At 41.7% G+C, this 288358-nt stretch overlaps 3 protein-coding genes and 1 long non-coding RNA gene across 9 annotated transcripts in view; 3 read left to right on the forward strand and 1 right to left on the reverse strand.

Moving 5' to 3' along the window:
* The first annotated feature begins 32129 nt into the window (after window positions 1–32129).
* hrh1 (histamine receptor H1) lies at window positions 32130–33880 on the forward strand. The gene has a single exon (XM_067999110.1). The coding sequence runs from the start codon at window positions 32165–32167 to the stop codon at window positions 33833–33835; it is 1671 nt and encodes a 556-aa protein (XP_067855211.1). The 5' UTR covers window positions 32130–32164; the 3' UTR covers window positions 33836–33880.
* A 9662-nt stretch (window positions 33881–43542) lies between these two features.
* atg7 (ATG7 autophagy related 7 homolog (S. cerevisiae)) lies at window positions 43543–181096 on the forward strand. 2 transcript variants are annotated; one of them, XM_067998650.1, is made up of 19 exons: window positions 43543–43729; window positions 43878–43932; window positions 49112–49229; window positions 50470–50547; window positions 62325–62441; window positions 65269–65415; window positions 66320–66408; window positions 67436–67557; window positions 68645–68735; window positions 69231–69375; window positions 71314–71472; window positions 103409–103603; window positions 105316–105516; window positions 107202–107317; window positions 112146–112221; window positions 120527–120607; window positions 126349–126471; window positions 158191–158251; window positions 180289–181096. In XM_067998650.1, exons 1-18 carry the CDS (start codon window positions 43576–43578, stop codon window positions 158224–158226), a joined length of 2103 nt encoding a protein of 700 aa, XP_067854751.1. In that variant the 5' UTR covers window positions 43543–43575; the 3' UTR covers window positions 158227–158251; window positions 180289–181096. The 2 variants fall into 2 exon arrangements, with proteins under 2 accessions (XP_067854751.1, XP_067854752.1); XM_067998651.1 differs by lacking the exon at window positions 158191–158251.
* A 22892-nt stretch (window positions 181097–203988) lies between these two features.
* Window positions 203989–288358, reverse strand: part of vgll4b (vestigial-like family member 4b) — a 106900-nt gene continuing 22530 nt past the window's right edge. For 3 of the 5 annotated variants that reach the window (XM_067998654.1, XM_067998653.1, XM_067998655.1), the window contains 4 exons: window positions 246231–246417; window positions 227163–227379; window positions 222621–222744; window positions 203989–206415 (listed from right to left, as the gene is read on the reverse strand). In XM_067998654.1, the coding sequence (XP_067854755.1) occupies window positions 206135–206415; window positions 222621–222744; window positions 227163–227379; window positions 246231–246388 (780 nt within the window). In that variant the 5' untranslated portion in view covers window positions 246389–246417 and the 3' untranslated portion in view covers window positions 203989–206134. Of the gene's footprint in view, window positions 206416–222620; window positions 222745–227162; window positions 227380–231966; window positions 231996–246230; window positions 246418–254659; window positions 255189–288358 lie in introns of those variants that run through there. The other 2 variants (XM_067998652.1, XM_067998657.1) reach the window with 2 other exon arrangements.
* On the forward strand, window positions 259939–281947 carry LOC137334398 (uncharacterized). The gene is made up of 3 exons (XR_010966136.1): window positions 259939–260253; window positions 268126–268256; window positions 281781–281947. It is a non-coding gene; the product is annotated as an uncharacterized lncRNA (long non-coding RNA).

Below are 288358 nucleotides of genomic sequence, written 5' to 3' on the forward strand. Positions count from 1 at the left end.
TTCAAAAGGTACGTCGATAACCATTTTCCTTCACTTCACAGTAGGCACTAAATGTAAAACAAGTGGACTGCAAAAAAACCGGTGCACACAATAGACAGGACCACTAATAATACAACAACCAACAATGCATTTACTAATAGCACAACGATAATTTAGGAATCTGGTCTGCGGTTTTAAAGCGGAACCACATTTATTGTGTAAAGTACTGAACAACAATAACAATAATACAAGTTTGGCTGAAATTCGGCCAAAACAATTTTCACAGGCTGAGAAAACGAACTGGAAATTATGTTCGTGTATTGGTTTTATTGGACAATACACTTAGTTTACATCTTATGAAAAAAGTGTTCAACATACAGAAAGTAAGATTTAAACGTGATAAACTGAAACAGTGTCCCTGTCTAATAAAACCGTTCGTACTTTGGGAAACAAACAACTTAGCTGAACAAGCTGAAAATAGAAGTCATTGTTTTTTTTAAATGTCAAAATGAGATAAATACAATTAATGGGAAACTTGAAGAAGAAATACTACAGCCAGCCAAAAAAAGCAGTAGTGCTGCTGGCTGAGGCACTAGAATCTGAAGCGTGCCCTTTCCGTTTCTGGAAAAAAAAATCAGTAGACTACGTGATTATTTGACATGTATTGGAGTCTTAATCCTTGAACATTCCATTCTCGCATACCTCCCTGAAACACGTTGAATGTCAACTCCTTGGTCGTCAAGAATAATGGATCTCGTTTTGTAATCATTCATAATGTCGCAGCTTGTTTATTGTAGAATCGTATAAAGTTACGGCACAGAAGGCGGCCATTCGGCCCATCATGTGCGTGCCAGCTGATAAAGAGCTATCCAGTTTAATCCCACTTTCCAGCATTTGGTGCATAGCCCTGTAGGTTCTGGCATTTCAAATGTACAGCCAATACTTTATAAATGAGTTGAGGGTTTCTGCCTTTACCCCATTCAGGCAGTGAGTTCCAGACCCCCACCACCCAATGGGTGAAAAGAATTCTCCTCAGCTCCCATCTAATCCCTCTACCAATGACTAAATCCATGCCCCCTGGTCACTGATCCCTCCGCTAAGGGAAATAGGTCCTCCCTATCCACTCTATCTAGTCCCATCATAATTTTATATTCCTCAGTTAAATCTCCCCTCAGCCTCCTTTGTTCCAAAGAAAACAACCCCAGCCTATCCAATCTTTTCTCATAGTTAAAATGCTCCAGCCCTGGCAACATCCTTGTAAATTTCCTCTGTACCCTCTCTAGTGCAATGACATCTTTCCTGTAATGTGGTGACCAGAACTGTATGCAGTACTCAAACTGTGGCCTAACCAATGTTTTATACAGTTATAGCATAACCTTCCTGCTCTTATATTCTATGCCTTGGCTAATAAAGGAAAGTATCCCATATGCCTTTTTAACAACCTTATCGACCTCTCCTTCTACCTTCAGGGATCTGTGGACGTGCACTTCAAGGTCCCTCACTTCCTCTACAATTCTTAGTATCCTCCCATTTATTGGGCCCGATGTTACCAGGGCTGCGGGTTCTCGAAGGGGGGGCTATCGGGCGCGTTACCCACGCGCCCGGCGAAATCAGTCAGCTCCCTGCGTGATCGTAGCATAATTAGATCCACTTACCTTCTCCTCCGGATTCCCCACTGCTGATCTGCGCATCGGGCGGGCGGGCTGCGCATGCGCAGTAAGATCTGTCAGCTGCAACAAACAGAAAAAATCACAGCCCAGGGGGAAGGCTGCTCCCAGTTTAATGATGCCTCACTCCAGGTATCAATACATGGGGTGAGGAGGAGGGGGAGGAGGACAGAGATCTTCCCCCCCCCCCGGCGGGGGGGAGGAAGCGGCCTGCCTCTGCCACCAGGAAGGCCTGGTTCGAGGTGGCAGAGGAGGTCACCAGCACCACCAACATATCGCCCACCTGCATACAGTGCAGGAGGCGCTCCAATGACCTCAGTAGGTCAGCCAAAGTGAGTACACTTACTCTTTCCCCTACACTCCGTCTGCCACATCACCGCCCCCACCCCACATCTCCTTCTGCACTGCCAACACTACTCTGTCACATCACCCCTCGCACCCACTCAAACCTCATCCTCATCGTACCTGCACCTACTCACCTCGCCAGTACTCATCCCGCCACTACCACTCAACCCAATCCTCATACAATCTCATGGCTCTATCTCGTACTCACCCTCTCGTGCATCTCTTTCACGGCCAGCCTCACTCAACCTGCCACTACCTGTGCTGCAGCCACAGGGCATGCATCACATATGTGCAGTAGGCAGCGTAAGGCAAACGTGTCGTGAGCATGAAGGGGATGCACAAGGGTGTTTGAGGGTTTGTCATGGTTGTTACTTATATTGAATTTCTGACCAACTCACATTACATATTATATTGGCACCACTACTGCCATGTCTTCGCGAATCTTGTCTGGTCTGTGCAATAATGCCCTTTCCTGAGGATCACTATGAACACCCACTACTGATGCCACCCATTGTGTCACTGCAGAGTGGGTGTAGGTGTATTTGCAGGGCTCTTTTGTGCAGACGGCTGAGAGACGTCGGTGATGTCCCCGGTTGCTCCCTGGAAGGATGCAGAGGAGAGGTTGTTGAGGGCAGTGGTGACTTTGACAGTGACAGGTAAGACGATGGTGCTCGGGTCAGCCAGGAGTAGCTTGGCATGAAGGAGGCTGCAGATGTCCACGACCACATGTCGAGTGACTCTGAGCCTCCGTGTGCACTGCTGCTCAGAGAGGTCCAGGAAGCTGAGCCTCGGTCTGTGGACCCTGTGGCGAGGGTAGTGCCCTCTGCGATGCATCTCTCTCTGCGGTAGCCCTCCCTCCTGCTGTGCAGGTGGATGTGTCACAGCACTCTGTTGTGGAGCTCCACGTGTCAGAGGTGGATGGCGAGGCTGGTGATGCTGTTCGCCCTCCGAGGAGGTCATGGCTGCAGCTACGGCGGCCCCCATCCGGAAGATGTACATCTGAGGGGGTCCGCAAGGTAGGTACATGTCTTTGGACCCCGGGGTAAGTGTGCAAGTTGGTGACTTTGATTGTCAGGAGGAGGGTGGTGGAGGCCAAACTTTGTCCCAAGTGACAGAGTGGCATCCTGCAATGAGTGAGTGTCTCCCCCCCGCCCCCCCGCCCCCCCGTCAAATGGACCTTTGCAGCTGCCACAGGCCGATGGCTGCAACAGGTCCATTTGAACTGTGAGTGTCTCCCCCAGTGTGGGAAACAGTCCCAGTTTGCTCTAAAATCCCACCCCTCCTCACATAATCCCTTAATCAGGTCAGTTAATGACCTGAACAAGCCAAATAAATAGCTTCAAGTGGCATTCCGCTGGCTTTAATTGCCTGCGGGATTCCCACCAGCGGGGGCTGCGCGCGCACGCCGGCGCATCAGCGGGGAACCCGGAAGTGCGCGGGTTCGAGGCAGGCTCCGGTCCCGCTCCGGGATTTCCCGATTTTCGGGGCCCCCCCACCAGGAACGCACCCGATAGCGGGTGCTAAAATGCTGCCCATTGTGTATTCCCTTGCCTTGTTTGCCATCCCCAGATGCATTACCTCACACTTCTCTGGATTGAATTCCATCTGCCTTTTTTCTGCTTACCTGATCAGTCCATTGATATCTTCCTACAGTCTACAGCTTTCCTCCTCACTATCAACCACACGGCCAATTTTTGTATTGTATTTTAGCAAACATCTTGATCAAGCCCTCCCACATTCAAATGCAAATCATTAATATATACCACAAAAAGCAAGGGACCTAGTACTGAGCCTTGCGGGACCCCACTGGAAACAGCCTTCCAGTTGCAGAAACACCCATCAACCATAACCTTTGCTTCCTGCCACTGAGCCAATTTTGGATCCATTTAGGCACTCTCCCTTGAATTCCATGGGCTTTTACTTTTTGGACCAGTCTGCCATGTGGGACCTTGTCAAAAGCCTTCCTAAAATCCATGTGCACTACATCAAACATATTACCCTCATCGACCCTCCTTGTTATCTGCTCAAAAAATTCAATCAAGTTAGTCAGACACGACCTTCCCTTAACAAATCCATGCTGACCGTCCTTGATTAACCCATGCCTTTCTAAATGACGATTTATGCTGTCCCTCAGAATTGATTCCAATAATTTGCCCACCACCGAGGTTAGACTGACTGGCCTATAATTACTCAGTCGATCTCTTTCTCCCTTTTTAAACAACGGTACAATGTTAGCAGTTGACTAATCCTCCAGCACCACACCTGTAGCCAGGAAGGATTGGAAAATGATGGTCAGAGCCTCCGCTATTTCCTGCCTTACTTCTCTTAACAGCCAGGGATACATTTCATCCAGGCCTGGTGATTTATCTACTTTCAAAAATGCTAAACCTCTTAATACTTCCTCTCTCACTATGTTTATCCCAACCAATAGTTCACACTCCTCCTCCTTAACTACAATCTCCACATCATCCCCCTCTTTTGTGAAGACAGACACAAAGGGCTCCATTTTAGCACCCGCTATTGGGTGCGTTCCTGGCGGGAGGGCTCTGAAAATCAGGGAATCCTGGAGCGGGTCGGGAGCCCGGCTCCAACCCGCCCACTTCCGGGTTCCCCACAGACGCGCCGACGAGCCCCCGCATGTGGGACTCCCGCAGGCAATTAAAGCCGGCGGGGTGCCACTTAACATTATTTATCTTGTTGTTTCAGGTCATTAACAGACCTGATTAAGGGAATATGTGAGGAGGGGTGGGATTTTAGAAACAACTGGGACTGTTTCCCATACTGGGGGAAACACTCCCAGTTCAAATGGACGTGTTGCAGCTATCAGCCTGTGGCAGCTGCAAAGGTCCATTTGACAGGTGGGAGGGTGGGGGGGAGACCCTCACTCATTGCAGGAGGCCACTCTGTCACTTGGGACAAAGTTTGGCCGCCACCACCCTCCTCCTGACAATCAAATTCACCAACTTGCACACTTACCCCGGGGTCCAGAGACATGTACCTACCTTGCGGACCCCCTCAGATGTACATCTTCCGGATGGGGGCCGCCATAGCTGCAGTCATGACCTCCTCGGAGGGCGAACAGCCTCGCCGGCCAAGCCGTCCACTTCTGACACGTGGAGCTCCACAACACAGCGCTGTGACACATCCACCTGCACAGCAGGAGGGAGCGCAACCGCAGGGAGAGATGCATTGCAGGGGAAACTACCCTCGCCACAGGATCCACAGACCGAGGCTCAGTTTCCTGGACCTTTCTGAGCAGCAGTGCACACGGAGGCTCAGAGTTACTCGACATGTAGTTGTGGACATCTGCAGCCTCCGTCATGCCGAGCTGCTCCCGGTTGGCCCGAGCACCATCTTCTTACCTGTCACTCTCAAAGTCATCACTGCCCTCAACAAATTCTCCTCCGCACCCTTCCAGGGTGCCACTGGGGACATCACCGACGTCTCTCAGTCGTCTGCACAAAAGAGCCCTGCAAATACACCTACACCCACTTTGCAGTGACACAATGGGTGGCATCAGGTGTGGGTTTTCATTGTGATCCTCAGGAAAGGGCATTATTGCACAAACCAGACAAGATTCTCAAAGACGTGGCAGTAGTGGTGCCAATATAATAGGTGATGTGAGTTGGTCAGAAATTAAATATAAGTAAAAACCATGACAAACCCTCAAACACCCTTGTGCATCTCCTTCATGCTCACAACACGTTTGCCTTACGCTTCCTACTGCACATATGTGATGCATGCCCTGTGGCTGCAGCACAGATAGTGGCAGGTTGAGTGAGGCTGACCATGAAAGAGATGCATGAGAGGATGAGTATGAGATAGAGCCATGAGATTGTATGAGGATTGGGTTGAGTGGTAGTGGCTGGATGAGTACTAGTGAGGAGAGTAAGTGCAGGTAAGATGAGGATGAGGTTTGAGTGGGTGTGAGGGGTGATGTGACAGAGTAGTGTTGGCAGTGCAGAAGGAGATGTGGAGTGGGGGCGGTGGTGTGGCAGACGGAGTGTAGGGGAATGAGTAAGTGTACTCACTTTGGCTGACCTACTTAGGTCATTGCAGCGCCTCCTGCACTGTATGCAGGTGGGCGATATGTTAGTGGTGCAGGTAACCTCCTCTGCCACCTCGAGCCAGGCCTTCCTGGTGACAGAGGCAGGCCGCTTCCTCCCGCCTGCCGGGGGGAAGATCTTTGTCCTCCCCCTCCTCCTCCTCACCCCATCTAATGATACCTGGAGTGAGGCATCATTAAACTGGCAGCAGCCTTTCCCCTGGGCTGCTCCATGCTGTAATTTTTCCTATTTGTTGCAGCATCTGTCAGTGGAGGACTGCCCCTTTAAATAGAGCTCCTCCAGCTGACAGACCTTACTGCGCATGCGCAGTCCGCCCGCCGCGCAGCTCAGCAGCGGGGAACGCGGAAGACCAGGTAAGTGGATCCAATTAGACTGCGATCGCGCGCGGGGCCACGTGCCCAATAGCCCCCCCGCCGTGAACCCGCAGCCCTGGTAATATCGGGCCCAAAGTATTGATTAAGAACCATAACCACATCTTCCACCTCCACACATAGGTTACCTTTTTGGTCTCTAATAGGCCCTGCTCTTTCCTTAGTTATCCTCTTGCTCTTTATGTATTTATAAAACATTTTTGGGTTTTCCTTAATTTTACTTGTCAGTATTTTTTCATGCCTTCTCTTTGCTTTCCTAATTTCCTTTTTAATTTCATCCCTGCACTTTCTATACTTCGCTAGGCTTTCTGCAGTATTGAGCTCTTGGTGTCTGACATAAGCTTTCTTTTTTGTCATATCTTACCCTGTATGCTCTTTATCATCCGGGGGCTCTAGATTTGGCAGTCCCACCCTTTTTTGTTGCAACATGCTTACTCTGAACCCCTTGAATCTCCCCCTTGAATGCCTCCCACTGCTCTGACACTGATTTAACTTCAAGTAGCTATTTCCAGTCCACATTTGCTAAATCACTTCTCAGCTTAGTAAAATTGGTCTTTCCCCAATTTAGAATTTTAGTCCTGTTCTATCGCTGTCCTTTTCCATAACTATGCTAAATCTAACTGAATTATGATCACTACCACCAAAATGCTCCCCCACTGATACTCCTACCTGCCCAGCTTCATTCCTCCCCCCCCACCCTTGTTGGGCTTGCTACGTACTGGCTAAAAAAGTTCTCCTGAATGCAATTTAAGAATATTGCACCCTTTATACCTTTTGCACTGATTGTATCCCAGTTAATATTAGGGTAGTTGAAATTCCCTACTATTACTGACCTATTGTTTTTGCACTTCTCAGAAATTTGCCTACATATTTGCTCTTCTATCTCCCTCTGAATGTTTGGGGGGTCTACAGTACACTCCCGAAGTATGACTGCCCTTTTTTTGTTCTTTAGCTCAACCCATGTGGCCTCATTTGATGATCCTTCTAACATATCATCCCTCCTCACAGTCGTAATTGTTTCTTTAACCAATATTGCCATCCCCCCTCCTTTTTTATCCCCTCCCAATCTCGTCTGAAAACCCTGTAACCAGGAACATTGAGCTGCCATTCCTGCCCCTGTTTAAGCCATGTTTCTGTAATAACTAAGATATCGTACTTCCATGTGTCTATCTGTGCCCTTAGCTCATCTTCCTTATTCACTATACTCCTTGCATTGAGGTATATACTATTAAACTCCTTTGTTTCCTCTGCCTTCCAAACTCACTTACTAATTTTCTACCTTCCATTTCCAGTTCTGATTCTGTCCCATCTGGATCTACACTCCAGGTTCCCATCCCCCTGCCTCCCCAACAGCACTAGCAAACCTCCCCGCGAGGATATTGATCCCGGCCCTGTTGAGGTGCAACCCGTCCAGCTTGTACAGGTCCCACCTCCCCCAGCGGTCCCAATGCCCCAGGAATCTAAAGCCATCCCTCCTGCACCATTTCTCCAGCCACACATTCATCTTCTCTATCCTCCTATTTCTATACTCACTAGCATGTGACACCAGGAGTAATCCGGAGATTACTACCTTTTGAGGTCCTGCTTATTAACCTCTTTTTCCTAACTTCTTAATATCTGCCTGCAGGACCTCATCCCTCTTTCTACCTAGTCGTTGGTACCAATATGGACCACGACCTCTGGCTGTTCGCCCTCCCCCTCCAGAATGTTCTGCAGCCGCTTGGTAACAACTTTCACTCTGGCACCAAGGAGACAACAGATGATCCTGGAATCTCGTCTGGGGCTGTAGAAACGCCTATCTGTTCCCCTAACTATAGAATCCCCTTTGAATTATTACTTAAAGTCCATTTTTTAATGAGCCTTTCTTCTGTTTTGATCACTTTTTAATTGGGAGCCTCATGTCAATTACGTTTGTTTTTCACGCAAAGGTACCTACACTGGCCTGGAATTTCCTCTGTGGGTGCAACCCGGACGTTAGACCCGAAAATGCACCCATTCCCGCACCCATTGTGGCGATTTCAAGTTAGGCTCAAATTTCCTGTGAACCTCATTAGAATATCCCCAAATGTAAAATGGGCATAAATTAACGTAAAGAATCCAAGGAAAACGCTGAACTCACACCATATATTTCTTCTTTAAATATGAAAATTAAAGTTTCAACTCATTTAACCATACTTCATGCAAATTAGGCACAGCATGTTTATGAAGCTATATTCAGGGAAGCTTTTCAATTTTTAATGTGACTTATAGTTATGCCATAAAAATGCATTCAAAGATATAGAAAATACAATGCAGGTCTCAGTGACAATGGATTTTTTTAAAACGCTCAAAAAATTGCAAGAAAACACCAGAAAAATGATTTTGTTTTCTGCTGCAGCTGAAAATCTGGTTGTAATTTGAAGAGAGCCTTTGTGCAAGCAACATTGCAGGAAACCCACACGTATGGCTCTGTAATTTGGGGACATGTCCATTATTATGAGTGGAGATGTGTCTGGGTGGAGGGATCGATAAACAATTGTAAAAGATCAAGAAGATTTGGGCATATTGTACCTATGCGTGTAACTCACTTATGCCCAAAATTCCACAATTTTTAGACCGCGTATTTGATTGCATGTGTCTCTGGGAACAAATATGCAGGAAATTCCAGGCCACTATTTTTTATCATATAGGGAGATGCAGGTGCTCTCAATTTTCAATGAAGGAGCAGAGTACCTACAAATCTTCAGTGACTGGTTTACTTTATGCTTATTTTCTTTGCTAAATGACCCATCCTGAATATTTATCTAGGGGGAACTACAATACATTATAGGGGAGAATTTCTCTGTTTACTATGTCACTGCACAGTGACTGAAGCAATTTTTCCTCCCGACTGCTTTTTTTAATGGGTAAACTGGAATGGAGACAAAAATCTAGTATCCACTCAACTCACTAACATGCAATCTGTCATCTGCTATGTAAGATGAAAGTTTCTGAAAATCACCTGTGGCAAACAAGTTAAAGGGTTCAATTTAAGAGCATCCAAGCATTACAAATGACCTCAATGAAGTGAAAAAAAACAAGAGAAGGATGGCCAACATACATGTTCTTTTTTTCTCTGTTTTGACTGACCAATTGTGGAATTAATTTTCTTTCTGAGTCATATGAAAATGGAGGCAGTTCTGTATTTGCATTTCATCAGACCAAATGACCTACTGAACCAAATAGCACTACTAAAAACAGGAGGGGCAATTTTCAGCAAGAATTTTTGCTTTTAATATTGTTCACTCGTATATTTGTATTTGCTTATTTTATCTGCAGGAGTATAAACTTGAAATAATCCAAGCTAGTTATATTGTGTTTTTCTATTAGTCTGTATTTATTGAGTTCACAAAAAATGAAACCTTTGTTGGTAGGGGTTTTCCAGTAGCAGAGTAAAATCCTCAATGCCCCAATGATGTTTAATAGTTGCTTAAATACTTTAGCCCTGATTATGCAATATCCACAAAATTGTAACTGAACATGCACTGGATTTGGGCTGTGCTAACTTTTGTGACAGGAGTCCTTCCCCCTAATTTGAGTAGACTACAGACAGGAAAAGTTTACTCAAAGAATTTGACTTGTAGCACTCTTGGCTGGTGAATGCAAAATTTGGTGAGGCAGCAGCTTTTATGAGGCTGCTGCTCGTCATTCAAGGAGAAGTTGTGGTGGTGGTGGTGGAATAAGTGGACTAATTGTTCTCAACAGCACAGGAGAGACATGGGGGCAATACTGTTTCCTTTAATGCTGAAGAGTTGGAGGTCCTAATGCAGGAGGCACTTCAAAGGCTCTATTTGTGCCTGAAGCCACCCTCAAAAAAACACATTCCGAGTGCATGAGGAGAGGTTGCTAATAAAGTCACCCAGGCCTTTATACCTGGGTGGAAATGAGGATGAAGTGTACTAGTATGAGGAGCAAGGCACACTTTTCTTGAGGAGCCCATTAAGCACAGCACAAACTGAACTCAGAGACCGCCACACCTTCTGGGAGGTACCATTTGAAGCATTGTACACAGCCATGTCATTTTTCACACACTCTTCCATTGTGCTTAAGCTGCTTGGCACATTGTTTGTGAAGGTGGCAGATGAGGAACAGCAAACAGATACAGTGGTGTTCAGGCTGATGTTAGGGTCTTTCTCAGATGGATCAGCAGCCATGGATGCAGAGAATAGTCCTTTTCTCATTAGAGCTATCTATCCAGTGTTTCTTCTTCATCAAATAATGTGGTGACCATGGAATGCCAGATAACATGGCTGCTTCCTGGACAATGGCCATTCCATTGATATGCATGTTGATTTTTTTTGGTCACAACCATTGAACGTTAATTGAGTGTGATTCTTTCTCTTCATGATGGAGTGGATTTGAACAACCCTGATGTCTAAATAAAAACCATGTGCAACTCTTTGCACTGAAGGAACCTTGCCATTCAGTAAAAGCAGTGTCCTGTCCACCTCATGCCCTCTTTCCACAGGAAATGTGCAGAAGGTTGTATGGTAGAGTGGTTGAGGTAGCAGCTGTTTCTTGGGGTGGCTTGGAATGATCTGGTAGCATGAAGCCATTCCTGGTCCAGATGTTGTGTGCAGGTCATTGTGCAGCAGATGGTACATTTCTGTGACAGCTTATCTTCTAAAGCAGAGATGGTAATGACAGGTCTCCTCTGACAGGTCCAGTTACAGGATCCAGGATAGTGGTGGATGTGGCAAGAACACTTGAGGGGTCAATAGAGCTGCATTTATTGGACCTTTAAGAACTCTTCTTCCTTATCTTAATTATGCAGCACCTTTGGAACTCCCAAAGGAACACCCATCCTCACTTCTTTGTGGGGTGCAACATCAAAGCCAACTGCATCTAAGAATAATGAAGCAAAGTATTGGTGGATGGGGAAAAAGCCAGTCCAGGAAAACCAACTAATCCAATATGCTAGTGATTTCCTCAAAAAAATCTAGATTATTCAGCCATGACCTACTCTTCACAAAGGAGGAGGAGAAAGGTTGAGGGCCAAAATGAAGCATCTTGGGGAGAGGAAAACTAAGGCCAAGGGAAGGGAGCTGGTCACTGGGAAATTGGGGGAAAAGGAGCATTAGCTTATGGCTCTATTGCTGCTCTGTGGGGGGGAAATGGGAAACGGTGGGTTGCAGGGGCAAACTACAGATCATTGGGGGAGTTCGGATCATTGGTAGGAAAATCTTGGCAGTGCAGACCGCTAATCTCAGCAGCAGCCATCTTAAGAATTGCAATTTTGGGACAAGTGGATGAGTGTTCAAGCGATCGGCCCAAGCATGTGTACCCATGCATTGCTGGATCAAAGTGCAGCAAGGCAGGTGTTGAGTGGCATAGCTAGCAGGTGGGTGGGCTTGCTATGGCCCAGGTTTATTGGGGTGGTAGCGGTGCAGGGCAATTGCCCCTTTGGCACTGAGAGATGCGAGTGAGGAAAGGTTACCAGGCTGGGTGGGTCCAAGAGAGCCATCAGGAGCCAAAACTTTTACAAAGACTGTTAAATTTACTGATAAACTTTAACACTTAGCTCCTTTACTTACCTAAACCAACATTGCAGCTGGCTTAAAACCTGAGGCTGCTCCACAGCAACACTCATAAGAACATAAGAAAATAAGAAATAGGAGCAGGAGTAGGCCAATCGGCCCCTCGAGCCTGCTCCGCCATTCAATAAGATCATGGCTGATCTGATCCTAACCTCAAATCTAAATTCATGTCCAATTTCCTGCCTGCTCCCCGTAACCCCTAATTCCCTTTACTTCTAGGAAACTGTCTATTTCTGTTTTAAATTTATTTAATGATGTAGCTTCCACAGCTTCCTGGGGCAGCAAATTCCACAGACCTACTACCCTCTGAGTGAAGAAGTTTCTCCTCATCTCAGTTTTGAAAGAGAAGCCCCTTATTCTAAGATTATGCCCCCTCATTCTAGTTTCACCCATCCTTGGGAACATCCTTACCGCATCCACCCGATCAAGCCCCTTCACAATCCTATATGTTTCAATAAGATCGCCTCTCATTCTTCTGAACTCCAATGAGTAGAGTCCCAATCTACTCAACCTCTCCTCATATGTCCGCCCCCTCATCCCCGGGATTAACCGAGTGAACCTTCTTTGTACTGCCTCAAGAGCAAGTATGTCTTTTCTTAAGTATGGAGACCAAAACTGTATGCAGTATTCCAGGTGCGGTCTCACCAATACCTTATATAACTGCAGCAATACCTCCCTGATTTTATATTCTATCCCCCTAGCAATAAAAGCCAACATTCCGTTGGCCTTCTTGATCACCTGCTGCACCTGCAAACTAACCTTTTGATTTTCTTGCACTAGGACCCCCAGATCCCTTTGTACTGCAGTACTTTCCAGTTTCTCACCATTAAGATAATAACTTGCTCTCTGATTTTGCCTGCCAAAGTGCATAACCTCACATTTTCCAATATTGTATTGCATCTGCCAAATCTCCGCCCACTCACCCAGCCTGTCTATATCCCCTTGTTGGTTTTTTATGTCCTCCTCACTCTCTACTTTCCCTCCCATCTTTGTATCATCTGCAAACTTTGATATGTTACACTCGGTCCCCTCCTCCAAATCGTTAATATAGATTGTAAAGAGTTGGGGACCCAGCACCGACCCCTGCGGAACACCACTGGCTACAGGTTGCCAGTCCGAGAATGTACCATTTATCCCAACTCTCTGCTTCCTGTTAGATAACCAATCCTCCACCCATGCCAGAATATTACCCCCAATCCAGTGATTCTTTATCTTGAGCAATAATCTTTTATGTGGCACCTTGTCGAATGCCTTCTGGAAGTCCAAATACACTACGTCCACTGGTTCCCCTTTATCCACCCTGTACGTTATATCCTCAAAGAACTCAAGCAAATTTGTCAGACATGACTTCCCCTTTGTAAAGCCATGCTGACTTTGTCCTATTAAATTATGTTTATCCAAATGTTCTGCTACTGTCTCCTTAATAATAGACTCCAAAATTTTACCCACCACAGATGTTAGGCTAACTGGTCTATAATTTCCAGCCTTCTGCCTACTACCCTTTTTAAATAAGGGTGTTACATTGGCAGTTTTCCAATCTGCCAGGACCTTTGCCGAGTCCAGAGAATTTTGGAAAATTATTACCAAAGCATCCACAATCCCCACTGCCACTTCCCTCAAGACCCTAGGATGTAAGCCATCAGGTCCAGGGGATTTATTCGCCTTGAGTCCCATTAATTTACTGAGTACCAATTCCTTAGTGATTTTAATCGTATTTAGCTCCTCCCCCCCCAGAGCACCCTGTTTGTCCAGTGTTGGGATATTCTTAGTGTCCTCTACCATAAAGACTGAAACAAAATATTTGCTCAGCACTTTTGCCATCTCCATGTTTCCCACCATGAATTTCCCAGTCTCGTCCTCTAAGGGACCTACGTTTGCCTTAGCCACCCTTTTTCTTTTTATATAACTGTAGAAACTCTTGCTATCTGTTTTTATATTTTTTGCTAATTTATTTTCGTAATCTATCTTCCCTTTCTTAATCAATCCTTTAGTTACTTTTTGCTGTCTTTTGAAGACTTCCCAATCTTCTATCCTCCCACTAAGTTTGGCTACCTTATATGTCCTTGTTTTTAGTCGGATACTATCCTTAATTTCTTTACTTAGCCACGGATGGCTGTCATTTCTTTTACACCCTTTTTTCCTCAGTGGAATATATTTGTTTTGAAAGTTGTAAAATAACTCCTTAAATGAACACCACTGCTCATGTACCATCTTACCCTTTAATCTATTTTCCCAGTCCACTTTAATCAATTCCGCTCTCATACCATCATAGTCTCCTTTATTCAAGCTCAGTACGCTTGTTTGAGAACCAACTTTCTCACCCTCTAATTGGATATGGAATGTAACCATGTTATGGTCACTCATTCCAAGGGGATCCTTAACTAGGATATTATTAATTAATCCTGGTTCATTACACAGGACCAGGTCCAAGGTTGCTTGCCCCCTTGTAGGATCAGTTACATACTGCTCAAGAAATCCATCCCTAATACACTCAATAAACTCTTCCTCAAGGCTGCCCTGCCCAATTTGATTTGTCCAGTTAATATGATAGTTAAAATCCCCCATAATAATAGCTGTTCCCTTATTACATGCCCCAACTATTTCCTGATTAATACTTCTTCCAGCAGAGTTGCAACTATTAGGAGGCCTATATACTACGCCCACGAGTGTTTTTTTCCCCTTATTATTCCTTATCTCTACCCAAACTGTTTCATTATCCTGATCCTTTGTCCCAATATCATTTCTCTGTATTACAGTGATTCCTTCCCTTAATAACATAGCCACCCCACCTCCCCTTCCTTCCTGCCTGTCCTTCCTGATTGTTAAATACCCTGGCATATTTAATTCCCATTCGTCGTCACCCTGCAGCCATGTTTCTGTAATGGCCACAAGATCATACCCATACTTGGTTTTTTGTGCCGTTAACTCGTCCATTTTGTTACGAATGCTACGTGCATTCAGATAAAGAACTTTCAAATATGTTTTGTGACACTTAGTTCCTGCTTTTTCCTTTTTTAACACTTTACCTTTTACTCCATACCTTCTGTCCCTTCCTGACATGCTTTCCTCTGTCTCCCTGCTCAGGTTCCCAACCCCCTGCCACAGCTTTGATGCTGGATTAATCGCCTTACACCTTCTAGTTTTTATCTTATCTGTCGTGCCTAAAGTACACTTTCTTTCCGCTGCTCTACGCTTTTCCCTTTCACTTGTTCTTGAACAACTGTTTGTACTATTTGTATTGTAGATTTCCCCTGGGTCTTCCCCTCTCTTGCTGCTCTCAACTTTATTCCCTTCTGACTCCCCGCTCAGGTTCCCATCCCCCGCCACTCTAGTTTAAACCTTCCCCAACAGCACTAGCAAACACCCCCGCGAGGACATTGGTCCCGGTCCTGCTCGGGTGTAACCCGTCACGCTTGTACAGGTCCCACCTTCCCCAGAACCGGTCCCAATGTCCCAGGAATCTAACTCAATGGCAACTGCATGCTGACTCGACCAGTTTTTTTTGGTATTAACTCTTAATGTACGACAGAGCAGCTGTTAATTTGCAACTAAATTTATGTGACATTTAACACTGAAAAACCTTCATTATAGTCCCGCCTACAGGTGTAACAGGTGAAGCATTTAAATTACGATATTTTTTATAATGCACTTTGCCGTAAATACAGCTTGACAGGAGTTTTCAATGCATTTCGAAAGGGACTGGTACGACCCACACAACAATTTTAGTATATAATCGATAATTATCTCACCCAAAGTAAAATGTGCGTTTGTAACTCTAGGAGCTAAAATGCAATGTATTTTCAAATATTTCCCATTTCTGCCTCTGCTTGTATCTGAGATGCAGGTGATTTAGAATCATTGGATGAGAAAACTTGATTTTAGTTATAAGCAAGACCATTGGTTTACGATGACTGAATGAGTCAAATTTCGTTTTATTACGTGGGGTTCTGGGATTTTTACCGGGATTTTGGGGGTCACATTTTGCAATTCTGGCTGCTTATAATTAGACCCACTGGTTTGTGGCGACTGACTATGTCAAATTGCATTTTCATTACGTTGCATTGGTGGATTTTCCAGGGCTGTTCCTGATGTTTTAGGGACCACATTCCATAGTTCTGTCCATTTGGTGACCTTGGCTATAAGATAACTTTTATTAGGTTGTTTTACAGTATGTTTCTGAAGTGGTTTTATGTTGAAATTAAGTCTAAATATTTGCAGACTTAGTTTTCTGGTTTACAGCAACATGACACAGAACTTCTTATTTATTGAAGCACTGGTGTTTACTTTTGTGTTTTCTGTAACTGGGGAAAGCTACTGCAGAGATGAAGGAAAGATGAAAAGGGTTGGGAAGTTCAGAGATGAGTAACAAAATAGCTTATAATTGTTCAAATTAGATAGCCACATGGTAAAGGATAGAATACTAGAGCCTGGTATTATGTCCAGTTCTCGGCACCGCACTTTAGGAAAGATGTGAAGGCCTTGGAGAGGGTGCAGAAGAGATTTACTAAAATGATTCCAGGGATGAGGGACTTTAGTTACGTGGATAGACTGGAGAAAAGCTGGGGTTGTTCTCCTTGGAACAGAGAAGATTGAGAGGGTATTTGATAGAGGTATTTAAAATCATGAAGGGTCTGGACAGAATAGATAGAGAAAAACTGTTCCCATTAGCGGAAGGGTCAAGAACCAGAGGACATAGATTTAAGGTGATTGGCAAAAGAACCAAAGGTGACATGAAGAAAAACTTTTTGACACAGCGAGTGGTTAGGATCTGGAATGCACTGCCGGAGTGGGGGTTGGGGGGGTAGTTGTGGCAGATTCAATCATGGCTTTCAAAAGGGAACTGGATATGTACTTGAAAGAAAAAAATTTGCAGAGCTTCGGGGATTGGGCGGGGGAGTGGGACGAGCTGAATTGCTCTTGCATAGAGCCGGCATGGACTCGATGAGCGGAAAGGCCTCCTTCCGTGCTGTAACCTTTCTATGGTCTTTAGTAGTTTCCAAGCTATTATTCACAGAGATTCCCCTTACACACAGACACCACACCCTAGCTAAGCTCTCCTATAAAACGGATACGAGAGTCCCCAATTGATACCCACCAGCTGAATACAATTAACACCAATTGATATATAATTAACAATAATTATTCCTTAACCTAGATAGAAAAAATTAAAACAGTGCAAAAAGTCACACACATTCACATGAAAATATTGCAGACATGTAAGTATAAGTCTGGGAATGTGATTTATTGCACATGAAAAAGATGGTCACGCTTGGGTCAAGGTTAGAGTACACTCAAAATGGAGGAACCTGTTGATGTGTATTGCTGGTGGATGAGAGAGGTAAGTGAGCGCTGTCTCAAGACACTTTATCAGGTTGTAAAAGCAACCACATGCACCGTTTGTTCATTTTCTTCTTGTCGATTGTCTATATTCCCAACAAGACCACACAGCAAGCCAAATGTTCTGAGTACAGGCTGGCAGTGGTGAAGCTCACCAGCCAACAGCGTTGGATAATTGTGGGTATTGCGCTTACTGTTATCCAACATGCAATGGTGGCAGGTGAGGTTCCATGCTGCCAGCGCTCAGTCTATGCATATAGAATGACCATTCCTTTTTAACCTATTAACCTTCAAACATCACTTGTAATAGTTGCTTTGAATGACTAGACCGTTGAATTCTGTTTTCCATTGGCTCTGGTGGAAGTCTGCAAGGAACTCAAATGATAAAGTTTGGTCACAACTACATTTTAAAATACATGGGAGTGTATTTACAATAGAAAAAGAGGATAGCATGCCGGAAATCCCAAGAAAACTAATATTGAATCGGGGACAGGGACTCGATAAAATTAACATAAGTAAAGCAACAGTAATGAAGAAAATAATAGCACTAAAGAGTGACAAATCCCCAGGACCAGATGGTTTCCATCCCAGGATTTTAAAGGAAGTAGGTGAGCAGATTGCAGATGCCCTAACTATAATCTTTCAAAGTTCTCTAGATTCAGGAACTGTCCCTCTAGATTGGAAAATTGCACATGTCACTCCACTTTTTAAGAAAGGAGGGAGAGGGAAACCGGGGAATTATGGACTAGTTAGCCTAACATCTGTTGTGGGGAAAATGCTGGAGTCTATAATTAAGGATAGGGTGACTGCACACCTCGAGAATTTTCAGTTAATCAGAGCGAGCCAGCATGGATTTGCGAAAGGTAGGTCATGCCTGACAAACCTGCACTGAATTTTTTGAAGAGGTGACTAAAGTAGTGGACAGGGGAATGTCAATGGATGTTATTTATATGGACTTCCAGAAGGCATTTGATAAGGTCCCACATAAGAGACTGTTAGCTTAGATAGAAGCCCATGGAATCGAGGGAAAAGTACGGACTTGGTTAGGAAGTTGACTGAGCGAAAGGCGACAGAGAGTAGGGATAATGGGTAGGTATTCACATTGGCAGGATGTGACTAGTGGAGTCCCGCAGGGATCTGTCTTGGGGCCTCAATTATTCACAATATTCATTAACGACTTAGATGATGGCATAGAAAATCTCATATCTAAGTTTGCCGATGACACAGATTGGTGGCATTGTAAGCAGTGTAGATGAGAACATAAAATTACAAAGGGATATTGATAGATTAGGTGAATGGGCAAAACTGTGGCACATGGAATTCAATGTAGACAAATGTGAGGTCATCCACTTTGGATCAAAAAAGGATAGAACAGGGTACTTTCTAAATGGTAAAAAGTTAAAAACAGTGGATGTCCAAAGGGACCTAGGGGTACAGGTACATAGATCATTGAAGGGTCATGAACAGGTGCAGAAAATAATCAATAAGGCTAATGGAATGCTGGCCTTTATATCTGGAGGACTAGAGTACAAGGGGGCAGAAGTTATGCTGCAGCTATACAAAACCCTGGCTAGACCGCACCTGGAGTACTGTGAGCAGTTCTGGGCACCGCACCTTCGGAAGGACATATTGGCCTTGGAGGGAGTGCAGCGTAGGTTTACTAGAATGATACCCGGACTTCAAGGGTTAAGTTACGAGGAAAGATTACACAAATTGGGGTTGTATTCTCCGGAGTTTCGAAGGTTAAGGGGTGATCTGATCGAAGTTTATAAGATATTAAGGGGAACAGACAGGGTGGATAGAGAGAAACTATTTCCGCTGGTTGGGGATTCTAGGAGTAGGGGGCACAGTCTAAAAATTAGAGCCAGACCTTTCAGGAGTGAGATTAGAAAACATTTCTACACACAAAGGGTGATAGAAGTTTGGAACTCTCTTCCGCAAACGGCAATTGATACTAGCTCAATTGCTAAATTTAAATCTGAGATGGATCGCTTTTTGGCAACCAAAGGTATTAAGGGATATGGGCCAAAGGCAGGTATATGGAGTTAGATCACAGATCAGCCATGATCTTATCAAATGGTGGAGCAGGCACGAGGGGCTGAATGGCCTACTCCTCTTCCTATGTTCCTAATATCTCTGTAAAACAGAATTTTTCAGTTAAACTCTCTCTTCCAGTCAACTATGTCACTGGATTGGCATAATAATGTTGAAAAATACTCCCTCTTTCTGGTATGTGACATAAAGTTGCCCAGATAAAAGTTGATGATCATAATTGCAGAGCTTAGTTGCAGTAACTGAAGATATATGCATACGGCCAAAGCTCTAATGAGAAGACAGCAAAAATGTAAACAAAACTAAATTGTACAAGTTATTTAATAGAAAGATTTTTTTAAAACAACAATGTTTTGATGTTCAGTCAAGTTTGAAGAATATCTCCACAGACTATGCAAGATTAACCCACTACATTTATGAGATCAAGGGGTCGATTTTCATCTTCACCACCTAGACATTAAGCATTGTCTGGGTGGAGTATAGAGGGGAAGATCTAGCAAGGGTAATCACAAGCCAGGAACAGAACACATCTGATTTGTCTTCCATTTAAATTAATGAAACAAAAATCAGGCGAGTTCTGTAACAGGCGTGCAATCTTCCCCACCCAATTTTTCTCTCTGTGTTCCACCCAGATGGTGCTTAAGACCCATGCAGTAAAGGTAAAAACTCAATGGGCGTCATTTTAGCACCCGCTATCGGGTGCGTTCCTGGCGGGGGGAGCTCCGAAAATCGGAGAATCCCGGCGCGGTACCGGAGCCCGCCCCGAACCCGCGCACTTCCGGGTTCCCCGCTGACGCGCCGGTGTGCGCGCGCAGCCCCCGCTGGTGGGAATCCCGCAGGCAATTAAAGCCAGCGGGGTTCCACTTGAAGGTATTTATTTAGGTATTTCAGGTCATTAACTGACCTGATTAAGGGATTATGTGGGATTTTAGAGCAAACTGGGACTGTTTCCCATACTGGGGGAAACACTCCCAGGTCAAATGGACGTGTTGCAGCTGTCAGCCTGTGGCAGCTGCAAAGGTCCATTTGACAGGTGGGGGGGGTGGTGACCCTCACCCATTGCAGGAGGCCACTCTGTCACTTGGACAAAGTTTGGCGTCCACCACCCTCCTCCTGACAGTCAAAGTCACCAACCTGCACACTTACCCCGGGGTCCAGATACATGTACCTACCTTGCGGGCCCCCTCAGATGTACATCTTGCAGATGGGGGCCGCCGTAGCTGCAGTCATGACCTCCTCGGAGGGCGAACAGCATCACCAGCCTCGCCATCCACGCCGTCCACCTCTGACACTTGGAGCTCCACAACAGAGTGCTGTGACACATCTACCTGTACAGCAGGAGGGAGGGCTACCGCAGAGAGAGATGCATCGCAGAGGGCACTACCCTCGCCACAGGGTCCACAGACCGAGGCTCAGCCTCCTGGACCTCTCTGAGCAGCAGTGCACACGGAGGCTCAAAGTCACTCGACATGTAGTCGTGGACATCTGCAGCCTCTTTCGTGCCAAGCTGCTCCCGGCTGGCCCGAGCACCATCATCTTACCTGTCACTGTCAAAGTCACCACTGCCCTCAACAACTTATCCTCCGCATCGTTCCAGGATGCAACCGGGGACATCGCCGATGTTTCTCAGTCGTCTGTGCAAAAGAGCCCTGCAAATATACCTACACCCACTCTGCAGTGACACAATGGGTGGCATCAGTTGTGGGTCCTCATAGTGATCCTCAGGAGAGGGCATTATTGCACAAACCAGACAAGATACGCGAAGACATGGCAATAGTGGTGCCAATATAATATGTAATGTGAGTTGGTCAGAAATTCAATATAAGTAACACCCATGACAAACCCTCAAACACCCTTGTGCATCCCCTTCATGCTCATGACACGTTTGCCTTACGCTACCTACTGCACATATGTAATGCATGCCCTGTGGCTGCAGCACAGGTAGTGGCAGGTTGAGTGAGGCTGGCCGTGAAAGAGATGCACGAGAGGGTGAGTATGAGAGAGAGCCATGAGATTGTATGAGGATTGGGTTGAGTGGTAGTGGCGGGATGAGTACTGGTGAGGTGAGTAGGTGCAGGTAAGATGAGGATGAGGTTTGAGTGGGTATGAGGGGTGATGTGACAGAGTTGTGTTGGCAGTGCAGAAGGAGATGTGGGGTGGGGGCGGTGATGTGGCAGACGGAGTGTAGGGGAAAGACTACGTGTACTCACTTTGGCTGACCTACTGAGGTCATTGGAGCGCCTCCTGCACTGTATGCAGGTGGGCGATATGTCGGTTGCGGTGGTGACCTCCTCTGTCACCTCGAGCCAGGCCTTCCTGGTGGTAGAGGCAGGCCGCTTCCTCCCGCATGCCGGGAGGAAGATCTCTGTCCTCCCCCTCCTCCTCACCCCATGTATTGATACCTGGAGTGAGGCATCATTAAACTGGGAGCAGCCTTCCCCCTGGGCTGCTCCATGCTGTAATTTTTGCTATTTGTTGCAGCATCTCTCAGTGGAGGACTGCCTCTTTAAATAGAGCGCCTCCAGCTGACAGATCTTACTGCGCACGCGCAGCCCGCCCGACGCGCAGATCAGCAGTGGGGAACTCGGAGGAGCAGGTAAGTGCATCCAATTAGTGGATTGGATGCTACAATCGTGCGGGAAACTGACTAATTTCACCGGGCGCGTTACCTACGCGCCCAATAGCCCCCCCCCGCCGAGAACCCGCAGCCCTGCTAACATCGGGCCCAATGTGTGTGGTACCATCTTTTAATACAGCCATAATGCAGTCACTGTATGAAACCTACGTGTAAGTCACATGCATCCGAAGAAATCACAAAATAGTTCTGCTTCTTAGAAAATCTTAAATTTTTGAACTGTAAGATAAACTTCCATGACCCTGTGGGAGTAAAACTTACTCTGTGTGGTTTTCATGACAAATCCTCAAGTTTCAATGTTTGGTATTCAGACTGTTTGGTTTCCTTAACTTCCCTAACGAAAACCTCTCAATCTGTTTAAAGGTGACACTTAGTTTCCTGTTTTTATTTTCAGCCTTTCAACATAAAACATGACCAAGTGACTTTAGCATGCCCGTCTGCTGCACCGTAATACTTAAAAGCATTTACTTCAAATCCCATTTGTCACTGCATTATTACTTTTTTGGATCATAGAGGGACCAACTTGATCTAACCCACTTCCACCACAAACATTCCCTATAAGTATAGTGTTCATAGAAAAAATAACTTTCATTTATATAGCGTTTTTTACTCAGGATATCCCAAAACACTTCACAGCCAATGAAGTACTTTTGAAGTGTAGGCATTGTTGTTTTGTGGGCAAACATGTCATTCAATTTGCATATGGCATGGTACCACAAATGGCAATGAGATAAATGGCCAGAATATTCAATTTGGTAGTGTTGGTTGGGGGAATAAATAAAGGCCAGGACACTGGAAGAACACCTTTGCTGTTTTTCAAGCAGTGCTATGGGATCTTTTACATCCACCTGAGCAGGCAGACGTTAATGTGTTAGTTTAACGTCTCATCTAAATGACGGTACCTCTGCTCATGTAGCATTCCCTCGGTACTGCATTGAAATGTTGGCCTAGAATACATGCTCCTCTGGAGTGGGGCTTTTGAATAATGCACAGTGTTTGATGTTATTCAGAATTTTCATTTTTCTGTCCCAAATGTTTCTCAGCTGTTTCTTGCAACTGTCATCACAGCACTCTTTGCTCAGATTTTTATGCCAGCTGGGTTACGATGTCATGTTCGTCTGCAAGGAATTATTTATTAATACTGTTGAAATCCTGTACTGATAATAACAAGCTCTATGTGGCTAGTTAAGTAGATTGAAAATAGTCGTCATTAATTTGTGCAGATCCTTTTGAATGCTAAGGAGTAGCAGCTGGATTATAATGGGAATGTACATGAGAAAATGTACATTAGCATTAGGAAATATGAAACATGTGCACAACCATCAGATGTTCATTAGCAAAAGGGGAAAGAACCCTATTTCCTACATTCCTATCTATTAAAAGTATTTCAGCTCCTTCTCAATGTCTGGCCCCATAATGAACCTATTTCATCTGACAAGTGCGTCAATACTAAATGGTGAATGAAAATTCTTTTTACTGATTTCTAAAAGTGGTTCTGGTCGTGATCAATTACTGTCAATTTTACATACTATAAATGAACATCACCTCCCGACCTATTGCATCTGATGGGATCTGACTCCAGTCACGAATCACTGCAATCTTAAAAGACTTGTTTAACGTAGTTGTGCTTCAAATCTTGAAGCACCATACCCAAGAAACAACCACCCACACACTGTTTGCAGCCCACTTTAGATTAAACTTCAAAATGTTTCTCAGCCGATTGAAAAATATTGCTTGTTTATAACAACAATTCAAACACATTACAAATATAGTTATTTAAACAGTCTTAATTTAACTCTTAGAATCAACAGATTCATTAGAACCATTAATTCTTACCCTGTAAAATAACAACAAATTTATTTCAATAAGCACAGTAACACTGTGATTGGTAGAAATGAAAACATAGGTAAATTTGAAATCAAAATTTTCAAGTCTGAAATTAAGCTTTTCTGAACTTCAATCCAGAATCTGAATTCCAACTGTTAAAACTACAATATACAATTCAAAATGACAATGACTCTTACCTGTGCTGTTCATCTTGGGTGGAATCACTCTACAGGATTATAGAGGGACTTCAGCAGTACTAATCAGTATGATCTGTAGGCAGAACAAACAGACACATCAAATAAACATTTAAAAAACAATATTCAAAGTGTTTTCTTTTGCAGGTACCACTTACTAACACCAAAAAGAAGTTTCCACAGATTAAAGAAAACATAGAAGAAACAGAACAGCTTATCCAAGGTCATTAATACAGCCATCATTGTTACCTGTGAAAGACCAAAGAACTCAGCAGTAGATACAGTACTTTGGGCGTTTACACTCGTAAAAGAATCTGCATATTTAATAACCTTGGTCAGATAACCCTTATTTCCCTTAACAATTTTTGGGGTTGAAAGACGAAGGCTGCCCTTGCTGGGCAATGGAACACTTTTCCACTTTGTGCACAGTGTCAAGACTAAGTAGTCCTGGGTAAGGTGCAGCTTGGGTTAAATACAGGATAAAATGCATTTTGTATCATTTCTGGAATAATGAGCATTTCGCACATTTACTCGTAAATCTGATGCACACTCAAGTGTATTTTTACAATCTGCAAAGTTGTGACTACATCTTATGCATTAATGCAGGTTGGAACTTTTATCAGCTGGCCACCCTCCAGGTACAGCATATGTCAAGAACTGCACTTTTGAATTTATTTTTAATGCTTTTATTTTATTTTAATTTAATTGAATACATTTTGCAAGAGATACATTTAGATAGAAAGTAAAGCAAGATCTGAAATAGCCCAGTCGTATAATGCATCATAAACCAAGAGAACCAGATTAGTATTTGTATTTTTGATTAGTTAGTGCTGTAAAATTCAGTGAATGGTTGCATTTATATCCTCAATAATCTGTAGTAATAAGTGCCTCCAGTGACATATTGGAAAGCGTACTAGCATACTTTACTGCTGTGAGACTTGTTTTTTGAAACTGCATAAGACCATATTAAAACGAATGGTGAATAGATAACAATAACAACAACAAAAACTTGTATCTACATTGCACCTTTAACATAGAAAAATGTCCTGAGGTACTTCACAGAAACCTAAGGAAACAAATGGATGCCATGTCAAAGAAGGAACTATTGGGTAGAGTGACCAAAAGCTTAATCAAAGAAGGGGATTTTAAGAAGAATCTTCAAGGAAGTGAGGGAAGTGGAGAGGCAAAGGGGTTTAGGAATGGAATTCTAGAGCATAGGACCAAGGAGGCTGAAGGCATGGCCACCAATGGTGGGTGAAGGGAGGAGGATGCATAGGAGGTAGGCCGGGGTGGGGGGGTGCTGGAGAGAGTTACAGAGAGAGAGAGAGAGAGAGAGAAAGAGAAGAGTAATGCCATGAAGGGATTTAAACACAAGCATGAGATAACTCTGATGCAGAAGTAGTATGGCCACATGCACGATGAGCCAAATGGGCTCTTTCTATTTTGCAATGTCTATGATGATATTTTAAGTGTGGAATTTTTTATTTTCAGGCAGTTGTTGCTGCAGAAAAAGCTTGATAGATTAACTGACTAATTCTTATATTTTAAAAGGGAGATAGAACAAGTCCAGGGAACTATAGACCAGTTAGCTTAACATTGGTGGTAGGAAAGATAATGGAATCTTTACTCAAAGATGTAATACAAAAACATCTAGAGAACGAAAATATAATAAAGAATAGTCAACATGGATTTCAGAAGGGAAAGTCATGCTTGACCAACCTTATTGAATTCTTTGAAGAAGTAACAGAAAAAGTAGACAAGGGTAATGCAGTTGATGTAATATATTTGGATTTTCAAAAGGCCTTCGATAAGGTACTGCATTGTAGACTCAGGGCTAAGGTCAGAGTATGTGGAGTCAGGGGACAGGTGGCAGAATGGACAATAAGTTGGCTACAAAACAGAAAACAGACAGTCGGGGTTAAGGGTAGCTACTCAGACTGGCAAAAGGTGGGAAGTGGTGTTCCACAGGGATCGGTGCTGGGACCACTGTTGTTCACAATTTACATTAACGATTTGGATTTGGGAATCAGAAGTACAATTTCAAAATTTACGGATGACACCAAATTGGGGGGGCGTAGTTAACACAAGGGGAGAATGCATCAAAATGCAAGAGGACATTAATAAACTTGCAGAATGGGTGTGTAATTGGCAAATGAATTTCAATATAGATAAGTGTGAGGTGGTGCATTTTGTTAGGAAAAATAAGGAGGCCACATACTACTTGGATAATAAGACTCTAAATGAGGTAGAGGAGCAAAGGGATCTCGGGGTATAGATACATAAATCACTAAAAGTAGCGACACAGGTTAATAAGATAATAAAAATGGCAAACCAATCACTGGGGTTCATTTCTAGAGGGATAGAATTGAAAAGCAGAGAAGTTATGTTAAACTTGAATAGAACCTTGGTTATGCCACATTTGTAGTACTGTGTACAGTTCTGGTCTCCATATTATAGAAAGGATAGAGAAGGAATTGGGTAGGATGCAAAAAAGATTCACAAGGATGATACCAGAACTGAGAGAATATATTTATCAGGAAAGGCTGAACAGGCTGGAGCTCTTTTCTCTAGAAAAGAGAAGGCTGAGGGGTGACCTGATAGGGGTCTTCAAGATAATGAAAGGTTTTAATAGGGTAGACATAGAGTAGATATTTCCACTTGTGGGGGAGTCTAAAACTAGAGGCCATAAATATAAAATAGTCGCTAATAAATCCAATAGGGAATTCAGGAGAAACTTCTTACCAAAGAGTGGTAAGAATGTGGAACGTGCTACCACAAGGAGTAGTTGAGGCAAACAGCAGATGCATTTAAGGGGAAACTAGATAAACACATGAGGGAGAAAGGAATCGAAGGGTATGCTGATAGGGTTAGATGAAGTAGGGAGGGAGGAGGCTTGTGTGGAGCAAAAACGTCGGCGTAGACCAGTTGGGCCGAATGGCCTATTTCTGTGCTGTTGTTTCGATGTAACTCAATGAAAACCGTATACTTTGGTGCATAAATTGTAAATGTATGTATCATGTCCATTATTCTTCCTAGGGCCTCTTAATGCATGTCCTTAAGATATAATTCAATAAAAGCCAAATAAGCAGTGAGTTGGCATTGCTGCAACGTGATTTCATGTTGATTTAACATCATCTCAATCTGCTGTAGGTTTTTCTTCTTTCTGCCCCAGATGGATCATTTCTAATTAAAATCAACAAAATATATTTAGGATATATGTCAACAGTGAAAATGCTTTTATAAAAAAAACAAAGGTCAAATTATTTTATTTTCATAATTTTCTCTAAAGGGTTGAGACATATATATATTGCTCAGGATTTTCTGTTGTCCATTTTGATTCTGCCATCATGTCACAACATTATGGAAACATTCTATTAATCTGGCACCAGAATAACCTTCTTGGATTTGAAATATCTAATGAGATATTTGGGCCTAGAAATTGGTTATGGCCCGTTTTCGGGCACATAACCAGTAGTGCAGCAGGTAGCATGCACCATAACTGACAGGCCTGAGGCTGGCCCGAAATTGGACCTCAGGCCTCATTTACATTATTTGGACGAACTGCCGGCACCTGTCGTGCCTCCACAAGCAGCTCATCCATTTTACATTGTTGAATATCGGGATACTTGTCTTGCCAGCAGCAGCTCTAAGGTAGGTCCCGGGCATTAGGAGGGTGGAGGGGAGGGGGGATGCAGCAGCAACAGGGGCAGGGGGGCGATCATGAATACTGTGGAGTTGGAGGGAAACTTACCTTTTGGTGTTGATCGCATCTTAGGGCGCAGTGACTGCTTAAGAATTCCGAGCAGAGCAGGTCCGGCTATCCAGATTAGCAAAGGGGACCTTTGCGTCAGGCCCCTCATTTACATATGTAAGGGGCCTAACGCATGTTTTAGGCGGCCACCAGGGACGCCTGAAAAATGGCCCGACTCAATATCGGGTTGGAAGTCTTTTAGGCATCCTTGGGGCATAGGACGTTGGCCCCTGTAATTGGCTCTCCGCCTCCCAGTCGCCATAAGGTCCAATTTATACCCCTTGGATTTTAGCTTTCCCAATGGTCTAGTGGATAAACACACTATCTGGTGTAGTACTAAGCCATGCAAACCAGAATGTCCCAGGTTTCACTCCCAGTAAGTGCATTGGTGACATTTGTGCCTAATTCCATCAGAATTCCTGGGGTCAATCAATGAGCCTAATGCTGGTGGATGCCTGTGCCAATATTGGCAGAGCTGGTGCAACCATTTGGTGGAGGGGCAGGAAAAGCCACTACAGCTGGCTGAAGATTTTACTAAGTTATAAAAATAGCCCTTTTTGTAGGAAGGACACATCCTTTGCATGAAGCTCCTTTCACTGACTGTCCCAGGCTTTCAAAACAACCTGAAACAATCTTGTGGCCCCACTTCTGCCATATGAAATTACTATACCTATTACTTGCAGGCTTATAATGTATTGGAAGCAGTGGAGGAGGGAACTAGCAGGAATTCCAACAGATGACATCATCCCACCTCTATTCCTAAGGCCAGGCTGTAAAGGGACAGACGTGAAAACCACCCACCACCCACCCCCAACCTCACAAGAAATCGTAATACATCACGGTATGGGGTGAAGAACCAATGTAGTCAAGTTCCACCACAAATTCTGGCCCCACTAATCTCCACTTGCCCCAAATGTGCATCAAATCCATCAAAACCATACGGCCTGTGAAGACTCACCCAAAGAATGGTCCATTAGTAATCAGAACCCATGGATCTACAGCACTGTATCCAGCACAAGTCAACACCTTCAGGAGAGGAGGGAGAAAACTGAAAAAATTCTGATTTGAATGGATAGTTTGCATTTGATTATCCAATCAGAGAATAAGATTTCCACATACAGATTTAGATATAATAGCTTAATTGAGTTTCATTTCTTATCATTTACCAGAACGGTACCAGGGATGAGGGACTTCAGTTATGTGGAGAGACGGGAGAAGCTGGGATTGTTCTCCTTCGAGCAGAGACGGTTAAGGTTAAGGGGAGATTTAATAGAGGTGTTCAAAATTATGAAGGGTTTTGATAGGGTCGATAGGGAGAAACTGTTTCCACTGTCAGGAAGGTTGGTAACCAGAGGACGCAGATTTAAGATAATTGGCAAAAAATCCAGGGGGGAAATGATGAAAAATTTTTTTACACAGCAAGTTGTTATGATCTGGAATGCACTGCCGGAAAGGGTGGTGGAAGCAGATTCAGTAATCCCTTTCAAAAGGGAATTGGATAAATACTTGGAAAAGGAGATATTTGCAGGGCTATGGGGAAAGAGCAAGGGAGTGGGACTAATTGGATAGTTCTTTCAAAAAGCTGGCACAGACATGATGAGCCAAATGGCCTCCTTCTATGCTGTAAGATTCTATGATACTAAGGCCGGGATATTACCCCTCATAATTTTGAACACCTCTATTAAATCTCCCCTTAATCATCTCCGCTGTAAGGAGAACAACCCCAGCTTCTCTAGTCTTCCCACATAATTGGTCCCTCATCCCTGGTATCATTCTGGTAAATCTCCTCCGCACCCTCTCCAAGGCCTTGACATCCTTCCTAAAGTGTGGTGCCCAGAATTGGACACAATACTTTAGCTGAGGTCTAACCAGTGATTTATAAAGGTTTACCATGACTTCCTTGCTTTTGTACTCTATGCCTCTATTTATAAAGCCAAGGAGCCCATTTACTTTTTTAAAAGCTTTACCAACTTGTCCTGCCACCTTCAAAGATTTGTGTATGTGAACCCCAGATCTCTCTGTTCATGCACCCCCTTTAAAATTGTACCATTTAGTTTACATTGCCTCTCATTTTTCCTTCTAAATTGCATCACTTCACACTTCTGAGAATTAAATTTCATCTGCCATGTGTCCGCCCATTTCACCAGTCTGTACGTCCTCCTGAAGTCTGCTACTATCCTCCTCACTGTTTACTACATTTCCAAACTTTGTGCCATCTGCAGACTTTGAAATTATACCCTGTGTACCCAAGTCCAGGTCATTAATATATAGTAAAAAGAGCAATGGTCCCAATACCGACCCCTGGAGAACACCGCTGTATACTTCCATCCAGTCTGAAAAACAACCGTTCACCACTACTCTCTGCTTTCTGTCTCACAGCTTTTGTATCCACACTGCTATTGCTCCTTTAATGGCTTTAATTATGGAATTTGATACAAGTCTTCAAAGTTGTTAAATATTGGCCCAGAAATTACTCACCCAAGGAGTTCCATAATAGCATCCTCACCGACCACCGGCGAATTGGTGGAGTAAATTCGCGAATACGCACGTGCATATTAAAACCAGGGAATTGCGAACTTGCTCCCATTAGTTCGCTGGTTTGACAGTTCCGAATTAAAAGGCCACCTACACTAAAATCATAGACATTCTTAAACATGCGTAAACTTACCCATCTGCCAAGCTGGAACGAAGATACTTACGCACCGAAAGGTACGCTGAAAAATACCAGCCCTACAAAAACAACAAAATTAAATTTTTAAAATGTGGAATGTCAAATTACTCATTTTAATATTTTTGATCATTAAAATTTATTTTAAAAATTACAAATTTTATTTTTTTTTACTTTTAACTTCTGTAAGTTTCATTAAATTAAATAATTTGCTTGGCTTTTTATAATAAGATATGTTACATTTTTATTTACATTAACATAGAGAAGTTCACTTTAAATGAATGAGTTTTACTTGCCTGTTTGTGGGTGGGGCTTCCATTCTCACATCCATTTCCCATGCGCATCAGCCCACACTGTTCAGAGGCTGGGCTGATGCCGCGATTCTTTTCAAATCTTCCAATTCACGCAAGTGGACGCCTCCAATCCGCGGTAAGTAAATTTGGACTTTTATTCGTAGGAGCTGCTGCAGAGTTTGCCATGCCGATGTGAGCAATTTCCAGCCCAAAAACTGAAAATGGGATGAGGTTTTAATTGATTGTGATTGATTGTAAATCAAAAATTTTAACATTTAAGAAATAATTGGTATCATTATGCTTGTGGTTAACCAATCCAATTTAAATAAATAAGTGGTAAATTACAAGAATTTAAAAATAATACATCCACAAATCTTGCAGTCAGGTTTATTTACTTGCATAAATCCCCCCACTGCTGTAAAATGGGTGTCCCCATACCTCCATGCCATGAAAAGCTGTGACATTGTTAATCCCGTGATCCCTAGCGGCATTGCTAAAACTTGGTAAGAACAAATGAATAAAATCAAACTAGACTTTCTGCCCCCTACCTGCTGCCCTCTCAAAGACTGAATGAAGACATTAAACACTGTCCTGAAATTATTTTTTTTAGTAAAAGTAGATTCCTGCATTAAAGTTATCGCATCTTCATAACAGATTTAAAATAGACTTCAAAAATATCTTTAACTATCTATTCAAAATACCATAACACAAATACAACAGTATTCATTAATTCCTCAGAAAATAAAATTCATTTGACCTCTGTTTGAAAGGCTAAGACCAAAAGATGTTTTAATAAGTTTGGGAAAATTATTGGAGTGGTGAACCCTTAAATGGTCAATTATTATCTTTCCTCTTCCACCTTTACAACCTGAAGTCACTTAACATTTTGTTCAGTGATATATATCAGCCAATATTGAGAATCGACTCCTTGTGATCTTTAAAAGATTATATTTAAGGCGATAAGGCTTGTTGTCCATTTGGAACTTGTGCAAATGGCAAGCCTTGACATATTTAAGTATGGTTTTCACACTTTTTAGGTGAAAAGCAAAAAACTATTAGTTCAGCTTTAATATAGCTATATGCTTGTGTACAGTTGAAACAAGTTGTTACTTTATCTAACTTTTGTCTGGCTGCTATAAAATACTCCACATCAACACAATTTTAATGCCAAATGCAAATTGCATGAATCCACAAGTGTAACTGAAATAGACTTGTTTTCAATACATTTAAAGATAGTGTATGCAATTAGTCAACAGTTAACCTAACTGTTTACATTTTTTGACTGCTGTTAAATATGTCAAGTCTGCAAATAATGACTCATAGACTTTTGTTTTTCAGACAGATTCTTTAACAGGTCAATCGGGAGTATCGGCTTTATGACAAAGTTGTGTGCTCAGCCTTTGTAAACTAGTCTGCTTTGTCCATGATGAATATTACTATTGCGACATCAATTATACACATCTCGGACTATACAGTGTTTACAACAGAAAACTACACAAAGAAAGATTTCTACCACCAGCTTCCTGCCAAGAACATTTTACTTGGCCTTGTCTTAGGCTTTTTATCTTTACTGACTGTCATCATGAATGTTTTGGTGCTATACGCAGTGAAAAGAGAAAGAAAGCTACATACTGTTGCAAACATGTACATAGTTAGTTTATCTGTGGCAGATCTGATAGTTGGCATGACAGTCATGCCCCTTAATATTGTGTACATATTAGAAAATGAATGGAAACTAGGAAGAGTGATCTGTCAGTTTTGGCTTTCCATGGATTATGTGGCTAGCACAGCTTCAATTTTTAGTCTTTTTATCCTATGTGTGGATCGCTACCGCTCAGTTCGACAGCCATTGAGATATCTGAAGTATCGGACCAGAGCCCGGGCAGTTGCAATGATTGCAGGAGCCTGGCTTCTTTCATTGACTTGGATCATTCCCATCTTAGGATGGCATGTCTTTGCAAATGGAAGCATCAGGACTGTCACAAACAATAAGTGTGACACTGAATTTCGCTATGTCACCTGGTTCAAAATTCTTACTGCAGTTCTGAACTTTTATGTCCCATCTCTACTAATGCTATGGTATTATACAAAAATTTACATGGCTGTAAGAAAACACTGCCAACAACGAGAAAATATAAATGGATCAAAGAGTTCAACTATAGACAGAAAAATTCTCAAGGAGAATGTTAAACTATCATGGCACAAACGTGAAACATATCTGAACCAGCAAGGTGGAAATTCACATAAAGAACTCCCAAATACAAAAGTCAATGATGCGTGCAATTTGAGCTGTTTTGACTTGAAAGAAATCAAAACACCTTATACTTTAGCAGGTGACAAGAACATCCCAACTGAAAATAACCAAGATATTGGTGTCTTCTCTGTTTCAGCACCAATGCAACAAATTTCAACTGATTTTTACCATAAGTCATTGCCTCTCAATAAGTCACAAAATCAGCATGTGGAACCAAACTACAGATCAAGTTATTTTGCAAACTCCAGGGAAAATCTTACCCTGAATAGTCCTGTTGCAGCAGCAAAATTAAAGTGCTTTCCTATGAGTGTTTTGCACAGACAAAGAGGTAATATCACTCAACAAACGTACATGACTGCAAAAGAGCACAAAATGATTGCAGAGGATTCAGTTGATGAAAAATGTGATCCATCAGATATCTCTGTTATACAAACATTCAATAATATGCTGCTTACATTTGGTTCTATGTCTTGTACACATCCGGAACCAACATCGTGGGTTCATAAATCTGAAGGAACAGACAGCATTAATCAATTTAAGCAACCATGGCAAAAGTTCTTCTCACAGTCAATGCAGTATGTACAAAGCCTTCTCATAGTAAAAGAAAGAAAAGCTGTCAAACAATTGGGTTTCATAATGGCAGGGTTCATGGTGTGCTGGATTCCCTACTTTGTGACATTTATGATTATGGCTTTCTGTGAAACGTGTGTCAATCACAATTTACATATGTTCACAATATGGTTGGGTTATATTAATTCAACACTTAATCCATTCATTTACCCTCTGTGTAACAAGGACTTCAAGAAAACTTTCAAAACCATTCTTCACATTCAGTCTTAATTTATAATTTGTGAATTGTTAGGTAGGAACCAAACATTGCTGTGAAATAAAAATCCTCTTGCTGACTTCATTTTCATAACCTATTTAATAGAAGAATGTTAATTTACTTTATAAAAATGTTATAAATTGATCTAGCAATTCTGTTGGTTAGAAATATATTTTAAAAATGCTTGTAACAATTTCAACAATTCACTTATGTAATATGAGTCAAGTGCCTTTTAGAACTTTAAATAGTGTATATCAAAAGTGTCATCGTGCTATTTAGTTTACCTACAAAATGAGTACACATGTTGGTTGTAGTCATAAAATATAAACATGGCTGGTGGTGATTTTTCAACATCAATATGAAGGACTGTGAGAGACAAACTGAATAAAAAATATATATTCTGGGTCGTGCAGCTTTGAAAAAATTCTGTAAATCAATACAAGATAAATATAAAATCACAAGATCTGTATATACCTTACGATTGTAAGAAAATTGTATTGGGTGTACTTTATACGAATTGTAAAATACTTGATAGACATAGCAATATCTTCTTGTATTTAAGTATCAATAAGAGCTGACAAAAACATTTGTTTTTTTTATTGTCTTTTAACTTACTGAAGAGGAGAGGGACTATTATGGAAATGTATTGCTTTTTTATTACATGTATAGCATCTTTTAGTAAGAAGCAAATATTTTTCGTTTCAACTTTTATAGACAACTTACTTTGGAACATAGTTTAGAAATTGAAAAACCATTTATCCAAATAAGTCTGTCCCATTTTGATTGACCTCAACCCACCTTCTCACTATATCCCTCAATTGATTTTTTTTCTCCACAAACATATCTAGCTGACTCTTGGATCCATTTAGTAATCTTCCCAGTAACTTATTCTGTACATCTATAGTTCTCACAGAATTCAGGATTTGCTTTAAATATTTAATTCATACTATCTAATTTATGAAACCTTCATCAATGTGTAGAGTATCTTTGAATCATTTATATCAATTTGAACCACTTTTATCAATCAATCTTCATGATTTTTTTCCCTTAATTAACTTTGAAATCTCCTTTTTCACAAAGAGAATGAGCCCAAGTTCCTTAAGCTTTCCTCAGAAATTAGATTCCTAAGGTGTGAGGAATAGTATTTCAACTTCAGTGCACATTGGAAATTCAGGCACATGCTGCACATTCATTTAAATGATTGCAAAATTATGCAGGGCATATGTCTGGATTTCCAATGTGCACTTCCAGCAGGCAAGGTTCCTCGTCGGCAGTGTCAAGTTGGAAAATTACTCCGTTGGTATCATCCTGGCTGCTCTATATATTGTACCCTATTGAAAGCAATAATATCCTTCCTATGGCATGTTGGCCAATACTGCAAGCAGTTCTCCAGATGGGACCTTGCCAGTGACTTATACAGTAACATAAACACCTCTTTACATTTGTCCTCTATTCCTCTGCTAATGTAATGTAATACTTTTTCCTATGTTCATTCATTGGGTTTTGTATGGTGGTATTATTGATTTTTCACAATAACTTGCAAATCTCTCCTGATCACTACACTGCAACAGTTCTATTTAATACATACTCTCGATTCTGGTTCCTTGCTCACAAACTAATTTTCTTACATTTTTGTATATTGAACTACATTTGCCATCCGCTAGCCCAGTTTCCTAAAATATCCAAATCCTTCTGGTGGAATTGTTCATGGCTATATGCTCTGCATCTAATTTTATCATCTGCAAAAAAAAGAGATCTTGCTTTCTATACTCTCATCCAAGTCCTAAAGGTAACAGGCATACAATTTGCAAATACGTATTTTTTCCCAGGCAGATAATGGAAGTTAGTGGATAATTGAGTGTCCCTTCCCCCACCCACCCTATATTTAGTCTGACCCCAGTAAGCTTTTGGCTTTGGATAGGTCTATTTAGATCTATCAATTTTCTCCGAAAACATGCAGATAAGTAACATTTTTCCATTTAAAAAGTGAGGTATTCTTGAAAATAATGTTGGCATACTGACAGACCCAAAATCTTGTCCCCCGCTTATCTCTTGACGCAAAGCTAAATTTGAGCTGCATGGAAATCAAATTCTGGCAGGTACGGCACATCCAAATAACAACTACGCATCCTGCTAGAAAAAGAATCTAATCTGTGAAAATCGATTTAAAACTCTCAATTATATATAAGATGGTTTATTCAAAACTAAGCCCCTGAGTCCTTGCAGATAATTGTTGGTGTGGATAATAGGAGTATGGATAATTGAGGCTTCCATGTGTATATATTTGATGAATATATATTAAAACATTTGTTAACTGATGCACAATGAAACTATTTATATTTAACACCAATATAGTGAAATCTAATTACAATGAAAATAATTTCAAAGTTCCAATTCACTTACCATGTTACAGAATGAATTAATAGCATCTTTGTTTAATTTAAAAAATCTCTTTTAAGCCCTCGTTTTACATTTTTGGGTCTTTTCTGAACTTCACTGCCTGGAATTTCCACAGATCTTCCCCTGTTCTCCTGCTGTAACTTCAGCGGAACCCCCAGAGAAATGACGCATAGGAATGGGTTAGATGTCAGGAGGTTTATTTTTGCACAGAGGGTTGTCAACACTTGGAACAAGTTACCGGCTTGTGCGGTAAGTGTAGATTCGCAGTTCAAAAAGGGGTTAGATGAGTTCCTTGCTGTGGCTAATATCATTGCATACAAAAGGTAGGTGGGATGTTGGGTAAATACCTCATGGTCACTGTGATCTCCAGAAACTCATTTTGATTGCCTTCGGGCAATGGATGGTGAGTGGAGGAGGTGAGGGAGAGGAAGAGGGGAGGAGGGGCAATGGATTACATAAGGGGGGAATGGATGGTGATGAAGGGGTGAATGAAGGCGAGAGGGAAGTGGATGACAATGAAAGGGAGCAGGATGGGTCAGAAGCTGGATGCAGCACTCTGGGTTGGGGTAGGATGGAGAATGCCAGCATTAACTGAGGAGTGGAGGAAGGGAGTGCCAGTATTAACTAGTTGGGGGAATAGAGTGCCAGATGAAACTAAAGAAGAATAAGTGCCAGCTTCAACAGAGGGTAGGGGAGACAAAAAGTTCCAGCTTGAATTGTGCTGGAGGCAGAGAAGAGTTCCAGGTTGAAGGAAGGGAGGGAAGGAGAAGGAGAAGAGTACCAAATGAATTGGAGGTTTGGAGGGGGAGAAAGTATCTCTGTGAAAGGGTGACGAGTTGGATGGGGTACAGTGTCAATGTGAATTGTGCCTGGAAGGTGTAGAATGCCTCTGTGAAGTAGGGTGGAAGTTTGGTTACAGGAGCATGACTGTTTGGGTAACTTTTGAGGAAGTGATAGCCTGGTCATTCTGATTCTTTGTAGAGAATCATCTCAAAAGTTGAGATTTGCTTTTCACCATATGGGGAAAGCTTGAGACATGAACCTGTATCCTACCAATCCATGGTACAGTGAATTAGAGCACACTGCCACCACACTCTTTTACTTTTTCTCAATTCAATTTATCTTTCAGTAGAACTTTAAAACTTGGCGGATTTTTCAAACTCTTGTTTGAATTGTTTGTTAATCTTTTTCTTTATAGCAACATCAGAATTGATCAAAGCCTATTCAGCATCTGCCCATGCTGTTAAGCATTCTTTTTGAGAACTCTACCAAATATTGAATCTGATAAATCTTGTATCAATTAAGGATTTTGTTTTAGGCACCAGACATGATGGGGTAAATTTTCATCTTCACCACATGGTGGATAAACTGGCGGTTTCAAACGTTTTCAAACAATAGAGTTTGAAAATTCCAGCCAAACTCATGCAGGAGCAATACCAGCAATAAGGAATGCCACACAGCTGGCAACTTTCATTTATTAAAAAAAGATTGTCTCCTTGATTATTTTCTATTGACTAAAACACTGAGTTGCAACTCCCTATCCTTGTCCTCACTCTGTTCATAGAGTGAGGTTTTAAAGATCCTTATAACCATGTTATAGACAAGGAAAGTATTAATAATCCACAATACTCCCCATCACTACATTCTAATGCATAACTAAACATGAGAGAAACTGTATACATATTTGGGAATTACAACATCATTTTAGGCCACTTATGTTATTTAATGAATGCTTTTATCTTGTCTTTGTGAGGCATTTTAATATTTCAACAAAAAAAATTGAACTTGGAAGTAGCTATTTGGCCAAGCACTGGTAAAATGCTACAGGATAAACTTCAGACAGCACCGCATTGTTTAGTGACAGTTGTACTGGAAATATGACCCATAAGCTCTGCATCAATTAGCACGACTTGTTGGATTTATGTCCTGTTTGAACCATCATCTGCAAAGCAGTGCAACTCTCATTTCCAACACAATCCAGTTTGCGACTGACGATATGAACTTCTTGGACCAGCTCTGAGACAAAGGAAAGCAGATCATGCAAGACCTTTCTTGGTGGACTATTATTTCAGAAGAAAACAGTTGCAGTGAAACTACTTGACCGTTTCACAATACTATATCCAACCTAGTGTAAAATTTCTAAACTACAACCAAATTCAGCGCTCATATGAAGGAACTGCAAGAGATTAAATAAGGCAGCATCTAATATCCTTAAATGTATTAATTTTTCAAAATTGTTAATCTTTTTCTTTATAGCGGCATCAGAATTGATCAAAGCCTATTCGGCATCTGCCCACGCTGGTAAGCATTCTTTTTGAGAACTCTACCAAATATTGAATCCGATAAATCTTATATCAGTCAAGGATTTTGTTTAAGGCACCAGACATGATGGGGTAAATTTTCATCTTCACCGCATGGTTGATAATCTGGCGGGATTGGATTGTCTGGCCGCTATAGAACCCGCCCAATTTTCATTCCATTGATCCGCCAGATTACCGCCCATGCGGTGAAGACAAAAATTTACCCCGATGACCTCACTAAACGTAGCGTTCTGCCATTGCAGTGTTCTGGCAACCCATGTGCACATAGTATCATAGTTTTATGATAGGTACAGCACAGGAGGAGGCCACTCGGCCCATTGTGCCTGTGCCTGATCTTTGAAAGAACTATCCAATTAGTCCCATTCCCCTGCTCTTTCCCCAAAGACCTGTAAATTTTTTCCCTTTAAGTATTTATCTAATTCCCTTTTGAAAGTTACTATTGAATCTGCTTCTACCATCCTTTCAAATGTAAGGAATCTTACAACACCAGGTTATGGTCCAACTATAACCTGGTGTTGTAAGATTCCTTACATTTGTCAACCCCAGTCCATCACCGGCATCTCCACACCATCCTTTCAGGCAGTGCATTCCAGATCATAACAACTCGCTGCTTAAAAAAATGTTTCCTCATGTCACCTCTGGCTCTTTTGCCGATCGCCTTAAATTTGTGTCCTCTGGTTACCGACCCTTCTGCCACTGGGAACAGTTTCTCCTTATTTACTCTGTCAAAACCGTTCATGATTTTGAACACCTCCATCAAATTTCTCCTTAACCTTCTCTATTCTATGCAGAAAAACCCCAGCTTCTCCAGTCTCACCACATAACTGAAGTCCCTCGTCCCTGACACCATTCTAGTAAATCAAAAGCAAAATACTGGGGATGCTGGAAATCTGAAATAAAAATAGAAAATGCTGGAAAAGCTCAGCAAGTGAGGCAGCATCTGTGGAGAAAGAAACAGAGTTAACGTTTCAGGTCGAGGACCTTTCATCAGAACTGGAAGATGTTAAAGAATTAAAGTTTTTAAGCAAGTACAGAGCCAGGAAAAGGGGAGGAGGAAGGGGAGGGGAGGAAAGAACAAAAGGGAACATCTGTGATAGGGTAGAGGGCAAGAGGGATGATGGTGCAAGGCAAGGAGGGTGGTAATGGGACAAGTTAAGAAACAAAAGGAAAAAAAAATGGGAGCAGTGGTTATGATCTGAAGTTATTGAAATCAATGTTGATTCCGGAAGGTTGTAAAGTGCCTAATCGAAAGATGAGGTGCTGTTCCTCGAGCTTTTGTTGAGCTTCATTGGAACAGTGTAAGAGGCTGAGGACAGAGACATTAGAATGGGAGTGGGACGGGGAATTAAAATGGCAAGTGACCGGCAGGTCAGGGTCACTTTGAGGACTGAGCAGAGGTGTTCAGCAAAGCGATCACCTGATCTGCATTTAGTCTCCCCAATGTAGAGGAGACTGCATTGTGAGCAGCGAATACAGCATACTAAATTGAAAGAAGTACAAGTAAATCGCTGTTTCACCTGGAAAGTGTGTTTGGGGCCCTGGATGGTGGGAAGGAAGGTGATACCATTCTAATAAATCTTTTATGCACTGTCTCTAAGGCCTTGACATCCTTCCTAAAGTGTGGTGCCCAGAATTGTACACAATACTCCAGCTGAGGCCTAACCAGAGCTTTATAAAGGTCCAGCATAACTTCCTTGCTTTTGTACTCTATGGGCCCGATATTACCATGGCGGTGGGGGGGTCTATTGGGCGCGTGGGTAACGCGCCCGGTGAAATCAGTCTGCCCCGCGTGCAATCGCAGGCTGATTGGATCCACTTACCTGGTCTTCCGGGTTCCCCGCTGCTAAGCTGCGCGGCGGGCGGACTGTGCATGCGCAGTAAGGTCTGTCAGCTGGAGGAGCTCTATTTAAAGGGGCAGTCCTCCGCTGACTGATGCTGCAACAAATAGGAAAAATTACAGCATGGAGCAGCCCAGGGGGAAGGCTACTCCCAGGTTTAATGATGCCTCACTCCAGCTCTTATTGGATGGGGTGAGGAGGAGGGGGAGGACAGAGATCTTCCCCCCCGGCGGGCAGAAGGAAGCGGCCTGCCTCGAGGTGGTAGAGGAGGTCACCTGCACCACCAACATATCGCGCACCTGCATATAGTGCAGGAGGCACTGCAATGACCTAAGTAGGTCAGCCAAAGTGAGTACACTTACTCATTCCCCTACACTCCGTCTGCCACATCATTGCCCCCACCCCACATCTCCTTCTGCACTGCCAACACTACTCTATCACATCACTCCTCACACCCACTCAAACCTCATCCTCATCTTACCTGCACTTCCTCACCTCGCCAGTACTCATCCCGCCAACCACTCAACCCAATCCTCATACAATCTCATGACTCTATCTCATACTCACCCTCTCATGCATCTCTTTCACAGTCAGCCTCACTCAACCTGCCACTACCTGTGCTGCAGCCACAGGGCATGCATCACATATGTGCAGTAGGAAGCGTAAGACAAACGTGTCGTGAGCATGAAGGGGATGCACAAGGGTGTTTGAGGGTTTGTCGTGGTTTTTACTTATATTTAATTTCTGATCAACTCACATTACATATTATATTGGCACCACTACTGTCACGTCTTTGTGAATCTTGTCTGGTTTGTGCAATAATGCCCTTTCCTGAGGATCACAATGAAGACCCACAACTGATGCCACCCATTGTGTCACTGCAGAATGGGTGTAGGTGTATTTGCAGGGCTCTTTTGTGCAGACAACTGAGGGACACCGGCGATGTCCCCGGTGGCACACTGAAAGGATGCGGAGGAGAAATTGTTGAGGGCAGTGTGACTTTGACAGCGACAGGTAAGAAGATGGTGCTCGAGCCAGCCGGGAGCAGCTTGGCATCAAGGAGGCTGCAGATGTCCACGACTACATGTCGAGTGACTCTGAGCCTCCATGTGCACTGCTGCTCAGAGAGGTCCAGGAAGCTGAGCCTCGGTCTGTGGACCCTGGGAATCCCCGATTTTCGGAGCACCCCCGCCACGAACCCACCCACTTGGACGTCCAAAAATCAAGCCCTAAAAGTTTCCCCACCACTGATGTTAGGCTGACTGGCCTGTAATTGCCGGGTTTATCCCTCTCCCCTTTTTTGAACAGGGGTGTAATATATGCAATCCCCCAGTCCTCCGGCATCATCCCCATATCTAAGGAGGATTGGAAGATCGTGGCCAGAGCCTCTGCAATTTCCACCATTACTTCCAGTCAGTAACCTAGGATGCATCCGATCTAGACTGGGTGACTTTCCTACTTTGAGTACTGCCAATCTTTTAAGTACCTCCTCTTTATCTATTTTTATCCTATCCAATAACTCAACAAACTCCTTTACTGCTACAATGGTGAAGACAGATCTAGTGAAAACAGATGTGAAGTATTCATGTAGTGCCTCAGCCATGTCCTCTGCCTCCACAAGAAGATCTCCTTTTTTGTCCCTAATTACTTCCTTTGACTACCCTTTTACTATTTATATGTTTATAAAAGACTTTTGGGTTCCTTTTTATGTTAGTCGCTAATCTATTCTCATATGCTCTCTTTGCCCCTCTTAATCCCTTTTTTAGATCTCTGTACTTAGCCTGGTTCTCTACTGTATTATGAACCTTACATTTGTCATAAGCCTCCTTCTTCTGTTTCATTTTAATCTCAATATCTTTAATCGTCCAGGGAGCTCTAGCTTTGGATGCCCTTCCTTTCCCCCTTGTAGGGATGTGTCTACTCTGTACCTGAACCAACTCCTCCTTGAAGGCCTCCCATTGTTCATTTACTGTTTTGCCTAACAATTTTTGATTCCAATCCACCTGGGCAAGATCCCTTTTTAATTTACTGAAATTTTCCCTCCTCCAGTTAAGCATTTTGACATTTATTCACATATTATTGGTTTCAAGAAGAGAGATTGGAGCAAATTTTCAGATAGTGAAACTACTGCAGATTCTGAAAACCACTTTAGGTGAAGTGGGACACACCAGATTAATTCAGATCATCTGCTCTGGAAACTGAAATAATGTGACATAATCCTTAAACTTCATGTAGAGGCTTGTAGTATTACATGGAATCTGGCATAACGGAAATACTTCTATCCACATGAAGCCAGAAACACTTAACCTGTTTTAGAGTGTTGTCAACTTTTGCTCTCCTCACCTATCCTACCTACATTCATTTTTTCCTCCCTTGTGAGTTGATAGCGCTCTTTCCCCTGGGCAAGAAGACTGTAGGTTCCAGCCCCATCTCATGAATCAAAACTGATTGTAGGGTAACACTCTAGTTCAGTATGAAGAGAATGATAAATTGTCAGAGGTACTGTTCTGTAAATATAGGGTTGCCAAATCCCCTCCAGGATTGTCCTAGAGTCTCCAGGAATTGAAGATTAATCCCATGGACATTGCTGCAAGCAACCCAGGAGAAAATCAATGGGACATTAAAGAATTGTGTTTATTTTCTTTGAACACTTTTATTTATTATGTTATAAAAATATTGGAGATGTGAAAAATAAAGAATCTGTTCGCTTTCCAATTGGTGTGGGGAAGCGATGCACCGCAAGGATGGATGTGTCGGGTGGCCAATAGCCAGTATAGGTGGATATTAAAGATCCCATGGCATAATTTTAAAAGCAGGAAGTTCGCTAACACTCCTCCTTAACACAAAACCAGACTAACTGCCCATTTACCTTGCTGTGATATGTGGGGTTTTGCTGTGTGTGCCAGAGGCTGCTGTTTCTCACCTACATAACAACGGTACCTGTACTCATTCATCGAGTTGTATATGTGTCATTGTACACGAAAGGTTTTGCGACGGTCCCACAGATGCTATGTAAACTACAAGAGTTTTTTTTTCCACTCTATTCTTTTCCCCTCTTCACCTTCCCTTCTTCCTGTCAGGAATGGAGAGCTTTCCCGGTGATGTCATCTCACAGCGCCCGAGTGACGCCGAGTGACGCGCTGTGGCTGCGCCGCCCGCCCGCCCGCCGCTGTGTTGAGTGCGGAAGTGGCCGGAATGGAGCCCGCTGGCCCGGAGCGGCAGGTGCTGCAGTTTGCGCCCTTTGGCAGCGCTTTGGATGCGGGTTTCTGGCATGAACTCACCCAGAGGAAGCTGAATGATTACAGACTGGACGAGAGCCCCAAGTGCATCAGGGGGTATTATTATAACGGTACCGTCACGGGCACTGTCATGGGTTTAATGGACAATCACGCCTGCTTATGCATTATTATTAGCTTTATGCTGAGATCTATTCTGATTTTTTTTAAAAAAAAACATACAGCAGAATAAAACATAAATTGTATTTTCTTATTCGAAAGGTGATCCTGCTGGACTGCCAACTCGGCTAACTTTGGAGTTCAGTGCGTTTGATGTGTGAGTAATTGTGAGAACATCCATTAATTATTTAGCATAAGGGATGCTTAAGCGCTTTCCATACTCTCTGATCACTGTAGTACTTCGTAGTTGTCATCAATTTTAAATTCTTCCATGCGAATGTTTACAGCTGTGGAGATAAGGTTCTTAGTGGATGACAGTTTTAAGGAACATCATGTGTCTTGTGTCGAATGCTGTTGCTCTCTGGGTTCCTGTAAAGCACTGTACCAGAACTGGCAGTAAAGAGTAGGAGCAGTGTCAGGACACGTTTCACCTGCATTGAATTGGCCTTGACTACAAAAAAGTTAAGTAAACTTGTTTTGCCGGCCTTTTGCTACTGTTTTGTAAACATGATGTAATTTGCATTGAAACGTCACTCTGTCATGAAGATGTTGTGTTAAATGACACACATTCTCCCTGACATTCCTTCCTTGATATGGTAAATTTAAAACGTCACAAAATAAAATAGTCATCTTTAGCCCCCATTTATGTATCTTCTGAATAAAACCAAGAACTACATCTTTGCAGACAGAATATTGTTATTTTGAAGTATCGTTACATCTACGAGCTTAGTTTAAAATGAGCTGATTTAAATTGGGAATGAATTTATTTTTGGCGTATTTTGCAATATTGGGAGTAAAAATATGCTCTCCTACTCCGGTGATCCCAATTCAGCGCTGAAGCATTAAAGTCCAGGAATAGTCTTTGGCTGTTGCATAACCATCTAAATTAAAGGGGACAGTTCCAGCTACCCTATCCCTAGCCCTCCCGACCATGGATGCTGCCACAAAGCAACAAAATGCCATGACTAAGGTCTTTTTATGTGGATGTTTGGGTAACAGAGCAGCACTCACAACTTATGAAATATACAATAATTTCACTAATGTATTAATCAAGGTGAGCCACTGAAAAATTAAAATTTCAAAAGATTATTGGAGCCACAATTTGTGGTGAGAAACATAGGCTGATTATGAAATTGAGAAAATGTTTTTGATCATGTGATCAAAGACTTTTAATCTATCTTGTGAAATGTTATTTTGTTAACTGTAGGCATCGCTATAACTAGCCCAGGATTCTGAGACTAGGGGTCCGTTCAGACTCCCACGTCTAATGTTCAGGAGCCCAGTATCGAGTTACAGGAGCTAAAGTAGAGACAATATTGGAGGGCGGATGATGTTCTGCCCTTGGGTATCTACAGAATGCTTTGTAAATATAATATGCTCTATCGTTTACCATGTATACCAGTGACATGTCAGGATGCCAAAACTTTACCAAGATTTTATCATATTAACAGGCTGTCCAGTTCAGCCACCGTTAATACTTTCCCGGTTGTCCAAATGGAATGTTAACCACCCACCGGACCATTCCAAATATCACTAGACCTAACAGATCAAGGAGGCACCGGCCCCTTTACAACTTTGAAATCAACACAAATATTTTCGGATGCTCCTGTTGGAGATTTGAGGATAGACTTTATGGTTTTTTTTATGTTTTAGACAGTTCTAAGACTGAAATGCACACCAATAACTGGAGTGGGCTGGGTCTAAAGGGGGTTATACATCTGGTGATGGTTGAAACAGTTTCCTTTTCACTGAGGTGAATGATCAACTAGGTTTTCTCATGTCTTTCTTGAGTGTAGGAGTAAAGTGGAAACTGAAGTAGGTACATTGTTGCATGCTGACTATGCTCCAATAGCCCCATTATACTACAGGGTTGCCTCCGATGAGGACAGTGCCATAGACAGCAAATCTGTAGTATAAATGACTCCATACTCTTGCCAACGGAGACAGCAAACCCTACTTGTTTGGGTTTTTATGTGCTCCCTCTAACCTAAACTGGCAACAGCAAATATTAACAGTACTTGAGTCGGATTCAACATTTTGGAGTCTGGCTGTAGATGGGCTAAGCTAGTTGCCTACCCATGCACTTTTAGCATAAGAACATAAGATGTGGGAGCAGGAGAACGACATATGGCCCCTTGAGCCTGCTCCTCCATTCAATAAGAGCATGGCTGATCTGCAACCTCAACTGCACTTTCCTGCCTGATCCCCATATCCTTTGATTCACTTAGAGTCCAAAAATCAGTCGATCTCAGTCTTGGATATACTTAATGACTCAGCATCCACAGCCCTCTGGAGTAGAGAATTCCAAAGATTCAAAACCCTCTGAGTGAAGAAATTCCTCCTCATCTCAGTCCTAAAATGTCTGACCCCTTATCCTGAGACTATGTCCCCTAGTTCTGGACTCTCCAGCCAGGGGAAACATCCTCTCATCATCTACCCTGTCAAGCCTTCTTAGAATCTTATATGTTTCAATGAGGTCACCTCTCATTCTTTTAAACTCCAGAGAGTATAGGTCCATTCTACTCAACCTTTCCTCATAGGACAACCCTCTCATCCCAGGAATCAATCTGGTGAACCTTCATTGCACTGCCTCTACGGTAAGTATATCCTTCCTTAGATAAGGAGACCAAAACTGTACACAATACCCCAGGTGTGATTTCACCAAAACCCTGTACAATTGCAGCAAGTCTTCCTTAATCTTGTACTCGAACCCCCTTGCAACAAAGGCCAAGGTACCATTTGCCTTCGTAATTGCTTGCTGCACCTGCATGTTAACTTTCTGTGTTTCATGTACAAGGACACCCAAATCTCTCTGAACACCAACATTTAATAGTTTCTCACCATTTAAAAAATATTCTGTTTTCCTATTTTTACTACCGAAGTGAATAACCTCACACGTTATACTCCACCTGCCACCTTCTTGCCCACTCACTTGACCTTTCTATATCCCTTTGCAGACTCTTTGCATCCTCCTCACAGCTTACTTTCCCACCTAGCTTTGTATCAACAGCAAACTTGGATACATTACACTTGAACTCTTCTTCTAAGTCATTAATATAGATTGTAAACAGCTGAGGCCCAAGCACCGATCCTTGCCGCACCCACTAGTTACAACCTGCCAACCTGAAAATGACCTGTTTATTCCTACTCCCTGTTTTCTGTCGGTTAATCAATTCTCAGTCAATGCTGATATATTACCCCCAATCCCATGAGCCCTAATCTTGTGTAACAACCTCTTGTGTGGCACCTTATCGAATGCCTTTTGAAAATCCAAATATACTACATCCACTGGTTCCCCCTTATCTACCCCGCTAGTTACACCCTCAAAAACTCTAATAGATTTGTCAAACACAATTTCCCTTTCATAAAACCATGTTGACTCTGCCTAATCATATTGATTTTCTAAGTGCCCTGTTATTATGTCCTTAATAATAAATTCTAGTATTTTCCCTACTATTGATGTCAGGGTACCTGACTGTAGTTCCAAGTTTTCTCTTTCCCTCCTTTCTTGAATAGTGAGGTTACATTTGCTACCTTCCAATCCATGGGGACCGTTCTAGAATCTAGGGAATTCTGGAAGATCAAAACCAATGCACCCATTATCTCTGCAGCCAGCTCTTTTAGAACCCTAGGATGTAGGCCATCAGGTCCAGGGGATTTGTCGGCTTTTAGTCCCATTAATTTTTCTAATACTTTTTCTTTACTAACGTTAATTACTTTAAGTTCCTCCCTCTCATTAGACCCTTGGTTTCCCACTATTTCCGGTATGTTTTTTGTGTCTTCTACTGTGAAGACAGAAACAAAATATTTGTTTAATGTTACTGCCATTTCTTTATTCCCCATTATAATTTCTCCTGTTTCAGCCTCTAAGGGGCCCACATTTACTGCTGGTCTGAATGTCATTAGGGAAATTCCATGACCAGATCATTTCACACATGCGCAGTTGTGCACGACACTTTGGAAAAAATCTGCATGTGCGTTACTCATTGTTTATACCACCCCACAGTAAAATTAGCACAAGAGAAGCAGAAATTTCCATTGGAGGTGGATCCAAAATATAAAAGGAATGTAAATCTGTTAATTTTTATATAATGAATATCAGTGCAACTTAGATAAAAGTTTTAATTTGAAATCTGAACATCAGAATATGATTTGTTATGATTTTCATATTTCAAACTTTGTTCTAGAAGAATGCCTTTTACTGAATATAATGTGAAAATAACAACCTTCAACGTTTTAAGTTCTGTTAGATGGATGTTGTTTGGTGCTTTCAGAAGATTCCGTACGGAAAGCAATTATTTTGAATTGTCATTCAAAATCAATCCTTTTTTTAGCCCCGTTAACACTGGCTTCTCTGAATTGCAAAACATGTGATTTTTCCACTTGAGGTTTTCTTTTTGTTTTGATTTGAAAGTCCCTGCCATTTTAATAAAATGTAATGTAAGATGGTGCAGCCCTGCTGTTGCACCACCACGACTGTTGAATCATTGTGGTCAAACTGAAGGAACTCCAACTGTGAGATCCTAGCCACTTTAAAATACATATATAGACAGAAACCACAAACCATACTCTCATTTTTCAATTTGTTCCCCTCTGCTAAATTCGTTGATTCCTTGTTAGATACAATTTTGGACACCCTCTGGTAGTTTGCCCAGCTCAGTATTTGTGAGCTTTGACCATGAGTGGCATTAGACTATTTTAACGACGGGGACATCACAGCTACGCATGCTGTTGTCCTCATCCACACCAGCAGGAGCCATTGAGTGCTGATCATGAGTGTGCCTGTTGGTCAAATTTTGCCTCCCTATCCTAGGGAACCTGTGGTTCTACAGCGACCCCAGCTCACACCAGGGATGGAATCTGGGATCTTTCTAGTCTATATGCTCAGTTACTCACTGAATAAACTTAACATGCTCCCATTTTTTAAAAAAAAAACATAGTTGAGTGTACTGATCTTAAAACCTCTTGTCAGCCTGCTCGTTTGTTCTGCCAGTATGATTACACACAGTAAAATTTGGTGCATTAGTTACTCTGGTATGAAATGCATTTGTGACATTAATGGCACTTTTCAGCTAGCAAAAGATCACTCACAGGAAAGTAAAGTCTACCAGCAGATTCACATCAACTTCATATTATTGTCTGTATGCTATTCATCAGCGTACTGCCAAAGTTGCTCAATGGTCCTATGGGTTTCTTCAGTTTTCTAATCAGTGGAAACTTTCAGAAGTACAGTTGAATCCAGAATAAATAGTTTATGCTTGGAACAACTAAATGGCTAGCATTATTCTCCTTTCTGTTGTATTGCTCAAAGGAAGTTATTTTTAATGTTCACTTAGGAATGCTGTGACTCCACCTCGGTGTTGCCCTGCTTTTGGCACTCTGTATAATACCAATACTTTACAGTCATTTAAATCCACTGATAAGAAGGCTTTGCTGGAGCAAGTGGGAAAGAAGGTAAGTGGCAAAAGGGAGTATTCTTTATTCATAGAGGAAATCGTGAGTTCGTGGTTTTTAAGATATACAAAGTTAAGGAACAGAAGTCAGTTTTTAACAATTGGGCAGTGTTGTTGCATTTTATTTTGTTTGAGGAGAGGGGCTGGAAGAGTCCAATTGTTGATGCCTTTTTGGATCAGCTGAATCACATAAACCTTTTTCAGTTCAAGAACAACAACAATTTGCATTTATATAGCGTCTTTAACGTAGTAAAACATCCCAAGACGCTCCACAGGAGTGATTAGCAAACAACATTTGACACCGAGCCACATAAAGAGATATTAGGACAGGTGATCACAGATGTAGATTGTAAGGAGTGTCTTAAAGGAGGAGAGAGAGGTAGAGAGGCGGAGAGGTTTAGGGAGAGAATTCCAGAGCTTTGGGCCTAGGCAGCTGAAGACACGGCCGCCAATGGTGGAGCGATTAAAATGGGGGATGCACAAGAGACAAGGAGCACAGAGATCTCGGAGGGTTTTAGGGCTGGAGGAGGTCACAGAGATCATTTGTAGGAGGTCTGACCTGGATCGCAAGAAGTGTTGGCTGTGACTGTTTTACCCACATTTTAGATTATATACAGGGCAGATGTTGATGCCTTGCATGATACCAGAATGTGGTGTGATGGCCTGGTATGAACTCAGATTTGCAGAACTTGCATTATAAATAATTTGACGTTATATAGGAGCTAGGTTAACTCGCCTCTACTTTTTGCAGAACTTCAATTCCCTCCAAATTTATTAGACCCAGCATGTTCCGTGCTCTAACTCCAATATTGAATCTAATGTGGTCAGAGTTAACATTTGTTTAAAATGATGCTTTAAATGCCTGCTGCAAATACTGCTACAGAGTAACTGTAGTATTAGAGTTAAACCAAGCTAATTTCTTGATTTTTTGGACACAGTAAATAAAAATGAGTTTGTGCAATAAATATTTTGTTACTGAAAACTGAAAGAACTTATTATAACATCCTGCCCTTCTGCATGTGCATATTTGAAACTGGGTACAATAACTGGCATATATTTTCACCTATAATGAGTCATAAAATATTGAAACAGCTCATTTGGCTGATCAAGTACGTGCCTGTGTTCAGATGCTGAAGATCATCCAAATTGAACTCCATTCTCAGTCATCCTTGATCTTTTAAAAATTATTTTTAACTTCTGTTTGTCCTGCTTCAAGTCAAATTTAATTATCTCTCCTGTAGATTTGGGATGCTATAAAGTCTGGCAGAGCAATTGAGGATCCTTCTTTGTTGAACACTTTTCTTTTGCTGACTTTTGCAGTAAGTATCTTTTTCTTAAAAACAAAAGCAATCATTTTGGTTTTGAGAACCATTATGTTTCATTGTCTTCTATAAAATGAGATAATGAATTAAACAGATTTTAAATTATTTTCAGTTACATAAATGTTTCATCAGATTCTATTATCCCCACAGTGTTTCTTAAACAAAGTTACAAATACTGTTGTAATTTGACGGAGGAGCATTTGTTTAGTTGCTTATCAAGTCTCAAAGTGCTTCACACACACTTAATTATATTGATATGCAGTGACTTTTTTTTAGGTAAATCTGGAAGGACAATATTGCAATGAAGTACATGACCAGTTAATTTGTTTTCAGTGGTGTTGGTTGAAGAAGGAATGTTTACCAAGACATTTTGATAGAAAGAACTTGCATTTCCATAGTGCTTTTCATATCCTCGGGATCACAAAGTGCTTCACAGCCAAATAATTACTTTTGACGTGTAGTCACTGTTGCTATATAGGCAAACACAGCAGCCAATTTGTGCACAGCAAGATCCCATAAGCAGTAAATGAAATAAATGACCAATTAGTCTGCTTTTGGTGTTTTTGGTTGAGGGATGAGTATTCGCCTGAACTTTGGGGGAATTTCCTGCTCCTCTTCAAATAGTGGCTTGGGACCTCTTACATCCACCTGTACAGGCAGTCAGGGTCGCACTTTAATGTCTCATCTGAAAGATAGCACCTCTGACAATAAAGTACTCCCTCAGTATTGTACTGAAGTGTCAGCCTGGATTATTTGCTCAAATCTTGGGAGTTGGGTTGAACCCACGACCTTGTAACTCAGAGGTATGGGTGCTGGGTCAAACTGGCACTCAAATAGTGGTAGTGCTTGATATTCTTCAAATAGTGTTCAGGGATCTTAAACATCTACCCAAACCGGCAGGACAGACAGGACCTCTGTTTATCTAAAGGACAACCTCTCCAATATGTAGTGCACTCTGAGCACTGCACTGGAGCGTCGGCCTAAATTGTATTCAAGCCTTGGAGTGGGGATTGAACCCACGCCCTCGAACTGAGAGGCAAGACTGTTACCAAGGTGACAGCAAAAATACCCACTCAGTAGATCTCACTATCTATATAATTAAAAGAATTGAATCTATTGGGTGTCACACCCATTGGTCATGATTTTAACTCAGAGCCGGGTACCCCGCACGTCCGCAGATATTCACATGGGGAACCCAGGAATAGGCATTGTAACTCAATTGAAGGTGAGTATTGAGCTTCTGGGTTTCCCACGTGCTAGGCAGCCAAATTGACAGGCTGGCTGCCTGTCGGCCAGGAAAGGAGCTGCAAATCAGAGATGGGATGGGGAGAGAGAGAGAAATATCACTGGCTTGGAAGGAATTGGAGGGGGTTTGAGATGTGGGGGGAAGTGGACGACATCGGGGGTGGGGGGCTCCAGCCAGCATCGGGGATCAGGAGGTGTCAGCCAGTGATTCAATTGGGGGGCGGGGGCAGCCAGCATCGGAGATTGGAGGAGTCAGCCAGCCTTGGAGATCAGGGTTGGGGGCTGTGTGGTCAGCCAGCATCAGAGATCGGGGGTGGGGGTGTTGGGTCAGCCAGCATCAGGGGGGATGGAGTCAGCCAACATCGGGGGTGGGTGGTGGTGGGGGGAGGGGGGAGGGGGGAGACGGCCGATCGCGGGGGTCTTGTCGGCCAAGTGAGCTTGTTGGGCTTGGATGAAGCACCCATGCTCCTCCGGGCCCACAAGCAATGCAATAAAGGCACTCACCTCATGGATCTGGTCCTTCCCACCTGCTTTCACCCGACGTGAATCAGAAGTGATGGGAAACCTGAACAAGTAAGGTTAAATTCATTTTAAGTTTTCCAATACACAAAATATTAAGTACCTCAAGCCCCTTTATGTATCGGCCTGCTGGCTTTAAACCTGCCTGGGATAAACCCAGAAGTAGACATGTTGGAGCCGGGATGCGTTCCCTTTCCAAATATCTACTATTTTGACTGCCCACTTGCCCCCAATCCACCTGTTTTTGGGGGTTAAAATTACCCCATTGTGTCCGTAGCATCATAAATTCTTTGTCAAATTTTAATAATTGGCTTAAATAACTACTAACTATTTATTTAGTTAACATGCTTACTTGTTCAAATATCTAATTGTCACTAGACAGGTAGGAAAGCTAACATTATGAATGAGCGACTTACACAAAACCAACTAATCAAACCGTTCATAAGTTTTTTCAAAGCTATCTATTTGGAACCAGCAACTCCCACAGTGTAAACCAATCAAATAGTTCAACAATTTTTTCCGATTTCTTTCACTGACCATGTTGTTCCTTAGCTAACCGATTACATACCCTAACAAATAAAATGTAAATAATTCATTTAAAAAAATCTTTAAACTTGCACGTAAAATTGACCATGTTTTGTTGGAACTCTGTTCCGTCGGTTTCTCCTAGAAGTCTACCGTCTCTCAGGGGCCTGGGACTTGAATTTTGCTGCTTTCCTGGACTTTACTTTGTTCAGCTGGGCCTTCCCTTCCAGTACTTATTTTTCAGGCCTCTGCAGAATCTGGACCAAGGGTCCCAAATGGACAGTAACATAGAACCCGGACTGATGCAACTGTAATGGTTTGCCCTTTTGTATTTTTAAAATGGATTTAAAAATTGCATCCATAAACGTGCATAGTATCAAATTAACTACGCAATATGCCGAGACCCTGAACTACCTGTCCAGGGTCAAGAGGAACCTGCTGTTTTTGCAAGAGTATAGGATCCCGCACTTCAGCAACTACCGGCAATGGTCACGCATGTGGACGCAGGGGCAGTCGATCTGGTCGGGTGGCAACGATAATCATTCCTTGGGCCTGGGGATAATGATGCGGGGAGGCCAATTCACCACCACCGAGGTTAAGGGGGTGGTGGGGAGCCACCTGCTCGTAGCAGACGTTCTGCAAAAGAACGCCTTGCTCCGACTGATCAATGTGTATGCCCCGTCCCTCAAGCGAGCGGATGGAGGTCTTCCAGCATCTCCCGATGCTGCTGGCGACCTCCAGGCCAATCGTTCTCGTCAGAGACTTCAACTGCAGCATTGATGCGGCTGGACGATCCAGCAGGGTCGACGGAATATTGGACTCCACGTCCAAACTCCAGATGGAGGCGGTGAAAGACGCAAAGCTTCGCGACGTCTTCAGCAGCCCTGCAGACGGAGCACCACAGAGATACACCCGGTCCAGGCCAGACGGGTCCGTCCGTTCCAGGATAGACTTCCTTTTTGTGTCCCCAACGCTCAAGGTCAGATCCACCGATGTCCAGCCGATGTTCTTCTCTGACCACTGCCTCCTACTGGTTGACTGCCAATCGCAGGAGGACCAGAGGGTGGGCAGGGGGATATGGAAGCTGAACGTGAGATTGTTGACCCCGGAGAACATCGAGGAACTAAAGAGGGATTACAAAGGTTGGAGGACTGTGAAACTTCTCTTCAACTCCACGGTGCACTGGTGGGAAGCAGCCTAGGCCAACATCAAGAGGTTCTTCATCCTCAAAGGTGGTTCAGAAGGCGAGAGAGAGACAGAGGGAAATGTCACAGCTCCAGAAAAGCGTGCAGGATTTACTCCAGTTGCAGTCAATGCCGGGGAGGAACTCAGAGAGGTGAAGGGCCAGCAAGCCTCGCTCTTCGCCTCCGAGGCCTCAAAGATCATCTTCCGGTCCAGAGTCTGCTCCGTGGAGCAGGGCGAGAAGTGCTCGCGCTACTTCTTCCAGAAGCTGTACAGAGAGACCTCTGTGATAGCAGCTTGAAGGAGGACGGCAGCTCTGTGACATCTTCACAGGCCGACATACTGAGGATCAGCAAATCCTTTTATGCCAGGCTGCATGACGCAAATCCCACAAACAACACGGCCTCCCAGTCCTTCCTGTCCTCTATCACGGAAGTCTTAGAGGACAGTGAGCGGGAGAGCATGGATCGGCCACTGATCTTGGACGAGTTGATAAAGGCCATCTGGTCCTTTGAGAAGAGTAAAACTCCCGGAAGTGATGGCTTACCGGTCGAGTTGTACTCTGCTCTGTGGGACTGGATAGGCCCAGACCTACTGGAAGTGTACAGGGGTATGCTCCTGGCAGGCAGCATGTCAGAGTCCTTGAGGAAAGGCATCATCACCCTCATCTACAAGCGGAAGGGGGGGAGAGAAGAAATCAAAAATTGGCGACCCATCTCCTTGCTAAATGTCGACTTCAAGATTCTGTCTAAGGCCATCGCCAACAGATTCAAGTCTGCGCTGGAGTGGATGATCCACCTGGATCAGACCTGTACTGTACCCGGCAGGAAGAACTCTGATAGCCTTGCACTGCTCAGGGATGCGATCGCCTACATGCAGGACAGGGAGGTGAACACCTGCCTCATCAGCCTGGACCAGGAGAAGGCCATCGACAGAATATCCCACACGTACACGATGGACGTGCTCTCCAAAATGGGTTTTGGGGAGGGAATCCATGCTTGGATCTGACTGCTCTACGCGGACATCCGTAAGGCAGTCCTAATCAACGGGTGGGAGTCGGAGAGCTTTCCGATCAGATCTGGAGTCAGGGAGGGCTGTCCTCTCTCCGTGGTCTTGTTTGTATGTTGTATTGAGCCATTTGCCGCCTGCATCAGGAAAGACGCAGGTATCGGAGGTGACGATCCTAGGCAGCAAAGGCTCTCGGGTTAAGGCCTCTCTGTACATGGATGACGTCACTGTCTTCTGCTCCAATCAGCAGTTGGTCCACACGCTAATGGGCATCTGCGACCGTTTCGAGCTGGCCTCGGGGGCCAGAGTGAACCAAAGTAAGAGTGAGGCCATGTTCTTTCACAGGTGGGAGACCCAATCTTTTGTCCCCTTCACAGTCAGGTCCGACTGTGAAGGGGACAAAAGATCTGGTTCGGGGGGCCCCTGGCCTGCACGAAGAACTGGGAGGAGCGGGTCGCCAAGGCCAAACAAAAGCTTGGTATGTGGGTGGGGCGATCCCTCTCCACAACCGGCAGAATCTGGTGATAAGATGTGAGATACTCGTGGTGTTGCTCGACGTGGCCAGGGTCTGGCCCATTCTCCACAACTCTGATGTCACAGTCACCCGAGTCATCTTCCACTTTGTCTGGAGGTCCAAGGTAGAACCTGTCCCCAGGGTCACCATGTACAAGGCCCCAAACAAAGGGGGGGAAGAACATCCCCAATGCCGCTCTGATCCTGATGGCCACCTTTGTGTGTGGCTGCCTCAGGATGTGTGTAGAGCCCCAGGACGCAAACAACAAATGTCACTACATGCTGAACATAAGAACATAAGAAATAGGAGCAGGAGTAGGCCAATCGGCCCCTCGAGCCTGCTCCGCCATTCAATAAGACCATGGCTGATCTGATCTTAACCTCAAATCTAAATTCATGTCCAATTTCCTGCCTGCTCCCCGTAACCCCTAATTCCCTTTACTTCTAGGAAACTGTCTATTTCTGTTTTAAATTTATTTAATGATGTAGCTTCCACAGCTTCCTGGGGCAGCAAATTCCACAGACCTACTACCCTCTGAGTGAAGAAGTTTCTCCTCATCTCAGTTTTGAAAGAGCAGCCCCTTATTCTAAGATTATGCCCCCTCGTTCTAGTTTCACCCATCCTTGGGAACATCCTTACCGCATCCACCCGATCAAGCCCCTTCACAATCCTATATGTTTCAATAAGATCGCCTCTCATTCTTCTGAACTCCAATGAGTAGAGTCCCAATCTACTCAACCTCTCCTCATATGTCCACCCCCTCATCCCCGGGATTAACCGAGTGAACCTTCTTTGTACTGCCTTGAGAGCAAGTATGTCTTTTCTTAAGTATGGAGACCAAAACTGTATGCAGTATTCCAGGTGTGGTCTCACCAATACCTTATATAACTGCAGCAATACCTCCCTGTTTTTATATTCTATCCCCCTAGCAATAAAAGCCAACATTCCGTTGGCCTTCTTGATCACCTGCTGCACCTGCAAACTAACCTTTTGATTTTCTTGCACTAGGACCCCCAGATCCCTTTGTACTGCAGTACTTTCCAGTTTCTCGCCATTAAGATAATAACTTGCTCTCCGATTTTTCCTGCCAAAGTGCATAACCTCACATTTTCCAATATTGTATTGCATCTGCCAAATCTCCGCCCACTCACCCAGCCTGTCTATATCCCCTTGTCGGTTTTTTATGTCCTCCTCACTCTCTACTTTCCCTCCCATCTTTGTATCATCTGCAAACTTTGATATGTTACACTCGGTCCCCTCCTCCAAATCGTTAATATAGATTGTAAAGAGTTGGGGACCCAGCACCAACCCCTGCGGAACACCACTGGCTACAGGTTGCCAGTCCGAGAATGTACCATTTATCCCAACTCTCTGCTTCCTGTTAGATAACCAATCCTCCACCCATGCCAGAATATTACCCCCAATCCAGTGATTCTTTATCTTGAGCAATAATCTTTTATGTGGCACCTTGTCGAATGCCTTCTGGAAGTCCAAATACACTACGTCCACTGGTTCCCCTTTATCCACCCTGTACGTTATATCCTCAAAGAACTCAAGCAAATTTGTCAGACATGACTTCCCCTTTGTAAAGCCATGCTGACTTTGTCCTATTAAATTATGTTTATCCAAATGTTCTGCTACTGTCTCCTTAATAATAGACTCCAAAATTTTACCCACCACAGATGTTAGGCTATAATTTCCAGCCTTCTGCCTACTACCCTTTTTAAATAAGGGTGTTACATTGGCAGTTTTCCAATCTGCCGGGACCTTTGCCGAGTCCAGAGAATTTTGGAAAATTATTACCAAAGCATCCACAATCCCTACTGCCACTTCCCTCAAGACCCTAGGATGTAAGCCATCAGGTCCAGGGGATTTATTCGCCTTTAGTCCCATTAGTTTACTGAGTACCAATTCCTTAGTGATTTTAATCGTATTTAGCTCCTCCCCCCCCCCCCCCCCCCCAGAGCCCCCTGTTTGTCCAGTGTTGGGATATTCTTAGTGTCCTCTACCGTAAAGACTGAAACAAAATATTTGTTCAGCATTTTTGCCATCTCCATGTTTCCCACCATTAATTTCCTGGTCTCATCCTCTAAAGGACCTACGTTTGCCTTAGCCACCCTTTTTCTTTTTATATAACTGTAGAAACTCTTGCTATCTGTTTTTATATTTTTTGCTAATTTATTTTCGTAATCTATCTTCCCTTTCTTAATCAATCCTTTAGTTACTTTTTGCTGTCTTTTGAAGACTTCCCAATCTTCTATCCTCCCACTAAGTTTGGCTACCTTATATGTCCTTGTTTTTAGTCGGATACTATCCTTAATTTCTTTACTTAGCCACGGATGGCTGTCATTTCTTTTACACCCTTTTTTCCTCAGTGGAATATATTTGTTTTGAAAGTTGTAAAATAACTCCTTAAATGAACACCACTGCTCATGTACCGTCTTACCCTTTAATCTATTTTCCCAGTCCACTTTAATCAATTCCACTCTCATACCATCATAGTCTCCTTTATTCAAGCTCAGTACGCTTGTTTGAGAACCAACCTTCTCACCCTCTAATTGGATATGGAATGTAACCATGTTATGGTCACTCATTCCAAGGGGATACTTAACTAGGACATTATTAATTAATCCTGGCTCATTACACAGGACCAGGTCCAAGGTTGCCTGCCCCCTTGTAGGATCAGTTACATACTGCTCAAGAAATCCATCCCTGATACACTCAATAAACTCTTCCTCAAGGCTACCCTGCCCAATTTGATTTGTCCAGTTAATATGATAGTTAAAATCCCCCATAATAATAGCTGTTCCCCGACTATTTCCTGATTAATACTTCTTCCAGCAGAGCTGCAACTATTAGAAGGCCTATATACTACGCCCACGAGTGTTTTTTGCTCCTTATTATTCCTTATCTCTACCCAAACTGTTTCATTATCCTGATCCTTTGTCCCAATATCATTTGTCTGTATTACAGTGATTCCTTCCCTTATTAACATAGCCACCCCACCTCCCCTTCCTTCCTGCCTGCCTGTCCTTCCTGATTGTTAAATACCCTGGCATATTTAATTCCCAGTCGTTGTCACCCTGCAGCCATGTTTCTGTAATGGCCACAAGATCATACCCATACGTCGTTATTTGTGCCGTTAACTCGTCCATTTTGTTACGAATGCTACGTGCATTCAGATAAAGAACTTTCAAATATGTTTTGTGACACTTAGTTCCTGCTTTTTCCTTTTTTAACACTTTACCTTTTACTCCATACCTTCTATCCCTTCCTGACATGCTTTCCTCTGTCTCCCTGCTCAGGTTCCCAACCCCCTGCCACAGCTTTGATGCTGGGTTAATCGCCTTACGCCTTCTAGTTTTCATTTTATCTGTCGTGCCTAAAGTATCTAAAGTGCCTAAAGAACACTTTCTTTCCGCTGCTCTATGCTTTTCCCTTTCACTTGTTCTTGAACAACTGTTTGTACTATTTGTATTGTAGATTTCCCCTGGGTCTTCCCCTCTCTTGCTGCTCTCAACTTTATTCCCTTCTGACTCCCCGCTCAGGTTCCCATCCCCCTGCCACTCTAGTTTAAACCTTCCCCAACAGCACTAGCAAACACCCCCGCGAGGACATTTGTCCCGGTCCTGCTCGGGTGTAACCCATCACGCTTGTACAGGTCCCACCTTCCCCAGAACCGGTCCCAATGTCCCAGGAATCTAAATCCCTCCCTCCTACACCATCCCTGCAGCTACGCATTCATCCTGTCTATTCTCCTGTTCCTATACTCACTAGCACGTGGCACCGGCAGTAATCCTGAGATCACTACCTTTGAAGTCCTGCTTTTTAATTTATCTCCTAACTCCTTAAATTCACCTTGCAGGACCTCATCCCTTTTTTTACCTATGTCATTGGTACCAATATGGACCACGACTACTGGCTGTTCACCCTCCCCCTCCAGAATGCCCTGCAGCCGCTCCGTGACATCCTTGACCCTAGCACCAGGGAGGCAACATACCATCCTGGTGCTAGGGTCAAGGTTTCCAAATGGCCAACACACTGAGAAGGCTGGGTCTGGCCACGCTGGCCGAGCAGGCACAGGATGCCCCACCCTGCGCCTCCTCATTTCCTGAGGAGCAGCCCCTTCGACCACAAGGCTGACAGACAGTGGTCGACAATAAACGTCCTGAGAGTCCTGCAAGGAAAGGAGAGGGTGGACTCGATCGGGTTTTTCCCCGACCAGACAGTCGATGCCATTTGGCAGAACATCTCATTCCCAGAGCTGACAAACAGGCACCAGGATGTAACTTGTTTGCAATCTGAGCGCCACCGCGAGCTATCCTCGAGGCTGCGGCGGGGAGGAGACCGTCGTCCACCTCCTGATGGGCTCCCCCTTCGCATAGAGGGTGTGGAGAGAGATGTATTGTTATCTGTCCCAGTTCATCCCCAACAGTTTGGTAACACAGGACACTGTGCTCTACGGGCTGTTCCCTGGATGCACACCGAGACAGACATCACCAGTGGCTGAAAGACCATTAACTCAGTGAAGGAGGCCCTTTCTTCTGCCCGAAATCTGCTGGTCTTCCAGCTGAAGGAGCTGTCCACAACCGAGTGTTGCCGACTGGCACACTCCAAGGTCCAGGAGTACGTGCTGTGGGAAGCACTGACCTACGCAAAGGCTCTATGGGGAAAGTCCACCATGTAAGGTCACCCCACCTTGTATTGCATTGTACACCATGAATCATAAGGAATATACTGTGTTTGAATTGTAATATCGAGATCGCACTGTGTACGATCTATATTGTATTGGTTTGAATTGTACTGGTTTGAAATTGTGATATTTACATAGAACTTTTTATACCTTATTTCATAGAATTTAAAGATACATTTTGAAATTTTAAAAAATGATTTTTCAGGCTTCTGCTCAAGCAGTGCACAGTGCGCAACCACCTGCCCTCAGTACTCCTTCCTTATCTGCCCACCTTGAAATATTTTTCCACTTTTATAGCTCAGATTTGAAATTGAATGTAAATTAAGTGTACTTAACTCTGGAAAATTAGTTTTTTTAATGAACAGCTGCTGTTAATATATTTGGAATTATTTTACCTTGTATATGGTTGAGATGGCAGTAGTCTCTGGATTACTTAAATCTAGCTGTTTATGTTCTATGAGGATGATATGTACTTAGAAAATGAATTAACAAGGAACAAAGATTTTAAAAAATCACTTAAGAAAAATGAATGTTTATGGTGTAGAGTAAAATACCAGCTGTTAAACTTCTACCGTGCCTCAGAGTGGTTAATTGCCTTTAAAAGAGTTGAGTGTCCTGTTTCTGTTACAAAGGCTAGCAACTTGATGTTTTAAGTCAGCCATAAACAAATAGATGAATAATGTCTTCTGAAAAAATAACAATTTACACTAGAAACTAACACTGCTATTACAATATTGAAAACTTTCATAAATAGAAGAGCTCATTTTCAAAACATCCAACACTTTAGCTAAGCTTTTGACTTACTTGTGATATGAGCTAGTTTCTCTTTACCACCCCTCCCAATTTCCTATCTGGTTTTTGATTAGGAATCTGCATCCTCTGTCACCTACATTATATAAAAAAGGCTGCTGAGATTCTGTGAGAAAATACCCTTTACTACAATTCTGGTCTCTGCCCATCCAGTCGGGGAACACTTTAGCAGTCAAGGACATTCAGCCACCGATCTTCGGGTAAGCGTTCTCCAAGGCGGCCTTCGAGACACACGACAACGCAAAATCGTCGAGCAGAAGTTGATAGCCAAGTTCCGCACCCATGAGGACGGCCTCAACCGGGATCTTGGGTTCATGTCACGCTACACGTAACCCCACCAGCAAAAAGGGGGAAAAAATTTATATGTTTTTTTAAAATTCTCTCTCTCTCTCTCTCTGCCATTTTAAGTTTCTTTCTGCCTGCCTGTGTAAAAGACACAATGTATATCGAGTGTACTGGGACGTGCTGTTCTCCGTGACTGGCCTGTTTGAATAACAACGACACCTTTTGATTGGTGTGATGCTGTCCCAACATCGTATAAGATATGCGATTTGAGAACCTTTTCATTCAATCATCTGACGAAGGAGATAATCTCCGAAAGCTTGTGATTTTAAAATAAATTTGTTGGACTATAACCTGGTGTTGTAAGATTCCTTACATTTGTCCACCCCAGTCCATCACCGGCATCTCCACATCATCCATTAAGGAGCATTGTTTAAAGAATTGTGTTAACTTTTTTCACCTGTTTCATCTCTTCCACCAAACTCCAGAATTGTGTGCTAGTTATGTGAGGTTTGACTAAATGACTTGGAGATGTAATTTCCTTTTGTTTGAAAAAAAAATGTGAATCAGGCTCAACACAGGACTTGATTCGCTGAGCCATGTAAATCAGGAAGGTCTGAGGTTTGACTCCTGGCCTGTGCTGTTAGCTAATCTCAGCTAAGGTTCTGATAGGAGCACTAAAATTGATTTCAACACCCTCTATTGTGAAGGCAAAAAATTGACTGATTTCTAGTGATTCTGCTGGAAGTAGATATGTGTGGCCATCTGATGAAGACAGGAAATGGCTCTTTTCTGATGCCCCCCACAGTTGAATAGCTTGCCCCTTTCATTGCACTCCACCTACCATGAGCAAAGTTCCCAGCTCTACCTATGATAATCAAATGTGTGAATGTTCTGTGAAATTGGAAAATGTTTTGTACTTGTCTTTAATTGCTGTTGATTTTATTTTTTTATTTTTGAGAGCTAATTTTGTTTTATTGAAACTATATTTTGCAGGATTTAAAAAAGTATCATTTCTACTACTGGTTTGCATTTCCTGCATTGTGCTTCACAGAAGGGATACCTATATTCCACCATCCAGTCAAGTTGGCAGCAAAGTTCTCCACGTGTCAGGTATAAAGACAGGAAGTCACAGTGTGGATCTTTTCTATTATAAAACTCTTGTTGTAAAATTTCTGCCCCAAAAATAATATGCTAAGAACATACTTTGAGTCTATGCATTCTCTTTTAATAACTACATTTCAGCTTTCAAAATGTGGACTATTTTTGTTATCTGTGAAAGAAAAGAGTGACGAGCCTCTGGGATGAGTGCAGAGGGCTGAGCCTAGTTAAGTGACTGGCTCTTAATCGTGAAGAGGGCTAAGCCCAGTTTAGTGATTTACAAAGTGATTCTTGTACGTCAAATGTGCCAACAAATTTCTTTCTAATGAATCTTGGACATTGAAGTGAAGTAGTACTGGAAAGAAGTCCGTGGTGATATCCACAGTAGTGAAACTTTGGTTCAGTATTTACAGTATCTCACTGAAGTAGAGCATTAGTTCTGTGAAGAACACAAGAGACTCGGGATGACATGTTAGTCTTGCCACAGTTGGAGATCTTGTGAACCAGTTTTGCTCCTGTATTGATAGTCTGCGCTGTAATTCACCTCTCCCATATTGCTTTCTTACAAAAGCTCTAATTTTGTGGTTAGCAACTCATTACAGCTGCAGTGTAGATGTTGTAGATCGGTGGGGCACAATTTCATCTCTGCAACCTCCAGGTGCTGGCAGGAGGGAAAGAGTGAAAGGGAGGAAAATCCTGAGGGATTGCCCGCCTGCTCTCTCAGGTGGTGATGGCCATGCCCGCCTGCTCTCTCAGGTGGTGATGGTCGGTGCCCGCCTGCTCTCAGGTGGTGATGGTCGGTGCCCGCCTGCGCTCAGGTGGTGATGGTCGGTGCCCGCCTGCTCTCAGGTGGTGATGGTCGTGCCCGCCTGCGCTCAGGTGGTGATGGTCGGAGCCCACCTGCTCTCAGGTGGTGATGGTCGGTGCCCGCCTGCTCTCTCAGGTGGTGATGGTCGTGCCCGCCTGCTCTCTCAGGTGGTGATGGTCGTGCCCGCCTGCTCTCTCAGGTGGTGATGGTCGTGCCCGCCTGCTCTCTCAGGTGGTGATGGTCGTGCCCGCCTGCTCTCTCAGGTGGTGATGGTCGTGCCCGCCTGCTCTCTCAGGTGGTGATGGTCGTGCCCGCCTGCTCTCTCAGGTGGTGATGGTCATGCCCGCCTGCTCTCTCAGGTGGTGATGGTCGTGCCCGCCTGCTCTCTCAGGTGGTGATGGTCGTGCCCGCCTGCTCTCTCAGGTGGTGATGGTCGTGCCCGCCTGCTCTCTCAGGTGGTGATGGTCGTGCCCGCCTGCTCTCTCAGGTGGTGATGGTCGTGCCCGCCTGCTCTCTCAGGTGGTGATGGTCGTGCCCGCCTGCTCTCTCAGGTGGTGATGGTCGTGCCCGCCTGCTCTCTCAGGTGGTGATGGTCGTGCCCGCCTGCTCTCTCAGGTGGTGATGGTCGTGCCCGCCTGCTCTCTCAGGTGGTGATGGTCGTGCCCGCCTGCTCTCTCAGGTGGTGATGGTCGTGCCCGCCTGCTCTCTCAGGTGGTGATGGTCGTGCCTGCCTGCTCTCTCAGGTGGTGATGGTCGTGCCCGCCTGCTCTCTCAGGTGGTGATGGTCGTGCCCGCCTGCTCTCTCAGGTGGTGATGGTCGTGCCCGCCTGCTCTCTCAGGTGGTGATGGTCGTGCCCGCCTGCTCTCTCAGGTGGTGATGGTCGTGCCCGCCTGCTCTCTCAGGTGGTGATGGTCGTGCCCGCCTGTTCTCTCAGGTGGTGATGGTCGGTGCCCGCCTGTGCTCAGGTGGTGATGGGTGGTGCCCGCCTGCTCTCTCAGGTGGCGATGGACGGTGCTCGCCTGCTCTCTCAGGTGGTGATGGACGGTGCCCGCTTGCGCTCTCAGGTGGTGATGGACAGTGCCTGCCTGCTCTCTCAGGTGGTGATGGTCTTGCCTGCCTGCTCTCTCAGGTGGTGATGGACGGTGCCCGCCTGCTCTCTCTGGTGGTGATGGACGGTGCCTGCCTGCTCTCTCAGGTGGTGATGGACGGTGCCCGCCTGCTCTCTCAGGTGGTGATGGACGGTGCCTGCCTGCTCTCTCAGGTGGTGATGGACGGTGCCCGCCTGCTCTCTCAGGTGGTGATGGTCTTGCCTGCCTGCTCTCTCAGGTGGTGATGGTCTTGCCTGCCTGTTCCCTTAGGTGGTGATGGTGTATACTTTGGGGAGAAATAACGAGTTTTGTTAAGCTTTTTACAGAAAGGTTCTTGCCAACTTTCTTCTCTCTCCTTCTCATCTAATGCCATTTGCTCCTTGCTTGGATATAGTTCCATGACCCTCTGGTACCTCGCCCAAGTGGTCATTCTTCATGTGTGAGCCTTGATGGTGTTGGCAGGCAGGGGATATCATAACTAGGTGCAATCCTACTTATCCAGCATCTGTAAACATGCATGTTCAGCAGAGGCCACTGGATGGCGATCAATAGTGGGAACACTGTCCTGCTCCCCTTTCTTCAACCCAGGGATGCTGAGGCCAGATGCATCCCAACCCCTGCTCTGGGTGTGATCAGCTCACTCAGCACAGACTTGATATTGAACCTGGGACGTACATGGTCAGTGAGTGGCTTAACTGCTCACTGGATAAACTCGGTGAATTGTTGAGTGAGCAAGATGTCTTTTTTTTTATCCTCCATTTGTGGAATTACCTTTTGAAATGAGTTTTTATTATTAGTGCTGAAATAACAAATTATAAAATTGGGCTGCAATTTTGTGTTTCTCTTTTGTAAACTGAATTACTTTACACATTCCACTGGGACAAACTTTAAAGCAAAACTCCATTCATTAGTTGCTGATTTTTTTGTTTGTTATATAAACAGATCCAGACACTACAAGAAGCTTACGATGAACTTTGCCAAAAGGAGGAAGTTACAGCAGTTCCTTATTTTCTGGTCAAGTACACAGAAGATTCCGTTTCATTGGCATCTTTGAGAAACTGGAATGAGTTTTTCAAAGGTCAGACCAAGGTACAAATTTACATCCAAGATTAGGTGTGTAGCTGTCTGTTAGAATAAAAAATGGTTCGGTGAGTAAGTGAAGATGGTTCTGAATTACGTTACTGAGCAGCTTTGGTCTGTTTATAAACAGGCCATCAGTCCGCTGTTAGCTCATTCATGCTGGGTGTGATCCAGTGTAACTTTGTAGATTTCATTCAGTTTTATCTTGCTGAAGGCATTAATGTATCTAGTAGGCATCAGATGTACTGTTGCTGCTACTATATAGCAACAATGCAGTCACTTGATCCTAAATAGAGGTGCCTGTTTGAGTAAGAGCAGCTAGTTCTATTGGGAATAAAATGTCATACACTTAATTAATAGATCTTCAAAGTGCTATTCGGTAAATTGTGGAATTCAGGAAGTATACAGAAAGAGTATTTCTTGAATCACAGTCTTGCAGGATTGAACTTCAAATTCTCAGTCAGTGCTCAATCCTATGAAAAGGAAAGTAACCACCACTTTTTTGCTCTCCCTAACAAAACTCATTAGTTGTATATCTGGGAATATAAAACTCATCGCCTACCTGTATAAGTACTTGCACCAATCTTTTGAACCCTCACATTACCAAAGATTTCAGAACCTTCTCAATATATCAAGGCTGATATCTGTACTGTCAACCTATAAGAATAAACAGGTGTCTAAATTAGGGTGTGGCACTCGGGCTGCTGCCTAGAGTATATTAGTTCAGGAATTCTGTTGAACTATTTGAAGGTAAAATATCCAATTGTCTTCTGGTTGTGATAGTAAAAAGTACATATTTTACAATTCTCCAATATGAGCCTGTATTTTGTACTGTTAATTTTGCCATCTTCATTTTGTAATGATGCTATTACTTTGGCGGCCACTCCCTGTTAAAGGCAATTTTCTTTGGCAGGTCACAGTTGGTGTCTATGATCCTTGCACCTTAACCCAGTATCCAGGATGGCCTCTGAGAAGCTTCCTGATCCTTATAGCCTACAACTGGTAAATGTTTTAGCTTTTATATTGTCCTGGTTTAATACATTTTTGGAAAGGATTTTCTTCGGGAAAAGGTATGCTACATTTGTGACCTGTGTGATTTTTTTTAAGCAAAATAAACCCACATATAGAAAGTAATATATAAAACATGAAACAAAGAGAGACTGTTAATTTGATGTATGAAGGACAATATAATATTGTTGCTTGATGGGGCTTTTATAGTATAAAGTGCTTTTATAACATACCTGTAAATGGTCAAATTTTACCCTTCAGTCTCTGTGAAAAGTAAAACATTCAGTTTGTTTTGAAACAAGTGCAGTGGGCAATTCTGCCAACCCTTCTTTCCACTCTCCATCCTCGATTGCCCTATTCCATTTCTTCCCATGATAATTCAGTACTGCCTGCATTGATTCTAGAGAGAAAATTATTTTACCTGGCCACTGCTGCTAAATAAAAAAAAACAATAGCCTGGTACATTTTTGCCAAGATTAAAATTGATGTCATGAAGAGTAATTGTAAGTGATTTATTAGTAGTGCTGAGAATGAACATAGCCCACTTGTTCTTATTTTCAAAATGTCTCACTCCTCTTGAGATAAAATATTAAAGTATGTTTTAGAATTTTAGTCCTGGGATGCTTTTCTGATTTTACCGACTGTTGTAGTTGTATGAAATTGTGAAAAATGTGATGGCCGTGCTTGATCATGGCTTTTATCAACAACAACAACTTGCATTTATATAGCGCTTTTAACGTAGTAAACTGTCCCAAGGTGCTTCATACCGAGCCATATTAGGACAGGTGACCAAAGGCGTAAGTTTTTTGAGGAGTATCTTAAAGGAGGAGAGTGAGATGGAGAGGCTGGAGGAGGTTACAGCGAGGGAGGAATGAGGCCATGGAGGGATTTGAAAACTAGGATGAGAATTTTAAAATCAATAATATTACCACTAGTCTTGGCACTTTACATTCCTATCGGCCTTTCTCATCAATATTTGGGAACAATTCAATGCTTTGATTACTTGCCTTTGTGATGACAGGGGCAGCTTTCTGGACTCACTCGAGGTTCTCTGCTTCAGAGACCGAACTTTGCAAGGGAACAGGGACACCCAGCACAGCATCGTCTTTGAAGTAAAACTTCCACAAATGGCATCAGTCACAGGTAGTCGGAGATCTGTACTGTTAAAGAATTTGAATATGGTTTCTTTTATGACATGATATAAAGATAACCAGAGTTTTGTTGTCACACTATGAAGTGTAAGATGAACGGAAGATTAAAGTCCTGCCTAGTTCTCAATACCATTAATGCTGGCTTAATGCACTTATTATTTGTGGAAACATGTGGCGTTTTCATACCATTACAGATCAGACTTTCTTTATGGTCATGGCAAAAAGGCGGTTTCTTTAAACAGAATTTCCTATGATCTAAAATCTGCTCTTTTGTATGTAATGTGTATAGGAAAGCAAGCCGAGGATTCCCCCAAATTGTTGTAAATAAGTCCCTGGAGATTATGTGGGATGTCAATCATGTTCCCAGACTCTTTTTGGATGGTGCAAAATGCCACCTTGTCAGGCCAATGTGTCGAGGCTAAAGCTAATAGTCGAATTTATTGACAGGTTGAATAATACATTGATGCACAGCAAGAAACTGAGAGTACAGTACTTACAGGCAAAAACAGAATCAGTCCACAAAGGTTGAAAATACACCTTTTAGAACATATTTACACAATAAGATAGATTTTTGTATTCCATTGAAAGAAAGAACTATTTTTTATAATTAACCAAGAATACTTAATGCACCAAAGTACTTTCAGGTTCCTGTGGTCACAGGAATTATACTGGGTTGAAATGCAGAAGTTTAAGCCATCTAAATTTAGGAATTGTTAAACACTTCGACTGGAATTTGTTTCTCCTAAATCAGTTCAAAAAATAGCGTTTCTTTCATGGAATAAAGCTAAGCTGTTTGGAAGAGAGAAGAAAAGTGAATGTTGGACCTCTGAAGTAAAAAAGGAAAATGCTGGAAGTGCACTGTAGTTTGATCAGCATCTGAAAGACAAAGAGATCGGCCACTTAGATGGGACCACTTCTCTGAACTATTTGGATGGAGGTCCCCCAAAATGTTAATCTGTCTTTCGTCAAATGCTGATTAACATGCTGTGCATTTTCACCATTGTTTTTAGTTTAGATGTTTAAATGTTTTGGTATTGTGGGTGATAAGCAATCCTAACTACTTAAAAATGAATTTACAGATTGTCCAAAATGTGTCGGTTGGGAGAAAAACCAGAAAGGAAGCCTGGGTCCAAAGATGGTCAATCTCAGTGAATGTATGGATCCTAAGAGGTAAATTAGTATCTTTTATCCAGTCTAATTCCTGATATTAGCAATGTTCAGGATTTAGGTGTTAACCAAAAATCCTCATGTAAAGTAGCAAAGGATTAGTCTAAAAAGTTATAAAGTGATAATACATCAAACGAATTCAGGTGATGCATATGCCATGAGACTGATCAACCTGAAAATATTGTTTAACCCTTTTTAGATCCTCAAAATGCACTCTTGCCTCTTGCTAATTTGTACAATTTGGAGTTTCTTGGAGTGCTTTTATTCAATTTTTGGCTGATTTTTTTTTTGTCAGGCTGGATGTCATGATAAATGATAGGCTACCCATGAACAAATTACATTTTTTTAAAAATCCATTCTTGGTGTGCATGTTTTTTTTTAAAAAAGGTAGAAATATGCTTTTCTGTAGACTGTAAATAAGCAGTAGGATGCAATGTTTCAGTAAGATTTTTTTTCTAAATTCAGCAGATATATTATTGTTTTTCTCTTCTATTGAAGACTGGCTGAGTCATCAGTTGATCTCAATCTTAAATTAATGCGTTGGCGTCTGGTACCAACGCTTGACCTGGAGAATGTTGTGACAACACGGTGCTTGTTGCTTGGGGCTGGTACGCTAGGCTGCAATGTAGCACGAACCCTCATGGTAAGGATTTTTTTTTCTGCCTGTTTACATTTTTTTAAGGGGACTGTGGGAGGATCTATTTATTTTTTGTATTCATTCATGGGATGTGGGCGTTGCTGGCAAGGCCAGCATTTATTGCCCATCCCTAATTGCCCTTGAGAAGGTGGTGGTGAGCCGCCTTCTTGAACCGCTATCGTCTGTGTGGTGAAGGTTCTCCCACAATGCTGTTAGGAAGGGAGTTCCAGGATTTTGACCCAGCGACGATGAAGGAACGGCGATATATTTCCAAGTTGGGATGGTGTGTGACTTGGAGGGGAACGTGCAGGTGGTGGTGTTCCCATGTGCCTGCTGCCCTTATCCTTCTAGGTGGTAGAGGTCGTGGATTTGGGAGGTGCTGTCGAAGAAGCCTTGACAAGTTGCTGTCGTGCATCCTGTGGATGGTACACACTGCAGCCACAGTGCGCCGGTGGTGAAGGGAGTGAATGTTTAGGGTGGTGGATGGGGTGCCAATCAAGCGGGCTGCTTTGTCCTGGATGGTGTCAAGCTTCTTGAGTGTTGTTGGAGCTGCACTCATCCAGGCAAGTGGAGAGTATTCCATCACACTCCTGACTTGTGCCTTGTAGATGGTGGAAAGGCTTTGGGGATTCAGGAGGTGAGTCACTCGCTGCAGAATACCCAACCTCTGACCTGCTCTTGTAGCCACAGTATTTATATGGCTGGTCCAGTTAAGTTTCTGGTCAATGGTGACCCCCAGGATGTTGATGGTGGAGGATTCGGTGATGGTAATGCCGTTGAATGTCAAGGGGAGGTGGTTGCACTCCCTCTTGTTGGAGATGGTCATTGCCTGGCATTTGTCTGGCGCGAAAGTTACTTGCCACTTATCAGCCCAAGCCTGGATGTTGTCCAGGTCTTGCTGGATGCGGGCACAGACTGCTTCATTATCTGAGAGGTTGCGAATGATTCATCATAAACTGTATTATTGCAATTACAAGTTGAAATTAAATTATTTAGCCTGGAAAGAAATTTTTTCTTGGATCAGGATCTCTGTGGATAAATTATTTTTAAAATTGTAATTCTATTTCAGCCCATGAAATCATTCACGAAAAAAAGCTTATTTTAATTTATATACTGTAATCTTTCATGAGTTATCAATGTGTAAAATTTGACTACTGTCGGGCAGCATATATCAATATGCTTTGTATTTAAAAAGATACATGATGGAGGAATTCTAGGAATGGAAATTAATTCAAAGTAATTTTGGTTCAATACATTTATATGTTTGGATGATATATGCATTTATCTGGTATCAACTGTTGCATATTCTGTAATCTGTACCAAAGAGATTTGTCTCAGTTGACATAAATCTTATAACTTGGCATCCCTGCTGTGCTCTACATATTTCTTTAAAAATAAAAATAATTTTTCATCTTCTGAATGCATGTTGGAGTTTTAAATCTGAAAATCTTTCTTATACCATGCAGCTTTAGTGCAGGTAGCACATGGATCCAGAAAATAGTCTGCCCTTATAGAATCTTACAGCACAGAAGGAGGCCATTAAGCCCATCGTGCCTATGCCGGCTCTTTGAAAGAGCTATCCAATTAGTCCCTCTCCCCTGCTCTTGTCCCAAAGCCCTACAAATTTTTCCTCTTGAAGTATATATCCAATTCCCTTATGAAAGTTACTATTGATTTTGTTTACACCACCCTTTCAGGCAGTTCATTCCAGCTCATAACAGCTCTCTGCGTTAAAAAAATTTCTCCTCATCTCCCACCCCCCCCCCCCACCCTTACTACAGCACAGAAAAAGGCCATTCCACACGAGCCTCCTCCCACTTTAATTACTGTTTCTCACCTTGCCCCAATGATGTTTCAGTTCCTAGAGGAAGAAATCTCATAGTGAGTAACAGTTAATGATTAGAATAAGTTGCTTTTGAAATAACTTGTCCTTCATTTTTTTAGGGTTGGGGAGTAAGGCAGATCACCTTTGTGGACAACGCCAAGGTGTCCTACTCTAACCCAGTGCGCCAGTCATTGTATGAATTTGAAGATTGTCTTGGAGGCGGGAAACCTAAAGCACTAGCTGCTGTGGAGAAACTCCAAAAGATTTTTCCAGGCGTGGTGAGCATGTGTTTTACATTGTTTTCAGATTATTATTATCTGTGCTGTATAATGGGCAGGGCTGCATTTAGCTTTGCACTGGGGTATGACCTCAGTTGTAGCACTAACCTATCACTGGTTTTAGTAGGGCAGTGCACACATGATGAAGATATCTTTAGTAGCAAAAAAAGTTAAATAGGGAGTACAATTTCGAAGTATGCGAATTATACAAAACTTGGCAACGTAGTAACTGGTGAGCATAAAAGTAGCAGACTTCAGGAGGACATAGACAGACTGGTGAAATGGGCAGTGACATGGCAGATGCAATTTAATGCGGATAAGTGAGAAGTAATGCATTTTGGGAGGATCAACATGGAGATGCAATATAATGTAAACAGTACTATTTTGAGGGGGATGCAAGAGCAGAGGGACCTGGAGATGCATATTCATAAATCTTTGAAGGTGGCAGGGCAAGTTGATAAGACGGCTAAGAAAGCATATGGCTTTGTAAATAGGGGCAATGAATACAAAAACAAAGTTCGGCTTCAACAGGAGTATTGTGTACAGTTCTGGGCATCACACTTTAGGAAGGAGGGTACAGAGGATGTTTATCAGGATGATACCAGAGATGAGGGATTTCAGTTATGCGGAGAGACTAGAGAAGCTGGGGTTGTTCTCCTTAGAGCAGAGATGGTTAAGGGGAGACCTAATAGAAGCATTCAAAATGATATGGGGTTTTTATAGAGCAAGTAGGGAGAAACTGTTTCCTCTAGCAAGTGTGTCGGTAACTAGAGCTCATAGATTTAAAATTAATGGCTAAAGAACTAGAGGGGAAATGAGAAATTTTTCACAGAGAGGGTTGTTAAGATCTGGAATGCAGTACCTGAAAAGCTGGTGGAAGCAGATTCCATAGGAAATTTCAAAAGGCAATTGGACATGTACTTGAAGAGGACTAATTTGCAGGGTTATGGGCAAAAGCTGGGGTGTGGGATTAAATTGGACAGCTCTTTCAAAGAGGACCCGAATGGCTTCCTTCTGTGCTATAAGATTCTATGACTCTATGGTTTTGTAGAAAAGTATAGTTGAGATGGTGGCATCAAAGAAACTGGATTTCACCAATTAATGCTGTTTGTAAAAATGATTTTCTATAAGTGTTTTGACAAATTTTATTGGGCAGTAGTGTGACTGAGACCTATTATATTATACAACATTATGCCTGACGTTACTTGCCCCTCCCAAGCTGCTCTGTAAATCTATCATATTCAAGCATTTTACACCATTGTCTTGTAGCATGGGACTGAAGTCACAAGAACATCTTTCTGTACAGCGCCTGTTGGTAAATTCGCTAATACAATTTTTTTGTCTTGGGGTAAGTATTCACAGCCATCTCCATGATTCATGGAAGTAGTAATATTTGGTAATAAAATGACATGTGTATTTTAATCTTTCACTTTGAAATGGCATTTGAGAAGACACTGAGCCCATCTGGCTTAATGTGAGTATTAAAGTGCCCTTTCATGGTTGTAACCCACATGAAACGATGATTTTTATTTAAACATTGTTCCCATACCTGATGAAAAAAACATACTTTATTCATATTGTATGAATTGTTGCATCTTTCTTAGCTCCAGGATAAGCTTGGTATTGTTTGGTATTGCTCCATTTCCTATTTTGTATCCTCTCTCCGCGTGTCTCAGTAGAGACTGGTGTCCCCAGCGCAGAAAGATACTGGCTGGCAGAACCTCCTCCCCAATTTCTCTTGGGTTGATTACAGTTACTGTTCAGCTTGATGACTTGAAGCTATTCTGCCCTGTTTTGAATTCTTCAGTACTATTTATAATGCAGCCTTTTACATCGTCCTTTTGAAGTTTTTTGGTGAATGTCTGTCTGGATGAGAAGCATCCCTATTTGCAGTGTTAGACAAGCAATACTGTGGGTGTGTCATGACAAGCCTCCTACTTTAGTATTAGAGTCATGTTATCTTCTATTTTGAAATTGTTTGGGTGCACATGTCTTACCAGTTATCGTTTGTTGATTTATAACCCTGCACTGACTGAATTTAATAAACTAATTATGTAGTAATAATATGCAGAATACAAAATACCCTTGGTAAAGTTGTGCAGTTGAGCCTTGAGGTCTTTTTGATGGAATTAATGTCTTCAAAAGAATGTCTCTCTGGATGTTCCAAATGCTATTTTGTTGCAATGCCCTCCATGAAGAGCTCACATTGCTTTTAATATTTTAATGCCAGATTTTGTTCTCAGCTATAAGGGGTGTGCAGTGGACGGGTATGCTGCACAAGATTGAGGTTTTGTTTTGTTCTTTACATTTCTGGAGGTGGGAGTCTACATTGTAAAAAAAAATGATTGAACTCCAAAGACTGACCTGGCCACATAATTGAAATGAACAGATCAATGTTTTGATGTGCTTTGGACTATGCGGCCTTAGGTGCTCAGCTCAGTAACTTACTGGTGGTCCAGCAGAGCGGATGCCTCTGAATCTCGGGGGATTAAATCATTGTCTCATAAGGATGCTTGACCATCAGTTTTCCCAGCTTTGCATGTATTGCAAGCCTCAATTTTACATCTAAAAGTGCAAATAGGACTTGCTTTTTTTTGAAAAGTTCCAGGGGTTCTTGCCTTAAAATAAACATGTGGTTAGAATGTTTAAGACCATATAAATTACTACTTTGAGAGTTTATTATTTGTCTAAATGCAGTGGTTTTTAGGGGGGGGGGGGAATGTATTTTTTGGCATAGAAGTATTTTATAGCATTTTGATCCTGCATTATATTTTCGGCATGAGAACTTTTTTTGGAATTCTGTTCATTCACGATTGATTCATCTTCAAAGTCTTTTAGACGTACACATTTTCAGATATGCTTTTTAAGACATCAGAAGCTTCTCCTTTTAAGATGCTCCTTAAAACCTACCTTTTTCACCAAGTTTTTAGTTACCCGTTCTAATATCTCCTTATGTGGCTTGGTGTCAAATTTTGTTTGACAATGCTCCTGTGAAGTGCCTTGATTCGTTTTACTACGTTAAAGGCACTATGTAAATGCACGTTGTTGTTGTGATATTCAGCACTGAATGGAGAGTAACGGTAACATTGGGGAAAACATTCTGTAATCCCTCATTTTAATCCCACAATTTGATGGGAATCATGGTGACATTTTACATTTCCATATTCATTTTAAAAGTCAAAGCAAAGCTCAATAAAATTTATACTGGCACCTTTTCTGATTACATTTGTATGTTTATGTTCTCAGTGTCTTTTAATTACTTTTCAGAATTTTAATAACTACCTGTAAAAATGCATTTACTGGAGAAGGAAGGAGTTCATTCATTTCTGATGTAGTTTAAATGCTCAAAGGGCAGAAACAACAGGTCATTATCAATGAATGTTTGTCTTACTGCAGCATCTTTGCAGAAATCCTTCAGGGAAGTGTGCATGGCGATGTTCCATTTTCACAGTGTCCTGGTGGATATCATTAAAAGGGCCTGCATTCTCTTTGTTAATAACAGTGTGACCAACGTGCAGTCTGAGAGACAGACTGACGGAATCATTGAACACAGATTTGTTGCTTTCAGTGCTTAAAATGTAACATATTGGGCCAGATTTTGCTGTGAAAGTAAGGGCGAAGCTAACAGTGCTCACCTTTGTTTCTATGCAAACCGGTCAGTAACTTCCGGTGACTGCACATATGCAGTTAAACGCGGGAATCTGGAAGTTGCGGAACGAGATACATTGCTCCTCCGTAAGCTTCACGACAGCTGCATCTTGCCGGCTGGCTCCCCGTTCAAATGAATGGAACAGCATGAAGTTCTTGCACTGATGCTGTATATACAGACTAAACTCGCCAGAAAAAGTTAGGGCTTGCCCATTCTGATGTAAGTACCCATTTAATGGCGTGGTAAGTCTTACACCCCCTTTAAATTGTGCCATTTAGTTTATATTGCTTCTCATTCATCCTTCCAAAATGTATCACTTCATACTTCTGCATTAATTTTCATCTGCCATATGCCTGCCCATTTCACCAGTCTGTCTATGTCCTCCTGAAATCTGCTGCTATCCTCACTGTTTACTACATTTCCAAGTTTTGTGTCATCTGAAAACTTTGAAATTATGACCATTATATCCAAGTCCAGGTAATTAATATATATTAAAAAAAAAGCAGTGGTCTTAATACTGACCCCTGGGGGCCGCCACTGTATATTTCCCTCCAGTCTGAAAAACAATCGTTCACCACTACTATCTGCTTTTTGTCTCTTAGCCAATTTTGTATCCACACTAACAAGTCTATTACGTGGCACTTCACCACACACCTTTTGAAAGTCCATTTAAACAAAGTCAACCGCACTACCCTCATCAACCCGCTCATCAATTGTCTCAGTTACTTCATCAAAGAACTTAATCAAGTTTGTGAGACACAATTTGCCTTTAACAAATCCATGTCATTTATTAATCCATGTTTTTACAAAGGACAATTAAATTTGTCCTGGATTATAGGCCTCCATTTTAGCACCCGCTATCGGGTGCATTCCTGGCGGGGGGGGGGCTCCGAAAATCGGGGAATCCCGGAGCGGGTCGGGAGCCCGGCTCCAACCCGCCCACTTCCGGGTTCCCCACAGACGCGCCGACGTGCGCGTGCAGCCCCCACATGTGGGACTCCCGCAGGCAATTAAAGCCAGCGGGGTGCCACTTGAGGCTATTTACCTAGGTATTTCAGGTCATTAACAGACCTGATTAAGGGAATATGTCAGGAGGGGTGGGATTTTAGAAACAACTGGGACTGTTTCCCATACTGGGGGAAACACTCCCAGTTGAAATGGACGTGTTGCAGCCATCAGCCTGTGGCAGCTGCAAAGGTCCACTTGACAGGTGGTGGGGGGGGGGAGACCCTCACTCATTGCAGGAGGCCACTCTGTCACTTGTTACAAATTTTGGCCTCCACCACCCTCCTCCTGACAATCAAATTCACCAACTTGCACACTTACCCCGGGGTCCAGAGACATGTACCTACCTTGTGGACCCCCTCAGATGTACATCTTCCAGATGGGGGCCGCCGTAGCTGCAGTCATGACCTCCTCGGAGGGCGAACAGCATCACCAGCCTCGCTGGCCAAGCCTTCCACCTCTGACACGTGGAGCTCCACAACACAGTGCTGTGACACATCCACCTGCACAGCAGGAGGGAGGGCAACCGCAAAGAGAGATGCGTCTCAGGGGGCACTACCCTTGCCACAGGGTCCACAGACCGAGGCTCAGCTTCCTGGACCTCTCTGAGCAGCAGTGCACACGGAGGCTCAGAGTCACTCGACATGTAGTCGTGGACATCTGCAGCCTCCTTCATGCCGAGCTGCTCCCGACTGGCCCAAGCACCATCTTCTTACCTGTCGCTGTCAAAGTCACCACTGCCCTCAACAACTTCTCCTCCGCATCCTTCCAGGGTGCCACCGGGGACATCGCCGACGTCTCTCAGCCGTCTGCACAAAAGAGCCCTGCAAATACACCTACACCCACTCTGCAGTGACACAATGGTGGCATGAGTTGTGGGTCTTCATAGTGATCCTCAGGAAAGGGCATTATTGCACAAACCAGACAAGATTCGCAAAGACATGGCAGTAGTGTTGCCAATATAATATGTAATGTGAGTTGGTCAGAAATTCAATATAAGTAACAACCATGACAAACCCTCAAACACCCTTGTGCATCCCCTTCATGCTCACGACACATTTGCCTTACGCTGCCTACTGCACATATGTGATGCATGCCCTGTGGCTGCAGCACAGGTAGTGGCAGGTTGAGTGAGGCTGACTGTGAAAGAGATGCACGAGAGGGTGAGTATGAGATAGAGCCATGAGATTGTATGAGGATTGGGTTGAGTGGTAGTGGCGGGATGAGTACTGGCGAGGTGAGTAGGTGCAGGTAAGATGAGGATGAGGTTTGAGTGGGTGTGAGGGGTGACGTGACAGAGTAGTATTGGCAGTGCAGAAGGAGATGTGGGGTGGGGGCGGTGATGTGGCAGACGGAGTGTAGGGGAATGAGTAAGTGTACTCACTTTGGCTGACCTACTGAGGTCATTGGAGCGCCTCCTGCACTGTATGCAGGTGGGCGATATGTTGGTGGTGCAGGTGACCTCCTCTGCCACCTCGAGCCAGGCCTTCCTGGTGGCTGAGGCAGGCCGCTTCCTCCCTCCCGCCGGGGGGAAGATCTCTGTCCTCCCCCTCCTCCTCACCCCATCTAATGATACCTGGAGTGAGGCATCATTAAACTGGGAGTAGCCTTCCCCCTGGGCTGCTCCATGCTGTAATTTTTGTTAGTTCTTGCAGCATCTGTCAGTGGAGGACTGCCCCTTTAAATAGAGCTTCTCCAGCTGACACAGCTTACTGCGCATGCGCAGTCCGCCCGCCGCGCAGATCAGCAGTGGGGAACCCGGAAGACCAGGTAAGTGGCTCCAATTAGGCTGCGATCGTGCAGGGGGGCAGACTGATTTCGCCGGGCGCGTTACCCACGCGCCCAATAGCACCCCCCCCCCCCCCCCCGCCGCAAACCCGCAGCCCTGGTAACATCGAGCCCATAGTGTCTGAGAAGTCTCTCCACCACCGATGTTGGGCTAACTGGCCTGTAGTTACCAGGTTTATCCCCCTCCACTTTTTTGAACAGGGGTGTAACATTTGCAATCCTCCAGTTGCAAATGTTACACCACTCTCATATAGAAGGAGTTTTGAAAGATTGTGGCCGGAGCCACTCTTAATTCCCTCAGCAACCCAGGATGCATTCCGTTCGGACTGGGTGACTTTTCTGCTTAGAACGTTGCATTTGAGTACCTCCTCTTTATCTATTTTTATCCTATCCAATTTCTCTACCCCTTCCTCCTTTTACTGTGACACTGGCAGCATCCTCATTTTTTGTGAAGACAGATGTACCTCTGCATCCACAGATTATTTTCTTTTTGGTCCCTAATCAGCCCCACCCTTCCTTTGACTACCCTTTTACTTTATATGTTCATAAAACACTTTAGTGTTCCCTTTTATGTTACCCGCTAATCTTTTCTCGTACACTCTCTTTGCCCCTCTTATTTCCTTTTTCAGTTCTCTGCACTTTCTGCATTCTGCTTGATTACTGTATTTTGAACCTGACATTTATCATAAGCCTCCTTTTTCTGTTTCATATTAATCTCAATATCTTTAATCATCTGGGGAGCTCTGGCTTTGGATGCTCTTCCTTTCCCCCTCATAGGAATGTGTTTAGTCTGTACCCGAACTGTATTCTCCTTGAAAACCTCCCATTGTTCAATTACTGTTATCCCTGCCAATCTTTTTTCCAATTTACCTGGATCAGATCCCTTTTCAACTCACTGAAATTAGCCCTCTTCCAGTTGAGTAACTTCACCGTTGATTTTTTTTTTCCTTGTCCCTTTCCATAACTACTCTAAACCTAATGATATTGTGATCACTGTTTCCCAAATGCTCTCCCACTGAAAAATGCTCCACTTGCCCCAATTCATTTCCCAGAACTAGATCCAGCACTGCTTCCTTCCTTGTTGGACAGGAAACATACTGATCAAGAAAGTTCTTCTGTACACATTTCAGGAATTCCCCAGTCTATATTAGGATAAATGAAGTCCCCTATTATTACTACTCTGTTGTTTTTACAATATATTTATTGCAATACAATACAGTAAATATTGCTATCAGTATAATTTCTCAATGTTTCTTATGCTACCTGCAGTCACCAGAGCCAGATTCATGATACATCGGTTCTAGTTGTCTGTGACTTTACGTGTTTTGTAACCTAATGAAAAAAAACTGATCTCATTGAACTGTACAGGGCTATTCAGTGCCACACTGTTGCAGTACTTAGTTTCAGCCAACAGAGGGTAGTGATGAATAATGACAAATCCTCTTCGCAGCTGTGATCAAAATATCTGGTACTTAAAAAAAACAGTAATTTAGCATGTGTTGTCCACTGGTTTATTGGACTATAGCTTTTAGACTTCAACTTTTGCAGTTCTTTTATAATTTCTGGTCCCAGTGACATGTTGTGACTGCTATGATTCTACAGATACCAGTCTGAGAACGGCATCTATGTAGTGCAATGTAGATGGACCTGAGTTACATTGCTTGCTGCACACCACACTCTTCTCACCCAAGAGAGAGCTGTGTTCATGGATGTGCAGAGCTTTGTGTCCACGTAGTTATTTTTTAGTGTTATAAGCAGGCCGGAGCATTCATTTCTTTCCTATCATCATTAAAAAGATTCCATATAAAGTTTTAAAAGTTTGTGGTCCACTGAACCACATTTTAAATTTGGTTTCTCGTGGGGCTGAAGTTATACTACATCTCATGCAAAGTGTAAGATTACCTGCTGATTCTCACTTTCTACCTACTTTCACTCTCTACCTTCCTGGTTCTCACTTTAGTGCAAGTTAAATTAGACCACCAACCTAAATCCTGAGTTTCACTGCCACTTTTTTGTGTTGATGCACTTCACATTGACGTAGCATATCTGGAGCCTAAAATACTTCACCCACTGGCCCAGGAGAGAACTCAGCATAGTAATTTTGTGTAGATGGCAACAGGGAGTTACAAAGGGCCATAGACAGACTAAGTGAGTGGCAAAGCAATGGCTGATGGAGTTCGACATGGGGAAGTGTGAGGCCATCCACTTTGGACCGGAGAAAGACAAATGGAACTATTTAGTGTTGAGAGACTAGGAGCTGTGGAGGAGCAAAGGTATTCAGGTGTCCATGTACACAAATCACTAAAAGCTCGTGTATAGGTACAAAAAGTAATCGAAAAGGCTAATGGAATGTTGGCCTTTGTCTCAAGGGAGTTGGAATACAAAAGTGAGGAAGTGATGCTTCAGTTATACAGAGACTTAGTCAGATCCCATCTGGAGTACTGCACTCAGTCTTGGGCACCGAACCTCAGGAAATATATATTGGCCTTGGGGCGCAGATTCACCGGAATGATACCAGGGCTTAAAGGTTTAAATTACGATGACGGGTTACACAAACTTGGCTTGTATATTCTTGAGTTTAGAAGGTAGAGGTGTGATCTAATTGAGATCCTTAAAATGATAAAGGGATCAGATACGGTAGATACTGAGAAACTATTTCCTCTGGTGGGGGAATCTAGAACAAGGGGGCATAATAAAATTAGAACTATGCGTTTTTAGGAGTGAAATCAGTAAGCACTTTTTCACAAAGGGTAGTCGAAATCTGGGACGGACTTTCCGAAAAGGCTGTGGATGTGGGGTCAGTTGAAATTTTCAAGACTGTGATTGATGGATTTTTGTTAGGTAAGGGTATCAAGGATATGGATCAAAAACGGGTGAATGAAGCTAAGGTACAGATCAGCCATGATCTAATTGAATGGTGGAACGGGTTCAAGGGGCTGATTAATCTACTCTTATGTTGCTATGTAACACCCAAAACAGTGCCACACTTCAGGCATCAGTACAATACTTGTTTTTACTGGTGCCTGAAGGACAGCATTATTTCAGGACCTGCTCACGTGAGAAGTTTAGATGCTTAATTTATGATGGCCTAAAATTTGTCCTTTGGATTGGGAGAGGAATATTTCATATCCCCTTTTGCATTTCTATACAACCAGTGCTGCATGTATGACTCGGGAAGAGAGGTTTATGTGGTGTATTTTTTTAAAAGCATCCAGCAGAAAATATCCAACACACTAGATGTATCCTGGTCTAAAATCTTAAGCAAAGTCGACTAATAGCCAATGTGACTGTGTTATTTTTCTAGCACCGATTGTTTGATCCATTGGAATTTTATTTTGCACAATTCAGCTGGCTCGATTAAAACAAATCCAGAAAATGGCTGAATTGTATAGAAGAGGATTAAGCTGTGATGCTTGAATTATTTTGCTTTGCTGCAGCCATTCCTGCTTTACAGCATTTAACACTTCAGATTATTTTGTAATTGGCATGAAGTCAAGATTCTGCTTAGCTTTAGCAAACTATTTTAGTAAACAGTTGAATATTCAATTTAGCCTGCTCATGAGGAAGATCCAATAACTCCTTAATGAGGCAACCACAAGCTAATAAGCCAGGTATCCTGCTGCTCAAGAGAAAAAGAAAAACCACAAACGCAAATCTGAAGTAGAAGTAGAAAATGATCGAAATGCACAGCAAGTGAGTCAGCATCCGAAAGGGTAAGAAAGGTCAATTTTTTGGGTGTCCCCTGTCTTCAGATGCTGACTGGCCTGCTGTTTAATTCCAGGCATTTTGTGTTTGTTCCACTGTCTCAAAGGCATTTTCTTTGTACTGATGATGTACAAAGTATTTCTTTTTCATTTTAACGCACAGTTGCTTGTATACAAATTAAATATTTGCTGTTTATTGATTGACATTTCAGGTGATCTACAATACAAGTGAGGAAATATGGCTGTTTTTGAAGCTGGATTGTCTAATACTTTGGAAAGTATTTTTAGCCATTATGGGAAGCTTCTGTTACATAGTAATAGGAGTAGACCATTCAGCCCTTCGAGCCTGTTCCACCATTCAATTAGATAATGGCTGATCATTATTTTAAACTCCATCTACCCGCCTTGGGTCCGTAGCCCTCAATACCCATGCCTAATAAAAAAAACTATCAATCTCAGTTTTTAAATTTTCAATTGGCCTAGCCTCAGCAGCTTTTTGGGGGAAGAGTGTTCCAGATTTCCACTGTCCTTAGTGTGAGGAAGTGCTTTCTGACATCACCCCTAAACGACCTAGCTCTAATTTTAAGGTTATGCCCCCCTTGCTCTGGACTCTCCCACCAGAGAAAATAGTTTATCTCAATCTACCCTATCAATTCCTTTAATCATCTTAACACCTAAATTGGATCACCCCATAACCTTCAATACTCAAGGGAATACAAGCCTAGTCTATGCAATTTGTTATTCATAAGAGTTAATTTCCTGACACATGCACAACTATAAGTGTGCAAGGCTTCATGGGAACTTGTTTGTTCCTTGTTTGGAATATACTACTGTGTTTAGATTTATTTAAGTGAGCACATTGGATGCTGAAAATCAAAAGGAAAAATGGGGAGGGGCATTTTCAGGGTTGAAATATGCAGTGACACAAGCAAACCAAAGCTGCGTTTTTCTCTCTCTTTCTTATCATACCACAGTAATCTAATAATGAATCCTCTTTGAACATAGCAATTCCATGAGTTGGTTTACATTCTGTTATTTACTTCCGTTTCAAATCTTTTTATGCTAGTTTTAATCTGGATTATTTTAAACTTCCCATTTTTGTCACATAGGTCCACCTCTTCTGCAGATGTGTCTGGCTACTATGGTGAAAAATCTTCAGTTGTGATGAAGTTCACAACATTATTTTAATACTATTGTATGATTTTCTTCAGTAAGTCTTTGTGCAGCATAAATATTAGGTGCAGGATAGCATATAAAGGCAATATGGAATAATTAACCATTGACTGCTCTATGGAGCTAAATTATTTAGGTATTTCGATTTCATGCACTAGCTCAGAAATGTTAATCAGAATAGTGACTGTAGTCGTAAAGGAATAGTTTTTATTAAATTTATTTTTAGGATGTGGACGATGCTGGCATTTATTACCCATTCCTGGATGCCCTGAGAATTTGGTGGTGGACCTTTTCCTTGAACCACTGCAGTCCTTGTGATGATACTGCTCCCATTATGGTGTTAGGTAGGTAATTCCAAGATTTTTGACTAGGTGATGATGGAAGAATGATGATATATGTCCAAGTCAGGATGGTGGGGACTTGGAGCTGATGGTACTCCCATGACATTATTTTGTCCTTCTCAGTGACTACTGTTGTGCAGCTGGGAGGTGCTGTCGAAGTAAGCTGGGCCCGTTACTGCTGTGCATCCCACAGATAGCACATACTGCAGCCACAGTGCGCAAGTAGTGGAGGAGGTGGATATTGAGTTCAGTGGCTAGGGTGCCAATTGAGCAGATTGCTTTGTCCTGGATGGTGTTGAGCTTCTTCAGTGTTGTTGTGGCTGCACCCATTCAGGCAAGTATTGCATCACACCCCTAACTTGAGTTTTGTAATTAGTTGAGTGGCAATAAGCAGCCAACAGGTGAGCTACTCGTCACAGAATACCCACCCTCTGCCCTGCTCTTGTAGCCGTGGCATTGGCTAGTTTAATTAGGCTTCTGGTCAATGGTGGTTCTGGTCTCATTATAATTATACTTTGTGCTTTAAATTTACAAACTGGAGCATGGTGACATCCTTCCTGAACTGGTAAGCCAGGGATTTACTCCTTCAATTGCTCATGTGGTCAGTTTCTTATCATAGCTGTGCTATTAGAGAATTCTCCAATAGACTACGCTTATTGCTAGACACATTTACCATACTGATACCAAAACGTTACAGGAAGACCAATACGTAAGGCTTTAATGATGTATGATGCGCTTTTTGTTACTCTTAATTCATCAACTCAAATTGTTCCCACCATTACCAATAACAGTAACAACCTGTAACCATCCTCACATTATATAGCTCAAAAGACTTCCACCCAATACAACCCAAATTTGGAAGAACAGAATCTATGATTGTACTACTGGATATTTCTCCACAGTTCAAATGGACAAGTAGAATCATAGAATGATACAGCACAGAAGGAGGCCATATGGCCCATCGTGCCTGTGCTGACTCTTTGAAAGAGCTATCCAATTAGTCCCATTTCCCTGCTCTTTTCCCATAGCCCTGCAAATTTTTCTCCTTCACGTGTTTATCCAATTCCCTTTTGAACGTTAATTTTGAATCTGCTTCCACCACCCTTTTAGGCAATGCATTCCAGATCATAACAACTCACTGCATAAAACAAATTTTCCTCATCTCACCTCTGTTTCTTTTACCAATTACCTTAAAGCCTTACACTCTCCCCATTACGCTTCACTGAAATCCTAGTGGCAATACTGAGAAGGAGTTAATTTCTTTTTCAAAGGGACGTTAGTGGGGGGGAAAGGAAAGCAAAATCCCAACCAGCTCTCATGTACCTTGTGCCTGTTGGCTACAAAATGCAATTGAAAGCCTGGGTGCATGTTGCATTTAACAATTTCACTTCAAAATGGTGTGTAGCACAGGACTTTTTTTTTATTCGTCATGGGATGTGGGTTTTGCTGGCAAGGCCAGCATTTATTGCCTATCCCTAATTGCCCTTGAGAAGGTGGTGGTGAGCCACCTTCTTGAACCGCTGCAGTCAGTGTGGTGAAGGTTCTCCCATAGTGCTGTTAGGTAGCGAGTTCCAGGATTTTGACCCAGCGACAATGAAGGAACGGCGATATATTTCCAAGTCGGGATGGTGTGTGACTTGGAGAGGAATGTGCAGGTGGTGTTGTTCCCATGTGCCTGCTGCCCTCGTCCTTCTAGGCGATAGAGGTCGCGGGTTTGGGAGGTGCTGTCGAAGAAGCCTTGGCGAGTTGCTGCAGTGCATCCTGTGGATGGTACACACTGCAGCCACAGTGCACCGATGGTGGAGGGAGTGAATGTTTAGGGTGGTGGATGGGGTGCCAATCAAGCCGGCTGCTTTGTCCTGGATGGTGTTGAGCTTCTTGAGTGTTGTTGAAGCTGCACTCATCCAGGCAAGTGGAGAATATTCCATCACACTCCTGACTTGTGCCTTGATGATGGTGGAAAGGCTTTGGGGAGTCAGGAGGTGAGTCAGTCGCTGCAGAATACCCAGCCTCTGACCTGCTCTTGTAGCCACAGTATTTATGTGGCTGGTCCAGTTAAGTTTCTGGTCAATGGTGACCCCCCAGGATGTTGATGGTGGGGGATTTGGTGATGGTAATGCCATTGAATGTCAAGGGGAGGTGGTTAGATTCTCTCTTGTTGGAGATGGTCATTGTCTGGCGCAAATGTTACTTGCCACTTATCAGCCCAAGCTTGGATTTTGTCCAGATCTTGTTGCATGTGGGCATGGACTGCTTCATTATCTGAAGGGTTGCGAATGGAACTGAACACTGTGCAATCATCAGCGAACATCCCCATTTCTGACCTTATGATGGAGGGAAGGTCATTGATGAAGCAGCTGAAGATGGTTGGGGCTAAGACACTGCCCTAAGGAACTCCTGCAGCAATGTCGTGATCAAGTAGAATCATGGAATGATACAGCACAGAAGGAGGCCATATGGCCCTTCGTGCCTGTGCTGGCTCTTTGAAAGAACTATCCAATTAGTCCCATTTCTTTGCTCTTTCCCCATAGCCCTGCAAATTTTTCTCCTTCAAGTGTTTATCCAATTCCCTTTTGAAAGTTATTTTTGAATCTGCTTCCACCACCCTTTCAGGCAGTGCATTCCAGATCATAACAACCTAAGGAAGGGGGAAAAGTAAATGTTAGGAACAAGTTTTCCATGCGTCTCCAGATATTTTATATTTTAAATCTGTCTGGAGTTCATTATTTATATTACAGCCCTGTTAATGGCATCATTGGCAGACTACTATAGCTGGTGCATACTGCCAGCTGGAACCTTTGGAGATGGCCCTTTTGACTCTGGATTGTTCCTGCTAAATTTCACAGCACCCAAAACTTTACTTCATTAACTATTCTTGTACCAAAGAAGACTTTACTCACTTAAATAAATGGGAAAATTGAGTCACTGGGATAGGAAGAGTTAACTTAGAAACTCTTCATAAAAGAAAGTAGTTTTTTGTGTCTAACTGAATGAAACTATTAAGAGTCCTAGGGGGTTAATTTGGGCTATGTAGCACCCATTTTTTAGGTGCCACGTGGCCTCCTAAGACTCGCAAATGTGTCCAAGATGCGCTCGCACCCTTCCGACGGGAAGTGCGCTGGATGCCATCTTGGTATCTAACAACCACCAACAACAGAGCAGGGAGATGATGACGCGAATCAGTGTGCAACGCTGATTTGAAGGCATCGCTGCTATTTTGCGACTCCACACTCCAGCCAACTTCGAGGTCTGAACCTAGCACAGCTGAACACAACGTTAGACGGCATGAAGGACTCCCCACCAGTGCTATTTAAAGTGATCATGAAGTACTTACAGGTTAGTTGCTGAATTATTTCTTCTGGCTGCTGGTGTAATTGTTCATGTTTTTGGAGGTTTCCTATACTTGGCTAAAATTTCTACAGGGAGTGGTCTGGCTGGTCTTGCAGTACTTTTAGTGGCATTTAAAATATTATGCTGAAAAAAGTTCCTTCCAGATATGGGTGGCCTGCTAGGGCTTCCTCTGGGAATTGAACAAGACTGGGAGAATGAAGAGAGGCCACGCAGAGCAGGACAAGCTGCTAAAAGAGGGAGGAGGAAGAGGAGGAGGAGCAGGGCACTCAGCAGAAGGCCATATCCAAGGAAGGTCTTCAGGGAGCGATTCTCTTACCTCAACTTCAGTGACAACCAGTGCATCAAAAGTCTTCAGTTCACGAAAGAGGTTGTAACTGAAATCTGTTAATTGCAGCCTCAAAGTAGGGCAAGGACAGCATTGCCTGTGACTGTGGCTCTTAATTTTTATGCCTCTGGCTCTTTTCAGGCTGCTGCTGGAGATATAAGCAACATCTCTGTTTGCAGTGCACTGCAGCGTAAGGGAAGTCACTAAGGCTCTCTATATGATGAGAAACACATCCATCTCATTTCCTCTTGCCAAAAACAAGCAGGAGGAGTGAGCACGAGGTTTTGAATGGATTGCAGGCTTTCCCCATGTTGCAGGGTATCTTTCTGTTGATGAATATGTCCGAGTTCAGATGAGGAGCACATTGCCTTGCCTCCTCATCTGAACTCGGACATTCCACTTCCTCAATGTGCAGCTGGTGTGCAACCACACGCAGCGCATCATGCAGGTCAATGCCCGTTATTCTGGCAGCAGTCATGATTCTTTCATTCTGCAGCAGTTCTCTGTTCCACCTGTATTTGAACCAGCACGGCAAGTCAAAGGCTGGTTACTGGGCGACAAGGGTTATCCCCTCATGACATTGCTCATGACTCCAGTCAGAAACCCACACATGTGTACAGCATGCCTACAATTAGAGCCATTCTGGCACAAGGAACATTATAGAGCACACCATCGGCGTCCTCAAGCAACGCTTCCATTGCTTGGACCGCTCTGGAGGAGCCCTGCAGTACTTAGCTGAGTGCTAATCGAGATTTGTGGTATTATGCTGTACACTGCAAAACCTGGCCATTATGAGGGAATAGCCCTTGCCACCGTCTATCAGGCGAGAACCCGAGGAGCATGAGCTGGAGGAGGAGAAGGAGGAAGTGGTGGAAGAGGAAGGGAAGTTACAACGTTGACAGGCCCTTTCTGCCAGGGATCTACGTGATCAGATTATTCATGAACAATATCAGTAATCTCAACTACATCTCCCCATTCAACAACAGTCCCACACTCCTTACCTCTCCTCACTAACTGACCATCACATTGTCCTCTTGATGATTACACATTGGTCCCTCCCTCAGTTCGCCACAGAAACGAAAACTATCACCAAAAGCTAATTCAAATCCTGATTTATCAATTCACTCGTAAATAATGCATACAAAATGAAACTATTCACCCTTGTGCATTCCTTTAGTGCCTGTCTTTCATGTGTCTTTACCTTTCCTGATGCCCCTATGAGGTCCTTCCCCAGTGGCTGGAGCATGGAAGGTGGAAGGCTGCTGACAATTTAGGAGACTGCAGATGGCCTTGGAGGACGACCTCGAGCAGCTCTGGGCCTAGAGAGCCCTGCTTCAGACTGCACCATCTTGGCCTGGGCTGCAGCAGTCTGGGCTGGCTGGTTGACAGGGAACAGCAAGGGCACTGGTGTAGTGGCAAGGGTGGGAGCAGGAATGCTGTCATCCTGAGAGAGGACAACAGGTTCCTCTTCCATGGCACCACTGCCACTCTGCCGGGGCGGCGCCTCAGCTATCCTGGTGATCTGTTGGAGAACAGACTGCAGTGACGCTCTGGAAGTCCCTTTCAACAGTGGTACCCAGAGCCACGACGGCAACAGTCTGAGCTTCCAAGACAGCAGTCAGACCTTTGATGGAAGTTGTGACATTGGTCATCAGACGCAGCATCGTGGCGGGTTCCACAGTTGTGCTGATGGAGGTGAGCACCCGTTCCATGTTGGAAAGGATGGGAGCCACGCTTTGCGCAAAACCCTGTGCAAAGTTGGAGCTGGACTCTTCCATGCTCCTTGATATTGTGCAAAGGCTATCTGGCAGGCTTTCCAGTGCACCAAGCATTTGGTATGAAGTGATCCTCATCATCGATCCCTCCAGTGCTGCCAGTGGCCATGGCCTCAGCGATGCCCCTTCCTATGATGGCCAGCACTGTCTCCTCCATGGGGGTTAAAATGTGTAGGTATACTTGTACTACTCTAGTTTTTTGTTGTTGCCTTCTGTTATGCGCCACCTTATCCTGCAATAAAGAGGGAAGTGTGTCAGTGAGTGTCCTGCAATACATTTGGGTGATGTAGCTGTCATGATTGAATAACTGCCAGTGTGTGTGAGTTGTGGGTATGAGGCTTTCAGCAGTGCTAAGTGTGTGAGGGTGAGGTAAACCATATGAATTGAAGGGTTGAGCACTGATTGATAGAGATTGTTGGTAGGTGGATGATGGAGGTGTAATGAATTGAGCAGTGGATGAGGCTAATGGTGCAGTTGATAGGATATGCCATTTGAAGATTGAATTCACTCACCTTGACAACTCATGTCCAATCATTGAACTTCTTCCTGCACTGCATCCATGTTCTTGGAGCTATGCTCCTGGCATTGACCTCCGCTGCTACTTCCTCCCACTGCCTTCTGAGCATATGTCTATAGGGCCTCCTGCCCCACTGCAGATATAGTATGTCGCTCCTTCTCTCCACCTCTTGCACCAAGGCCTCCAGTGCATTATCAGAAAACCTTGGTGCACAAGCTCCCGCAGGTTGAGACATCTTCACAAAATGTCTTCCAAAGCAAGCCACTTCCTGCCACCAATTCCATCAGCCACACTGCGCCCCCCCTTTAAGAAGTGCAGGCTATCTTTAAGTAGCGCTAGCCACTCGTGATATCAGGCAGCCAATGAACAGCGCAGGTAGTGCTGACTGCACGCAGCAATCGTGTAAAACAGCAGGCAGCACGAATTTAACGTGCAGCTTGCGGCACAAAGAATGGGCACGGGTTAATCGCATACCGTGATACCCACGCCTGTTTTCGGGCTTATCCAATTCAAGCCCCCCCCCACCGCTAATCTGTAAAAAGGACCCTTTTGGATTGTAAACATGCAGCTGGAGAAAGAATAAAAACAAGTCCTAGGACAAAACCAGAAATGCAATTAGAAGAACAAACTAGTTAAGAGCCATGTTTTAAAGTACCGATTGGTCTGGGAATGGTTCCTATTGATTTTTTTTTCATTGTGTGTATGGTACCAGATATACTCCACAGAATTCCTTTTCACCTCCACACTCGCGTTGCTCTCTCATCAACTAAGTGGAAAATCCATTGGAAACTAAGGAACAGCCCTTCCATTATAGATTTGTGTATTAAAATGCTTGAGGTTTTTTGGATGTTGTTACGGATGCGACATGATCCATTTAAATCAGTGAGTGACGTTGTAACAGTCCCAGTCCGTCGAAATCAATGGGTAACTCTGTAATGGTGCCACTCCATTGAAGTCAGTAGGTAATACTATAATGGTAACTCCTGCTATTCTTACTTTCTCTGGAGGTGGCGCTGCAACCTCTTACAAGAGCACCTGTTATTCTTGTTTGCTCCAGTAGCGGTGCTGTAACCTGTCGGTCTGTTACAGCAAGCACAACTGAAAGACGCCATTTCCTCTGAGTAGCTGTGAACAAGGCCACAAGAGATTCACTTGTATATTCTTAAATCTCAGAGGCAAATATTAAAGCTCCCTTACACTTGCCTTGTTTGAGTTTTTCTACATCTTTGTAGATGGGCTACTGTGGTGCTACTTTTAGAACTTTACCAGGAAGTTTCTTTTGTAAATCATGCCCTCAAATGGCAACAACCATAAATGCATCCACAGATTTTCTTTTGAACTTTTTTTGGTGAATATTTGTGCTAATTGTGAGGGATGTTAATGCAGAGATTGAGTCATATTTACATTTTGTCCACCCAGATTTTGTACCAAGCACCTCCAGGTTGAGTATAGCTCAGCCAGATTTAGGGTAAAACATCCACTCTGCCCCGATAATGTGCTTTTATTCCAACTTCAGATGAGTGTCTCTGCTGTACCAATGAGATTTCGCCCACCCCCTCCTCCCGCTTCAATAGCAGCTCTATTTATGGGCTACTTTGTGAGGTTACCAGTGTAATGCCATATTAGGGACAGCCTATGCTGTGAACCCAGGGCCAAAACCAATTGAATTGAATAATGTAGATTATGGTTTTCAATTAAAATGTTATAGTGTGCATGATCTTCAGCGCTGTGTAACTAAATTGTCCCTTACTGATGTAGCGGAGTACACAAGACAGTACTGAACCTTTCATTGACTAGCTGCCAAATGTAATTCATATGCCTGGTCTGCATTTCTATCTCTGTAAGGTTACATTCCGTCCCACCTATTATCACCAGAAGCAGTTTCATCCAGGTATTGCTATTGAATGTTCTATTTGATTTTTTTAAAAAGTGCTTTAATCTTGTATGACGTATAAAAGGTAGAGTTTGACCTACCTCCCTTCTGAGAGATGGCAGTCATGTTCAGGCAATTAATTTGTTTGTTGTGCAACTAAATAGGAAGCCCATCTCAAAGTGTATTACATAGCAATAGACATAGATTTTTACAAGCTATTTTATTGCTCATGAAGTTCACAACTGATCAGGTAATCTATTAGTCGATAGTGGCACAGCCTAATGAATGACCAATCGGTACCGCAGATTTATTAAATGTATGCTGAGGCCTGGGAGGAGATCTCCTTTGGTTGTCTTGATTGATCCTAGTGTGTGACATAGGGAAGACGAGGGCTTAAGAGAATACAGACAGAATCTTGCCATTATATAAAAAAATAAGTTTAGCAGTACTGTGAGGCACTACCTCTTCATCTGATCATTCAGTAACTAGACTGTATTTTTTCATTGTGCAATGTCACTGTTTGCAGTTGGTGTATTCAAAAATGAGCAGAATGATTCCTGTTTGTATGAATAAAATGGGTTTATATAGTGAGATGTAATGGATTTTAGCCTTAGAAGTAACTGCAGGCCCGGCTGGCTACACTGCATTAAATTCTGTTGGCAGAATTTCCTAATTATTTATACATATAATGAAAAATGGTTGATTTTGATAAACAGTACTTGATTTTTTTTTAAATGCTGTCAGTTTGTTTGTCACAATCAAGTTTATTCTTACTTAGATTCTGTACCTTTTTGTTTTCAAATTTTAAAGAATAGTTTCTATAGAGAAAATTTGATCAGAATGAATATTTGCTGAATGTGTTGCCAAATCCAGTTTAACTTCAGCTTGGCTATAAAAATAGCCAAGTAACAACATTTCACATAACCTCCTTATTGAGGGCAGAAGACCATGGGAATAGGTTTTCCTTGTGGCCATAGAATGTAAAAGATAAATATTATATAAGGTCCTACAATGTACAGATTGCCTGAGGGAGCTGATGTTGATTTTTCCTCATTTTTATTAAACTGATCATGAATGGGAACTAGTAGATGTTCTAAAATGTCCTTATTTTAGTTGGTATGTGGTGTGTCGAATATACACAGCATGACATGACTAATATACACAAAAATTCAGTTTTGATAATATTACCTTCTTAAGAAATCGGAGTGTTTGAAGAATCATGGCTGAAAGTTAATTCGAAAGAGCACTCATTTATTTCTCCATGCAGATTTCATTGTCACTGTGACCCAGTAAAAGCTCTTCTCAGTACAGTAGAGATCCTCACTACACTGAGCCCTTTTAGTGACCAGTTTGGTTCCTCGAAAATATAGTTCTCAAAATTTAATTTATGTATCATGGTAAATCTGTTAATAAATCTCAAAGAAAGCACCAAACTTAGTTGTAAGCTTACACATTTTATCTTAGAAATACCTGCAATAAGTTTCTTCCGCATGCACTTGGCCCTTCCTCTTCGGCGTGAAGATTAAGTTGTACTCTAATTCCAGAGTTTGCACTGTTTACCTGGACTCTCCTACTGATGTTTCCCAGACACACAGTGCGCTTGATCTCTGTTTCCAGCCTGTTTTTTCAGCCTGTGACAATTAGCAGACTACCATTTGATGCCTGGCACAATTTCACAATCTCATTTCGCCAGTGGAAAATCGGGAGTTTGCACAGCTTGACTTTATTTCTGAAATTTCCACTGCCAAAAGAAATAATAAGGCTGTACGAACCTCTGGCCTTGTTAACGTAGTGCTCCTGCTTGCCTGGCATAGCACAGAAGGGGGAGGGGCAAGGGAACAAAGGCCCAACTTACGTAGACCCCAGTCACCCTCCTGAGTCCTGCCCTATGCTGATCGGACTCCTTAATTGCTGCCAGGTTTCAGCCCTGTCCCACCAATGCTACCAGACTCATTTTCCTCCCTCCCCATTGCAACCCTCCCAGATCGCAGATCACCCCTCACAAGCGATCCAAGGCCCCAGTCACCAGTTCTCCAAATACCATACCCCAGCTCCTCCTGACTGGTGTCTGTATCCCCACCTTGAGCGCTTTGTGTTGCCAGTCCCTTCCCCCCTCCAATGCTGCAGGTCTCTGACTGCCCACTTTGTTTCAAACCTTCACTGCCCCAGCACCTCTCCCTCCCCCCATGACCCAGTTTCCTTCCAGGCCTCAACCCCCAGTTTCTCCCTCACCTTTGCTTGCCCTCACTTGATTCCACTACCCACCTCCAACCTTTCAGATATTGGCTGCCATCCAGCTGAATAGCCTATGTTTTAACAAAGTTGAGACACAGAAATTGAGTACCTCAGTAAAAAAGACATACGTAAGAGCCATGCAGACATTGGGAGATATACAATGGAGCAGGCTAAGGGAATGAAACTCTTACAAAGAGAGTGCTAGAGAAAAAGAATTGGACACAAATGGAAAGTTACATTCACCAGAATGAAAATTGTGTAACAGCCTTATGGAGAAAGAGAGAAAATATTGAAAGTGACAGGGTGGGAAAGAGACAAAGAAACAATTTAAAGTAAGAATATTTGCATGGTTTGACTCTCTGTTGTGTAAAACCATGAATAGATTTCTTTTTATTATGCATTCTCAGGATATGGACGTCACTGGCAAGCCCAGCATTTATTGCCCATCCATAGTTGCCCTTGAGAAGGTGGTGGTGGCCCATAATACCATGGTAGATCGGGTAGTAATTTAAATTGTCTCTCTAAATACTTGGGAAAAACATATGGAGTAGAATGGGCTTATACTCTCTGGAGTTTAGAAGAATGAGAGGTGATCTCATTGAAACATATAAGATTCTGAGGTGGCTTGATAGGGTAGATGCTGTGAGGCTGTTTTCTCTGGCTGGAGAGTCTAGAACTAGGGGGCATAGTCTCAGGATAAGGGGTCAGCCATTTAAGACTGAGATGAGGAGGAATTTCTTCACTCAGACGGTTGTGAATCTTTGGAATTCTCTACCCCAGAAGGCTGTGGATGCTGAGTTGTTGAATATGTTCAAGGATGAGATAGATAGATTTTTGGACTCTAGGGGAGTCAAGGGATATAGGGATTGGGCGGGAGAGTGGAGTTGAGGTTGAAGATCAGCCGTGATCTTATTGAATAGCGGAGCAGGCTCAAGGGGCCGAATGGCATATTCCTGCTCCTATTTCTTATGTTCTTATGTTCTCCCAACACCTCCAATTTAAAATTCTCTTCCTCATGTTGAAATCTTTTCATGGCGTCACCCCTCGCTATCTATGTAACCTCCTCCAGGCATTCTAAAGAAAACAGAGGACAGAGCAGTTGAGTGAGTGCTTATTATGGTCTCTAATTCTCAAACAGCAAAAACATCTTGTATTCTGTCACCGTGGTGCTGCTTATGGTGAATGTTTGTTTATTGTAAACAGAATTTATTGAGAATATTGTAGTGTCAGAATTTAGGTCTAAGAATTCTTTTCCATATTTTGCAGACAGGGTTTAAAAGCACATATGTAAGGTATTGTTAAAATTATCATTAACATCTAATCAAGAGACGTTATTTATTAAATTAAATACCTTAGTGATTTCTTCCTGCCTTATGTCCTTGCAAAATGCTCCATTACTCTCGATTCCAGACTTTTACTTGCCCACTCTCCCCCCGTGCCGCCACTCTGCCACATGATTTTCCAGCAAAACACTTGTTCCCTCTGGAATTCTCTACCCAGTTCCCTCCGCCTTGCTACCTCTCCATATTTTCTAAAGACTCCTCAAAAACTCTGCTCTTTCATCGAGCTTTTGTTTCCCCCTCTCTTTTTCCCATACTCAGCTACTCCTTATTGTAAAGTGCTCTGAGATGCCTTGCTAGACAAGAGCATTATTCATGTTATTGTGGTTTGTTACCCGTACTTTTCCTATCTAATCCTTTGTGTTGATTTACCATTGTGAAAGATGAACGCTTTGAAGTTTTTGAACTGTGCATCATTTGTTGCTAATTGCCAGATTGGAATATTGTGAATTTAAACGTTGATATTTCTTTTAGAAATCTGTTAATTGTTTAAGGCTAATAATTATGCACAACTGAGTGTATTTGCCTTTGAAGTGTTCCAGAAATCCATGGCCATGTGCTCAGGCATGCACTGTACTTTTAAACATAGGTGGTTTTTAAATCAAGTACAGAACACAATGATTCCTAAATGGATTTTTGATTAGCTTGTAGCAAAATTTACATCTTCTGATAAGGTCTTTCCTGTTGAATAGAGAAACCGTTTTTTTTTTAAAAACTTTTTGTGATGTTCATCAGAGGCGGTTGTGACTACAAAGGGTCCTTACAAATTCATGGTTGGGCCTAAGTGCTAAACCTCTTCGGTCTTTCATATTTATTTTGGTAAGTTGGTTGCAGTTAATGATTATTCATGCTGTATGACAGTTGAGCTGTTTATGTAATTCAAAATTTATGTATCTAGTTTAACAAGGTTTTTTTTTGCAAGGCTAGTGGAGCTTGAATAGGCACTCACAATACTGCAGACAGCAAGTTCCTGATCTAGACTCTGCCATCAGGGAAAGGTGCTTCCCATGAAGAACTAGCAAGCAATCCACAAAAGTATTTTCTTCCATTTGAAGCAAAGGAGTCACATGGAGACTTCAAAACCAGAATCTTTTTGTGACATAAGTTCCTTCGCAGCGTTTTTTTATCCCGGGGACAAGACATTTTGTTGAGTAGAATAAAGGCCACTTTACTCTGTATATACCCAATATGGGAGTGGTCGGTGTTGACAGTGATTACAAAAGAATGTTCTATTTCCCAACATTGAAACCCTCACCTTGATCAGTACAAAACATCAATAAATATAAATCAAAAATGTTTATTTAAAGATAACCAACTTAAGATTTGACTCAGCTGCAATTCCTCCCCTAATTAAATAGTCTGCCTGCACTCTGCGCAGGCTCACCCTTGACGAATGGCCATTTGGGCAAGGTATCAGAGGGCTGCAGGTTCCATTGGAACTATGTCAGTAAATACAATTGTTTAAGGCTAATAATTATGCACAACTAAGTAAATACAATTAGGGGGCATTAAACAAAAAAAACAACACAAACAAAACAAAACAGTTGGTTGTACCTGTTTTCTGAAATTGGATTGTTGCTAATGATCAGAATAGTTAAGATTACAACAGCAATCCCTGCTGCATTTCATCATCTCAAGCCTGGAGCTAACTAGTGGAGAGGAATAATGACTTTCACAGGCAGTTGTATAGCTGTTGTGTGTACTGGGTGCCTTTTTAAAATCAGCAGCATTAACATGTATTTCACGAAGCGGAAGTATTAGTCAAAGATGAATAACCAAAATAATAATCGCATTTCCCATCCTTTTTCATTTAAAAAATAAAATTGTTATGGTCCGCCATCATAATTACTTGGTCAGTTCGAGAAATTTGCCTGTCTTTTGCTGATTTCAAAAAATGGGCTGAGAGCAAATAATTCAAAGACATTATCGCTATTCAGGAAAGGAGGGAGAGAGAAAACAGGGAACTACAGACCAGTTAGCCTGACATCAGTTGTTGGGAAAATGCTGGAATCCATTATTAAGGAAGTAGTAACAGGGCACTTAGAAAATCATAATATGATTAGGCAGAGTCAACATGGTTTTATGAAAGGGAAATCATGTTTAACACATTTAATACAGTTCTTTGAGGATGTAACTAGCAGGGTAGATAAAGGGGAACCAGTGGATGTAGTATATTTGGATTTCCAAAAGGCATTCGATAAGGTGCCACATAAAAGGTTGCTGCACAAGATGAGGGCTCATAGGGTTGGGGGTAATATATTAGCATGGATAGAGGATTGGTTAATGGACAGAAAACAGAGAGTAGGGATAAACGGATCATTTTCAGGTTGGCAGGCTGTAACTAGTGGGGTGCCCCAAAGATCAGTGCTTGGGCCTCAGCTATTTACAATCTATATTAACGACTTAGATGAAGGGACCGAGTGTAATGTATCCAAGTTTGCTGACAATACAAAGGTAAGTGGGAAAGTAAGCTGTGAGGAGGACACAGAGTCTGCAAAGGGATATAGACAGGTTAAGTGAGTGGACAAGAAGGTAGCAGATGGAGTATAATGTGGAGAAATGGAAGGTTATTCACTTTGGTAGGAAGAATAGAAAAGCAGAATATTTTTTAAATGGTGAGAAACTATTAAATGTTGGTGTTCAGAGAGATCTGGGTGTTCTCGTACAAAAAAGACAGAAAGCTAGCGTGCAATTATGAAGGCAAATGGCATTTTGGCCTTTATTGAAAGGGGGTTGGAGTACAAGACTAAGGAAGTCTTGCTACAATTGTACAGGGCTTTGATGAGACCACACCTGGAGTACTGCATACAGTTTTGGTCTCCTTATCTAAGGAAGGATATACTTGCCTTGGAGGTGGTGCAATGAAGGTTTACTAGATTGATTCCTGAAATGAGAGGGTTGTCCTATGAGGAGAGATTAAGTAGAATGGGCCCATACTCTCTGGAGTTTAGAAGAATGAGAGGTGATGTCATTGAAACATATACGATTCCGAGGGGCCTTGACAGGGCAGATGCTGAGAGGTTGTTCCCTTGACTGGCGAGTCTAGAACTAGGGGACACAGTCTCAGGATAAGGGTTCGACCATTTAAGACTGAGATGAGGAGGAATTTCTTCACTCAGAGGGTTGTGAATCTTTGGATTTCTCTACTCCAGAGGGCTGTGGATCCTGAGTCATTGAGTATATTCAAGGCTGAGATAGATGGGTTTTTGGACTCTAGGGGAATCAAGGGATATGGGGATCAGGTGCAAAAATGGAGTTGAGGCCAAAGATCAGCCATGATCTTATTGAATGGTGGAGCAGGCTCAAGGGGCCGTATGGCCTACTCCTGGCCCTATTTCTTATGTTTCTTATGGCAACAAAGGAAAGCGGACTTAGTCCTTCGAGCACGGTCCTTCAGCCTTATGCTGACAAATCTGTGATGTACAATGGCAGATATCTACACTGAAACTGGAACTTACCTGAGATGTAATTAATTCTGTTTATACCTGCATGCTGTATATGTTCAAGAACAAAAAGCTTTTTGTGTGTACATTTATCTTCATAAGCTGCATATGCAATGGACATTGTAAAGTTATAAATCTTTTCAAGTATTTATATTTCAAATATAATTGAAGTAGGCATTTGTGCCGGGTATTGTTTGAATTTGTGTAAATAAAATCAATCAGATGGTATCATGTGGTCCAGTAGCTAAGAGTTAGATTTTTAACTATGGGTTTGATGATGTGTTGAGTACAGCGGTTGTATTGGAGCAGCACGAGATGACTGTGCACCAAAACTCTCATTTTTTGACAGCCTGAAAGGAAATTCAGTGAGGGAATGATTATCGAGGAATCGAGACACTCTGCCATTATGCTACCAATTTGGTGCCAAATTTACACTGGTAACATGGTAGTATAACAGTATAAATGGAACGAGCATTCAATAATTTCCTGCCTCCTCCTTCTGGGCTAACCTCCTAGAACTATATTTCTGTTAGTATCTCAGTCCTGGCCATCAGTAAATTCTCGTTATAGTTCCAGATTCCACACACCAGGAAACAATAACTCTGAATATAATTGAGAACTCTATTAACTCTCTTTTGGATGCAATCCAAGTTATAATGATTACTTGCAAAAATTACCTAAATGGTCCCTCTCTCCCTTACAAACAAACTATAACAGCATCAGCAGATCTAGTTAATACTACACTGGTAAATAATAAACTGGAAATGTAAAAACCTTGTGAAATGGATGAATTATTTATTCACAAAGCTCCTTGAACAGTTACCACATGTGCTTGTTAGTGTCCATTTCTGCTGAGGAGGAGCTTCTGCTACTTTGCTGTGTATCTCTGTTCTGAATCTATATATAGTCCAGCGATCCTGTTCTTAGCATTGGCTGAGAGCATGGCTCTAATTGTGTCTTTCTGTCTAATGCATTAGCAGTTTTGAAATTGACCAAAATTATGTTGATCCTATAATGAATGGTATAACAATTGTAGATTGTGTATTTTTTGAAAAGGTCTTGAGTGTTGTATTACATCTTTTTATGTGTTAATGTCAGTGCGTTTGAGGTTGCTCCTTTTCTATCTATTTTTCATCTTGTAAGTGTGAGACAGTGACGTGCAGTGCAAAAGCATAGTAGTACTGCTGGCGGAATGGCTAGGAATGCACCAGGATGTAACATTACTGATCTGTTGCAGGGTCCTTTGTTTTTATTACAGTGTGAAAGATGTTAAGTAAATATGAGCTGATTATAAAGAATTTGTAATAAAACTGATGCTGTATTTTAATTAAGAGGATGAACTGGGTTTAGTTGGATATGAGAGTACCGTTTAAAAATCAGTCAGCTCACATGTCAGCTATTAGAAGAAACTGGCCTCAGCATGCTGGATTGGGGGGGGCGGGGAGGAGAGGGGGCTGGAAGAGAGAGTTGGCCCTGGTTCCTGCTTCTGATAGCTATCAAGCAAACCCTTACTGGAAGTGTAGGCTAGGCTAGAGCTTGCGTTTATATAGTACCATTCATACCTTCAGGATGTCCCAAAGTGTTTCATAGCCAATGAATTGCTTTTGAAGTGTAGTCACTGTTTTGTAGGCAAACGCAGCAGCCAATTTGCACACATCAAGGTCCCACAGACAGCAGTCAAGTAAGTGCTAAGTTAAACTGTTTTTGGAGATGTTGACTGAGAGATAAATTTTAGCCAGGACTGGGCGAATTCCTCTTATTTTCCTCAAATAGTGCCATGGAGTATTTTACCTGAACAGGCAGGTTTGAACAGGCTTGGTTTAACATCTCATCTGAAAGACAGTACTTCCCACAATGTAGCACTTCCTCAGTACTGCACTGAAGTGTCAGCCCTGGAGTGGATCTTGAACCCACAACCTTCTGACTCAGATCCAAGAATGCTACCAGTAGGCCTAGCTGGCACCTCTATAGTCTGCTGTACTCAATATCTGGGCTCACACATGAATAATGGCCACTTGATTTGAGATATTGAAGGGTGACCAGCACTATAATCTCAGCAATAAATCATGGGCCAAATTTTGCTGTGAAAATTACGGCGAGGCTAACACCGCTCACTGTTATTTACGTGCAAATCAGTCAGCAACTTCCAGCGACCGCACATGCGCAGTTAAATCCGGAAGTTGCTGACCGAGATACACTGCTCCTCCATAAGATTCCTGAGAATGGCATCTTACTGTCTGGCTGCCCTTTCAAATGAATGGAACAGCGTGAAGTTCCTGCATTGATGCTGCACATATGGACTAAACTCGCCAGAAAAAGTTAGGGCTTGTCCGTTCTGAAGAAAGTACCCTTTTAATGGCGTGTTAAGTTTTAATTACTGCCAAACAACCTCTCTAGCACTGAAAATTAACTTTAACAACTGTGGAGTCTCATTCCTTCAGATTTTAATTGTTGTTTGATATTTTTTTTTTAATTAAATACATTTTTATTTTCTTACTTTTTCTTTCTGTCTCTTTTCTCTCTGTCTCTCAATTCAATCTTTCTTACCCTCTTTATTTCGCTTACTATACCTGATTTGACATTGATTTCACTATTCTAACTTATACTTCCTGGTTCAGTCTCTGCTTGTTCAGGTAAATTAACATGCTTCAATCTGATTGGTTAAGGGGATAGATAGTTGCTTGCCCTGTAGAGTTTCATTGAAATTACAGCACAGAAACTGGCCATTCGGCCCAACTGGTCTATGCCGGCGTTTATGCTCCATAACGAGCCTCCTCCCTCCCTACTTCATCTAACCCTATCAGCATACCCTTCTATTCCTTTTTCCCTCGTGTGCTTATCTAGTTTCCCTTCAAATGCATCTATGCTATTTGCCTCAACTACTCCTTGTGGTAGTGAGTTTCACATTCTTACTACTCTTTGGGTAAAGACGTTTCTCCTGAATTCCCTATTGGATTTATTAGTGACTATTTTATATTTATGACTTCAAGTTTTGGACTCCCCCACAAGTGGAAACATTTTCTCTACATCTACCCTATCAAACCTTTTCATTTATCTTAAAGACCTCTATCAGATCACCCCTCAGCCTTCTCTTTTCTAGAGAGTAGACCCTCAGCCTTACCTGATAAGGATATCATCTCAGTTCTGGTATCATCCTTGTGAATCTTTTTTACACCCTTTCCAATGCATCTATATCCTTTTTATAATATGGAGACCAGAACTGTGCACAGTACACCAAGTGTGGTCTAACCAAGGTTCTTTACAAGTTTAACATAACTTCTCTGCTTTTCAATTCTATGTCTCTAGAAATGAACACCAGTGCTTGGTTTGCCTTTTTTATGGCCTTAACAACCAGTGATTTATGTATCTGTACCCTTAGATCCCACTGCTCCTTTATCCCATTTAGAATCTTGTATTCCAAGCAGTATGTGGCCTCCTTATTCTTCCTACCAAAATGCACAACCTCACACTTATCTATATTGAAATTCATTTGCCAATTACACACCCATTCAGCAAGTTTATTAATGTCCTCTTGCATTTTGACGCATTCTTCCTTTGTATTAACTACACCCCCAATTTGGTGTTACCCGCAAATTTTGAAATTGTACTTCCGATTCCGAATCCAAATCATAATGTAAATTGTGAACAACAGTGGCCCCAGCACTGATCTCTGTGGAACACCACTTCCCACCTTTTGCCAGTCTGAGTACATCCCCTTAACCCCTACTCTCTGATTCCTGTTTTGTAGCCAACTTGCTATCCATTCTGCTACGGGTCCCCTGACTCCATGTGCTCTGACCTTAGTCACGAGTCTACATTGCGGTACCTTATCGAAGACCTTTTGAAAATCCAAATATATTACATCTACTGCATTACCCTTGTCTACTTTTTCTGTTACTTCTTCAAAGAATTCAATTAAGGTTGGTCAAGCATGACTTTCCCTTCTGAAATCCGTGCTGACTATTCTTTATTATATTTTTGTTTTCTAGATATTTTTCTGTTACATCTTTGAGTAAAGATTCCATTATCTTTCCTATCACTGATGTTAAGCTAACTGGTCTATATTTATAAAAGGGAGCTAGAACTATTCCAGGGTACTCTGGAATAGTTGTAGCTCCCTTTTTAAATATAGGGGATGTTGGTGCTGTTTCTAATGAATTTTTATATATATGTAATAGTGCCTCTGCTGTCTCCTCCCGAACTTCTTTTAATGTTCGCGGATGCAATCCATCCGGACCAGTGGTTTTATCCTCTCTAAGTTTGATTAGTTTATCAATTATTTCTCTCCTCCCTATCTTAAATGTTTTTATGTCTTTTTTGATATCTTCTTTTAGTGCCCACCTTGTTGGTCTCTCTGGTAAATACTGAAGCAAAGTAACTATTTAATATTTCTGCCATTTCACTGTTAATACCTGTTAGTTTATCTTGTGCATCCTTCAGTGGCCCTATCCCTATTCTGATTTTTATTTTGTTATTTATGTGTCTGTAGAATACTTTACTGTTTCTTTTTACATTCCTTAATATAAAATTTAATTTCGTAGTTCCTCTTTGCTTTCCTAATTGTTTTTTTTTACTTCTCTCCTAGCCTCTTTATATTCCCTTTGTCTTCCTCTCTCTTACTGTCTATGTACTTTAGAGTATGCATGCCTTTTTCTTTAGTTTCAATTCTACCCTTGAAACAGGTAAAGAGGGTGCCATTTTTTTTGGCTGTGTAATTTAGAGGAAGTTGCCCTGCCAAAGCTCATAGAAAATCTGTGGGCAAGTGCAAGCCTGCGTTCGTTCGCAAAATCTGAACCAGTGTGTTTCACCAGATAAAGGACCTGTCTAAGATCTCATGGTGCTATTGAAGGAAGAATGGAGATTTCTCTCGACATTCTGACCAACATTTATCCCTCAACCAACATTTACAAAAACAGATTAACTGGCCATTCACCTTATTGCTGTTTTTGGGGACCTTGATGTGTGCTAATTGGCTACCATGTTTGCCTACAAAACAGTGACTACACTTCAAAAGTAATGAAGTATTTGGGACATCCTGAGGACATGAATGGTGCTATATAAATGCAAGTTCTTCCATGCTTTTAAAAATCTTCCATAAGGCACACACTTCCTGTCCACAAACCTTACTTCCTATTGTAACCTTGGTTGCATCATCTGTCAACATTTACCATTGTAAATTGATGAATCAAGATTTCCCTATGTTAACTGATGTAGTTGTAGGTTCTGGAAACAAAGTGGCTCAGTGGAGTAAGTTTCTGAAGTCTCTTTCCTAACTCCATTGCCATCTTATGTGTGTTTAAAAACTTGCATCACCAAAGGCAATTTACCATTGTTCTAATAATTCAAAACAAAATACAGCTATTAAGAAAGCTGTACTCTATTGTAAAGATGACTTACTACTGACTTTGTCATTGCAGAAAGTGGAGGGATTTAGCCTGAGTATACCAATGCCAGGTCACCCGGTGAATTTTTCTACAGTGACAATGCAACAGGCTCAGACAGATGTTGAACAGCTGGAGAAGCTCATTTGCTCACATGATGTCATCTTCCTGCTAATGGACACCCGTGAGAGTCGATGGCTTCCCACAGTCATTGCAGCCAGTCAGCGAAAGGTAATGCTTCCTGGGTACAATATTGTTAACACCTCAATTCATTGCATTTCAGCAGTGACTTAGTGACAAGTTCTACAAATGGAGAAAGAATCAGTAATGGAAGATTAAACAGGATTTCCCTTCTATCTGGGCAGCTTTTTTTTACTTTGCAAATTTAAAAATAAAGAAAAATCCAGCTGTGACAAAAATACCAAATACTTGAACAATTTTTTCATGTCCCATGTATTGTGAAGTTACTGACTGATGCGGGGACATGGATGCTTGAACCAAATTAGTTAGTGTTGGCAGGCTGGTCGACTGTGGGGAAAGCATCACAGCCAGGTTTGATATCGTCTCCTCACGTTGTCCACACAAGTACTTTTCAACAGAAGTCACTAAGATGCTGTGTGACTTGGAAGGGAACATGGTGATCCCATGACATTGCTGCTCTTGTCCTTCTCTGTGTAGAGGCCGCAGGGAAGGGAGCTGCTGTCGAAGTAGCCTTGGTGAGTTGCTGCAGTGCATTTTGTAGATAGTACGTACTGCAGCCGTAGTGCACCGGTAGTGGTGAGGGTTGATAATGCCTCCAGTGGCAGGGGCCCCGGTCAAGCGAACTGTTCTGTCCTGGATGGTGTTGAACTTCTTGAGTGTTGTTGCGGCTGCACTCATCCAGGCAAGTAGCAAGCATTCCATTACATTCCTGACTTGAGCCTTGTAGAGGTGGATGCAGTTTTGAGGGATTGGGAGGTAGGCCATTTATCGCAGATTACCCAGCCTCTGTCCTGTTGTTGTAGCCATGACGTTGATATGGCTGATCCAGTTCAGGTCGAGTTCTGGACAATGATGACCTGAAAGATGGTGGGGGACTCGGGGATGGTGGTGTTGTTCATGATCAAGGGGAGGTGGCTGGGCCTTCTGTTGTTGGAGATTGTTATTCCCTAGCAGTTATGTATTATGCATGAATGTTACTTAATGAAACTTTCTCAACCCTTTCGTCAAGCGTTTGCTGGTGGTATTGCCCTCAACCATTGATTCACTGATGGGAATTCATCTTGCCTATGCATGGATAAAGGCCTCGTGCCATCAAATTCTGAGCTTTTGCAAGGTGATATTATAGAAGTGTTTAAAATTATGAAAAGATGAGATAGGATAGAGAGAAGCAGAATTTCCAGTAGTTGAGGATTCTAGAACAAGGGGTCATAGCTAGAAAATATAAGAGATTTAGAGCAGAGAACAAGGGAAACTTCTTTACACAGAGAGTTGTGAGGCTGTGACATTCACTTCCAGGGTTGGCTGAGGCAAAAACCATGCATAGCTGAAAGAAGTAAAAGAGGATGGGGGGATAGGGTAATAGGATGGGTAAATGTGATCAGCGCTGTTTGCTCACGTGGAGAGTAAATGCCAACATGGCCCAAATGGCCTGTTGTAATTTCCTAGTATTCCTTTGTACTTTAAGTAAAACTATAGGGATAGATTTTACAAATTAGCACTGTTACTGCCAAAGTTTGTGTAAATGGAGTGCATATCGGGACTTTGGGAGTAACAGTCAGTGCATCCACCATAATCTTCCATGCATTAAAATTAAAATCTACTGCATAAAGGATGCGAAGGATTACTATGCCTGCTTCCTTTTTTGGTGAAAATCCACAATGGAAAACGTTAGCAGCAAAAAGGGATGAAAAATGAAAAGAAGGTTGAACGTGAATGTGAAGTATATTTTTTTTTGCTTGCAGTTAGTTATTAATGCGGCTTTGGGGTTTGATACCTTTGTTGTGATGAGACATGGCCTGAAAAAGCCGAAACAGGAGTCTGGAGAACCTGCTGCAGCTGCTGCCTCCATCGCTTCCTCAGTGACTGGCTCTTCACTCTTCTCAAACATTCCTGGCCACAAACTGGGCTGCTACTTCTGTAATGATGTTGTAGCACCTGGAGATGTAAGTAGTGTGTGAAAAATTATCTCTGCCATAATTTGGTCCAAGAAGGAAGAGCATGATTGGGAAATTGAAAGGGGGTTTGTTCTGATTTGAGCTAGTTGTGCCTAACCAGATATTTTGTTTGTTCAGGATCTATTGCACCTTTTTGTGGCGCCACATAGATTGAATTGCAAAGCTGTAAAAATTAAAATGATGCACAGCTACAGGTTTTATATGTTTCCAGCTTTGTTATAGAATCTTGCTCTTTGGGAAGCAAGGCAGCAGCCATTAATGGTAGATATTCCTCCTCTTCAAAATTAAAATGAACAAAGTAACAGGATTGTGATTAAGGATTCTGATTTGCACTTAAAAGAAAGTTTGTGTAATGCAGAAACACATAAAGCTATATGCCGTGTTGTCTATTGAGTGGCATAGCTAATGAAAACAGGGACAGGGATTGAAGTTAATGCTTAAAGCTTTGTTTTACATGCGGTTGAACATTATGATAATATTCCATTATGCCAAGTACTGAATTGTTATTTAATTCATGCTACTCCTGGATTGCTATTTTGTCCTGCGATCTGAATTACATTGGGAATCAGAGTAGTACATATGGATAGAAATAGTCTTAAGTTCAATTATTTTGTTGACTTTAGAACTGTTGCATTATACAGAAGAGTTTGAAGTGACAGCAGTAAGCAATGGACCAGTGGTTCAAAAGTACTTTAAATGACTGGAGGTCTGCTGTCTATCATAGAGATTGAATGACAGCTGAGAAGATGAGGATCTTTGAAAGAGAAATAGAATTCACAATACTATGAAGTTCAGAGACTTTAATAATGTGCAAAAAGTTCACTTCCAGGGAAGGAGATTAGAGCTGCGTACACTGATCTTAGTATTTTCTAGATGGGAAAACACTCTAAAAGGTAAATTTAGCGCTTATTCTAATAAAGTTGTTCTAATATTTAATGGGGTGTTTGATTAATTATCTTTAAAACATTCACAAAAATTGCTCGTATTTTACAGAAACATAGTATTTTCCTTTTTCCAAGTGTCTATTACATATGTGTGAACCTAGATGGTGTCAGCAGGCAATTCAACATTGGGGAACAAAATGGCCCAGTCCAATCCCGTCCACACTTGAACTCCACTCACTGTTTTAACCAGTGGTGCCATTCAGAGCACTTAAGGCATCAAATAGTTTCAGACTTGTTGCTTTTGTGGAAAAAGGAAACTGAAAGTTGGAACCTAAGTTTCTGCTGTCACGGAAACATTATATTGTGACCTGTTGAGCTTGTCTGGGAACAACTTTATTTTCAAAAACTAAATAGTTATTATTGGTACGTCATATTGGGAAACCTGTGCGTTTACTATAAAGAAGGATATGGGTTGAAGCCTGTGGTTCTCCAAGCACACAGTTTCTGACCGCGGCCAGGTTCCAGGCAAAGACGGAGAAAAAGGATCCGTGGTGATGCTCAGTCACTCTTTGACACTTCCCAGGGTCAGCTGTAGAGCAGCAGGCGAACTTTCAGCCCTCTGATGAATGATGCATGCTGCACAAGACTAGAGAGAAGGGGAAATAATTTTTGTTTTTACCATGGTGTAAAAATAAAAATCTTGTTCCTCTTGTAAGGCTATAGTAATTGTTAATAAGTAAATGTCAAGATTTTTGACAGGTAGGAATGATTCACTGTATTTTCTGTCAGTCAACCAGAGACCGCACTTTAGACCAGCAGTGCACTGTGAGTCGTCCTGGCTTGGCTATGATAGCTGGAGCACTTGCTGTGGAGTTGATGGTTTCTATACTGCAACATGCTGAAGGGTAAGCTGAAATATTGATATGTAATTCTACTTTTAACAAAGTGTCTCTGTAATTGACAACCAAGGAATGCAGGCTTTAAAATGTGTGATTTTGTTAAGTGCTTAACTATAGAGAAATTCAACTATTCTCCAACTTTTAATAAAATAGTTTCAGCCTCGTCACTAAACCTGATCTTATCTGTTTCTCCCAAAATTTAAATAATGCAGTTGTTGTAAATATTAAATGTTGAATACAAATACATAAAGGGCAAAAGAGTAACTAGGGAGAGAGTAGGGCCTCTTAAGGATCAACAAGGTCATCTATGTGCGGAACCACAAGAGATGGGTGAGATCCTGAATGAATATTTCACATCGGTATTTACGGTTGAGAAAGGCATGGATGTTAGGGAACTTGGGGAAATAAATAGTGATGTCTTGAGGAGTGTACATATTACAGAGAGGGAGGTGCTGGAAGTCTTGACGTGCATCAAGGTAGATAAATCTCTGGGACCTGATGAAATGTATCCCAGGACGTTATGGGAGGTTAGGGAGGAAATTGCGGGAGCCCTAGCAGAGATATTTGAATCATCGACAGCTACAGGTGAGGTGCCTGAAGATTGGAGGGTAGCAAATGTTGTGCCTTTGTTTAAGAAGGGCGGCAGGGAAAAGCCTGGGAACTACAGACCGGTGAGCCTGACATCTGTAGTGGGTAAGTTGTTAGAGGGTATTCTGAGGGACAGGATCTACGGGCATTTGGAGAGGCAGGGACTGATTAGGAACAGTCAGCATGGTTTTGTGAGAGGAAAATCATGTCTCACGAATTTGATTGAGTTTTTTGAAGGGGTAACCAAGAAGATAGATGAGGGCTGTGCAGTAGACGTGGTCTACATGGACTTCAGCAAAGCCTTTGACAAGGTACTGCATGGTAGGTTGTTACATAAGGTTAAATCTCACGGGATCCAAGGTGAGGTAGCCAATTGGATACAAAATTGGCTTGACGACAGAAGACAGAGGGTGGTTGTAGAGGGTTGTTTTTCAAACTGGAGGCCTGTGACCAGCGGTGTGCCTCAGGGATCGGTGCTGGGTCCGCTGTTATTTGTTATTTATATTAATAATTTGGATGAGAATTTAGGAGGCATGGTTAGTAAGTTTGCAGATGACACCAAGATTGGTGGCATTGTGGACAGTGAAGAAGGTTATCTAGGATTGCAACAGGATCTTGATAAATTGGGCCAGTGGGCCGATGAATGGCAGATGGAGTTTAATTTAGATAAATGTGAGGTGATGCATTTTGATAGATCGAATCGGGCCAGGACCTACTCCGTTAATGGTAGGGCGTTGGGGAGAGTTATAGAACAAAGAGATCTAGGAGTACAGATTCATAGCTCCTTGAAAGTGGAGTCACAGGTGGATAGGGTGGTGAAGAAGGCATTCAGCATGCTTGGTTTCATTGGTCAGAACATTGAATACAGGAGTTGGGATATCTTGTTGAAGTTGTACAAGACATTAGTAAGGCCACACTTGGAATACTGTGTACAGTTCTGGTCACCCTATTATAGAAAGGATATTATTAAACTAGAAAGAGTGCAGAAAAGATTTACTAGGATGCTACCGGGACTTGATGGTTTGACTTATAGGGAGAGGTTAGACAGACTGGGACTTTTTTCCCTGGAGAGTAGGAGGTTAAGGGGTGATCTTATAGAAGTCTATAAAATAATGAGGGGCATAGATAAGGTCGATAGTCAAAATCTTTTCCCAAAGGTAGGGGAGTCTATAACGAGGGGACATAGATTTAAGGTGAGAGGGGAGAGATACAAAAGGGTCCAGAGGGGCAATTTTTTCACTCAAAGGGTGGTGAGTGTCTGGAACGAGCTGCCAGAGGCAGTAGTAGAGGCGGGTACAATTTTGTCTTTTAAAAAGCATTTGGACAGTTACATGGGTAAGATGGGTATAGAGGGATATGGGCCAAGTGCAGGCAATTGGGACTAGCTTAGTGGTATAAACTGGGCGACATGGACATGTTGGGCCGAAGGGCCTGTTTCCATGTTGTAACTTCTATGATTCTATATGAATTGAGATGCAGAGGATTCAATTAAAGCGTGTGATTACAGCTTGTTTACTAGTTTCTTGCATTAATTGAGGGATATCCATAGATGCTACTGAGGGTCATGGGTAGCCTTCTGTCAGTAAGATCCATCACTTTACTACTTGCCTTCCTATGCTTATCTAGGTGCTGTGCTCCCGTGGATTTTATTGTTCAGTTATTATATACTTTCTGAATGTCGTAGTACAAACAAAGGTCGTTCAGCAAATCAAGTCTATACCACAGTTTTACTGCACATGAACCACCTAGTCTAACCTCATTCTCTTGCTCACTCTCTATACCTTTTTAATATTTCTCTTTTGAAAGTATTTAAGGACTCTGCCTAAACTGTGATTTGTGGCAGAGAATTCCACATTCTGACCATGCTGTTGTGAAAACATTTTTTTTTCTAATCTCTCCTTCCATTCTTTTGATAATTATTCTAAATTTGTGCTTTTTTATTGTCATCTCACTGACCAGTGGAAACAATCCATCACAATTTATCTTATCGTAACCCATCATAATCTTGAAGGCCTCTGACAGGTCACCCCTCAACCTTCTCCACTCCAGTGAAAAAAAGCCCCAACTTTTCAAGTCTCTGTTCATAGCTGTAACCCCCTTATTGCTAGTAACGCCCAAATGGATCTATGCTGCACCTTTTCCATTGCTTTTATATCCTTTCTGTAATAAGGTTCCTAAAACTACACAATACTCTAGCTGTGACCTAAGAGCTTATGCTAGTTCAACATTACCTCCTTCCTTCTGTATTCAATGTCTCAAGATACTAAACTAAGGATTCCGTTCTTTTTTATGACCTTTTCCACTTTAGCTATCACCTTCAATGGCATGTACCTGCACACCAAGATCTGCCTGTTTCTATACTCCATTTAAAATCTTAGCATTTAGGGTATTCTCCCTTCTCCTATTCTTACATCCAAAATGTATTACTTCATTAAACTGCAGCTGCCCATTTTCCTAGCCTATCTGTGTCCTCCTGCAGTTTTTCAGTCATCGTCACAATTCGCCATACCCCTCAATTTGGTGTCATCAACAAATTTTGATTTTGTTCCCTCAGTTCCTAAGTTTAAAAAGTAATTATTTCCATTGGCCTTCAGCCCAATTTCCTGAGTTAGTTTAAATCTACAGTTTTACTAGTTGTTACCTAATATTTTTTTAATGTGAGAAAGCTTAAGGATAGTTGCCTTATCAGCACCACTTTTTGCTCCTGCTTTTATTTCAGCAACTCAACAATAAAAATAAATATTTAGTGAGGTTGCCAGTCACAAACTAGAAATTTAAATACTGTTCATGATATATTAGTGAAATATAATGTTATTGATATTGTACCTTCCCTTTGTAATTTTAACTGAACTTACTGGTAATGACATATCAACCCTAGAAATTACCATTTGTGACATTAGTTTATGAGCATGTAAACATAACATTCTTTTAGAATCTATGTTAATGGAGATATTAATCAATTTAAAATAAATGTTAAGGAGCTCTGTTAAAATAACAAATGAAGCAAAGTCTTGCAAACACATTAGATATTCATATGCTAATTTTACAGTTATTTCCAGGCTATAATCTAAAGAGAGTTGAATGTGAATGTTTTTTTTTTCCCCCACTCGTAGTGCTGCCTGTCTCTTGAGTGGTCAGGCCACATACCCATTTCTTCCTGAACATCCATGTAGTATTTTTTGTAGCGCAATATAACAACAAAATTATGAAAAAAAGTACGAAGTTTCACTGACGAGCCTAAAATGACATGTTACTTAGGCCTCCATCATGGTATGGGCCAAGATTGGCTGCTTAACTTCAAGTCACACAAATCATTATTAGCTGCGGTATGGAAAGATATGGTCAGTGTCACTGTTTTACGTCCAGCTTGGCTCAGTGATAGCACTCGCAATTTTGAATTGTAAGGTTGTGGGTTCAAGCCCGCTCCAGGACCGAAGCGCATGACATAGGTTGGCACTCCAGTGCAGTACTGAGGAGAGTGCTGCATTGTTGGAGGTGTTGTCTTTCAGATGAGACGTTAAACCGAGGCCCTGTCTGCCTGTTTAGCTGGATGTAAAAGATCCTATGATACCATTCAAAGAAGAGCAGCGGATTTTTCCCCAGTGTCCTGGCAACATTTATCCCTCAACCAATGTCATCAAAAAAACAGATTTAACTAGTTTATTTCATTGCTGTTTGTGGGACCCTGCTGCGTACAAATTGGTTGCCGCATTTGCCTACAAAACACCAGTGACAGCAATTCACAATCCATTGGCTGTGAAGCGCTTTTGGATGTCTTAAAGACATGAAGGGTGCTATATATTTGAGGTGGCAATATTATCACACTGTATGATTTCACATGACATTAGGAGTGATTACAGTCTTTTATCTGATGTAACTTCATTCTTGTGAAATAAATGGAATGTGTGTTGTGCAACTGTAGAATATCCAAGTTATTCTACTCATTTTTTAGAATTTTATAATCCAATTCAGCAGTTACTTTATTTCAGTATTACTTTGATCTTCCCAAGGCAGATCAAAACGGCATCCTGATCTTTGGTATGTTTCACTCTGACAGAATTTTGTTCGGAACAAGTTCATCTTGGTCAAACATTTCCAGATAATATTTATTTGCGGAGTGAAAATGTACATCCATGAGACATGATCTCTAAATGGGGCAGCTAATGAAAATGAAACTAGGAAACGGATCTGTTAATGATTTGAAACAGTCCGAATGACACTTGGTGCCTCTGTTTTGGATTTGCAGTGGGTACGCAGTAGCCAGCAGCAGTGATGACCGGCTGAATGAGCCTCCGACATCTCTCGGTCTTGTCCCTCATCAGGTGAGTAATTTCACAACCTACCACTCCGGCACAATGTGTTGTGAACAGGTGTCTTATGTCATCTTTGTCCACAATGGTTTTTATCTTGGGAAAATCGGTAACTTTTTTTTAAAGTGAGACCTTGGGCCCGATATTAGGAGAGAGGCGGGTTGGCAGCGGGGGGTCGACTGGGCGCGTGGGTAACGCACCCAGTGAAATTGGTGGGTTTGGTACGCGATCGTAAGCAAATTGAAGCCACTTACCTTGGCTTCCGGGTTTCGCGCTGGAAAGCTGCGCAGCGGGCGGACTGCGCACCCACAGGGGGAAAGCTGCTCCCAGGTTTAATGATGCATCACTCCAGGTCTTACTGGATGGGGTGAGGAGGAGGAGGAGGAGGAGGAGGGAGATCTTCCACCTGGCAGACGGGAGGAAGTGGCCTGCCTCTGCCACCACGAAGGCCTGGCTGGAGGTGGCAGAGGAGGTCACCAGCACCACCAACATATCACGCACCTGCATACAGTGCAGGAGGTGCTTCAATGACCAAACCAGGTCAGCCAAAGTGAGTACTCTTACTCGTTCCCCTACACTCCGTCTGCCACATCAACGCCCCCACCCCACTTCTCCTTCTGCACTGCCAACACTACTCGATCACATCACTCCTCACACCCACTGAACCCTCATCCTCATCTTACCTGCACTTCCTCACCTCCCCAGTACTCATCCCACCACTACCACTCAACCCAATCCTCATACAATCTCATGGCTCTATCTCATACTCACCCTCTCATGCATCTCTTTCACGGTCAGCCTCACCCAACCTGCCACTTTCTGTGCTGCAGCCACAGGACATGCATCACGTATGTGTAGTAGGAAGCGTAAGGCAAACGTGTCGTGAGCATGAAGGGGATACATAAGGGTGTTTGAGGGTTTGTCACGGTTTTTACTTGTATTTGATTTCTGATCAACTCACGTTACATATTATATTGTCACCACTACTGCCACGTCTTGGCCATTCTTGACTGGCTTGTGCATTAAGGCCCTTTCATGAGGTTCTCCATGAACACCCTTGATGCCACCCATTGGGTCACCCTACAGTGGGTGTATGTGTAGTTGCACGACTACTTTGTGCAGGTGCCTGTTGCGCAGCACTGTGTTGTGTAGCTCCACGTGGCAGAGATGGACGGCATGCCTGGTGAAGCTGGTGATGTTGCTCGTCCTCCAATGGAGTGATGAATGCAGCTATGGAACCCTCCCCCCTTGACGGTGTGAGTGTGAGGGGGTCCGCAAAGTAGGTAAATGTGTTTGGACAGCAGAATTTAGGGTATGATGTAATAATTTTGAGTGTGGAGACAACAGTGTAGCAGGCAAAACTTTGTCTGAGGCGACACGGTGCCCTGCTGCAATGAATGAGGGTTTACCCCACACCTGTTAAATGGACCTTTGCAGCTGCTGCTGGCTGCAACACGTCTGTTTAAAGAGGGAGTGTTTCCCCCAGCATGGGAAACACGCTCTGGGTAGTCCAGAATCCGAATCCTCCTAAAATCTCCAACTAATGAGGTCTGTAAACGACCTCAAGTACCCAGATAATGATCTTAAGTAGGATCCCGCTGGCTTTGATTGCCGGTGGGATGCGGGGGCTGCGCGCGCACCGATTCGCGTCATTGGGGAACCCGGAAGTGGGCAGGTTGGAGCCGGGCTCCGGAACCGCTCCGAGAATCCCCAATTTTAGGAGGCCCCCGCCACAAACGCACCCGCTCGGCCATCTGAAAATTGACCCCCTTATCTTGATGAATCATAAAAATTGTGAACTATAGCTTGCTGTGATTTTCAGCCCAATTGCTGAACAAGATGATTTATATTTACTTAGTTAATAGGAACAGGAGTGGGGCATTTTGCCGCTTGAGCTTGTTCCGTCATTCAATTAGGTCATGTCTGATCTGTACCTCGACTCCATTTACCCACCTTTGATCCATAACCCTTGATATCCTTTCCTAATAAAAATCTGTCAATCTCAGTCTTGAAAATTTCAATTGGCCCAGCATCCACAGCCTTTTGGGAAAGCAAGTGCCAGATTTCCACTACCCTTTGTGTGGAAAAAGTGCTTCCAGAATTCACTCTTAAATGGCCTTAGTTCTAATTTTAAAATTGTGTTCCCTTGTTCTGGATCCCACACCAGAGGAAATAGTTTCTCTGTACCTACTCTATCAAATCCATTTATCATTTTAAACACCTCAGTTAGATCATCCCTCAACCTTCTAAGCTCAAGGGAATACAAGCCAAGTTTATGTACCTGTTCTTTTTTAATTTAACTCTTTAAGGCCTGGCCTCATAATTTAACTCTTTAAACACTGGTGGATATGCACTGTAAGGCCAATATATCCTTCCTGAGGTTCGGTGCCCAAAACTGAACACAGTACTCCAGATGGGTACTGACCAAGGCTTTGTACAACTGAAGCATAACTTCTTCATTTTTGTATTCCAACCCCTTTGAGATAAATGCCAACATTCCATTAGCCTTTTTGCTTACTCTTTGTGCCTGTGTACTAGCTTTTAGTGATTTGTTTACCTGGACATCCAAATACCTTTGCTCCTCCACAGTTCCTAGTCCCTTGCCATTAAGAAAATATTCCAACTTGTCTTTCTTGGATCCAAAGTGGATGACCTCACACTTCCACACATTGGGCAAAACTGTGGCAGATGTTGTTCATTCACTTAATCTGTCTATGTCCCTTTATAACTTCCTGCTCCCATCTACACAACTAACTTACGGTGCCTCCTAACTTAGTGTCACCTGCAAACTTGGATATACAACTCTCTATTCTTTCAACCAAGTCATTGCTTAATTTGGCAAAAGCTGAGGCCCCAGTCCAGATCCCTGGGGAACACCACTTGTCAAATCCCGCCAATCAGAGTACATTCCCTTTATCCCCACTCTGTTTCCTACCTCCCAACCAATTACCAACCCAAGCCACAAGATTACGTCCAACTACCTGCGCTTTTATTATTACTAATAATCTCTTGTGTGGAACCTTCTCAGATGCCTTCTGGAAGTCAATATAGACAATATTCATAGATCCTCCGTTGTCCGCCATGTTAGTGACGTCCTCAAAAAAATTCAACTAGAATAGTCAGACACATCCTATCCTTCACAAATCCACGCTGACTCTCTTTGATCAGCTCATACTTGTTCAAGTGCTCAGTCACTCTGTCCCTGATGATAGATTCCAGTAACGTTCCCCACAACTGACGTTAAACTGACAGGTCTGTGATAAACATGAGCATAATTATGCTTTGGCAGCATTCCATACTTTCAGTATTTTGTTTGTGGAAATAGTTTTTAGATTCTCTGCCTTCTAGATTCTACTTCCCCATTGTCTAAGTATTCAGAGGAAAAAATTTTACCATTGTCTGAGTACGTGCACTGCAAGTAAGTGCTTAGCCCTACACTAAAGTTCCTTTGCCTCTTTTGGCAATTTATTTTCTCCCTTTTCCTGGTCTACCTGCACCACACATTTTCCTCAACCAAAAAGGCAAACAAACAAACCACTTTCAGACCTCAGAGTACTGCTGTGGACTGTTGGGAGCTGTGTACTGACACTGCTTTTCTCCCTCCTGCTAGTAATGGGAAGTGTCTGGTTTCAAATCAAAGTTTCCCCAAAATAGCACAGCTGAGCTTGATAACGGGTTGTGGAGGATCAAAGTGCGATCCTACATCCCACTAGTCAGTGACATAGCATGTCCGTGCTCCAACATGCTGCGTCAATGTGCTATCTCATCCAGTAATTTTTAATTTTTTTAGTTGATTGCTGTCTGGGAGTGAGAAAACCATAATTCAACTCCGCTGTGTTTTGCAGATGCAATATGAATTAAAAGTGTCTGATTCTAAACCTCAAGGGTAATTGTCTGTTTACATTGGGTCTGTAAGAAAACCATATAATAGATGATGTTGTTGCAGTGTCTGTAGGGGCCTGTCAGCGTCAGGCAATTTTTAAAAATATCATTGTGCTTGAATGTAGGTATAATGCATTTGTGTAAGTTATTTTTGAGTTTAATGCAAATAAGTAATATATTCAGGTCTATTATTCTTTACATATAAACTGCAGGATTAAAGGTTGTAGCGCAGTTCTTGCATATGTTCATTCCTGGAAGGATGTTATTTAATTGGTGCAGTGTGGGTGTTGAGCATTTTGATCTAGTGTGGATAGAGTTCAATCCTTTAATCTGTCTCCACTTCTCTCAAATAAGATATTGGCCCCGACATTTACGGGGAGGCAGGGAGGGAGCAGGGATGATTTTTAGCAGCTGGGAAACCCAAAAATACAGGGAACGGCAGGACCTCATTTTAGTTTTTTTTCTCCGTTTCCCACCCGGCAGCCAGCCAGATTGAGAGGCTGGCTGGCTGTCGGGTGGGAAGACCTGCAGTAGAATGCTGCAGCCAGGGACCGGGGAGGGAGGAGGGAGGGAGAGATTGCGGGGGGCGGGGGGTAGAGAGAGGACGACAGAGAGATCGCAGGTCGACATCGGATCGCGGGGGAGGGGGGATTGGATCACGGGGTTGCAAGGGGGTCTGCCTGGAGATTGCAAGGTTGGGGGGTCGTTGGATTGCAGGGAGGGAGGCCGATCGCGGCAGGTTAGCTTGGAGAATCACTCCTGCTCCTCCTGGCCCACAAGCAGTGCTGGAAAAGCACCTACCTGCTGGATCCAGCAGTTCTCATCTCCCTTTATCTGCCGGCTTTCCCGAGCCCTGGAAAATGTGGCCCACAGTCGTTAAATCTAAATGGCTGCTAAAATCTGAGGCGAGCAGCCTCATTAATATTTTAAATTACTGACCCGCCTGTCAAGAGCACGTTACTCACCTGCCCCGGTTAAACCAGAAGTGGACGGGTTGGGGTTGGGTTTCACATTTTTAAGCATTTAACCCCTCCCTGCCCCTCTTCTGCCTGTCCTGGGGTTTAAAATTACCACCATTGTGTCAGTAACTACTTTGAATTATATGAAATGTCATTATGTTTGAGAGAGTTTTTGGTAGAAAATGATGTACATGTTTGAAAGGCAAAGTAGTGAACCTTTTATAAACACTAAATTGATGTTCGCCATATTCTTTCCTAAAAATAGCCAAATTATTCTGTTTATTGTCTGATTTACTTTAGAAATTCTCCTGACTTATTTTTGCCATCTTGTCAATCCACAACTGAAATAGAAACTTATTTTTATTCATTTGTTTTTTAAAAATATTTATGTAAATTTGATTTGAAAGCTTATAGGTCAACCAAATGAATAGTGGCATTTATGTGCTAGGTCCCGTCTGGTAACCAATTAGCAGAGCTGTCACAGGTAGTTAATATCGTTTGGGGAAGACCGAAGAATCATTTTTGACTACTGCTTTATACTCTTCTCCCTTGCTGCTGACTCTGTTCAGTTCAGTGATGCCGATTTTCTACTCTTAGGATTGAATTTAGTACCATTACGAGATCCAGGATGCCGGCAGAGAGGTTTTCATCAGTCTTGTGCAGTGAGATTGACTGAAAGATAGTGCAAATAAACTTATGTAAAAACATTATATACATATATCAGAGACCGTGGATGTAATTGTAAGGGCAATTAGGGATGGGCAATAAATGCTGGCCTTGCCAGCGACGCCCACATCCCATGAACGAATAAAAAAAAACTTCACTGATCCCACAGGGGCGGGTTTCCAGAGAGAGAGAGAGACACACACACACACACACACACACACACACACACACGTGTGTGTACCTGTATATATAAAATTAATGTGTCTGCAGAAAGATAATGCGTACTTAGTAGTGATTACGAGGCTGATGATTGCTTGTGATCTCGTCAAACTAGGTTTAAAGCCATGTAGTTAGGACCTAGTGTCAATTCTTACAAGCATAGGAATGTACAGGACAGGAAAGTCCATTTAAGCCTACCCTAGCTGGCTCTAGAATTAAAAAACAGAATATACAGTTCGTTACCTAAGTTTTTCAATTGATTTTCTTAACAAAAGCCTGTCCAACTCCATTTCTTTGGGTTTGATTTACATTTATTGAAAATGAACCTAGGTTGAGTATTTATTTCTCTTGGCACTAATAAATATTATTTTGCCATTGAACAGATTCTTTTGATAGGTTAGTGTTCAGCTGTTATTAAGTTAAGTGTTTAAACACTATAATTATCGAAAATTGTAAAAAAAAACGGGATTGAGTCTAACACGCCTGATGACAGTAGCAGCTCTTGACTCTAGATGGTGCCACAATCAAATATTTGGTGCAGCTAAAACTGATAACTAACCAAGCAGTCAGTCCCCTGTTGAAAGAAAAATGGTTTAATTTATTGCATTTAATTACAGCCTCTATAAATTAATAATGGGACTTTGGGCTGGAGTTATACTCCATTACCATTACTGAGAAGAGTGCAAGATTGGAGTTATACTGTGGGATGCAAATCATACACTGCCCGCCAGACGAGAGCACTGCACATGCATACTTAGAGGCATCTGCAGAGGTCTGTTTCACTGGAGGCTATTTCTAAATGGGCGGATAGGCGGCGGATTCAGTTCAATGTAAAAAAAAAATGAGGTAATACGTTTTGAAAGTAAAAATAGGGTAGGTAAATGCACCTTAAATGGTCAGATTTTAATTGGATTAGAGACCAGCGGGATCTTGGTGTGCACATACACAGGTATGTGTACATATTTGGTTTAGTACACTAAGACATAAAATACAAAAGCAAGGAGGTGATGTTGAACTTGTACAACACCATAATTAGGCTGTAGTTGGGGTGTTGTGTATAGTTTTGGGCACCTTATTACAGGAAGATTAAAAAAGCAATGGAAAATGTACAGTTGTAGATTCACTAGGACATTACCAGGGCTGAAGGGTTACAGTTCTGAAGAGAGAATTGAGAGTTACAGCATTTTTCATTAGAGTTGAGATAATGAAGAGTTGGGATGAGGTAAATTATGATAAATTATTTCCCCTTTCACTGGTCAGCAAGATAATAACCAGAAGAAACAAATTTAAGGTAATAAGGAATTAAATAGTTCCTTGAAAAAGAGGAACGTCAAAGTATATGGGGAGCAAGGAGATGAATGGGATTAGACCATAGGAACAGGAGTAGGTCATTTAGCCCCTTGAGCCTGTTCCGCCATTCAGTGAGATCATGGCTGATCTGTGACCTAACCTCATATACCCGCCTCAGCCCCATATCCCTTAATATCTTTGGTTAACAAAAATCTATCAATCGCAGATTTAAAATTAACAATTGAACTAGCACAACTGCCATTTGCGGAAGAGCTTTCCAAACTTCTACCACCCTTTACGTGTAGAAGTGTTTCCTAACTTCACTCCTGCAAGTCCTGGCTCTAATTTTTAGGCTATCTTCCCCCACTCCTAGACTCCCCAACCAGCAGAAATAATTTCTCTCTATCTACCCTATCAGTTCCCGTTAATATCTTGAAAACTTCAAACAAATCACCCCTTAAACTTCTAAATACCAGGGAATACAACCCTAGTTTGTGTAATCTCGTCTCGTAATTTAACCCTTGGAGTCCAGGTATCATTCTAGTAAATCTACACTGCACTCCCTCCAAAGCCAATATATCCTTCCTAAGGTGCAGTGCCCAGAATTGAACACAGTACTCCAGGTGTGGTCTAACCAGGGCTTTATATAGCTGTAGCATAACTTCTACCCCATTGTATTCTAATCCTGTAGGTATAAAGGCCAGCATTCCATTAGCCTTTTTGATTATTTTCTGTACCTGTCCATAACATTTTAATGATCTATGTACATGGACCCCAAAGTCTCTTTGGACCTCCACTGTTTCGAGCTTTTCACCATGTAGAAAATATTCTGATCTATTCTTTTTAGGTCCAAAGTGGATGACCTCACATTTGCCTACATTGAAATCCATTTGCCACAGTTTTGCCCGTTCACTTAATCTATTAATATCGCTCTGTAATTTTATGCTTCCACCTACACTGCTTACAATGCTGCCTATCTATGTGTCATCGGCAAACTTGGATACGTGGCTCTCTACCCCATCATCTATGTCGTTAATAAGTACAGTGAATAGTTGAGGCCCCAACACAGATTTCTGTGGGACACCACTAGTCACATCCTACCAATTTGTGTACCTGCCTACTCTCTCCTGCTGTGACCAGGTGGCTTACGTAGAAAAAAGCACCTGCACTGGTCATGTTGATCCCTGGTATTCAGATCATTGGCTGTGGAGGCAAATAATTGAACCCTACAACTACTGCAGCCAGCCACTCTTTACATGTAAACAGAACTGTAATCAATTTAACATTTCCCTCTCTTCTAGATCCGAGGCTTTTTGTCGAGGTTTGACAATGTCCTTCCAGCAAGTCTAGCATTTGACAAGTGCACAGCATGCTCACCAGTGGTAAGTTTCTTCAGACCTAGACTTGCTGAAAAAAAAGTGTAAAAGTAACCAAAGCTGAATTTAAAAATTTGCAGTTCCTGCAAAGTTCACAATTTCCTTACACTTGTTTAATAAATACATATTCCTAATTTCTAAACAAGCTATTTGTACGTTTTTAAATTCTGCTTAAATATTGTCACTGTAATATTTTCATTATAGACTGCAAGAGGTCAGAGTTTCACAGTTTTTTGTAAAAAGTATTTTTTTCTTTAGTTTATTTTTCTTCCGTATTTCTCAGGCCCTCCCAATGCACCATTCCCTAATGGAATGCATGAGCAGGAGACCTACTCCCCGGCCACTCTATAACCAGCCACCAATGCGCTGTGCTGCTGTACCAGTTACATTAAACTATTATTTAGTGCCACATTAAAACACTAGTTGTGTTTTATTTTTGTAGGCGACCGTCCAGAGAATAACAGGTTTTATTCCAGTCTTTACCATGGGACCCTGTTGTAAATTAGCCATTTGCATTACGTCAGCCTGTTCTAATGATGAATGCTTTGTGCAATTGTAAACATTTATAGTTGCTGTGAATAAATATTTTTACATACATTTTGTTTGATTTTGGGAAAAATGGAACACATTCAGACCTCAGATCAAATGAGCAGATTTAAAATGTTACCCTCTATTTTAATGTGTTTCAGTAAAGTAATAGTTGTGTTTTGTAAGTTAAGTACTGTCTAATTGACTGTTTTGTCCTTTATCAGCAATGTGAACTCCCCAATAAACACATGGGCCTAGGCTTTCCTCCTCTCCCCCTGCCAGTTCTTTAGCAGATCTGGGGTGGGCAGAGGTGGAAAGCTACTCGGGGAGACGTTCTGCTGCACCCCTGCCTCTCCACCAATTTCCGACACCTGCAGCAACAAACTGTCCAATGCCTGCAGCAATCTATCAAGCTCAGAAAATATCTTTTTAAAGCTGGGCCTCTGAGCTTTTCTTCTTCAGCAGAGGATGGATCTGAGCTGTCTCTACAGGCAGCTGATTCCTTTTCCTCCTTAGCCCACTCCACCTGCTCCTGCTCACTTATGCTCCATGTCTCACTTCTCTCAAAGTTGTTATCTATAATCCTGTGTAATGTACATTGCAGAGCTGGTGCTTGGCAGAGTAAGAATGAGTGACAGTGTATCTTCGGGTGGGCTTATCCATCTCCCTAGAGCTCAACTCCGAATCATCTGACAGACCCAGAAAAAGACAAGTGGGACAAAGGTGGCAGTGATATGTTAGGTCAAGTTTCCTGCAATGACAGAAGAAATTTACGTTCACTTTTTGTGGTCGCAGAGATTAAAACAGCGAGTGAAGGAGTGGGTCATGAAAAATGGATCAGGAAAAGTTAGCCACACACCCTCAGCTGGGGCCGGGTCTCCAGCTTCCCCATCTTTTGCTTCCTCCATATTGTCCCTGCTATGGATCTCTTGGGCCGCCTCTTTGAAAGGGGTGAAAGTGTGCAGGTTCTCTCCCTCTACTTTTGGGCATTTTTCTCCTGCAAAAAGAGTAGATGGGGTAAATAATGGACATAGGCAAAATAACAATACCAACCTTGTCAGAAATCCGAGGCCTCCTGCTGCTCCCTTGACTATTGAGGGATGTAATAGGCAAGCTGCTGATATTGGTGCTCTCCCTTTGGCCTGCATCAGACTGCACCTTTAAGCTCCTGCAGGCCTTTAGACCTTCAGCAGCACATGATTTCCTGCCCCCTGGTGGACGAGCTACCAATTCCAGGCATTATACTTATCTGCCATTCACCCAACATATGCCAATGAAGCTGAACCTGGAAATTCATCCCAGTTCAGTGCTTGTTGTCGCTGGTGGTTACTGTTCATGCCACATTCAGTTCCTGCCAGTTCAAAGCCTGCGTACTAAAACCAGCGCCTCTGGATCGAAGACTGAATCCATTCTGTATTAAGCAAAGCATTTAGCAGTTGAGTCATCGGGGCACTCCAATTGAAGTTTACCTAAATTTGGACTTCAAGTGTGATTGGATTTGTATTTTTAGCTCAGACACAAAACTATATGGTAATAATTATCAATTAGCATTGGTGCGCTGAACATGTTGTAAAAATTCCAGAAACTAAGACCAAATAAGCTTTTAAAAAAAAGGGTTGGGATAAATGTCAAATTGAAGCACAAAGCTCATGCCTCAGAATTGTTAAATCCACATAATCCATGTCAGGTGCAATTTCAAAAAGTGAGTTTGTTCAAACTATTAATTTCATTCCTCTAATTTTGGATCACAGGGTTAGAGTGACTATAACAGAAAAGTCACCTGATCAGTCAAGATGAACAAGGCTCTGTGAAAATGAATCTGTTTGCTTCATAATACAGTGCTGAACTCATTCACCACCTTAATGCTTTAAGCTGATAAAATGGACACATCTATCTTACTAAATGAATTTGTATAAAATCTGTGAACTTGCATCATTTGTACTTAAGTAACATTCTGTCTTTTAATCATATCTTTGTACTTTAATATGTAATATGGAAAATTACCCTTACAAAATATTTGTCAGGCCTTTCAGTGGGAAATTGCAGCTTGTGGTGTGGGGGTTGAGTACAGACATGATGAGACTTGAATACCTGCCAACACTGACTGACTGGGCTCGCATATAACAAATGGCAATTTGGATGATATGCTAGAAGGTTGCTGGTGCCCCTGGAACGATAACCGAACATGAGTCACCACCTTCAGGACATGCAGTACAAAAAATGGGCAAAGAAACAAAAATTGTCAAGCCCCCTGCCCCCGCCCCCCCCCCCCCCATAACCAGTCGGTGCAGCATTTTCTGTTGCACAATCACCATTTTGTGTACATTGTTTTACTGGGTTTACTGTTAGGAGATGTGTAATTTGACTGTACTCGATTAGTAATTCTGGAACACCAGCTCTACCTCAGTACCTGAGGAAGGAGGAAGCCTCCGAAAGCTTGTGAATTTAAAATAAAATTGCTGGACTATAACTTGGTGTTGTAAAATTGTTTACAATTGTCAACCCCAGTCCATCACCGGCATCTCCACATCAATGGAGGGAGATCATTCTCCTCTCTTCGGATGTCAGCTGTGGCTCAGTGGTAGCACTCTCAGCTCTGAGTCAGAAGGTTGTGGGTTCAAGCCCCATTCCAGAGACTTGAGCACATGTCCTCAGCTGACACTCCAGTGCAGGACTGAGGGGTTGCTGCACTGCACTGGTGAAGTTTATAACATTTCCGTCATTTAATTCAGGCTGGTTTTCATGTTGTGGTTGGGTGAATTTCAGGCGGGTGGGGGACAGGCGAAACACATTCGCTGGCCGATGTTTGTGGCCCAGGGTATTTTACCTCCCAGGCCTCATCTATGTGCTGCCAGTCAGCTGTCCGCCCACAACAGGCAGAAAGTGGCAGCTGGTTGGTGGGCAGGAAAGGAAGTTTGGGCGACCAGAGGCGGTTAGCTGGCACCAAGGGAAGGCTCGTCAGCAAGCAGGTAAGTTAGGAGGAAATGTTTCGGAGCAAAGGAGGCTGTGACTTCCCTTGTGGGGCCCGGAGGAGCACTCCTACTCCTCCTAGCCCCACAAAGGAAAGTTTTACCCTTATCTTGGAGGGTCTTTTCTGTCTGCAGATCTACTTCAGCCTTGCAGGAAAACCATGGCAGCTTTCCTGCTCAGGCCCTAGGTCCCAGGGGTATTTTGACATAAGGGGACCCCGATTTGCATAAATTCGTGAGGCCCCCACCTGCTTTAGACGTGCACCTCGTTCACCTGCATGAATCCAGCAGATTAAAATAGGAAATGGCGTGAAACGATCGGGGTTCGAGCAAGTAAGTGGCCTTCTTGTTTTTAACTGCCCTCCGCCCCAGTTTCTGCTGGGCGAATAGGGTTAAAATTGACCCCGTTATTACAGCTAATGACTTATTGTTTAAAAATCTTTTTTTAAGTCTCTGTCAAAAATAGGGATATAAGCAAATTTCAAAAAACATGAAAGTTGATTTGCATTGTCCTTGAATGTGGTTTTTGGAAATTAGGTCTGTAATTACTCTTGGAACTTCTTTTCCTACATCTTCATTATATTAAAATCAGCACTCATCACATGGCTCCGACTATAACTCATTCTTTTCCAGGACCTTAAAACTGTGGAACTCTTTACATCGTTCAGCCTCTCTCTCTTCCTAAATTCCTCAGGTGTTAAAACCTTAGCTTGGGGTCACATACTTCCTAATTTACTTCACTTTCTCTTTTCAACCTGGCTAATGTCCTACACTATGGGCCATTTCACATTGGTTTCTCAATAAAGCAAAAACTTCTGCTTACATCATTTTACAATTAATCTATTTGAAAATTTAATCTGTTCATTGTTTGTGATAGTGCCAAAAAAGCGCAATCTAGGAGATGAAACTGAATTATACAAATGTGTAACAAATCAGATATTTTCATGAGATTTGTTTAAAGTTAGAATACCAGAACTGGCAGCTTGGTTGATGAACTGTTGAATATAATCAAAGAATGTACAATCAGGTACAACCTTCACTAAATTATATATTCTTTCACAATAAAATGACAAGTGATTTTCATCCAAATATTGAACTATATCAAAAAGATTTACATATTTAAATGATTGCACCATTGAATTATTTTAACCAATCACATGTTTATAGTTCAGCCTGAACACTCATTACATCATTTTGAAGTGGAGGACATCAGAGTCACACAACAAGAAGTAGGCATTTGGTTATCTAAAGCAATAAAAGACCACTGTTTCTCTTGCCCCAATGTGCCAACAGGCTGCATCTTATCCACTTCTGTTAATTAAAATGGAACCTGCTTTAAAAAAAATTGAAATTTTTGTGTGAAACAGCCCACCTTCCTGATGTGTTATTTACAATCTGGCCCTATAGGTGGATGCCATTAGTAGCCTAATGTACTACCAATAAGACTGGCACTTATGTTGAGCCCATACATCAAGAGAACATCGACCCTCCATTGTCAGAAGGTCTGAGGATGGAGAGATTAGGGTCATAGAGTTTGCGCTGTAGAGCGTTCAGCCTTTCCAATCATCCATTTTGTCTCAAATGGAAGGAATGAAATGGAATTATTAGGCACACAGTCACAGTGTGACTCTTTGGTACCAACACCCAGAGACTTGTGCCTGGAATCCACTGCATAATGAAAGATATTAAGGAGCGTGCAAGGCTATTTACTAGGATGATCAGAGCGCCACTACTAGTTGGTCCTCACTCATGGGGGTGGAGAGTGTTCCAATTTCTCAGCCCTATTCAGATTTATAACCATAAGAATTGGGTGCATGGGGGAAGGAGAGGGAGCTCCAGACACTAAAGACATTTAGATACAGAATACAATTAGAAAGTAGGATCCGTGTCTCTGTTTTACACTATTTGCCACATATTTGGGCACCAAATTTGAAATATGCTAAGCATTCTATCCCAAAATAAATGTCTGTCACTTTTTGAGGATTTCATCCAGACAACAAAGCAGTAACTTCATATATTGGCTATTCATATATTGGACATCAAATACATGTGTATTGACAAGGCTGTATGTGTTTGAGAGGCATTGTGCATGAGGTTTCAGAAGATGGCTACCTGATAGGGCAGGCTGCTCTCGACTGTTGCTATGGTTTTGCTGGTCTCTCTCTACAAAGGTTTTTAATATTTATATTCCAGTATTGTGCATTCTCTACTTATTCTGCAAATTCTAATGTAATCTTTGTCTTTTTGCAGGTCCTTGATCACTTCGAAAAAGAAGGTTTTCAGTTCCTTGCTAATGTATTCAACTCTTCTCATTCCTTCCTGGAAGATCTTACGGGACTGACACTTCTGCACCAAGAGACACAGGCTGCTGAGGTAATAGATTTGACTATCTTGTTTTTGATGTACTCCTTCCTTCGTTTTCTGGTTCATTTTGGTAAATTACAGAATTCAGAATTAAGAACAAACGGTTTCAATTTGCAATAATCTTGTAAGTGTTTTTTTTGGGATGGTTTTTGATTTTTCCCAAAGTTCTACATTGTTTAAGAATTACATATACCTTAAAAAAAACTGTTGATTTCTTCAACCTTCAACCAAAGAACCCATTTTTTAAAATGTATTCCAAGATAAGAATTTCTTTATTGTTACGTTATGTTTGGAAAACTTCAGTTGGCTTTCGTAAAGACAAAAGTTGAAGACCAGGTCATCTTGACAATTGTGTTCTTTGATCTCTATTACACCAGGTGGATCTAGTGGTACTACTGCATATTATTGCACAAAGCCTGAGCAGGCAAGGTTTTGTTTGGGATTAGCATTTTATTAACTGGTACAGTTGTGCACTGGTACAGCATTTGATGTTACAATATGCTATGTTAGTGAGTGTTAGGACAAAGTTCATCTTCACAAACCGAGTTGACTTTAACGAGCATGCTAGCCCACTGTGGATCAGCACACAGCACCCTTATGAGAGTGGTGGGGCGGGGGGGGGGGGGCTGTGGGGGGGAGACTGGTTTTAAAAGGTATCGACTGCCCAAGTGTGTTTCAGTGACCGAGAGAGAATGCATTGAATAAGGGAAAGGAATGAGACTGCAGATGGAGAGCTGGGGTAAAGGGAATGAGTGAGACTTGAGAACATGCATAGTGGGGATGGAGAAAGGGGTGGAGATTAATTGAGAGACTTTGAATGGAGAGACTGAGTATGGGTGGAGAGAAATGGGAGCAGTGAGAAAGAGCCTAATGATACAGTGGTAGAGTGCAGACTACAGGTTGGGCATATTTAGTGTCTCCTATTTTACTGTTTGGCTTCATGTAATAAGTAACATTATCATCTTTAAAAGTTTTTTGGTCCCAAGTTGAAACTGCCCAATAAGCTATGCTGACTTTCTACTGTCCAAACCGCATCTGGTTTTAATTGAATCTTAGTGGAACAACTTATGTTTTTTAGACAAATGTTAGAGATTGGTTTACAACTTCAAGTTTCAGAAGATTGGTACAACATGATCTGTAGCATACATCACTGGGGCCAATGTTAGACTTTTGGGAAACAGCTCCTTTAATAACACAATATCGCAGTAATAGTTGTACAAACCATGTTGCGATGGAGGTGCTAAATACCTGCTAAAATTTCAGTAAAGCTGCTATCCATCATGTGTTGCCACACCTGAATGTATTGGTCTGTGTGTACATTGTGTTGCCATACCTGTATGTACAGACAGACCCATACCTGTATGTACACACAGACCCATACATTATATGTTTCCATACCTGTACGTGCGCACATTATTTATGTGTATGCTTACTTTGCAGAAGTGGGAAAAGAACATACTGCCAGAAAAAGTTTCAACTTTTGTTTGTTTCATCAACCTCAACAAAAAATAGTGTCAGTTTACAGCGCTGGGGATAAACCCCGAAGGAGCAGAATCGTCGGAAACTCACCTTTCCGACCTAGGGGCGTGGCCGGTTTTGTTGGGAGTGGGGGGGATTGTTTCGAGCGAAGGGACTGTTGAACTAGCAAAAAAGATCATGGATACTCGAGCTTAAAGTAGCTACAGGCGCAACTCACTTGCACTTAAAGTTCCCAAAATGAACTTCTGTTGTCAAGATGCATTGAAGTCAATTCCACTTCCCAGATTTTTGACCATGCACATGACCATGTGATTGATTGTATGTATCAGTGGCTATGACTGTTGGGAATAATGGGGCCAAAATTGGTGGCGAACCAACCGCGCTCTCCGCTCCATAGATTTATACTAACCCACTAACTTACCGCGGTCTGTTCATTGGACACTTCCTCAAATAGGAAGCGGAGAAGAGCCCAGCGTTAGTTCAAGCAAAGCTAGGACCCAGGGAGAGGCGAGAGGATCACACACTCCCCTCGATCAATCAGTTCGCAGCATTTTTGACTAGCTGCGTTCACTGTCTGTGCAGGCTTCCAACGTTAATCCAGGAATTGAAAGGTACAATGTTTAAAATCAATGTAAATCAGTTAAAGACAGCGAGGAAAAAAAAAGGTAAGAAATAATTGAAATAAATAAGAGACAGAAGGGAAAAGTAAAAATCACATTTTACATTTTTTTATTTAATTTTTTTTAAATGACCAAAAACTATTATGGTAAGAAGTAATGAGACTCCATATTTTTAAAAGTTAATTTTTAGTTGCTTGGCAGTCACTTAAGACTGTTAAAACTTAGTTTAGATCTGTATTTTTAAACGTACCTGTTTTGTGGCATAATTAGTTACTTTCCAGCTGGGCAGATAAGCAAGTCGGCGCTTTTTCAATGATTTCTCTGATTGCAGCGTGCGATATACCTTTAATTCGAAGCTGTCATGTCGCCAGCGAATCAGTAGGAGCAAGTTCCGGATTTCAACGTTTCACTGCGCATATGCGAATGCTGGAACTTGCTCCTCCGTTTCACCACTAACAACGGAGAGCACTGTTGAGCTTTCCGTTATTTCGCGAGCGATTTCTGCCCCAATATGTTTCCTCTTTGCATCCATCATCAACGCTACTGGGTCAAATACGGCAGCCAATAGCTCCCGCAGTTTTACATTGACACTGCTTTATTACATAAAGAACCCTTCCCATTACATAGTGTGACTTCGTTACTGTTTGTAGTTAACAAATAAGCTCGTTGAATTACTCCCTTGTTTGTTCTGAATATTGGAACAATTGCGATTCACCTACAGATTTTATTTTCTGCTTAACATACGTTACAGAACAATCTTGTGCTTTTTTTATACAGAATAACTGAGTAAATATTGCATAATATGCACATTTGGACATCATTTGGCAAGTTCTATGCTTGGTTTCTCAAAGGGGTCTCATTTTAATAATGGAGACATGAAACCATACAATACGTGCTTGATTAATAATGAGCAGTTGTAGCGTAAATGGGCCCCTGTAGGTTTTCTGTTGTCTAGAAACAAGTTGTTCATTACAGCCAAATTATAACCAGATGTAAGTTTCCAGAAGTTTAGCAGTTTGCCTTTTTTTTCTTTTTGTACTAAGGTGCCATTTGTATATTTAAGGTAATTGCAACACATTCAAACAGCTGAACATGTGATTCATGGAAAGTATTAGAGTGACCCTTCACATAATGGATGTAATTTCCCTACCAACGGATAAATAGAAGTTTGTAAACTTTGAGCTCCTGACAAAAGTCTGAAGTCTATTAGTTTAATTTAAATCTGTTTTGTGTTTCGCTGGTTTCAGCTTTCAAAATGTATTATAAAAAGCCCCAAGCCCAGTGCAACATTTAAAGTGATATTTTAAAAAAAATAAAAATGCATTGAATTTTATTTTTGAAACGTCATTTAAAATATATATTGGCATATTATTGATAATATTTGGGACAATGATTTTAATGCATATTAATAAGTTAGAAACCAGGGTATTTAGAGACTATATAAATGATGAGTTGTAGATTGTTTGTTAGCTTTATGCTGTTCAGTTGGTAACCTATTCAAACTTTTTTGTAAAAAGTTGTCATGGTGGAAGTTGTGCATTGTTGGATTGAATATTCCAGAACAGTTTCACCGTGGCATCTTGGTTACTATGACAACATTTTCTCTGTATCAAGATTTCTATTATGAGTGAGCCAATGTAGTGTTTTCTGACTGAAAAAAGTCTTGTTCAACCAGCATTAATTAAAATCTGAATAGTTTTTAAGTACAGTAAAAACCAGTTTCCAATTTTACCAGAGCATTTACATGTAAAATTATGTTACTGAGATTCTTATTCAGCTATTAAAATTTACAGACTTTCTCTGTTAGTCTTGCATTCAGACATATAGGGCATGATTTTTACTCCGAGCCGGGTACCCCACGCGGTGTGAGGAACCCGGAATCAAATTGAGTACGTCGCAATCTGCGATCACAACTCAATTGAAGGTAAGTATTTGAGCTTCCGGGTTTCCCTCGTGCCAGGCAGCCTGATTAACAGGCTGGCTACCTGTCGGCATTGAAAGGAGCTGCAAATCAGAGATGGGGGACGGGAGGTGGAGAGAGATCATTAGGCTTGCAAAAAATCGGAGGCGGGGGTTGAGGGGGGTGTGGGAACGTGGACGACATCTGTGGGGGCGGGGGGGGGGGGGGTGGGGTTAGCCATCATCGGAGGCAACAGAGATCAGGGGGTCCAGCCAGCAACGGAGATGGGGGAGGGAGATGTTGGCCGATCGCGGGGTTCCTGTCAGCCAGGTGAGCTTGTTGGGCCTGGACGAAGTACTCATGCTCCTCCGGGCCCACAAGCAGTGCAATAAAGATGCTCACCTCATGGATCCGGCCCTTCCCACCTGCTTTCACCTGATGTGATTCAGAAGCGATGGCAAACCCGAACAGGTACGGTTAAATTCATTTTTATGTTACAATACACAAAATATTAAGTATCTCATTGCCCTTTTAAGTATCGGCCTGCTGACTTTAAGTGGGGGCAGGACTTCCTGGTGTCTGCTGTCCACACGCAGACAAACCTGCCTGGGTTAAACCCAGAAGTGGGCGAATTGGAGCAGGAATGCAGTCCCGTGCCAAAAAACTGTTATTTTTAACCTCCCACCCGTTCTTGGGAGTTAAAATTTACCCCCATAGTCACTGACTTCCCAGAGTAAACTTGTTTTTCTTGCCCCAAAAGTTTGGTAAAATAATTGCTCCATGAACTAGTTTTGAAGTCCCTGATTGAAAGAATATGCTGTATTTGGTATTTAAATGTCCAAATGTGACCTGAAACTGACTGTTTACTCCTCACAAAAAAAAATGGTTTACTGCTTTCCTGCGGCTCACAGATTTGGTTGATGCGCAGACTAAATAAATGCCATTGATCTGAGCTACATCCCACCTCCCTTATGGATTAAGCAACACAAGTTGAGTGAGTGGTCATTCTAAGCATGTGGTTATTTTAATACAACAGGAATGCCAATTGTGTCACTTGTATGGTAAGTGAATTAGAGGATTCTCCTAACCCCCACCCCAATTTTCTCTACTCCTTTTTCCAAGAGCACTGCTGTTTACTGGAGTGCAGTTCAATGGCATCAGCAGCTCTTCAGTAACTAATGCAAGTGGTCTTTCTTCATGGTTGGGAAGAATTTAATATTTAATATTAAATATTAGCAGGCCATTCAACATGGGAGAGTATCACATTTGAACCTGATCTTGTTCTCAGCTCAAAATCACATTCTGCAAAAGCAGGAGTCACTGGATAGCCATTAGGAGTATATTTTCATGTCTTCTTAGCTGAAGGTAATTGTAGTGCCCCTTTTGCTGCTGAGATCAGCTATCTCTTCAGAGACCAGGAATTGAACCTCTAACCTTCTGGTCTGTATTGGTCAGTATCACATGAAGCCATTAGGGGATCATTTAATTACTTTTTAAGCTATAAATTGAATTTTACCAAAACCAATTTCTATTGTGCCCTGTTTCATGAGAGATGTGCAATATTCTATTCTAAGCCTGGTTATCCAAAACATTTTGCAATGGTGCACTTGAAATTCTATGTTATGAACTTAGAACACAACATATGCTAATAGTCACTTCCTTCTTCCTGATGCTATCCCACTATGTGCATTCAATCAACAGATAAAACTTGTTGGGCCTTGAGGTTTTGCCTCAAAATGATTTCCATGTCGCAGGGACACAAGATGAACAGTATAACAAGCCAAATTGACATTAGGTCAGCATTTTACATTTAATGTTTAAAGATAGCCCTGGTGAGCCTCGGAACATCTTTAACTTTCTTATGTTAGAGAAGAGTGAGCAGGACTGTTGTCTCTTTTCTAGTATGGGAATTTTCACCAGCAGTCAGTGACCGGCAAACAGAGTCATGCTTTGCCTGATCAGAGAGTGGTGCGAGTTGATGCTGTAAATTCAGAATTCGGTAAAGATAGTACCAAGATCAAACTGGCATATGCCGTTTAAATGCTGCATGAGATTTAATAAAGGGCCCTAAATTTTGTTAGTCTTGTAGCATGTTTCTAATAACTAGCCAATGTTCCGTGGCAATGCAATTGGGGAGTCAAGGCCGGAGATAGTCTTTAGGTGAAACAGGGCTAGGGGGTGGGGGATAATTGGATCAGGGCATGTAGACATTATTTAGTCCCCATTTTAAAGTCATACATTCTGTCCTTGTATTTATATTTCCATTTATAAATTTCTTCATCTGCATTTGTAATGGAAACTGCCTATATAAATTTATCATGCTGTGATTACACTTTCCCACCAATCGTGTGCAATTTTAGCGTGACAAGTTTACAAGGGCAGATTCCATTATAAATGTGGACATAAGAATTTATAATAAATTTCATGTAGAATTTTTTAAAATATATTTTAGATATAATATTTATCACAGACATTAAATTATTTTTGCTTTAGTGTAATCAGAATCTTCTTTTTGAAATGCATATTGTAATGAATATTTATATATCTGTCTGTCTCGCTTTTGGGGTAGTTGACTCACACTGCCTTATATCTACTCACACGATTGCGAAACCCTGGGGATGTGACAGTAATACCCTCTTGTGACCTGAACTGGATAGTCATGTCTTCCACACTTGTACTACTTCAGTCTCTCCGAAGACTGATCAAACACACTTGGTGAGACATGGCCAGATACGATTCATAAAGCTGCTTTATTTCACAGTAGGCTGAACATACAAAACAGCAGTTATGATCAAACTCACTTAATTCAATAGTACAACTAATCTTTGCATAATATTACAAATTAAGAACATGCCAATACTTTCTGTGGAAAAATGGTCAAAATAGCCTGGAACATGATAGTTGTAACCCATTATTCTTCCCCACATCAGTAGGTTGTTTCACTTTATGTAAACAAGGTGGCTTCTAACTGACCTCCAGAATTTCTAACCTCTTGGTTTATGTGAAAGCCCATGCAGCTTTCTCTTTAACAAACTGACTGCCTTCACAGCCTTCCTGTTTCAAAAGCCTCACTGCCTGTGTCTGTCCCTGTGTTGTATCTCTTGCTGAACACGCCCAAAAAGTGAAGGCCTGCCAAACCATCTGAATGCCTGGGACCAGTGACTATCCAACATAATGGGTGTGAGGAGTTACTGATATTAAATAACAAATTGTTTATTATTTACAGTATATGAGGAGCAACATCAAAGCTAGCTCATTAGCATCTTAACTATTTATCATCCCTCACCCCTTTTTTAACTTGCACTAATACAGAACATTTTTTAAAGTAACACTTTTTCCAATACTTTCTGTGGAAAAATTGTCAAAATAGCCTGGAACATGATAGTTGTAACCCATTATTCTATTTAGAAAATGATCTAATGTAAACAGTTAAAATATTTTCCTTTAGTAGCTCAATTATGCTGTCAATATATGTACAGTATTTGTGGCTCAAGCTTGTCAGTGCCTTTTTTCTTAGTACATCCAACATGAATCTGATCCTGTTTCTTAGTTTGGACAAGTGTGCTTTATGCTATAATACAGTGCAGATGACTTCATTTCTTAGAATAGTACGAAATTGGTGATGCCTGTGACTATCAGGTCATCTATTAATAAAACCTTTAAGGGTAATCCGGGTAACATTTGCTTTATCGTTATAAAAGTCTAAGTATAGATGACATCATCCTCTGGATTAGACTTGTGTATAATAGAAATAATTAGTGGCAGGTGATAGTCTAATAAAGATACAATTTTAGTTTAAAAATCCGTGGTATAAGCTTAATTTACTATTACTATGGTATCTAGTGAGCTTTAATTACTATTCAGTTTCGGAATGCAATTACTTCGTGCTTTCACATTTAGCAGCTGGACAGAGAGACTACCACGGTCGTTTAAAATTAGAAAGGAAATGCTTTGTAATCACCGTGTCTGGTGGTTGTGATATGGTAGTAGGGTACACTCACATTTCTCTCAAATATAGCACACTGAATAATGCATTAGGTATGTAAGGGAATACACTGTGAGCCTGTCATTCCTTGATGCGTACACTGTTACAGCCAGCAGTCATTGCTGCAGACTTGAACTGTGAGGCGGTTCATTCATGAATTAATGAAATATTTATGCTGGCATTCCACAGTTTTCAACTCATGGTGTTTACGTTTCTCTGATACAAACCATTTGGAGGTTTGCGTGCTTAAAATCTATTTTTATTTACAAGATATTGCATGGACATCTGTTAGTTTAGATTATTTTGTAGTGGGGAAGTACCAAGTTGAAGAGCAAAACAAGGTACAGTACAAACGATGTAGGGGACTGGTGTAAGTTATTGTGTAACACAAAACTGTGTCGTTTGCATTTTCATTTGAAAGCTTACATCTTGAAGTTTGAGAGTATTAGCGTTGATGGGCATCATCTGAAATCAGAAAAGTATTAGGTTACATTTGTTGCTACAGGAATGATAAAGCATGTAAAATGAATCAATTGGGATTTTGCTGTGAATATCATTTTTACATATTGTACCATTGTAGTATAATAGGAAAATGTTCTAATTAATAACAATTTGAATTAAGTCCTGTAAATACTGGTAGATGATGAGTAGTCCAGGGCCTAGACTCGAAATGGGGCAGTTGGGTGGCTGATGGATTGCAGAGAGCTGAAAGTTGGGTGTGAAATGTAAAATGGGTCCAAGGAGCAATTAGATGGGGATGTTCTGGCCAAAGCTAGAAGTACAGATGTTCCTGGGAATGAGGATAATGAAAACAGCAGAGCCTGTCCTGTATACTATGTTAATTATGTGTGTATAGGATTTATAAAAAGAGCTATAAAATGGTGGAAATACACTACAGGCCTAACGACCTTGGTAAAAAGATATGCCAATGTGGATCCCTCATCAGAATGATCTTCTCTCTTTACTGATGCTGTGTATTTCCAGCACGTTTTGCTTTTATTTCAAGTTTTTGTTTTTGGCCCTTGTGGTACTTCACGCAAGTGGCCATTATGTAGGTGTGAGTCTTGATGGAGAGTATTGGTATGCTATTTGAATGCTGAGGACATTATGGCTGTGCCCAACCCCACCCTTGCCCGATGTGTGCACATGGTGAATTTTTAACAGGTGGTTGCTGATTTTTCTCCTCTCTGATCTGGGCACTTCAGCCAATTCTTGTCCTCCTATACACAAACATCACTCTGGCTGAGATCAAAATAGACCAGGGATAGAACTTGGAACCTTCCTGGACTGTGTGGCTCAGCTACTCACTGGGTTAATTTGCTGAGTCATCAGGAAGAGTATGCTCTCCCGCTCTGACTATACATCCTTTATTTTACTGCTCGTATTTCAGTGGTCTCCCCTTTCCCAATTCCTCACCCATGGGATCAGAATGACTAACTTCTCCCAGGCCTCTGTGAATGGCTACTGAAAAGGAATTGCACAAGAGTAGCGGTGTCCACTCCTATCCAAGGGAGGAATTTGGCCTCTTCCTCAATGGCCTGACTACAAGGAACTGCAAGCAACACCTCGTACCCTGCCAGTTTATGACACATTATGGAAGTGCATTGTGCTGATTGGCAGAAAATATGCCAATTAATAGGCAAAATTAGCAGAAAAGTGAATTACTAATAGACATAGGGAATGTTGGTGATATTTTTAAACTAACTATAGGTGTACTTTAGTAAATAGATGTCAGATTCTTACACTACCAAATATTCAGCAAAAAATCAATAACAAATTTTATTTTTTCATTATTATAATTATGATTTAATCCTTGTACAGCATGAACATTACAATCTAATTGAGAAACAGTATTTTAAAAAATTAGGTCTATATTTTTTTTTGAAAAGAACCTAAATGCAGCACTATAAATGAATATTAACTATGAAGTAAATTATAGCTTTATAAAGTCAACCAAATGTAAATGTGTTTACAAGCCTTTTATGCGTCTTCTTGATGTCTGGAGTTCTACTGGGCAGTCCAAAAATTTCAAAGAAGTCTAGACTTGTTTTCTCGGCCTCTGAATTTCATGTTTTAACCCCTAGAGCTAATAATCAGAAGCACTTCTAATTTCATTGACTTCTAGACTTGAGAGGTAATTTTAGATGCAGGACATAGTAATAAAAGATTAAAGCATTTGGCCACCTGTGAACATGCTGGTGGCCAAAGGGAGCCGTATTGCCGTCCAAATATTACAAAAGAACATCTCCAGAAACTGCATCTGTATCGCCCACAGCTGCTGCCTTCACATAGTAATTTAACAGATGGTGTTGCTGAACATTTGCTACGAGAGTTCTGTGGCTGCTTTATTTTAGCAGCATAGACACTCTGGGCATTTCTGTGTTAGCCATTCTGACCCAGTTTGTGATTATGGAAAGTTCATTGTTTAAAGTCTAGTGAGCACTAGTCAGCTGCTGCAAAACCCACACATATAATTCCACATGCACAGTTTTGTAATGTTAAAGGAGCATTGTCAGAAGAACAAAGAATTTTAGACGGGATTGTGCCTTGATCTATGGAGAAGTACAGAACAACATAGTAAATGATGCAAAGATATTGTGTTAGGCGTTTGCTGCTACAAATTACCGACTACAGTACAAAAAAATTAAATGTGAAATCTGCGCTACACACATTTGTACTGCAACACGTGCATTGTTTGTTGCATCACAAACTTTTCCTAGTACCTAATGTGATTGCATTTGAGCTGAGCTTTCAGAAGTTATTCAAAGAACTACTTCTGTCACCAATTCCTCTCTCAAATTAGTCTCAAAGGAAAAACCTGCATTCAGTTTGAGTACCTCAACTATCTGCAATGTGTCATTGAACAAAAGGATTTTATTTGTTAGAAATTGTACTGGATTTATCCACGTATCTTTCTTCTGCACTGTACTATTGTGTATGTGTGCGCATGTGTTAACTACCAGTAGCTGAAACTCATTATAAATCTTTCTCAAGCTTAACTAGGATGTCTTGTGTCCTTAATCCTTAATAAATGGGATATCCACATCTATGCCTTTCATTATTTTGATGACCTATATCATGTCTCCCCTCAATCTTTTTTCCATAAACATTAATATACATAATTGCTTTGAAGTGAAAGTAAAGGCATCGCTAATTCAGTGTAGCACATTTAATCATACAATTTCAGGCAACCAGAAAAATAGCCCTGAGAAATTCCATCCAATTATTTGACGGAGGGGGGAATATTTCCTCTGTGCATTGTGGGTAACTAAATCGCAAGCTGTTGTTCATAAATGGGCTTATGATTTTGTTACATGAAGTGTACATAGGAAATCATCCCTCCCAGATGGATTGTCTTTCTATTATTTTAATTGCCAAGTGGTAAAATACCAGCTTTAGCTAATTTTAGCAAAAAAGTAATGCAAATGTAAAGTGCTGCTTTCTCTTTTTATTGACTTTTTCACTGAAATTTGCAATGGTAAGAGTTTCATCCCCAGTGTTTTAAAGATTCTTGCATCCTAACTGCTTTACTGGGGGTGTATTTTGCCTGGTTATCCAAAAGTGCCCTAGGTCATTAGCAACTGATTGCAGAACCAGTCTTTGGGTTGTTTTTGCATGAATTTTTACTCATAGTTGAGTCAGCATTGGAAAAATAGAAGCAGGTGGCTCAGATGTTCTGTATTAAAAAGCAAATTGTGCACAGACCCCAAAAATACAATTGAGCAAAATTTGGAGGTAATGCTAGCATTTTTGTTTACCAACTGAATTATACGTTTGTCTATCCAAAGATTCCAGGACGTCGCTTAAGTACTAGCGTTGAGTGGAAATTATAGTCTCTTGTTACTGCAGCTGACTCATAACTATTGGCATGCACAGTTTCACAATTCTATTCAATACTGCATTTTGACGGTATACATTTATAGATATAATGCTATATCTGCTTAAGTAATTCTCTGCAATTTGAACTTTTCATTTCCCCTCTTTATATAAAGCGAAACAAAAGTATTAAAATATATCTTTGGTTTTTCAAGAGTTAAATGTGCAACACTCCTATATTAATTTTGGTCCATGTTTCTCGAAGCTCCCATTTTTTCCATCAGTCAGAGTGCTGCTTTGTGATAAAGCTCCTGATAGCTCGAAAACACAGCACATTCTGAAAACTCGGTCTTAGAGCTGATGTTGTTTTGCAAATGTAGTTTTTTTTTAAGAGCAACTTCAATGTAAGACTAATTATTAAGAATTATAAAAATGGTATTACTCTTAGTAAGTGCCTGCTAATTTGTTTTTTTAAAACAAAACATTTAAGTAAATAATCCTATTTCTAGACCCTTGCAGCACTGGAGCTTCAAATCATTTGAATTAATTAGGCTGGTGAAGGTCAAGATAATCTCCTTGCATCACTGCATAATGTGGAGACCTGCATTCCCACCCCCACACCTTCTCCCAGTACCTAAAAGATATTTGTTATTTGGTAGCCAGTAGTCAGCAGTGACAGGTAATAAGGCTACCTGCTTCAAAGACAATCCCAGGAGATAATTCTTACTGGATGAGATCATCCTCCTTGCTATTATTGATACAGAGCAATTCATAGTATCATAGTAGGTATAGGACAGGAGGAGGCCATTCAGCCCATCATGCCTTGCCGGCTCTTTGAAAGAGCTATCCAATTAGTCCCATTCCCCTGCTCTTTCCCCATAGACCTGTAAATTTTTTCCCTTCAAGTATTTATCCAGTGCGCTTTTGAAAGTTGCTATTGAATCTACTTCCACCACCCTTTGAGGCAGTGCATTCCAGATCATTACAACTCGCTGCATAAAAAAATGTTTCTTCATATCCCTCTGGCTCTTTCGTCAATCACCTTAAATCTGTGTCCTCTGGTTATCGACCCTTCTGCCACTGGAAACAGTTTCTCCTTATTTACTCTGTCAAAACCGTTCATGATTTTGAACACCTCTATCAAATCTCCCCTTAACCTTCTCTGTTCTAAGGAGAAACACCCCAGCTTCTCCAGTCTCTCCACGTAACTGAAGTCCCTCATCCCTGGTACCATTCTAGTAAACCTCTTCTGCACCCTCTCTAAGGCTTTGACATCCTTCCAAAAGTGTGGTGCCCAGAGTTGAACACCGTACTCCAGCTGAGGCCTAACCAGTGTTTTATAAAGATTTAGCATAACTTCCTTGTTTTTGTACTTTATGCCTCTATTAATGAAGCCCAGGATCCCATGTGCTTTTTTAACAGCCTTCTCAACTTGTCCTGCCACCTTCAAAGATTTGTGTAAGTGCACCCCCAGGTCTCTGTTCCTGCACCCCCTTTAAAATTATACCATTTAGTTTATATTGCCTCTCCTCATTCTTTCTACCAAAATGTATCACTTCACACTTTTCTATGTTAAATTTCATCTGTCATGTGTCTGCCTATTTTGCCAGTCTGTCTAAGTCCTCCTGGAATCTGTTACTATTCTCCACATTGTTTACTACATTTCCAAGTTTTGTGTCATCTGCAAACTTTGAAATTATACCCTCTATACCCAAGTACGGGTCATTAATATATATCAAAAAGAGCAGTGGTCCTAATATAGCCCCCTGGGGAACACCACTGTATACTTCCCTCCGGTCTGAAAAACAACCGTTCACCACTACTCTCTGCCCGTTAGGCAATTTTGTATCCACCCTGCCACTGTCCCTTTAATCCCATGGGCTTTAATTTTGCTAACAAGTCTATTATATGGTACTTTATCAAATGCCTTTATATAAAATATACACATCAACCGCACTACCCTCATCAACCCTCACCGTTACTTCATCAAAGAAGTATTGTCATTAAAAATTTATTTTCAATATACACTGGCGTTCATCTTCCGTGCTAGTCCAGTAGACGATCATTCTGTACACATAATATAGCCCAAGGACCACTTGTGGCCCACCTCCACTTAATCCAAAGCATCAGCAGATCTGTTGCTCTGTCTGCCTGCCCCCACTTCATCAGTTGCCATCAATTAATTATTGCTGATACCTGGGTACCATGTGCATTTTTTGGTGGTTTAGTGGATAGGAAAGCTCTACTCTGTAGACTTCAAACTTAAGTAATCTGAATTCTGGTGGGGAAAACAAAATCCAAGTTTATCTGAAACGTCTTAGTGTAGTTTTATTGCTTTATTAGCAGGGTTCTTGTTTTCCATTTTTTTTCACCATTCTTAACAATCATTTTGACCAGATTTGGACCTTTTTAGTCTTGAGCAACATTTTTGAAATTTAAAATTTTTGCTTTCTTTGCTGAATCATAAATTGATACTAATAACAGGGTTTGAAATTCCACGGATTTGCAGTCTTTGCATATGTTTTTGTCTGAAATGTTAAAATAATGCAGACTGTGGCCATTTTATTGAACCACTGAGAAATGTTACAATTGATGAGGCATTTCGCTTACTAATTCACTAAAGAAAATATTCAAACATACAGGAAGATGTAAATCTTTCAAAGCAGCATACAATTCAGTTTGAAAAGCTTATTTGCTTTTATAGTCAGCAGAAATAATATTTTCTATGTTTTCCAGTGTTTATTCTCCACCAGAATTCCTATTCATTAGTAAAGGAACCAAAAATAATTTTAGTTTATCAAAGTGCCATGGTGAGGAAAAGACTACTACTAGTAAGCGTACACTTTTAAGCATCTGTAATTTTATTTGTTTCTTTTGTTTCCATTCCCTTTTCCAATTTATCGTATCTACAGGGCTAATCGCCACCTGCATCCCACCACTGCTGTGAGGCTGAGATGTTTTGGGTTGCAGACATTTCTCTGGTCATCAGCTGTGTGGCTTTGTGATAAAGTGGCAACAATTCAAGTGAAGTGAGGAGGACTCCATCGGTTTTTATTTGACTGACTTTCGCACAATATTGCACAGTGCACTGGCCGAGAACTGTTTAATTCACCCAACAGCAAACTGAAGCAAGAGAGTTGAGTGACCATAGAGTCTGCTGGTTTTCTGGCTTAATATCAAATGCTTATCACACCAGCATTTAAAGCAGTTTGCAGCTAGGAGGTTAAAAGTTCACCATCTGGTGGGTCGTCAAAGCATAACATACTATATAAAATGTAATTATTGTAACCTAGTTTATACTTTCTCTGATATGGAAGTGGGGGAGAAGGTTTCAACCTCATTAAAAAGGGCTCAGTAACTTAACTGCTTCAATTGCTTAAGCTTTCTTGTCACTTCCCTTTTTTAAATCAGTAATGTGTGCACATTAGGTATGAGTTCCCTTGGTTGTTAGTTTACAGTGCATTCCAATTTAGCATCAGTTCAAGCCAAAATCACTTTGCACGATGGTAAACGTGGGGCGTAATTTGGGTCTGAAGGCCTGAACTGGCTCCAGGCTCAGAGTGAAGCACAGCGAGACCTCCTCCTACAGGGAGTTTAACTCCATTTTGTTTTTGTGTCAGGTTGGACTCTGAGACCAGATTCAGGCTGCATTTACACTAACAACAAGTTCACTGCAAAGCGGAATTATATCTTACTAACACCACAGCTGTAGTTTAAACGTACTCTTCGGTTAACCAACACGACCTGCATGTACGTAAACTTCCCTCTGTACATTGTACAACTGTAAGCTAAACATATTATTCCCCCACAGCTTGTGATTCATTGGGGAGAATTTTAACCTCCCAGGACAGGTGGGGGGGTTAAAATCTCAAAAATTGGAAACCTGACCCCAACCCACTCCCACTTCTGGTTTTAACGGAGGCGGTTGGGGGGCGGGCGACTAACCCGCTCTCCAAATGCAGATCTGTAATTTAAATATTTTAATGAGGTTGTGTGCCTCAAATTTTAGCAGGCTTCCAGATTTAACGACCCTGCGGGCCGGATTTCCCAAGGCTCTGGAAACCCGGCAGCTGGAGGGAGGTGAGTGCGGCCAGATCCAGCAGGTAAGTGCCTTTTCAACACTGCTTGTGGGCCAGGAGGAGCAGGAGTGCTTCGCCCCCCCCACCCCCCCCCCCCCCCCCAAGCAAAACTGCTTCCCTCCCCACGAATGCCCCCCCCCCCCGGATCCAATCTGCCCCCCCCCCCCCCCCGGATCTTCCCAAGGCCTCCAATCTCCCCCTAGCCTTCTGATCTCTTCCTCCCTATTCTCTGCTCTCCGGCTGCAGCCTGGTGACGCAGGCCTTCCCACACAGCAGCCGGCCTCTCAATCTGGCTGGCTGCCGACCGGGAAACGGAGACGAGATATTTTAATGATATCTTGCTGTTAAATTCAGCATGACCTCCGGATTACCCGCATTTCTGGGTTTCCCGACCGATATGACCCCCCCCCCCCCCCACTTCCCGTATGTATCAGGGCCAATAACTCCCTGATTCATTCAGGACACTATTTTACATGTACTTTGGAAGGAAATGGATATTCTTTACCATGAGAGTTGACTTCAGATTGTTCCACATCTGGCTATTTTTATCCATCTAATGAAATCGAAATCATATCTAACGTTTTGCAATTTATTTAAGGAAATAGTTTGTGAATGTGTATACTTGCCCTTTCGTAAGAACTCTGAAATCTATTCAATTCATCACAGTGTAACCAATTCTAATTGATTTTTGTTACTGGAAATACACATTTGTTTCAGTCTGTAAATCAGTCTTTTTCAATGGACAAATGTAATTCAGTTTAGTTCCGTACTTAGTGAACCTGAATGCAATCTACAATTATATTTTAATATTTATCGGTAAGAAACATAAGTAAACCAGTCAACAACATTATGATCCTCCTTAATATCCACCTTTCTGACCAAGCCTCGTCAACCCAGTCAAATGCTCCTACTTTGGCTTGGTGTCTGTTTTTCCTCACATCTCGGTGAAGTGGCTTGAGATGTTTTTCTATGTTAAAGTGCTGTATAAATGCAAGTTGTTGTTGTCGTTGAAGTAGTACATTTCCCGAATGCTTACTGGTGGTGATGAACCTTACTTGACACCTTTGTATCTTATAAGATCATGCGTGCATTGCCACTTGGGAAGGGTACTGGAGAGTACCTGACACAGTGGATCTGTGCTCCAAACATCTGAGAAATTGGGGGGAAAAAAGACTATTCAGCATTGTACTATTGCATGCCGGCACCTGTTAAGAGTAGTTAAAAAAGTTCACAAAGGTTTATTTATTACCGTACAAGAGATGCATAATAAAAGTAATCAGATCTTGACTTCCCCAGTCTTTAATTACTACGCCAATGTCGCTATTATCAAAATGGGTTCATACCTGCCGATGGAAAATAAGGTGGATGAGGATGTTGTTCACACTCGCAAAATATAAAAGCTGCAGATCTTTTCAAGTGTTTAGCCACAACCCGTGAGCAGAGTGCCTTGTTAATGCTGGTGGATTCTCTCTCGTTCAAAATATAAAAGAAATCAAAGCAAGTCTGCCATTTGCTTTGATGTTTGTAGCCTGGAGCAAAATAAGAGAATATTGTCGTGTTTGATCCAGTCTCAATGAAAAAGGTGTTGAGCTAATGCTCACCTGAGAGAGTATGTTAATTACATGTTGCAAAACACTTTAAACCTATGTTGGATCACAGGAGTTGCATTGAGTGTTTGTATATTTATTACACTGTCTATGGTTAATATTTGTTTTAAAAATGGTTCGACTTTATATATCCTTTTTAACACAGTAAAGATGTTGGATTTGTAAACTAATTTTACTGAATCTGACATTTGTTTGGAATATACTGAGCCACCCAGGATTCCAGATTGACCCTTACAAAATCAGAATCCGGTCACCAAACTGGCATGTTGGCTGCACTCCTAAATTCAGCACACCTACAAATATTGTCACTAGCTCCCATCACCATTCCTGCCATCCAAAAACTGTTTTTACATCCCTGTCCCCCTCCCCCCCCACCCAATGCAATGATTGCCCCCCTTCTTTCCTTGATTACTGTAAGGTAATTGGCTGAAGAAATTCTGAGTATGATAGCTACACACACCCAAGCGCTTCTTGTGTGTGCAGATTTTTCTACCCTATTTTTAAATCTCCCTTTGTGTAGAGATGTAATAAAAAAGACAAACAACCTTTCATCATGATCTGATTAAGCACCCCTCTGAGTAAGGTGCATATCTAATTCAAAAGCTTGGCAAATATGCACAAGATATCAGCCTTTTTAGTAAAACCAGGAAACTAAACCCTTTCATAGAGTGACTGCTCTGATGTCTTGCCAGTCATCTCAAGAGAATCATCCCATTTTTTGACAATACGACTGAGTGTGCAAGGAGTTAACTGATTTTTGTTCTAAAGCTAAATTGATGTCCAGATAGCAGGTTGTTTTTGACCTGTGGTGACAGCCTCTCATTCACTGTTCTGCTGAATTATTAGATACATTTGACGGTAGGTGTCATTGGTTTGCAGTTATCAAGGTCTAAATTTCAACCTTGTGCAGGAGCATGTTTGTTGCTTTCGTTTCAGGTGGGACAACATGTGACACACATTTGAAATAGCTGAGCCATGCTAGGAGCTAGTTTGTCAGCTACTATTGAAACTATTTCTATTTGAAATGGATGGATAAATATTTAGAGCAGATGATGATACAGGGCTATAGGGAAAGAGCAAGGTGGTGGGATTAAATTTGGGTTGCTCTAGCTTAGAGTCGACACGGACACTGGACCAAATTGGCCGCCTTCTGTACTGTAAACTTCTATTGTTCTATAAATGGCCCCAAGAACCTGAGCACGTATGCCATTAGATTCAGCTTTTTACAAGATTATGTTTTTGAAGATGTCTCACTTTCCTGTATCTGATCTTGATTTGGATTGCTGTACTTCACGGAATTTTTGCTATCTTGACTTTTCAGCAGATATAGCATTCAGTCCACAACTCTACCCCTTTCAAGAAGGCCAATAATGGGCCCAATATAGTCACAAGTCCTTGGGGTCCATCTGAGAATCATAAAGCTTGGAACAGATCTTGAACTTGTACCTTGGGAAGCCTGATGGCAGAGTCTTTTTGATTTGGGGCTTGCATGATTGTGCATAAATTAAATTGGCTTGGAGAGCTGTTCCGCTGTGTCATTAAAATGTAAACTGAGCTACTTCTAGATATAGGTGGTAGATGCCTAAATTTCAGCATGCAGCCTGAGTTTGGTTGAGTAAAGCAAAAAAGGTTTTGTTCATCTTAAGACTTCAGTATCCCAGTGCCCGTTTAAGTTTATCTATGGATTCACTTGATTCGAAACAGACAGATGTCAAACTGAATCTTTAGTTCCTTACTATCTTGAGGAAAACCATAATTGTGCACATTGAACTGGACTGGTAATTTAATATCCTTCAGTGCACAAATTGAATAAGGACAGATGTGAGTATAAATGTTCCAAGCTTGTGTTTGATTTGGATCAGTTTGTATGTGAATTATTTGATATATGTGGCAGCAATAAACATTGAGCAGAAATAAGCCAGGGAAATATATATAACTCATTACATACTACCAGTGGTCTGGTTGTCTTTAGAAGATAAGGTCACAATGAACTTTTCCCATGAGAAGACACTAGTGATATTGATTGTATCATTTCACTGATCTATGCAGTCACACGGTAGATACAGATGAGGAAGGCCATTTGGCCCATCCCAGCACATCCATACAGGAAAAAGACCTACATTCGCCCACACATCACAAAATTGATTCTTGAATGAGTCTAGGAATATAGGAACAAGAGTAGGCCATTCAGCCCCTCAAACCTGTTACGCCATTCAGTTAGATCACGGCTGATCTGTACTTCAAACTCCATTTACCCGGCTTTGCTCCATATCCTTGGATGCCCTTGCCTAACAAAAATCTACCGATCTCAGTCTTGAAAGTTTCAATTGACTGGGGGAATTATTTATTAACACTGCAGTAAAGGGCAAGCGTACTAAGGAAAATACAAGACAAATCACACTTAAAAAGCATGACCCTAAATTGTTCAACTGGACAATTAGAAGTATTCTGATTACTTAGTACCTGTTCTTTTTAGAAAGTCAAAGAATGGTTCCTTTGAAATAATCTGTGTGAGATTATTATCAGTCTTCTTAAAAGCCTGCTACTCATGCCTTGTGTAGATGGGTCTTCCCATCTTCTGTTTCCTATGTAGAGTATGGTTAAAAGGCATATAATGCTCAGAGTACTTTACCCTTTCCAGATGCTGCCTGTTAAAATGTTCTACTTATTTAAAAAGCTAGATAGGTGTATCAGAATAATCTTGTAGGGAAAATGCCTTCAAGTTTGTGTAAGCAATTCTCCATCTAGACTGTTCAGGTTAGACGCTCCCAATGGCCTAACTGGTTTAGGCAGTGAGTAGCTGAACGTATGCAGATCAGGAAGGTCCTAGGTTTGATCCCCAGTCTGTGCTGAGTTAATTGACTTCAACCGAGGCAGTGGTAGGACCAGTATAATTGGTCTGAGCATTCTCAGTTAGGGAGGGAAAATAAGCAGGTTTTTGCGCTTCTGATCACTGTCTAGCTGCCTCTCTGGAAGTGCATGACTGTGAAGGTTGGGCATGGGGGTGGACAGGACCAGGCTTGGCTCTGATGTCCCATTGCTAGAATAAACTAGTGACACACTCTGGCCTCACAAATGAAGGTTACTTCGGTGAAGTACCAATGAGTGGCCACCTGTGGAATTATGTTTCAACAAGGAGCCAACACTTTCAGGAGAGAAGATTCCATCCCTTTCATTAACCCACATTTAAAGCCTATGTATTTAAACACAATCCAGCCACTGTTATCTTCTTGTGATCTCTGCAGATTTTTTACTTAGAAACTCAACCGCATGGAATAATTAGTGAATATGTTGTAGCATCTTGCCTACATGCTGGAAGATGACTGAACAGTTGTTGGTTCTTAGTTCTATTGGATCAGTAGGGAGCATCTGTATTGCACAAGTGATGACATGTTTAATACATATAAAGAAAGACAATGGTGATGTGTCAACATTTTGTAATTGTACAAGAAAAGTTGTTCGACTCTGCAGCTATTTTTTATTTACCCAGTAATTCTACATTTGTAACCATTTTGTCTACATTTTCAAAGATCATATACTATACTTACTGAAGACACCAACATACCTAGTATGCATGTATGTATTTCCTGGACTCTAACTCAAGATAGATCAAGATCAAGCATTTTCAATTTTATTGCCAGACTTTTGAATCCTAAGCCAAACAGATCACAAGTCCCATGTTCAGTTCCTGGCCTGTGCTGTATCAACTGACGGAAGTGATGGTACAACTGGCCTCCGCAACGCTAGGCTCTTACGGGGAAATATCAGCCAGGGTTCTTACTGATGATCAACGTCCAGTGACCTTTGCTAGAAAGTATATGTATGTGGACATCAGGTGAGGGCAGGATCAGGCTTGGCTTTGATGCCCTTAAAGGAAAATAGCATTTAATTGTTTTTGTGCTCAACTAGTGAGTGTTGGATAACGGAATGCTTCCCACTTTTACATCTAGTGTCGGCATTAGTCTCTCAGTTAAGTTCAGCACCGAGTGAAACACTCTCTCTACTCCGCCCCAACAATGTACCCTTACCTTCACCTCACAACACCCCTATTGTACCAATGTGCCGTTTTGATTTCTCACACCAGCCATCCTATAACCTGTTGATTTAATACCTATTTGTGCTGTGTGCCCACTAGGAACTAAATTCAGATTGTCCCAAACTCACTTTATATAAAAGCCTTACAATTGGCAGAGAAAAAGAGAGGAGGTTTCATCTAATCAGTCTAAGGTTGATTTGAACTCACGTCCCAAAGGTAAAAGAACCAGTGTGCCGCCCAGAATCCTTTACTAGAGAACATTCAGCTCAAAAGATGTATATGACAAGCTGAAAGGATTTTTTGTTTTTGTTAAACAATTCACTCCTTTCATTTGTGGGATTTGCTTAACCCCAGAGAAACTTCAGTACTTAGCAAGGAAGTAAAACCTAGATTTTTTTTTAAAAGACTTTATGAACCAAGCATTATTACATTTCATGCCCCTGTATGTGGTCCATTACTAAGGGAACATCCTCTCATATTATGTTTTGTGAAAGGAGCATGAAAATCTCATGTTTCCACATCCCTCAAGTCTCCACACTCCCATTGATTCAGTATAGGATCTAGATCTCATATTTCATAAAGATGTATGTCCCTGTTTGAACCTGTGGCATCATATGAACTAATAATTCTCACATGGAGAACAGCTGGTATAATGGATTTAGTTCCAGTGTATTGAGGTCATCAGCTACAGACTTTGATGAGTCTTGCATTGTGCAATATAAGATAGAGTAGTTCTTGGACCAGGTTCCAATTTCCTTCCAAAAATTGTCTCTTTTATTCAGACTTTAAGGAAACCCATTACTAAGCAAAGGTTAATAATTGCATTCTCCACTCTTATAGAGTACCAGGGAGAGAACAAATATCACAGAATCATAGAATTGTTACAGCACAGAAGGAGTCATTCGGCTCATCAAGCTTGTGCGGCTCTTTGTAAGAGCAATCCAGTTAGTCCCGTTACCCCGCTCTTTCCCTGTAGCCCTGCAAATTTTTTCCCTTCAAGTATTTATCCAGTTCCTTTTGAAAGCCATGATTGAATCTGCTTCCACCACCCTTTCAGGCAGCGCATTCCAGATAATCATAACTACTCACTGCATAAAAAAGTTTTTCCTCATGCGCCTTTGGTTCTTTTGTCAAACACCTTAAATCTGTGTCCTCTGGTTCTCGACCATTCCGCAAAGGGGAACGGTTTCTTTTTATTTACTTTATCTAAACCCTTTATGATTTTGAACACTCCTATCAAATCTCCTTTTAACCTTCTCTGCTCTAAGGAGAACAACGCCAGCTTCTCTTGTCTATCCACGTAACTGAAGTCGCTCATCCTTGGAACCAATCTAGTGAATCTTTTCTGCACCCTTTCTAAGGCCTTCACATCCTTCCTAAAGTGTGGTGCCCAGAATTAGACACAATACTCCATAGAACAGAATCATAGAAAATTTACAGCGCAGAAGGAGGCCATTCAGCCCATCGTGTCTGTGCCGGCCGAAAATGAGCCACCCAGCCTAATCCCACTTTCCAGCACTTGTTTCCGTAGCCTTGTAGGTTATGGCACTTCAGGTGCATATCCAGTACTTTTTAAATGTTATGAGGGTTTCTGCCTCTATCACCCTTTCAGGCAGTGAGTTCCAGAGCCCCACCACCCTCTGGGTGAAAACATTTTTCCTCAGTTCCCCTCTAATCCTTCTACCAATCACTTTAAATCTATGCCCCCTGGTTATTGACCTCTCTGCTAAGGGAAATAGGTCCTATTCACTCTATCTAGGCCCCTCATAATTTTGTACACCTCAATTAAATCACTCCTCAGCCTCCTCTGTTCCAAAGAAAACAACCTCAGCCTATCCAATGTTTGCTACTCCAGTTGTGGCCGAACCAGTGTTTTATAAAGGTTCAACATAACTTCCTTGCTTTTGTACTCTCTGCCTCGATTAATAAAGCCCAGGATTCCATATGCTTTTTTAACCACTTTCTCAACCTGTCCTACCGCCTTCAAAGATTTTTGCACATATACCCCCAGGTCTCTCTGTCCCTGCACCCCCTTTAGAATTATACCATTTTAGTTTATATTGCCTCTCCTCCTCCTTCCTGCCAAAATGTATCACTTCACACTTCTCTGCGTTAAATTTCATCTGCCATGTGTCCGACCATTCCACCAGCCTGTCTATGTCCTCTTGAAGTCTATTACTATCCTCCTCACTGTTTACTATAGTTCCAAGTTTTGTGCCATCTGCAAATTTTGAAATTGTGCCCTGTACACCCAAGTCCAAGTCATTAATATATAACAAAAAAAGCAGTAGTCCTAGTACCGACCCCTGGGGAACACCACTGTATACCTTCCTCCAGTCCGAAAAACAACTGTTCACCACTACTCTCTACTTCCTATCACTTAGCCAATTTCGTATCCATGCTGCCACTGCCCCTTTTATTCCATGGGCTTCAATTTTGCTGACAAACCTATTATGTAGCACTTTGCCAAACGATTTTTGAAAGTTCATATACATAACATCAACCCCATTGCCCTCATCAACCCTCTCTGTTACCTCATCAAAAAACTCGATCAAGTTAGTTAAACACAATTTGCCTTTAACAAATCCGTGCTGGCTTTCCTTTATTAATCCACACTTGTCCAAGTGACTTATTAATTTTGTCCCGGATTATCATTTCCAAAAGCTTCCCCACCACCGAGGTTAAACTGACTGGCCTATAGTTGCCGGGTTTATCCTTACACCCTTTTTTGAATAAGGGTGTAACATTTGCAATTCTCCAGTCCTCTGGCACCACCCCCATATCGAAGGAGAATTAGAAGATTATGGCCAGCACCTCTGCAATTTCCACCCTTACTTCCCTCAGCAACCTGGATGTATCCCATCCGGACCAGGTGACTTATCTACTTTAAGTACAGCCAGCCTTTCTCGTACTTCCTCCTTTTCAATTTTTAGCCCATCCAGTATCTCAACTACCTCTTTTACTGTGACTTTGGCAGCATCTTCTTCCTTAATAAAGACCTATTATGTAGCCCTCTGCCTCCATGCGTAGATCTCCTTTTTGATCCCTAATCGGTCCACCTCTCGTCTTACTACCCGTTTATTATTTATATGAGTCATAGAGTCATAGAGTTATACAGCACGGATAGAGGCCCTTCGGCCCATCGTGTCCGCGCCGGCCATCAAGCCCTGTCTACTCTAATCCCATATTCCAGCATTTGGTCCGTAGCCTTGAATGCTATGGCATTTCAAGTGCTCATCCAAATGCTTCTTGAATGTTGTGAGGGTTCCTGCCTCCACAACCCTTTCAGGCAGTGAGTTCCAGACTCCAACCACCCTCTGGGTGAAAAAGTTCTTTCTCAAATCCCCTCTAAACCTCCCGCCTTTTACCTTGAATCTATGCCCCCTTGTTATAGAACCCTCAACGAAGGGAAAAAGCTCCTTAGTATCCATCCTATCTGTGCCCCTCATAATTTTGTACACCTCAATCATGTCCCCCCTCAGCCTCCTCTGCTCCAAGGAAAACAAACCCAATCTTCCCAGTCTCTCATCATAGCTGAAGCGCTCCAGCCCTGGTAACATCCTGGTGAATCTCCTCTGCACCCTCTCCAAAGCGATCACGTCCTTCCTGTAGTGTGCCGACCAGAACTGCACACAGTACTCCAGCTGTGGCCTAACCAGTGTTTTATACAGCTCCATCATAACCTCCCTGCTCTTATATTCTATGCCTCGGCTAATAAAGGCAAGTATCCCATATGCCTTCTTTACCACCTTATCTACCTGTTCCGCCGCCTTCAGGGATCTGTGAACTTGCACACCAAGATCCCTCTGACCCTCTGTCTTGCCTAGGGTCCTCCCATTCATTGTGTATTCCCTTGCCGTGTTAGTCCCTCCAAAGTGCATCACCTCGCACTTTTCCGGGTTAAATTCCATTTGCCACTGTTCTGCCCATCTGACCATCCCAACTATATCGTCCTGCAGACTGAGGCTATCCTCCTCGCTATTTACCACCCTACCAATTTTTGTATCATCAGCGAACTTACTGATCATACCTTTTACATTCATATCCAAGTCATTAATGTAGACCACAAACAGCAAGGGACCCAGCACCGATCCCTGTGGTACCCCACTGGCCACAGGCTTCCAGTCACAAAAACAACCTTCGACCATCACCCTCTGCCTTCTGCCACTAAGCCAGTTTTGTATCCAAAGTGCCAAGGCACCCTGGATTCCATGGGCTCGTACCTTCTTGACCAGTCTCTTGTGCGGGACTTTATCGAAGGCCTTACTGAAATCCATGTATACCACATCCACTGCGTTACCCTCATCCACACACCTAGTCACCCCCTCAAAAAATTCAATCAAATTAGTCAGACATGATCTTCCCTTGACAAAGCCATGTTGACTATCCCTGATTAATCCTTGCTTCTCCAAGTGGAGACTAATTTTGTCCTTCAGAATTTTTTCCAATAATGTTCCTACCACTGATGTTAGGCTCACTGGCCTGTAGTTCCCCGGTTTTTCCCTACTCCCCTTCTTGAATAATGGTACTACATTAGCGGTTCTCCAGTCCTCTGGCACATCCCCTGTGGCCAGAGAGGTTCTGAATATATGTGTTAGAGCCCCCGCAATCTCCTCCTTTGCCTCACACAGTAGCCTGGGATACATTTCGTCCGGGCCTGAGGATTTATCCATTTTTAGGCCTGCTAAAACCGCCAATACCTCCTCCCGCTCGATGTTAATATGTTCGAGTATATCACAGTCCCCCTGCCGTATTTCTATGTCGACATCGTCCTTCTCCATAGTGAAAACAGATGCAAAAAATTCATTTAGAAATCCTCCTACATCTGCCGGCTCCACACACAGATTGCCATTTTTGTCCCTAATGGGCCCTGTTTTTTCCCTAGTTATCCTCTTACCCTTAATATACTTATAAAACATCTTAGGATTTTCCTTTATTTTGCTCGCCAGTGTTATTTCATGGCCCCTCCTTGATCTCCTAATTTCTTTTTTAAGTATCCCCCTGCACTTTTTGTACTCCTCTAGGGCTTCCTCCGTCTTTAGCCTTTTGTATCTGCCAAAAGCCCTCCTTTTTTTCCTAATCCATTCTCGTATATCCCCTGACATCCAAGGTTCCCTGGAGTTCTTGGAACCACCCTTGACCTTTACGGTAACATGTTGCCATTGTATGGTCTCAATCTCCCTTCTGAAAGACTCCCATTGCTCCGATGCGGATTTTCCTACAAGCAGCTGATCCCAGTCCATTTTGGCCAGATCCTGCCTTATCCTATTAAAATCGGCCTTCCCCCAATTTAGAACCTTTATTTCCGGCCCCTCCCTGTCCTTTTCCATGACCACCTTAAATCTCACCGAATTATGGTCACTGTCACCAAAGTGCTCACCTACTAGCACTTCTTTCACTTGGCCGGCCACATTCCTACATATGCCTACGGAAGACTTTTGAATTCCCTTTTATGTTAGCCACCAGTCTATTCTCGTACTCTCTCTTTGCCCCTCTTATTTCCTTTTTCACTTCTCTGTACTTTCTATATTCAGCCTGGTTCTCACTTGTATTATCAACCTGATATCTGTCATACGCCCCTTTTTCTGCTTCATCTTACTCTCTATCTCTTTAGTCATCCAGCTAAAGCTGATTGTCAATCTACTGGAATACTGACTGCCCTTGCATGCTTGCATCAATATATAAATAGCCTTGCTCTGCAAATTGTTCTCCTTTTGAAAAAAAATCTACAACTCTGTTCTTTATTATATTTTGCTGCCTTATAATGTATTTGCCTTACTTGTGTATCTATTATTTTCTTTTTGTGCTCTGTTTCTTTATAAACTTAATATCATTAATGTGGTTGGAAAATTGATTCTTAAGAGGGTTTTGGCATATATGAATAATCTAACTACTCACTATTGTTGCAAATACTGAAGTTTCTGAACTGATAGTCCATCAAATTCTAGCAAGAAGCCACCTGGAGAAGGTAGCCTTGCACAGCTTCAGCTTCCCACCAGTTCTGCAAAATCAAACTTTCTGAAGGTCCCAGATGGTTTGTTGAACTGCCTTGGGAACTTTTTAAACTTAATTTTTAACTTTTTGATGTTAACAGACTTGTCAATTCTCCCATTGTTTCTTCATTAACATTAAAAAATAAATGGAGCCACCATTTGTATGCTAGTGAGCACAGCTCTATGCGTGCACGCCCAAAAGCACGTACCAAGCTCTGCGTGCCTGACCAAACAGCAATTTAGAGTTGGCAAAATAAGGCCGCACTTTTGCTCTAAGAAGGCACCGCCTCAACCTGAGAGACACTCAAGGCAGCAGAAGTTACCTAAATATCTGCTCTGTTGATGCTACTTCTAGTTTCTGTGGTAATTGAGTTTTTTTTTCTTTCAGAAACGGAAGCATTTATGAATTGTTTAACTCTTTTGATTAAATAAGTAACTGATTTTAATGTGTTTATTTTTGTTTCAAAGTAATGTTTCCAAGAGTGGTATTTGAGTTTTTTTTTAAAGATTGCTCTTTTAAGTGGTGGACCGAAACTTACCAATATCTTTGTCAGCAGTAAGACTGATGACAAATGTGTTAAAATGAATAAACTTGAGTTTTGACAAAATAAGTGAATCTCACTAAAAACAAATGAGACTTGGCTAGTCTGTAGCCCATACAGTTCTTAACTGTTTTGCAAAGAAAAATGTACATTAACCCAAAGTTGTGTCTATTAAATCTTAATATTTTATTAGTATAGTGTAGTACTCCGTTCATACAGAACGTAGCTTTTTGCTGTTAGCATCAGGGGCAGTAAAGTCTGACTTTTGTACTGTAGATTAAATGATTGTGAACAAAAGTAAAGACTTCAATCAGATTTACAGTTGAAATGGCCCAATTGACCGTGGCTTATGCAGTAAAAAACAATTTGATTAAGGAATTACTCTTGCATTGGGCAGAAGGAAGTTATACTGATATGCTTTATTTGTTGTGGGCTGTTCCTTCCTTGCTGCTAAGCTTGTAAAGCAATGACTTTTCTGTGACCATGACATCAGATAAAAGTAGAGTGGGTCCAGGCCATTTGTTGTTAAGTATGGACAAGTTACCCATGCTATGTTGCACATTGAATTGCAATCAGTTGACTTTGAAAAATGGATATTTGATGAGTGATTTTCTTCCTGCTCATTGCTATACTGAACAGCCATGTAAACTCATATTCACACAGGTCAGCAGTTAATGTTGGCTCACAAACATTTGATTATTATCTGCAAAACTGCAAATTTTACAATGTCTCCTTGTGTTGATGTATACCACACAGGAGAATAAATTTAACTAGAGGTAAAATCTTGAAGAGTCCAAACTTTGCCAGTTCCAAACAGGAACTTTCTCGGCACAAATAAACATACAAATTTGTTAGTGACTTAGTAGCTCTTTCATAACACTGTGCAAATAGAGGCTACAAGTGGGAAAACAGTGGATTACAGTATTTTCTATGTATAATAAGTTATTGACTATGATTTTTTGTCTACTCTTGAAACTGATTCCATAACCCATAAGCTCAAAGTTACAAAAAAAGTTCTGCAAGTCCACTTCGCAAGTGAAATGAAGTTGGTTTCAACACCTTACTGTACAAAGTTCCGTTTATACTAAGTGCCAATAATACTTAGAGATTAAAACAGCTTTTAAATTAACATTTGTAAACACTTTCAATGGCTAGTACATAATTGCACTGCTTGTGTAGAATGGAGCCTTACAGAGCAGACAGGTTCCAGGTTCAACTGGGCTCCATTGCAATACTCTCCAGATACACATTCTGAATCTGTTCTGATGGGTTTATCAAATCTAACTAATTATTTCCCCAGAATTTATAGTACATGTTAGAGTTAATTTCATTAATTAGTGATTGGAATATGTTACGGTCTGATAGTAATACCTAATGTTTACAAGATTACCGTCGCCGAATCCCCCACCATCAACATCCTGAGGGTCACCATTGACCAGAAACTTAACTGGACCAGCACATAAATACTGTGGCTACAAGAGCAGGTCAGAGGCTGGGTATTCTGCAGCGAGTGACTCACCTCCTGACTCCCCAAAGCCTTTCCACCATCTACAGGGCACAAGTCAGGAGTGTGACGGAATACTCTCCACTTGTCTGGATGAGTGCAGCTCCAACAACACTCAAGAAGCTCGAAACTATCCAGGGCAAAGCAGCCTGCTTGATTGGCACCCCACCCACCACCCTAAACATTCACTCCCTTCACCACTGGTGCACTGTGGCTGCAGTGTATACCATCCACAAGATGCACTGCAGCAACTCGCCAAGGCTTCTTCGACAGCACCTCCCAAACCCGCGACCTCTACCACCTAGAAGGACAAGAGCAGCAGGCAAATGGGAACACCACCACCTGCATGTTCCCCTCCAAGTCACACACCATCCCGACTTGGAAATATATCACCGTTCCTTCCTCGTCACTGGGTCAAAATCCTGGAACTCCCTACCTAACAGCACTGTGGGAGAACCTTCACCACACGGACTGCAGCGGTTCAAGAAGGCAGCTCACCACCACCATCTCGAGGGCAATTAGGGATGGGCAATAAATGCTGGCCTTGCCGGCGACGCCCACATCTCATGAACGAATAAAAAAAATTATAGTAGTGATACTTGCTTAGCTGAACCAAAGCTCCAGTAACAAATGCTAGTTCTGGCTGCTGGCCATCCTGAAAATGACACTCAATACTCCAGGCAGCCAGTGCGAAGAACCTTTGCATTCTCAGTGAGTGCAGTCAATAAGATGCTTGTCAAGTGAAGCAATCGAATTCCATGTTCACTGCACCACTTAAGAAAACAATGGCTGTTGATTTGTAATAGCTCACCTCCATCTTCGGGTGAGCCACCAAACGTTTAAAAAAATTATTCCCGTAAGTGAGAGGGATATTTACAATGTCATCAAACCCAGATATCTTAAGTAATATGAACATCCCACCACCACATCACATGTTGCCAATTGAGTTTTAGCAGCATTCTAAGAGGCACACATATGTCCATATTGGTGAACTCTTAAGTACGGATTGAATAGTAGAGAGTAACCACACTTTTTTTTATGTTATCGATGGTTTGGGCAATGTCTTTGCACCTCTGGGACCTGGGCTCAACTCCAGCCCAAAATGATGGTGGTGAAAGTCTCCTGCCTTTGAAGATTACATAAGGGCCCTTTGTGAAATGCGTCTGGGCAGTCTCAACCCAGGTCCTGGCGGGCACAAGTCCACAGCACAAACTGTGTATAACTTGGCACTAAATTGACATATCATTCAGAGAGTCCATGAAGATAACTGCTGTAGAAAAAGGAAATGTCAAACTGGTGACAAGGGGATGCTTTTCAGAAGCTGGGGTTACTGCATATTGCTTTAAAATAATAATGAGAGCTTACCCTAAGCCAACTCACACTTTTCTACATTTGACCAGGCTTGATGCTACCTGTGTATCTTCAGCAGTGTCTTCTTTTCCCTCTCCTGCACCTCCAGAGTCTCTCAAAGATTTATCCATGGCCGCCTTCTCTTCCTCAACTTCATGACCACCAAATGCACTTCCCATCTCTGCTTCTATCTCAAACACTTTGCCTCTGATGCCCTAATATGTACCTTTGTTAGCTCCAGGCTCAACTACTCCAATGCTCTCATTGCAGGCCTCCTATCCTCAAGCCTCCATACATTCTAATTTGTCCAAATCTCTGCTGTATGTATCACTCACCCCATTGCCCCTGTCATCACTAACCTAAAATTGGTTCCCGTTTCCCCAATGTATTGTGTAAAATCGTGTTCTTTAATTCCATCCATGGTCTTCTCTCACCCTATCCATGCAATCTCCTCCAGCTTTCCATGCACCCCCCTCGATCACTCAATTCCACTGACTCTGACTTTTCTGCATTCCCCACGCTTCGCCCCACCTGCACTGAAATTCCCTCCCTAAACCCCTGCCTCTCTATTTTCTCAGTCTATTTTCTCTCTCGCCCTTTTTAAAAAAAAAAATTCTCAAAACCCATCTCTTTGACCAATCGTTTGGTCACCTTTCCTAATCTCTCCTTCCTAGCAATGTGTCCATTTTCCTTGCACCTATTTGTGAAGTGCTGTGGGACCTTAAAGGTGCTATATAAATGCTAGTTATTGTGTAAATAATGTAATCACTGGAGACTGATGTAGTACAATGCTTTTCACAATTGATGATTCTTACAGCAGTTCTTGGGTTATTGGAAAGGTCCTTGGTTATGAAAAGATCACAAGTGCAATGATCTGAGTGAGTATCTTCTTTCTTTTGAATCAGTAATGTTTCACATTCTGTTCTAAGGTACAGGTGAGCAGTATTGTTCTGGTTTATGGAAAAAATGATTAACTTGCTCCTCCTTTGTTCTTCTAACTAAACTGTTGAGGGAAGTGGGGAGTAGTGGATAGAGAAAAAAGGAAAGGAAAACTGAATGATGAAAGTCCTGAAGCAAAACTTGGAAATGCACAGCAAGTCAGTTGCCATCTGAAAAAGGAAGAAAGTTTAAGATTTCAGGTGGGAGACCCTTCGTCACAGCAACATAGAGGATAATAGTTACCTCCTCCAGGACATTTTTTTAGGTGCATTAATTAGCAACTGTGAAATAATACAAGCTAATTTGTTTGAGGATTTTATCAAAACCTTTGGTTTATTTTATACCTCAGATTAAGAGTCAGCACTTTAATAAAAATGATTCATGTGTACAGAAAGTTGCAAGTAAACTAGAGCGGAACAAGAATGAGGACAGATGCAAACTTTAGTCCATTGCAATGGTGTTGATGGATAGAAAGCAGTAAGCAGGAACCTTTTAAATTGACACCTCATTTAATATTTACCTACCAACCGTCCCAAGAAAACAATTCTGGTTATTAATCTGCAAATGTTTATTTGAATGAAGTTACTCAATGCCAACTAAAATAAAGAGAAATTTCTCATAGATGATTTTTATGACGTTAGTGCCATATTCGCCCCTGCTATTCTAAAAATATGTTTTAAACTGTGCAAATGATTAGATTGATGTCGTTCTTGGCACTGGTATCTTTTGTTTAGTTAGTAATGTTTTGCATGAGAGTAAGTAGTTTCTTAGAATTCAGCAATTTGATTCTGGCCACAAGGTACTAATTCCAGGAAGAATCCCTATGGCACTCAAAAATCACATTGGCACCTGGGGTGCTAAGTCTATGTTTGCCGGCAACAACACCCTTCAACATTAAACTAAAATAAAACCTTTCACAACAATATACTGACCCAATAAGTATTTTTTTTTACTGAAGGAAGTTAGTGAATAATTAAGACTTAGAAATGCAATTGGATTGAACTTTCCTGGGCGTATTCCTGCACACCTCATTTCATCAGCTCTTTCCCCAATCCAGGAAGGAATTACTTGATTCAACCATGATGTGGAGATGCCGGTGATGGACTGGGGTTGACAATTGTAAACAATTTTACAACACCAAGTTATAGTCCAGCAATTTTATTTTAAATTCACAAGCTTTCGGAGATTTTCTCCTTCCTCAGGCAAATGTTTCAAGAGCTCCTTGAAGCCTACGCATTTATACATATTGAACAATACATGGTGTTTACAGACTGCCCCTGCAACTGCCCGTTGCCAAGGCAATCACCGTGTTCAGACAGAGAGGTGTTACCTGCAGAACCCCCGAATACACATTCAACAAAAAAACAAACAGGGAAAAAAAACAGAGAAAAAAAAAACACAGAGAGAGGCAGAAACATCCGGAAGGCAGAGAGAGCCAGCAAATGACCCATTATATTAAAAACAGATAACATTTGTTCGCTGGTGGGGTAACGTGTAGCGTGACATGAACCCAAGATCCCGGTTGAGGCCGTCCTCATGGGTGCGGAACTTGGCTATCAATTTCTGCTCGACGATTTTGCGTTGTCGTGTGTCTCGAAGGCCGCCTTGGAGTACGCTTACCCGAAGGTCGGTGGATGAATGTCCATGACTGCTGAAGTGTTCCCCGACTGGGAGGGAACCCTCCTGTTTGGCGATTGTTGCGCGGTGTCCGTTCATCCGTTGTCGCAGCGTCTGCATGGTCTCGCCAATGTACCATGCTCTGGGGCATCCTTTCCTGCAACGTATGAGGTAGACAACGTTGGCCGAGTCACAGGAGTATGAACCATGCACCTGGTGGGTGGTGTCATCTCATGTGATGGTGGTATCTGTGTCGATGATCTGGCATGTCTTGCAGAGGTTACCGTGGCAGGGTTGTGTGGCGTCGTGGACGCTGTTCTCTTGAAAGCTAGGTAGTTTGCTGCGAACGATGGTCTGTTTGAGGTTGGGTGGCTGTTTAAAGGCGAGTAGTGGAGGTGTGGGGATGGCCATAGCGAGGTGTTTGTCCTCATTGATGACATGTTGAAGGCTGCGGAGAACATGGCGTAGTTTCTCCGCTCCGGGGAAGTACTGGACGACAAAGGGTACTCTGTTGGTTGCGTCCCGTGTTAGTCTCCTGAGGAGGTCTATGCGATTTTTTGCTGTGGCCCGTCGGAACTGTCGATCGATGAGTCGAGCGTCATATCCCGTTCTTACTAGGGCGTCTTTCAGCGTTCAACCAGTGAGTGCTGTAACCTTTGTGATTGTCAATATGCGAAATGGGAGTGCCTGAAGAACTGAGCATTTTTACACTTCTTCTGCCCAATATCTGTCAAGTATCTTAGACCAAGAAAAGCATGAGCCAGCTGCAGAGTGAAGCTCCCTCTACTATGCTGCAACAATGCATCTTAACACCAACTTCAGAGGAGTGTCCCTAGTACACCAGTACAACAGATTTGCATTTTCCACACTGACATCATTTTGTTCCCTTTTTCAGTGATGTTATTGCCAAATACAGGTTGTTTTATGCTCTGGACTTGATGCAAATTTGAAACAAGTTTGAGACTGCCCACAAACTCAATTAATTTAAACCCTCAGAGCTGGCGGATAGAGGAGACTTTCATCCCAACTGTCTGGGGTAGATTTAATCCCAGGGACTAATAATGAATGTATATCTTGCACCATCCAGTAGAGCCCTTAACATAAATTAAATGAACTTTGACTGTGAAAACTGAAAGCGACGATAAAGGACGGAGGGAAAAACTCACTGGTCATACTTGCCAGAAGATGAATTGTGCTTTTTATCAGTGCATTGAAGGGTTAACAGACATGCTGCTTACAGATCCCACAGGATAGCACATCTGCTCATCTCACATTCCTTCAAGCTAGAGGACACACTCATCTCTGGTTCTCTCTGAGGAACATACATACCCTCCTGGGATTTCCCAGGGTAGCAGATGCGCACTCCTCTGATCCCCAAGATAGCTGACACATGCCTGTCAGATGCTCTGGTTCATGTTGCAAGAGTACATTCCCGCCATTGGAATGATTTCTGCACTTTCCAGAGGAGCCATTCAACTGTCTCTCTGAAAATAATGTAAAGTGGTAGGGTCTTTAATATTGAAAATATTTACCTTTACATTACTTGCCCCTTTAAACCTAATGTTAAAGTGTTGGTAAATGGCAAATTTTCAAGTTTCAGTCTTACCCACCTCTGAGGTAAGTATAGTGGCAGACAAGGAAGTGAGTCTATTGTACTTATTCCAGCACTATGTTCAGGGAAGATGCAGCATTAAGGACTTGTACAGTGGCTAGTTAAGTTTCTTAGATTTTTTTTCTCCATCCAATCTTCTGAGCCATCCTGAATTCACATCATGTACTGCCCAAGAGACAGACAACCTTCTCCCAGGCTTTTGCCATGTTGTTCCAAAAGGTGTACAAGAATATCTCAGGGAAATAACTCTTTGGATTTTCCTTTTCCTCCTTCTGGGGAGCTGCTGGTCCCTAAATGTGCCTGGATAGTAGCACAACTTAGATTGGAAACTCAACTTGTAGGGAATGCTGGCCCAGGCACCTGTGTTCTGGAGCTGCAACACAGTGTACCATGGCTCAGTGGTAGCACTCTCGCCTCTGAGTCAGAAGATTGTGGGTTCAAGTCCCACTTCAGAGATTTGAACACCTAATCAAGATTGACACTTAAGTGCAGTACAGAGGGAGTGCTGCACTGTCGGAGGTGCCTTCTTTTGGATGAGACGTTAAACCGAGGCCCTGTCTGCCCTCTCGGGTGGACGTAAAAGATCCCACGGCACTATCCGACAAAGAGCAGGGGAGTTCTCCCAATGTCCTGGTCAACATTTATCCCTCAATCAACACCTGAAACAGATGATCTGGTCATTTATTTCATTGCTGTTTGTGAGCTTGCTGTTTGCAAATTGGCTGCTGCGTTTCCTATATTGCAACAGTGACTACACTTTTAAAGTACTCTATTGGTTGTAAAGCATTTTGGGACATCTTGAGATTGTGAAGGGCGCTATATAAATAGGAAACATAGGAACAGGAGTAGGCCATTCAGCCCCTCGTGCCTGCTCCGCCATTTGATAAGATCATGGCTGACCTGTGATCTAACTCCATATACCTGCCTTTGGCCCATATCCCTTAATACCTTTGATTGCCAAAAAGCTATCTATCTCAGATTTAAATTTAGCAATTGAGCTAGTATCAATTGCCGTTTGCGGAAGAGAGTTCCAAACTTCTACCACCCTTTGTGTGTAGAAATGTTTTCTAATCTCACTCCTGAAAGGTCTGGCTCTAATTTTTAGACTGTGCCCCCTACTCCTAGAATCCCCAACCAGCGGAAATAGTTTATCTCTATCCACCCTATCTGTTCCCCTTAATATCTTATAAACTTCGATCAGATCACCCCTTAACCTTCTAAACTCCAGAGAATACAACCCCAATTTGTGTAATCTCTCCTCGTAACTTAACCCTTGAAGTCCGGGTATCATTCTAGTAAACCTACGCTGCACTCCCTCCAAGGCCAATATGTCCTTCCGAAGGTGCGGTGCCCAGAACTGCTCACAGTACTCCAGGTGCTGTAAAGCTGCAGCATAACTTCTGCCCCCTTGTACTCTAGTCCTCTAGATATAAAGGCCAGCATTCCATTAGCCTTATTGATTATTTTCTGCACCTGTTCATGACACTTCAATGATCGATGTACCTGAACCCCTAGGTCCCTTTGGACATCCACTGTTTTTAACTTTTTACCATTTAGAAAGTACCCTGTTCTGTCCTTTTTTGATCCAAAGTGGATGACCTCACATTTGTCTACATTGAATTCCATTTGCCACAGTTTTGCCCATTCGCCTAATCTATCAATTTTATGTTTTCATCTACACTGCTTACAATGCCACCAATCTTTGTGGCATCGGCAAACTTAGATATGAGACTTTCTAAGTCTTCATCTAAGTCGTTAATAAATATTGTGAATAATTGAGGCCCCAAGACAGATTCCTGCAGGACTCCACTAGTCACATCCTGCCAATGTGAGTGCCTACCCATTATCCCGACTCTCTGTCGCCTTTCGCTCAGCCAACTTCCTAACCAAGTCCGTACTTTTCCCTCGATTCCATGGGCTTCTATCTTAGCTAACAGTCTCTTATGTGGGACCTTATCAAATGCCTTCTGGAAGTCCATATAAATAACACCCATTGACATTCCCCTGTCCACTACTTTAGTCACCTCTTCAAAAAATTCAGTGCAGGTTTATCAGGCACGACCTACCTTTCACAAATCCATGCTGGCTCTCTCTGATTAACTGAAAATTCTTGAGTTGTTCAGTCACCCTATCCTTAATTATAGACTCCAGCATTTTCCCCACAACAGATGTTAGGCTAACTGGTCTATAATTCCCTGATTTCCCTCTCTCTCCTTTCTTAAAAAGCAGAGTGACATGTGCAATTTTCCAATCTAGAGAACTTTGAAAGATTATAGTTAGGGCATCTGCAATGTGCTCACCTACTTCCTTTAAAACCCTGGGATGGAAACCATCTGGTCCTGGGGATTTGTCACTCTTTTGTGCTATTATTTTCTTCATTACTGTTGCTTTATTTATATTATTTTTATCGAGTCCCTGTCCCCGATTCAATATTAGTTTTCTTGGGATTTCCGGCATGCTATCCTCTTTTTCTACTGTAAATACTGACACAAAGTAATCGTTCAATATGTCCGCCATTTCCCCATTGTCAATGACAATATCCCTACTTTCAGTTTTTAAGGAGCCAACACTGCTCCTGACCACCCTCTTTTACCTAATGTTACTATAAAAGTTCTTCGTATTGGTTTTGATATCCCTTGCAAGATTCTTTTCATACGCTCTTTTTGTAGCTCTTACTATCTGTTTTGTGACCCTTTGTTGATCTTTGTATCTTTCCCATTCGCCAGGATTTGTGCCATTTTTTGCCTTTTTGTATGCCCTTTCCTTATGTCTCATTCTGTCCCTTACCTCTTTAGTTGTCCATGATTGTTTTTTTGGCAAGTAGAGTTCTTGCCCTTCAGGGGTATAAACGATTCTGTATCACGTTAAATGTTTCTTTAAACATTTCCCACTGATCATCAGTCGTTTTACCCATTAATAGATTTGCCCAGTTTACTGTGGACAGTCTCTGTCTCATCCCATTGAAGTCGGCCTTACCCAGTCTAGAATCTTAGCAGCTGACTCACTTTTTTTCCCTTTCAAACACTACATTGAACTTGATCATGTTATGATCGCTATTGGATAGATGTTTGCATACAGTTAAGCCGTTAACTAAATCTGGTTCATTACTCATTACTAAATCTAGTATGGCTTGCCCCCTTGTTGCCTCTAGGACATACTGCTGTAGAAAACTATCCCGGACACACTCAAGAAATTCACTACCTTTCTGACAGTTGCTAGTCTGCTTTTCCCAATCTATGTGAAGGTTAAAGTCTCCCATTAAGACCACCGTGCCTTTATTATACGCTTGTCTAATCTCTGCATTTTTACAATCTAGCACTTCAGAGCTGCTGCCAGGGATCCTATACACAATTCCCACTATAGTCTTAGATCCTTTCCTATTTCTCAATTCAACCCATAAGGTCTCTGTTGGCTGCTTACCTCTCGTTATATCCTCCTTTATCATTGAAGTGATTTCATCTCTAATCATTAAGGCTACTCCTCCCCCTCTTCCATTTTCCCTGTCTCACCTGTAGACCTTATAACCCGGTATATTCAGTTCTGAATCCTGACCATCCTGCTGCCATGTCTCTGTAATAGCTATCATGTCATACCCTCCAATTTGAATTTGAACCTGTAGTTCATTTAATTTATTCCTTATACTCCATGCATTTGTACATAGAACTCTTAGTTGGGCCACACACCCTAGCCTGACCTTCAGCTTTGATGCTGGGTTAATCGCCTTACGCCTTCTAGTTTTCACTTTATCTGTCGTGTCTAAAGTACACTTTCTTTCTGCTGCTCTACGCTTTTCCCTTTCATTTGTTCTTGAACAACTGTTTGTACTATTTGTATTGTAAATTTCCCCTGGGTCTTCCCCTCTTGCTGCTCTCAACTTTACTCCCTTCTGTCTCCCCGCTCGGGTTCCCATCCCCCTGCCACTCTAGTTTAAACCTTCCCCAACAGCACTAGCAAACACCCCCGCGAGGACATTGGTCCCGGTCCTGCTTGGGTGTAACCTGTCCCGCTTGTACAGGTCCCACCTTCCCCAGAACCGGTCCCAATGTCCCAGGAATCTAAATCCCTCCCTCCTACACCATCCCTGCAGCCACGTATTCATCTGGTCTATTTTCCTGTTCCTATACTCGCTAGCATGTGGCACTGATAGTAATCCTGAGATCACTACCTTTTGAAGTCCTGCTTTTTAATTTATCTCCTAACTCCTTAAATTCACCTTGCAGGACCTCATCCCTTTTTTTGCCTATGTCGTTGGTACCGATATGGACCACGACTACTGGCTGTTCACCCTCCCCCTCCAGAATGTCCTGCAGCCGCTCCGCAACATCATTGACCCTAGCACCAGGGAGGCAACATACCATCCAGGAGTCACGTTTGCGGCCACAGAAACGCCTATCTGTTCCTGTTACAATTGAATCCCCTATCACTATAGCCCTGCCACTCTTCTTCCTCCCCTCCTGTGCAGCAAAGCCACCCGTGGTGCCACGAACTTGGCTCTTGCTGCTTTCCCCTGATAAGCCATCTCCCCCAACAGTATCCAAAGCGGTATATCTGTTTGAGAGGGAGATGGTCCCAGGGGACTCCTGCTCTACCTGCCTAGTCCTTTTACTCTGCCTGGCGGTCACCCATTTCCTTTCTGTCTGTGCAATCTTTACCTGTGGTGTGACCACCTCACTGAACGTGCTATCCACGATAGTCTCAGCATCACGGATGCTCCACAGTGAATCCACCCGCAGCTCCAGCTCCGAAATGCGGTTAGCCAGTAGCTGCAGCTGGACACACTTCCTGCACACATGGTCGCCAGGGACACTGGTAGCATCCATGACTTCACACATAGTGCAGGAGCAGCATATCACGGGTGCGAGCTGTGCTGCCATGACTTGCCTTAGATTTACACTGCGTTCCCCTCTCAGACTCTCCTCCCGCTCTCGGTGTCTCCTTTTTTACTGTGCTCACCTCTCTGACTCACCTGTGACGTCGCACAGTAGTTTTCTCTTGTTGCAGGCCTGCTGCTGCTTTTATTCCCCACTCTCAGTCTTCTGCCGCTCAGGTCCACTGCCGCTTTGCAAGTCTTTCTTCTTTTAATGCTGCCTAAATTGGCAGGTCTGACCTTAGAAACTGGAATACTCCTCTTTGCATCGATTTTAATAAAAATGACCTTTAACCAAAAAAGATAGCTCAATACATTGGCTTACCACAAGTACATTGTGCCACAACTTGGGTTCAATGCTCACATTTTCAATCTCAACTCATGGTAGCATGGTGGAGTTGGGTTAAAGAGTTGCAGCCAGGTAGCAGAGAAGGGTCAGCCACCCCATGCTGTTCTCGGAACATTTGTGTAGCTGACTTAAGCTCATTGTTGGCAGAGGCCTTGGCACAGGTTACTGCTTGTGCTTATAGTTGGTGAATGATGCGTGGCTTAGAGAGGTTTAAAAGGAATGGGAAAAGTAAGGAATAATATAATGAATTATACAAATATTTGTGTGTAGAGTACTTTGACTTTTAGATGTTGCAATTAAATAAAGGTGAAATTAGCAATTTTACCACCATCAATATGATTACTTGAATTGGACATGTATATAGTTAACTACACATAGACATTGGTAATGAGGTAAAGAAAAAAGACTGAAAGACTGATATTGTAGACAAATGCTCATTACATCACCAGTGCAACACTGAGGCATCTTTTAAAATCTGTTGCCATGTGAATTACATTTTCATTTCTTTATACCTGTTACTCTAGTAAAATATCGTTACCTATATGTGACTGCCCTTTTTAATATTTCTTGGCAAAGCCATTTGACTGACTATACTATATGCTAGCAAACCTGCTATATATTCAAGCTTCTTTCACTGAGCTCTCGAGTTGCAGTATTTGAATAGTCATTCTGCTTAATTGTTGTTAACATTTACTACAACTATTTATTAATGGGAACAATGTAATCTTTCAATTTCCAAAGACAGGTGAAGAATTTATTTCCTCTTGGCTTGGATCCAAAATCACTCAATTTATTGAAATCCTTGCAATCAGTTCCCATACAATGTTTAATGAGGGCATGTGCCTTTTGGGAACCATCCAGCAGATGGCAATGGCCAAAGGGCAAATACAGACCTGAAAACTGCTGTGACCTAAATTCATTTTTTTTATTTACATAAAATGTACAGCACAGAAACAGGCCATTCAGCCCAACTGGTCCATGTTTACGCTCAGTTTCAGAAACACTACGGCTACTCTTTTATTTTTGTAAACATCTGTTTAATGAAATACAGTGTTGGTACCTGCTATGCTGTAACTGCTACAGGGTGACACAATACACCAGGGCATTTATAAGGGCACTTCAAAGGAACAGCACTACTGGGTGCAATTTAAAGGTGGCTTGATAAAGCTTGCTCTTTACATGCCAATCCAAAGCAGCCTGTGTAGAATTGTTTATCTGCTGCCATTTCCGTCCTCCTGAAATGATTAGCGATTTTTAAAAATTAACTAACTGACTTAGGTTTAGAAATATTACATCTACAGTTCCTCTGAGCTGGGGCCGTAGTGCAGGCATTACGATTGGCTTTAGTGCCCTTTGGCTAGAGATGAGGAAAACAGCCAGGTTTCTTGCACCTGGTCGCTAACTGACCTCTGGGAAAGTGAACATATGCAAACATTCTGGTAAGGACCATTTTGGGCTCATAAGCTGTCCAGGCTACCATGAAGAATGGTCACCTGGGCAAGGTACTAGAGCTGGAGGGCGATCTCTGAATTGATATGTCACCAAGAGCCAATTCCTTAAGGAGAGGAAGAAAAAAATTGCAGGGGAAACATCATTACTTAAAAAATGGAATTTTGTAAAGCAGACCTAAATGGATAGCATTTAAAGTATGTTGCATGTTATTATGTTGTGGTCTGTGTAATGATGAGAACTTCTTAAGGATGCTGTGTACTGCCTTCATATAAATCAGTCAAACTATATCATGCTCCAACTAAAAAGAAATTGTATCTACTTTGTTCGGAATGTAATGATAGGGGCATGGAATTCTCTTGCCTGCATCGTCTAGTGTAATACGATTGATTTGACAATAAGATTGCTTTTTGTTCAGTCATAATGATCAGCTAATGTTACATGAAATATTTGCATGGTCAGTAAAAATTAACTGCAGTAAGTTTTTAAACCCTAAGCAGTTTAAATGGGTGTGGAATAGTTTGGTTACTTTATTAATGGAGATTCATAATACATTAACAGAATTTTCACAATTCCTTACATAAGCTATCCACACTGGACTGATGTGTATTGGATGAGACTGAACAGCAAAGAATTGTTTCTGTGAAATGCTAAAATGTTGCAATAACTTCTAATCTGTGAATTTCCAGAAATAGGATCACCAAGATAGATTAGGTCAGGTGGTGGTACCTCTTAATGTGTTGCCATTGAAAAGCTTAATGTTGGGGCTAGTTTAGATCACTTTATTTTAAGTGGAAAAACAGGGCGCTGTCCTCCTCTGACTGCCCTATTGGATGTGTTTTATCCTATTTTTAATAAGCTAGTGCATTTTCATTTAATCTAACAATACATAGTCGCTCTGGGGCTTTACTGAAGAACGTATGTGACTAAAAAATTGAATGTGAAGATTTATAATTGAATTCCCCCACAACACAAATTGAAATCTAGAATAATTTGTAAAATAACATGCTCTTAAAAGTAAAACTGTATGGCTTGGTAGTTATGGTTGGCTTCAGTTGCCCTGGGGCTAGAGGAGGGAAAGTTAGCAATGGTTTTTACTAGTGATCATTATCCAGCGATCCTATTTGAAGTGCATGTGCATTGACATCGAATTAGTCTTGGAGAGGGTGCAGAAGAGATTTACTAGAATGGTACCAGGGATGAAGGACTTCAGTTATGTGGAGAGACGAGAGAAGCTGGGGTTGTTATTCTTAGAGCAGAGAAGGTTAAGGGGAGGTTTAATAGACGTGTTCAAAATTATGACTGATTTTGATAAAGTAGATAGGGAGAAACTATTTCCACTGGCAGGAGGGTCACTAGCCAGAGGACACTGATTTAAGATAATTGGCAGAAGAATTTTTTTTACGCAGTGAGTTGTTATGATCTAGAATGCACTACCTGAAATGGTGGTGGAAGCAGATTCAATAGTAAATTTCAAAAGGGAATTGGATATATACTTGGAGAGGAAAAAATTGCAGGGCTATGGGGAAAGAGCAGGGGAGTGGGACTCTTTCAAAGAGCAGGCCCATGCACGATGGGCTAAATGGTCTCCCTTTATGCTGTAGGTTCTATGATTCTAGTACAGGATTGGGCTCAGCTATGGTAATTGCAAGTAATAATCTGCCAGCATTCAATAACAAACTGGTGCATGATGATTGGCTACTTAGACAAGGTACTGGAAGACCACCCAAACATGATTCACTAATGTTGGACGATAAAGAGCGTTGGAAGAAAATCAAAAAGAAAATGTTGCACTAAAATTTGTCATAATTAAGAAGTTCAAGGTCTTTCCGCTGATGGCTTAGTTGGTTAAGTCAGTCAGTACCTGAGCCAGATGGATCTACACGATGCCAGGATTGATATCCAGGATGGTGTCTGGAGTGCTATAGTTGGTATCAGTGCCACTGATTTAGAAAGGGAAAAATGTTTAGGATGCCCACTGCTAATTGCTATCCAGCAATCCCTGCTGGAAGTGCGACTGCATGGGTCTCTAGTGAGAATCTGGTGAGTTTGGGATTGAGCACAGATCCCCAAAATGCAATAGCCTGCTGCCACTCACTGTTAAGACAGACCAGGAAACATACATCAGCAAGGCATTGGCATCTTCAACAGAAGGAGAATTAATAAAATAAACAGTTCAAACTGTTTTACATTAAGTATAGCCTGTGATATTAAATCCCAGTTTGTATTTATTGTTCGTACATCATTTCGTTCTTGAATCTGCTGAATGGGGTCCAATCTTGATCAGTGGAAAAGAAAATTGAGCAGTGTAAAACAGGCTTCCGATTTGCTACTGCCGGTTTCGCACTACCTCCGAAGACCAATTTCGCCACCGTTGGATCATCGGGATGATCCATATTCTTAGCATCAAAGAGTCAAATCCTATTGTTAGGTTTTAATACTTTATGGCAAGTGAAATGCAGTACACCCAGCTTTTCTTGCACTTAAATATCTTATTATTCTAAAACATAAAAGTGCCCTAAGTATACACATTGCACCCTACAATCAAAGAGCCACATTGCATTATTATTTATTTTTCAAACGGCATCATTATGTATTTTCAGAAGGTCTACATAATGACTGCATTGAAAATCTTCCAACACAGATTTATAAACAATATTATTCTACTGAGGCAAGTCCAAACAATCCTCAGTACTTGCAACTTGGGTACGGTAGCATAGTGGTTCTGTTACTGGACTAGTAATCCAGAGGCCTGGACTAATAAACCGGAGTCATGAGTTCAAATCCTGCCACGGCAGATGAGGAATTTAAATTCAGATAATTAAATAAAATCTGGAATTAAAAAACTAGTACGGTGAGCATGAAACTACTGGATTGTCGTTAAAAACCCATCTGGTTCACCAATGTCCTTACCCGGTCTGGCCTATAAATGACTCCAGATCCAAGGCAATGTGGTTGATTTTAACTACCCTCTGAAATGGCCTAGCAAGCCACTCAGTTGTACAATCCTGCTACAAAAAGTCTCAAGAATAAAACTGGACAGACCACCTGGCATCGGACCACTAGGCACCGGACACGGCAAAGGCAAACCAAGTCGACCCTGCAAAGTCCTCCTCCTGGGGACTTGTGCCAAAATTGGGAGAGCTGTCCCACAGACTAGTTAAGCAACAGCCTGACATAGCCACATTCACAGAATCATACCTTTCAGCCAACGTCCCAGACATCACCATCCTTGGGTATGTCCTGTCCCACCGGCAGGACAGACCCACCAGAGGTGGTGGCACAGTGGTATACAGTCAGGAGGGAATGGCCCTGGGATGTGGGCGTCACCGGCATGGCCAGCATTTATAGCCCATCCCTAATTGCCCTTGAGAAGGTGGTGGTGAGCCCCCTTCTTGAACCGCTGCAGTCTGTGTGGTGTAGGTTCTCCCACAGTGCTGTTAGATAGGGAGTTCCAGGATTTTGACCCAGCAACAATGAAGGAACGGCGATATATTTCCAAGTCGAGATAGCTTGTGACTTGGAGGTGAATGTGCATGTAGTGGTGTTCCCATGCGCCTGCTGTCCTTCTAGGTGGTAGAGGTCGCGGGTTTGGGAGGTGCTGTTGAAGAAGCCTTGACAAGTTGCGTAAGTGCATCTTGTAGATGGTACACACTGCAGCCATGGTGTGCGGTGGTCTTCAATACCTATCAACAAGAGTGGCTCAGTAGTACCACTGCTCACCAAGCTGGCCAAGTCCTGAAGGACATAGCTGCCAGACTGGGCCTGCAGCAGGTGATGAGAGAACCAACACAAGGGAAAAACCTACTTGACCTCATCCTCACCAATCTACCTGTCGCAGATGCATATGTCCATGACAGTATTGGTAGGAGTGACCACTGCACAGTCCTTGTGGAGACGAAGTCCCGTTTTGACACTGAGGACACTGTCCAACGTGTTGTGTGGCACTACTACAGTGCCAAATGGTACAGATTCAGAACAGATCTAGCAGCTCAAAACTGGGCATCCATGAGGCACTTTGGGCCATCAGCAGCACCTGAATTATATTCCACCACAATTTGTAACCTCATGGCCCGGCATATCCCTCACTCTACTATTACCAACAAGCCAGGGGACCAACCCTGGTTCAATGAGGAGTGTAGAAGAGCATGCAAGGAGCAGCACCTGGCATACTTAAAAATGAGGTGCCAACCTGGTGAAGCTACAACACAGGGCGACATGCTTGCTAAACAGCGGAAGCAGAATGCTATAGACAGAGCTAAGTGATTCCACAACCAATGGATCAGATCAAAGCTCTGCAGTCCTGCCACATCCAGTTGTGAATGGTGGTTGTCAAACAAACAACTAACGGGAGGAGGCAGCTCCGTGAACATCCCCATCCTTAACGATGGCGGAGTCCAGCATGTGAATGCAAAAGACAAGGCTGAAGCGTTTGCAACCACCTTTAGCCAGAAGTGCTGAGTGGATGATCCATCCCGACCTCCTCCCGAGAATCCCACCATCACAGAAGCCAGTCTTCAGCTAATTCGATTCACTCCATGTGACATCAAGAAATGGCTGAGTGCACTGGATACAGCAAAGGCTATGGGCCCCGACAACATTCCGGCTGTAGTGCTGAAGACATTTGCTCCAGAACTAGCCACACCCCTTGCCAAGCTGTTCCAGTACAGCTACAACACTGGCATCTACCCGACAAAGTGGAAAATTGCCCAGGTATGTCCTGTCCACAAAAAGCAGGACAAATCCAATCCGGCCAATTACCGCCTCATCAGTCTCCTCTCAATCATCAACAGTGATGGAAGGTGTCGTCGACAGTGCTATCAAGCACTTACTCACCAATAATCTGCTTACCGATGCTCAGTTTGGATTCCGCCAGGACCACTCGGCTCCAGACTTGATTTCAGCCTTGGTCCAAGCATGGACAAAAGAGATAAATTCCAGAGGTGAGGTGAGAGCGACTGCCCTTGACATCAAGGCAGCATTTGACTGAGTGTGGCATCAAGGAGCCCTAGTAAAATTGAAGTCAATGGGAATCAGGGGGAAAACTCTCCAGTGGCTGGAGTCATACCTAGCACAAAGGAAGATGGTAGTGGTTGTTGGAGGCCAATCATCTCAGCTCCGGGACATCACTGCAGGATTTCCACAGGGCAGTGTCCTAGGCCCAACCATCTTCAGCTGCTTCATCAATGACCTTTCCTCCATCATAAGGTCAGAAATGGCGATGCTCGCAGATGATTGCAGTGTTCAGTTGCATTTGCAACCCCTCAGATAATGAATCAGTCCGTGCCCGCATGCAACAAGACCTGGACAACATCTAGGCTTGTGCTGATAGTTGCAAGTAACATTCACACCAGACAAGTGCCAGGCAATGACCATCTCCAACAAGAGAATGTCTAACCACCTTCCCTTGACATTCAACGGCATTACCATCGCTGAATCCCCCACCATCAACATCCTGGGCGTCACCATTGACAAGAAACTAAACTGGACCAGCCATATAAATACTGTGGCTACGAGAGCAGGTCAGAGGCTGGGTATTCTGCGGTGAGTGACTCACCTCCTGACTCCCCAAAGCCTTTCCACCGTCCACAAGGCACAAGTCAGGAGTGTGATGGAATACTCTCCACTTGCCTGGATGAGTGCAGCTCCAACAACACTCAAGAAGCTCGACACCATCCAGGACAAAGCAGCCCGCTTGATTGGCACCCCATCCACCACCCTAAACATTCACTCCCTCCACCACCGGCGCACAGTGGCTGCAGTGTGTACCATCCACAGGATGCACTGCAGCAACTCGCCAAGGCTTCCTCGACAGCACTTCCCAAACCCGTGACCTCTACCACCTAGAAGGATAAGGGCAGCTGTTGCATGGGAACACCACCACCTGCACGTTCCCCTTCAAGTCACACACCATCCTTACTTGGAAATATTTTGCCGTTCCTTCATCGTCGCTGGGTCAAAATCCTGGAACTCCCTACCTGTGCACTGTGGGAGAACCTTCACCACATGGAATGCAGCGGTTCAAGAAGGCGGCTCACCACCACCTTCTCAAGGGCAATTAAGGATGGGTAGTAAAGGCCAGCGACGCCCTCATCCCATGAATGAATTTTTAAAAAATCTTATGGACCTATTTGTACAGAAAGCCCGGCTCTTTACACACCTATATCTCCTGGATTTTGTAATTATAGGACAAAAATTAGAACCATGCAACCAATAGTAATAGAAGTACCTTTTCCATCCAAATGAAGTCTGTTGCGAATAATGCCTTGCTTATGCGGGATCTTTGTAAACATTTTATTATTCACCATTATTTGTTCAGTTGTACTGAATGTTTACGTTTTTGTCCTTGCTTCAAAGTCCCTCTCTTTGCTGAACACCACTAACAGCGAGGGAGAAATGTAGGGAATCTCATTCCAGCCATACACACACTATGTTTATATTCTTCATTTTACTGAAACGGAACTGAGGAATGGTTAAGGTTTTTGAAGACTTCTTTCTCATAAAATAAAATGGTGAGTTGGTTGACCCTATGCTGCATGGGTTGTGGGGGCGTGGCTTCATGCTTCCTGTTCTCTGCACGGTGATGTATGCACTTGGGCTAGGTCTTTCTGGGGCTTGGTGTTGAGTCATTTTTATACAAAGAGGCAGAGAAGATCAGCGGGCAAGTCACCCCAGGCCTGTGTCGCAGACATCTCACATCTGATCTCAGTCCCAAATCTGATCTGGAAATGCTAAAAATCTGGCTGTTGCCTTATTCAAATAAATGTGAATAAAATGGCTATGTACTGATTGTATTGGATATTTTGATTCTAATGAAAATAACAGGTTTCAAAATAATTTGAATAGTCTCTGTAATCCAGTTCTTGGAATTGTGCAGAAATTAAACATCCATTTTTGTATGAAACCCAGTTCCAAATGGCTGCTTTTAATCTGTTGCTATTGTCTATTCTACACAACTGTATCAGATTTCATTGGCAAGCACTCCAACCATACCATCTATTTATCTTCCTACATTTAATGTCTTGTTTTCTCCTTTGCTTTTCAGTTTTGAAGCACGCTGTAATTATAAATATGTTGAAAAGCATATGATCTTATCTTAATTCATCCATTCAGAAAGATCCTAAAGTCCCCCCATTGTGATATCCAGCTTGTCCCCTAAATGATTCCAATGTTTTGGTCTCCACTGAACTTTATCTGGAATTCTATTCCACATGTTGACCACTCTTTGTGTGAAGAATTTTCTGACATCAGCCCTAAAATTACCTTTACTAGTTTGAACATGTGTCCCTTTGCTCTACTCCTGCAATATACGGGTTTACTTTTTCCATTCCCTTAACAGTCATATATATATATATATATATATATATATATATACTTTTCAGACCACCTCTCGGATGCCTCCTTACTAGGCTGAAATACCTAAATTTCCTGAGTCTTTCCTCATAACTCAGACACCACTCCATTCCCATTAAAGCTTCAGCCATCTAGCTTCCATTCCTGGCCCCATTTTAGCCAATATTGTAAATGATTCCCTCAGGAACTGTACCATACCTTTCCGAACTATTATTATCACTCCCCTCCTAAAAACAACCCACCCTTAACTCCTCGCTAACTACTGCCCCATCTCCAACCTCCCTTTCCTCCATGGTCCTTGGACGTGTTGTTGCCATCCAGATTTGTGCCCATCTCTCTTGCTACTCCCTTTTTGAATCACTCCAATCAAACTTCTGCTCCTCGCACAGCACTAAAATGGTCCTAATCAAAGTTATTAATGACATTCTCCGTGATTGACCTTGGGGCATTATCCCTCCTCGTTCTCCTTGACTGTCCTGTAGCCTTCAACACAGTCAACCACATCATCCTCCTCCAATGCCTCTCCTTCATTGTCCATCTACATGGGATTACCTTTGCTCGATTTCACTCTTATTTACTCAGGCGTAGCCGGTGCATCTCTATCAATGGCATCTCTTCCCACACCTGTACCGTTACCTCCAGAGTCCTCCAAGAATTCATTCTTGGCCCACCTCCTCTTCCTCATATACATGCCCCCTCCTTGGCAATATTATCCAAAGTCATGGGTCAGCTTCCACATGTATGCCGACGACACCCAAACTTACCTCTCCACCACCTCTCAACCCTTTCCACTGCCTCCTGTGCTGTTAGACTGTTTGTCTGACATCCATCCTTGGATGAATTATAATTTCCTTGAACTAAACATTGGGAAGACTGAAGCCATCGCCTTTGACCCCCCACCACAAACTCCATCCTCCTTTCCGGCTACTGTCTCAGGCTGACACAGATTGTTCGCAACCTCAGCATCCTATTCCACCCTGAGCTGATTTTTCAACTCCATATCCTCGCTATCATAAAGATCACTAACTTCCACCTCAGTAACACTGCCCTCTCAATCCCCACTTCAACCTCTTAATCTTTCCTTCTGTAGCTTAGCGTCCATTATATTCATGCCTTGGTGCATTTATCTACCTTAAAAGTGCAATATACATGCAAGCTGTTGTTGTTCCAGGACTTCCATCTCAATTATGTCTTAGCCCTTGATTTTACTTGGGATATGTTTGTTTGTTGGACATTTGAAGAGCTCCAGTATCAATAATACAATCAAAAGCACCATTATTTCTGTGTGTCTACATGTCATAAAATGAAAACAATTGTTTTATGACATCCAACAGAAAGATCAATAACATTGTTTTCTGTAGATCGCAATAAGTTAAGTTTTGGTTCAGAAACTACCAGCATTAATTTTTTCTGAGATCACTTGATGTTTTGTCTGAAATAACAACATATCAAAATAAAGCCTCAGTATCTTCAAAGCTAATGCCAGGTGCATGCTGCTATTCTGATTTGTGTATGTACGGGTCACGTCTTCATTATCAGCAGCAATGTTCCTGAATTACAAATCTCATTGAACTCTCACCTGTCATTACCTGCAGCAAAACAAAGTGTGTGTTCCCAGGTGTGTTCTCTAACAAAAGAGTTAATTCTTTTCCTTGAATCCAGGCTGCTTTGATGCCACCTGTGCCTGTTGGGACTTACTCTACCCTTCATCCAACAACTGTTTATCATCCAAAGAGCTTTCCACCAGGCTCACTTCCAAACATTTGCAGGTCTTAAAAATGTAAAATAACCACAGATTGTTAATATGCTTAAAAGGTTTTTCTGGAATAACCACAGAATTTTTTTTTCATGCCGTTGTAATAAGTGCTGTTTGCTCGACACCAAATACATGGCCATTGTTTTGTTATCTTTTGGTTTATTTCATAAGAGTGTTGTACAAATAACACCTTAAAAAATGGAGAAACACTGTTGAGCAGATTCTAGGTAACTTCAGGCTTTAAACGATCTTTGTTATCTTGCTGTCACTTTGATTTCTGCAACAGTTCAGAATATTTTGAATAGTCTGTTATTGATAGCCACTGCACAAGTACACAGGCTACACTTATTAAGGTCTGCTCCTGATTTTAAAATCCAAGACTTTCTCCACTACCAACACTGCGTCCTGAGCAAAGAATAGATTAAAAGACTGGTGTTAGTTCAAAGGAATGAACTGCTGCTGTTTTTGTTAATCCCACCAGCACAAGCTGCATAAGCATGTAAAATTAGGCGATGACATCAGTGTTATAATTCAGGTTTTCTCACACACAACTCCTGTTTTCTTAGCAAAAAAGCAGTTTCCATAAGTAGACCAACTCGCCTATGAACATAAACCTGCATCTTTATGTATGCTGAGTGTCATAGGACTAACAAATATCCCTTACCTACGGTATATCACACTGAGGATCATGTGGGGAATGCACCATGTTCTCCGGTCTACCTTGAAAGATGGTAAATAGCGTGTCACCAAATCTTTACTTTCAAACTCAAAATAATAGATTTGTTTACTGTAAGGTAGCTCACAGAAGCAGTAAGAGACATGTTACTGATTGTACACATACTTAGAAAACACTAAAGATAGAATCAGTCCACAAGTGATTAAAATATCCTTTGCCACATTAGCATTTCAAAGACTGAATGTCTACCAACCAAGACAACTGTTTAGTGACTTTTATATTGTTCTTGGGACCCAGCGCTCCTATACCCTGGACTCCTATAGCTGACGGTCAGATAGCAATATAATGCTTTGGGCAAGAGGCCTGTTTTTCCTGGGTTAAAGAAGCTGCCGCTGATCTTTACAATACGTAGGCACTCCCCCATGATGACATTAAGTCATGATGTCATCACATTTACACTCCAGGCCTGTCGAGGATGTCACAATACAATTATGCTGTGCATGTATGATGGCAGATTTGCCCCAGCTCTGCATGCATTTCCCTTTAGAATGCCACTAGTTCAGAAGGAGACTTGCAATGCACCCTCCAGGGTAATTCAGGATAGTGTTGCTTTTGGTCTGCTCTCCCAAGACCTGGCTTGCAATATAAATAGCCCTTTTAGTTTCTGAGTACAGACTGTGGTACCAATAAAGATGACTAGCTGACTAATTGAAAGTGTGGATGGATCTGGTCAGTGTTGCGTACCGGCCAGCCCACTGACAAGAGACTAAGGTGGACTATTATAAGTTGGATCTTTCTGAAGGCCGTTTTTAATCATATTTACCCTGCCTATCGAAAGTGGGAAACAATAATACCAAAATCTCTCAAGTCATTAAATGGTGTTAGTTCAAAGGAGTGAACCACTGCTACTATTTTTTGTTTAATCCGGCTCGTGGTCCTCAGCTAAAAACTGAACATTCACATAAAATGAGTGGATGATATCAGCTTGCCGTGAGGATGTAATCACATTCAAATCGTCTGCATTCACCGGCATTTTCCTCTTTTTCAAAACAAAAACCACCTTTTATTAATCCCTTATGTGAACTTTTCTTCTTTGTTTGGGATGTAATGATGTTCATTTATAATTTTCTATTTCTGCAGTGCCTTAGATTTGTTCACTATTTTTAACTCTTGACAGGAAGTAGACTGTGAATGATTCGTTCATCCTGAATTAATTCTAAGCTAATTTATTTCCTGTTTTGAACATTGTGACTGATCTGAATGAGTCTGCTCACAGATGCCATTTGAATCTGTCTCCACTCTTTCAAGGCAAGGAGTGAGTACATTTGTGTCCTGTTATTTGTATCAGATTGATATTTTCACAAAAAAAATCTTGACTTGCCAAATTATAACTGCTGTAAAAATCCCTTTCTTAATATATTTACAAAGCAAATAGCATTGAACGAAAGAAAAATGTATCTCATTTGGTACTAAATGCCAGACACCTCTGGATTGAGGGTCAAATCATGTTAATTAAATTTGCAGATGATACTAAACAGGGGGCGAATTCTCATGAAACACCAAGGAACTACAGAAGGACCTGGACAAATTTGCAAGTGGGCAGAACTATGGTAGATTTAAATTCAATACAGAGATATGCAAGATATTACACATTGCAAGAACAATGGGGAACATACTTAATGACTAATGCCAAACTAGCCCGAGGAGATGCTAAAAGAGATCTGGGAGGGATAGTACACTCTACGCTTGCCATATCCAGTCATTGCAGGGCAGCAATCAAAAAGAAACAGAATGTTGGGTTACATTGCTACGGTAGTAGAGTGCAAGTCCGAGGCAGTCATTGATGAAGCTGAATAGTGCCCTGATCAGGTTGCACCTCGAGTACCTTTTAGTTCTGGTCACTGGCCACAAGGGAAATATCCAAAGCCTGGAAGTGATGCAGAAGAGGTTCATAAGCTGATCCCTAGGACTGAGTTATGACAAAAGGTTAGAAAAAACTCTGACTCTTCAGTCTTCAAGAGAAATGAATGAGATGTATGCAGGATAGTAAATGGAATAGAAACGGTTAATCTGGAGAGCTATTTCAAGTTAAACCATGACTGCAGGACAAACTTGTAAAACACAAATTCCAGATAGATGTGATTCAAGAGAAATGCTGTGATAGGGAACTATAGATTTCTATGGAAGGATGTGCTAGGTGGGCCTCCTTCGTTCATACTTGGCTTTGGATCTTGGTACAAAAGCTTAATGACTATTTTCCTATTAACACTCAAAGTAAATTCCTTTTCTATTTTCAGATATGGGATATGAGTGATGATGAAAGCTTCTGAAAAACAGTCTGCATAACCAAAAGGAAGATGTTTAATATTTTGGTGGCAAATTGAAGAAATAATCCAAGAGCTCTTTCCAGCACGTATTATAATCCTGAAGTGCAATAACAGCCACCCAGGCGCAGGTCAAAAATTCTTTGTGATTTTCATTATGGCAGTCAGCTTAATTAAGAAGCATTTTGTCTTTAATAAATCTATGTTATCTCCTAATTCCTTTTTGGAATTGAAAATGTGCAAACGTTCATGGCATTTTCAGCCTAGAACACAACTCTGGAGATTATCATCAACGCATTAGCAATAATAGCAATAATCCCAAACCTTTCTGAACTGAATGTTGTTACATATTTTTGAGTTCCGTGTGTGTCTTTACAATCTAAATGTTTCATTTATCCCACACGGCTCAGACATGAACTTTTTGTTGAAGTTGCTACTAGCTCTTAAAAAAAATACTTTGGACAGTTTCACTGTCTCCAATTATTTCTGACTGTTGACTGTTTCTCCCAAAGTAAAAGTTTTTGTTTATTTTGTTTTAAATCAGTGCAAACCAGTAGGTTACATGGTCATGAATTTTAATTGAATATGAAGAATTTATCATTGGAGCTACTGACTTCACTTCCATTGAAATGTTTTTTGTACTGAATTGAAGTCTGTTTCCTGTCCTACAATTCTTTATGCCTGAAGCTTCTGTATTGTGTATATGCTGGTGTAATCTGCATGCATCACTTGCTACCTTTTACACAATTAAAAATGGCTTAATAGCGTTCAAACTATCAAACTTGTCTCAACATTTAATTCCGCAGGAATAAAAAGTGAACCTGTAGTACACATACCAATAACTTTTGTTTAGCTTCTTGTAATCTGTGTCAAATGAAAGCAAAAAGAGCCAGAATGCTGATACCATCTGGTCACTTTCCAAATGTGGTTTGGTATCTGGTTATTTGGATACAGTTGTTACTGGAAATGGCATGAATGCTGTATCGCCAATCCAGTGGCTTGAATGACACACAGCCTTTTAAAAAAGAAAGTTGAGGCATCAGTGCCATGAAACATCAGTCAATTCATTAAAAAAAATCAGCATAAATTATAGAGTTCTTTTTTTGTTGGTGGAGGTAAGACGATCTGGCTGGTAGATTTTATGTTTTAAGTGATAACAGCTGGTAATATTGGGAGCATTGGCTTGCAGTGTACCAGCTAGTGTAAGGGAGCTGAATTAACATAGGTAGTTGATCAAGACTGATGAAATACCTTGGGGTGATTGACTATATACTGCTATTGATTCAAGTACCTCATGCTACTATCAGGCTAAGCAGCTGTATCAAGCCAAGGCCCTCAGTGATGTCGTCAGTGCTTATTATTCTAATCAATTATCAACAGCAGAAAAAACAAAAAGCTGTTGAAATTACTTGATTTTAACCCTGCAGTCACAGGCAAGTTCATCAAGAGTAGTGTGTAAACTGTAACATATCTTTCCCTCAGTCAGATGACCATGATCAGGGCACTTTCAACAACCTTTTCCTGCCGCACGCAAGAGGATAATGGATGAGTGGTAGCATTATATAATTACTCATTCTATATTTCACATAAAGACGTGCGAGTGTTACAGGCAAACCTGCAAGCAGGATAGCATTTGATCTTTCGCTCAGCTGTTATGCTGGGTGAAGTGATTCTGCCCACCTTACACGTATGTTGCTGACCCTAAATGATATTCTGGGGCTGGCCAATTTAAATAAACTTGGGCAAACTCCCACTGGAATCCCACCAGGATTTGAGGTTCTACAGGAGCTTAAAGGGCCAGGCAGCACGGAAGACAAAGAAGTAAACCACAAAGTCAGTAAGATCCTTTTTGGCAGCAGGTAGCACATTTCTCAGTAAGATGAAGATCCATCTGTAGAAAATGAGGCAGAAGAGGCAAGCCTATTTGATGTGCAGGGCACGAGACTGTCAAGATCAGTGGCTGCAATGCAGTGAAGGATGGTGGCACTGATAGTGTGTGCTACCTCTGCAGCTCCCTGGACTGCTGTCCGATACTGGAAGAAGTTTAGTAACCTCACATGACTAGACAAGGTAAAGTACCCACATTCACCACAGTTTGTGAGAATACGCTGCTCAACTGTGCATGTCATTTTCTCACCTCTGATTCTCTCCATTTACCACGGTGTCAATAGAGCACAATAGTGTGTCCAAGTATCCACAAACATGTTCACATTCCTACTTGCAAGTGGACCTCCCTCATAACCTTACCTGAATCCTCCCCCTTCAAAGACACATCTGGAATGTCTCTGTTTACTGGATCTGTCATCACCCATTCATGCTCCGTTTGCTCACAATTGCATATGCTGCCTACCATTGGGCTTTCACGTTGTCTGGGTTTCTTTCCAGTAGAAGATCATCCATAATAAGGAGAGACAGGCTTCTTTAGAGCTCTTCCCCATAAGGAAGAAGCCCTAGAGATATTGGGAAGGCTCACAGCTGGGAAATGGGAGACAGAGAGGTTGGAGAATAAGTAACGGCTGTAGGTTCTGTTGCAGTTCCATGTTTGCGGCAGGAACTCACTAATCTTCCTGCTAAAAGCCTTTTACTGCTTTGTTAGCAAGAAAAGAACTCTTTTACCGTAATCATTTTAATCTCTCTTCCTCCTCTAGATGAAATACAGAATGAAGACGTACTGGCACAGGCAGGATGGGTCAAATGGCCTCCTGTGCTGTATCATTCTATGATTCTATGAGGTAGAGGTCAGCCTCTTCTAGCTCTCACTCCCTTCTTTGCCCTGTTGCCCTCTGTTTCCTTCCTCTTCTGGGTCCTGCATGATGATGCTTGTGTTGAGAGTGAAACTGTGAACACTCGAGTTGGACTGTATTGTAAAGATCCATCAGATCTATCTCAGCCCCTGAAGCATGCCTTCAGAATTCTCACACACTGTTCTATTATCGCACACGAAGCTTCCCTCCCTTCCCCTAGCCCACCATGCCAAACATCCCCCTGTGCCCTAGCCCTGAACTCGCATATTTCTCTATTTTCTCTTCTATCTCCCCTAATGCCTTCTCCAAGCTCATCTTGACAATGAGACCCACTTCCTGTTCCCTCGCTCCTATTCCCACCAAACTGCTGACCACCCCAGCTTCCCTTCCTGGCTCTCATGTTAGCTGATGTTGTTAACGGTTGCCTCTCTTCAGGTACTGTCCCCCACCCCTTCAAATCTGCAGTCATCTTTTCCTCAAAAAAACCACCCTTGACCCCTATATCCAACCTCCCTTTCCTCTCCAAAGTCCTTGAACATGTTGTCGCCTCCCAAATCCATGCCCATCTTTCATACAACTCCATGTTTGAATCCCTCCAAACAGATTTCCGCCCCTGTCACAGTACTGAAATGGCCCTTGTCAAAGTCACAAATGACATCCTATGTGACTGTGACCGTGACCTTGGTAAACTTTCCCTCCTCATCCTTCTCAACCTATCTGCAGCCTTTGACACGGTTGACCACACCATCCTCCTCCTACACTCCTCTGTCATCCAGCTGGGTGGGACGCCACTCACCTGATTCCTTATCTATCCAGCCGTAGCCAGAGAATCACCTGCAATGGCTTCTCTTCCCACTCCGGCACTGTTACCTCTGGAGTCCCCCAATGACCTATCTTTGGCCCCATCCTACTTCTCATCTATGTGCTGCCCCTCGGTGACATCATCCGAAAACAGGACATCAGATTCCACATGTATGCTGGCAACACCCAGCTCTACTGCACCACTTCTCTTGACCCCCTCCATTGTCTCTGATTTGTCACACTGCTTGTCTGACATCTGAGCAAAATTTTCCTCCAACTAAATATTGGGAAGACCAAAGCCATGGTCTTTGGTCCCCGTTGCAAACTCCGTTCCCTAGCCACCAACTCCATCCCTCTCCCTGGCCACTCTCTGAGCCTGAGCCAGACCGTTCGCAACCTTGGTGTCCTATTTGACCCTTAGATGAGCTTCCGACCACATATCCACTCCATCACCAAGATCCCCTACTTCCATCTCTGTAACATCGCCCGTCTCTGCCCCACCTAAGTTCATCTGCTGCTGAAACCCTCATCCATGCCTTTGTTACCTCTAAACTTGACTATTCCAATGCTCTCCTGACTGTCCTCCCATCTTCCACCCTCCATAAACTTAGTCAAAGAAGATTTTAAGGAGTGTCTTAAAGGAGGAGAGAGAGGTAGAGAGGCGGAGAGGTTTGGGGAGGGAATTCCAGAGCTTAGGGCCTAGGCAGCTGAAGGCATGGCCGCCAATGGCGGAGCGATTAAAATCAGGGATGCGCAAGAGGCAAGAATTGGAGGAGTGCAGAGATCTCGGAGGCTTGTAGGGCTGGAGGAGGTTACAGAGATAGGGAGGGGCGAGGCCATGGAGGGATTTGAAAACAAGGATGAGAATTTTAAAATTGAGGCGTTCCCAGACCGGGAGCCAATGAAGGTCAGTGAGCACAGGGGTGAGGGGAAAACAGGACTTGGTGCGAGACTCTGCTGCCCATATCCTAACTCGCACCAAGTCCCATTCTCTGCTGCTCCTCCTCATTCTCATGGCATCAAAATACAAGGGAATCCCATTGGGAATGCCATCCTGTCAAGACAGCAATGGGCAAGAGTCTGAAAAAATACAGGGCAGGCAGCTGTAGAGCAGAAGGTAAACCTTCAGCAGGCAACAAAAATCAGAAAAATAATGTTTTTAAAAGTTAAACAGTTGTGCTGCCGAGATTTGCCAGTGCTTTCTAAGTCAATGCACTCCCTGCACCATGGCAACAGGGAATGACTATTTTATGGAGCGTTCCCTTACAGCAGCTGTATATTAATGAATAGTTGACGGAAAATGTGGCACATGAATTGTATTCAATTCTGGGCACCACACTTTAGGAAGGATGTCAAGGCCTTAGGGAGGGTGCAGAAGAGATTTATTAGAATGGCACCCGGGAGGAGAGATTGGAGAAGCTGGGGTTGTTCTCCTTAGAACAGGGAAGGTTAAGGGGAGATTTGATAGAGGTGCTCAAAATCATGAACGGTTTTGATAGAGGTAAATAAGGAGAAACTGTTTCCAGTGGCAGCAGGGTCGGTAACCAGAGGACACAGATTTAAAGTGATTGGCAAAAGAACCAGAGGCAACATGAGAAATCAGTTTTTTTACACATCGAGTTGTAATGATCTGGAATGCGCTGCCTGAAAGGGTGGTGGAAGCAGATTCAATAGTAACTTTCAAAAGGGAATTGGATAAATACTTGAAGGGAAAAAAATTACACAGCTATGGGGAAAGAGCAGGGACATGGGCGTAATTGGATAGCTCTTTCAAAGAGCCGACACAGGCACAATGGGCCGAATGGCATCCTCCTGTGCTGTACCTACTATGATGCTATGATGTCACTGCATTCAAGCATTCGTTTGAAGTATTTATGCCGGCAGGTAGCCGGGGAATTCCTGAGCCTGGCATCACTTCTGCATCGGCAAACCATATTCCACCCTGCCCGAATAATGCTGAAAAACTGATGGAGGGAAGGCAGAATCTATATGTGGATAGCTGTCACGGGCTGACTAAGAGGAGGCGGTTTATGCAATTTGACTTAAGTCTAGAGAAGTTTTAAATTATTGAAGTGACCAGTTGGTTTTCTAATTGATGACATCATAACAATCCTTTCCCAGCCATTTCCACCAGAAGGGCGGAGTTAAAAACAGAACAATTTAGATGATGTGATTAGTGGTTGTGGCAATGACAGCGTCTCTAGAAGACTAATTAGCCTGGATTTTCTGCTCAGCCAAATCACAACTGGAAGCAGGGCAGGGCGTGAATTACTTCCGCCAGACTTCATAAACATTAACACCATTGTAATTTACGGGGTCAGACTAAATACAATATTTCGGGCAAGCTTCGGGCATCAGATATGGCTCTAATTGGGAACTCTCCTGTTTCAGTGGCAGGAAATAGCATACAATTGCAGGAGTTAAAGGCCTGCAGCAGCTTAAAGGGGAAAGCATCCTCGGCATCAGTTTTGGCGCACAGTGGAAAAAATATCAATCAAGTCAGCAGCAGACCCCCAGGTTCTCTGATGTAACTGGCAAGATACTGCTTGAGAAAGTCAGGCGAAGGAGCAAGGCCCTGTTTGGCACCATGCAACACAGGGCTTCAAGGACGAGGCCAGGACAGTGAGTGTGAACTCAACCGTCCCACGCATGGCCTCTCAGTGCGGGAAAACATTTAGTGGCCTTATCAGGTCAGGGAAGATAAGAGGAGCCAACCATAACTCCCAAGAACGCACTGTACTAAGCAAGGAAGGAAAAACAAGGAATGAGAGTATACACTCAATGGAAAGATGCTGAAGGGTTTGGATGAACTTTAGAGGCATAGGGGTTTAAATACAATAATTGCCTAAAAGTGTGAGTGTTGATAGATAAAGCCATAAAAAGTCCAAAATAGCATTTTGGGTTTTCTAAATAAGGGCCTAGAGTACAGGCATAACAACATACTGGTGAATTTGTATAAAACATTGGTCAGAGTGCAGTTTTGGATGCCCCATTATAGAAAGGACATCAAAGCAATTGAGAACATACAGTGCAGATTCACGAGGATGCTGCCAAGGATGGGAAACTATAGTTAGGAGGGATACTAGGACTACTTCCACTGGAGCAGAGAAAGCTCAGAGGAGATTTAATAAAGGTATTTCAAATAATTAAGAGCTCTGATAGAGTGAATAGAGAAAGATTATTTCCTTTGGTTGGGGAGTCAGTGATAAGAGGTCATCAATTTAAAATGATTACTGAGAGTGAGGAGAGAGGTTAGGAGAAATTTCTTTACACAGAGAGTTGTTGAAGCTTTTCCACATGGAATTGTTGAGGCCGAGACCATTACATCTTTTAAGGTATAGTTGGATAAATATTTGAAGCAGAAGAAGATACACTGCTATTGGGAAAGAATGGGGCAGCGAGATTAGTTTTGGATCGCTCTAGCAAAGAAAGAGTGGAGATCTGAAATCATGGAATTACAACCAATTTACACCCAGAAATCCAGTGGATCTGATGAAAAATCCATGCCATTGTGTGCCAGTTATAAGAATGGCTAATTTACAGTAGATTCTCATAATACGTCCTTGGCAGACTGCCAAATATATGGAGTTTGACTACTGCTAGTTCTGTTGGCAATTCTACATAGCTAGAGATAACATTACTTTATTTAACATTTACATGGTTTCATATTTTATAATCAGCATGTTACTTGCAGTTATTTCTGTCCTGTAATTCAGTGGAAGCCTCTTAATAGGAACATCAATGTTGCAAAATCCCTTAAAACAACAGCTCATATTACTCAATTAAACCTATGTCTATTGTTCCCAGTTGGCAACAGTATAGCCTGCAGATTCTCAAGCACTGAATTCCTTCATCAGTCTATTTTTCTTCATTTGGTAAGGTGTATAATTGGCGCAGTGAGTTTCCTTAGGTTCGGTCTGTTGTTATGGGTTAAGCTAAAATCCTAATCATGCCATCTATAATTTATCTGTTTATGAGAAATATAATCTGTGCTTCTCACACAGAGTCACTATTTGATTTAGAAGTGGAAAATGTCACTTTCATGCACACAACTTGCATTTATATAGCTCATGTTTGACATAGAAAAACATCCCAAGCTGCTTCCGAGTGGGATGAAGAAAAACAGAACTCGAGCCAAAAGACTGATTAGGAGGGGTGTCCAAAAATCTGGTTCAAGAGGTGGGTATTAAGGAAGGCCTTAAAGGAGGAAAGGGAGACCGAGGGTTCTGGGAAGGAATTCCAGACTGTGGGGCCCAGGCACAGTCATCAATGGTTGGGCAAAGGAAAGGAGGGATGCACAAGGCTGGACTCAGAGGAACAGATGGTTCAGGAGTGTGAGTTGTAAGATTGCAGTAGATTACAGAGCAATGGAGGGGATGAGACTATGGAGGGATTTAAATTCAAGGATGTGAATTGAAATAGGTGGTCTTTGTGTTAGAGAGGATCGTCTCAGGGTCGAACAGGATTGGCCTGAGACATTGGGCAGGGAGGAGGATAGAGTCGGTGATGGAGTTTGTAGAAGTGGTCAAAGAAAATGGCTTTGATCTTCCCAAAGTTTAGCTAGACAAAATTACGGCTTATCGACTAGATGGCAGACAAGAAGTCAGACAGCACAGAGACAGCGAGAGAGGTGGTGGAGACCTAGAGCTGAGTGTTATCAGTGTACATCTGGAAACTGACTCCATGTCTGCTGTTGATGTCGCCAAATGGCAGCATGCAGATGAGGAAAAGGACAGAGGCCAAGGATGGATCCTTAGGGAACTCCAGATAATAGTGCTAGAATGGGATAGTTGGAGAGATTCAAACAGAGGGCATGGATGTGGGATGCGATAACATTTTCAAGGACTTGAGAGAAAAGAGAGGTTGGAGATGGGGTGGTAAGTAACAAGGACAGAGGGTTCACGAGTAGCTTTTTGAGGAGGGGTGGTGATGGCGGTTTTGAAAGTTAAGAGGATAGTGCCTCAGGAGAGGAAACCATTTACAAAACCAGCATGGGGGTCAGGAAGGGTAGTTGGGTGGTCAGGAATTTAATGGAAATAGGATTGAAGGAGCAGGAGATGGGTCGCATGAACGAGATGAGCTAGGCGGAGGCAAGGGTAAAATTGGGGAGAAACTAGAGAGAAAAGGGGGTTTGAATCTAGAGTGGGAGGAGGCGGGGAGGAGGTTTGGCTTGATGGGCAAAGAGAAGGGAGGAATCTCTATTCTTAGTGACAACGAAATTCAGAGGTCCTCTCACGTTACAGACTATAGTGGAGGAGCCGGGGAGAGGGGTATAAGGAGACACTAAACAAAAATACGTAAAGCGTACAGTTAATGCAGTAATAGCAGCTATTGCAATTCTAGCTGAGAATTGTGCCTGTAAAGCAGAAACAACGTCTAAACTTGTATAGGTAATTAAATGGTGACTGAGCCAATGCTCTGTTTAAACAGAAGTCTCATTAGCATAGTGTCCAAATGATTGAAGTAACAGGTAGATACACATAGAAAGCGATCAAATGCAAAACTTGAAGGTGAATCATTTTGCTGACTAGAAAAACATGTATACCTCAATCAGCTAGAGGATGCATAGTAGGGATAGAGAAATATTCAGAAGCAATAAAAAATGGATTCCTAGAAATCGTGAGAAATAAGCTAAGTACTCAGTCTGTTTAATGATTGTTGGCTGAGGAAAACCCAACAAGTCACAATGAATAAAGTCATGAATGAATTAGAAAGATCTTCCATATTAGCAGGTAAACTACGTTTTATATTATTCCCAGTAGAGTATTATGCGCATATAATAGGTCTTGGAATCAAAAGAAATGAACTATGGATTAACTATTTACACATAGAACATCTCCGTGTTTTCTAGGGTTAAAGTGGAGGTGATTATCCAAAGTGGTCTTTCCGCTCATTTGCCGTAGCTTCGGAGTCTAGGGAAAAACACAGCTGAACTCTCATTCTCTAAAAAAACTGAAAACCCTACTACCTATGATTCTTAGTGGCTGACCACAAGAAGGCTACTTCAGCTCATCCATTGCACACGCTGTCTGCTACTTGAAATAAATGTATTCAAGGACTTTACTGAGAGGAACCCCGTATATATGAAGTTTAATAAAAAGTTGAGCCTAGCTCAATGTGCCTCACCTTCATGGCCAGTCAGAGTTTTTCTGGCAATGGGTCTCGAGCTGTGCAACCCAGTACGAACGCCTGAGTTTCAGGAGACTCAACTTGTCTTTTTTTGGGGGAAGTTAGAGCCATGCTTAGCATATCTTTAGCTACCTCCCTTCCCAGACGAATCTGGACAAATATTCTGATGAAAGGTCAGCGACCTGAAGTGTTAACTCTGTTTCTCTCCCCACAGATGCTGCCTGACCTATTGAGTGTTTCCAGCATTTTTTATTTCCAGATTTGCAGCTTCTGCAATATTTTGCTTCTGGACAAATATTTATGGAGTTCTGGAATTGCTGTGATGGGATGCAGATGGGTCGCGTTTGGAATAGGTAGAGAAGGTGTGAAGTATTTTAATCTTATCTGTGAGATGTGTAAGCTACTCCATTTTGTTTTATTTGGTTATAAACAGCTGGGAGTCTGGGTATTACTGTAATGCCTAGGCACCTAATAGCCCTTTTCTGTCATGCTTAGGGGTAGGCACCTTACATTTACTTCAGGATGCTCTGGGCAAAAATGTCTTCAGTCTTTGAGTAATTGAGTTTGTAGCTGACAGCACTATTAAAAGGTCACTACATGGAGAATAAAAATCTGGAGACAATTCCCAAAAATTGATTTTGGCAACATTTTCTTTTCCTCGTTTTAACCAAATGAAATAGCTGCTATTTAACTTGGCTATTTTTGATCCATACATAATAATTATAATTCTAGTATTTTGAATATACATTAGCATCATCCAGCCACAGGCTAAATGGCGCGGGAAGAAAGAAATTGAGCAGAGCAGTGATTATGTCTCCTATACAGTGATTATGTCTCCTATACAGTGATTATGTCTCCTATACAGTGATTATGTCTCCTATACAGCCACCTTGGCTGATTTCCCACAGTTATACTACTCCTAAATAATTAAAATGTAAATGCTTTCTTGTTGCTGATTTGTTTTTAAAGGACTACTGTTGTGTTTTCACTGAGGCCCAGATTTTGCTGTCAAAATAAGGGCGAGGCTAATGACACTCACTGTTATTTATGCTCAAATGGTACCGCAACTTCAGGTGAGGGGCTGATGCGCGGTTAAATGCGGATATCCAAAAGTTGCACTGCTCCGCCATTAGCTTTGCGAAAAGGGCATCTCGCTCTCTGCCTCACCATTGAAATGCATTGAATGGCGTGAAGTTGCTGTATTTGTGTGGTAGATATGAACTAAACTCACCACAGAAAGTTAAGTCTTGTCCATTCCAGTCTCAGTACCCTTATAACAATGTGATAAGTGTTAATTACTGCCAATCAATGAATCTGATATTGCAATTTAACTATTACAAGTGTGTGGTCTCATTCCTTCAGGTTTTAATTGTTGGAGATTTAAAAAATGTAAAATTTTAAATTACATTTTTTTTTTACCTTTCCTTTCTGTCTCTTTTTTTCTCTCTCTCGATCCAATCTTTCTTTCCCCCTCTATTTCTCTTTCTGTACCTGATTTGACATTGAATTCACCCACTCTAATTTACACTTCCTTCTCAGTCCTTGTGCTATTAATTTCACAATCCTTCAATCTGATTGGTTAAGGAGATACGCAATTGCTTGCCCTATTTCCCTTGCACTTTCAGCAACTTGCCACGCAAAAAAATGTTAAAACCCAAACGTGCAAGGGCAAGTCTAATTAATGGCAGACACTGTTAGATAACCTGCTAAAGCTAAATTTGGCCCATGTATCTAGGTTACAACGTCACTGCCAAGATAATGTCATTCTAGGTATTTGTAGGATCCACAAACTTAGAAACAGCACAATATTAAAGAAATGTCAACTGAGCAAAACAGTAGTGGAATGAATCACTGAAAGATGCTGTATGGTTCTGACATGTAAACAGAATGAGTGATATCAGATTGGAAAAGATTATTATACACTCTCACGTAGAGAGATCAAGACCAAGAGGAAGGCCACAAAATGCCGATTAAGGACGATGTTAGGGACAACGTGCACTCCCGAGTCATGGCATGAACAGGCACGTTGGAATTTTTACCGCTTAGTTCCATGGAAACAGTATATCTCATTTCTGGTAGAAAGGAGTGGTCTAATTTTACTTATTCATGAACCTTCTATTGATCTGATAGTGAAAATCATATGGTCTCATCATTTGGCTTTTTTTCTTCAGACTAATGGAACCGTTTTATTTTTTAAAAATAATACCATTTAGGAATATTACAGATGCTGAGGTTTAAAATAATTTGAAACCAAGTTATTAGAAGATATAACTGCACGTGAAGAACAGTGTAATTAGCAACAACAGACCGTATTAATAAAATCATCTTCTCAAAAATAGCCACGGCTTTCAATCCAAGGTAGGCCTGCTGTTCTCTTTTGCCACTCTTCAGGAATCAAAGTCTTCATTTTTGGTTAGTTTTTTTATGGAAATATTTTGGTATAGAAAATAACTACCACAAAAATGTAATGGCTTACAAGCTTACCAATATCTAGATGACTGTATGTTTGAAACACCTTCAGAATAGTCTATGTGCCAAACATTGGTTCATGTCCTGGACACTTCCCATTGACTGGAGAAAATGGTGGAGTAGGTAAGACTCTCTCAGCTCATACTTCCTGGAGTGGAGTCAGATGTTGCATAGATCTGCATATGGTGTTTGTTCTAGAGAATGTTTTCAATCTAGGCCCGAAGAGTTTCTGCCACAGAATACCCATAATGGTCAGACCATTGGTCACCGCTCCACATGAAGTGTAGAGAGTTAGTGTCACTGGAGCTTGATATCCTTAAACGGGTTTTGCTGTGGAGTTCCAGCCCTATAAAGATAAGTCCTTTAAAAATGGAGAACAGACCGATGCAATCTGCTAATTGGGAATAGGTGATCATGTGCTCAATTAAGATGTAAATCAAACGTCTGGCAATGACAACAAAGGCTCAGCATCTTCAATATCATTGCATACCAGCTAATTATGATGTATGGAATACAGCACTACAGTCTTTTCCTCTTAATTGAAATAATTGGTTTTCCACAACATGTATTCTTCAGTTGGACTACTTGGAGTAAAAGGAAAAAAGGAGATTTGACAAACAGTGAGGAGGACTGTAAAAGACTTCAGGAAGAGAAGGGCACATTAAGTGGGAAGGCCGGTGGCTAAATGCAATTTAATATGGATAAGTGTGAGGTAATACTTTTTGGGAGAAGGAGAAACAGTGAATGGAAATGTATACTCAATGGAAAGACACTGAAGGGTGCAGATGAACAGAGACCTAGGAGTTCAAATATATTATTCCGCAAAGGTGCGAATGCAGGTAGATCGAGTCATAGAATGGTTACAGCACAGAAGGAGGCCATTCAGCCCATCGAGCCCATGACCAGATAAAGCCGTAAAAAAGGCTTTTAGAATTTGGGGTTTTATAAATAGGAGCGTGGGTAATGTGCCCTGTGAATTTAGGGTGCTCTGCCTGCAATCGCAGCCTAATTGAACCCACTTACCTTGGCTTCCAGGTTTTGCGCTGGAAAGCTGCGCAGCGGGCGTACTGCACAGCCGCATCATACACTGTCAGCTGGAGGAGCCCTATTTAAAGGGGCAGTCCTCCACTGATGCTGCAGAAAATAGGCAAAATTACAGCATGGAGCAGCCCAGGGGAAAGGCTGCTCCCAGGTTTAATGATGCCTCACTCCAGGTCTTACTGGATGGGGTGAGGAGGAGGGGGAGGACAGAGATCTTCTCCCTGGCAGACGGGAGGAAGTGGCCTGCCTCTGCCAACATGGAGGCCTGGCTCGAGGTGGCAGAGGAGGTCACCAGCACCACCAACATATCGTCCACCTGCATACAGTGCAGGAGGCGCTTCAATGACCTAAGTAGGTCACTTACTCATTCCCCTACACTCCGTCTGCCACATCACCGCCCCCACCCCACATCTCCTTCTGCACTGCCAACACTACTCTATCACATCACTCCTCACACCCACTCAAAGCTCATCCTTATCTTACCTGTGATGTGGAGATGCCGGTGATGGACTGGGGTGGACAAATGTAAGGACTTGCACAACACCAGGTTATAGTCCAACAGTTTTATTTTAAATCACAAGCTTTCAGAGCTTACCTCCTTCGTCAGGTGAGTGAAGGGATTCTTAAAACGCAAAGCATATATAGTCAGAGAACAATGACTGGTGATTACAGATAATCTTTCCAACTGCCCCCTATAACACCTCGGCTGGGAGACGATCACAGCAATCAAAGGTGTCGTTGATGTGAAGATTATCTGTAATCACCAGGCATTGTTCTCTGACTATATATGCTATGCGTTTTTAGAATCCCTTCATTCACCTGACGAAGGAGGTAAGCTCCGAAAGCTTGTGATTTAAAATAAAACTGTTGGACTATAACCTGGTGTTGTGCAAGTCCTTACATTTATCTTACCTGCACTTACTCACCTCCCCAGTACTCATCCCACCACTACCACTCAACCCAATCCTCATACAATCTCATGGCTCTATCTCATACTCACCCTCTCATGCATCTCTTTCACAGTCAGCCTCACCCAACCTGCCACGACCTGTGCTGCAGCCACAGGGCATGCATCACATATGTGCAGTAGGAAGCATAAGGCAAACGTGTCGTGAGCATGAAGGGGATGTACAAAGGTGTTTGAGGGTTTGCCATGGTTTTTACTTATATTTAATTTCTGATCAACTCACATTACATATTATATTGTCACCACTACTGCCACGTCTTTGCGAATCTTGTCTGGTTTGTGCAATAATGCTCTTTCCTGAGGATCACTATGAAGACCCACAGCTGATGCCACCCATAGTGTCACTGCAGAGTGGGTGTAGGTGTATTTGCAGGGCTCTTCTGTGCAGACGACTGAGAGACGTCGGTGATGTTTCCGGTGGTACCCTGGAAGGATGCGGAGGAGAAGTTGTTGAGGGCAGTGGTGACTTTGACGGCGACAGGTAAGAAGATGGTGCTCGGGCCAGCTGGGAGCAGCTCAGCATGAAGGAGGCTGCAGACGTCCACGACTACATGTCAAGTGACTCTGAGCCTCTGTATGCACTGCTCCTCAGAGAGGTCCAGGATGCTGAGCCTCAGTCCGTAGACCCTGTGGTGAGCGTAGTGCCTTCTGCGACGCATCTCTTTCTGCGGTTGCCCTCCCTCCTGCTGTGCAGGTGGATGTGTCGTAGCACTGTGTTGTGGAGCTCCACGTCAGAGGTTGACGGCGTGGCCGGTGAGGCTGGTGATGCTGTTCGTCCTCCGAGGAGGCCATGACTGCAGCTATGGAGGCCCCCATCTGGAAGATGTACGTTTGAGGGGGTCCGCAAAGTAGGTAAATGTGTCTGCACACCGGGGTTGAGGTTGCAAGTTGGTGAATTTTATTGTTAGGAAGAGGGTGGTGGAGGCCAAACTTTGTCCAAAGTGACAGAGTGGCCTCCTGCAATGAGTGAGGGTCTCCCCCCCCTCCACCTGTAAAATGGACCTTTGCAGCTGCCACAGGCTGATGGCTGCAACACGTCCATTTCAACTGGGAGTGTTTCCCACAGTACGGGAAACAGTCTCAGTTGAGTTGAAAATCCCACCCCTCCTAAAATATCATGTCAATCAGGTCTGAAAACAACCTGAACTATGTAAATAATTGATTTAAGTGGGACAATGCTGTGACACATCCACCTACACAGCAGGAGGGAGGGCAACCGCAGATCCCATGCAGGGGCTGCGCGCGAATCTAAGCACGTCACTGGGGATCCCAGAAGTGGGCGGGTCGGATCCAGGCTCCGGACTCGCCCCGGGAATCCCCGATTTTCGGAGCCCCTCCACCACGAACCCGCCATCTCGGATGTCCGAAAATCGAGCCCAAAGAAGTTATGATGAATTTATACAAAACATTGGTTATGCCACTTTGTGCAGTTTAGGTGGCCCATACAAGAAGGACATTAAAGTCATAGGCAGCTCACAGTGTAGATTCACCAGGATGATGCCAGGGATGGGAAACTAGAGTTAGGAAGGGAGACTTGAGATGCTGGTAATATTTCCAGTGGAGCAGAAAAGGCTAAGAGGACATTTAATTGAAGTTTTTTAAAATTAAGAGTTTTGACAGAGTTAATAAGGAAATATTGTTTCCTCTGGTTGGGGAGTCAGTGACAAGAGGTCATGAATTTAAAATTATTAATAACATAGTAATGAGGGAGATAAGGAGATTTTTTTCTACACAGAGATTTATTGGACTTGGCGTGCTTTTCCACAGGGAGTGGTTGAGGCAGAGACCATTACATTTTTTAAAGGAAAATTGAATAAATATATGAAGCACGGAAAGATACAGAGAGAGTAGGGCAGTGGGCTTCGTTTGCAATGGCTTTAGCAAAAAGCGGGCACGCATGATGGGCTAACTGGCCCCCTTCTGTGCTGTAAACGTTTATGGTTCCATGTTAAACAAAATTTGTATATTGGTGTAAGGAACAATATTAGTGAGAGTCAAAAGCCCACAGAACAAATGGCACAACAAGTTCATACACTAAACCACTGTAACATGAAGTGGTAAAACATGGCTTCATGCCTGCAATTCCCTATATAAGAAGTTTCTAATCCCAGTTGGGCCTTCAGGGAAGGCACGGAACAAAAACAGACACTTTCCCACTGGAACAGAGGGAAAATTGGCAGGCAAGACTCTCTTGGGCACCTCGTTGCATTCAGTTACAGAGCAGTATTGATAGCAGCCAAGTTGTCTGGATGCCTGTCTTGAAGATGGGGAATAGTGGCTGACGAGGACAAATAACTCTATAAAAGGAGAGAATAAAACAATTACAGCACATTTCTAGACCACAGCCCTTATAATTCATCTTTATATTATGTAGAATAAAAATGACCAGTTGGTCATAGTTTAATTCCAGCAAAAATTGCAAATTACAATTTTATCCAGTTTTTATATAAACAAATTAATTTTTTTAAGAAACTGAAATAATTACATTTTTAAAAAGTTATTTGTTATTTCTTGTCAAAATATTTATAAAAATTGAATAAATGCCACTAAGCTCCCATCCATGAGTTCAAACCCCTCTATGGCCTCACCCCCTCCCTATCTCTGTAACCACCTCCAGCCCTACAACCCTCCAAGATCTCAGCGTTCCTCCAATTCTGGCATTTTGTGCATCCCCAATTTCCTTCGCCCCACCATCGGTGGCTGTGACTTCAGCTATCTAGACCCTAAGCTCTGGAATTCCCTCCCTAAACCTCTCAGTCCCTCAACCTCTCTTCCTTTAAGACCCTCCCTAAGACCTACCTCTGTCCTAATATCTCCTAAACATAGTATTATAGTATGTACAGCATAGGAGGAGGCCATTCAGCCCATTCTGCCTGTGCCAGCTCTTTGAAAGAGCGATCCATTTAGTTCCATTCCCCTGCTCTTTCCCCATAGCCCTGTAAATTTTTTCCCTTCAAGTATTTATCTAATTCCCTTTTGAAAGTTACTATTGAATCTGCTTCCACCACCCTTTCAGGCAGTACATTCCAAATCATTACAACTCGCTGCGTAAAAAAATGTTTCCTCATGTCACCTCTGGCTCTTTCGCCGATCACCTTAAATCTGTGTCCTCTGGTTACAGACCCTTCTGCCACTGGAAACAGTTTCTCCTTATTTACTGTATTAAAACTGTTCATGATTTTGAACATCTCTATCAAATATCCCCTTAACCATCTCTTTTCTAAGGAGAACAACCCCAGCTTCTCCAGTCTCTCCACATAACTGAAGTCCCTCATCCCTGGTACCATTCTAGTAAATCTCTTCTGTACCCTTTCTAAGGCCTTGATATCCTTCCTAAAGTGTGGTGCCCAGAATTGAACACAATACTCCAACTGAGGCCCAACCTGTGTTTTATAAAGTTTTTGTATAACTTCCATACTTTTGTATATGCCTCGGTTAATAAAGCGCACGATCCCACATGCACTTTTAACAGCCTTCTCAACTTGTCCTGCCACCTTCAAAGATACAAAGGTACATACACCCCCAGGTCTCTCTGTTCCTGCACTCCCTTTAAAACACATGGCAGATGAAATTTAACGCAGACAAGTGTGGCAGGAAGAATGAAGAGGCAATATAAACTAAATGGTACAATTTTAAAGGGGGTGCGGGAACATAGAGACCTGTGGGTGCACATGTACAAATCTTTGAAGGTGGCAAGACAAGTTGAGAAGGCTGTTAAAAAAGCATATGGGATCCTGGGCTTTATTACTGGAGGCATAAAATACAAAAGCAAGGAAGTTATGCTAAATCTTTATTAAACACTGGTTAGGCCTCAGCTGGAGTATTGTGTTCAACTCTGGGCACCACACTTCAGGAAGGATGTCAAGGCCTTAGAGAGGGTGCAGAAGAGATTTACTAGAATGGTACCAGGGATGAGGGACTTCAGTTATGTGGAGAGACTGGAAAAGCTGGGGTTGTTCTCCTTCATTTTAAAACTATTCTTTGTGCCTACCTTGAAGGAAAATGAAGAGTGGAAGGGTGGTACCAGGGTTACCTTATGCAGCTGTGGCTTATGACATCTACACATCAGACACAGACAGAAGCAGAGCCTTTGTGCAATAAACGTCATGCTACACTAGAATTATCAAACATACCATAGGTATCTTGAAGCAGAGGGTTGTAGGGCTAGAAGATGTTACAAATATAGGGAGTGTGAGGCTATGGAAGGATTTCAATATGAGGATGAGACTCAAAACAGCAAAATCATATGTTTTCCAGCAAGAATATCTTCACCCAGAAACTGTTAGTAACCCAGTTAAACCCCAACTAGCACACCAACAACAATTCCTCACATAGACTTTCCAGATAGTCAGACACCATGAGGATTAGTTTCATTTGTCAGAAATGTCATTTCCTTATGCAGGGGCAAATTGTGGGGAAGGATCATATTCCTGCTTCAGTATTGCATTAACTGGAGAGACAATCAACAGAACCATGTGCTTTCACACCAATAACTTATTTCCAAAATATACCCCATTTCCCTGAGCACGTGCCGCTCCCCCATCCTCATTTACTGAAGCAGAGATAAAAATGTAACCCCTTAAAATGATGGACATCATCAATAGACATTTAATGAAAATTCTTGCCCGAGTACTGGTAGCATTTTCCTATCACTTGAAGGTATAAATCTTTCTTTGGCACTTGCTGATTGATTCCTACATGAAAGCAGGGATAGACAATTAGGAGAAAATCCCTGGACACGCTTCCTAAATGACAGTGGGTCAGTGGACCATTTTGACCTTTCCCTCAAATCCGCAAAATAGCAGAAATATAATTGTCTCCTCTTTTGGTTATTTAGCAGTTTGTTGATCACTTGGTGAAAGTAATGATGTGCACCCATTAATTAGCAAACTTGACTTGGTGTCTGTGATAAAAATAAAGCATTTTGTCTATGATGTATTATGGTATTTGTTTCTTCTCTCATGGGAGATCTAATGTTAAAAGCTAGGTTCCTGCACAGAAAATGATTCCGCTTGTTTTAATACACAAGAGCGTTAGAATATAGACTGCTTAAACCTTTCAATTCCAACACAAGCACCTTGTGGACTTTGTTTGAATATATGTTTGATTGTCAGCTCATTTGGAGTTTAAGGTTCACATATTTACATTTCCTTTGCCCCAGCCATTTTTTTTGAAAAGTATGCCTCAGCCTATCTTGTCAAATCAAGTACCTCATATGAAGCTATCAGAGACAGAGACTCCAAAAATGGTAAGCAACAAACTATGACATAAAGGGTAATATTCTGGGACTTTTGTCTCCAGTCCAGTTTACATTGTAGTTTAGCACAGAAGATGTGTGTTATGTGTTATTCTATCTTCCTGATAGTGAGCTAATGATTACTGAAAATCGAGTGTGCCATTGTTTCTGGTTACTTATCCATTTACTGTTTAACAAATCTGTTTGTTAGTTCATAGCTGAAGCCACAGTCTAATGGAACATGTATTCTACTGCCTTCTGAAATCAAGAAAGATCACATGAGCGCATGTGACATAACCATTAAACTGAAATCCAGTAACAAGAGTTTTGGGTTCACTCCCTGGTCTTGCTACAAAGTATTTGGGTTTGACAGGCATACTGTCGCATGTTTCGGGTCTGCCTTAAATATCTAACTCCCTCATTGGATGTGGAGATGCCGGTGATGGACTGGGGTTGACAATTGTAAACAATTTTACAACACCAAGTTATAGTCCAGCAATTTTATTTTAAATTCACAAGCTTTCGGAGGCTTCCCCCTTCCTCAGGTGAACGATGTGAAAATCATTGGAGTGTGGGTTTTAAGAAAGCATTTCTGGCTGTTCTCAAATTGAATGGGACGAGGCAATTGACCCTCACTGTGTCGGGTTGAAATAGACTGAGAAGTGTGACATTCCACAAATTTGCCCTTCTGGCTTTGATACACATTTCATTGCTTGCAGTCTGTGGCTTCTTTTACACAACCTGTGCAAATTCATTTTGTTTTAAAACACAACACTCAAACATAACTCAATTCCAAAATCCTTTCTTTGATTAAAAAAAAGATCAAAAATCCCCAAACTGACACACACTCTGGATCATAAGGAGTGAGCGAACACCTATGGAAATGTCTAAGAGACTGAGCCCGAGAAAAATATCTAAAGTGAAAATCCAAAAATGCAGCAGTGCCTTCCCAGTGCGATTTGTTTGCACTTGTGACGTGGCAATCAATGTTTGAAACCAAGGGAACGCAAGTTTAGTTCCAAAAGACACAGATACTCACATAATGGAGAATATTTTTTCTCGTAAGAATTGGTAGCTGGTTAGATAGAAGGGAAAATGGATACTGTTAGATGAAAATTGAAAAGCATCTTAAGCAAGAACTTGGAATAAAGGTTAAGGACTAACATGTTCTTATGCCAAAGAAGGGAGTTTCAGTGACCAGTTCCCGAAGCTCAGTAATTCTTTCCAGCTTTTTAAAATTCCCAATCTGCCATGGTGGGATTTGAACTTAGTCCAGGCCTCAGGATTACTAGTCCAGTAACATAACCACAACGTTCCCGTACCTCGTAGCACCATTACGTCACCTTTCGGCGACACGCGGCTGGTGGAGAGGAGGACCCTGGCTGCCAAGGTAACCAGACTCAAGGACGTACTGGATGGCAGAGGAGTGGGCTGGATGTCACCAGAGGCACTGGCAGAACAGATGTCCTGCACTACATCCAGCACACAGCCAAAGCCATCCAGGCCTTGAAAGCCACACTCGGCCCAGAATCCACCAGGTGAGTCGAGCAGGCTCAAGTGTGTGGAACGATCCTGTCCGACCTTACTCCCATTCGGACGGAATTTCTCAAGAGCGCCAGGCCCCGACACCTCCCTCGGGAACTTACGCCTCACAATTTGAGCTGTCTCTCAGAAATTCACTCCGTGCCATTTTATTCTGCACGGAGGGATTTCCTGTAAGGGCTGTTCCTGCACACTCTCCACTTCCTCGCCCTCGTCTTCCATCTGGACATGCTATGCCATCTTGCTGTGCGGCGGAAGTGCCCCATGGAGGGCTCTCCACGTGGGAGTCCTCCCCTGCACCATTGGGGAATTGGGGTGGTGTGTTGCACGGAGCAGTCCTGTCAAATAGGTTTTTAAGCCACCTCACGGACTCCCAGGGCGTCTATAACTTTTGCGGCCTGGATGAGTCAGTGTATCACATTTACACGCAACACGAGGCTGTAGCCTTTGTTCCATTATTTGAAGGGGCTGCACCTCAACTTCTGGCCGCACTTCAGTCCCACGCTCCTGATCTTCAGCTGTCCGGTAGGGGGTTGGGGGAACGGGACGATCAAGTCAGAGGACCTCCTCGTGGGTCTGCTCCTGGACCTGGCCAAGGTGACCATGTACAGGTCCAGGTTGAACATGGCCCAAGGCAGGGGGTAGTTGCTCTGGCTGCCTGCCTGCCTCTCTTCTGTGGCTTCCTCCGTGTCCTGGTGGCCCTGGGGAAGGAGCACGCAGTGTCCGCTGGAATAAGTTTGAAGCCTTCCGCGAACGGTGGACACTGCAGGGACTGGAGTGCATAGTGCAAACAATATTACGATTTAAGTTTCCTTTGGTTTTTTATGATTTAGTTTTCTATTAGTTGTGCCCCTTTAAAAGGGAGCACTCTGGTTAGATTGTAAAAAAAAAATCAGATTTAATTCCCTCTACTCTGCCAAGTTCCTAACTCCAATCATGTTCTGCTGTTGGGAACGCTGAGGGAAGGCCAGCTGCTTTTTTTACAGTAAGTCGGGAAAAGAGGGAGACATTCTCTGCCAGCTGAGAATAATATTGATGATGGTCTGGCAGCAAGTCAGCTGCCTGTACTCTTGCTTGTAGTTGATGCGTGCCCCAGGGAGATCATAAGAAATGAAAAAGGAGGGGATTTCATACCGTCAAAACTAAGCTTCCCTCATTTTTCCTGATTCAGATGACCAGCTACATACAGTGCAGAGAATGAGAAATGAAGGTACAACAATCCTTGTCTGAATTAAGTTATTCTTCATGTACAGCATTTCTCTTTCTTCCTCCCTCTGAATTTTTCTGTGTGGTTAATATTTTCATGTTTCTAATTAAGTGTTTGCCAGTTTATTCATTATTATTTTCATTAATTCATATAAAAACAAAGCACGTTTTTTTTTAAAAAATAAGAGGGGCAAAAATACATGTGCTTGCCTTAGTATAGCATCACACCCACTAGACAGTGTGCTGAATGGGATCGATGTGGTTAGGAAATGTACTGTGACTATACAATTTTTTAAAAAATGCTTTTTTGTAATTTTCCAAGTTATTTGAGCACAATGCACCTATGAAGCGTAACATTGTTCAATAGACAATTACTGCACTGAGAAAGAGATGGGTGATGTTATGTAAAAAGAAAAATCCTTTACGGATACAAGGATTGAACAGAGTTAAAGTCCAAGTTCAATAACAATTTTTTATATTTCATGGAGCCGGAATATGAATCCTTTGATCTCTCCACCACCAGCTGATATGCAATTTGAATACAAGAAAGTGATTGTTCAATTTAGACATACAATTATAGATTTCAGCTGATGTTGTCACAACCCCTCTTCTATATCCCAAGTGACTGCTTTGTTCAGGATATTACGTTGCTCCTTTGGAATTCTCATTCAAGAGGTGCTGAAGCAACGAGTGAAGCTAATGCGTTGGCCAACAGCAACAGTCCTCTTGTAGAACAGAAAAAGTTGACAGAAAGGCCTGAAGGAGGAACTAGAAAGGGACCCATAGGGTTAGATGAAGTGTGGGAGGAGGCTCACATGGAGCATAAACAGCGACTTGGACCTGTTGGGTTGAATGGCCTGTTTCCGTGCATTATTTGTAATTCTTTGTAATTCGTGGGTCACGCTCATCATTGCTCCCGATGAAATGACCTCTACATTGATTGAGATGATTGTGCTGCCCTGTCCCAAGGATTCAAGGGCATTTCACATGATTTAACTTTACATCACAACGGAAATTATTCCACATGAAAGTTTTGCAATGTTTTGAACTTTAAATTATGTTAAAGTTTAAAATCTTTCTGTGGTATTAATATAATGATACAGGTCTCTGTTTAACATTTTCTGATGGGTAAACTACATCTCTCACTGATGAGTAATGTGGTCACCCTCACTGGTAAAATCTAAAGCACACCTCTCATACAATATCCTCTGAGCACAATTTCAGTTAAGCTAATATTCCCTTCTATAGGATCTGAGATAATGTTCACTTTCGCTAGGGAATTACTGATTCCTATGGCTTACATCTGGACCATTCATTTTCTATTGATTTAAAATAGCAAAGTCATGAAAACAGAATGGATTTTCCAGGTGGATTTTCAGGTCAGGTCAGAAAGGAAATGACTTCTTCGATTATAACATTTTATTTCGAAGTGGAAGAATGCTGCTACACTTACTAAATTTTACTTTGGTTGCAATATTTTCCATACTTGCTGATCTAAAAAGAACAGGTAACAAATCTCAATGAAACTGCAAGAGACAAATGATTTAAGAGCACTTTATTGTTCTTTGAGGCTACTTTAAGTACAAAAAGTGGCCTGTCAAAAGCTTTTTTTCCATTTTGGGTGAAACAAGGCCGCAAACAAGAGGGATAAGAGTTCAAATTTACAAACTGAAACTAACAGTAAGTACACTGTAGACATTTCTGCTTTCTGTAGTAACGAAAATTGTAGACAAATCTGGTCTATACATTGTAGAACGTTTTGCAGTCTCTTGAAATTTATAATTAATCCACAATCCCTGGATTGTTGTTTGTATTCTTGTTCAGTTGTCTCACATTAAAAAAAACAGCCAAGTAACCAGACGCATAGAGTCCACAGACAGCAGCTACAGCCTTCTACCATTATAATGCTCAGTAGCCTGTAGCAGTAATGAACTAGTGGCTATTAATGCTAACGCAGTGTTTCCATAGATAACTGTGTTCCTGCACTTTTTACCTTATAACAGACAAATCTACACCAAACAAAAAAGATCAACTTTTTTTCTCCAAACAAAAAAAACTGCATGATTACAACAAAAAGGACAGGGAAAATTAAATAGCTACATATCATTAACAAATTAATTGTTCCTCAAAAAATACCTACGAATTTTTTTTGTACATTCTTTACGCACAGCGTAATGATGGTCTTATAGTTACCTATATAAAAAGTGTTCATTTAGTGATTTTCCTACAGAGTAGGGTACTGAATGCCAAAGCAGACAAGCGGTAACTACCCAGTAAGGTGGCGATGAAATGTGTATGGTTTTACTGGGATGACGGAATGTATGGGTATGTGTGACTTTCTCAAAGGCAAAGGCTAAAATGGGAAGCTATAAAGCATTACACAGCTGCTTTCTGTACCTCTGCCTCTAGTAGTAGTAGTTGTAGTAGTAGCTATTAATACAGCAAACAAAATAGCATTATACTATTGGAGGAATGTACACCTTGGCACAGGACTAGAGTAAGCATAAAAAAATTTTAAAATTGTATTCTGCAAGCCATGACAATCTGCATTACCACATTAAAGCCAAGCCAAGTATTTTCTTGTTTCAAATAAAGTAACGACTTGTTTAACTGTAAATCTGAGTCTGATTTTACAGACATAATGGGAGCTATTGTTTATTATTTTATTAAGCAGGTTGTATTTGTTATGCATTGATTATTCAGTCATGCACAAAGCTATTGCCGCCTGTACCATGGAATTTATAATCTACTGAATATTATATGCGGGCCTTTCCTGAGGCTATCCTCTTTTGCTGGCTTCTACCAGTGTGAATACATGCTTAAATGTCATTGAGTAAAACTGTACCAGCAGTAAGTATCTAGGACTGTTATTGGTGAAAATAAACTACAGTTCTGAAGAAAAAGCTCTAGTATTAATTTTCATTATGCCTATACAATATAGATACCAGCTATTTTTAAAAATCATGCAGCTACTTTAATAGAAGCACTATTGACCTTCATATCTCAAATCTATTTTAACAAGCTGACAAATACAGATGAAGGGTGTAGGAAAACAAAATGCCCGTGTTCTTTGAAAAAAAAAATGCAGTCCAGTTGTGAGCACCAAGCACAAAATGTAATCTGAAGCTAGAGAAAGGCTTATACCTGTATGAGACTTTCCCTTCCAAAGCTGTTTTGCCTCTGTAAAGCGCAATACACATCATACTAAGCCCTCATTGTCAGCAGTCTGCCATCTAACAAAGCAAGAAAATCTGATGTAAAGTTGACAAGCAACTTCACCACTCCCCAATAGTGCAAATCAGACATACAGTTCTTTTCAAGTATATAAACATACAAAATTACATAACAGAAAAGCAATGTAAGCAAACCACACAAACTCTAGTCAAAGGAACTAGCAGAGGCCAAAGCGTTTGGGTCAACCAATCCTAGCATGGCTTTTTGGGGCAGCAGAATTGCATCAGAGGTTTCTTTGGTAACTGAGGCAGGAGATTAGGATGCTACATCATACAACTTATATGAATAGTTCCTGCTAATTTTTTTTAGGGCACCCTTTTGTAAATGCTAAGCATATACACAAAGGTGCCTAGTTAAAAAAAAATATCCCCCTCCCCACTTATTTAGCAGTGTTCAAGCTCAGTCAAACCATGCATTTCACTCAGCACAGAATGCAATGTGGTCCACTCTTCAAGAGACGACCGAAGGGGAGTGATTGTGATTGATCATGTGGGATGAAGGTGAGGACTGTCCCCTTCTTGAACCAGAATCAGGGCTGCTAGAAACTCCATCTTTGGCAGCCTTGATTTGAAGCCATGTTTCTCCAAGAGCTTTGGCAAAGTGATCATCTACTGATCCTGTGATAGAAACCGAATTCGTCACAGGCTCTGGTTGCTTGTACTTCTCTCCAAGGCTTCGGCGAAAGTGTTCTTCCACAACAGGATCACAAGTTGTAGCAGTAGTTATGGAAGCTGTAAGAAAGATCACAATTTAAAAGGTGGTAGGGGGGAAAATCACGCCAGATTAAAATAACATTTTCTCAAATTTTGTTTATCATCAGAACAGAAAAAGAATTCCCAAATCACTTAAACTAAACCATCTGGATTAAAATGAAAGTATCTGTAATGTCCACTTAAGTCCCACACACTCCATCTAGTTTACACATTAGAAATCAGATATTTGCCATTATGGAATGACAGCAAGTAATCCATTACAAATGGCACAGTACCAAAACCCATCTTCCAACTGGGATTACAAACATGGGGGGAAAAGTTTGTTAAGGGCCGTTTTCAGGCTGGGGTAGCGTGATGCGCTAGTACCCTGCGCTCGATGGCCTCTACGCAGGCAGCACGTGAACTTCATGCTGCCTGCTACTTACCATGATATCTCCGTGCAGCCAACGCTACCCGCGCTGCTGAGAGGCTGCACGCAGAATGAGGAAGTTAGAAATGGGGCGTGCACAGCGCACGTCATCAGCAGCCTGCACCTCTTAAAAGGTGCAGGTGCACATTTCAAATGGCAGGTACACAGCTTACTTGGAGGAGGGAAAGATGGCCACGAGGATAGTAGGACCGGCGCGAGAGAGAGCTCCACACTTCCCCGATGATGCTCTGGAGGCCCTGGTGGAAGGCGTGGACGAAAGGAGGGCCAACATGTATCCGCAGGGTGGTCGGAGACCCTCCAGACTGTAGCTCCGTATGCATTGGCAGGCTGTGGCGCAGGAAGTAAATGCCAGGAGCATTGCACCATGTACGTGGGTGCAGTGCCGAAAGAAGTTCAATGATTTGACACGAGTGGTCAAGGTGAGTGAATGCAAGTGTCAAGTGGCACATCCTACCAACTGCACCACTGCTCCACGCATCATCCTCTCCGTCACCCACCCATCCACCAACAAACACTGCCCATCCATATGCAATGCTGCACTGGGCATGCTGCATCTCACCCACACATAGTACCACACTTGCAGGCACACAACCACCACTTAAGTCACACAAACTGGCAGCTATTCTACCACAACAGGCACATCACGCACACACCTTGCAGGAGACTCACTGGCACACTGTCCTCTGTCTTGCAGGAGAAGGCGGCACATAACAGCCGGCAGCAGGAGGGACCTGAGGGGGATGGGCACGTTTACACGTCCTCACCCCCCTAGAGGAGACAGTGCTTCGGATCACTGGGTGGGCCGTCGCTGCAGCCATCACAACATGGCGTGCTGAAGATCCCGATAAAAGGGGTCTCTGCATATTTAACGCTCCTTCTCCTTTTCCACATCTCCCTCTTCCCATAATCTTTTCTGACACACGTGCTGCAGATGCTGTCAGCATGCACGTCCTAATTGCTCCTCTCCCCACTCCACAACTTAACCTGTTTCTTTTTGTCATTGCAGATACCCACGAACACGTGGCGACACCGTCCGAGGAGGAGGAGGACACTGAAGCCACATCGTCACTCGATCTGACACTTGCTTCCACCAGCTCAGTGACGACACTGCGCGTCCTTTAGAGGCTAGGTTGGAGGAGGGATCTGCACGTGGTGAGACACCGAGCACAAATGTGCAGAGCCGGGGTGGAGGGAATGGATACCACAGGTGCCAGCTCGTCGGAGGGTGAGGTCACTAAGTTCTGCTGCAGAGGAGTCAGATGAGGACTTCTATGGGCCAGGCTACAGAAGACGGCTGATGGGCGTACACCATTAAATGCTTGGGGGCACTGGAAAGCACGCCAGAAAGCCTGTGCACAATGAGAAGGGGCATGGAGGACTCCAGCTCCAACTTGGCACAGGGCTTTGCGCAGAGCTTGGAGCCCATCCTTTCCCACATGGAATGGGGGGGGGGGGGGGGCGGGGGCGGTCACCTCCATCGGCGCACCTGTGGAACCCACTGTGTTGCAGCATCACAGCTTCCATTGCAGCAAAAACATCTGTCATCCAAGGTCTGACTGCTGCATTTGGAGCTTAAATGACTGCCTTGGAAGCTCAGATTGCTGCTATTGTGAGGCGGGGGAACACTGTGGAACGGGGCTTCCAGAGAGTCACAGCACTCCAGCAGATCACCAGGATTGCTGTGGCGCCGCCCCGGGAGAGTAGCAGTGGCGCCATGGCAGTCGGACCTGCTGTCCTCTCTCAGGACGACAGCCTTCCTGCTCCCACTCCTGCCCTCCGCCAGTGTCCCTGTTATGGCCAGTCGGGCAGCCAGGCCAGACTACTGCAGCCCATGCTGTGATGGTGCATTCTGAAGCCGGGCCCTCCCGGCTCAGAGCTGCTCGAGGTCGTCCTCCAAGGACATCTGCACACTCCTCAGTTGAAGGCCAGCAGCCTCCCACCACCCATGCTCCAGCCACTGGGGAAGCACCTTGTAGGAGCAGTAGGAAAGGTAAAGGCACACGAACAACAGGCACTAAGGGAATGCACAAGGGTGATTAGTTCTGTTATATTTGCATAATTTCATTTATTCATTGATAAACGAGACTTTGATTTTGCATTTGGTGGTGGTTTTTATTTATGCAATGAGCTGAGAGGGACACCAATGTGTAATCAGATGGAGGACGATTTGATTGTCTTGTGGGAGCAGAAAGTTGGGGAGTGTAGGACTGTTGGTGAGTTGGGGGATGCAGTTCAAATTACTGATAGTGGGCACGGATCAGGCGAGCACGCAGAGCCCTTGCAGACTAGGCGTGTGGTTCCTGTTGCACCCTTGCGTCTTCTTCCACTTCCTCTTCTGGCTCCACCCCCTCCTCCTCAGCCTTCGGCTCAGGGTCTTCTCCAATCATTGGTGGCAAAGGCTGGTCCATCATGCTGGCAAGGTTGTGCAGCATGCAGCAGACCACCACGAATCTGCCCACCCGCTCAGGGGAGTACTGTAGGGCTCCTCCAGACCGATCCAGGCGGCTGAAGCGTTGTTTGAGGAGGCCTATGGTGTACTCCACGATGTTGCGTGTAGCAGCATGCGTCTCATTATAGGCAAGCTGTGCACGTGTGCACGGGTTCCTGACCGGTGTCATGAGCCACGGCATGAGGGGATAGCCCTCATTACCCAATAGCCAGCCTTTGACTTGCCAAGCCAGGTGAAAGATAGCTGGCACGTTGGACTGCCGCATAACGAAGGCATGTGACTACTCCCAGGGTAGCGGGCATTGACCTCCATGATTCGAGGCATGTGGTCGCACACCAGCTGCACATTGAGGGAGTGGAAGTCCTTTCAGTTGACAAAGACAGCTGAGTTGATATGCGGGGCACACAGGGCAATATATGTGCAATGGCATCCTGCACCATGGGGAAGCCAGCAATGCGGGCGAACCCTCGTGCTTGCTCGTTCTGCTGGTCTCTGTGGAGAGGGACGATGATGAACCTGTTCCTCATCTGATACAGTGTATCTGTGATCTCCCTTATGCAGCAGTGCGCTGCAAACTGCGAGATGTTGCACGTGTCGCCAGCAGAGGCCTGAAATGCTCCTGAGCCATAAAAATTCAGCGCCACGGTGACTTTCACAGCCACAGGCAATGCTGTCCTCACCCTGCTGAGAGGCTGAAGTTGTGGCCTCACCAGTTGACAGATCTCGGTCACAGCTTCCTTGGTGAACCTCAGGCGTCGGATGCAATCCTCCTCGGTCATGTTGAGGTAAGAGAATTGGTCCCCTAAGGCCCTCATTGGGTAGGGCCTCCTGCTCAGTGCCCTGCGCCTCCTCGCAGCTTGACCTGCTATGCGTGGCCTCTCTGCATGCTCCCAGTCATGCTCAATGCCCAGCGGGAGCCCTAGCAGACCGCCCATGGTTGGCAGGAATGTTGTTCAACGAGGGTTGTAACTTTCCGAACCATAAGGCAATACCTGCCAAATCACTCTCAAATATACTGCAGCAACTCTCAGTAAGAATAGGGAGCTTCAAAAAACACCTCCTGCGCCACCAGCAGCCAGAAGCAATAATCCAGCAACTAACCTGCAACACCTGCATGGCTCCTTTAAATAGTGCTGGTGGGGGGGGTCCTGCAGGCACTGTAAGACACTGTCAGATGGTTGGGGTTAAGACTTGAGTTGAGCATTAGACACCATTTTGGACCTTATCACTTTAAATCAGCGTTTCACACTGATTGCCCGCATTTTCTCCCTACTTTACATGCTTCCAGCACTCAGTATTTGCATATGCACTAACTCCTATACTAAGATGGTGTCCAGCGCATGTCACGCTGGAAACATGCGTGCACATCCAAGACGCCATCTTGGATGTCAGAGAGGCCGTGTAGCACTGAAACAACGGGCACTACACAGCCCAATTTAGCGCCCAAGGTCTCTTGTTCCGAGCCTTTTATAATAGGAATTTTCCTTAATCTTCTAGCATAAATAGAAGCCAGCTCATAATTCCACCCAAACTGGCAGTGCTTTGATGTTAGTTGAGATCTTATGTGTTGAGCTGAATTCCCCAATTAAAGAACAATTCTGAGGATGGAGGATAGGAGAGTATATTAAATCTAAAGTTTTTCTCTCCATGCAGTTATCTCTTGTGTAGCTCTCACTACATTGCATTGGGATCGATGTGTTTCCTGGCTCCAGGTGGTGATCCCCACTGAACAGACAAGAGCTGGTTGCATATGTTGCTTTGCACAGGCCTTTATAAGCCTGAAGACTTCAAGATGGTGGGTCTTCTGTAAGCTCCAGCTCACACTACTGTTGGGCTCACACATGAAAATTGTGTGTGGAAACAGACAGCTGCTGTGAAATCATACTTCAAAAAGGAGTCAGCTCCATCAAAACTGAAGATAGTGAAATGAGGGAAAAATTAAAATAATGCAATCAGTAGTTGAAACCTAGAATCATCATTAGAAAACAGGATCCCGCTTTCCTGTAAACTTATTTGGAACATACAAAAAAGAGATATACACACAATTGCAGATCGTCCATGGTGTTGCTCATAATCAGCTGGAGGATACACTGTTTAGTGACAATGTGGCGTTTAACATACAATATATTAAGGCTCTTGATTTACTGTGATTAAGTCAAACTGCGTTTTTTTTTAAACAAGGTGCTCTGGGATTTTGGGATCAAATTCCATGGCTGTCCATTTGTCCGTGAAAACAAAGTCAGTGAACTTGATTACATGTTCCTTTAATGCATGTATTGAATTTTATCTCAACCTTTTTTTTCAGCCCAGTTTTACTTAACAGGAGTGGCCCACTGGGCCTTTGCATCCCAACAGCGGGTTGGAGCTAGGTATTTAACAGCACTTTGTAAAGGGGGACAGGGAGCTGCGAAGTTTAGAAGCATGGCAGGGAAGAGATCCTGGGCTTTAATAACATCGGGTGGTAGATCTCGGGGGTTTGGCAGAACAAAGGGAGGTGTCCTAAGACTTTACAGTATTGGACAGGGGATGCTGACATTTGAAAGCACTACAATGGGGCTTCTGGGGTTTAACAGCAAAGCGGGTAGAGCCTGTGATTTTGTGCCACTGAGGGATGGTGTTGGGTTTTGACAGCACTGGAGTGCAGGTCCTGCAACAATGGGTTGTTGAGACCAGATTGTCCTGGACTAATCTTGCCAATCCTAGCTGTCCCATCTCTTCCTGGGTGAGAACAGAAAGAGTTAGCATGTCTGTAAAGCGTGGGATGGAGGAGCCCAGGATTTATCAGCACTGCAGGTATGTGTGCCAGGGCCTAGCAGCATTCTGCAGGCTAGAGTCTCAGAGAAGAGGAAGTCTGAGAGCACTTGGACTTGGGTCCCAAGATCTAGGAGCACTGGGTCTAAGCCCTAGATGGGAGTGTTCCAGGATGCAGGAACATTTTGGGGCTTCTAATCATCTGGCATCTGTGAGGAGGACAGAGGTCACAGGGTCTGTGAGCATTGGGAGAGATATGGAGGGTGTAAGATCCCAGGTTGTGGCTACACCGGGGGAGGGGGGGGGGAAAAAGAGAGGGGATAGAAGGACAAGTTATTTACAAACACTGGGGGAAACAGGTGGTGAGGTCAGAAGTGACTGAAAGCACTCGGAGGAGGGTTCCGCAAGGGGGAGATGGGATAGCCGGGTCTGGCACCATTGAGCATTTGGGGGGGTGGGGGGGGGGTGGGGGGGCGGGGGAAGAAAAAAAAATATCGGCAAGGCTAGCCTAGGAGAATGTGACGCCAACAACTGCTAGCTTGTAGTACCATACCCAACACACCTCATCCTTCAGGCAATTTTTTAGTGCCATATGTGCTTTACATAAAACAACCACATAAAACTTTAAGGCTTAAAAATTGGGGTAATGCCCAGAGCAAATCTAAGACACTGGGAGCACATCAGAGGCTGGACCATTGGTCCAGAAGAAGAATGTGGTCAGAGAAGGTTCAGGGTGGACTGGGCTGCAAAGGATTTAGACAGGCAGGCTTTTAGAATAGCTGTCTTTCCCATGGCATTGCTCAGGACCATGAGGAGGGACAAAAAGGTCACAAGCACAGACTTCAGCAATTAGCAAAGTGAAAGTTGAGTCCTAGGCTCTTGACAGAGTTTAGATCTCTTAGCCATAAAATCCATCTATCAAATTTTGGCCAAGAAAATGTTTTTTAAAAATTATGTTTACATTTTTATTTACATGCATAAAGTGTGCAGCTGTGGAAAAATGATGGCCAAAAAAATATTCAAAAACTATGAGCAATTTGATTGGTTCAGTTACCTTTTTAAAAATCAGTAGATTTTGTTTTTACTAAGTTCTGATTGGTTGCACCCAACAATTTGCATTTATATAGCGCCTTTAATGAAGAAAACGGTTCGGTTCCAAGGCATTTCACAGAAGCGTAATCTGACAAAATTGACACCGAGCCAAAGGAGGAGATAGTAGGAGGGGTGACTAAAAGCTTGGTCAAAGTGGTGGGTTTTAAAGAGGAGAGAGGTGTAGGAGCGAAACGTTTTAGTGAGGGAATTCCAACGCATAGGGCCTAGACGGCCGCAAATGGTGAGGCAAAGGAAACAAGAGGCCAGAGTCTGAGGGCTGTAGAACTAGCGGAGGTTACAGAGATAGGGAAGGGAAGACCATGAATTTAAACCCAAAAGGGATTTAACATTTCCCCCCAGATGATTTGATTCAGGTTCTGCCGTTATTTATTACAAAATTTTGATTGCACCTTGTTACATCTCTTTCTACACACACACGCACCTAACATTTTAAAATTCATGTGATTGAGTAAATGTATCAACAGGAAATGTGCGCAGTCATGATTTTGTTGTGCATTGCGACACTTAGCAATACCAGAATAATGCCTGCTTCTATTATTTTTAATCCATCCTCCCAACACTAGTCGGTACAAGCCATTTTGATTTTTACCCAATTTATTTCTTCTGTGCTGATGAATATTATCTTTAATTTAATATATTTATTTTCATTGATTTTTCCTCATGTTCAGCCTGTTTACTCCCAAGTCTTTTTCCACCTCCATGTTTCTTCAGCCTTGATGGCCATTCCCACTTCCTGACCCTCGGCCTGCAATGCCTGTGGGCTCCAATTCCAAGACCCAAGGTGTCTGTTCGCTCCCTCTACTGCTCCTCGATCCTAGGCTTACAACCACCACTGCTGACTCCGTTACACACCAGGGACAGGACGCCCTGAGTCTAATAGTCATGGCTTTTGCCACAGTTAACTTGTGAAATACTGGTCACTCCTTCTCACTCCCCTGAAAATTAGGCATCGGGTCAAGAGGCCACCAGCGCAGCATTTCAAAAGACAGATGATCAACATGGTAGCAGAATTTTAAAAATATATTCCTAAAGCTTACTTGCAAAAAATAACAAGTTCTGCCCCCTACAAAAATTTTAAGTTGTTCCGCCAAATCCCTCCCACTCTGTTCCCATCTGCACTTTACACCAGGTTCTGCCCCATTAAATCCCTGCCGCCCTGCTCCATCCTGGCCCGAGTCCTTCCTGCCATTGCTGAAAGTAAACTTCAGCCAGTGTTTCTGCTCCATCGGCTTTTTACAAGGATGATACCAGAACGGAGAGGTTATAACTATCAGAAAAGACTGAACAGATTGGGGCTCTTTTCTCTCAAAAAGAGAAGGCTGAGGGGTGACCTGATAGAGGTCTTTAAAAGTATGAAAGGATTTGGTAGGGTTGATGTAGAGAAGATCTTTCCACTTGTGGGGGAGTTCAAAACTAGGGGTCATAAATATAAAATAGTCAGTAATAAATCCAATAACGAACTCAGGAGAAACTTTACCCAGGGAGTGGTTAGAATGTGGAACTTGCTACCACATGGAGTAGTTGAGGCAAACAGCATAGATGCATTTAAGGAGAAGCTAGATAAGTACATGAGGGAGAAAGGACTGGAAGGGTATATTGATAGGGCGAGATGAAGTAGGGAAAGAGGCAGCTTGTGTGGAGCATTAACACCAGTTGGGCCGAATGGCCTGTTCCTGTGCTATAAATTCTACGTAATTGTAAGTAATTCCCGCAGAAGAGGAGGTTCTGGTGGTGCTGGCAGTCTTTCTCCAAGTTGGACCTCTGCCTGGCCAGCTCTGCTCCCCTGCAGCCTGTCTCATTTTTGTCAACTCCTCTCTCCTGGCTCCATTTTCTGAACCCCTACCAATGTAAAATCCAATTTGCAGCTCTTAGTAGCGCCATTCCCTTTTACCACACTACCCATTACTTCCCAGTGAAAAGTAATGAAGAGACAGGATCAGAACAGCACAGGAGAGAAACAAAAGAGAAAACAAATGCAGCTGGGTGCATGTGGAGAAAAAGAGCTATAGAGAGAGAGCACGAGAGCGAGCGAGCGAGCACGCACGCAACATGACAGAGAGGCAACAGACCGTGTCCTCTAACTTACTGTGAACAACTCCACAAGAGATCTACCAGTGTGTATAATATATCTATAATATTAAAAATATTACAAATGCATGTACTTATGGTCAACTTTTCCATGACATATTCCCATGTCCATTTTTATAATGGAAACTGTCTATTGAAAGCATGCTATGCTGAAATTACACCCTTCCACCAATGGAGACACTGCAGCACCACCAGTGATAGGACGATGTAGGGTGACAAGTTTACGTAGGAAGTTTCCACTATAAATGTGGACACAGGAATTTATATTGGAAATAAAAAATTAAGGACAAAACATGGGACTTTAAAATGAGGATTGAATTACGTCCATGTGCCTTGATCCAAATTATCCGATACCCTCTAACCCCCACTTCCCCTGAAGACTACGCTTGGTCTGGATTACTGAGCATAGGTTGGTAAAGATTGGTGAGTATGGGAATTAGGTGCAGAAGGGGAAGGAGGTGCTAAGCGATTTAAACCAAGGGACTATAATCTAATCTATCAACTTTTAAAACTTAAATAAAAAATAAAATTAAAAAAAGACTAAGTAACTACCAATTATTCTGAGATCAAGCCAAATACATTTACTAAATAGAATCACTTGAGATCTAGATTATATTTAGTCCTCAAAATAAACTACTGATTAAATAAAAACTAGAAATGGCAGTACAGGCTGTGTGTCAGGACTGTATTATGTGGGAATTTGTGGATAGCTAGACGGTCCTGGATTGCCACATCTGCAGTAAACGTCTCTGGTTTGAGACACTCTAACTCGTACTCCAGCTCAAAGACTCTGAGCCAGAGACACTCCGACACATAAGGGAGGGGGAGGTAGAGAAGGTGGTCCTGGAGGCACTGGTCCTACCCAACAGGTACAAGGTACTTGATACCTGTGAGGATACAGATGAAGGCTGCAGGGAGGATGCCCAGAATGCTAACCATGGCACCGTAGAGCATGAGGCAGTCCAGGAAGGCAGGGGAGGATCAGAATAGAAAGGTTGTAGTCACACGGGATTCTATAATCAGGGGGATGAATAGCGTCCTCCGCAGTGGCGACCAAGAGTCCAGGTGGGTGTGTTGCCTACCTGGTGCAAGGATAAAGGACATCTTGGAGCAGCTGGAGAGGAACTTGGAAAGAGAGGGGCAAGATCCAATTGTTGTGGTCCATGTCGGCACCAAAGACACAAGGAAGAACAAGGAGGAGGTCCTGCTAAGGGAATATCAGAAGCTAGGAACTAAATTAAAAAGCAGGACCTCACAGATGGTAATCTCAAGTTTACTACCCAAACCATGTGCTAATTGGCATAGGGATAGGCAGATCAGAAAGGTGAATGTGTGTCTGAAAGAGTGGTGTGGGAAGGAAGGTTCTCCATTTCATGGAACACTTGCACCAGTACTGGGACGGGAAGGAGCTGTACCGCTGGAACGGGCTCCTCCTGAACTGGAATGGGACCAGAGACCTAGCGGAAAGGATAAATAGGGCGGTAGATAAGGCTTTAAACTAGCAAGATAGGGATCTGGTAGCAATAACAAAAGCTTAAAGATAAAAGAAACAAGAGATGAGTGTAAAGGTCAGATCAGAGCAAGGAATAAAGATAACATAAATGGTCAAGGAACAAATCTAGTTAGAATTAGAACTGTTAAAAATAAAGTAAAAGGAACAACTATTAAAGATGAACTAAACTGCCTGTACAGCAATGCACACAGCATCCAAAATAAAACAGGGGAATTGGACGCAATAATCCATAATGAGGAACCAGATGTAGCAGGAATAATTGAAACGTGGCTACATAAAGAACAGTACTGGCAACTAAATATTGCAGGCTATAACATAATCAGAAAGGATAGAGAAGGAAGAAGGGGGGCGTGGAGTAGCTGTACTAATTAGAGCTAACATAATGGCAGTAGAAAACTGGGACATAACTAACAGAAGAATAGAAACAGAATCTGTACGGATCAAAATAAAAGATAAGGGATCGATCACGCTAATAGTGGTATATATACTACAGACCACCTAATACAGGAAAGGAGGTGGAGGAAGAAAAATGTAAGCAAATATGTGAAATGAGTAAAGGACATAGAATAATAATCATGGGAGATTTCAACTATCCCCAAATAAACTGGCAAGAGGTAGAGAAAAGGGATGCAGGGAATTGAGTTTTTACAATGTGTAGAGGACTCCTTTCTTACCCAATATGTAAATAGCCCAACAAGAGAGGTGCTGGAAATGAATCAGAACGGATAAGAGAAGCAAGTGTAGGGGAACATCTAGGCAATAGCGACCACAACATACTACGGTTTAAGGTAAACTTTAAGAAGGACATAAGTAAGACAAAGGCAAGAGTAATACATTGGAAAAAAAGTTGATTTTCAGGGGATGAGAATGGAACTAGGGAAAATAAACTGGAAAATTTACTGATAAACAAAGAAATAGATCAGCAGTGGGATACATTTAAAATGATGATCAAGAGAGTCCAGGAGAAACATATCCCACTAAAAAGCAAGAACAAATCAGCCAGTAATAATACACCATGGATGAAGAAAGAAGGGCAAAATTGAAACTAAAGAAAAAGGCATACACTAAGTACACAGCCAACAAAGGAGAGGATGACAAAAGGGAATATGAAAAGGTTAGGAAAGAAGGTAAAAAAAAATTGGGAAGGCAAAGAGAAACTACGAAATTAAATTATCAAGGAATATTAAAAGAAACAATAAAGTATTCTACTCAAAAAATAAATAGCAAAAGAAAAATCAGGATTGGATAGGGCCACTAAGGGATACACACGACAAGCTCACAGGTAATGAGAGTGAAATGGCAGAAATATTAAATAATTACTTTGCCTCAGTATTTACCAGGGAGACGAACATGGTGGGCATGACATTAGAAGAAGCGATCAAAAAAGATATAAAGACATTTAAGATAGAAAAGGGGGGAGATAATTGATGAACTAATCAAATTTTGAGAGGATAAAACCACCAATCTGGATAGATTCCATCCGCACATATTAAAAGAAGTTAGGGAAGAGATAGCAGAGGCACTATTACATATATACATAAACTCATTAGAAAAGGAAATAGTGCCAGAGGACTGGCGGACAGCTAATGTGATTCCTGTATTTAAAAAGGGAGATAGAACCAGTCCAGGGAACTATAGACCAATTAGCTTAACATCAGTGGTAGGAAAGATAATAGAATCCTTACTCAAAGATGCAATAGAAAAACATCTAGAAACCGAAAATATAATAGACAGCATGGATTTCAAAAGGGAAGGTCATGCTTGACCAACCTTGTTGAATTCTTTGGGAAGTAACAGAAAGGGTAGACTAGGGTAATGCAGTAGATGTAATATATTTGGATTTTCAAAAGACCTTCGATAAGGTGCCGCATAGTAGACTCATGACAAAGGTCAGAGCATGTGCAGTCAGGGGACAGGTAGCAGAATGGATAGTAACCTGGCTACAAAACAGAAAACAGAGAGAGTAGGGGTTAAAGGTAGTTACTCAGTCTGGCAAAAGGTAGGAAGTGGTGTTCCACAAGGATCGGTGCTGGGCCCACTGTTGTTCACTATTTACATTAACGATTTGGACTCTGGAATCAGAAGTACAATTTCAAAATTTGCGGATGACACCAAATGTGACAAAATACAGGAAGACATTAATAAGTTTTCAGAATGGCTGTGTAATCGGCAAATGAATTTCAAAATAGACAAGTGTGAGGTATTACATTTTGGTAGGAAGAATAAGGGGGCCACTTACTGCTTGAATAATAAGAGTCTAAATGGGATAGAGGAGCAGAGTGATCTGGGGTTACAAATACACAAATCACTAAAAGTAGCAACACAGTTTAATAAGGCCATAAAAAAGCTAACTAAGCACTGGGGTTCATTTCTTAAGGGATGGAATTGAAAAGCAGAGAAGTTATGTTAAAGTTGTATAGAACCTTGGTTAGACCTACTGTGAACAGTTCTGGTCTCCATATTATAAAAAGTATATAGAGGCACTGAGGTGGTGCAGAAAGATTTACTAGGATGATACCAGAACTGAGAGGTTACACCTATCAGGAAAGATTGAGCAGGCTGGGGCTCTTTTCTCTTGAAAAAAGACTGAGGGGTGACCTGATCAAGGTCTTTAAGATTATAAAATGGTTTGATAGGGTAGACATAGAGAAGATGTTTCCACTTGCAGGGGAGAGCAGAACAAGGGGCTATAAATATAAGATAGTCACTAACAAATCCAATAGGGATCTTAGGGGAAACATCTTTATCCAGAGAGTGGTTAGAATGTGGAACTCCTACTACAAGGAGTAGTTGAGACGATTAGCATAGATGCATTTAAGGGGAAGCTAGATAAACATAGGAAGGATACACTAATAGGGTTAGATGAAGTAGGGGAGAGAGGAGGCACGTGTGGCGTGTAAACACTGGTATGGACCTGTTGGGCCGAATGGCCTGTTTCTGTGCTGTACATTCTATGTAATTCTACTTGTGTTGATAGGGTGAGATCCTTATGCATCACAGGATATCAACTACTACATATAAAAAGCAAAATATATGCTGCCTATGCTTTACTCTGTCACCTAATTCAAATTACTGGATAAATCAAAATTCTATGTTTCTGCACTAAAAATAATCAGGAATAGGCTGTACTTATATGCATTTTATATACAAGATTATATATTCATTATTTATAAAATTAGAATACAGTATGCAAAATTGTAGTTAAAAGGGGTTCTAGCTGCCTTAGTGCCAAAATAGGTCAGACATTCTGACAGTGATATAAATAGCACGAACCATTTAACTTCCTTCATGACATCTTATTTGTAAAGTCATTTATGAGCTTTAATTCTCAAAGAAATAGTATTCAATAATATTTAGCATAAAAACTGTACCAGCCTGGATTTTAAAAAATGACCAATTTGCCTCCCCTCATCTGGATTGTACTGTGTGAAGGTGTAAAGTCTATATACCGGATACAACTGTGCAGTAGTAAGATCAGGATTTCCTCATTTATCCAGATTTTTTGGTTGAAATTGAAGTAAACTGCTGATGTAACTAGAACAGAAGTTTGTTTTGGATCCAATCCAAACAGCATTATACTTTGGTCTGCAACTCCACCAGTTTTATGTCAGAATCTGTCTGTTGAAATGGACAAGCTAGGTTGAAAACTGACTGCAGTAAGAGTTACCCGTGACATGTATGTGTACAACATGACTGCTGCGTTTTTTGCTGTTACGGATTGATGGTATTCTGTCCCATAATGCTGAGCTTTTAAGTAATATAAACCACTCTCTGTTTTGCTGCCATCACTTCACGTTAACAATTCAACATTCTTGTAATAAATAATCAGTTGTTTTCTTAATTAAATCTCAAGCAACCTTTATCCTAATCGGCAGCAAGTATCTTGCATTTTGTGCTCATGACAGTACAATTTGAATTACCCAGATTAAGTTGACAGGGTCCCTTTCTTTTAATGCAAACCCAATTTTAGGTAAAATCAGTGAGAAACACCAAAAAATAAAATTACAAATTAGACTTAGAGGAGCCCATGGCAAAAGGAGTAAAATGTTCAAATTGCCCACCCTAATTAACTGTTAAGTTCTTACACCAAGGATATTACAGAATGGAGTGGAGTGAGAGAAGAACACACATAATAGAACGAAAGTGGACGGAAAAGCAAAAAGTAATCGTGGCTGAATCTAAAAGGAGACACTTTGGGGGGGGGGGGGGGGGGGTTCTCAGAGTGCACAGGGAAGAGAGTGAGGGGTTAGGGGATTTCTTTATGGGAAATCTGGAAGTGTGGGTTTCCTGGATGTCCGTACAATTTTGACGTAAGGACGACTTTCAACTTTTTTCCCAGTAGGTTTTCCATCCAGTAGCCAGCTAGACTGACAGGCTGGCTGTCAGTCAGGCGGAAGAGCTGCAAGGGAGCAGATGCTAGGGGGAGAGAGGGGAGGCGGTCCGAGGACCGGGGGGGAAGGGGGGGGAGGCAGTCCAAGGTCAGGGGCGGTCGGAGATTGGTCGGGTGGGGGGAGGAAACTTGAGACGGAGATGGGGATGGGGGGCGGGGAGGTGTCGATCACGTGTGTCGTATCACGGCAGGTAAGCTTGTTGGGTCTGGAGGAAACTCCTGCTCCTCCTGGCCCACAAGCAGTGCAATAAAGGCACTTAACTGTTGATCTGGGCCTTCTCGCCTCCTCTTACATGGTGTGACTCAGAAAGCCTGGGAATCCCGGCCCCCAAGAGTTAAAAATAAAAAAAAAACTTAAAATGATGGCCCACAGCCTACTTAAAAGATTTCACTGGCCGACCTGCCTCCTGAGAGCAGATTGGTCGCCTGCCCCTCGACTCACCTGTTAAAACCAGAAGTGGGCGGATTGGAGGCATGTTTTACTTTTACCTTCAACCTTCCCATCTGCTCCCAACCCATCCGTTCGTTGTTAAAATTTACCCCCATGTTTCCAGATGAGAAATTTACAGTGCCTTCAACATTCATGGAGAGGGTTGACAATTCCCTTGTTCACCAGCTTTGGGAGAGTTGGGGGGAGATGGGTGGGAAAGCAGGTGTATTCCCACTGGTGACGATACAAGGCATTTGATCGTTGTTACAGTAGCAACCAACATGTTCCATTAACTGGATGCTGTCAGTCTGTGTGATAAGTCCACTGTAAAGCATTTTTTCCTTTTTCTGTAATTACCAGCTGTATTCAATTAGTGGCACTTAGCAGTACAACTTGCTGATTAGAAAAACTATACCAAGTGAAACAAACAGTTAACTTTTTCTAACTAAGGGTGAAAGCACTTAGTAAAAAAAAATGATTTCCTGATAATGTTTTAAATTGTACTTCAATTTCGATGAGAACACCATTTTATTTCTTCAGTGGGTGTGTTGAAACAACAGTGCAAACTGAAAGCCACAGGAGAAATATGAAAGATCTTTTCTCATGACCTATATTGGCTTCAGTCGAAGCCCAGTTGCAAAGGGCCCGCTTTGTTAATTCACATTCACTTGGCACCACAGTAGCATATTGTCGCCAGTTGTTGGGTCTATTCTGAATCCGAGTTTGCCATGTAAAGTGTATCAAGCTACATTCCCTACATACAGTTTACCACTATATTTTATAAAGAGCAGAAAAGTTTTGTGAACCGAGCCAAACAGTTGATAAGAAATCTGTACCAGCTTAATAATGCAAATGTAAGAAAGTTTAGCTTTAAAACAAAACTTGGTTCACTTCTGTTCATGTGAGGCCCCTTTATTTGAAGAGTTAAGTGCTGGAATGATCAAGGGAAAGCTGCACAGATGGCAAGTACTGTACTTTTAAAAATAAAAACACAGGGCCTAAGGGCATGACTGGATTGAGTTAGATTGCTTGCATAAACATCACTGAAATGCAACTTACGATTTGAGGGTCTCCTGTAGCTTGGGGGCATTGCTGGAACACAACCACTGTGAGCAATAGGGCAATGGGAAAGGTTGCAGTTACGATTGTTACCAGATGCACATGTAATTACTGATGGACGATTCTGAATGGACAAAAAACATTGCATTAGTACAGTTCCATTGATCAAAGACCTAATACTTAACAATAATAGCTAATATGAACGTTCAACTACAGGGAAAACTTGACGCCCTGAATACACTGTATTGTAATATATTGTAGCCCAAGTGTATAAAGGGGCAACTTTAGTATCAGTGTAAATACTGACCTCTGCATTAGTTGTATATAATTTGTTTTTAAAACAAATCCATTTGTTATTTAATGAATATTAGCAGGACTGCTTTGTACAGCCCAGTGCTCATCCATTTCATTCTGGCAAATACACTGGGGTGATGCAGGATCAAATGATCCATTTGCAGCTCAAAACTGGGTTTCACAAAGAGGACCCAAAGGTCCCCATGGTCAGACTTATATTTGCCTGGGGCTGGGCATTCTCAAGAATCTGTATGCTATATTCTTGCTTAGCTCTCAGTTGTGAGTCACAAAATACTGATTTTTAAGTCCCATTATGGACTTGAGTGCATAATCTAGACAGGCAGGGTGTGCTGCACTAAAGGAGATGCCATCTTTTGGATGAGATATTAAATCAAGGCCCCCCCATCTACCAGCTTAGGTGGATGTAAAAGATGCCACAATGCAATTCAGAGGCATCCTGGCCAACATTTCTCTCTGAACCAACACCACAGATTATATGGCCATTCATTCATTGTTGTTTGCGGAACCTTACTGTGCCCAAACTGTCTGCCACATTTATCTACTTAGCAGTGACTGCATTTCAGAAGTAATCCAATAGTTGAAAAGCACATCGGGATGTACTGAGAACTGAGAATGTGAAAAGAATTATATAAATGTAAGGTCTTTCTCTACAGGAAATTATTTCTGTTGTATACTAAGAAAAATTTTGTAATGATATCACTTTTTCCCCCTTTACTAGGTAACACTTTCTTTCAGAAGCTGGAAAAAAAGATTTCCAGAAAAGTTTGAAAAGTACTGTTTCACTTTAGTGTCAACAACACCTGTCAGTTTGAACAGGTTGCAGATAATTTTCTTTTCCTTTTCCACTGGTCTCTCTTTTCACAAATATTTAAAGAGACTGATTCCAGGTCACAGAATGGAACATCAATGGCATCGCAAACAATGAATAGATTTTTTAAAAATTCCCCAAATTACCACCTGGGATAAGTACTTACCCACTGCCCCCCTTTTAAAAAAAAGTCTATGCTTTCTTTAAAGCCATACTCTACATTTATAGTTGGAAAACAATATTAATTTATGGGGGTGCGAACTGCCGGCAGTTCAAGCAGAGTATGTTATTGAGGCCAGATAATCAAATTCCATCGATCCACTTGGGGCGTGCGCTGGTTGCGCAGTGCTGTGTCTGGGCACAAAAAGCGTCCCAGACCAAAATCTACCCCAATGTTCCATAAACAGCAATGAGATAAATGACCGGATGATTTTTTAGTGATGTTGGTTGAGGAATAAATGTTGACCAAGAGTACAGATCTTTTATGTCCACTTGAGACAGGGCCTCAGTTTAACACCACCTCTAACAGGGCAGCAGTATGGATGTAATATATTTGGATTTTCAAAAGACCTTCGATAAGGTACTGCACATTAGACTCATGATGAAGGTCAGAGCATGTGGAGTCGGGGACAAGTAGCAGAATGGAGAGCAACTTGGCTACAAAACGGAAAACTGAGAGTAGGGGTTAAAGGTAGTTAGTTTCTCAGACTGGCGAAAGGTGGGAGGTGGTGTTCCACAAGGATCGGTGCTGGGACCACTGTTGTTCACAATTTATATAAACGATTTGAACTCGGGAATCAGAAGAACAATTTTAAAATTTGTGGACGACACCAAATTGGGGGTATATTTAATACCGAGGAGGACTGTGACAAAATAAAGGAAGACATTAATAAACTTGCAGAATGGTAGTGTAATTGGCAAATGAATTTCAATATAGACAACTGTGAGGTATTACATTTTGGTAGGAAGAATAAGGGGGCCACATACTGCTTAGATAATAAGAGTCTAAACAGGGTAGAGGAGCAGAAGGATCTGGGGGTACAGTCACACAAATCACAAAATAGCGACACAGGTTAATAAGGCCATAAAAAAGCTAACCAAGCACTGGGGTTCATTTCTAGCGGGATAGAATTGAAAAGCAGAGAAGTTATGTTAAACTTAAATAGTCATGATGTGGAGATGCCGGTGATGGACTGGGGTTGACAATTGTAAACAATTTTACAACACCAAGTTATAGTCCAGCAATTTTATTTTAAATTCACAAGCTTTCGAAAGCTTGTGAATTTAAAATAAAATTGCTGGACTATAACTTGGTGTTGTAAAATTGTTTACAAAACTTAAATAGAACCTTGGTTACCTGGAGTACTGTGCACAGTTCTGGTCTCCATATTATAAAAAGGATATAGAAGCACTGGAAAAGGTGCAAAAAAGATTTCCTAGGATGATACCAGATGATACCTATCAGGAAAGACTGAGCAGGCTGGGGCTCTTTTCTCTCAAATAAAAAGACAGAGGGGTGACCCAGCAGAGGTCTTTAGGATTATGAAAGGGTTTGATAGGATAGACGCAGAGAAGATGCTTCTACTTGCGAGGGAGGCCAGAACTAGGGGCCACAAATATAAGATAGTCACTAATAAATCCATAAGAGAACGCGAGAAACTTTTTTTTAAAACCCAGAATGGTTGGAACGTGGAACTCGCTACAAGGAGTTGTTCAGGCGACTAACAGATGCATTTAAGGGGAAGCTAGATAAACACATGATGGAGAAATGAATAGAAGAACATGCTGATAGGGTTAGATGAAGTAGGGAGGGAGGAGGCTCACGTTGAGCATAAACACTGGCATGGACTTGTTGGGCCGAATGGCCTGTTTCTGTGCTGTACATTCCATGTAATTCCCTCAATACAAATTTGTTTTGGAAAACTAATCACTTAGTATGCCTGAATTCAGCAGCGCTCAGAAAATTATTTGGTTGGGGAAGAGGTGAAATGCAATAATATCCAATTTGAAGTCACTATATACTTATATTGGGACTGAATGTGGTAGTCAATCATGCATCATGATGCACCATAATGACACCACTCCACCCAAGTTCCACATATATGCAGAGTGAGGTAACCATGATTACAATCAGACTGCAATGTGCTCTGTCAAACAGTGAAGATTTTGGCTTCATAAACAAAAACTCTCAAGCTTCAAATGAAATGGCTCTGATTTCTCTCCCTTTATAGAGCCAAATACTAATAGAAATAATTTTGTTAACATAATGGGTCAGCTGATCCTGTGGAATTTGTCCCATTTACACTGAGAGACAGATACCACAAACCAGCAGCAACACAAAAGCAACTCTACTGTTCTGGAGTCACAAATTCCTACTTTTATTTCTGTCTATGCGCCTTCCCCAATAGTAGAAAAGGCTTGTACAAGCGGACTGAGTGGGCTGCATTGCTGACCTATATGGATAGGCTGCCTGCAGCTATGAAGAAAAGAATGAATGTGCATTGATATAGTGCCTTTCACAACCTCAATGTCCCAAAGCACTTTACAATCAATTAGTTACTTTTAAAGTGCAGTCACTGCTGTTTGTGTAGGAAAACATGGCAGCCAATTTACACACAAGATACCACAAACAGTAATGAGATTGATGATTAGTTAATCTGCTTTTGGTGAAGTTGGTTCAGGATGAATGTTGGCCAGAACAACAGAACTCCCCACTCTTCTTCAAAAAAGTGCCGAAAGATTTTTAATCCCATCTGAACAGACAAATTTGCGCCTCAGTTTAATATCTCATCTGAAATACGGCACCTCTGCCAATGCACCTCCCTCAAATGGCACTGAAGCACTAGTCTAGATGTGCTCAAGTCCTGGCATGGGACTTGAACCCACAACCTTCTGACTCAGGTGAGAATGCTACCAATCAATCCAAACCAACACTATGTCTCCAGAAAAAACATGGGAAATTCATCCAGAGATGGGTTTCTGCTGCTCTACTTTAGTGGCAGTGTTGTAACACAAGGGCCAAATGACTTCTTGTGTGTACTATTTATAGTTCTACTGAAAAATATAGGTTGCATAGAGATACAGTTAATGATGTAAGTCAATTATTTGTGATACCAATTGCAACAAAACTCATTAATATCCATGCAAATTTATCCGATGGACCAACGAATGGCCGGACCAGTTCAGCTTTCTGATTGTCCCACAAGGGATGTTGCCCTCCTTACCCAGACAATCTGGATGAGGGGTGGCATTTCCACAGAGTAAAGATGAGTCAATTCACATACCTCCTGGTGTCCTGAGAACAGGTCACACATCTACCTCAGCACGAGCATAACAGATCTCTAACTCACAAGTTTCAAAACAGTAGAAAAGGAAGATTTTGCAATATATATGTGTAACCAAAAGGTCAGTGTTTATACCTGCTGTCGTTCCACACCAATGCTGACTGTCCTAGTTGCATCCATGCTATTTTTGGTCAGTGCTAGAGGCTGATCCATTGACATACTTGGTAGTCCTATGCCAGCATAGGCATGATTGCTGAGATGGCTCATGGTTGGCACTGCAGCACGTTCTATTGGACTACGGCTTCGCTCTCTATGTTGATCTTTACGATAATCCCCATTGACAGGTTTGGTCCTGCATAAATGGATTCCGTTAGTATTAGCTAGTCACATAACATTTTTAGAAAACAGTTACTTCTACCTTGTGTACATGCAGCAAACACGTGATTGTTTCTCTTATACAGAGCCAGATAAGACACGTGGAGTTTTGTATTATAGACATGAACTACTTGGACTATCCCGCCCAAGGAAGATACTAATGATTGGGGAAGAAAATCTACTTCAGTGTACAGCTACAGCTAAACAAAGTCAGCAACAGGCAAATGTTAGTTAATTAATTACCACAGAAATGTACTACTAGACTACACTCATGTACATACAAATAACCTGGCAGCCCAGGTCCATACACAAGGACTACAGCTACAGTTGTGCATTTTACAGTTTTTGACCGTCAAGTAGCAGTAAGAATTCAGTCCAATATAATTCTGGAAACATAGAAATCAAAGAGATACTAGTCACCAAGATCACAACTTCCCGTTAACTGGCTTACAAGTTTATTTAAATCAGCTAATCATACTCCACTATTCCCATCCAGATACTTAATTATTTTAATATCATTTGTTAAAAAACAAGTAATTATGTGTAACTGGCAAGCCCTGTACTTCTGCTTTGTGTATCCAGAAATGCACATTTCAGAATTGTCTTAATATGACAGTATTATATATAGCTAGCAATCGTTTTCAAGAATGTCGCCAACCAAATAATGAATCCTATCCTACGTAAATGAGAAAGATAACATTTTAACAACTGATTACAACATTTACGGCCCATGGATCACTAACATCTGTTGAAGCCATATGCCAACTTATACCTAGCCGCATCTTGCAGTTTATGTTACGTGAACAAAAAGGATTTCCAAGCAATTACAGTTTAGTTGATTTCCCATATTTCATCTGCCTGGATGTTCTTTTTATAAAAAGTACAAAAACATACATAAGGTGTTAAAAAATTCTTAAATGGCACAATTCTTCCTCTCCATTTTCTGGTGTTGCGATATTGCCCTCAAACCAATCAATCAGTCTCTAGCCACCATGTTTCCAGGTCTTGCATTATCGTGAACACCACAGGAGATCAACTGGTTAATAATGAAATTTTAATCCTCTGATTTAGTTTTCCCGATGCAGTCTAATGGAGAAGAGGTGGAAGGTAGGTGGGGCGGGGTGAGGATTGGGAGAGGGAAAGGAAAAAAAAATTAGAAGGACCACAGCCGTTCAAGGCAGTTTACCACCTTTTGAGGGCAACTAGCGATGGGAATAAATGTAGTCTTGCCAGCATTGCCCATATCCAGAGTACAAATTAAAAAAGAATTAAGTACAGTTAATTGATTACTGTATTCAGTTTGCAAATGAAAAAGGTCATGTCTTGGTACCATTTCTTTAAGGAGGGTGCAACAGATAGTGTTTCTTAATAAAGGGATTTTTTGTTTGTAAGCCAGGTATTCAGTGTTAAACTTACTGAAGGGCTGCTGCCCATCACAAATGATGCCCAAGGCAGTGATGTTCTAAATACATTTTTAATTATTAAAACAGCTGTACAGCTCACAATATTAATGTTCAATTGAACAGTGTTGTTTCCATAGACTTTTTTTGCAACAAATAAGTTTCCTCATTTTCTGCTCAATGTTTTGCGACAGTGTTTTTGTTAAAACTTCTTTAATTACAGTATATTTGGCAATATATGTCATATGGGAACACAGGATGTGTGGTTTGTAGTCAGATACTCAGGCAAACAAGCATTACATCTTAACCCCTTATTTAAGTTCCACGTAAAACCACCTAACTTAGAGACAGTATCTGCTTTGTTGGATTATGAGCTCTACTTAAACTAGAAAAATAAATCAAATCTACACAAGCTTCTACTTAACAAGTGCCAGCTATATGCTAGATATTAATGGAGTTCAAGTATTTTGTTCTCCTCCTCCCCTACCCGTCCCAAGAATAAAAGAGTATTTTCTATTGAGGAGCATAGAATTCAATATATTTATTGAAACGGCATATGTATTAGAATGGCATCTTTTGTTACTGCACGGCATAGGGACAGGGTGTTAAACATGTTATTCTTTCTCAGTAAAATCCTTGCTTCCTATCAGCTGACCTCAATATTCCCTAGTGTAACACTGGGTTGCATTAAAACTGTTCTTCCTCCTTTCACATGATGCAGAGCCAGAGAGAAATGCTCAAGCCAAGATTTCAGCAACTGTGGAAGACACAACCTCCAACAGTGAACCACCAATAACAAAAGTTATAGAAATACAAACAATATTAAACTGCATACATTATAAAAAGTAAACAATGTTTGGGAGTCTGTTCAAAGCTGTTACATAGGGGTTTCACAGTGGGGTACTCGAGCTTTGCTTTTGCAATTTATGAGGTCATTCAACCTCCCCTCCTGAGGGTTAATACCTTGCAACAGTCGTGATTTATTTTCCATGTAAAAATATAGATACGTACCTTCATCACTCCGCATTTCCTGAAAATTACATCCTGCAATTTTTTTTTGCTTCCCATAGGATGCCCCCCTTTAGTATTCCAGGTCAGATGTTTTGCATTACCGTCATCCCCCCGTGCAGTCAACCTGTCTGCCATTGTCTACAAAGAGGACGAGAAAAAAAGAACTAAATGGATGTTCAGGGAATTGATGAATGTACATGGTGGTGGGGGGGGGGGGGGGGCCTTGCTGGTTTAGGGCTAGTTTGTGCACTTGTGTTGGGAGTCACATTCACACATTGGCCCAAAACTAACTCAGGACTACATTAACATCCACATTTCTTCTAGCCAAATCGATATCCTGTATACAAATTGCTCTTCAAAAAATTAAACAATTTTCAGAGAGGGAAATGCAATGAAAATGATCTTGGCCGAGGAATGGCTGAGCTGCTAAGATCCTTAGAACCGTATGTCAGGCATCAAACCTGGGACTTCCATGGTGTACACCATATCATGTGGTGCAATGGCTCCCTAAAACATTGGGAGAGTATCATCACTTCTTTCAATTTCAAAAATTATCCCACTACAAACTTAAAACAAGCTGCCCAATATTGTTCATTAACCCTTTTCTTGCCCTCCACACCACACCCCCTCCCCCAATTTAAACCTATGGTTCTTCAGATCCACAGCACACAACATTCACCTGACATTACAAAGAAAGAACTTATATTTATTGTGTCCTCAAATTGTCCCAAAATACTTCACGATCAACAAATTATACAGAAAAATTGCCAAACAACAGAATCAAAAGATTATAACTTCAACAAGAAAGTAACCTGAAAATAATGGACAAAATAATTCAGTCCAAAGAAACAGCCAGCTAACTCCTTCTAAACAACTGCCAATAAGATCTGCATTTCAACACTTACTATGGGAAAAACAGGCCCCACCTCAAGAAAGAAGCTACCATCATAAAACAAGATCTTCACTCCATGAATGCTCATGTCACACCCATCAAGATGGCCCCTTCAAACACATCACACCACAACATCAAATCCTACAGTCTGTCACCCAGGGGGCCATAAGTACTGATTGAACAGCTGGCATGGAATAATGCACGTTTCAGCGTGGAATATGGAAAATACTTCATACTCATGATGTGTATTATTTACCCATTACTTCACTCACGGGTTAGGATGCTGTTCACACGTTTTTGTGTCCAGTGTTACACCATATGGTAGTCGTTATTGACCCAATAAACAAAATGCAACTGTGTTCTCTTCAAATAAAACACATTTATCTACTTGCAGAAAAAGAGCATTTTGAAGCAGTAGTAGTCCTGGAACTGTGTTCATTTACTAAGTTGCTGCTCTTTTTGAAAAAATTGGTAAACGTGAGCAATACTGTCTCTGCTCGTTTTGCATTGTACAGTATTCTTCCTCACACACCAGACCTTCAAATTCACCAAACTCTATAAGGGGCCCAGTCAGGGTTCACATTCAGTACCATTACCCATAGAGTTTCCTTTACATGTAAAGAGGTTTATTGACAATTTCTGTACTTGAAGCTTAAAATGTTAATTTCTCAACTAGTAATTAAACCTTTTGATCAAAAGGTTTAATTACTAGTTGAGAAATGATATTTTACTGATTGCTTAAAACTGAGTAAACAAATGTTTGCTAGAATATTGCATTTTCTTATTCTAGTAATATTAAATTACTAGCTAGAAATAGATAAGCATCTGACTGCTTTCTTCTTTAATCATCAAAATATAACAAAAGTAGAGCCTTTAACTTGGGGTGTGTGTGTTTGTGTGTGCAGTCAATCAAAGCTTGTAACTTGGCATAAGAGCTTAATAACATGCAGAAAGTTTGTACTGAGGATTGCCAATATCACTGACCACTTAGTATCTTTCTAAGAGAGTTTACTGGTGGTTCCAGGTGAAATACAAGTTCCACTGGTTCAAATTTGCTGTCCTAGAACCTGAAGCAAGAACAGTATCTTCTCCAATCACAGCTGCTTGTGAGCTGATGGTACAGCAGGGAGATCGGTGTTCAATGCTGAACAAATAATTTTACCTCCACAGAACACACTGACTCAAACTTTAAGATTAATTGCAGCTGAACATGAAACTACCATCTGTTTAAAAAAATAGAATGGAAGGTTTTGGTACTAACCTCACTTTAATCATTGTCAAAAAGCATGAAGACAGCCCAACGTCCTCCCACAAGAAAGTCCTGGGCCCCTGAATCTTGGCAGGCTATCTTATGAAAAGCTGGGCAGGCAGAAGCCATTTCAACATAAAAGTCCCTTACAATCGCAGGGAATCAGTGTGCTGTACATTTTCCTAATCTCCTCTGAACTGCACTAAATGCAAATGGAGTTACTGAACATACAATACTACCATATTTATTTCAAAAGTTTTATGTAAAAAAAGAATTTGCCAAAGGAAAATGAAGACTTATGGGGTTAAATCTATATCAGTAACTTTCTACATTGTGTTAACTGTTATTGCTCCTGGTATTCACTTTCTACACAGATACGAAGCAACTGATCAATAGAGTGTCATGAGAAAGGATTTCTGTCAAGCTTCCCAACTCCCCTGTAGACTCTTAATGCAGCACATTTGTCTGCTGGGGAAGGCTGATGTCAGCGCTTGTGAACACAGCTCAGTGAAAGGATAAGGAGGCCTTTGTTTTCAGCTGAACTGTGAAAATGAGAAAATGGCCCCAGCCGACAAACAAGAAACCCACACTGCACAGGTCATCCCAAGCCCCTTGCTTAATGCTTTAAGTACAATTTATGTACTAGATATATTCCCTTTCACAGGGGTATTTTTTTTGTCAAGGGAGCTGGAAAAAGTGAGTGAAAGCAGAGGGTTCTGATAATAACAAGATTCACCGAGTCTGTTGGGGGTGGACGTGAGGAGGGGGAGGGGGAAATTGCCATAAGTAAAGAGAATAGTCAAATTCTCATGTTACCCGGTCCTGACACAGAGGATCTTTCATGCATGCGGGGAATTAAACAAACTTAAAATTGAAGTGGGCTTACATTATTTTCATTTTACAATGGTTCCAAACATTAAAGAGAATTCATCTCTCCAGTATATTAGGGTCAGTCCCATTTGTGCTTGTAACAAGAATGACTGCTCCAGTCCTAAATAGGTACTAGGCTGCTGAGGAGTAAAAATTAAATTGAATGTGCCTCCATTTACACCATTTCACAGGGCAGTTCTAATTGTTGATCACATATCCCATTCATGATAGCTCAGTTTAAAGGATAGTTGGATATCATCTCAATGGTTTCAGTCGTCAATTTCAATGCCCACCAAAAACGAGAAATGAGACAAGATGAAAAGTCACTACACCGATAGTTCGAAAATGACTTCAAGAAAAGGTTTCCTTCTCTGCTTCCTCCAGGAATTCCCCAAAGGCTCAGGGTGTAAAGGCATTGCATGATGTGATACCCCACCATAAAGACAAGGATGCTCCCAGCTTTGATTTATGGTCTGTGTGAATTGCAGCCGGTGGAACAGTGGAGTGTTGTACATAGGCTTAATGGACGATGGATGGAAAAGGGTTCCTGTCCCGATTCCATTCCACTGAGCTGTACTCAAAAAATGCAAGTTTGGATCTTCAGATAACAAGATAAGGCTAGTCAGTTTTGTCCTCCCTAGTTGAATAGCCCACCATCACTGTCTGGGTTCATGTGATGAGATGTACTTCACCTGAACAACAAAAAAAGCTGCCAGCAACCCTGGCACAGAGTCACGGCATAGTCACCTCACATAGGGAATGGTAAGAAGAGGAAATTGGGTGGGGGTGGGGAGGAAGGAAGAGGGTTTCTCCCCAAGCCATTGGTGAAAGTTGAGTTAAGGATGTCATTTGTGAAGTTACGACTCTTTACTTTAGAAGTTTCTGGTATTTCTAGGATGCATGGCATTAGAACATTGTGAGCAAGCCATTGAGCAGAGTGCTTGAGTTCCATTTGTGTCAGATACACACTTGCATAAATAATTTCTGTTCAAATTATCCAATTTTAGCTGAACCCATTCAATTCATCACTACCAATCACATGTGTAGATGTGTACTTCTGTGGTAGTCAGTCTTCACATGGAGTACAATCTGTTCTTTACACCACCAATTTTGCAGCAGAGTTGAATCCATGCTAGATTCACCCTGACATGAATTGATAATGTAAATCAGATTTTAGTCTTTTACAGCTGCATTTTTAAAATAAATTTATCATGCTGCTACATACCTGTGCCTACTATACATAAATGACCTGAATTCGCGGTCTCAGTGCAAGGTAGTTAAATTTGCAGATAACAACAAGCTTAAAGGGACCTTGGACTCTGCAGCAGCAACCAAGATCTTACCAAGAGCTGAATAGCATTTGCACCTGGGCTGATCAGTAACAAATGAAGTTCAATATGCAACTGCAGAAGGTAATACAAACTGGAAGTCAAAATATTAGGCACATGTACTCTCTGGGTGTATGGAACTTGCCAAGTGGAAATTTGAATTAGATCTAGAGATCGAGTTGGCTCATCACTCAACAAATTCAAACAGTGTCAGGCATCAGTAAACCAAATTTATATAGTGAAAACAGCTGAGTTCAAATCCACAGAAGTTATGTTGCAGCTGTATGGTGCTCTGGTCAGACACAGCACATACATACGGAATACGGAATATAGTGCACAGTTTCAGCCACCATGACATGGTGGGATCATCTAGCCCTAGAGGTGACACAAACACAACTGGATTGAACCCTTGTATCTAAGGGACGATCAACGAGAGACAACTAGATGAAATACAGCTCTTTGATATCGAAAAGAGACATCTCAGGGGATACCTTAATGTACAGGTATTATGCTTAAAACAATAGAAAAAATAACTCCAAGTCCAACACAGTCAGACGCACTAAGACAACGTGGAACCACAGAAAGAGGCCATTTAACTCATTGTGCTTCCGTTGGCTCTTTGCCAGAGCAAGGACAAGAGATGACTGGTTCAGGATTATGGATAGAGTTTAGGAATGACATCAAGAAGAACTTTTCTACTCAGAAGGTAATCAACAACTGAACAGGTTGCCAGGATGGAGGTTATAGCCAAAATATAGGACTCATTTAAGAAACAGATAGGTGCTGAAATGGGATGATGGTAGAATTGATATTCGGAATGGATAAGATCAAATAAGCTGACTGGTCTTCAACCAAACCTATCTCCTGACCTTGTGACATACATAATAATCTAAATGGCGTCGAACAGTGGTACAAAGACAAAAACAAATCAGAACAGAGCTTTGTATTGTTAGCTTAAAATATATAAAAGCAGTTTTTCGTTTTGAAAGGCTATGCTTCGATTCACTTTCCTGCACCTAATCAAGCCTACAGTGTGGACTTTCTGCAGGTTATCTGGTTTTGGATCACATCCACAAGTTTGCAATGGTTTACACAAACCAGCTTTTAGTGCATGGGCCAAAGAGAGTTATGAAAGCCAGAACTTTACTGAAAGCTATATTCTGCAGGAGCTTAGGAGGCTTCAAGGAAAGAAAGAGCTCTGGAAGTAATTACATACCATCCGTTTTTACTGGCATTAAATTGCAGGGGTGTTTCCGTTTTTCTTTATCTTAAATACAGCTATTTGAACATGATTGTGACCCTCTGTACAGTCTGATGCAAGACATCATTTTCAGCTGACATTGTGAAAAACATGTCATATTACTAGTACAAAACAAGGTTCAGTTTCCTTCTAAAACAAGATTGGATTATGTTCATCTGATAATCCAATAGTTTCACTTCTTGGTATGTCAGATTTGTGAAAATAAACATATTGGCCGGATTCTGCTTTGAGCGGCGAATGAACGGCACCAGACGTTCGTTAGAAAGTCTATGGGCAAGTGCAAGTCTATAATTTTCAGGAACTTGCAGTGCAAAAGCTCATAGATCCAAAAAGCACAACGCCCTTTATAGGGCATCTGGGATCTGTGTGAACAGTGCAAGCAGCTGTGTATCACCTTAACCAATCAGACTGAAGAATCATTAATGAGCAGCGCAGAGTCAGAACCAGGAACTGTAAGTTAGAATTGTGAATTCAGTGTCAAATCAGGTACAGAAAGTGAAATAAAGAGAGAGTAAGAAAGATTGAATTAAGAGACAGAGATAAAAGAAAGAAAAAAAAGATTTAAAAAAATTGTTAAGAAAAGACAACAATAATTAAAATCTGAAGGAATGAGGCTCCACTTGTAAAAGTTAATTTTCAGTGCCAGAGAGGTTGTTTGGCAGTAATTAAGACTTACCACACCATTAAAAGGGTACTTAAGACATGAAATTACTAGATTTAACTCTTTTGATGAGATTAGTCTGTATCTATCAGCTAAGTACAGGAACTTCACGTCATTCAATACATTTGAATGGGGAGCCAGACAGTGAGATGCAATATTCGTGCAGCTTTTGAAGAAGCATCGCACCTCCTGGATTTCCACGTTTAACTGCACGTGTGCGGTCGCCGGAAGTTGGTGTCCGATTTGCACGTAACAGTAAGCGCTGTTAGCCTCACTGTTATTTTAAAGTAAAATCCGGCCCATAGTTAAGTCTTCATTTAGTATACTCCATTCCAATTAGTTGATTTCATAAAGGGCAACTGAATTATCCCACAATTACATTAGTATAGTACCTGCAAAGTACTTCTGCAATGATGTGACAACGACTGGAAATAAATTAGAAAACAGTGAAATACAAAATAACAGACACACAAAAGAAAGATCCCAGCTCGCTTGTTTTTTGACATGCACAAAGCTGTAGCTCTCGTGTTGCAACTAGTAGAAATGTCTGAAAAGGCCCAGGAGAACTTTGAGTCTAACACACCCCATGTTGCTACAGTCAAATTTTGTGCTTCAAACACCAACTTGCTTACTAGTACATATGACAAGCAGCACCATCGTTCAGCCATGTTATTAAGTGGGTGCGGTTGGGCAACATTTGTGCTTCACTCCATATTTACCGAGATTCCCCACTGGTCAAACTTTCTAGCAAAACTATCTTCAGAAGTCACCAGGAACCCACTGCTCATTCACCTGGTAGGTAAGCACTAGGATAGCTATAATGTCACTTTTGTTGCACTGTGTGTATACAGTTACTGGCACTGTACATTTCCAATGATGCTACATTGGTTCCTGCCACCGTGGATTTTTGGGAGAGAGAAAAATTACAGCTGCCAAAATTAATTGGTGGAGTCAGTAAGCAAAATTAGTTCCTTACATACAACTAATACAAATTAAAAAACTGATATAATATTCATCCTGTATGATATTTCAGGAGCTAGGTATGTAATTGATCAGGCAAAATCTTACACATACAACCTGCTTTGTTAACTACATTTTATAAACAACAAGGGAACATAGTCCTGTTTTGTGAACTTCTATTGTTCTTCTCTACGTCAATGTAAGAAAATGTATTGCATTATGTCACCACCACTGGTAAGTCATAACTAAATCTTGTTGTGTTACTATATTGTACCATAAAAGGAAACAGACTATTGTGAATGGAACTGTCATTTTGTTCAAGCGTATACATTCTTTCAAATTCTTCCCCTTTAAAGTATACAAGAGCATTTACATATTGTTAAGTTTCTTTCATAACTATACATTTTTATTACTATTGGCAAAGTGTTGCACTTTTAATCTCCCAAATCACCCTTGTTTTGAGGGCAACACCCACATTTTTGAAGCAAGTTCATCTCCATCCTGTCAAATGCCATCTTTAAAAAAAAATACAAGTACACTCATCTCATTACTTGAGTTTGCTGACACAATTTGTATCAAACAGAATAAATGAAAGTTATGGCAAATTTCAATCCCAATACAGCCAGAAATACAAATCTCTGGCTGCTCATGCTCACAAACACCAAATTACCTCCTCTCCCTCTTCTTCCCTCAGTGACCTCATCAAGCACCAGCCAATATTGCTCCATTGAGACAGACACAGTAGACAGGTCAGAAAGTCACAATTACAACAGTATACAGAATCAACAGAGTGTCGATTCACCAAGAAAGGCTGAGGGGAAGGGGCTGGGAGACTTGAGTGTTGAGGCTGCTGCACAAAGTTTTAATGCAAATGAACAAAGAGGTTATGCATCTCAGAATCCCAGGTATGTTTCAGATCACATCAGAAATCATCTGGAGCTGCACAGCTTCCAGAACCTGAAGCAGCAACAAAATTTCCAACAATTTGGCAACACATCATGCCTTTCGCACTTAGCTGAATTGTCACATTGCTAAACATTTTGATCTGCTTGGTAAGGCTGTTTTACCAGTATGATAGTGATCCATTTTTATACCATTCTTGCACTTAGCCTATTAAGCTGTTTAAACTGATAAACAGTAGAGTAATGCAGCCTGCAAAAAAGAAAAATACTGGCTATCCATCAAAGCCTTACTAAACATTAAAGATCTGTATATGCTTTATGACTACACACCACATTCTAAATGGATCTGGAATGCACGGAATGTAGACTACTTCAGTTAAGCTCTAAAGCAAAGAACTGTAAGTAGTGATCAGGAATGCATACTGCTTCTGCCGACAATGCGTTGTGATCATTTTGTCTAGTCAGGAGTAAATGAAATCCGTTTCAGCTTTATGCCATCCAGTTTGGCATTCATGGTCATGGGAATGGAGAAAGAAAAGGTCGCAAGAGTTTTTCCTGTCACACACACACACACACACACACACACACACACACACACACAACACACACACACACCCCGAACTGATAAAACCGGTTACTGTTCTCACATTACCTTGTATGAATGGTCAACTACGAGAATGAAGCAATTTTATAGCAACATAAATTTTAATCAGACGTAACCCAAACTCTGGGAACACTTTGGTATTTTCCACATATCAAAATTAAAGGGTGGTATGGCACATTTAAAGTCAGAAATATTAGCCTGTACCACTTATGCAGTTTTCCAATGCTTACCACTTCATTAATTGAAAACATTTTAATGCATTTTCCAAACCCATTGGTTTTTATTCTCCTCCTCTGTCCTTCCTCAATTCCCCTCTTCTCAATTTTCTATGTCTTCCTCTGAATTTTGTATTTCAAGTACTATACAATCTCTAATAAAAGCATTCAGCAGAGACTGAGGAGTATCTTAAAGGAGAGAGAGGTGGAGAGACGGAGAGGTTTAGGGTAGGATTTCCAGCCCTTAGGGACTAGATGGCTGAAGGCACGTCCGCCAGTGGTGGGGCAAAGGGGTAATCTTTGCATTCCAGGATGATCCTGGAGCAGTGAACAGTTTGGCAGAGGAGCTCAGGACCCGATAGAGCTTGATGTGGTCCAGCCGGATCTGACAACGTACGGCTGAACTGGTTGTGTGCCATATGCGTTCAAGTCCTCACCCCTTGGACTTAAGGGAACAAAGGTAGGGGCTGTTCTGGCACAAAATCCAATCAGAAAATTCTGTGGGATGCTAGAAATCTGACTTTATCAGATGTCTACTCCCTTCTTGATAGAATAAATTTTCCACTAGGTTACTAACCTATAATATCCAGAGCCAGTGTTGAAAATATTAAGATACAAATCTCTTTAAAACAGAAGTCTACTATACCATTTCAAAACATCAGAGTAATCATTTTCAAAAACACCTTCATGAAACCAGGAACTATTTTTTCTAAATACATTATGCCATCATTTTCAGTCAGAATATGTTTTAGATCCACAGCACCAACTTATAATAAATGTAAGGATTATACTTATATTTGTATAGTGCCCAGCACTTTGAAAATTCTTGAAGTACTTAACACAATGAATAACTTCTTGCACAGACGTGACAGTCATGTAAGCAATGCAGTTTGAGTGTTATGTTTAGGTTCATGATCCCTCCAGTTTACATTTTAGGTCTTAAGTTTGATTTTTAACCCAAATTATGGGCTGAGCTCGAACACAACATCTAGGATGATAAGTTAAGAACTTTATGTTGAATGACAACATAGAGGGAGGGGTAATTGGTTAAATAGGCTCACCCAACCAGTGAAGGGCTAAGACGGTCAGCACCAGAGTTCAAAGCAACTGTAAAATATGCAGATATAACAAAAAAGAAATCATAGAAAGATTACAGCACGGAAGGAGACCATTTAGCCTATCGAGTCCGTGCCGGCTCTATGCAAGAGCAATCCAGCTAGTCCCACTATCGCCCTATCCCCATAGCCCTGCAAATTTTTTCTTTTCAAGTACTTATCCCCAGTTCCCTTTTGAAAGCCACGATTGAATCTGCCCCCCCGGGCAGTACATCCCAGGTCCTAACCCTGGCTGCACAAAGTTTTTCCTCATGTCACTTTTGTTTCTTTTGCCAATCACCTTAAATCTATGTCCTCTGGTTCTTGACCCTTCCGCCAATGGCAACAGTTTCTCTCAATCTATTCTGTCTAGACCCTTCATGATTTTGAATACCTCTCTCAAATCTCCTCTCAACCTTCTCTGTTCCAAGGAGAAGAATCCCAGCTTCTCCAGTCTATCCACATAACTAAAGTCCCTCATCATGGAATCATTCTAGTAAATCTTTTCTGCACCTTCTCTAAGGCCATCACATCTTTCCTAACGTGCGGCACCCAGAACTGAACACAATACTCCAGTTGCGGTCGAACCAGTGTTTTATAAAGGTTCATCATGACTTCCTTGCTTTTGTACTCTCTGCCTCTATTTATAAAGCCCAGGACCCGGTATGCATTTTTAACCGCTTTCTCAACCTGCCCTGCCACTTTCAACAATTTGTGCACATATACCCCCAGATCTCCCTGCTTCTGTACCCCTTTTAGAATTGTGCCCCCTAGTTTATATTGCCTCTCCTCGTTCTTCCTACCAAAATGTATCACGTTGCTTTTTTCTGTTAAATTTCATCTGCCACATGTCCACCCATTTCACCAGCCTGTCTATATCCTCTTGAAGTCTATCACTATCTTCCTCACTGTTTACCACCCTTTCAAGTTTTGCGTCATCTGCAAATTTGGAAATTGTGCCTTGTACACCCAAGTCCAAGTCATTAATATATATCAAGAAAAGCAGTGGTTCCTAGTACCAACATCTGGGGAACACCACTGTACACCTCCCTCCAAATCAGAAAAACAACCGTTCACCACAGCTCACTGCTTCCTGTTACTTAACCAATTTTGTATCCATGCTGCTACTGTCCCCCTTATTCTATGGGCTTCAATCTTGATGACAAGCCTATTATGCTGCACTTTATCAAACGCCTTTTGAAAGTCCATATACACCACATCAACCGCATTGCCCTCATCGACCCTCCCTGTTACCTCATCAAAAAACTCAGTCAAGTTAGTCAGAATGCTCGTCGTCAAGAAAAATGTTGCAAGTCTTTCGCTTTGATTACATATTCTTTCTGCTGAAAACAAGATCCACAGTACACAGACAGGCTGCATCTTCTCAAAAGGGACTGACCAGCAGCCAGTGTTTATGTATTAAAGCAAAGATTTGACTGCAAAATTTACTGTTATAAAAGGTATAACACACCATTGTTTGATTGGTATATTTTTAAGCTGCTCAGGTTGGTGTTGATTTTACAAGGGCTGGGGATAATAATTTGGATGTGACTTAAATTTCTTTGTAGTTTAAAAGGCTTATACTCTGGGCACATCATGAGCTTCTTAAAATACATTTTCCAATACATGCAAATGGTTACAATTGGAGACTTTTTCGTCCAATTAAGAAGAAAAATGCTGAATTTCCCACAATGGTGAGCTTTAAGATATCTGAGATGGAAAGGTTTAAATAGAAAAGAATGGATCTCTGGGAGCTATATAAGTCACCCCAAGATATTCAGATGTTATTAAACCTTGAGCTCGAGTTGTTTACAGCCACCTAACGGGTTACATTACAACGACCGAAATCACTGGTTAATATTTATTTAAAACCACAGACTCTTAGGTTGAGACTATTTTCATCCAGACAATCAAGTGCTTTTACATTATACTACATTAGTAAAGTCCCAGCCCAGATACCTGCACATTTGAAGGCACCACCAAATATAAAGGATACCAAACTTTGGCGTTCTGACTGCAGTGAAGACCATGTTTTTTCTTGGTCTCCCAAACTACCATTGGTACAGACAGCTCACTAGTCTTCCTTGTAAATGCAATGAACCAGTTCAGCATGTCAATGTACTTGTATCATGACACACAGCAGCATCATGACGCAAATTCACATGGTAAACTGGGCTGGCACTGTGCCTGCTCCTGGTCCTTGCGCCAATTTTTTTTTAAGAATAGGTTGTTTTGTTACATGCAGAGAAGAGGAATCTACCATTCCCTGCCTCCACTCTCCTGAAATTAGCACAAAGCAGCAGACTAAACCTGGGACGTTCCTGGTCCGAATGGTTCAGGTATTATTTTAATGGCAGCTCCTGGGACTGCAATTTATATTTGGTTTACATTCCTTCTATCACTGAAGCACAAATCAGTTCTCCAGAGGTTGTGGGATTGACACCCAACATTTTGCACAGGGTTTACATTCTTTGGGAAGGAAGAGAATGTGTAATAGGCAAAGCTATGCCAACATAAAGATATTATACACACTGGAATGCATTGCCTGAAAGGGTGGTGGAAGCAGATTCAATAATAACTTTCAAAAGGGAATTGGATAAATACTTGAAGAGGAAAAATTTGCAGGGCTAGGGGGAAGAGAGTAGGGTAGTGGGACTAATTGGTAGCTCTTTCAAAAAGAGCTGGCACAGGCACGATGGGCTGAATGGCCTCCTTCTGTGGTGTATCGTTCTATGAACCTAATCAATTATGGCAGAATTCATGAACAAGGAATTCCTTTAGTTGCACCTGTAAGAATGTAATTATTTCATAAATACTTATCTTATAACTTTCAGCTTCTAGCAACAAATCAAGTTATCTTTAAGCTGCTTTACTTGCACTCCCAACAGAGAGGGAGGACAGGCAGGCAAACTGCTACTAGGCCTTTCAAAATTCCTTTGTGCAAACCAACTGCAACTTGACTTGCATTAATTTGCCAATGACTTTCCCTGTCCCTCCATGAGGAACCTGAGCACCCCACTCTCTACCTTCTTCGGGTGGCAAACCCACATCCTCTCATCTCATGACACCTCTTTCGCTAATATTTCAAGAGGAGTTTCAAAAGAAGCACTACCAAACTTCAGATTCAGTGAACCTTATACCATGTTTTTTTCAAGTAAATTGAAATCTATCCAAGTTATATACTCAGAGGTTACTCTATAGGTAGTTATAGGATACCTTTGTTTCTCTCTACCTCAATCTCCTAAACGCACCAACTCTCGCTGAGGTGCAGCCCCATGGACACCAGCAGCCTTGGTATCTTCTAATGAGTGACAGCAGGATATTCAGCTTAAGTGGATATCACAGCCAAGATTGATGCTGTCCTCCCCCACAGACTTTCCAGTGAGTCACTGGAGGTAACTAATTCTCCCCCCTCCCCCACTTTAACCCAGGGAGATTTAGCCCAGGCCAATTGCATGCTATTACTCAGCACAAATTAGGGATTGAACACAAGACTTTCCGGGTCGATATGGCTCAGTTCCATTCTGGGCAGTGTACTCATCAGCTGAGCCATTGAGAGCGCTTGTATCAGGACTTCTACAGATTTTAAATATTTTTGATTGTTAGCAGGAACATATTATAGAAAGGATAGAGAGGCATTGGAGAAAGTGCAAAAAAGATTCACAAGGATGATACCAGAACTGAGAGGATATCCTTATCAGGAAAGCTGAACAGGCTGGGGCTCTTTTCTCCAGAAAAGAGAAGGCTGAGGGGTGACCTGATAGGGTAGACGTAGAGAAAATGTTTCCAAAATAATCGCTAATAAATCCAATAGGAAATTCTGGAGAAACTTCTTTACCCAAAGTGTGGAACATGCTACCACAAGGAGTAGTGGAGGGAAATAGCATAAATGCATATAAGGGGAAGCTAGATCAGCACGAGGGAGAAAGGAATAGAAGGGTATCATGATAGGGTTAGATGAAGGAGGGAGGGAGGGAGGAGCCTCGTGTGGAGCATAAATGGCGACATAGAACAGTTGGGCAAACTTTCACCTCTTATGCCTCATCTTAAGATGGCAACTCATAGTGGGGCTAAGCACCAGAAGCTTGCTGCTACTTGGATCTGTTTGCAGCGGCCATTATTTATGTGAGGTAGTAACTGTTGGGGCCATCACATCACAGCTGATATCCAAAAACATATCTGAAGTCAGGACCTTCGTTAATTTTCCCCTGTTTAGCCCCTGAACATCAATGCCAACTGAGCACTATCCAGCTTTGACCGACAAGATCAGTGCAGATCAAGGATTCAACTCAAATTCTTTCTAATCTGAATGGTGCAGTGCTATACTGCAAGGCGCACGTGTCCATTGAGTCATCAAGGGAGCCAAGAGTTTCATTAACTTTTTAATCAACAAAGAAACTGTCTCAATGTCAGGCGAGGATATGAGTGGGCTTAACTATAATGCTTCCCCTGAGCTACCCAAGGGCTGAAAAGCCTCACTCTCTATCCAGATAGATGAATAATGGGGACACTTTGGCAAATTACCAGAAACTGCTACGGCTTATGGAGAATGAGGGGGTGAAGGGGGAAAAAAAGATTAAAAATATTCGAAAAGCAAATGAAAAGTTCTCTCTTATAGCACAAGGCCACCTAAAGAATATAAAAAAAAAACTGAATGATTCTTTCTCTGCATGTAAATCGTATATAAAACCATGTGTGGAAAATTCCAGTCATCGGCTAGCCGAGGGCTACTTTCTGACATCGTGAACTCAAGAAAGAAAAGCAACACTCCAGCTTTCTGCCTACTGCTTCTTTCTCCATTTTCTTAATTAATTTCTCAGACCCAAGTAACTGGCACCTTGTCTACAACAAATGTATACTTTTAGAATTACTTACTCTGTTTAAAATAAAAGTAATAATTTTAGGTACATAAAATCTAATTTATTCAAGTTTTGAAGTACACTTGCCTATTCACCAAGCACAGTCTTGAAATATTTTTCTAGTGCTATCTAAAGCTTTACCTACAACAGTCCCGTAGAATGGGGGAGGGGTGAACGAGAACAAATGGAAGTTGTCTGGTACATCATGATGTAACATGGAGGAAAGTTGTATGGTGTGTACTTTAAAAAAAAATTTTGTTCTCCGAATGTAGGTGACGTTAGCAAAGCTGCATTTGTTACTCGTCCCTGGTTGCCCCAAGAAGGGGTAATGAGTCTTCTCTTTGAACCGGTCCAGTTCTTGTGATAGCGCTCCCACATTAGTGTTAGGTAGGGAAGTCCAGGATTTCCTGACTAGCAATGATGAAGGGCAGTACGTATCCAAGTCAGGGTGGTGGTGGTGTGAGGCTGGAGGGGAACTTAGGAGATGATGGTGTTCCCATGATGTTGCTGCTCACTCTTCTCGTTGGGTTGAGGTCAAAGGGCTGGGAGGTGTTGAAGTAAGCTTGGTGAGTTGCCACAGTGCATCCTGTAGATAGTAAATGCTGCAGCCACAATTTACCATAGGCGCTGATCAAGTTGTGTGACACAATGGAGTGTTGTACAGTGTGTATAAGGAATCAATGCCCAGACTAATAGGGTAAGGGAAAGAGTCTGCAGTGCATAAAGCATTTCTACGATATAGACTGAAGGGGAATCAAGCATGCATAAAGCAACGCCATGTGTCAGGCTGGGAAGGTGAGGATTAAATTATACAGTATGTATAAAGCATCAATATCTGACAAACTCAGGAAGGAGTCATAGTACGACTAAAGCACTGGCGTGTGACAGACTGGGGAAGGAGTTACACAGTGCTTCTGAAGCCATGCTGAAAACTGGGAGGAAGAAGGAGAATGGTGTATGTGTAGCATTACTCCAAACATAGAATGAAATGAAAATTAGGCGTATATAAAATATTGCTATGTGAAAGATTAAGGAGAAATAAACTGCTGGGTAACAGAGGATGACATATTTCATAACCCTCCTCCCCACCAAATGGGCATATTATACAATTTTGTTTTACACTGGAAGAATAAAAGGGCAATTCTTAGAGGCAAATGATTTTGACAGATTGAGAGTTTGAGTGCATGACACCTTTTTATTTTGGACACGACAGACTGCAGTTTATGTACAGACAGTATTTGGGCAGGCATACTATTTGGTTAAGAGTTTTTTTTTGGACCCATGCCGTTCTCCTGCTCAAACTTTTACACAGTAAAATCAGCAGACAGACCCAATGAAAATGTGTACAGATACTAGAGTTCAAGGACAGGCTTTACTAAAAATATAGATCCTAGCTGTCACTGAATCTTCTCTTCATTGAGATTGACTAACCCACTCCAACCAGTTCATCTTTTGTAATTGATGTAGCCCAAGATCTCCTAGTTTCCTGCACACGGAATACTTCTAGTCAAGAAATACTTACATTTGAACATATAACCTGCTTGCTTTGGAGGCATGTTCATTCTCACTTTCCACATCATCATCTCCCTGGTCCCCACTGAACTTCCTCTTGTTCGGGCTAATGGGTGGAGGTCCTGTGCGATGGTTGGTGAGTGCAGAGGACACTGGGATTGACTGCATCCTACCGTCACTCCTTAGTGCAGCTTCACCTATGGATTAAACAAATAGATGTTACTCCTCTCGAATACTATCCTTCCTATGGCAGATTGGAAATACTATCTAGCTGTTTAACAAGAAGTTCTTATAGGGTGAGAAGACAGTTTAAAAATTCTCAATGCTTAACATTTCAGTAATGTACATTACATTGCACTCATCATCTTACTAGTCACTCTCTCAACATATCACAAAAGGGCAAGCAAACCCTCTACTTGGCATAAAATTTGTGACTTTACTTTACTGCAATGAGAAATATAACTCAGTGGCATGTCACCAGTGCTGTGGGAAATTTTGTTTTTCTTTCCGTACAATAAGGGCTGTGGCAGAGGAAAAAGCAGCTTGCCAAACTAAACTTTACTAGTTTATTGGAAACCGTTAATGTTCTACATGGCATTAAAAACCAAACTCCGAACAGACTCACACACCCTGACTGCATGGGAAAAATAAGAGCATGTACCCAAGTCTGCAATGAGGCCCACACCTCTTCCTCAAACTACATAAAAACAAAAAAAAGACAACCAGATGAAAATTCAAGAGATTTATTGTTGGTAGTTTTCCCCATTGCATTCAGTCAGTGAAGGGAAACCACAGCACAGTTCACCAAACAAATGTCCTATTTTGCTGGCTGGGTTGTCTCCTCCAGTCTAACCACACTCCATGGCAACCAAAATGACATCATCATTTTGGCAAGAAACCCTCCGATAAAGCTAGACTTCTTTTTAAAAAAAACAAGCTTCAGCAGCAGTTTGAATAGATTTAATTTAGCTTTTGTCTTCTAGAACCAGATACTACGCATTCCACATGTAGGATATTCATGTGACTTTTTACGAGTCATCAGCCTCATTACCAGGCAACATTTTGATGCATTTCCAATTTTACCTTCCTGACTGCCTATTCATTTGAGGCAGTAAAAAACATTTACATGTATTCTCTAGCCCAGCTGAGCAGCTATGTATAGAATTTCCACCCGCCCCCCCATGGAATTTTAACCTGATGTTTGCCAAGTTACTTATGGTCCCCAGGAAGGAAGTTCTCCCCCCCGCCAACAGATGTGAAAAAGCTACAAAAATAAAACTCTGCCAGACAGGGCCTATCAAAGCTTTAAATGAACGTAAAATAGGACTTGCTGAAACTTTAGAAATAAATTACCAATGTTGTGATCAGGTTACAGAGGTAGACGCCCATTAAATCACGTGAAATAAAATGTTTGAGAGTTATGATTAAGTTACCTCAAAATGAAGTAAAATTGGTTAAGAGACAAAGGAGTAAAATTTGGGCAGTGCAGCATACTAAATGAGAATCAACAGCTTTTGCCTTTTCAACACTCGCTATATTAACACAAAGGTGCCCGAGCTTTTGTCGTCTTGGGCTACATAATTGTGCATCATAGAACCTCAAAGGCCACATATACAGTTTAAATCCATGTCCTCATTAATTATCATACATCTCGAGCTGTGGACACTAATAGATCTTAAGTATTATGATTGACAATTTATCCACTACTGACACTATTAAAAAAAAAGCAGTGTTTTCCAAACAGTCCAGCCTACAAAAATAAAAAAAGCAAGAAATATAAGTGCAAATTGGTCTTTAATGGTGGGATTGCCAAGAATTGGGCCACATGTGGCACTAGGGCTACAGGTTGGCATCCCTGCACAGGTCACCGGTACTAACAAATCAAAACACACATTTACAAGGTATCTATTTCAGCAATAATTTGATTTGTTAAATTCTTGATTCAGTGCAAGTTAACCCTCACACCATACAAAGCAAAATGCCCCGTGCTTCTGCACGTAAAGCATTTTTAAGTCCACTAAAATACATTTTTTTCTGACCATGTTGCTTATTCCACTATCAAATTATAAATTATTGTAATGTATAAAATCAGTTTTATTTTTTCCAAATCCTATTTTAATAAGCACTGCAGATTTGCACATCCTCGGCTGCAGCCAATAATTTGGCTATGTTCAGCAGGAAAAGGAAAGAAGGGGGAAAAAAAAGGACCGTCAGCATTCTCAGTCAGTGCCATATGATTTAATCTGGGCAGACCACAGTTAATGCGATAGCCTTCAAAAGATACCGCAGCCAGCAATGGAAAAATATAGCTGCAATGCACACCAGATGTCCTAGGAGGAGCATATCCAGGGATCTGTACAGAAGCAATGTATGCACAAAACTCATTCTGTACCACAATGAGAAATTGTATAACATTTTAAATGAATATGTACATAGAATTTATAGAATAATTCAGCTCAGAACTATTTATATCTGCAGCTGCTAAATTCCATATCCTGACCCATTTTCCTGCGTGGGAATCACTCCATTGGTCATATTGCCACATAAAAAGGAACAGATTAACAGTATCACTGGGTACAATTATTTAAAAATAGAAAACCCATAAAAGATTTATTGAAATATAAATGACAGTTATTTTAATAACTAATGGAACGAACATTACATTCAGATAGAATTGTCTAATGTTTAGGTACACATTATATTGCAAAATATAGTCTGGTGGGATTTTCTGTATATTCAAAAGTGGATGCAAGATGCCTTTGTTGAAGATTTGAGTTACTAAACCAAAAAATAAATCTGAAATCTTCAAAGTAACTAGAAATGACTATCTAGTTAGGAGATATTTTGCTTCAAAAGTGAAGGATTATATACAAATGGCACAAAATCAATGTTGGTTGATGTTTTGGACATACACACAGTTTGACTAGATATTGTTTTCATCATATTTATTTTTTGCTGCTTGGTTGTCAATTTTAGGGTTAAGAGTGATCAAATGGTTACTTCAATTTTCTTGCCACAATTATAGAAACAAGGCTGCTGAACTTGGGTTTAATCACAATCGCAACCAGTTGTTTGATGCAAAAGCCCCACTTAAACTGTGAGCCCTGGCTTAGCTACCAAAGAACAGTATAATATCTGCATTTGGTCTCAAATCAAAATATAATGAGGAATTGTCTTCATGCAAAACAGATGGAAATTCTAGGGGCTTATGCATATGCATGTGTAATTTTTCGGTCTTAATTCCAGTTGTAGTTTAACAAAGCACACTGTTGTTTCCACTACCAGTCTTTTCCTTTCTGCCCTGCCTGTGTCTGCTCCATTTAAATCTGTTCCAGCTTTGTGGAAAATGAAAAACACAGCTCAGATCACTGCCGATAGCACTGAAAATGACCTTTCCTTTTATCCCTTTGCAGGGAGATGAAGCAGTGAACATAAAGATGTCAAGTCATTTTGCATAAAGTTGCAGATCGGGTTTTACAGGACAGGATCGCTCAGGCTTAAGTGGATTTTGTTTCCCGCCAAAATGATATGCAGTAAACAGAAAGAAAAAAATGTGTTTAAGGTAGTATCCCAACAGAAAAGTAAACTGATATATGGCTTACAACATGAGAATTATGTAGTTAAATTTAAAAAGATTATTCACATCAGAAAATTTGCAATTGTTTTTAAACAGATAATGAAAAATGAAGAGACTTTACATAGAATTTACAGCTCAGAAACAGGTCATTCAGCCAAACTGGTCTCCTCTGCCGGTTTTTTGGCTCCACACAAGCCTCCTCCCATCCTACTTCATCTCACCCTATCAACATATTCTTCTATTCCTTTCACCTTCATGTACCTATCTAGCTTCCCCTTAAAGGCATCTATGTTATTGGCCTCACCTACTCCATGTGGTAGCAAGTTCCACATTCTAACCACTTTCTGGGTAAAGAAATTTCTCTTGAATTCCTCATGGATTTATTAGTGGCTATCTTATGTTTTTGACCCCTGGTTTTGGACTCTGCCACAAGTGGAAACATCTTCTCTATGCCTACCCTATCAAACCTCTTCATAATTTTAACTTATGTAGTGCCTTTCACGACCTCAGAACGCATATTACAGCCAATGAAGTACTTTTGAAGTGTAGTCACTATCGTAATGTAGGAAACGTGGCAGTCAATTTACGCACAGCAAGGACCCACAAACAGCAATGAAATAAATGACCAAATAATCTGTTTTAGGTGTTGGTTGAGGGATAAATATGGGTCAGATAGTCAGCAAAGATGCTGATTTTGTCTGTATACTTTACATTTCACCCCATGCAGACATTTTATCAAAAGTTAAATTAACACATTTTTTCAGATAGTAGGATGGAGAGAAAAGTGAAAACTGGATGTGGATTAATACTTCAGATCCAGATTCTACTCAACAAACCTGAAGTTGTAATTCAGAACTGGCATTCAGAAACAATCCCACCGAGACAACTTGAAAAAGATCCCAGTACATCAGCAGCAGTGCATCAATTCAAAAGAAATGTAACCCTGACAGAAAGTGAAGTTCAACTGTCATTTTTATTTTGACCTTTTTCTCTCAAAACATTCTCACACTTATGCGCATCCAAGCCATCATATTACTAAATAGAATAGTTAAAATATATTTAGTGCAAGTGATTAGGGTATTACCAGTTTAGACAATGGACTAAACATAATGCAGACTACAGCTTAACAGAATGTTGCATTTCAGAACATTAAAATTAAAGGCAACTTATTTCAGTCTCCAACAGAAAATGGTTTATAGCATTATAATATGGACCAGACCCCCAGTTACACATGTTTCTCTGTATTTTTGGCCACCCTTCCTTCTTAAAGGGAGTCTTTCTCACCCCTTTCCAGCAGTTCTTGAATTACACTCTCAGTACATTTCTATTCAGCCAAACTCCTTTTCTCTTGTCATCACCTAAGGTTTTTGAAATGATATATATTTATTAACATTAGCTTTCTACATTTGAATGGTTGAAATTCTCTGAAATCATATTCACATGAATCAGGAGAGTTACTTTCACTTATAGCTAATCAATTATTGTATTGGTAAAGTATTAATAATACTTCTACTCAATGAGCCAGCATTTGAGCTCCAGTTGTGTTTCAAGTTCAGGAAATACCCAAAGGTCAGCTGCAAAAATTCACTGTTTATTGTTTGGTTTCTACATCCGAGTTACCACTTCTCAAGGCTAAGGACAGAGATACAGAAGGAGCATATATCACAAAAGGATACCGCCTGTTGTTTTAGCCATCTGGACACTCAAAACTAAACAAATGAGAACCACTACCAAGGGATGCTAGCCTCACCACTGGGAATTTCATCTTTGCATTATTTTCCAGAATAGAAATAGCACGGAGTTAAGGAATGTCAAATCTACTACTGTACACATTATATTTGTGTTACTTTACAAATTCTGTCTTCCCTATATTGAATAAGTGCAAAGAAAACCATTTTCACAGAAAAACAAGATGCAGATGTTGAAGCTCAAAATTCACTAAGTATCAAGTGCCTGTCATTTGACACGGTGCACCAGAGTAGGCAGCTGGTACAGAACGGTTCTGCTACATAGCCTTTTCACCCCAGTGCTGCTGGCTCAGCTTTTGTAATGGGCTTTTGAATGCCTGCATTCTCATTACACAGATCACACTGAATCCCAGACATCAGAGTTAAAACAGACACGATCAATCAAAATTCACAGAAACTAAAGTCAATTACGATTTTTTTTCTGGGTCTCCAATTCTGGGACTCACCCATCTCTGATTATTAAATCAAAAAAACATAAACCTGTTTTTTTTAAATCTTATAATGCCCCACAACTAATTTTCCATTTTTAAAAAAAAGTTCAATAGCAAAAACTCCAACTGACCATTGTAAGTACAAATCATTAAGATTTTGTAAAATAAAACATTTGTGCTGTCTGAACATTGTAATTGTTTATCTGTCCCTTTTCCTGCCAGAGACCCAGGAACGCCAGATTAAAGAGCAGAATTCAATGCCAGTTATATACAAATTATTGTCCTAAGAATCTGTTTGAATTTGTACATCTCATAGCACATCAAGTATTTCAACAAATGACAATGTATATTAAGTTGATAATTATATTTCACCATTGTACCTCTAAAGGCTTCCAATTGAAATTACACTTACTTAAATAAGAGAAAAAAATGCATTTAAAATAAATTAAAACAGGGTACGAGGAAAGTAGGTGAAGCTGACACAATCACTATTTTCATAAGGAGCAAGCTACATCCAAAACTTGGTTTATGAAGGGCTTGAGCGCTGCAATGGATGTAGCCGATTTTAAAAAAATAATTTTAAAAGCATTTGTGCCCAAAATTACAATTAAAATTCTAAGTACTATGTATAGAAGTTACCAATTTATAATCAGTTTTTTTTTGTTTGGATGGGGTACTGAAAGAAACAAACACATGTAAGATTCTTTATGGCAATTATATGTGGACCAAACCGAAGCGACCTCTGGCATTGCCATTAGAGTTACTGAATTACTGTTTGCTGAACAGGATCGCTTCCAGGTCACAACAGCTGCTGACACAGAAGTAGTTGGTAAAATGGGGGAAAAAAGTGGAAACACACTTTCCGAAACATCACAAAAAGATAAAGAATAAAATCTGTACATTATGAATACCATTTTCCATATGAATAAGCTTATTCTCTCTCCCCCTCCCCCAATAAAAAGTCTATTTTGGTCTTTATTATTCAAACATATAGCAGAGTGTTCCCAACAGTTTGCAACAGCAAGTTTGCCAAACTGTGTTTGTTTAACATCAATGGGTTAAACTAAAACTCTTAATGATTTGCAACTGAATTAGTATGCACAAGCAGCTGAAAACTGGAAAACAGATGCGGTCAATTGATGTTCCACTAATTTAGTGCTGCCTAAATTTTGTGAAAACCAGAGTGGAACTCTCAATTGTAATGAACAAGAAAAAAAAATCAGAATAACCACAAGAATAGGCTGCCCCAAACTTCACTGATAACTTCCATTTTATGATGAATCTCCCTGATAACATTTTGACAGAAGCAACTTTTCTAACTTTATTGGTAACAAATGAATTCTGACGTAACAAGAACATCAGGACTGATCTACAGTACTTCTTTACCTTGTATTTTTCCATGTTTTTAAAACAGTTGTAGTAACACTTGCAAAGAACTATGGGTACAATTTTATTCTTTGTGGAAAATCCCAAAATCTCCCGTAGCATCTTTTCGAAAAAAATCAGGACAAATGAAATGAGATCAAAGCTGGTAAAGTCCAAAACAAAACCAGAATTTTAAAAAAAATATTAGTAATTCTTTGTCTCCACTAGGTGCTCGACTTCATCCAGAGAAAAGTACAGTACTTGAATGGGAAGTTAAATGGCAAAATGCACCAAAGGAAGAAATCAAGCTTCCTGTCACTTTTTAAAACAAAAGTCCTACTTGTAGGTTAATCATTTAAAACAGAAATGCTGCTTTCCTTTGTTGCCTGCTCGTCTTAAACTTTTTATTTGCGCTCAGGTCGTGTTACAGTAGTAATTAATTAACAGATTCAGCTTTAAAAATTTGAAGCTGATAAAGCTAGTATATAAACACAAGGAGCTGGCTTCTTAAGGATTTAGAACATTATCTGAATCTACAGGTCAAATGCAGAGGGAACCTCTAGCTTTACATTTTTAATGAATGACGTCCAAAAATGTGCAGCTTGAACTGATTTAGTAACACAAGCGTGGATAGTACTTTACCATACGTGAATTATGCAAAAATACTTGTGCCAAACAGCTTTAAATCAGTAATACTTTAGAATACACAATCAAGCCATTACCACTCCTTTAAACGGCACGCAGATGCAGTTTAACAATACACGCAGCCCAATAGTTACATTGTGGGTCATCTTTGACCATTACTGAACTCTCAAAGAGTAACGCAAAATACTGTGCGCGCAAAATCTTTTAAACCAAACACAAAATAACTAAGCTACAATTAGTCTGAGCAAAAACGTTTTTTTTGGCTCAATAATTATCTCTTCCAGCATTTGAGAGAAGAGGCACATCCTTTAATGTCAGAACTTTCTCAGAACTACACAGGAAATGATAAGCTAAACAAAGAGCCAGACTGTGCAAGTACAACATGGCTCCTCAGACAGCCAGCAAGTTTTCTTTGTTAGCACGGCTGCAATCTCTGGGAGCCTTGGGCAGACACCGGGCACGGCTTTTTTTTTTAAAAAAACATAAACCAAAACGATCAGCAAGTTTTAAAAAAAAGATACATAATGTTAAAACCAACAGTCTAATTATATTTTAGATCCTGGGTGGGTGGGGAGTAACAAAGTAGCATTCAGCATTCAGAAACTTAAAAAAAGTATTTAACACACTGTATTCAAGAACAGCAAAAAAAAACTGAAACAAGCTGGAGTTTTACCTTCAAAGCAAAGGATGCCAATATTGTTGTTCATCTTGTCCAGGTACTGATAGTTCAACAGGTCCATTTTCTTAAGTAGCATTTACTGGGTAGCAAAAAGGCCAGCTGTTTGCTTTAACCAGATAGCGCGCTTCAGACTAGCTCCTGGCTGCGATTTTCTCCCCCCCTCTCTTTCCAAAGCTGAAGGCCCCAGCCTTCCAGATCAAAAATTAAAATTAAAAAGTAATACCCTTCAAGGGTACAGAGCTTTCTGAATGTGAAAAAGGTTCTATTTGTGCCCACAGTTTTTTGTTCTTTTGTTGTTTGTTTGTTTTTTTTCCTCACAGGCCAGAAACTCTTAAAAATGGGCTGTTCATAGTTAGAAGACTCAATTGTGACAGAGACAAGACGCGCCAGCTCTCCTCACAGCCCGCTGCAAGTTAACTGCACAGACATGCAGGCTATGCTTGGTATGACTCGTATGTAAACTAGCTTCCTCTATCTTAGCGGGCAGGCAACCGAGCATGCTCAGTAAATCCCTCGAGCGCCTCAAATGTCACGGATTTTTTCTGCACACGATCAGACTCCAAATGCACCAACTGCTCGAAAAAGGGGGAGGGCTGGGGAGTGAAAAGGGGCAGTGCCAGACCTGCCTTTGATAGCAAACATTGCTGGCTCTGCAAAAAAAAAATAAAACAAAACTACACACAGCAGAGACTTTCTGTTCGCAAAACAGACACAGCCAGTGAGTAGCAAGCGTGCGTTGTTTGCACACTTGAAACTTGCAGTATTTAAAAACTCAATTTGCTGGAGCTATTAACATTTTGCAGGTAATAAGCAAAACAGCGACGAAAAGGGCTGTGACGGGACTACATAGCTTCACACCTGTTTGGAAATGTTTTCAGTTACAGACAGGCATAAGCTTGATCCAACAGTTTGCACTGTAGTACGTGTATTTTTCCTAGTTATTTATTAATTTTTCTCCCCGCTCCTATAGGTTTATCCATGGTGCACACTATTTCGTGACCAACAGGTCTGCTTCCAAATCTCTAAAACCATTATTTAATCAGCTGCTGGGGGCCCAAGTAACCGGCGTCTGCCTGTACCTCACCCTTAAGGTGTAACTGTGGGGGAAATTGTAAGCACAACCACACATTTTCCCATCTGTGACATTGTGAGATGGAGTTTAATGTGCTGCACCACCCTTACAGTATGTCTAATGGCCAGAACACAGAATTAAAAAACTTTTACTTGTTTAAAATGACCAGCAATGCAAAGCAGTTTTAGTTTGTTTTAAATACATTGAGGTGTGGATTATTCGGAAAAAACAAAATCCAAATAAAGGACTTCGTACTGCAGGTGGCCCAAGTGTATCACTACACATGTAGCTCTGTATTCAAACGCAAACTACAAATGTCCGAGGAACAAAAGCAATCTACAATTTTTAATTGAAGTTTTTGCCATTAGCAGCTTTTAAAATGTTGATTCTGATTTGTAAAATAAATTTACCCTATTACTAATACAGGAGAGAACTAAACAGCACCAGTAGATCCAGTTTTAATAAAAGTTAAAATACAAATTGTGCATGCTCATAAAACAGATGGAGCCTTTTTAAAATGGGAAGCAAAGCCCTGTGGAAATGATCCAGAGCAAGTGGCATCTCCTGGTGTTTATACGGAGAGCTGCTCGATCAGAATGTACACCAAACCATGTTGGAAAGGTCGTTACAACACAACCAGTGCAAAGCAGATTTGACTTTGCATCAACTCAGAATAGTGTAATTTGAGTGTGAAGTCCCCAAATCACAATTAGGAGATAATCTCGCAGCCTTTCAGCTTCACATTTCCTGGCCTCAGACCTAAGGTTTTTTGAACATTTTTGTCATAGGTCTCCCTATGTGACTCAGCAAGTTTATCCAGTGAGTAGCTGAGAAACACAGACCAGGAAGGTCAGAGTTCAGTCCCCAGCCTGTGCCGAGCTAGATGATCTCAGTCAGACTGCTGTAGAGGCACTCCAATTGTCCTCGGTACTCTTGGGCTGGGGGGAGTGGGAAAATTAGTGTTCTTGCTCTTGATTGCTATCCAGTGACTTCTGCTGTAATCTTCAATTCTGCCAGTGATTATTGGATAGCAATCTGGAGTGAGAACCTTGGCTGATTTTCTTCCCCTTCTTAGCTCAGGGGCATTTGGGCCAGCTGTACTATTGCCTTGACTGAGATAAGTTACCTCAGCACAGACTATGGATTGAACCATGGACCTTCCTTGGTTTGTATGGCTCATGTCCTCACTCGGCAGTGCATTTAACTGCAGATCCACCGGGGTGGCACTTTTTTTTTTAAAAAAAGGACAGTTTCTGTGCTTTCAGCCATTCTTTGTTTTAACTCTTCATGCTGTAACATTTCCTTCTTTGGGGGCGGTAGAAAGAATTTCCCAGTTTAATTAGTGGCTTCCCCCCCTCCCAATCGATATTAACATTTTGTTGGTTCCAGGCCTAGCATTTTCAATTATTAAAATCACTGTGAAGATGGGGAAGGGGAATATTATTCACTTACAAAGGAGCACTTCGGAAAGTTCTTGGAAAGGGGGAAGAGAAGAAATCACAAAAAGTTACTGTTTACACCACCATTTGCAATTGGAACTACAGAGAATGTGCACAACAGCACAACCTAGAGGCTATGCAGTAGAAATACAACACTAAAAAAATGCAATAATTCTGGAACTTAAATTTTGATCCAAAAGGATACCAATTAAAAAGGTAATAGAAATATGTTCAAAAACAAAGAGGTCAGGAGCTCAGATGTACTAAAGCTGCCCTATCAGAGTTACTTTCAATCAGTCTCCTGTATTATTCAATTTTTTTCCACATTTTCCAACCAGAACTAGCTTGTAGTATACACTTTTAAAATCTACATTAATGTAGACTATGGTGTCAGATTTGACAGGTCTGGAAGTGGCAATCTCCATCATGTAGAGAAATTTTTTTGCCACAAAAATATTGTTCAACATTGAAGACCATACTTAGTCCACAACTTGTTTATAAACCAGAAATTCAGGTTTGTTTCTTGTTTTGTTGAAAGGTCAGGTTATACATTAGATGAGATAATAGGTTACAGATGGTTAAAGAGCAGCTTTCTCACAAATTTGACCCTGGAGCTTACTGGAGCACCAAAAGACTTGAAAGGATTATACGGACAGTGTCACAGATTTCCCATAGTCTAACATATATTGCATCAACCCTGGCTCAGCAAGTGCTAATTAGCTCTGCGTTTCAGCTTCTGAGTACAGAAGGGAGTATTTCAGGTAAAGATGCAGTCCATGGGAGAGTCCTGTAGGCAGGAGTGGTGTGTGAAACTTGATTGCTAATGCTCTGTGTTTCCAGGGGATGGGGGAGCATTTTGATTGTCAAAGAGTAAAAGATAAATAAGTTTTAGAATTTAAAAGACAGACTGTTTGATTTTCATATAAAGCTTTTTTTGTGAAGACATGCTTCGTGTCACATTTATGTCACATTCTTGATGTTATACAGCCAACAGTATTACTATTGTAACACGCTTGAATGTCCTACGTAAATAGCTAAATTGCACTGCCTGCTACCCTCCATGCAGGTGGAAAGCTCATAGGCATGACATTTCCTGTGGGGGCATAATCGGGATATTACACCCAAAGATACACTATTCGTGCACCCATTTTACGGATGTCAATTTACAACCAAATTTCCTGCCAATCTCATTAGTATACACCAGAACGTAAAAATGGGTGTAAACAAGTGGATTCAGTGCAAACAATCGAGGTTTGAGGAAAGCAAACTCACACCATATATTCCTTCTATATGTATGAATATTATACTTTCAAGCAACCTAACAATCATTCATGCACAGCATGTTTAAGAACATGCAATCGTGGAAGCTTTCGATTTTTAATATTATTTATACTGATGCCATCAAAATACATTCAAAAAAACAGAAAATATAGAGCAGTGATAAGGAAAATTCTGGGCTTAATTTTAAATCTGTAATTACAGGCAATTAGTACGTGGAGCTCTTTAGCCTCTGGGTGGAGCCATTATAATGAGCCAAGACGCATTCAGGCGGAGGGATCGGTAGATGGGCGTAAAAGATTGAAGAAGTTTAGGTGTAGCATAATTACGTGTGCAGCACACTCGCGAAGGATTTGCTCGATCTTTGACGTCGGGTATTTGCTTTACGCCGTGATTACGTATGCAATTACAGAGGAAATTCCATCCCATAGGCAGCACATTAAAATATTTCAATGTTGGGGCTTCACCAATGTATTCTCTATTATAACGGAGACATACAGACCAGAAAAGTCCCAGATTCGATTCCTGGTCTACGCTGAGTTAGCTGAACCTTTCCAGGGCAGCGAGGGTTCCCACTTCTGATCATTAATCAGTGATCGCTGCCAGAGATGTGCATGTGTTGACATCAAGTGAGGACATGATCGGGCTCAGCTATGATGTGTTCCCCGCCCGGGATCAAACAGCCTGCTGACACTCTGCCAAGATTCAAGTAAAAATGGTCATTTGGGCAAGATATTTTAGAATGGCCATGGATCGGGGGCACACCCTTGGAACCGTACCCCAGTAAGAGTCCACAACTTCAGGGGAGGATGTGGGAGCGGAGACATTGGCAGAAGGAAGAGGAAAACAATATTAACACTGTTCAGAATTCTTCTTTTACAGTTAATGCTGCAATTTTGCAAAATCCAAAAATTATCATAATTATAAAGGAAAACTCAATGGGACTTTAAAGTATTAATCATAGTTTAGAATACAAGACTGCAGGGCTATGCAATTTTTGTTACCATGAAATCCACCGAAACACAAGTGCTCTGGACCAAAGGATACAGTTGCATTTAGTTGTTCTCTGCAGCTAAGCTTTCAAAATGGGGACACTTTAAAAGGCTAATTTTAAATTTAGGTTAGCAAGTGAATTTCAGTGTCAATTTTGGGAATCATTAGAGAAGCAGAGCAATAAAAAAAAGCAGACAGACACAAAAACCAAATGTGAAAAAAAGTTACAAAAATCAACTTTCAGGAAAATAAATTACATAAAAACCAAAGAGAAAAGCTGAAATCAAAGAGGAAGAAAATGGAGAGGATGTTAAGAAAATACATAAAACTCATACTCTGAAGATCACATTTCTGACTGGTTGAAAAGTTGCCTGCAATTTTAAATAACTACATTTTAATGATGTCTAAATCTTTGCAAAGCTCTCCAGTGCTTTTTACTGTATTTATTTGTTTTCATTTCAGTCCCCATATTGATTGGCCAACAGTTAGGAAGACTTAAACTTGATCCACAAATATGTCTTTTGATGAACCACAGTGAACCTTCCACACATGTACCAACAGGAAGGTTTAAAAAATTAGTCTGGAGCCATGGCAACAAAAATGAAAAGACTGTGGTCCACATTCAAATGACATTCCACCATTAGTCATTCAACTTTACCATGCATTCACTTATCAACATAACTTAAAGACTAATCTGAATGAAAAAACTTGGAATAGCACCTTGACACACCATCTTCAACAATCCCAGAAGGAAAGCTGAAGATATGACCTTCAGCTACAGATACATTGTAGCCATCTTTGTGAAGGTAAATGTACCCAGTACTGCTATTGGTGGCACGACTGCAGAGTCAGTAATAGCAAAGTAAAAGTTCATAAATGGAAAATAAACAAACAGTGACAGGTATTAGCCCGATTAAGGCTGTGATTTCAATTGTTTACAACAAATTGCATTTATATAGCGCCTTTAATGTAGTAAAACGTTCCGAGGCACTTCATAGGAGCATTATCAAACAAAATTTGACACCAAGCCACATAAGGAGATATTCGGACAGGAAAGAGGTAGGTTTTAAGGAGTATCTTAAAGGAGGAGGGGTAGAGAGGCAGAGAGGTTTAGGGAGGGAATTTCAGAGCTTACAGTCTAGGCAGCTAAAGGCATGGGACGTCAATGGTGGAGCAATGAAAATCGAGGATGCTCAAAAAGGCCTGAATTTGAGGAGTGCAGAGATCTCGGAGGGTTGTAGGGCTAGAGGACATTACAGAAATAGGGAGGGGCGAGGCAATGAAAGGTTTTGAAAACAAGGATAACAATTTTAAAGTTGAGGCGTTGCCAGACCAGGAGCCAATATAGGTCAGCGAGCACAGGGGTGATAGGTGAATGGGACTTGGTGTGAATTAGGATATGGCAACAGAATTTTGGATGAGCTCAAGTTTACGGAGGGTGCAAGGTGGGAGGCCGGCCAGGTGAGCATTGGAATAGTCGAGTACCAAAGGCATGGACGAGGGTTTCAGCAGCAGGAACGAAGATGGGCAATGTTACGGAGATGGAAGTAGGCGGTCTTGGTGATGGACAGGATATGGGGTCAGAAGCTCAGCTCAGGGTCAAGTAGGACGCCAAGGTTGCGAACAGTCTGGTTCAGCCTCAGACTGGCTTAGTTAAATAACTATCCTAATTAATCTCACTGACCTTCTGACTTATTTTCCTCCACATCAGATGTAATGTAAAATAATTTTTCCCAATTTTTAAAAAATAAATGGGATGGTTGTATGGAGTACAATTAACAGTTGGCAAACATGATTGAAATACATAATAGGACACCAGCGATGCCAAAGTTGAAAGATTTTCTGTCAATCGCAGCCTTTGTACTACTGGTTAATCAGATTTGCATCTGCTCCTTAAAATGTTATGCTTGCGTGTAACAGTACAATATAAATACATTTTTGTCAGTGGATAAAGGCACCAGGTGTTGTCGTATTGAGCAATACAGACCTGGCAGATCCCACAGTTGAGCCTCAGTCTGTACTGAATTACCCAATCTCAGCTGGAATATTGGTGGAGCTGCTACAATTGTCTAAAGCTCCCCTGATTATCGATGGGATGGGGGGGTGGCAGTGATACTCACACAGAGCTCTAATCAATAATTAATGATCCCTGCTAGAAACTAAGCTACGCGGGTGGGGTGTAATGAGGTAGAAACAGAATGAGGATTGGTTTGACGGCCCTCACAGTTCATTAATGCTGAAGGTCCAAAGTCACACATGAAGACTGGTCACTCAGTGCAAGTATCAGAATTCATGGAACTGCACCCCATGAAAAGTTGAGAAATAGCTGCCTCATGTGTTCCTGTTACCATTATAGTGGCTATAGCAGTGATGAACTTCAAAGTCATTTTCAAATTCCAATCACTCCCACAATCTCCCCTCCCCAAAACATACCGAGCTTGGATCAGTTCAGACTATGAATGCAATTTCTGCTTGCTCCTGGTAAGTGCTGAAGCAGATAGGCTTGGAGACCTGAATTTTCCCACAAAATGACTGCATTTTTGGTTGTGCAGTACAACATTGCCAGTGTTGCCCCACTTCAAAATATCCAAAGCTATCTTCAAGAGATGGTCTCACATTGATTTTACTTTGTACCAGCTGCATTATAATGCCACCGGCATAAAGCACACTTTTCATTTTAAAAAAAACAAAAACACATTACAAAACTGAGGCAACCTCCTGTTCGGCTCTTCCATTCATTTAAACCATCAACTGACTTAAAATACACCAACAGTACACAGGCTTTAAACTTCATTGCATGCACGTGTTTGAGCTGTGCAAACTCAACCCTGAGAGCAGTGTGACTAGGCAGTAAAACTTGATGCTCCCTGCTCACACTGCCATAAAAAAATGGAACCAATACTGCACTAACAAGTGCAACATAATAAGTTTAAGGAATCAGGATCCAAAACCTCAGATCAGGAAGGCAAACTGCACAGCGTCCAAATCCAAAGCACAAGTCTGATTCATCCAATCTGGTCCAAATAGAGATTTTCAATTGTGTCTATTACTGCTGTACTAATTTTACCTATAAATAATGTCCTTCACAAACTGTTCAAGGCAGAAGCATATCTTTGCTATCCAGTTGCAAGAGACTAAAGGAACATACTGGAGTAAACAGGGTGGTGTTCTTGCATTGTAAGCAGTTTATAAATGTAAAACTGAAAGTAAAGTCAGTTTGGAAACAGCCAGCATTTCAAATCAAACCCGTCAAACAATCAGGGCTCATATCACAGATCTTATCACCCATTTTTGAGACAAGTCACCCAGAAAATTCAGATACAAAAACATTTCTTGCTCCTTCTGCAAGCAGCTAATAGAGGGAAAAAATCCACAAACCAATATATTAAATGAGACTAAATGTTGGTATTCAGCAAACTTCATCACAAAGGGCACAAGCAGCGCTGATCACACAAAACAATAGAGGACCTGAGGGAAAGTAAACTTTTAATTTGAAGAAAAACTGTGTTAGGGTGGAGATTTGAAAACTACATACTTTCATGCAAGACAAGCAGTTGTAAAATGTTTAATGCCATTGTCTTTCTATGCAATAGGTCAACTTTGTCAAAACAACCTACAACTACTGTACAGATTTGGTGTGAAAAAATATTTTCCACTTGGTGAAAAGTTAATCTCAGTTGGTACTCTTAAAACCCCTGGGAATCCACACTGTTCCCACAACAGAAGGTATGAGGCCAATGAGTGCTTCCTGCACATTAACTATTCTTCCAACAAAAGCCCCATTGTTATAATGCTATAAAAGAGAAATTGTACTGTTTGAGCTAAATAATAGCTCCAGATGTAGCATAGTGTGAGCCAGTAATGAACATCTGTTCTCTAACTATTACTGGCTTATAACTATTTATTTCCTCGAAGATCATGTGTTGTAAGGTGGATCAAAATTTTAGACCTGGGATGAAGGAAGATCCAGCGACTTGATAATGGTGAACAGATGCCACATTACACACACACACACACACACACACACACACGCACACACACACCAACTTGTGTGTAATGTGTGTACACTGGGGCGGAGAAAAATTGAGCTGGTTCATTCCTAAATCCCATGAGCACATAAATCCCTCAGCGGCCCTGCACTTCCTTGTAAAAAGTAGAAAGCAACAGATAAGAACAGAGTTTTGAAATACATTCCAAAGCAAACACATATCAGTAGACTAAATTATTTCACAATAGGCTGATTTGACATATGTTGGCAGGAGAGTGAAATGGCAGAAAAAAATGCTTTTATTTAAATGCTATCAAATGACCCTTGTCTGTTTTCTTACGTAGTTTCCTGACAAACGTAATACATTAGTAAATGATATAATTGGGCCTGGAATTCTAAACTGTTGGAGCAGAACTTAAATTGGGTTCCTCATTTATCCAGACTAGACTGGATTTCAGACAGTTCACTAGAGCACCAAAATGGAGCTAGTTTTGTACATATAAATAACAACTGCTGCTGAAAAATAAAAATGTTTTAAGCCAGAGGATTTAGGGATTAAAGAAAGACAGACTTGCATTTATATAGCGCCTTTCATGACCTCAGGACATCCCAAAGCGCTTTACAGCCAATGAAGCACGTTTGAAGTGTAGTCACTGTTGTAATATAGAAAATACGGCAGCCAATTTGCGTACAAGGTCCCACAAACAGCAATTAAATAAATTACCAGATCACCTATACTTTAATGTTTTGTTTGAGGGATAAATGTTGGCCAGGAGGCTAGGAGAACTCCCTGCTCTTTTTTAAATAGTGCTGAGAGATCTTTTACGTCCATCCGAAAGGGCAGATGGGGCCCGATTTAACATCTCATCCGAAAGACATCTCTCCAACAGTGCAGCACTCTCTCAGGACTGCACAGAAGTGTTAGCCTGGATTATGCGCTCAAGTCTCTGAAGTGGTGCTTGAATCAACCCTCTTCTGATTCAGAGGCAAAAATGCTACCATTGAGCTAAGGCTGACATCTTAATCTATATAATGCATATACTTGCGTACAAGACTACAAGTTTAGGTCATTGGAGGTTGGTCCTATTTTGAGAGTCATAGTGATGGGTGGTACCGCAGCTCAGCTTGGGGAGTGCACTAACCTGTTCTTGGCCTGATCCTGCTCTCCCATCTATTCTAGACTCTCCAGCACTACTCACTTCTCTCGAGCTCACAGTCTTTCACTCCCCTTCTCTCAGGTTCCTGGTCTGCTCCCTGTTGGTGTGTTGCAGTGGCAGCATGTGGAAATGCAGTGACTGATGGTGTCTCAGGTACAGTCCCACAGGCACTTTCCCAAAGTCTCACCTTGATGGCCTGTCTGAGTTCACACAGGAGTAATGGCCACTTAGTTGAGGCTCTGGGTGTGCCTGTGGGACTGTACCTCAGCCAGGGCTCAACTCCTCCTTCAGGAGAGGAGGGGGGGAAAAAAAAAAGTGGAAAATGGATTCCAATCTCTTTTAAAAAAGGAATATGGTAAGATCATGTCAAATGCAGAACGTTTTACTTATCTTACCGTCGGGCCTACAATATCTACATCCTTTAAATATTTGCTTGCCTGTTTTTTTGTTTTGCTGGAGGAGGCATGGATACAACCTTGGTGATAAGTGTAGACCAATTTGACCACTCCTTTTTTCCATTTTAAAGACAAGGCACTGCAAAAAATTCAAAGTGCTGAGTAGCTACAATAACCAGAATATTGTTACTTGTATTTGGGCTTCCTCAATGTTATGTAGTGCAGAAAGGACAATCTGTCCAAGGTCCCTTACTACAGCATGGCATTACACCACCTGCCAGACTAACACAGACAAAGGCAGTGGGGAATCCCATACATTTGAAGCCCCACCTCAAACATACAAGTATCACATGAATACACATTTCCACAAACTACAGATTTCAAAGCATAACAAATATCTGCAGTGTCTGCATCACTCTTGTAAATAGAACAGTTTAAAACTTTAGAATCATTATTCAATAACAGTGCAGTAATTGGTGCCTGAAACGGCCATATAAAAAACTTCAGTATTTTGAGAAAAATTAAAAAGTGAGCCTGCACTTCACTTATCAGAAGTGCACCCCCTTGTGTTGTAAAGTAAAATTATCCTTACTAAAAATATAAAATGCTGGAAACGCAAAGCACGTCTGTCAGCATCTGTGAAAAGAAAGGACATATTAACATTTCAGGCAGTTCTGACGAGAGGGGTGGGTGCAATTGTACTGGGGCCCCAATCTTTGGCCGGGGGTGGGAGGGGGAGGCAGGGTTTATGAATGAAACTGATCTGTGATAATAAAACATGCAGGAAAGAAAGTAGAATAAAATTAAATATCCAAATTTTGATATAATTTATTTTAAGACTTTCAATTTCAAATGTAGTTTTTCTTACCTCTTAGTCAGCAAATAAATCAATAATGTTACAGAAAACTATAGATCTTGTCAGATCACTTTTAATGGAAAGAGTTGCTAAGCCATTAAGGCTTGACTGACTCAGTTTCGCAGTGGTAGATCTTCACACGTTTGAGCATTAATTGATCTTTCTGTGATGACCACAGAGGCTGATATGTAACAAAATATGTTAAGTGTAACAATCAGGTTGCAGACAAGGTTCTGAAGAGAGATTTCATGCAGCTTATTTAGTAAACGAAGCGGCGATAGTATTTTGTGGTCAATGTTTTCTTTGTAACTGCGTTTGAGGAATTATTCTTTTATATCATCAGAGATATCAGTGGAATAAAAATGGAGAAAATCTTTGGTGATCAACCTTTTCGTTTTCAAGAAACGTCCATAGAAATTCAAGCCTTTTACAAATACGAGAGTATGCATCAAAGTTCATTTTGAGTTGACTTATAACAGAGTCCATGATAGGAAAGAAAATATTGTCCAGAAATTGGTCCTTCACGGGTTTGTCTTGATGATCTGTGGCGGCATCATTACCTTCTTCTTTATCTAGATGGTGGGCATGAATGGTGTGATGCCACTTATACCTCTGGAGGGTGGATACAGAGGATTGCTGTAACAAGCTCACATTCATTAATAATTTCATTCTATTTTTCTCTCGACTGCACCAGTTCAGTGATAAGGAAGTCAATATTGTCTCTTTTGACATTAAGTGTAGCATCTCAGTACTGAAGGACTAGATTCTGTTAGTTGATGGGGATTAGAATTTTTAGCCAAATTGATGCAAGTAAAACACATTTAAATTTGGACACGTATTTGAGTAGGCTAGCAATATTACTTCTGATATGTACATGTCAGGTTCAATTCAAGCAACTCATTCAATGCTACTTTTAAGCCTTTTTGATTCTTAGCAAAAGGATGCACACAATCGATATGTGTTGTGTACCATGTGTTAGATACTGAACAGAATGAAACAGGAACATTTTTCCTCAAAATCTCCCACCTTTGAGGACTTGCACTGAAAATATTGTACAATGACAGAAGACGCTCAAAGAATGTAATGCAATCAATTGACGACTCTGGCAAATCAACACCAACTAGGTTCAGGGTATGCGCTGCACATGGAGAAAAATAGTGCCAGTAGATTGTGGAAGAAACACCGCCTGAACTCCAGAGTACTTCCCTGCCATGTTGGCTCCATTATTATAAGCTTGTCCACGACAGTTTGAAATCTAATCCAGTGTTCATCATCATCTCATCTATTTCCTCACCAGTCTTATTGGTAAGTCTCTGAAGCACAAGAAATGTTCCTGAATCACAAAGTTTCCTGCAGGTACTTGATGAATGTATCTGACTATTAGTCCTATCTGTTCCTTGTGAGAGTTGTCTGGTGTTGCATTGCAAATTATTGAAATGTACTTGGCCTCTTTAACCTAGCCTAGGATTGTTTTCATGTGCCCGGCGCATTCTTAAATAAATCAATTTTCACTCTCAGGTGACAAGTAATGTACGTGAAGTCCTTCATTTTGCCCCGTGCCTTTTTCATACGATCAACATCGTCACCCAAAATCTGATCATACTTGGCTAACAATTCAATAAAACCTAAGAAATTGCCATTGAATTTATCACCCAGCTTGGAGCTTGAGGCACGGAAAGCTAATCCTTGTTCTCCAATAAACAAAACAACATCTAAAATATGTTTAAGAATTTCCTTCCACTTTTCTTTTTCATTTGTAAAATTTGTGCCAAATAATGAAGGGATGGTTTTATCACATTTCAATCTCCTAACATCCACCCATTTCATACAGAATTCTTTGAGTGGTCACGGATTCTCTTTTACAGCTGGTGCCAGCTGTATTCTGCAGTCCAACCAATTGGCATGGCTAAGGTTGGAAGAAAACCTCAAGTTACTACATTCTGTGGGAAAATTTGACACAGAATGCAATAAACAGCATGCTGAATCACTGCTGTCCTGCCACGTTTAGTTCTCTCTCCATTAGGAAGAGTGTGGGAGAGAAGCAGGCGGGAAAACGGCTTTCCTTTGATACCTCTTTTTGGATGGAATTTTATTTTCCAGTTATAAAGCCTGTCTATGTCATCCTGTTTTAGAGGCCCTGCACTTAAAAGAATTGTCTCAACAGAAACATGAGGTGGTTCCGGTTCATCATTTTCTTCTTTGTACTCTTCCTCCTCCTCCTGCTCCTGCTTCATCTAGGCTAATAGTAAGAGGATTACCATCTTCATTTTCTTCTGTTTCAGACTCAAATTGGTCCTGCTCCATTTCGTTGTCATCGGCACCAGAATGAGATGTGTTAGATATTTCACCACTCTGCCTCTAAGGATTCTGAAGATTTCCTGCTGCTCTGAATTGGGTGCCAGCCAGAAGATTCGTAAGTTTGTTTCCTTGCTTCCAGCATTGCAATTTTTCTCTGCTTTTACGTTCCTTTTTCTGCATCTGACTTGTATACACGCTTCATTTTTGATTGTTTAATTTATTTACTGAGTACAGCCTGAGATCTTCCATGGGTAAATGCTCACTATTTGAGAAACAACAAAGTACTAGAATTTTCCAAAAATCCTGAATGGTTCACTTGGGTGGGCGAGACTTAGTGAGTTATGGTGACACCTTGGCATCACCGAGTGCAAATCAGTAGGTATTACAAAAACTTATTATTAAATTTATAGCTTTTTTTGAAAAGAAATAATTTAACATTTATGGAAATCATACCTTATGTATGTTTTATGTGGGGTTAATTAAGCTACCCAGTGAATATAGTGCACAAAATTTTATATTTTCAGTCACTATCCGAGCAATAGTTTTAAGCCTTTTAAGCTGATAGTTTGTTTTGTTAAATAAAAAGAGATCTTATAATATTTATTTATTAAATGAAGATTACAAATACTTGTTTTCTAAATTCCATTTGATTATGATCTTTATCAGATTTTAAAACTGAACTCTGGCAACAAAGCTCCAAAAGAGGCAATATACCGGGCATGGTTTCAGGTATAGTCCCTTCATCAGAGTCTGACCAAGTTCTACACCCAAAACATTAACCTGGCTTTTCTCTTTACAGATGCTGATGGACCTGCTGTGTAATTCGAGCATTTTCTCTATTTCAGATGTCCAGGGTATAAAAAACAAATAATCTGCAAATTTCCTTGTGGGCCTAGAATGAATATTAACTGAAATTTGTCTCCCTTGATCTGTCTGCTTTGGTTACCCGAGTCAAACTAACTAAAAAATACCAGGACCGTACTCTCTTCACCACAAAGCATTACCCTTTCAGAATCAGCTCAGTAAAGGACTAAGGTTGAAGCAGCTCATTTATTCCTGCTTTAACAAAGGATTTATCAAATAACCGGCAAGAGCAAAAGTCATTTAGAAGAATTATAGCTGGTATAAAATAACATGGAAAGGAGTTGAATTTATAGGCAACACTAGACCCTAGGTTTTCAAACTGGGAACCATGACCCTAGGGGATCTAAGGGAGTCTGTGAAGTTAGCAGATTTCTGTCTCCATGGGACCAGTCATAACACGCATCACAAGCAGAGTGTTGAGAATTCTGTAATTTTTCTGTATTTGTTGACTTGCTGGCATGTTGTTTCTGCCGCTGTACACAAATAAAAAATGTCTTCTGCGAAGATCACAATGTTTTCCTGATTCCGATTTTTTGGATTCAAGATAGGGGTCCTTAGGAGTGAATCAATATTTGCATCAGGTGCCATACACAGCCATGTTTGCAAACTACTGCACTAAATAAAGCTTAAAGGCTGCAGAATCCTAGTCAAAATGAATGTCACAAAGCTAAAAGGGAACTCACACTCGCTCATCTTTTAAAAATTTGACTGGAAAAGACATTCATGTCAGTGATGAATTAAAAACTGATAAATCCAGTTTTGTGATAAATTAAAAAGATCTCAGAGCGGTAATATATTCTCCTTCAGAAGGCAAGATGGTTTACATTAGCAGGGTGAAAGTGCCTCAGGGAGTAGGAGTGTCTCTACACTAAATTTAAAGTGGAGAAAGTAAGTTTCACACCAATTTTGTATTTTTTTTTAAAAAAGCTGTAAATTTGGAACAATTATGAAATTGCATTTGCTGAGTAAATGAATCTTAAAAAATTATGCAAGTAGCCAAATCTGGGATTGCATCCCTCTCCTTACAAGGCAGGAAAAGTAGAATAGGAATTTCAAACCAGGCAGAGGTGCTGTCACTTACAAGAGACTATCCTGCAAAGCCCCAAAGCCTTCAAATGGCTCTTATTCAACGTCCATTCTACCACAGCTAGTTTAGTTAGAGGTGGAAGACTAGCTGAAACCTGTTGCTTCTGGAGAACTGAAGAAAATTACAAAGAAGAGGGGAATGCATTCAATATAAATCCATTTTCAATTGAAGGACAGACAATACCAAGATAGAATTCTGGGACTGGATACAATGCCAGGGCTGAATGCTTCACTTTCACATTCTCCTCAAACCTAGTCTCAATTTTGGGCATCCTTACATCCGGAGGATCTTGCATATAAACACCCAGTGGAGGGCACATTTGTGTAGATGAACCATTGCACTTGAATGTGCTAAATAATTTTACTTTCCTGCAATATGCTTGGCTCATCATGAATTCTCTCATGAAGTTGAGGCGCTACTGATTTGTCAAATATGTCTGTAGTTGGCTATTTTCAACGTAATATTCTGTGGAGGTAGGTGCTGCAAACAGAGGGAGTCCAGCTGTACTAATTTGCCGAGTTTGTGTGCACGAAATTGATGGCAATTAGTCAGGATTAGTCAGTGAATAACACCCACACCTTTCTTTGAAGACATTTTATGCTAATACACTGAATATGCAAGGGCAGTGGGTTGCAACAGAGCTTGGTACACCAGGAAAAAAATGTGCAATAATACCTTTCAAGAGGTAGATCCAGAGCTAATCATCTCCTGCTCTCAAGATTCTTCTAGAAGAAGTGTGTCTACTGTGGGCAATGAAGGAAGGAAGGAACATTTCCAGCTTAAGAATTTTTCTTCACATCACCTGCAATGTTTAGCTCCTTCTCGAATAGTCTTAACTGGTTTCCAGAATTCCATTAAAAAAAATGATGAACCCGCTGTTCAAAAGTAAAAGCCTTACTACAGGAATTATACTGAGAAAATGGGAGCCAGCAGCAGTACTAAGGTACTATTGGTGGGTGGCGTCAGTGCTACAATGGGGCCTTAGCCAACAGGCCTCCAGGCAGAATCCAGATGAGTTTCTTGCTGGTGGAAGCAACTTGCTACAGCATACCATTCAGAGTGATGCAACCAGCAATGCCAAGTCTCAGTGATTTATAAACAACAGCATATAATAATTTCTCCTATTTGAAAATCCCATGTTTCACATCCACAATGGAATATACAATTTTTAAATTTAATGGCTTTCCCAGAAGTCTGGCAGATTTCTTTTGATTATACACTCCTGACTACGGTACTTTTAGAAGTGGAGGTTGCAAACAGAAAAGGACTTTTTGGAAAATTTCCCCCATTAGTTTTGAAAGAAAAAAATCCACCCAGATTTCTGCAGTTAATATCCACCATGACAATACAAAAAGTGAAACATTTCTGTTTCACTTTTTGTAGAAAAACAAGTAATGCAACCAGAGTTCAGCTACAATTATTGACAGTGGCAAATTCCAGAAAAAGTCACCTGCTTATGCAAATGACTTTTCTCACTGCACAAATAGGACACATAAAAACAAGATCGACCAAGCTGTGATAGAAAAATTGGGTTTCTGTAATTTTATTGGTGAAACTTTTCAAAATGTTACAAATAGGCACTAAAACTGAAATGCAGGTTACTGAAGGTTAACAGGGTTAGAATATGATTGCCACAAAAATTTAAAAAAATCAAAGAAGCTGGAAGTTCTGGGGGCTATCAAAAGTGAATCAATGATTTGTGACCGTGTCCATCCCAAAAATTAACAAGGAGGAAAAAATTAACAAAGAAGCTACAATCCAATATGCATGAACACATGCCTGAGATCGCCTCGGACTCATGATTCTGAAGGATATAGTGGTACATGGAGTATCAAGAATTACATTAGTTGTATTGTACTAATATATATGCAAGCCCTTTCAAAGATATAACTATTTGTAGTCCATAATCAGCTATTTTTGCATAATTTCTCACATTCAAAATTCAAAAGTTTTATTATGGCATTCAAATTATATATAATCCAGCATCAATTAAGCAAAACGTTCAGTCTTATCCCTCCAGAGTTTTTATTTCACTCAGTGTCAGAGTCCTAGATGAAGGAAGTGTTTAGTGTCCAGTGTCCAGCCTACAGCCTAGTACAGCTGAGAAAGACTTAATGAAATTCACAGAAATCCATGTGGAGACAGAGCCCAGTGCTTAGTGTTCTGGTGGCAGAAGGCACTCTCTCTTATGAAGGCGTCCTTCAAGGACCAGCACACATAAGAGACGCACATCATTCAGAACGCACAGCTGCCGACTCTAGGTCTACACCGCCACAGTCCCCAGTGCGCAGTAAAAGAATTTGACCCCATTTCTAGAGGATATATATATTTGCATACACTGTATGAGGACCTGAGTCAAGTACTGTACAAGATGTTCAGATCTTAAACTGAGACAGTGGAAATAGAATGTGTCCGTACAAGTTTGTTGAAGTCTATGTTGGCCTACGTGACAGGGTTAAATGATATGAAAACTAACTCATATTCTATGACCCAAGGTTGAATATTGCTGTTCCTAATTGTGTGGACTGCTAATACATTTATGTTGTCATCACATGTGTGGCCTTCAAAAGATGTAGCAATATCTAAAAGGCACCAATTTGGACACTCAGATTAATTTTCACTGATAGAACTTTGTTAAACTGGTTATTTAGGAAATCGCAGAACTTTAAATGATTTCACTGGCGTGCTACTGTCTATAGCTTGTACATAAACCTGAGGGGCAGTGCCAAAACTTTGAACATCTCCATAAGTTTTGGTTCTTTGTCAATATTAACATAAAAGAGTTAGTTTCAGGGTTAAGCATTTTCAATCCCAGTAGCGACAAATGGGTTTGAGACACTGTTAGGTTATTTTCTTGTTTTTGAGGATGAGGAGGACATATACTTTTATAGGGCCCCTCACACAGAAGAAAGTCTAAGTGTTTTAAAAGAGTGCCCAGCAGGAGATAGGTAGGGTTTAGGGGCTATGGGAAATGAACTGAAAATATGGTCAAACAAAGGGATTTTAAGAAGAGTTTGAAGCAGAGATGTTGATTTGGAAGAGCTCCAAACTACAAGGGCATTGTACTGAAGTAGTCACCAACTATAGAGCTGGGGGAGCAAGGATTGAGCAGTAATCCAGTATTGGAGGCATAGAGGGTACAAGCCAGGACATATGACTTCAAAAGACCACTGAAGTAGGTGGGGAGAGATCAGTGTCAGGATTTGAAAATTAGAATCCCATGGTTGATGCATTGGGGACAGGAAGCAAGTGATACTTGACAAAGTCAATAGTCATGATTATGAGAGATAGAACTCAAGCCATGGAGTTCTGGATTAACTGGAGTTTATGAAGGGGGAGACGGGAATGTTGGCAAGGAGAGCGATGGCAAAACTTTATTTTTGTTTATACTGGATTACTGAAATCCTTATTTCTGGTATCAGCATCTGAGGGGTTAATAATCTAGGATCATGGAGAAAATGGCCATCTGGTCTGATGCACAGACAGCATGGAATCAAGACAAGCTTCCTGGAAGTATTGGATATGTATCAGGAAGTCTTTAACTGCTTCCAAGCAAATAAAAGGTAGTTTTAATATTCTAATGCCAACTGAATGCAGAGACGTTGGATTTTATGGAATCTATGCTGATTGGGTTATCACAAATGAATGAACTAGGGGACAAACGTTCTTACATCAGTGTCAAAAATGGCTAACCATCTAATTTGATTATGAGGAATGCAGTTCTTTGTGAATGGGCTTTGTTCAGTATACTTTCAATAGATCTAGCATGATACTTCTGTGGGTATGTTTGCCTCAGATGTCAGTCTACAGTCAGTCTCCAACTAGCAGAGAGTCTGTGATCATTTGGCTCCATGGCCGGGGTTCACCACGTAAGGGAACATCCATTTTTAAGGTTCAATATAGGTAGAGGGGTAGCTCAGGGAGAAATGCCTTTATTGGTTTGATATACCAAGGAGGTTGGTAAAGTTTGTACATATTGTAACATGTATTATTTTCAATTAATTCTGTTCATTTACCTGTTTTGTGATAAATAGATGGTGTGTTGGTTTATAGCCTGAGTTTATAGTCAACCTGTCTATTGAAGACAAAGAGAATTATATGGCAGCAAGTGATACATTCCAGAAAGCCAGTGTACAGTGACAAGGTTTCTCTGTTTGATTCCTGGACCTCACTAGCATTTACCAAATTTTGGTCAGATAAAGGTACACTCCAGCTTTGGGGAACATGAGACTTGCTTAAATATCTTACGTACAACTCCAAAACATAAGAGCATTAAAGAAATATATTCTGGAAGTGATGAAAGTGTGGATTAGGGTTTTTAGCAGTGGAAGGAGGGGGGTAGGGCACAGCTGGATAATGTTCCAAAGATGGAAAATGTAGTCTTAGCAAGTTATCAGATGTAAATTAGGAAGGTTAACTCAGTGTTAAGCACAGCACAGAGATTGCACATCTCCTGATTTGGCCTCAGAAGAGTGGTGGAGAGGTTGATTGTGTTGGTGCCAGAAGAAAATAGATTTGTGGCTTACCATACCTGTGAATATTTTCTAAATATATATATATATATATATATATTTATGAATTCTGGGGGTATGGGCATCGGTATCAAGGCCAGCATTTATTGCCCATCTCTAGTTGCCCTTGAGAAGGTGGTGGTGAGCCTTCTTCTTGAGCCACTGCAGTCCATGTGGTGAAGGTACTCCCAGTGCTGCTAGGAGTCCCAGGATTTTGACCCAGCGACGATGAAGGAATGGCGATATACGTCCAAGTTGGGATGGTGTATGACTTAGATGGGGGAACATGAAGGTGATGCTTTTCCCATGCACCTGCTGCCCATGTCGTTCTAGGTGGTGAAGGTCATGGGTTTGGGAGGTGCTGTCGAAGAAGTTACTGCAGTGCATCCTGTAGATAGTACACACTGCAATATTTCCACATTATCCTAATTATAATGAAACTCCCACCTGTAAAGTTTTTCCACATGCGTCCACACCACTGGAAATGGGCATGTACGCAAAGGGGGCAGAGATCCAGTGTTCGAGGCCTGCATCCCTTTTTCCATGCTTTAATATCCCATGAATTGGCACTCAAGATGAAAAATGACCTCTAGAAAGTTACACAAAGCATGGAATACTGGAGCTTCAAGCCTTGAAATACTTTTTGATGAAACAAGGGCCATTTAGTGTGCAAAATTGTTCCAATTTCAAAACAAGTTGAATTATATTATTTACCAAATTATTTCTAATGCCAAGATCTAATGCAAGGAGTCATTTGCATTCAAATATTCTTTGTAAATAAAAGGGAGGATTTGGCGACAACTCCTATTACATGCAAATCTCACACAGCCAGTAAATATGGTACACAAAAGAACCATATAAAGAATGACAAGGTGCTTTGTGATGTTTCTATGGTATCTTGAAATTTGTCCTGGATTCAATTTGTGGTCTTTTCTGCTAATGCACTGTAAACTTGTCAAAGTTGAATACATATTTGTATTTGCTGTTAGAATAGAACAATGGCAGTTGAAGTCATAACCTGGCACTGCCCCTTGCAGCTGGAACCACCATAACGTAACCCTGAGCAATTGCACTAAACAAAGGAGAATTTCTAGCTGACATGTTCTCAATAGAATACAAGCTACTTTATATATAACTTTATGGGTATTTCAATAACATTTCAATTTATTAGCCTGGCCAATCCAAATCTGAAATAAATGAGTTAAACACAATAAAATACTCCATTGGACATGCCCTGACCGCAAATCATCCTGAAGAGGTAAAGTTATTGGACATCTCATCAACAGCTAGTAGAGGGGCGTATTATAGCCCACAAACAAGGGAGCTGGCATTCTCCTCCAACAACAACTTGAACCATTATCAGAAAATGTCCCAAGGCACTTCACAGGTGCGTAATTAGAGAAAAATTGACACTAAACCGAAGCAGGAGATATTAGGCGGGGTGACTAAAAGCTTAGGAACATAGGAATATAGAAACAGGAGTAGGCCATTCAGCCCCTTGAGCCCGCTCTGCCATTTGATAAGATCATGGCTGATCTGTGATCTAACTCCATATACCTGCCCTTGGCCCATATCCCTTAATGCCTTTGATTGCCAAAAAGCTATCTATCTCAGATTTAAATTTAGCAATTGAGCTAGCATCAACTGCCGTTTGCAGAACAGTGTTCCAAACTTCTACCACCCTGTGTGTAGAAATGTTTTCTAATCTCACTCCTGAAAGGTCTGGCTCTAATTTTTAGACTGTACCCCCTAATCCTAGAATCCCCAACCAGCGGAAATAGTTTATCTCTATCCACCCTATCTGTTCCCCTTAATATCTTATGAACTTAGATCAGATCACCCCTTAACCTTCGAAACTCTAGAGAATACAACCCCAATTTGTGTAATCTCTCCTCGTAACTTAGCCCTTGAAGTCCGGGTATCATTCTAGTAAACCTACGCTGCACTCCCTCCAAGGCCAATATGTCCTTCCGAAGGTCCAGTGCCCAGAACTGCTCACAGTACTCCAGGTGTGGTCTAACCAGGGTTTTGTATAGCTGCAACATAACTTCTGCCCCCTTGTACTCTAGTCCTCTAGATATAAAGGCCAGCATTCTATTAGCCTTATTGATTATTTTCTGCACCTGTTCGTGACACTTCAATGATCTATGTACCTGAACCCCTAAGGCCCTTTGGACATTCACTAACATTTAGAAAGTACCCTGTTCTATCCTTTTTTGATCCAAAGTGGATGACCTCACATTTGCCTACATTGAATTCCATTCGCCACAGTTTTGCCCATTCATCTAATCTATCAATATCCCTTTGTAATTTTATGTTTTCACCAATCTTTGTGTCATTGGCAAACTTAGATGTGAGACCTTCTATGCCATCATCTAAGTCGTTAATAAATATTGTGAATAACTGAGGCCCCAAGACAGATCCTTGCGGGACTCCACAAGTCACATCCTGCCAATGTGAGTACCTATCCATTATCCCTACTCTCTGTCGCCTTTCGCTCAGCCAACTTCCTAACCAAGTCTGTACTTTTCCCTCGATTCCATGGGCTTCTATTTTAGCTAACAGTCTCTTATGTGGGACCTTATCAAATGCCTTCCGGAAGTCCATATAAATAACATTCATTGACATTCCCCTTCCACTACTTTAGTCACCTCTTCAAAAAATTCAATCAGGTTTGTCAGGCACGACCTACCTTTCACAAATCCATTCTGGCTCTCTGATTAACTGAAAATTCTAGGTGTTCAGTCACCGTATCCTTAATTATAGACTCCAGCATTTTCCCCACAACAGATGTTAGGCTAACTGGTCTATAATTCCCTGGTTTCCCTCTCTCTCCTTAAAAAGCGGAGTGACGTGCAATTTTCCAATCTAGAGGGACAGTTCCTGAACCTAGAGAACTTTGAAAGATTATAGTTAGGGCATCTGCAATGTGCTCATCTACTTCCTTTAAAAAGGAAGTAGGTGAGTACATTGCAGCTTGGTCAAAAACGTAGGTTTTAAGGAGAGTCTTAAAAAAAGGAGAGAGAGGTAAAGAGGTTTAGGGAGGGAATTCCAGAGCCTAAGGCCCAGGGAGCTGAATGCACAGTCACCAACGATGGGTTGAAGATAGTGAGGATGAGCAAGGCCGGAGTTGGAGGAACGCAGAGTTCTCGGAATGTTGTAGGGCTAGAAGAGGTTACAGAGATAGAGAGGGGTGAGGCCGTGAAGGGATTTGAACACAAGGGTGAGAATTTTAAATTTGAGGCGATGGTGGACCGGATACCGACGTTGGTCAGCAGGCACAGGGGTGATGGGTGAGCAGGACCTGGTACGGGCTAGGATACGAGAAACAGAGTTTTGGATGAGCTCAAGTTTATGGAGGTTGGAGGATGGGAGCCGGCCAATAGAGCATTGGAATAGTCAAGTCTGGAGGTAACAAAAGCATGGATGAGAGTTTCAGCAGCAGATGGGCTGAGGCAGGGGTGGAGATAGGCAATATTACGGAGGCGAAAGTAGGCGGTCTTTGTGATAGAGAGGTACCTGGGTCGGAAGCTCAGCTCGGGGTCAAATAGGACGCTGAGGTTGCAATCTGGTTCAGCCTGAGACAATGGCCTGGGAAGGAGTTGGGTTCATTGTCGAGGGAACAGATTTTTGGGGGTTGCAAAGACAATGGCTTTGGTCTTCCCAATGTTTAATTGGAAGAAATTGCAGTTCATCCAGGACTGGATTTCGGATAAGAAGGCTGACAACACAGAGGCCGCAGAGGGGTCGAAAGAGATAGTGAAGAGGTTGAGTTGAGTGGGATCAACGTACATGTAGCACCTGACATTGGCCGGGGGAGGGGGGTTTAAATTGTTAAAAATGGGAAACCCAACCCCAACCCACCGCGAGCCCGCCTACTTCCAGTTTAACTGGGGCAGGTTGGGGGTCGGCCAAGTAACCCGCTCTCGGGAGGTGGGTCGGTAATTATAATATGTTAATGAGGCCTTGTGACTCAGATTTCATCAGCCATTTGGATTTAACGGCTCCAGCACAGGTTTCCCGGGGCTCAGGAAACCTGGCAGCTAAAGGGAGACGAGAACGGCTGGATCCAGCAGGTGAGTGCTTTTCATCACTGCTTGCAAGCCAGGAAGAGCAGGACTGCTTCCCCCCCGACCTCCGCAATCTCTCCCCTCCATGATCTCCTACCCCATCCCCCGCGATCCGATCTCTCCCTCCCTCCTCTCCAGTCCCCGGCTACTGCCTTGTACGGCAGGCTCTCTCGCCCGGCAGCGGCCAGCCTTTCCCACCCGGCAGCTGGCCAGATTGAAACAGAGTAAAAAAAATTCTAATGAGGTCCTACCGTTAAATTTGGCGGGATCTCGGCCTTCCCGGTATGTCCGGATTTCCTGGCCGCTGACAGGCACCCCCATTCCCTCTCCTCCGCCTCATAAATATCGGGGCCCATGTCTTTGGATGATGTCACTGAGGGGCAGCATATAGATGACGAATAGAAGGGGGCCGAGGATAGATCCTTGGGGTCTCCAGGGTTAAAAGTGTGGGTTGGGAAGATAAAGAATTGCAGGAGATTCTCTGGCTATAATCGGATAGGTAAAAGTAGAACCAAGCAAAGACAGATCCACTCAGGTGGACAATGGAGGAGAGGCATTGGAAGAGGATGCGGTGGTCGACTGTGTCAAAGGCTGCAGAGAGGTCGAGGAGCATGAGGAGGAATAGTACACCACAGTCACAGAGGGTGCGATTTGTGACTTTGATTAGGGCGGCTTCAGCGCTATGGCATGGAGGGGTTCAAACAGGAAACTGTGGGAAAGAGGGGCACAGATTTGGGAGACAACAACATATTCAATGACTTGGGATGAATGGGACGTTGAAGATGGTGCGGTAGTTTGAAAGGACAGAGGGGTCAAGAATGTTTTTTTTGAGGAGGGGGATGATGACAGCAGTTTTGAATGGGAAGAGCACAGTACCTGATGTGGGACTTGAACCCACATCCTTCTGACTCAGAGGCTAGAGTGCTACAACTGAGCCACAGAAAAACAGTGAAATGAAGCAGTTCTGTCTTGTTTTGCTTTTTTGAAGTGCCTTTAATTCAGTAACTAGTTAGGATCTTGTCCCAAACTTAACTTGATACAAATGTTGCAAGTTTCATCAGCTGACTGCAATTCAGTTGAGCTACTTTTGACTAAACATAGACTGCGGTTTGTTTAGTTATTTGCATGACAGCCAGTTATTTTTGAATATGGTTGACAGTTATTCAAATCCGGGCAGTTCCAGTAAATTTCTAAAATATATAATAGCTAAGCATTTAGATTGCAAGCTTTTATCATTTTTATAAATGTCTGTATATTAATACTTATTTATTTGCTTGTTCATTTTTGTTAAATAAATTTGCTTAATAGGGAGCAAGCTTCCATCCCTTTGTATTCCAACCCCAAAGAGAAAGGTTAACATTCCATTAGCCTTTTTAATTATTTTTTGTACCTGTTGGTCCTAAGCAGGCAATATTTCAGAAGCGGAAGAGGCAGTCAACATCTCAAATGGGTCTGATTTGGCGTTGAGAGCTTAGCTCAGGTATGAACAGAATGGTTTCACACAAATGGGTGGAGCCTTAACAGGCAGCAAGGGATGAAGCCAAGCCAGATGCATACAGCCGTTGACAAGAGGTCTTATTTCTACATTTCCCATTAGTGATTCAGAATTTTAACTGTCACTGCTTACTGTTTCGTTATCAAATGCTATTTGATTATTTGGTTTGCCTGTGATAGTGAAATGTAGAACATCAGCAAATGAAGATATGAAGTGCATTCAGTACAAATGAACTGAAAACTGACTGTTACATTAACAATGCAAAGCTCGCAATTTTGAACAAATTCTATAACTAAAAATCCGAATATATTTTTAAAAACTCCTGGAGATCTTGGATTAGGATGGATACATTATCTTTGGTGGTACAATGATTTCTGTTGGTCATATTAATTAATTAATTAAAATATTGCAATTTACAAGCAGCTCACCATACTTGGGCAAGAAGCTACCAATTCATTTTGGGAAGAAAGTCTTAAATTGGAGAAACATTATGTACAATTCATTATGATCTGTTGCACAGCAATGTCTCATCAAATTACACTAATGTCCACACATAAAAGCAAACTGTAGGACAGAACAGCATATTCAGGGTTTTCATACTGTTTGCTGCTTCAGATTTCTAACGGTAACACTGTATTGTTTGTTGCACTTAATTAAACTTTGTAATTTAGTTTTCCATAAAGCCTTAAACAATGCAGTGAAGACTCTTCTATGCCTTGATCAGATGTTGGCAAGGAAGGGGTGACAGATTTTCTCTGCCTTCAGAACTCGAGCAGGAACAGAATAGGTCTTTGAAAATGGTTAAAATTAATTATATTACGATCAACTGGAACTTGAGGTGAAGTTAATAACAGTCAGCAAGTTGCTAGAGTTGATTGTTTAAAATCTTAAACAGTTAACCAAAACCAATCTCTTTCACTGATTTAAACTGTAGGTTCTTCTATACACAAAAATATAACAGATGCAGAGACCTTCACATTCAGACTTCATCTTAAGCATTTGCCACTACTTGAAAATTGGTCCCAATTATTCAGTTCAATTTGAGCACACATTTCTGGCACGCGGGAGAGCGCATCTTACCATCAATCTGTGTACTCCCTATGTTGTAATGATTATCATTCCGTTTTATCCAATTAAAAATGTGACTCTTTTGCTACTACGTAATCCCAATAGGTCAACTCACTTTCTGGTATCTAGAATCTCAAACACAGGTACTCAATTCTGGATAATCATGGAAATTAAAGAGGGGAAGGGTCATTTTAACCTGGAGGCACACCAACTATAAGGAGTGTTGATGAGAGTTATCAGGGGCAATTCCAGGATTTAGAGGGGGTTACAGGGCACATAACCCCTGCCAAAAAATTTTGGGACAGACATGTCACCCCCCCCCCATTCTCCTTTACCCCAGTCATTGCAGCTATGCTATAACCTTGCTTCACGAGTCTGTTGATTTGCTACTGGAATAATTGATACCTGTCTGCATTGTTTGAAAAGTTTGGAATTCTGGTTGAGGCCATCTATTCTCTGTAGATACTGTTCTGTTGAGATTGTGGAACATTATAAAATATTTACTATTACATGGGGACAAATGTGAATGTTTTGCTTTTCACAGGGTTTATGCAACACATTGGAGAGTTACTGTCGCAGGTGTTGCATTGCTGACCAGAAAATTTCTCAATGCACAAGAGTCAACTACGTTTAATTTTTATTTGTTACATCAATGATGGAAGATTAGGGAAGTCCCAATGTCACTCTCGAGCGATCTGGTGCCTCACACTCTTGAAGGTATTTATCACAATTCACAGCTGGCCACAATGGGTTTTTAATTTAAGAGATTCATTTCAAAAATATTTCAAAAGTCTAGTAAAATCCTTCATCAGCTTAATATTGGTCGACCCATTGTTATGGCAGCAGCTAATGTTACAACCGTTTGTAGACTGGAGAGGAGAAAGCCAATTAATTATTTATACATGTGTAAAACAAAAACTCAACATAATTTTCCACTGGTGAGGAAATCGGCCTCTCCTTCAATTAGAAGTAGCCATATTAGAAGGAGAATGAGCCTTTACCTTGCCAAGTGGTTTGCAAGAGGTAATGCAAAGAAATGCATTATGCTACCCATGCAGCCTATAGTTGCTTGGTAATGGGTTGCCACAATGTTGTGTTCTCAAAACAACACTTGGACTGGCAGATATTATTTGTTCTGTCTATAAGACCAGAACTCTACAATTGCCATCCAAATGCAGAGCTATCAACATGAGGGAAATGACGCTTTCCCTTTAGAGTTCAAGCATGTGATGGCAAGTGAAATTTGGTACCATCATTTACTGAGACAAATGGGACTATAACAGTTTTGCAATAGGACCTGAGGAATTCCCTACCTAATATGCCAAATAATAAGTCGGATCAGCCACCTAAACAAACACTTATGCTGTAAGCAGAGAAAACAGTAATGAGTGCAATAATATTCAAAGTAAGGAGCTTAAGATCACACAAAACAGATTCAAATGGATCAGGCGCAAACTTAAGATTAAAACTGAGGTGCCATGTAAATATTACTGGATGATCAGAAGGTTTAAATTTCTACCAGCCCGTCAGTCAAATTTCATGCTAAAGGAAGATGTTCGACTGCAATGGCTGCTCAGTGAACCTTCAATAAACTAGGTGTAAGACCTGGAGACAGCAAGATCTGCAAGTAATGGAACCTAAAAGGTTGAATTCTTTTTTTAAAACTTGAACTTGTTGTTCTGGCAGAAGACAAATATTTTCCATTGGACATTAAAATCTTTTAAAGTGATAATGGCCCAGAATTTGCTGGAGTGGGACATCTCATAGCACGCCTAGTGAGTTAGACTTTTTCTCTCAACCTTCAGCTCGAAAATGTTTTGCGCCGCAAATTGCTGGAAGCGCAAGCTGACAAGAAGTGGAGATCAACGAGGCACCTGGGACCTTGGTGAACGACAGGACCAACGGGTCCTTCTTTGATCTTGAAGAGTCAGATGGACCCTAATTTCCTGTTTCTCATGTTTGCAGCAATCAAAATGTGCCAGGTGTGAGTAAAATTAGTACTTGTATACAGCATTATGTTACAGCATTGCCTCCAATGTTAGTGCTGAAATATAAGTGAGGTGGTTACGTAAGAACATAAGAAATAGGAGCAGGAGTAGGCCATCCGGCCCCTTCAGCCTGCACGGCCATTCAAGATCATGGCTGATCTTCTACCTCAACGCCATTTTCCTGCACCATCCCCATATCCCTTGATACCTTTAATATCTAGAAATCTATCGATCTCTGTTTTGAATGTACTCAATGACTGAGCCTCCAGAGCCCTCTGGGGTAGAGATTCACCACCCTCTGAGTGAAGAAATTTCTCCTCATCTCAGTCCTAAATGGCCTACCCTTTATTCTGAGACTGTGACCCCTGGTTCTAGATTCCCCAGCCAGGGGAAACATCCTCCTTGCATCTACCTTGTCGAGCCCTGTAGAATTTTGAATGTTTCAATGAGATCACCTCTCATTCTTCTAAACTCTAGAGAATACAGGCCTAGTCTACTCAATCTCTCCTCATACCACAATCCCGCCATCCCAGGAATCAGTCTGGTGAATCTTCATTGCAATCCCTCTATGGCAAGTATATCCTATCTTAGTTAAAGAGACCAAAATTGTACACAATACTCCAGGTACGGTCTCACCAAGGCCCTATATAATTGCAGTAAGTACTCAAATCCTCTTGAAATGTAGGCCAACATACCATTTGCCTTCCTAATTACTTGCTGCACCCGCATGCTAGCTTTCAGTGATTCACGTACAAGGACACCCAGGTCCCTTTGCATATCAACATTTCCCAATCTCTCACCATTTAAAATACTCTGCATTTCTGTTCTTCGTACCAAAGTGGATAACTTCACATTTTTCCACATTATATTCCATCTGCCATGTTCTTGCCCACTCACTTAGCCTGGCTATATCCCCTTGAAGGGGATATAGACAGGCTGGAGACGGGGAACGCAACCTTTCAAGGTGTCTTTATTCCCTACCTCCAGAATGCTGCCAGTAATATTGTAGCAGAGGCCCTGTGGCCAGCTTAAGTGAAATGATCATAAATAGATGCATAAAAATTGCCAGCTTAGTACTGGTATACATTTTTGCAACAGTGGGAAGTTATTGACCACATTAACATTTGAACCTATTCCTTGACAAAATCAGTGTCTAGTCTAATGTATCTGCTTATGGTTTTGCAATTGTATGCAGAGAGCCCTTTGTAAAAATAACGTTAACTGGTATAACAATTGACCTCATCCAATCATGTAATGTTGCAATGTTAGTGTATAAATACAGGCAAGATAGCTCTGGTTCTTCACAGCCAACCCAGGAAGACCAAGCTCGATGCTATAACTCTCTTGTTTCCCTGACTGAGTTTGCTTGGTTGTAAGTATTGATTGTTAATAAATTGCTAAACTCTATGAGCATGTTATTGTGGTGTCCATAAGAACCATTTATCGAGAAGGAATTCCTTCTGCCAACAGTTATCACTTACCATTTTATTTTGGTGGCAGGTGGGCTGAGCTCTCAGCTAACCCATACAGACCAGTAATGTGGGAACATGGGGCGGTCCATAGCCAGAATGGGAAAGTCATATTCCCGACTTAAGCATCTGCACAAATCTGTCCCTCCGCACAAACTGGATGAATTTGGCAGGATGTGGTTATATTGTGGACCTCGGTTATTAAGGTGCTGATGTCTTGTTCTCGAACAACAGCAGGCTAACACTCAATAAGGACTATTTACATGTGTTTAATTCTCACTTACTCCAAGTACAAAAAGGAATGGGGCTATTTTCACAAGAAATTCAAAAAAAATTGTCCTCCATTTGAGGTATAATGTATTAATTGAGTTCCTTGATGATATAAACTGGAATAAATTGAACAAAAATAACTAGAGAATGGTTTTTAATTATATGAATTAGAATTTTTGATATGATGACAATTAACAACATTCCTCATAATATTCATCCATCTTGAAATTTTTTCAGTTTATTCTGTAGCTGTTGTGGTAGTTTATAGCCCTCATATTATAAACAACAATTGACTGATTAACAGGCTGACTGACTGAGTCATTGCAATCAGGTCAAAAAAGTCATAATAAAATGTAAGCAACAATTTTATTTATTTACCTGAATTTCAAGATACCAGCAATACTTTCAAAGTTATTACAATATCAAAATTTCAGTTCATTCTACTGCAACTCAATATGCTCAGGGGGTTTTAATAACACATTAATAGATAATTTATTGACATTTCTTTTTACCAATACTATGCAAAGTAAAAGGAATGATTTAACCCTCAAGTAGGAACAGATCATAAGGTCCTGCAATGTTCAATGCACTTTTTTTTTAAAAAAAGGTCAAATGTACTGAATACTTAATTTGAAGTCCTGAGATTTCACATCATCAACTCCCCACAGGAACAGCCTAAATGCTTTGAGAAAACCATTCATGTAATATTTAACATTAATAGTTAACTCTATACAGAAATATTAAACTACTCAAATAAAACATTTAGATACCAAAGGGACAATGAGCATTACAAAAATACCAATGGTACTTAAATGCCTAGCTATGTACAGTATACAGTGCTGTATCCTACCTTTAAGACACTGCATAAAATCTACCTCTTTGTCCAAGCCTTTGGTCACTTGTCCTAATGTCTCCTTCTTTGGCTCAATGTCAATCTTTGTCTGATTACACTCCTGTGAAGCCCCTTGGGACGTTTTACTACGTTAAAGGCGCTATCTAAATGCAAGTTGTTGTTGGGGAAACAAGATTTTTTTTTTGTCCTTTTCCTTCCCCCCTCTTTCCTGAAGGTGCTGATTCTTACTGGGGTACAGCAACCCCGTGATTGGGTACTTAACCCAAGTGGCCATTCTTTATGTGCGAGCCTAGATGGTAAGTTGCAGGGTTTTCAACTGGAGAGGGCATCACAACTAAGCTTGGTCATGTCGTTATTCGACATCCACACGTTAGAAATCAGGAGCCAGAACCTCAACTAATGTTTCTCCTCCCTGGTCCAAGGATGTGGGGAATTCTAATTATAGAATCCCAATTGCTGTCCTGGATGAGATTAGCACTGATTGGAATCAAACCTGGGACCTTTGGTTTTGGGTCTATCTGGTTAGTACTAAATCACACACTACATTTACCCATTAAGCCAACAGAATGTTTTTTTTTTCAAAAGAAACTCCACACTTTCCACAAGGCTTTATAGCCAAGTGTTGCCATAGTAACAAAAACCTGATTACATTCACCATAAACTTGGCAAGTGAGAATAGACTGCACCTACTAGATTTAATATTCTGGCATTTCCTGAAATGATTTTTTGCAATGATTATAATCACCGCAGCCAAAGACCTAGCAAGTTATTTACTTTGTTTACACTGAAATATTAGTTTACAAATTAGTGAATTCCTCTCTTTAAAAAAAAATATAGAAACCAATTGCATCAGTTGGTTTTGTTTTAAATAATCAATTTGAAATTAAAGGATTAGATTTTTTTCCCCTTTCTGCTTGATTTGTAAAACACATTAAAACTGTGATGACTAAGGACCCTTTCAACTGCATTTAAGGAGATGGAGGGTGAATGTACAAAGGTCTGAATTCAGTACAAAGGTCTGAATTCAGTACAAAGGTCTGAATTCTAAAGACAGGATACAGCCACCAATACCTATAGTTTTAAACAAAAATGTTCCACAATGGAAAAACATTTTTAAAAAGATATTATCCTAACTAATTTTACTTTTTAAATTATTAAATGGGAATTGATGAGAACACAGCCTCACGTTTATGGACTTCTACAACAAAGTTACCACTTCAAATCATTTTAGATTTTACTGACATTATTGCTTAAGCTACTGAATCCCATGGACCAAACTACTCCATCCATACAACAATAGATGCTTACAGCACAGAAGGTGGTTATTCAGCCCATTGTGTATGGGTGCTAGCCCTTCGCCATAGTAATCGAAAACTAATGCCATCACCACACTCTCTCCCCACACATAGCTCTGTATCAGATTTTTAACCGATTTTTCCTTAAAGATGCAATGGTTTCTGCCTCAATCATCCTATGTGGCAACGCACTCCATGCTCCAACAACCTTCAATGGAAAGAAATTTCTCCTAACCTTTCTTAGTAACAATTTTAAGTTGATGATCCCTTATCACTGGTTCCCAGAAGAGCAAATAGTCTTTTCTTGTTCACTATCAAAAACCTTCATAATTTTAAAAGCCTCTGTTAAACCTCCTCATACTCTTGTCGCCTGGAGTGGTAATAATTCCAGTATCTCAAGTCTCTCCTCATAACTAAAGTTTCCCATCCCTGGCATCATTCTGGTGAATCTATGCTGTACGCTCTCCACGGCTTTAATGTCCTTTTTAGAATGCTGTACCCAAAACTGCGTCCTAAACAATCTTTAGTACATATTTATCATTATTTCTTTATTCTTGTTCTCTCTGTTCCTATATATAAAACCCAAAACACTGCATATGGCTTTATCTATTTTCATTTATACTTTCAGAGAATTAAGTCTTTCCATTGAGGCGAGGCTTCCATTCCTTGCTTTTCCCCCCAAAATGGATTAACTCACACTTATCCACATTACGTTACATCTGCCATCTGTCTGTCCATTCTGCTAACTTGCCTATGCCTTCCTCAACTCTCTTTACACTGTTTGCCAAACCCCCTACTTGTATGCACCCAAAAGCAAATGATCTGCATATACACCAAGAACAAAAGTGGACTCAGCACTAACTCCTGGGGGTACAGCACTTCCAACCCATCTCCAGTCTGAGCCATGTCCATTTATCCTAACTCTGTTTCCTGTCCATCAATCAACTTTTTAATTCATGCTGCTACATTTCCTCTCCTACCATAAGCCTGAAATTTTCTAACAAGCCTCATGAGATACTTTATCGAACGCCTTATGAAAATCCATATGCTCTATATCCACCGCATTTCCTTGATATATTCACTTCTTCAAATAGCTTCACTAAATTTGTCAAACATGACTTGTCTTTGACAAATCTATGCTGGCTGTCCTTGATCAAACCAAACATTTCTAAATGTTCACTAATGGAACATATAAATGGATTTGGTGGAGTCCAGAATAACTTCCTGTGGAATGGTACTACAAATCA

This window comes from Heptranchias perlo, chromosome 17 (genome assembly GCF_035084215.1).
Source record: "Heptranchias perlo isolate sHepPer1 chromosome 17, sHepPer1.hap1, whole genome shotgun sequence".
NCBI lineage: Eukaryota > Metazoa > Chordata > Chondrichthyes > Hexanchiformes > Hexanchidae > Heptranchias > Heptranchias perlo.

What these genes read in the sequence shown, in the direction of transcription:
- hrh1 (XM_067999110.1), top strand. Translation starts at nt 32,165, where the DNA reads ATGATGAATATTACTATTGCGACATCAATTATACACATCTCGGACTAT.
- atg7 (XM_067998650.1), top strand. Translation starts at nt 43,576, where the DNA reads ATGGAGCCCGCTGGCCCGGAGCGGCAGGTGCTGCAGTTTGCGCCCTTT. An exon ending in CAGGGGGTATTATTATAACG is followed by an intron (nt 43,730 to 43,877) that starts GTACCGTCACGG and finishes CTTATTCGAAAG; the next exon opens with GTGATCCTGCTGGACTGCCA. An exon ending in GCACAGCATGCTCACCAGTG is followed by an intron (nt 120,608 to 126,348) that starts GTAAGTTTCTTC and finishes GTCTTTTTGCAG; the next exon opens with GTCCTTGATCACTTCGAAAA.